General features: G+C 48.5%; 6 protein-coding genes and 1 pseudogene across 11 annotated transcripts; 5 read left to right on the top strand and 2 right to left on the bottom strand.

Moving 5' to 3' along the window:
- The first annotated feature begins 22,118 nt into the window (after positions 1-22,118).
- On the top strand, positions 22,119-106,147 carry CORO1C (coronin 1C). Of its 3 annotated transcripts, XM_081286757.1 has the most exons (12): positions 22,589-22,714; positions 46,537-46,655; positions 58,134-58,333; positions 80,301-80,423; positions 92,428-92,557; positions 94,510-94,691; positions 95,953-96,072; positions 96,788-96,892; positions 99,662-99,807; positions 102,265-102,322; positions 102,427-102,672; positions 103,801-106,147. In XM_081286757.1, the coding sequence occupies exons 3-12, from the start codon at positions 58,139-58,141 to the stop codon at positions 103,918-103,920; spliced, it is 1,425 nt and encodes a 474-aa protein (XP_081142883.1). In that variant the 5' UTR covers positions 22,589-22,714; positions 46,537-46,655; positions 58,134-58,138; the 3' UTR covers positions 103,921-106,147. The 3 variants fall into 3 exon arrangements, with proteins under 3 accessions (XP_081142884.1, XP_081142882.1, XP_081142883.1); XM_081286758.1 differs by lacking the exons at positions 22,589-22,714; positions 46,537-46,655 and adding an exon at positions 22,119-22,274; XM_081286756.1 differs by lacking the exon at positions 46,537-46,655 and having other exon boundaries at positions 22,559-22,714.
- LOC308645887 (protein HGH1 homolog) lies at positions 58,920-59,579 on the top strand (annotated as a pseudogene). Its single transcript has one exon. The product of its transcript is annotated as a protein HGH1 homolog (transcript).
- A 13,477-nt stretch (positions 106,148-119,624) lies between the features above and the next one.
- SELPLG (selectin P ligand) lies at positions 119,625-129,032 on the top strand. 2 transcript variants are annotated; one of them, XM_081287323.1, is made up of 3 exons: positions 119,625-119,746; positions 123,089-123,185; positions 126,886-129,032. In XM_081287323.1, the coding sequence occupies exons 2-3, from the start codon at positions 123,161-123,163 to the stop codon at positions 128,184-128,186; spliced, it is 1,326 nt and encodes a 441-aa protein (XP_081143449.1). In that variant the 5' UTR covers positions 119,625-119,746; positions 123,089-123,160; the 3' UTR covers positions 128,187-129,032. The 2 variants fall into 2 exon arrangements, with proteins under 2 accessions (XP_081143449.1, XP_081143450.1); XM_081287324.1 differs by lacking the exon at positions 123,089-123,185 and having other exon boundaries at positions 119,630-119,746.
- An 11,103-nt stretch (positions 129,033-140,135) lies between these two features.
- TMEM119 (transmembrane protein 119) lies at positions 140,136-146,295 on the top strand. The gene is made up of 2 exons (XM_081286874.1): positions 140,136-140,256; positions 144,206-146,295. Exons 1-2 carry the CDS (start codon positions 140,181-140,183, stop codon positions 145,054-145,056), a joined length of 927 nt encoding a protein of 308 aa, XP_081143000.1. The 5' UTR covers positions 140,136-140,180; the 3' UTR covers positions 145,057-146,295.
- Positions 146,296-162,961: 16,666 nt separating this feature from the next.
- On the bottom strand, positions 162,962-169,271 carry ISCU (iron-sulfur cluster assembly enzyme). Its single transcript, XM_081283105.1, has 5 exons — positions 169,115-169,271; positions 167,787-167,900; positions 166,680-166,790; positions 164,885-164,963; positions 162,962-163,478 (listed from the first exon to the last, which is right to left on the bottom strand). Exons 1-5 carry the CDS (start codon positions 169,226-169,228, stop codon positions 163,396-163,398), a joined length of 501 nt encoding a protein of 166 aa, XP_081139231.1. The 5' UTR covers positions 169,229-169,271; the 3' UTR covers positions 162,962-163,395.
- Positions 169,272-177,762: 8,491 nt separating this feature from the next.
- SART3 (spliceosome associated factor 3, U4/U6 recycling protein) lies at positions 177,763-214,448 on the top strand. 2 transcript variants are annotated; one of them, XM_081285306.1, is made up of 19 exons: positions 177,763-178,103; positions 183,377-183,503; positions 184,956-185,060; positions 190,371-190,555; positions 191,828-191,933; positions 193,166-193,290; positions 197,081-197,236; positions 198,488-198,626; positions 199,070-199,177; positions 199,843-199,920; positions 200,130-200,188; positions 201,207-201,316; positions 204,848-204,960; positions 206,060-206,136; positions 206,868-207,033; positions 209,623-210,077; positions 210,459-210,611; positions 211,816-212,006; positions 213,543-214,448. In XM_081285306.1, the coding sequence occupies exons 1-19, from the start codon at positions 177,789-177,791 to the stop codon at positions 213,718-213,720; spliced, it is 2,946 nt and encodes a 981-aa protein (XP_081141432.1). In that variant the 5' UTR covers positions 177,763-177,788; the 3' UTR covers positions 213,721-214,448. The 2 variants fall into 2 exon arrangements, with proteins under 2 accessions (XP_081141432.1, XP_081141431.1); XM_081285305.1 differs by having other exon boundaries at positions 191,882-191,933; positions 213,543-214,446.
- Positions 214,449-214,800: 352 nt separating this feature from the next.
- On the bottom strand, positions 214,801-221,272 carry FICD (FIC domain protein adenylyltransferase). Its single transcript, XM_081285307.1, has 3 exons — positions 221,087-221,272; positions 219,341-219,699; positions 214,801-218,500 (listed from the first exon to the last, which is right to left on the bottom strand). Exons 2-3 carry the CDS (start codon positions 219,639-219,641, stop codon positions 217,425-217,427), a joined length of 1,377 nt encoding a protein of 458 aa, XP_081141433.1. The 5' UTR covers positions 219,642-219,699; positions 221,087-221,272; the 3' UTR covers positions 214,801-217,424.
- Positions 221,273-265,213: the final 43,941 nt, after the last annotated feature.

Below are 265,213 nucleotides of genomic sequence, written 5' to 3'. Positions count from 1 at the left end.
CTTGCCTACTGCTGTGGTCTGAGCCAGCTGCAGGTCACATGTCTCTGAGCAACATACATGTATAAAGTGCTCAGAACGGTCCCTGGCCCCCGGAGCGTGCCTGGCATGCATGCATCTGTCCAATGAAACAACTGGCAAAGTGATCTGATTTTGTGGGACACACGGTCCATGCATTAGTAACACCTTTTCTCAAGAGAGACACTAGAGCTCTGAGCTCAGACCCCTGCCCTTCGCTGCTTTTCTTCATTCTTCATTCTGCCGAGCACTTCGGGGTCGCCCTGGGACTGCGCTCCGGCCCTGACCTCATGCCTGCTGGGGGCTGCAGGTGCACCTGAGCTCACAGACTGGCCCCACACTCACTGACGTCACGCCCTGTCTGAGCTTTCAGGGTTTCTGGTCAGTGGTAGACTCCATGATCCTGGGCTCCGAGGGTCTGTCTTCTCCAAAAGCCTGGACTTCAGTGGTGACCACTCCTCCCCACCAACTTCTTTGTGCTCTGCAGTGGGGGGGGGGCACTCAGCTGGAATCATAACTGTCATTATGGATGACATTCCTTGAGTCACACTGGACAAAGCGGCCTTTCTCAGATGAAGGGACTCATAAGGGAAATGACTCACCCATGGGGCCCAGCCAAAAGGCAGAGAGAATTGCAGGGCCGTCTCTTCCAGGAAGCCACCCCTGATAGTGCGTTGTCTAAACTCTGAAGAGTTGGCTGTTCAGTCTGAACACCCCATGGGCATGCCCAGGACTGTGAGCTCCCTGAGGGCAGGGGCTAGGGCAGGCTTATTGGGGTCAATCCTGTGCCTGACATAGTAGGTGCTTGATAATATTTGTTGAATGACTTAACAAAGAAGACACCAATAGATCAACGATGGGGCTTACTTTTTTTTTTTTTTTTTTTTTTTTTGGTACTGGAGATTGAACTGGTACTCTCTGCTACTGAACTATATCCCCAGCCCTTTTTATTTTGAGACAAGGACTCCCTAAGTTGCCGAAGCTGGCCTAGAATTTGCAGTGCTTCCTGTCTCAGCTTCCCGAGTTGCTGGGATGACAAGTGTGCACCAGTTTCTTTCCCTTTCTTGAGACATGAGGGTTTTGGGGCAGTTTGGTAGCCGGAGTTAGGCTCTTACTCTGACACTTCCTGGCTGTGTAGTCCTGGCCACTTTATTTACCTCTCTGAAGCTCTGTTTCCTTCTCTTTAAAATAGGGTTATAGTCTATGGGAGGGTCAGAGAGGACCCACATTGGCTGACACATAGTAGGTGGTCAATAAACAGCTCTACATGAAGTCAGTCTTCTGGGGTTCAAACCTCTACTCCAACACTGTCACTGAGTAACTTTGATAAATCTCATCCTATCTGTGGGTCTCATTTTCCAGACACCTCACTTGGGGATAATAGAGCACTGTTCCCTGAGTGGGGTTGGGGATTGATGGAGACCCTCTGCATAGTTAGGTCGCCTATGAACAGAGCTTCTGTGATTTAGGGCAAGCTCTTGGATGGCATGGACATGTGCCCCTTCTCCCACTCCTTCCCTAGGGCCTCACTCAGTGCCAGGCACACAGTAGGGCCACAGACAGCTGAAGGAATGGAATCCCCATTTCGGCTGCAGGCGCAGAGCCGGGGCAGGCGCCCAGACGCCCCCCAGGCTGGCCCCCAGGCTGGCCACCCTCACGTGTTTTTGTGTTTTCCCGTCTCATTTCCTGGCTAGGTGGGGACAGCTGCTGTGGCCTTTTGTGCTGAGTTTGGTGGAGGCTGGTGGCAGCTACTGCCCCAGGAGAGCCCCGGGGGGCTGGGGAGGAAGGAAGGAGGAGAGGAGGGCTGAAGGGAGACCGGAAACCTCTCCAAAGTGAGCCCAGCGCCCAAGGGGACCAGCCACTCGGGAGAGCAGGACTGGGGCCTCCCAGCTCTGCCTCCAGCTGCGCCTGTGGATGGGCCAATCAGCTCTGAGCCCCGCTTCCTGTACCAGGGGCTGTTGATGACACTGCGACCAGGGGGGTGGGGCTGCGAGGGAAGCCTGAGGCATACAGTAAGTGCTCCATAAATGTACTGGTCACTTCTGCCCCTCAGAGAGGTTGTAGGGTAGCATCTGCCTCTACACATGGGGACACTGAGGCCCAGAGAGAGGCAGGGACTGGTCCAGGTCGCAGGGCCGGTATCTTGCTGGTTCCAGCTGGGCTTTAGCCACCCCCTGCCTGAGCCCCGCAGAGGAGGCCGGAGAGTGGGGGCTGGGGGGAGGGGGACGGGGAGGAGGCTTCACCCCGAGAGGCCAAGAGCGCTTTGATGGGTCTCTCACGACACCCCGAAAACGCCTGGACAGCAGCAGCTCTGTCGCCTCCACTTTACACATGAGGAAACTGAGGGTCAGAGAAGTGAAGCCACTTGCTCCTTAAAGCACATGTTGGTGGGAGAAAGGGTGACCCCCGCCCAGGCCTGTTCCCAGCCCGGGGGAGCTGGGCATTTAGGGAGCTGAGTCGGCCTTCCCACCCCCAGATGAGAGGTGAGGGGGGACACAAGGCCAGCAGCATTTGGGCTTGTGATGTCACTGAAGCTCTCAAAGAAAGGGGTGGAGGGGCCTGTCACCCTCATTCCACCCTGCCCCCCAACCCCGCCCCAGCCCGGGGCGCACAAGACTCCGGAGCAGCCAATCCGCGGGGAGGTGGCTGCGGCAGTCCCAGGGGCCGGGCGGGGCCCGACGGGGCGTGGCCATGCCTCCTGTGGCCCCGCCCCCTGGCGCCCCACCTCTGCCCCAGGCGCACGCCGACCAGGAGGAGTCCGGGTGCCTAGGTCCTGCTTCACCTGCGGTGGCGCCTTGAGCACGCATCGGGAGAAGTCGCAGCCGGCGCCTCCCGGCCCCCTGCGCCTCCAGTCCCAGGTCCCCGCTTGCCTGCGGCATTGGGTGCCCCGACTCCTGAGCGCCCCCCAGGGGACACTGGGGGCATTTCAGCCTCGGATTCCCCCAGGGAGGATCTGCCGGCCCCCAGGATTGACCAGAGAGACACGGGCTCTGCCTGGGAAGGCCAGCCCGTTTGGGAGCTCCCTCCCGCTGTTGGGGCCACAGATTCTGGACACATTGAATCCAGGGGGCGTCCCCAGACTGAGACCTCGGGACCTCGTCCCACGTGCACAGTGACTTGACCAACTCCTAGCCCTCTGTGACCCTCAGTTTCCTTATCGGTCACCAGGGACTGGATCTAGATTTTCCACTCTTTAAAAAACAGACCAGACTTCGTTTCTGTGGGAGGAGGGTTGCTGTGGGGCTCTAAGGACTGTGCCCATCTGCTCCACTAAACCCTCCCCAGCAGATGACACCTCCTTCTGGGACCAGCCCTCCAGGGCAGGTGTGGTACCCGGTCCCATTGCTATGAAAGAAGATAATGAGTGGGTGAGAGCAACAGAAATGGGCCCCCCTCCTGGCCAGGCCTGCCTGCTTGACCTCAAAGCCCCCCCCCCCTCCACTACAGTGCAGGTCATGTCCAGCCCCCCGGGGCTGATTCTCTGAAGGGATGCCTAGGGCTCCTTGCCCTTCTTGCTGGTCAGCTCCCTGAGGCCCCTTCCTGCACTACCTTTGGGAATCTCTAGGAACATCCCTCATGGACAGCTTAAGGCCATGACCTAAAGCTTTCAAACCCAAGGGAGAAAGGCCCCCTCACAGAAAATTCATCAGGGACCCAAATTTGGGAGTCAAAGAGTGAGGTGAAGAGGTGGGGGTTTCCTGGGAGTCAGAGAAGGAGTGTTCCAGGTGGAGGGAGGAGCTGGTGCAAAGGCCCTGAGGTGTGGCAAGCGCTCTGATTCCACAGACTTAAGCAGACAGGGCAACAAGTAGAGAGCCTGGCCTGGCAGGAGGCGTGACATAGACCATGCAGAGCCCTGTAGGCCATTGTCAGGAGGCTCGACTTGATGGACCCTGAGGGTGCTGGGGTGTCATGGAGAGACTGTAAACCCCCTGTAGTGGTCAGCATTTCCCTCTAGAGCTGTGCTATCAAAAATCAACCAAAATTAGCCCGGTGGATGGCCCATGCCTGTCATCTCAGCAGCTCCAGGAGGCTGAGGCAGGAGGATTGTGAGTTCAAAGCCAACCTCAGCAACAACCCGTGTTGATCAACACGGGTGGACAGTAGGACAGCGACAGTAGGCCGGGGACATGGTGGCTCTGACATCAGGCCTTTGGGGCCCGGAAGCATGAAAACACCAACAACTCCATGCGAACTCCCTGTGGAGGGGCCTGAGGTTGGAGGTGGGACCCGCCCTGAGAGGGGCCCCACTGTCACCCTGGTAATGGAGAGTGGGGGCCAGGGGGACCCTGCCCTGGAAGGGAGAGGCCAGATAAAAAGGAGGACAGCTCTCGATTCTTGCCCAAGATGGTGGGCAGAGGGGACAGGGCAGTAGAAATGGCATCACTCAGACCTTCGCGGGGTTTAAAAATAGCTTGCGGTCTGGGGATGTGGCTCAAGCGGTAGTGCGCTCGCCTGACATGCGTGTGGCCCGGGTTGGATCCTCAGCACCACATACCAACAAAGATGTTGTGTCCGCCGAGAACTAAAATAAAACATTAAAAAAAATCTCTCTCTCTCTCTCTCTCTCTCTCTAAAAAAATAAAAATAAAAATAGCTTGCATTTCTTCCCTCGACATTCCAGCACTAACGCTGGGCACGGTGGCCACGCTTGTCACCCCCGCAGCTCGGGAGGCTGAGGCAGGAGGATGGCGAGTCCAAAGCCAGCCTCAGCAAAAGTGAGGCCCTAAGCAACTCAGTGAGACCCTGTCTCTAAATAAAATACAAACTAGGGCTGGGGATGGGGCTCAGGGGTCGAGTGCCCCTGAGTTCAATCCCCGGTACCCCCCCCCCTCAAAAAAAAAGAGGCATCTTATTGATGTCCATTTTAGAGATGAAGAGGCTGAGGCTCCGTGTGGTTTAGCAGTTTCCCCAGCCACACACAAGGTTGGGGGAGCTTTCCCTAATGTGCAGGGCCCAGCAGCGAATCTGCTACTCAGACTCTGCTCCAGGATTGCTCGTTCCAGGCCGGCCTCAGCAACTTAGCAAGATCCTGTCTCAAAAATTGTAATGCAGGGCTGGGGATGTGGCTCAAGCGGTAGCGCGCTCGCCTGGCATGCGTGCGGCCCGGGTTCGATCCTCAGCACCACATACCAACAAAGATGTTGTGTCCGCCGAGAACTAAAAAATAAATATTAAAAATTCTCTCTCTCTCTCTCTCTCTCTCTCTCTCTCTCTCTCTCTCTCTCTCTCCCCCCTCTCTCACTCTCTCTAAAAAAAAAAAAAGATTTAAAAAAAAATTGTAATGCAAAAAAAAAAAAAACCCCAACAACCAAGTACATGAATAAAGGCATAAATTGGCATGAACATACTTTATATATACAGAGATATGAAAAATTGTGCCCTATATGTGTAGTAAGAATTATAATGCTTTCCACTGCTGTTGTGTATTTAAAAAAATAAATTAATTAAAAAAACTAAAAAAGACTTGAGAATGTAACTCAGGGGTAAAACGCTCCTGGGTTCAATTCTCAGAACTCAAAAACAAACAAGCAAACTAACAGAAAACCCCCAAATTCCCAAATGGGAATCATTTAGCCAGAGACAATGAGTGAACTTGGGGTGCTGCTTATGGTACTGTGGGTATTTTCAAATTTACTTCCTGCTATTGTCCTCTCCCCAAATATGGTGTCTTGTGAATCTGCAACCCTGTAATCATATAATTGTGGCAACCATTTATTATGCTCTTAGTATATCCTTTGCTTAGCATTTAAATGTTATCGCATTAACTCTCACAGCAACAATGAGAGGTAGGCCCTATTATTCTCCTCTTTTTGAGGTTAGGAAACCCATGGGGGGGGGCACAGAGAGGTAAAGGGGCTTGCCCAGGGCCACACAGCATACCTTTGCCAGAGATGAAAGTTTTTAGAAAGGGCTCTTTTTGTCTTTGAAGCCGGTGCTCACCTGTCAAACTGGTTCCTGAGTGTTATAGCAGGAAACTGATTCTTTTTTCTTTATCACATCTAGCTTGAGGTGGGGGAAAGTTAGCACCCACTTCTCTCTGCCTTTGGCTGTAACTGCCCCAGGCCCCAGGGCAGGATGCTGTTTGGTCTGCAGGGAGATGGCAGCAGCCCTGGGTCTGGAAGGAGCCTGCACTTGCATTCACAAAAGGCTTTTTGAGACCTGAGATCCTGAGGGAAATAGGAACAGATGGGACCACAGATTTCTTCCAGAAATGGTCTCATTTCTTTGCAACCCTGCATAATGAACACATCGGGGTCAAGAAAACGGCTGATCATTTCCACTGAACTCAGGAGGGAAGGAGGGGGGGGGATGGGGGGTGTGTGTGTGTGTGTGTGATGATCTGTTAATAATCAGCTGCAGAAGGAGGAGGCCCTGGCCCTCCCTTGCTGGGGCGCACAGGGTTGATCAGTGCAGGTTCCAGAGAGGATTGGTGGGGGGCTGAGCGCTGACCCGGACATCTAGTTGGGCAGTGGGTAGTGGACCCCAGGTGTCAGACCCAGCCGGTGGCTGCCGAGTCACAGCCAGGGTAAGGGGATTTTTGCCACATGGACATTCGAAAGCCAGAGCGCTCAGCTCCAGTTTTCTGGGGGTGGAGGAGGAAGCGGCTGTGGCAGGACAGATCTTTCTTTCTTTCCTTCACCTATTCTGCCCCAGGACTCTGGAGACTCAGTTTCCTTCTGATGGTATAATCACGTGCCCATTCCTGGAAGTAGCCATTGCTGGGAGTGTGGGGGTGTCGACCCTAATCTTCCCTGCCCCAAGTCCACATGGAAAACTGTTCATCCACTGGGGACCTGTGCTGAGTTAACTCCACCAAGCTCCTGTAGATGGTGGAGTAAGGTGTTTTCAACTTTTTACTCATAAATAACAGTGTGTGCGGGGCGCCGTGACACATGCCTGTCATCCCAGCGGCTCTGGAGGCTGAGGCAGGAGGATCGTGAGTTCAAAGCCAGCCTCAGCAACTTAGTGAGGCCCAGGTAACTCAGTGAGACCCTGTCTCTAAAGAAAATACAAAATAGGGCTGGGGATGTGTCTCAGTGGTCGAGTGCCCCTGGGTTCAATCCCTGGTACCTAAATAAATGAATAAATGGCACTGTGCTGAGCATCTTTGTGCCTGAGGCATTTGTAGCACTGGCTATCTTCTCTTAGGTCAGGTTCTCAGAAAGGATGACCTCCTTGCAAGATGGCCCCCTACAAGCCATGATTTCTAATTCCCATGCCCACTACAGATTGAATGTTATATCTCCCCAAAGAGCATATATGGAGCCTTTAATCCCCAGCATGATGGATCTGGAGGGGGACCTGTGGGAGGTAATCAGATTTAGGTCAGATCATGAGGGGTAAGCCCCCAGGAGGGGATTAGTGTCTTTATAAGGAAATAAAAAGACCAGAGCTCTCTATGTCCTCCAATTGTGAGTGCAGTGAGCAGGTGTCCATAAACCAGGAAGAAGGCCCTCACCAGAGCCCAGCCACTCTGGCACCTGGCTCTCAGACTTCCAGCCTCCAGAACTATGAGTAAACAGTTTTTGGTGCTTAAGCTACCTGGTCTCTGGTCATCTCTTATAGCGGCTCGGAGAGACTAAGGCCACACCCTCATGTGACCTTCCATACTGAATTAGAGGTGGCCTGAGTGGACAACAGAATTTGGGGTGAAAGCAATAATATGTGACCATCAAGGCTAGGTCATTGCAGCTTCTGCCTTGGTCTATTGAATCTCTCAATCAGGGGAAGACAGCCACCACGTTATGGGGACACTTGGCCTGTAGAGATGTCCCCTGGACAGGGAGCTGAGCCCTGCCACCAACAGCCAGCACTGGCTTATTAGTCATGTGGGTGGACCTTATCAGTCATGTGGGGGGACCGCTGCGGGAGTGGAAGTGGAGTCTCAGTCAAGTCCAGCCCCAGATGGGACCTGGCTGTGACCCCATGAGAGGCCGTGAACCACACCAGGCAGGTCCAGCTCCCGGATTCCTGACCAAAGACACGACCCAGGGTTTTGCTGCTTTAAGCTAATGTGTTTGGGTGATTTGCTTCCCCCACGTGTGGCCTAGATCAGAGACCAGAGCCCTTTTAGGACTTAAAATGCCATTTTTTTCCTTCCCTTTTCATATCAGCAGATGGTCAGTTCTTTCGTTTGACATGAAACTGACCCCTCCATGTGCTCGCAGATGACTTTCCGGAAGGAGTTCCTATCAGCTCTGAGGACGTGGGGCTATTGGGAAAGATTGGTCTTTGATTGGCGGCCCTGAGCACTTCCAGAGAAGGATGTTCACAGTGTGCTACGTCCAACTAACCCACCTGGGCCAAAGAGGGGCCCTCGAGAAAGCCCGGCCTGTTTTAAGTTAATTGCTCCTTTCTTCTTCTGGATTCTCCAAGTGAAGTGTAAACACATCTGGCTCATGGGAGAGTGCTTTCTCCGCTGGGCGCGGTGGCACACACCTGTCATCCCAGCGACTGGGGAGGCTGAGGCAGGAGGATCCCAAGTTCAAGGCCAGCTTGGGCAATTTAGCGAGACCCTGTCTCAAAATAAAAAACAAGAAGGCCTGGGGTTTTGTGGCTCAGTGGTAAGAGTGTCTCTAAATTCGACCCGCAGCCCAAAACCAAAACAAAAAGCGGGAGCCACGTGACCAACATAAAGGTCTTGTTGCCGGTTGCAGTGGTGCATCCCTGTCATCCCAGCAGCTCAGGAGGCTGAGGCAGGAGGATGGCAAGTTCAAAGGCAGTCTCAGCAACTTAGCAAGGCCCTTAGCAGCTCAGTGAGACCCTGTCTCTAAATAAAACACAAAATAGGGCTGGGGATGGGGCTCAGGGGTCGAGGGCCCCAGAGTTCAATCCCTGGTACCAAAAAAAGAAAAAAAGAAAAGTTCATGTTAAAGAAATCAGCTTCCATTCCTTTAGCTCATATTCTCAAAAGATCCCCCATGTGATGCACAGACTTGGGAATCCCACTTAGGGACATGGAGACCTGTCTAGGCCTCCGTTCATTAATGATTAGAATGTTCAGTAAATGTTTATTTAGCAACCCAGACTGTGTGGGGCTTTGGGAGAATGCAAAGACGTGGACGTCAGCACACCAAGCTGGACCTGAGGTTGCTCACAGAGGCAGCAAATGGACGGATAAGTCCACATACATTATAGTTTGAACTAAGTTCAAATTTCAGCTGCACCATCTACAAACTGTGTGACCCTGAGCAGGTTCTGGACCTCTCTGGGCCTCACTTTCCTCTTCTAAAAGCAGAGGATGATAAGAGAGGATATTTTGAGGATTAAATGAGATATGCCCCTAAAACATTTAGTACCCAGTCTAGAGAGTAAGTCATGGGTCAACACTTGAGATGATCATGGTGACAATGACCATGATTATGGGTGTGGCACTGGGGATTGAACCCAGGGGCACTCTATCACTGAGCCACATCCCCAGCCCTTTTTTTTTTTTTTTTTTTTTTGAGAGAGAGAGAGAGAGAGAGAGAATTTTTAATATTTATTTTTTAGTTCTCGGCAGACACAACATCTTTGTTTGTATGTGGTGCTGAGGATCGAACCCGGGCCACACGCATGCCAGGAGAGCGCGCTACCGCTTGAGCCACATCCCCAGCCCCCCAGCCCTTTTAATTTATTTATTTTTTTCATTTTTGAGGGAGGGTCTCACCAAGTCACTGAGGCTGGCCTCGAACTTGCAATCCTCTTTCCTCAGCCTCCTGAGCCGCTGGGATGACCGGCGTGCGCCACCGCCCAGGGCTCCTGTCTCCATTCGCAAAGAGCCAGGTGGCTGTTGAGCCTGTCATCTGTGCTCCAGGGTTGAGCCCAGCTGACTCTGGCGCAAAATGGAAACCCGAGGACAAGTGTTCGGGACATGGAGGAAGAGCTCCTCAGGGGCCGCATGGTACAACATTGCTTCTGCTACTAACACAGTCGGTGGCCGGAAGGTTCCTGTCCCCAGACACACGTCCCCTCATCTCAGACCACGGGAAAAGCCATTTTCTCATGGGGGGGGAAGAGGTGACTTCACCTGGGGACAGAAGAGACCATCAGTCTGAGATGGAACTCCTCTGCTGGGAAGGGGGGCGGAGCGGTGGGTACCTGAGAGCCCGGGCCTGGCCTGCAGCACCTGGGGGTGATCAGTTCTGCAGGGGAGCGGGCTGGCCTCGATGTCCTCTCTAGCCCTGAGTCTGAGCAGGGGGTCCCCGGGGCCTTGCTCAAATGGCTTCTCCACTTTCCTTGATTCCTGAAAGTTTCCATGATTAATAACAACAGCAGAAGCACAGCGATCTCTCAGCAGTGTGGGCGGGGAAGCAGCGCCTGGTAGAGGTGTGATCTGAGGCCTGGGGTGTGTGCAAGCTGCCATGTGCCTTCTCACGTCCCTTCCACCCTGAAGCCTCAGTGTCCTCTTTGGTGAAATGGACGTGATAAGAGCCCCAGCCCCAGAATTGCTGGCAGGGTTGAAGGCACTGTTTCCTGGAAAGGCCCCTAAGACTCAACCAGGCTTCCTGTGTCCCAGAGGCCAGTTCCCCACATTCGGGGCTGAATTCCACCTTGTCCCGCCATGCAGGGGACTCAGCAGCACCTGGTCGTCTACCCACCAGGTGCCAGGAGTTTGTCCCTATTAGTAACAATCCAAAGAAGGTCTCCAGACTCTGCCTGGTGTCCCCTGGGGGAGCGGGTAGCAAAACGGCCCCCACCCCTGGGGGAGACTCACTGGCCTAAGCCTTTGTGGCATTAATAACAAGAATTCTCTTTACGTGAGGCATTGGCCAGGGGAACTTGGATGCTTTAGCTTGTGCCTTTGCTAAAGGAGGACAGTCGCAGGTTTGTTGCCTTCATAAGAAGATTTATGTGGATGAACAAGCACCTTAGGGGCCAAAATTCATATTTAAGTGTTTTTTCCCCCCAGTCCTGGGGACTGAACTCGGGGTCTCATGCTTGCTGGGCAGGTGCTTTACCTATTTCAGTTTTGGAAAATCTGCCTGGGTGGATTACCAGGAAAGCCTTCTAGCTGGGGGTCTACTGAGGAGATCCAAGGGGGATATGGGGCTTGGGGTCCTGATATTGTACCTTGAACTTACAGAACACCTTCGCCTTAAAAAAAGACAATGACTTCTCTGATCTCTAACCACTGGAAACACTTTACAGAAAAGTTAGAAAATACACACAGGAAGGGCAAATGGGGAATTTCTTTTCTTTTCTTTTTTTCTTTTTTTTTTAGAGAGAGAGAGAGAGAGAGAATTTTTAATATTTATTTTTTAGTTCTCGGCGGACACAACATCTTTGTTGGTATGTGGTGCTGAGGATCGAACCCGGGCCGCACGCATGCCAGGCGAGCGCGCTACCGCTTGAGCCACATCCCCAGCCCTGGAGCACAACTTCTTTCTCCGGCTGGACATGGTGCACAGTCACACCATGGTGTACTCATACATGTACACAGGGTGACACTGTCCGTCTCATTCCACCGTCCTTCCCACCCCCTCCATCCCCTCCCCTCCCCTCTGCCCAATCCAAAATTCCTTCATTCTTCCCCACCCTCCCCCCATTATGGATCAGCATCTGCTCAGCAGAGCCATTTCTCTGATTTCAGCCTTTGCTTTAAGGAGATGGACTTATTTAACTTAGCAGGATATTCTCTGGCTTCATCCACTTACCTACAAATGCCATGATTTCATTCTTCTTTAAGGCTGAGTAATATTCCATTGTGTATATATATATACCACTCATCTGTGGAAGGGCATCTATGTTAGTTCCATAGTTTAGGTATTGTGAATTGAGCTGCCATAAACATTGATGTGGCTGGGTCACTGTAGAATGCTGGTTTTAAGTCTTTTGGGTATATGCCAAGGACCGGGATTACTGGGTCCAATGGTGGTTCCATCCCAAGTTTTCTGAGGAATCCTTATACTGCTTTCCAGAGTGGTTGCACCAATTGGCATTCCCACCAGCAACGTATAAGTGAACTTTTCCCCCTACATCCTTGCCAACACTTATAATAATAAGTATTCTTGATACTTGCCATTCTGACTACAGTGAGATGAAACCTTAGAGTAGTTTTGATTTGCATTTCTCTAATTGCGAGAGATGTTGAACATTTTTTCATACATTTCTTGATCAGTTGTATTATGTCTTCTGTGAAACGCAGACTTCTGATTAAACATTATTTCTGAGCCAGGCGTGTGGTACAAGCCTGGAAGCCCAAGTACTCAGGAGGCTGAGGCAGGAGGATCACAAGTTGGAGGCCAGCCTCGGCAATTTAGTGAGATCTTGCTTGTCTTAAAATAAAATTGAAAAAGGGCTAGGGATATATCTCAGTGGTAAAGCACTTGCCCAGCATTCTGAGTCCCCGGGTGGAATTCCCCAGTATTGAGGAAAACAAAAAGCAGCAAACATTCCCTCCCCAAACCTCATTATGTCTGGTTGTGATGTGAGGGTGTTTCCACAAGAGATGAGCATTTGAACCGGGGGACTGACTAGGCAGACGGCTTCCCCAGCACAGATGGGTGACATCCAGCCCACTGAGAGCTGAGTAGAACAAGGAGGCCAGGGCTGGGGAGGGCTGGGCTCACATTCTACCCCCGTTTGTTCGAGGACCTCAATCTTCTCCCGCCCTCCTGCTCCTAATGCCTTTGAACTATACCATGGGCCTTTAAGAATCTCTCGGAATCTGGGATGGCTTCTGTTGGGCTTCTAGGTCTCCAAAATCACATGCAATGAAACCATATCAAAACCAATTAGCCAATGTGCGGTGGTGTACACCTGTCATCCCAGAGGCTCAGGAGGCTGAGGCAGGAGGATCTCGAGTTCAAAGCCAGCCTCAGCAAAAGTGAGGCCCTGAACAACTCAGTGAGACCCTGTCTCCAAATAAAATACACAATAGGGCTGGGGCTGGGGCTCAGTGGTCGAGTGCCCCTGAGTTCAGTCCCCATTACGCCTCCCCCCCAAAAAAAAAATCAATCAATCAGCTATCTATTTCCTATTGGTCTGGTTCTCTGGAAAACCCTAATATATCCATAACCCTAAGCTGTCACTCAGAGATTATTTCTATTACAGCGTATGAGCATGTGTACAAATCTCTGTGTTTTATAAAAATGAGCTGGGCGTGGTGGCACATGCCTGTAATCTCAGGGGCTTGGGAGGCTGACACACAAGAATGGCAAATTTGAGGCCAGCCTCAGAAATTTTAGTAAAGTCCTCAGCAGCTTAGTGAAACCCTAAATAAATAAATAAATAAATAAATAGGGCTGGGGATGTGGCTCCATGGTTAAGAACCCCTGGGTTCAATCCCCAGTACCAAAAAGAGAGAGGAAAAGAGACAGAGAGAGCCATACATACATACATACACACACACACACACACACACACACAATACAGTACTGTGTTCTGACTTGTCCTTTTCCTCTAACATCTGTACATATCATTAAGTAACAAGTGTTCATCCACCAATACTTTTATGTTTTCCTGCTTGAGAAACTCCTTTGGGGGCTGGGATTGTGGCTCAGAGGTAGCGCACTCACCTAGCACGCGTGAGGCACTGGGTTCAATCCTCAGCACCACATAAATATAAAATAAAGATATGGTGTCCACCTGTAACTAAAAAATAAATATTAAAAAAAAAAAAGAAAGAGACTCATTGGCTCCCAGTAGCCTGGGAGCCCTTGAACTTTGCAAAGAGAACAGGCGGAGGCTGCCCATCACCATCCTGTTGAACCGCGATCCTTTACCGGCCTCACCTGGGCACGTGAAGGCCAGAGACCACGGACTTCACGGGTGTGGAGGATGGGAACCGGCAAGTTGGATGAGGTGCGGTCCTTTGTAGCTGCTGCTCGTTCTTTCCAGCACCCAGCCTCCGTCTCTCAGTCTGTTTTGTCTTTCTTTCTATTTCTTTCTTTTCTTCTGGTACCAGGGATTGAACTCTGGAGTACTTAACCACCAAGCCCCATCCCCAGCCTTTATTTTATATGTTATTTAGAGACAGAGTCTCACTGAGTTGCTTAGTTCCTTGCTAAGTTGCTGAGGCTGGCTTTGAACTCGAGATCCCCCTGCCTCAGCCTCCCAAGCTGCTGGGATGACAGGCGTGTGCCACCGCACCTGGAAATCTGTTTTTTTTTTTTTTCCCCCTGATTATCCCTCATTCAGAGCACTGGAGTGTACTGACCCATCTCCTCCTGTTGTATGGCAGAGGTTGTTTCTATACCTGTCAATGGGGTGATGATATCTGTCCTCATACCCAGTTGATCTTAGTGAATTCCATATTTTTGAACTAATGTACTCATGTTTTTGGAGGTGCTATGGTTTGGATGTGGATTGAGTGAGCCCCCCCCCCCTCCCAAAGTGCATGTGTTGGAAGCTCGGATTGCGGGTGGCAGAGACTTTGAAGTTAAGTCATGGGGACATCATGCTGGTCTGTCAGAGGGCATGTGTTCTTGTAAGAGTGAGTTGTTATCAAGGGAGACCACCCCATGGACTTGGTCTCTGGTCACATGGTTGATTCCCTTCCCATTCTTCCATGTTGATATCATGCAGACCAAGAGGCCCTCTTCAGAGGCCAAGCAGATGGTCCATCTAATCTTGGATTTCAAACCACCAAAACTTTCAGCTAAATAAATAGCTTCTCTTTATAAAGTTCCCAGCCTCAGGTATTTTGTTATAGCAACAGAAAATAAACTAATACAGGAGGCAATTAGGTCATAGAGGTAGATCCCTCATGAATGGGATGAGTATCCTTATGAAAGGGGTCTAGGAGTGACCCTTTTCCTGGAAGAAGGCTTGGTCTGTGAATCAGACAATGAAACTTCACTTGATGCTAATCTGCCTTGATCCTAGACTTCTGTATTCCAGGATCCCATCAGGACACCACATCACACTTGGTTTTCATGTCTCCTTGGGCTCCTCTTGGTTGGGAGAGTTTCTCTGAGTGCCCTTGACACTTTGGAGGAATACTGGTCATGTATTTGTAGGATGCCCTTCAAATGGGAATTGACAGATGTTTTTCTCATGATTAGAGTAGGAGCTATGGGGTTTTCTGAAGGAAGACCACAGAGGTTAAGTGCCAGTCTCATCATGTCATCTCAAAGGTACAAACTATCAATGTGACTTATGACTGTTGATGTTGACCATGATCCTTGGCTGAGGTGCAGTTTGTCAGGTTTCTCCACTTGGGGAAAGTGTTTTCCATATTATACCCTTTGGAACTGTCAGGCACAGCCCACACTTAAACATTGGAGTTATGTTCTGATATAAAATGCAGCTTCTCTGTATTTTTACATCAGTTGCCTACTGTCTACTCCTCATTCCCTCCAGGAAATAAAAATCGATTAGTGTTCCTGCCAGGTGCAGTGGTGCACGCCTGTCATCCCAGCGGCTCAGGAGGCTGAGGCAGGAGGATCGCGAGTTCAAAGCTAGCCTCAGCAAAAGTGAGGCCCTAAGCACCTCAGTGAGACCCTGTCTCTAAATAAAATACAAAATAGGGCTGGGGATGGGGCTCAGTGGTCGAGTGCCCTGAGTATAATCCCTGGTACCCACCCCACTTCCAAAAAAAAAAAAAAAAACTATTAGAATTTGTAGGCAATAAAGCAACTGTTTTATCCCTGTTTTCACAAAGTTCAGAGAGTTTAAGCAACTTGCCCAAGGACCCTTAGCAGCCAGCATCTTGGTAGGATGTTAGCCCAAGTCAGCCTGACCTGATACTCTCAGCCCTGCATCTTTCTGTTCTTGGGGACCTGAGCCGGGCTTTCCCTTCATTTTTACTTCTAACTCCCACTTACCTCTGTGTGTGTGTGAGTGTGTGTGTGTGTGTACACCCAGGGCCTTACACATGCTAGAAAAGTGATCTACCACTGAGCTACACCCCCAGCCCTTTTCTTCTTTTACTCTTTGTTTGGAGACAGGGTCTTGCTAAGTTGCCCAGGTCGACCTTGAACTTGCCATTCTCCTGCCTCAGTCTCCCAAGTGGTTGGGATCATGGGCATGCACCACTCTGTCCAGTTCCCACTTTTTTTGGTGGAGGGGCAGTACCCAGAATTGAACCCAGGTACACTGAGCCCCACCCCCAGCCCTATTTTGTATTTTATTTAGCGACAGGGTCTCACTGAGTTGCTTTGGGCCTCACTTTTGCTGAGGCTGGCTTTGAACTCTTGATTCTCCTGCCTCAGCCTCCCCAGCCGCTGGGATGACAGGTGTGCGTCACCGCTCCCAGCTCCCACTCACCTTTCATCTCCTGCCCTCTGATAGGTGCTGTGTGTTGCCCACAGCTTTTCTCTGGTAAATGAGATCTTCCCAAGCCTTCTATCTCACTCCTAGACAAGGAGAAATCACACAGTCTAGTGACAATAGTGTCAATGCAGCTAGTCAACAGTGTAGCCATGGGCAGGTGACTTTGCCTCATTGAGCCTCAGATTCTCTGTAAAATGGGTATAAAAAAGGCATAGAGCTGGGCCTGGTGGTGCACAGGTAATCCCAGTAACTCTGGAGGTCGAGCCAGGAGGATTGCAAGTTTGGGGCCAGCTTCAGCAATTTGGCTAGACCCTGGGGATGTAGCTCCATGGTAAGCACCCTTGGGTTCCATCCCCAGTACCAAAAAATAAACAAGATTTAAATGGTAACAGCAGCTTTATTCATAAGAACCCAAGCTGGAAACAAGGCAGATGTCCTTCACTGGGTGAGTGACCAGTGGATTGCAGTGTATCCACCCCATGGAACCCTACTCAGCAACACAGTTCAGATGGCAACAATCTGGATGCCTCCCCACACATTTACCCCTAGTGAAAAAAGCCAATCCCCAAAGGTTACATATTGTACAACTTCACTTCAGCTACATTCCTTTTTATTTTTATTTTTTTATTTTTGTACTGGAGATTGAACCCAGGGGCACTTAAGTCCTGAGCCCCATCCCCAGTTCTTTTCATTTTTTTTTCTTTTTAATAATTTGCTTAGGTCTCCATAAATTGCTGAGGCTGGTTTGAACTTTGGATCCTCCTGCCTCAGCCTCCTAGGTCACTGGGATTTCAGGCGTGCGGCACCACGCCCAGCAATAGCACATTGTTGAAAGGACAAAATTGTAGAAATGTAGAACAGATGAGTGGTGGTCAGGGCATGAGGAGGGGACAGGTGGTTAAAAAGGGATGGCCATCGGGCAACCAGACAGGTTCTTGTGGTGATGGAAATATTTTGATCTTGACTGTATCCACATCAATATCCAGATTGTAATATCGTGCTACAGTTTTGCAAGAGAGTTACCATTGGGGGAAACCGGGTAAAGGATATATTTGACATTGACCCTCCTCCTTTGTTTTTTGGTGGTGGTTGTTGTTTGGCAGCGGCGATGAAACCCAGGAGCACTCTACCACTGAGCTATATCCCCAGCCCTTTTGGATTTGAGACAGGGTCTTGCTAAATTGCTGAGGCTGACCTTGAATTTGCCTCAGCCTCAGCTGGGACTAGAGGCATGCACCACTATGGCTAGACTTTCTTCTTTCTTCCTGGAGTTGGGAATTAAACCCAGGGGCTTGTGCATGCCAGTTAAGTGCTCTACCACTGCGTTACATCCCCAGGACTTTTTACTTTTATTTTTATAAAGGTCTCGATAAGTTTCCCAGGCTGGCCTTCAACTTGCAATCCTCCTGCCTTAGCCTCTCAAGTTGCTGGAATTACAGGTGTTCTTTGTATTATTTCTTACACTAACATGTGAGTATATAATTTTCTCAAAATAAAAATTTTAATTTAAAAAGATGTCTAGGGTTGGGGTGTAGCTCAGTAGAGTGCATGCTTAGCATCCACAAACGACCCAACTCCCAACAGTGGGTAAAAATTGCATTACTGCCATGTGCAGCGGCTCAGGTGGTTGAGGCAGGAGGATCAACAGTTCAAAGCCAGCCTCAGCAACTTAGCGAGACCCTAACTCAGTGAGACCCTGTCTCTAAATAAAGTATTAAAAAAAGGCTGGGGATGTAGCTTGGAGGTTAAGTTCCCCTGGGTTCGATCCCTGGTATCAAAAGTTAAAAAAAAAATGCCTTCCTTATGTATCTTGGTCAATCATTCAGCAGCTTTCCTGCCTCTCTTTTGCAGTAGCCAAAGCAGAGAGAATCAAGATTTATCAGTGTAGGATGGATTTTAATATTTTTCAAGCTTCATCAATTAGAGATATTGCCTACTGAGATGACTCTAGGGTCTTCCAGTCTCTCGTCTATTTAACATTATTATTATTTGTTAATGCTTCCAGGGGACTCATTCATCAGCTTCCAGGTTGTCCTGGCAACCTAAGACTCGTATCCCCATTTAGTACTGAGAGAAACGGGAAAATGATTCGCTCAGAAGCCTCCGGAGGCAGGTCCCACAGTGCTTTCTTCTTCATTCATGAGCGGGCACCTGTATGCGGGGTTCAGAATCATTCTTCCTTTTCCTGATCATTAAGTTCCTCTCTATCTAGCATCTGTCACTCTAGGAATCACCAGCTTTTGAGAGCAGAAAAACACTCTTTTTTTTTGCAGGGTGGGGGATAACCAGGGATTGAACTCAGGGGCACTTGAACTGAGCCCCACCCCCAGCCCTATTTCGTACTTTATTTAGAGACAGGGTCTCGATGAATTGCTTAGTGCCTCCTTTTTGCTGAGGCTGGCTTTGAACTCGTGATCCTCCTGCCTCAGCCCCACCAGCTACTGGGATGACAGGTGTGTGGCACTGAACCCAGATAAGGAGACACTCTTCAATCTAGCATCTTACTTGAACTTGATTCTCTTCATTTAGGGTCAGCTTGGACAGAGGCCAAGTTTTTCTTTTTTTGGAGGGTGGGCCCACAGAGGGGTTATTATAGACTCAGGAAGAGCAAAGGAATGGGCTTTTCTCCTAGCAAAGGATTCTACAATGTTCCTACTATTGCTGAGACCAGTAGCTCTCGGCTGGCCACATTTGGGGCAGGTGCGGAGGGAGGTGGTGAGGTGGCACTGCTTTTGGCTTTGGGTGTTTCCTGTGCCAGAATTATCTCCTTGAACCCAGGGATAGTATGAGGAACTGATGGCAGCTGGAAGGCAAAGTCCTTGGGATCCTTCTATCTCAGCACATTTCACTGGTGGCGTTGTGGAGGGGGGGATCGCTGTCATTGGAAATCTTCTAATTTTATCATCTAAAGAACCGAGAGAAGGGAATCAATATGTTTTAAACAACTGGTATGTGCTGGGTGTTTTGTCTGGCCTTCATTGATTAATAAAAGCTTCTGGGAAGCCAGGCATGGTGGCACACACCTGTAATCCCAGTGGGTCAGGAGCCTGAGGTAGGAGATTCACGAGTTCAAAGCCAGCCTCAGCTTTGAGGGCTGGGGATGTGGCTCAGTGGTTGAGGGTCCCTGAGTTCAATCCCTGGTACCAAAACAAAAAACAAAAAACACCAAAAAACCCCACCAGATTCGCAGACTGCAGGTGTAACTCAGTGATAGAGCATTTGCCCAGTTGCATGAGGCTCTGGGTTCTATCCACAAAATCCAAACCAAACAACCCCCCCCCCCCCCACTGAGAATGTCTGGATCTTCAGAACCACTTCCTGAAGTAATCCTTGACATGATCCTCGCTGTGCAAATGAGAGAGAAGAGCTCAGAGAGGGAAAGTGACTCACCCTATAGCCTCTGATGACTAAATTGAGCATGAATTTAAACCCAAGTCTGTCAATCCAAAGTCCACGGTTTTTCTTTTCTGTCAAGCTGCCCAAGAGGCAGTTAGTCTTATGTAATGACTAACTGGCTAAGAGGGCAGCCTCTGCAAATACATGGGTGTGATTCTACCTGGGCCAAGCCACGTGATCTCAGGTAATGTAACTTCTCTGAGCCTCTGTTTCTTCATCTTTATAGCTGGGGATTAAGAATTCTTTCTATGAAAAAAAATTCTTGGGGCTGGGATTGTGGCTCAGCGGTAGAGCACTCGCCTAGCATGTGCAAGGCCCCGGGTTTGATCCTCGGCACCACATAAAAAAAAGAAAGATAAAAATTTTTTTCCATGGTCACTGGGTTGTTGAGGGGATTTTAGATGGCTCCGCGTGTAAGGTGCTCAGATAGTGCCTGGCATATATCAGTGATGGATAAATATTAGATATATCTATTTCCCAAAAGCCAGTTTACTCCATGGTTCACAGTTCTATCTTAAAACCCTTTATCAATTCTCATTTTCTTCAGCTACTCAGAATCCACTGCTGTGGATCAATGCTCTGAAATACAGGAATTGTGCTGGGTGTGGTGGCACACGCCTGTAATCTCAGTGGCTTGGGAGGCTGAGACAGGAGGAATCCAAGTTCAAAACCAGACTCAGCAACTTGGCAAGACATTGTCTCAAAATAAAAAAAATAAAAAAATAAAAAGGGCTGACGATGTGATTCAGTGATTAAGTGTTCCCTGAGTTCAATCCTGGGTACCCCCCCCAAAAAAAAGGAATTATAAACTGGGTGCTGTGGTGCATACTTGCAATCTCAGCAACTTGGACAGCTGAGGCAAGAGGATCATGGGTTCGAGGCCAGCCTGGGCAACTTAGTGAGGCCCTCTCTCAAAAATAAAAGAGGTTGGAGATGTAGCTCAGAGGTAGAGCACCCCTGGGTTCAATCCTCAGTACCAAGAAAAAAAAATAAGAGTCATAATAACAGCATTTAAAAAAAATTTTTTTTAGTTGTGGTTGGACACAACATCTTTATTTCACTTATTTATTTATTTTATGTGGTGCTGAGGATCAAACCCAGGGTCTCCAACGTGCGAGGCGACCGCTCTACTGCTGGGCCACAACTCTAGCCCAATAACAGTATTTTTTTTTAAATATTTTTTTTTAGCTGCAGATGAACACAATACATTTATTTCATTTATTTTCATGTGGTGCTGAGGAACAAACCCACACATGCTAGGCAAGTGCTCTACCACTGAGCCACAACTTCAGCCCCCATAACAGCATTTTTTTTAAAGCATTCCCGTGCCAGTGAGTGCACCAAACACTTTACCACCTTTATGTCATTTAAATGAAGTGAGTAGCAAGTCTTGCTGTAGAAAAATTGCCCTGTCCCTCCTGTTAGCAGTGGCTGCTCCAAGGCAAAATAACACTCATCTTTCCCTCCTGGTGAGTCACAGCAGTGGAGTGCAGCAGGTACCATCTGTTTATCACAAGCCAGGCTCTAGGTGCATTACTAACATGAGCTCATAGAACACAGAGAGGGGCTGTCATTATTCCCATTTCACAGACTAAGAAACTGAGCCTCAGAGAGTATAAGCAGTTCGCTGTGAAAGCTGTTTTGGTTCAGGTGCACCTTGATTTACAGAACACTTTGTTTTCTCTTTTTGCATCCCTCTTTCCTTCCCTCCCTCCCTCCCTTTTTCCTTCCACTAGTAATCTAACCAAGGCCCAACCAAGCACCCAAGCTCCACTACTGAGCTACTTCTCCAAATTTCTGAGGCTGATGCTTAAAGCTGAAAAGCAGTCCCCGCCCCACCTACCAAACTTCAGGAATTGCTAAGATTCCTTTCTTTGGGAAACAAGTAGCCCTCCCCCTCAGCAGGCCTGCTTTATCAGCTCCCCAGGTCCAGTTTCCCCACACTTGGTATTTCAGAAAAGAACTCTGGCTTTTGGTTGGACAACTTCATGCTAAAGATTAGGAAATTTCGGCCCAAACAGGTGACAGAGTTGCCACCAGGCCACTGAACTTTACCCTTTCAACGGGAGCAGAGATGGGACTGGAATCCCATCTCCTAGTAACTGGGCAGCAACTGGGGCTGCGCAGTTCTTCAGACACTTTCGCCAGGGAAAGGAGGGATGCTCCTTTCCTGCTCGTCACCTGCGAAATGGGGTGAATCACTGGCTCTCCTCGTGACGGTGCGGGGGCTAAGCGGGTGTGGCCAGCCAGGAGGGCCACCTAGGACTAGGCACGGGACAAGCACAGCAGGCCAAGGGCCGCAGCCGGCCGAGTCCTCGCCGAGGCGGAGGAGGGCGTGGAGGGTGCGGGGCGGAGCTTCCGGGGCCCGAGGCGGGGACTCGGGAATTTGGGGCAGGGGTTGCAGCTGAAGCCGCGGGTCGGCCGTGGGTGGGGCCGAGGATGCGGCAAATGGGATGACGCGACCCTGGGCGGGCTCCTGGAAGTCGGGGCGGGGGTTTGAATCGCCGACGGGCCACTCGGTAGCCGCGGGAGGGGACCGTGCTGCCGGAGCCCGGAGGCCAGCTGTGAGGCTTGATGGGCGTGGGTGGGGCTCAGAGTTCCAGTTTTGAGGGTCTCTGGGGAAATCGTTGAGGAGCCAGCCGCCACAGCCCGGCCGAGCCAAGGAGGTCAGTGGGCGGACTCTAGGAACCCCGCTCCAGGTTCTGAGGAGCACTGGGCGTGGCCCGGGGGGGTGCCTATGGGCGTGGCCCCGATCACTCAAGCGAGGGGTGCGTCTGGGCACCGCCTTCTGCGGCCCACGGCATCCCTTGGCGCTACCAGAGGGGGCGCTGGGGAGGACGAGGCGTGGAACACAGGGTGGGAAGCGGGCTTCCCCTCCCGGAAGTGGGCGTGGTGCGGCGCGGCTCTGCGGCCCTGGTTGGGCGCGGCGCGGCGCGGGGGCGGGGCCTGCGCGTGGCGGCAGGGGCGGTGGCGGCTGCCCTCGCCCCTCCCCCGCGCGGCGCTCAGTGCCAGGCGGGAGGCGGCAGCGGTTGGAGGCTTCGCCAGGCTTTGCAACGGGGACTTCGGCTGCGGCGGCGGCGGCGGCGCCTCAGGCTCCTCGGCCCTGGTGAGCGGCGCGTGCCCGGCAGGACCGCTCGGGAGCGAGCAGGGCGGGTGGACCTGTCCTCTCAGCACGTGCCGGCGCCGGCTGACAGGAGCCGGCGGGGCGAGGGGCAGGGCCCGGTGGAGGGGAGAGGGCTGGGTGGCGCGCGGGGCGCGGGTCCTCGGGCGGTGTGCACGGGGTCAGGGCCAGGGGCTACCGCGGGGGCCTTGGGATCCGCGGAGGGGGCTTGGGGACGGCCCAGTTGGCCTGAGGAGCGTGAGGCGCGGCCCCGGTGGGCAGGAGGCTGCCCAGGGGAGGGCTTTAGGGGTCGGAAGCCCCGGGCAGGGTGAGGAACCGCGGGCCGACCGGACACTGCTGCCCGAGGGATGTTTCCCGGGTCGGGGGCCGGCGCCCGGTGGAGCGAGATGCGGGGTGGGGAGGGCGCTGAGCCCAGGGGCGCCAGGCCTGGGGGCGGGGCCTGAGCCACCCCTGGGAGCCAGTGGGTGGGGGTGGGCTGGGGCCAGCTCCCTCCGGGCTGGGGCGAGTCTGGGCCCTGCTTGGGAGCATCGAGGGTGGCTCCCTGGCCTGGGGGTTCCCTGGTGTTGGGTGCGAGCCCCCTCGGGGCCCTGAAGGTCTGGGTTGGGGTCCAGGCAGGGCGGGGCCGGGTAATGGAGTACTGACGGTGGGGGTGGCTTGGGAAGGGATTGCACCGGGTCTCGGGAGCGGAGGGCTGGGACTGGGAGGGATGGGAAGAGGAGGGAGCTAGCAGAAACGCTCCAGGGTCGGGGGTCTGGGCGCACTAGTGATTCAGAGGTGTGCTCTCTAATAGCGGGGCAGCTGGCGGGGGACCCAGGGAAAAGGAGCGAGGTGCAGGTGGGGCTCCGCTGCGCTGAAATGACTGAGGATGAGATCAGATGTTGAGGGTGGAAATGCAGGAACCGAGCTCTCCCGCCTGTCCCCCGGCACACGCACACCAGCTCTGGGTCTCTCAATGTACTGGGGGAGGGGGGGAAGTGGCAGGCTGCGGGGAGAGCTGAGAAGAAAGGGGCTTCCTCTTGGAGGGTGGTGCTGGCCCTGCCGTCCTTTTTTGGGAGTGTTCAAAGGGTTTTGATCGCTGGAAAAGGAAATGTAGGCTTTACTGCATCGTGGTTTAGAATCACATCCTATATTTGGCTTTAATGTAGGCTGCCCTTGTTTTGTGGTGTCTGAAGTGCTTGTTCTACATGTTGCAAACGTGGGATTCATAGTGAGAAGCAAATTGCAAGTTGTTCATCTCCCTCGGAGTAACAAAGTACAGTGGCTTTTCCTTCCTATAAAGCATTTTATTTTTCCTATAAAACATTTGTAAAAGAATGGACAATAGTGCGAACTTATAAAGTCGTACTGGGTGGCAAATATATTTACTTTTGAAAACAGTTACCACAAAAATATTAAGCCCTTTTACCACAGCTTTCCTGCCTGGGATCACATTCTAAAGCAGTACTTATAGGTCTCTTAGTCACTCCATGTAATAACGCATCTCATTGTCCTTATCTGGCAGAACTCTCCTGACAATTAGACCTGCTAGGATAGACAGAAACATGATTAAATATAAGTACTTGTTTCCTACTGTCTTGTTGAGTTGTGAAGGCAAAAAAACCTGTTTAGTATTAATTCTTTTTCTACATTCCCTGTAAAGCTGAAGAAATGGGTAAACTATTTCAGACTTGATTCTATCATTTCAGAAGGTTAATGTAAGAATTGTTTTTCTGTGTTTTTTTTTTTTTTTGGTGGGGAGGGGCTAGGAGGTGTTTCATAGTCATGATGTTGACTAGGAAGCCTAATATTAAACATTGACCTGAGAGCTTGCTTTTTTTTAATTTTATTTTTATTTTTTAGTTGCCAGTGGATTTTTTTATAGGTGGTGCTAAGGATCAAACCCAGGGCCTCACTCATGCCAGGCAAGCACCCTACCTCTGCGCATAGCCCCAGTCCCTGAGAGCTTGCTTAAATAGAAAAAAAAAAAAGTGAAATAAAACTGAGAATTGTGTTGTATTGTGGCCTGAAAGTAGAGTGCCTTGAGGTGATAGGCATGTATACTGAGGATCAAACAAAGATTTGGTGTGAAAATTAAGTACACACCTTTTAAAAAATTCTAGAGTGTGCCTTTTTTGTATTTTTCTTTTCTTTTGGTACTGGAAATTGAACTCAGGGCCACATCCCCAGCCCTATTTTGTAATTTTTTTTAAACATTTGTTTTTTAGTTGTAGGTGGACACAATACCTTTATTTATTTTTAATGTGTTGCTGAGGATCAAACTCAGTGCCTCATGCATGTTAGGCAAACACTCTACCTCTGAGCCACAACCCCAGGCTCCCTATTTTATATTTTGAGGCAGAGTCTTACAGAGTTGCTTAGTATCTCACTTTTGCTGAGTCTGACTTTGAACTCGGGATCCTTCCGCCTCAGCCTCTGGTGCCACTGGGAATACAGGCATGCAGCACATGGTCTTTATCTCTATTTTTTTTTTTTATTTTTAAATTTTCTTTTTTTTAGTTATTGATAGTCCTTTATTTATTTTACATGGTGCTGAGAATTGAACCCAGTGCCTCACACATTCGAGGCAAGTGCGCTACCACTGAGCCGTAGCCCCAGCCCTCTATTTTTGATTACTTGTGGATGGTACTCTGAAGCCTGATGACTTTTAATATGTCAGTGAAATATTACTTCACACAGTATTAAATCTTATATGATTGTTACTTTGCTTGCAGATTATGTTAATGAACATTTATGTTTATTTATGTACAGTTTAGGATTAGATTCAGGGTCAATAATAGCATTTTTTAAATACTTGAGTTTTTTAAAAAAATATTTTGTTTTAATTGTAGTTGGACACAATACGTTTATTTTATTTTTACATGGTGCTGAGGATCGAATCCAGCGCCCTGCACATGCTAGGCGAGTGCTCTACTGCTGAGCTACAGCCATAGCGCTCCCTCCACCTGGACCCCCTCCCTGTACACTTTGATTTTTTGTGATACAAGTTTTATGTATGACACACCTGTCACTTCTGGGATCCACTCCAACCATTAGGAAAGTCACTGTAATGTCTATGAGATGGAATGTTCAAAATAATAAATTACTAGTTATATAAGGGGGTATGTGGAAGATTCAGTTTTTTATGATGCAGGATATTCATTTCTTTCTTTTTTTTAATGTTTATTTTTTAGTTGTAGTTGGACACAATATCTTTATTTTATTTATTTATATGTGGTGCTGAGGATCAAACCCAGGGCCTCATGTGTGCTAGGTGAACACTCTACCACTGAGCTATAACCCCAGCCCCATTCATTTCTTGATATTTTAATTTGTCACAAACTAGTACTATAGAAACATATTAATTGGACTCTTTTACTTTTGACTTCTTTTTCACGGGTAGGACAATAATAAATTTAAGTGCTACTTTCATATTTAGGGTACAAATCCATTTTAAAATTGGTTTTCATTTGATGACTTTCCTGTTAGTTTATCTCTGAATTATGAAGACTCTTTTTGGGCGATGGTGTGTCTTTTTAAACTTAAGGTACTTTTTATGTATTAAAACATGGAATTCTTCATGAATATTTCAGTATGACCTAGTACCTAGAATGTTAAGTAATAGAATCTCTCTGGGTTTTCATTGCCCTAGTTTAGGTCCTTTAAAGTGAGTGAACAAGATTCTTTACTCCTTCCTTAGCACTTTGCATCTAATGCAAATTGCTTTTTTTTTTTTAACAGCTTTATTAAGATATAGTTCAGGGGCTGGGGATGTGGCTCAAGCAGTAGCGCGCTCGCCTGGCATGCGTGCAGCCCGGGTTCGATCCTCAGCACCACATAAATATTAAAAAAAAAAAGATATAGTTCATAAGCCATTTAAAGTATACAGTTCAACCTGGGCATGGTGGCAGACACCTGTAATCCCAGCGGCTCAGGAGGCTGAGGCAGGAGGATTGCGTGTTCAAAGCCAGCCTCGGCAACTTACTGAGGTCCTAAGCAACTCATGGAGACCCTGTCTCAAAATAAAATGCAAAAAAATAGGCTGAGGATGTGGCTCAGGGGTTAAATGCCCCTGGGGTTCAATCTCCAGTACCCCCAAAAAGTCCATTTTAGTGGTATTTAGTATATTCACAGAATTGTGCAGCCATTAACCACCATAATTTTAGAACATTTTCATCACCTGAGAAAGAAACCCCATACCCAACAGCAGTCTCCTTCCACTGTTGTATCTTTTCACTCCCCATCTAGCAACCACTAACATACCTCCTGCAAGTTGCCTACTTGGGACAGGTCATGTAAGTAGAATCATTCCAATATTTGGTCTTTCATGTCTCATGTTTTTTTTTTTTTTTTTTCCAGTGGTTAAGTGCTCCTGGGGATTGAACCCAGGAGCACTTAACCACTGACCCACAGCCCCAGCCCTTTTTTTATATTTTATTTAGAGACAGTGTCTTGCTTATTTGCTTAGGGCCTCACTAAATTGCTGAGGCTGGCTTTGAACTCACCATCTTCCTGCCTGAGAACCACTCCCCCAGCTGCTGGGATTACAGACTGGTGCCTATGTGCCAGGTTTATTTCTCACTTCTTTTATTTAGCATGTTTTTAAGGCTTATGTATGTTTTAGTATGTGCAGTTCTTGATTTTTTTTTGTCAAATAGTATTCCATTGTATGGATATGCCATTTTTTAATTTTTAATTTTATTTTTTTGTAGTTATAGATGGACAAGATGCCTTTAATTAATTAATTAATTAATTTTTATTTTTTTATTTTTATGTAGTGCTGAGGATTGAACCCAGTGCCTAAAGCATGCTAGGCAAGCAAGCACTCTGCTGCTGAGCTCCAGCTCCAGCCCTGGATACACCATTTTTGTTATTAATTCATCAATGGATGGGCATTTGGCTGTTTTCTTTTTTTTTGTCTATTATAAGTAATACTGATATGAACATTCATGTACAAGTTTATTTGCTTGTTTACTTATTTTCTGGTTCTAGGAATTGAATCCAGAGACTGTACCACTGAACCACACCCTGAACCCTTATTTTTTTTATTATTTAAAAAATTTTTTTACTTATTTTTGTATTGGGGATTGAACCCAGGAACACTTAAGCACTGAACCACATCCACAGTCTTTTGTATTTTGTGACAGGTCTCACTAAGTTGCTTAAGACCTTAGCTTATCAAGTTGCTGGGATTATAAATGTGTGCCACTACGCCTTCCTTATTTATTTTTTATTTCACAGTTTATATCTTTTTTCCTTTTTTATCTCCTTTTTCCTTTTATATCTTTTTTTCTTTTTTGGGGGGTATTAGGGATTGAACCCAGGACCTTGTGTATGCTAGGCAAGCACTTTACCACTGATTTTCATCCCCAGTCCCCACAATTGAAGTCTGCTAAATTAATCTGTAACAAGATATTTCACAAACTGTTTTATAACTTAAGTCTTTTGAATTTAATTTCATAAAAAATAGGCTCATATTCATCCTGGCTAACCTAAAAACCCAGCCTTTATTTTTTATTTTATGACAGGGTCTTGTTATGTTGCTGAGGTCTCCTTAAGTTTTTGAGACTGGTCTTGAACTTGGGATCCTTCTGCCTCATCCTCCTTCCTGAGTTGCTGGAACTGCACCCAGCTCGTGTACATGTTTCTGTGTGAATATCTGTTTTGATTTCTCTTGAGTACTGACCTAGGAGTAGTATTGCTGGATCATACGCTAGCTTTATTTAACCATTGGAGGAACAGCCACACTGGTTTCCAAAGCAGATGCATCGTTTGACATTTTCACTCATAGGTACCAATTTTTCCACATTATCACCAATACTTAATATTTTCTGACTCTTTGATTCTAGCTGTCCCAGTGAGTCACTGTGGCTTTCCCCCTTCCCTGCCCCAACCTTTGGTGCTGGGGATTTTTTTTTTTTTTTAATATTTATTTATTTTTTTTAGTTCTCGGCGGACACAACATCTTTGTTGGTATGTGGTGCTGAGGATCGAACCTGGGCCGCACGCATGCCAGGCGAGCGCGCTACCGCTTGAGCCACATCCCCAGCCCCATGGTGCTGGGGAGTGAACTCAGGGATATTCTACCACTGAGCTACACCCCACAGCCCTTCTTTTTTTAATATTTATTTTTTAATTGTAGTTGGACACAATACCTTTCATTTTATTTATTTATTTTTATGTGGTGCTGAGGATTGAACCCACGGCCTTGCACATGCTAGGTGAGCACTCTACTGCTGAGCCACAACCCCAGACCCTTCTTATTCTTACTCTGAGATAGGGTTGGGGCCGTCACTTGTGGTGCTCCTGTCTCAGTCTTCTGAGTCGCTGGGATTATTGGTGTGTGCCACTGTGCCTGGCTTTTTCCATATTTTTTATTGGCGTATTATAATTACACATAATAGTGGGATTCACTGTTGCATATTTATACATGCAAGTGATGTAACAATATAATTTTTCCCTTTCTCTCCCCTCCTCCTGGTTTCTTTCTTCTAATTTACTGGTCTTCTTTCTATTATCATGAGATTCCTCCCGATTTTTTTTTTTCTTTTTCTTCTCTAGTTTCCACATATGTGAGAAAATTCATCTGATCCTTGAGTTTCTGAATATGTCTTATTTCACTTAATTATATGGCTGAATAGAACTCCATTATATGTATACCACATTTTCTTTATCCATCTGTCCATTGATGGACATTGGACTGGTTCCATAATCTGGCTATTGTGAATTGTGCTGACTTTAATTCTTTAAGATAAATATCAAGAGGTATAGCTGAGTCATAGGGTGGTTCCCTTCCTAGTCTTTGAGGAACCTCCATTCTGATCTCCATAGTGGTTGTACTAACTTATGGTCCCACCAACGTGTAAAGTTCCCTTTTCTCCACGTTCTCTCCAACATTTGTTGTTGTTTGTATTATTTTTATTTTATTTTTTGTACTAGAGACTATACCCAGAGGTGCTTTACCACTGAGTCATATCCCCAAGCCCTTTTTTTTTTTTCTTAATTTTTAATTTTTGAGACTGGGTCGCACTAAGTTGCTTAGGAGCTTGCTAAATTACTGAAGCTGGCCTTGAACCTATGATCCTTCTGCCTCAACTTTCCAAGTCTCTGGGATTATAGGCGTGTACCACCATGCTTGGCTATTTGTATTTTTTTTTTTAAAGAGAGAGAGAATTTTAATATTTATTTTTTATTTTTTGGCGGACACAACATCTTTGTTTGTATGTGGTGCTGAGGATCGAACCCGGGCCGCACGCATGCCAGGCGAGCATGCTACCCCTTTAGCCACATCCCCAGCCCCCTATGTATATTTTTGATGGCTGCAATTCTGACTGAAGTGAGATGAAATGTCAGTGTAGTTTCCCTCCCCCACCCCCCAAAGGCACATTCCCAGTCCTTTCTTTATTTTTTATTTTGAGATAGGATCTTACTAAATTCTTAGGGTCTCCCTAAGTTTCCAAGGCTAGCTTTGAACTTGTGATCCTCCTATCTCACCCTCTGGAGCTGCCAGGAGCTGCTGGGATTACACGTGTGTGCCACTGTGCCTGGCCTATATATTCTGATTATTAATCCTTTGTCAGAAGAGTAATTAACAAATATTTTTCTCCCATTTGTTAAGTTCTCCCTTCATATTCTTAATTGGGGTTTTTTTTTTTTTTTTGATTGTGCAAAAGCTTTTTATTTTGATGCCATCCCATTTATTAATTCTTGGTATTATTTCTTAAGCTTGAGGAGTCCTCATGAGGAAATCATTGCCTGTGTCTTTATGTTGGAGTGTTGACTATATTTTTTTCTAGGAATTTCAGTGTTTCTGGTCTGGTTCATTTTGAGTTGACTTTTGTGCAGGGTGAGAGATAGGGATCTCGTCTCATTCTTTTACATATGGAAAACCAGTTGTTCCAGCACCATCTGTTAAAAAGAGTGTCTTTTCTCCAACATATGTTTTTGGCTCCTTTGTCAAGGATCAGATGACTGTAGATGTGTGGGTTTGTCTCTGTTTTCTGTTCTGTTCCATTGGTCTATATGTCTGTTTTTATGCCACTTTCATGTAGTTTTTGTTACTGGTTCTCTGGTATAATTTGAGTTAGGTATTGTGAAGCCTCCAGCATTCCTGTTTTTGCTTGGAGTTGCTTTGGCTATTCTGGGTCCTTTTTTTCCCCAAATAACTTTTAGGACTATTTTTCTAGTTTTGTGAAGAATATCATTGGTATTTTGATGGTGATTGCATTGAATCTATATATTGCGTTTTGTAATATGACCATTTTAACAATAGTAATTGCCTGTCCATGAACATGAGATGTTTTTCCGTCTTCTAGTATTCAAATTCTTTCTTTAGTGTTCTATAATTTTCATTGGAGAGGTCTTTTACCTTTTTGGTTAAATTTATTTGTAGATTTTTTTTTTTTTTTTTGAAGCTATGGTGAATGGGATTATCTTCCTTGTTTTTCAGTGAGTTCATTATTGGTATATAGGAAAGCTATTCATTTTGTATGTTGATTTTTTTTTTTTATTCTGTTATTGTGGTTTTGATATAAATGTTTCACTGATGGCCAGTGGTATTAAGCATCATTTCATGTGATTAATTGATATTTGTATATCTCCTTTGGAGAAATTTCTATTCAGATGCTTTGCCTATTTGTTAATGAATTGTGTTTTTATTGTAATAAGAGTTGTTTACATATTCTAAGTTCCTCTTCAGAATTATGATTTGCAAAATTTTCATTTTGTGAGTTTTTTTCACTTTCTTGGTAGTGTCCACTGAAGCACAAACATTCAAAATTTTCATAATGCCCAACTTATAAATAATGGAGTCTTATTAGCTAAAAATTACCTAGACCTCAAATCATAACCTCATTAATATTCTGATTATACAAATTAAAAGCCAAATGTGAAAGTGCTAGGAAAAGATTTGACTTAGTTAATTTTAGGATGTGCTATAGATCAAAAAGAGTTCAGTGGGAATGTGTCATTTGCCCATTCAAATCTAGTCTCCCCTACTCCATTGCCCATGGAATAAAGTTAGACTTCCTAATATGACTGTAAATCAAGGCAGTTTCTGAGGTCAGCTTGCTTGGCCTCTTACTATTCTCCTTTCTAAGTCACTCCCTGAGCTGTCTTAGCTTTTAAATCTGTGATGTACTTCACCCTTTCTGAATCCTTCTGTCCTCTGGGATCCATGTGGTGAGGTTTTCGTCCTGGAAAACTTCCTTGTCCACACAGGCAGACATTGTCCCTGCCCCCAGGTATTGCACAGTTATCATGCTGTCTACTACAAGGAACTGGAACTGATTTTGAGCTTATAGTTGGAAAGCTGTCTTTCCAAAGGAGGCAAGAGGCAGGAGAGAGACTGACACGTGGAAGGCTGACTGAGATTCTGTGGTTCATAGCGTGTCAGCAATGCCTGCTGGACATTTTGAGTGGATGATTATTTTTTTGAAGTTAACAGGAAAGATCCTAAGGTCAGTGGGTCTCTCTGATGTTAACATCTTTATTACTTATGTTAAAATAACATGAAGAATAGGGAGAATTTTCCTCTGCCTTTCTGGCAGTTAAGTTTGTCTCTTAACTGAAAACATGCTCAGAAGTAAAACTGATTAAAACATTTTTGTGAGGCTAGACTATTTTTGTTCAGGTTTTTTCCTCTAAAGAACAATAAGGACTGGCATATAACCTTCCCAGTAAGGCAGATGGCCATGGAACACATTTAGTTTGGTATGATTTAGCCTTACTAAGTGCATATAGGCCAGCCTTGAGGGTATGGGTCAATCAGTACCAAAACTACTCGTGTGCTCATGAGAAGCCATGTAAATTGAATTTGAAAAGGAATTACTTTATTCTTTTGTTCATGTTCTCTACCTTTCCTGGAAGCACCTGGCTTGAGTTAGTATTCTTTAATTATATTTCGTGTTCTTTCATTCATCTTTAAAACATTAATTAAAAATATTTAGGGCTGAGGTTGTGGCTCAGTGGTAGAGTGCTTGCCAACTAGCATGTGTAATGCACTGGGTTAGAGTCTCAGCACCACCTATAAATAAGTAAAATAAAAGTCCATTGACAACGAAAAAAAATAAGAAGAAAAATGTTTCACTTAGGTGCATTCTACTGTCATGTATAACTAATTAAAGCAAATAAAATAAAAATTACAAATAAAAAATATATGTTTCACTTAATATCTTTCCGAGAATTAGAGAAATGACTTGGCCATTTTGGGGTACATCTTCTTGTTTTGTGCTCATTAAAGTGACAGGGTAGTAAAGAAGACAAGCAAAACCATTTCCTTATTTCTTTTCATTAGGCTCAGTGACATGGGTGCATTACAGTTTCTTGCTTTAAGGGGGGATGTGAAGTATAGGCCTTCAGAGCTGGACTGTTTCGCATTGGGCTGCATCTCTTACTATCAGTGACTACAGTTACCTTGTCTCCCTTTCTTCTTGTGTGGTATGGAGGTGCTGATACCTACCTTGTAGGGCCATTGTCATCATTAAAAAAGGGAAAATATGTAAAGTGCCTAATACAAAGTAGATACTGAATACATTCCTGTTCCTCAATCTGCCCCCCCCACCCCCACCCCCAAGTGCTGCTGATTGAATCCAGGGCCTTGACATATGTAGGCAAGCCCTGGACCACTGACCTATACTCCATTGCCCTGGTCTTCACTCTTTTTTTTTTTTGGTATTAGGGATTGAACTCTGGGGGCACACTTGACCATTGTGCTACATCCCCAGCCCTATGTTATATTTTATTTAGAGAAAGGGTGTCACTGAGTTGTTTATCTGCCTTGCTTTTGCTGAAGCTGGCTTTGAACTTGTGATCCTCCTGCCTCAGTTCCCTGAGCTACTGGGATTATAGACATGTGCACTGCCCTGCTGGTCCTTACTCTTAAATATTTGTTAAGGAATGGAATTGTGGAGAATCAAATGGGAGAAGTTTAATGTTTTATTTCTGATGTTAAGCTGTTAAGGTGTGAATTCCCCTCCCACCTGAAAATTTAGACTTTGAATCAAAGTTGAATCACTGAAGAGGGGGGGAAATGCCTAATTTTAGGCGGGTAAAGTAGTGATAAAAATGAAGCAGTGTTTTTATGTCTGCCTGAATTGGAAATGTCTATTCAAAACATCTTCCCTTATTTAGGCCTTGTGCTTGCATTCATTCCGCCTGCCTGCCTGTCCATCTAGTTTAAGGAAAGAGGTTTAGTTACTGGCAGAAGTTTGATCTTTTTAGAGTTTGGAAGGAGAATGCACAGCTGTCTAGATGTGCTTATCTGGTTATAAAGTGACTGGCAGTTTATTGTGAGAAAGTGTAACATTCTGTTTGGGAAAAGAGCCCCCATAGTTCCATGAGATGTTAAATTAGGCCAGTCATTTGCATCTTAAATTAATAACAAAAACAGGTTCCTTTTGTTTGCTGTGGTAATGAGAAATGAGGTCAAAATAATGAAATGATCAGATTGAGAGAGAAACTGGATTATAAATGGAAGCAGGAGGCTTATATATTGTGTGATTTAAAGCAGTAATTTCATAATACACATTTATTCTTCCCTTTGTCATGTAATTATCTAATTTTTTAAAATTACAAATAATGGATTATATTTAGTACCAGTATATCTCACAATCTCACCACTTTTTAAAAGAATGTATCTTTTTAGGGAAACTTGGGAGATTATTTCTCAGTTCCAGAAGTCCTCATTCTTAGCTGCTTGTGAGGATCAGCTGTGGGCCTTTGTGAGGACAGCTGCCAGGGCTTGGGCTTGAGTCCCTAGTGACTCTGACTCACAGCCAGAGAAGGGCATGCTGTGCTGGTTGACTCCTGGTTTTACAGACAGGGGTCTATGGTTACAGGAGTTTGACAGACTTGCCCAAGATTGGAAACCAAATTGTCCCTTCCTTCCTCCCCCTCAGTCTCCTTCCATGTTAACATGAATTCATTTCCCTTATTGGTAGGGTGGATTTGTTGGATAGTGTGGAGTTTACAAAATTTTTTTTATTTTTTCATTTTTACAATGTGACTCAGTCATGCCTTTCCATTTTTAGTCTTTGACCCAGTGTCACAGTTCTATTCTGTTCTCTTAACCTTTTGCCATGGTTTCTTGCCAGACTTGAGACTACTTACAGGGCTTATTTTTTTATTTCTTCATCACAGTTGGTAGCAAATATCTGTAATATTTTGACCCACTTTTTTAGGTTGCACATATAGTAAGCTATGAAGAAGGTTCTAGGTTTTCAAAAGGATTTTTAGGTGTATTTTTGAGAAACTTAAATACAGGGAATCTCTTGGATAAGCCTTTGGCAGACTTGATTTACTAGTAATATAAGGTTCCTTGCTAGTATTTATGTAATTTTGCAGGGGGCTGCAGGGGATGGCGTCTTGCTGTGTTGCCCAGTCTGGTATGGAACTCCTGGGCTCAAGCAATTCTTTAGCCTCAGCCTCCCAAGTAGCTGGGACTATAGGTCATGCCACCATTCCTGGTGTTTTAATAGTATTTTATTAACTATTTTTTATTTCCTCAGTCTTATAATTTGACCATTAATAAGCAGTGATTATAAGGATTTGTCTTGGGTGTTTCAGAGGCCAATTAATGTTGCAAAGGTACCTTTGTTTTGTATCTTGCCAGGAAATTCTCCATTAGGTTAACTGTATATGAAAATGCTAAGTTTGAACAGGAACAATACAAGTAAGTCCAATACTGAAATTACAAAGTTTTTTTTTTTGGTACAGGAATTCAACTCAGAGGAGCATAACCACTGAGCCATATCCTCAGCCTTTTAAAAAATATTTTATTTAGAGACAGGGTCTCACTGAGTTGTTTAGTGCCTTGCTAAATTGCTGAGGCTGGCTTTGAACTCGAAATCCTCCTGCCTCAGCTTCCTGAGCTGCTGGGATAATAGGTGTGCCCCACGGTGCCTGGCTAAAATGACACAGATGTTAACAAGCATGAAGATAACCATTTAGGATTAGCAGAATTGATCATTATTTCACAGTATGGTGGTTCTATTTTGGGGGAACCAGGATAGACTGCAAGTCTGGTCACATGGTAGTTTGTAAGAGTCTTTCTTGCCCCATTATGGAATGAGCATGGGTCTCACATGCCAACAACTGCTAAGTCTTAATCCTAGATGAAAAAAGCTATAGTTTTATAGTTTCCTGAGAAGCCATAGTAGTCACACATGAGGAGGAAGGAAGTGTTGGAGAGTGAAGCCTTTGGGGTGTATTTTCCATTCTTGGTATGCTTGACAAAATTCACAAGTACTCCCTCCATATAACAAATGTTTAATCACCATTATTTGCTTATTTCACATGAAAGATACTTAAATTCCTTTTCATAAGGGTCAAGCATTCTTTCCTAGTTAAAGATTTGAATTCCTTTCATTCTTAGGAACTTAAAGAATCAAGACTAACTTCTTAATGTGAAAGCTCACATGCTGTCTGGGTGGTGACTGAGGAACACATGTTAACTTGAGCTGTCATCTCTTTTAAGCAGAGGGATTTATTAGGAGACGAGTCACTTTACAAGCTAGATGGTGAATTAGCTTTGTGGTTAGTAGTATCTTTAGCTTAACATTGTCATCCTAGTTTTTCTTGGCAAACGAGAGAGAGACTAAAGCCAGTGAGGGCTGACCGCAGCTCTTTGGGGTGATTTTAATAAGATAGTGTTGTCTATTTTAGAAGTAGAGTAACTGTCCTTTAGGCTCCCTCTTATGTGGGCCACTGCTGCTTTATAGTGCTACTGCAGGAAAAGGTAAATTGGAAGCCTTTTTCCCTTTCCCAAGATGCCAGTTTAATTTTATGCAGTGTAGAGATGTCTTGAATCGATGGGCTGAACTACGTTGTCAGGTGAAACTAATGGTCTTTTGTACCTGCAAAGGGTAGCTGCCCTGTGTGGTTCTCTGAAAGTGAATGACTGAGATCCCAGACGCAGTGTATTTTAAAGGCAGTGTATACATTCAGTCCCCAACTCGGGACTGGATTGTGTTCCAGACACTAACTCAGTTATTTGGAACACACATGGTGTTTTTTTTTGTATAGATTCAGCATTATAAGTGTGGGCTCCCAGCCTAGACTGAAAGAATCTGTTTAACTAACAGAACAGCTTTTAAATTGTTTTTGGTGATAGTGGAGTTCTAGATCTTGAGCTTGAGCTGAGATCTTGAGTTCCTTGTTAAAGAGAAGTAAGGAACCTTGTTCCACCCCCAAATGGCGTGCATCCCTGCCTGTAGGCCAGGCAGTATTCAGAGGCTTCATGTGAACTTGTATTCCTTCATTTCTATTTTTGAAGCTCCTCCTCCCTGGGTCTGACTGATTTTTAAGTGGTTGTAGCCAAGCAAATGACTCAAATTCATTTCCACTAATGTATTCATAGATGATCACAGTTATTACTAGATGATCACAGCTTGTAATATTAGGACAGTGGGCTTCGTGTGGTTTTACTCATCTTTAACTCTTTTAGAGGTATAATATTAATATTTTTTAAAAGGGCTTCCTCACTGATGAAGTGTCTCTCTGAACCTTTTGTAGTAGTCAGTGTAACAAGGTTTCAAGGGGAGAGTTGAGGGAAGGCGTGTGTGGTCAGGCCAAGCTCAGGCAGGATACTGGAATCAGGAAGAAGCCCTGACTGCTTTTGAAAAATTCTTCTGGTTAACTTCTGAAAGAGTGATGAATCTGTACCTAGATTTGATCCCTCTACACACACACACACACACACACACACACTAACACACACACAAAGATATATATATATATATATATATATATATATATATAATTAAAGAAGTGAATCTGATAAAGTTTTTAGCACAATTCCGCCCTCCTCCCCCCCTTTTTTTTTTCATTTGGGAACCATGGCTTGAAAGGCCAATTGGCTTGTTTCTGTGACCTTTGGGAAGTGGATCAAGGTAAGGTAGAGATTGTAAGTTAGATCAGCTTACAGTGGCCCTGGTTTCTTTGTATTGTTCTTTTATCACCTCTTACCCAAAAGTCACTTTTGTCAAACCATCAAACCATTAGGAAATAAATAAATTAATAATAATAATAATAATAATATTTCTTGTTATTGCCTCTGTGAAGAGTTTGGATTACTGGCTTCCAAGAATTCTTTTTTTGTATTTTGAAGGTTTTCAGTTCTGGGGATTGAACCTAGGGGTGCTCTACCACTGACCTCATCCCCAGGTATTTTCATTTGATTGTCTTTTTCTTAGTATAATATTCCTGTTTATATGTATCAGAACTCATATTGAACAACAGAGTTCTGGGTTGCAAAAGAGGATTTATTTTTCGAACTTGTCTGTTTTTTGAACTTGTCCATTTGATTTTGAGACAGTCTCACTGAATTGCCCAGGATGCCTTAGCCTCACTAAAGTTTGCAAGCTTAATGTTTTGCTTTACATTTATTTATTTATTTATTTATTTATTTATTTATTTATTTATTTATTTTTGTGGTATTAGGGATAGAATCCAGGACCCGTACATGTGAAGCAAGTGCTCTGCCAGTGAGCTACATCATTATCTCCTTTTATTTTATTTTATTATATTTTGAGGTATAGTCTTGCTAAGCGCCAAGGACTAACCTCATTTGCTGTCCTCCTGCTTCAGCCTTCCTAGTAGCTGGGTTATAGGCTTGTGATACCGCATCCAGCTTGATTTACTTAAAGAATGTGTTAAAGGTTGGAAAATATATGACAAGCTTCCTCTAGCCATCAGTTCTTCGTCTTCTTTTTTTTTTTTTTTGGTGTTGGGGTCTGAATCTAGATCCTTGTGTGTGCTAGGCAGACACTTTGCTGCTGAGCTATATGCCTGACCCCTTGGATAGCTCTTTGATGCTGATTTCTTTGGTATGGACTGGGTCCTGTTGGAATCCAGGGGACAGGTGTTGGAGAGTCATTGTAGGATCTGAGAGCACACCTTAGGGTGTGCCTAATAGTACCTGGCTGACTTAGAACAGGTGTAATTGGGAAAGAACAGTGCAAGATGAGTGGGCAGGAAGGCCCAGGCTGTGAAATGCTGTGATAATAGGATATACAGTTATGGGATATGTTTGAGTAAGGTGTAAATATAGTTTGGATATGGAGTTAACAGCGGTACATAGAAATGTTGATGATTTCTATGTCAGTACTAATTAGTTTTTGGATTAAATGAGTAGAAATTAACAATAAGTAAAGTATGAATAGTTATTTTCTAGTTTGTGAGTGTGAATACCAGTACTGCTATGTTTTATGTTCCTTAAAGTCAAAGATATCTTTTATTTATTTATTTATTTTTTTGTTTTAGGTGGACACAATATCTTTATTTTTATGTGGTGCTAAGGATCAAACCCAGTGCCTCAAGCATGCCAGGGCAGCGTGCTACCACTTGAGCCACATCCCCAGCCCCAGATGTATTTTTTTTAAATGTTTATTTTTCAGTTGTAGTTGGACACAATGCCTTTATTTATTTATTTTTATGTGGCGCTGAGGATCGAACCCAGGGACCTGCTCGTGCTAGATGAGCTCTCTACTGCTGAGCTATAGCCCCAGCCCAAAGATAGCTTTATATATATATTTTTTGTGCTTCCAGTTCCTAGCATCCTACTTGGTGCACAGTTGGTGCTCATTAAATGTTAGTTGAATAATTAAATTTCACTTTTGCATGGTATACTTGTTATAGAGACTATCAATGTTCCTATTTTTGTAGAAGGTAAAATGAATAAAGAAGTAATTTTCTGTGGGTATAGAAGGAATACTAATTGTAAACGTTTATTAAATTATGACAAAAAATACTTTAAAAAAAGATATACGTACATATACACACAAACACTTTGTTAACATATTTAAAAATGACAATTACAATTAAATTTTTTTTTTTAGTTGTAGTTGTACACAATACCTTTATTTTTATTTATTTTTATGTGGTGCTACGATCAAACCCAGTGCCTGGCACATGCTAGGCAAGTGCTCTACCGCTCAGCCCCAGCCCCTACGTATATTTTATTTGTTTTTTCAATGCTGGAGATTGACCCTAGTTTATTTGTATGTGGTTCTGAGAATTGAACCCAGGGCCTCACGCATGCGAGCAAGTGATCTGCCACTGAGCCCCAGCCCCCCAGCCTTTTTTTTTTTTTTTTGGTGCTGGGGATTGAACCCATGGCCTTGTGCTTTGGAGACAAGTACTCTACCAAGTGAGCTATACCTCAGTGCCCTCCAGCCCTTTTTAGTTATTTATTTATTTTTTAAAGAGAGAGACAGAATTTTAATATTTATTTTTTAGTTATCAGGGGACACAGCATCTTTGTTTGTTTGTGGTGCTGGGGATCGAACCCAGGCTGCAAGCATGCCAGGCGAGCGCGCTACCGCTTGAGCCACATCCCCAGCCCCCCCAGCCCTTTTTAATGATTTTTATATTGTGTTGTCGTGGGCCTTGCTGTGTTGCTGAGGCTGGCTGTAAACTTGTGGTCTTTCTGCCTCAGCCTCCCAACTTGCTTGGTTACAACTCTGAGCCACTGTGCCCGACTTTTTAAAAATTTTGAGGCAGGGTTTTGTTAAGTTGCTGAGACTGGCCAGTGACATGGCCTCTGACGTGCCTCAGCCTCCTGATTGCTGGGACTATAGGTATATGCCACCATGCCAAACTGTAGTTCTGTGTTTCAGAAACTGCCATTTTTCAAAGCAAGCTGCATCATTTTACATTCCCACTAGCGATGCTAAAGTGTTATAATTTTTTTTATATTCTTTCCACCCTTGTTATTTTCTGTCTTTGATTTTCACCATTCTGGTGGTGTGAAGTGGTTCCTCATTGCGGTTTTGATTTTTATATTTGAAATGACTAGTGATGTCTTTTATTTTCACATGCTTATTGAACATTTGTATATCTTCTTTGTTGAAATGTGCTATCACACCAGTCTTCCAGGATACCTTAATTTATTGAAACATTCTAATGAAAAGCACAGTGACAATACATTTTGGTGCTTTATTGTAAATTTACTTATAGTGGCAGCATGAGGTTCTTTTGGCCCTGTTTTGTAGCACTGGTTAGCAAGTTTGACTTTAAAAAAATTTTTTTTTTAATTTGTTTTAATTAGTTACACGTGACAGTACAATGACCTTGACATATCATACATTTGAATCACTGGGATACAATGTCTCATTTTTCTGAGTATACAGGTTGCAGAATGACATTGGTCATACATTCACATATATACACACAGTAATAATGATGCCTGTTTCATTCTACTATCCTTCCTATCTCCCCAACCCCTCCCCTCCCCTCCCATCACTTCTCTCTACCTAATCTAGTGTAGCACTATTCTTTTTTTTTCCCTCACATCTTTATACGTGTATTTTGTATAACAGTGAGGGTCTCCTTCCACCATCCATGCAATTCTCTTTCTCCCTCCCTTTCCCTCCCACCCCTCTTCCCTATGTAGAGGTTAATCTTCTTCCCATGCTCTTCCTCTTTTCCCCATTTTGAGTAACCCCCCCTTATATCAGAGAAGACATTCGGCATTTGTTTATTTTGGGATTGGCTAATAACTTCACTAGCATAATCTGCTCTAATGCCATCCATTTCCCTGCAGATGCCATGATTTTATTATTTTTTAGTGCTGAGTAATATTCCATTGTGTACATGTGCCACATTTTTTTTTTTTAAAGAAACAGGTACCTTCCTAGCGGAGGCTTGTTTTCATCTGAAAAAAATCTGTCAAAATAGATATTGTAAGAATCATAGTTTATATCAAGATGAAGACTTGGAGTCGAGATAGCCATTAAAAAACTGATTTTCCCTTAATTGTCTTTCTCCTTTAGTTCTCATCCTTTGACACACTGACTGCCTAGAAAATGTCATTATGTCACATTGTCCCTGGAGGAGGTTGTAGAGGTTTGTTTACGGTGAACATATGAGGGCTTCTGGCCCAGCCCCAAAGGTATCATAGGGCAGGTCTTAGGGCATTATGGGGACTCCTGGAGCCCCAAGTATTTAATTTGCTTGAGATTTATTTTACTTGAGAATCTGACAAAGACTGAATAAGTTACAGAATGAATTCTGTACTATTTCATTGGTTAAATGACCTCATCACTTAAGAGTTCACTTACATGTATTTAAATTTGAGAATCTATAAGTTTTGGTTTATATGGTATTAGTGATATTATAAACAGTAACAAAATGAATTGTTCATTATTATGTGTGCTATTTCTGGCAGTTTTTAGAGAGTATTACAAACCATAAATGTATGTTTTTGTTATTTTCCTATACTGGGGATTGAATCCAGGGGCATTCTGCAACTGAGCTATGTTCTCAGCCCATCATATATCTATTTTTTGAGACAGGGTCTCACAGAGTTGTCGAGGCTGACCTCAAACTTGTGATCCTTCTGCCTCAGCCTCCTGAGTTGCTGGGATTACAGATGTGCCCCACTACGTCAGGCTATGTAGTTTTTTGGGGGTGGGGGTGCTGAGGATTGAACTCGGGGGCATTTGACCACTGAGCCACATCCCCAGCCCTTTTTGTATTTTATTTAGAGGCAGGGTCTTGACTGAGTTGCTTAGTGACTCGCTTTTTTTTTTTTTTAATAGAATGCTAGTCTTTTTTTTTTTTTTTTTAAAGAGAGAGTGAGAGAGAGAGAGAGAATTTTTAATATTTATTTTTTAGTTCTCAGCGGACACAACATCTTTGTTGGTATGTGGTGCTGAGGATCGAACCCGGGCCGCACGCATGCCAGGCGAGCATGCTACCGCTTGAGCCACATCCCCAGCCTCATTTTTTAAAAAATATTTATTTCTTTTAGTTGTTCACAATGCTTTTATTTTTATTTATTTATTTTTATGTGGTGCTGAGAATCGAACCCAGGGCCTTGCATGCACCAGGCTAGCGTTCTTTCGCTGAGCCACGACACCAGCCCCAGTGCCTCGCTTTTGCTGAGACTGGCTTTGAACTTGCGATCCTCCTGTCTCAGCCTCCCGTGCCGCTGGGATTACAGGCATGTGCCACCGTGCCCGGCTTGCTGTGTGGTTATTTAGAAAGAATATTAGAGATGGGAAGCTCTTGATCTTTCTGTTGGCCTTCTATTCAATATTATTTAAAAATGATTCTTCCTACTTTCATTTGAGGCATAGAGAATTTTTCTCTTAGGTGCTATTTAGTAATTAACAGAGAGCGTTCAGGGTTATGATTTCCTTCGCAGGTCTTGGTATAGCTTGGAAGGAAAGTGGATTTTGGATAGTTAGCCTTACAGTTTTACCAGCTAAGGCTGTAAGTTTTCTTGTAATTGAATTGTCTCTCCAAGAGTACTTGGCCCAAAAGTTTCCTCCTGAAATTGGGCTTTATTTGTTTCCATTTCCCAAGGGATATTTTCATTTTATTGGAAATTGGATGTGTGGTGTTTTCTTTTGAAAGAGGAGGCCTTCTAAAGCACTTGGTGGTAGTAAAGTGTTTATTTGTTAGTAACTATTTTTTCCCCAGTGAGTTACTTTCTTATGGTTTCTTGTTCTTTGTTGAGCATACCAGATTGTATTTTTTGTCATCTTCCTCACCCTCCTTTAGAGGTGAACTGATAAGGAAATAATTTGTAATTTTACTAAAAAGGATCAGGCAGACAAAAACATTTTTCTTAAGGTGCAGTGATAAGATTGTAAGAGGTATACTTTCTTGTTTCTGTAGGATGTCTGAAAATTCCAGAAATAGATTTTTATTTTAAACAGTTATTATTTCTTTTCAAGAAGCATGCATAATATGTTTTTCTTTTTTTAAAAAATATACTTATTTTTGGGGGCTGGAGATGTGGCTCAAGCGGTAGCGAGCTCGTCTGGCATGCGTGCGGCCCGGGTTGGATCCTCAGCACCACATACAAACAAAGATGTTGTGTCCGCCAAAAACTAAAAAATAAATATTAAAAAAATTCTCTCTCTCTCTCTCTCTCCCTCTCTCTCTCTCTCTCTCTCTCCTCACACTCTTTATTTTTTAGTTATAGGTGGATACCACATCTTTTTTTTTTTTTTAAAGAGAGAGAATTTTTTTTCTAATATTTATTTTTTAGTTATCGGCGGACACAACATCTTTGTATGTGGTGCTGAGGATCAAACCCGGGCCGCACGGATGCCAGATGAGCGCGCTACTGCTTGAGCCACATCCTCAGCCCCACATCTTTATTTTTATGTGGTGCTGGGGATCGAACCCGGTGCCTCATGCATGCTAGGCGAGCACTCTACCTCTGAGCCACAAACCCAGCCCTATAATATGTTTTCCTTTAAGTTCCAGATTGATACTTTGTGGGAAGAGTACTGTAATTTGTGTGTGTGCGGGCACATTTTTGGGTTGGGGGTGGATATTGGCAATTGAACCTGGAGGCTGTGCAGGCTGGGCAAGCACTATACCACCAAGCTACACCTCCAGCTGCTGGATCCAGTTTTTTTTTTTGTTGTTGTTGTTAGAGAGAGAGAATTTTTTAATATTTATTTTTTAGTTTTCGGTGGACACAACATCTTTATTTTATTTTTATATGGTGCTGAGGATCCAACCCAGCGCCCCGCGCATGCCAGGCGAGCACGTTACCGCTTGAGCCACATCCCCAGCCCTGGATCCAGTTTTTAATCTGAAAAGGTAACTTTATTTTGTGGTACTGGGGTATTTAACTCAGGGACACTTTACCATTGAGCTCCATCCCTGTTCCTTTTTAATTTAATTTTGAGACAGTGTCTTGCTAAATTGCTGAGGGTCTCACTAAGTTTCTGAGGCTGGCCTCAAATTTGTGATCTTTCTGCCTTAGCCTCCTAAATTGCTGGGATTATATGTATATAAATATATATATTTAAAAACATTTTTACTTTAATTTTACTCTTTGGATGCCCTACGTGTAATGAGAAGGCTCTTTGGAGCTGCTGCTAAGAGGTGGTAAGTTTTCTTTAACACCAGAGAGCTCAGGGAAAGCACTACTACCATCTTGCACAAGTCAAAATTTAGTGCTTCTGTTGTTGTGTCCTCATATCTAAAACAGTTTTAAATTCAGTTGATGTCAAGTCTTTTGATTCCATCTATTTGTCTCTGATTCCATCAGGACTGTCACTGATGGCCTGGATGAGTGCACTGACTTTCCAGAATCCTTTTAGAGGCTCCCAACCTACACATCCATTCTATACTTGCTTTTGAAGATATCTTTTTAAATGTAAATCTGATCCTGCCACTCACATTTAAACAATTTTTTATGGCTTCCAACATTTTGCAGGTAAAAATAAGATCCAAACATGGCCTGAGGACCCTGTGTAATCCAGTATGACTGACTTCCCAGCCTTACCCATCTTCGTCATTGGGGTTACAACCTCTTTTAGGCTTTGTTTAGTAGTCCAGGTTCTGAATAGTGTGTTTGCTTCCCCCCCACCCTCACTGCCCCATACCTGCCCCCTTCCAATATTGGGGGTTGAATCCAGGGCCTTGTGCATGTTAGGCAAGCTGTCTGTCACTGAGCTACATCCCTAGCTCCTTTTTATTTTGAGACATGATCTTGCTAAGTTGTCAGGCTGGCCTCAAACTTAACAATCTTTTTTTGCCTCAGCCTCTGTTGTAGCTGGGATTACAGGTGTGCAGCACTACAGTCAGCTAGTGCTTGCTCTTGATAAAGACTATTTTTGGCCAATTAACTTTTTAAAATTTTGTACTAGGGATTGAACCTAGGGGCTCGTAACCACTAAGCCACATCCCAGCCTTTTTTATATTTTTTATTTTGAGACAGGGTCTCACTAAATTGATTATGGACTCCCTAAGTTGTGAGGCTGCCTCAAATTTGCAGTCCTCCTGCCTCAGCTTCCAGAGTCGCTGGAATTATAGGCATGCACCACCACACTCCACTTGACCAATTAACTTCTACTCATTCTTTATTTTCATCTTAAGTATCACTTCTCTGAGCTAATTCTGTTCCCCTGATTTTTGGTTCTGATCCCTTGTGTACTTCTTCATCCCAAAACTTGTTTCAGCAGCACATTGACATTTGTGTGAATACTTGATCATGATGTTTCTCCACTGACTGGGAGCTCCATGAGAGTAGGGGCCAGAACTGCTTGCCTGCTCACAGTTGTGTCTGTATTGTCTAGTTTGGTGCCAGGCACATGGTCAGAGCTTAATACAGTTGTCAAATAAATGAATGAGTAGAATTAAGAATCTATTCATCATTACATCTGAGTATATGTGTTATTTGTATAACCCTGTGGATGTGAGTAATTAATTTGGTTCTCAGTGTGTGTGTTTTATTAGGGGTATGTGGATTATGTTAGTTCCTATATCAGTCCGTTTTCCATTGCTGTGACAAAATACCTGAGATACTTAGCTTATGATGCAGAAAGATTTATTTCATTTCTTGGCCCTGGGCCTGTGTGTCTGTGGTGAGGCAAAACATGTCAGTGGGGAGTGCATGGTGGAGCAAAGCTGCTGACTTCATGACAGCTGGGAAGGGGTCTGGGTCCTAGCATTCCCTTCAAGAGCCTGCCCCAGTGATCACTTCCTTCCACTAGACACTACCACCTAAAGGTTGTACTGCTTCCCAGGAGCAGGCGCTACTGGCAGGTGACCAAGCCTTTAGCACATTGCCATTAGGGTACATTTTGGATCTAAACCATAACAGTTCTGGTGAAAGAAGAAATATCTATAGATGCCTAAGCTTCATATTGTTATAGGACCCTAAACCTTATTTTAGTTCTCCCCTTTCAGAGTTGAAGGAACCAGCAACTTGAGGACTAGGATGATTTATAGGTGGGTAGGTGATAGTGTCAGGATAAACTTGTGTTTAATACAACCAAGCCAGCACTTTTCCTGCTTTCCTGTACCATTTCTCTGAAACATTGTGTATGTTCATTTAATCTATTTAATTCCTACTTGCCCAGGATATGGAGTATTAAGAAGATGACTGAAGGGCTGGGTTGTGGCTCAGTGGCAGAGCGCTCACCTAGCACGTGTGAGGCCCTGGGTTCGATCCTCAACACCACATAAAGATAAAATAAAGGTATTGTGTCCACCTACAACTGAAAAATAAAATATTAAAAAAAAAAGACGATGACTGAAATTCTTAATAGAAGGTGATTTTTTTTGGGGGGGGATATTGCTAGTTTTGCCTATGACTGGACTTTTGAGGGTTTTCATAAAAATGCCTTTTTAAAATTTTTTATTTTTTAAAGATTGAGAGTCCAGTCATTTCATTTCCTAGTGTAAGAGGATTGCCAAAGAATTATTAAAATTTTATTCTACGTGAAACCCCATCTGACTAGTGGAAAACAGACTTAGCAAGTTTGGACAGTCTCACAGTATTGTGTGTGTCTTTTTTTTAACCTGTTTTTGATAAGAAAAGTAGGTCATCAGTGTAGCAAGAGTATTTCAAAACACTCATGGATTAGTTTTTAAGTGAGATTGCTGGGTCACTCGTGTCTGTAAGAGTTCTTCATTTGGCTTCAGAACTCTTGGGGTTAATCTGGCTCTTTGAATTGTCTCCTGCTCTTTGGAGAGATGCAGAGTCTGTCTCCTGTGTGCACCTTAGGGAGTCAGCTGCAGCCTCAGATGGGTTTCTGTGGTGCCACAGTGCTCTCTGGGGCTTTGAGATGGAGGTTTCTTCAGCAGTCCTTCTTCAAAGCTTCAGGGATGGGAGGAAGTGGTTATGTTTATAAAGTTGCTGGTGGTGAGTAGAAGACTGGGAAATGTGACATATCATAAACATGTCATCTTTGCACATTTTCTTTGTAATAAAATATATATATATATTTGTGGCATTAAATTGCTAGAGATGTCTCCTAAGGTCTTAGCATCTCATGTTTTAATAATTGCAAAATTTGTCTTATCATTCCTATTACTTTAGGTGAGTTACAGGACCAATTATGGTGTCTTTTTAAAAAAGATAAAAAAGGTCTTTAATCTAGGTATGAGAGAGTGGATTTTAGTCTTCAGGATTGTCATGTGTTGCTGTTTGTGCTCATTTCATTTCTTATCAGACATAATTTTCAGCAGTTATTTTTGTAGTTCCATGTTCTACTCTTAATTATCAGTGAGGGTTTATGTTTTTTGTTAGATAGTCTCTAATTTCTCTTTGTAAGAAGTTCCTAAAGTGAGTAGTAGCAATATGGGTGGGAATGGAGTTCAGTGGTAGAATGGTTATCTAGAGATGAGGCCTTTGATCCCTAGCACCACCTCCAAAAAAAAAAAAAAGTCTCTAAAAAGTACTGATTGTAAAATGTATGAATTCTTTTCTGGCTCAGAGGAAAGAGTGCTTGCCTAGCATGTATCAGGCACTGGGTTGGATCCTCAGCACCACATAAAAATAAAATAAAGGTATTGTGTCCACCTACAACTAAAAAAATAAATTTTTTTTAAAGGTGAGAAACATTATATTTTACCTTTTAGAAACTGTTAACTTTTAGAAATACATAAATTTCTATTTTAAGAGTTTTAAATCAGAAGTAAAGATTTGATTCCTTGTATATACCTAATGTTTTCTCATTTGTCTCAGTATACTTGAATTTTTTTTTTGAGAGAGAATTTTTTAATATTTATTTTTTAGTTCTTGGCGGACACAATATCTTTGTTTGTGGTGCTGAGGATCGAACCCGGGCTGCACGCATGCCAGGCGAGCTCGCTACCCCTTGAGCCACATCCCCAGCCCTATACTTGAATTTTTGTAGCCAGTTTCTGTATTTTTTTTTTTTTTTTATTAAAGAGAGAGTGAGAGAGGGGAGAGAGAGAGAGAGAATTTTGTTTTTTGAGTTATTTTTTTTTTATTGGTTGTTCACAACATTACAAAGCTCTTGACATATCATATTTCATACATTAGATTGAAGTGGGTTATGAACCCCCAATTTTACCCCAGAGAGAGAGAATTTTTAATATTTATTTTTTAGTTCTCGGCGGACACAACATCTTTGTATGTGGTGCTGAGGATCGAACCCGGGCCGCACGCATGCCAGGCGAGCGCGCTACCGCTTGAGCCACATCCCCAGCCCTCTGTATTTTTATTTTTCCATTTTTACTCACATTTATAAAATGTAGGCAAATTAAGATTTCATATTTAAAAATTGTACAAACCAGTCAAGTGGGACTGTGGGCTGTTGAGGTGGCACCCCCTGAAGGAGCTCTAAGTACCACTATTGACCCACTGGGGGGAGGTGAGTTGTGTGTGTGATGGGGTTTTAATTTTGAAAAGAACAGAATTTCATGGGGTGAGAGGTTGAACTGCCTAGTCTTGGTGGTTCAAGGTCACTGTTTCTCTTTGAAAAGTTCTTTCCCCTTGGGCTAGTCATGTAATGTCTCTGGACTGAAAAATGAGGAGCCTGGAATTGATGAGCTTTGGAACCCTCTCTGTTCTGGGTTTCTTTGAGACCTGGGCCTGGACACTTAATGGTAGTTCTTACTTACATTTTCTTGTCTCTTCGTTTCTAGAAACAGTAAAATAATTATATTGGATTATTGAATTCAATAATGCATTATAATGGATAAGTCTCATTCTTGGCATTTTTATTTTATCTATTACCTGTTTGATTAATGGGATGAAACTACTTAGAAGCTTTCATGAGTGTGAATTTCCCTCCACTCTTTCTTATTATTCTTGGTGTCATGATAAATTGAACCAACACCCAGGGTTTTCCATAGCAGTGATCATTCAGCTTAAGTGGTCAGCAGGTCGTGTCAGCAGCAGAGTGCAAGCCTCTTTCAGCCATAGCTGCAGTTTTTGAGGAGTTCTCTCATGTATCTGACATTTTGCTGTGCTTTGTAGCAAATGTTGCATATGGTCTTTGCTTCTTTTTAAAATAGCTTCTACTAAAGGGAGTAAATAAAGCCCCCTTATTTTTTTCATGGAATTTCTCATGTATGAATCTGTAAAGAGTTGGATGCCATAAAAATGTGTGATTTGTTAGGAGAATTCTTTTGAGTGTCAGTGGTGGATTTTGTTTAAGCAAATTTGAAAAAGCTCAGTCATCTTGTATCCAGAAATGATGAATGTTGAATTTTATATTTAATCCCAGTAACTCCTATTTTGCTTGGGATGTCTGCTCTGGTGAATATGTATTCTGTGTAGGCTCACATATTATTACATTTGTATCTTCTTCATTTTTGGTCCCTACTGAAAACTGAACACAGGGGTGCTCTACCACATCCCCAGCCATTTTTATTTTTTACTTTGAGACAGGGTCTCATCAGTTTGTTGAAGCTGGCCTTGAACTTGTGATCCTCCTGCTTTGTTTCCAAGTAGCTGTTACAAGTATGTATCACCACACCTAGCTTACATTTCCACCTTCTTTAAAAGGAATTTTTAACTGGTGGCATTGCCTTTTTGTTTTTAGTTGTAGATGGACACATTTTTTTTCTTCAGGCTTTTAAATATTGATCTTTTATTTATTTTGTTTTGTAGAAATTAAACCTGAAAGCTGAATCTAAAAACTCATATAGGTATATAAAGGATCTACAACAGCTGAAACAATTCTGGAAAAGAGCAGTGATGGAGACTTTCCTTACCACACATTTATTTATTTATTTATTTATTTGATGTGGTGCTGAGATCAAACCCAGTGCCTCACTTGTGCTCCATTCCTAGTGCGAGGCAAATACTCAACCTACCACCAAGCTACAGCCCCAGCCTGGCATTGCCATTTAAATAGTTGAGTTTAGAACATTTATCTACTTATCTGCTTTCCTACATGCCTTCTATTAAATAGACATATGATTGCTTCTTCATTAAAAAGTGCTTACATAAAAGCAGCAGCTTAGAGAGAACATGCCCTGGTCCTAATGGGACACTTTGGAGTCTCTTTTACCGTGTTTGCTGCTGACTGAGACAACATTCTAAGCCAACTGAGTACTCCACTAATTGACAATCTAGAATGGTCTGGGCAAATGTGCAGAGCAGGATTTTGCTATTCCTAGGGGTTTTCCTGTATGTGTTCCTAGCAGGATGCATTTCCTTTTATATAACCATAGAAATACATCTGCTGGAATCTTTAAACAGATAATTTCTCAATAAACAGGAAAATGTCAAAATTATGTTCGTTTTTTATGAAATTGATGGAAGTAGGCTGAAAAATATAGCAAACAATATTTACCCAGGTGTTTTAAATATATTTAATTTGATGCCATTATGATATAAACACTGTCTTATCTAATTTTTTTTTCCTCCAGCACATTTCCTGTATGGTGCATGAGGTAAAATTTCTATATGTAACTCAGCAGTACCATAAGAAGCATGCCTTTATAATCTCTTAGAGATTGATTATCAACTGACAGTAAGATGAAGATTTTTGTTTAAGAGTGATTTTAGCAAACTTTCCTCTGACCCAAAAAATAAGCCCTTAAACTATAGAGGTAGATCTTATTTTTACTGGTTAAGAGGCTTACCCAACATGTAAAGAAAATCATTTTTTGTTTCCTTAAACGTCAGGTATTGTGAATATCAGTTATCAGCTTAGATTTTTGGAGCTGAACGCAGTGCTTTATTTGTTTATTAAAATTTTATTATGATAGTTCCTGGACGATCTATACCTAATCCAATTCTCTATTTTGGTCTTTAGGATTACTGAGAAACTTGGGCAGGGAGACAATTGTCCATAGAGGATTCAATTACTTATTTAGTAGTACTGAGGATTGAATCCAGAGGTACCACACCAACAGCCCCTTAAATTTTTTTAAGACAGAGTCTTATTTAAAGGCTGGCATCATATTTTTAATACTCCTGCCTCTGCCTCCCAGTATTGCTGGAATTATGGACATACAACCCTGCGCCTGGCTGGGATAGAATCCCCAGAGAGAGCATCTCATAGTTGAGCCTGTGGATTTTTTTTGTACCACGGATTGAACCCAGGGGTGCTTAACCACCAAGCCACATCTCCAGCCCTTTTTATATTTTATTTAGAGACAGGGCATTGATGACTTGCTTAGGGCCTCACTAAGTTGCTGATACTGGCTTTGAACTCACGATCTTCCTGCCTCAGCTACCCGAGTTGCTGGGATTACAGGCGTGCGCCACTGCACCTTGAACTTATTCTTCATGGTCTTTTAAAGGCATCTAAGTTTTTAATTTAATAAATCCTGTTCTAGAATTGTGCCAGTTTTAATAGATATGTAGCTAGAATGTTAAGTTGCATCTTATAAGGGCTTAGGTAAAAACCACATTGCATTGTTTTCTATCTAAATGAGTTTATTTTGAAATTTGTGTACATTTCTTTGATTTGCTTTATGAATGACTTGTTGCTGCATCTCGCTGTTTTTGTTACTGAGATGGTGCTACAGTTACAAAGAAAAGGCCCTACTCATTTTTAAGAGTTTAAACTTGAGAGGCCTCATGAGCAGGCAGCTTCTCCAAGGTTGAACTGTTTTCTGAGAGGACATTTGAAATTGAACCTAGCATTTCCTAGGACTTTGTGCCTATTGTATTAGCTCAGAATTTTTAAATTTATTTTTTATATTATTCAAAATTAGATTCCCTTATCAGTCTTTAGTTTTGGGGGGATTCTTTAGTTTTGTGGTTTAATCAGTCTGGGACGGAATGTCTAATAAAAGAACACCCATTAAGATGCTGTGGTATATTCCTATTATCCCAGCACCTCGGGAGGCTGAGGCACTGGGATCTCAAGTTTAAGGACAGCCTCAACAATTTAGCAAGATGCTGTTTCAAAATTAAAAAGGACTGGGTTTTGTGGTAAAGCACCCCCGGGTTTATTCCTCAGTACTTTGGGAAATAAGATAAAAACACCTAAATTTGGTGAGATGACATCTTAATTTGGAAATTATAGCTTCACATTTTTAAAAATTAATTATTGCAACAGTAATACCATTTGACAGTATAGACAGCCTCTTAAGAAGAAGGGAGCTGGGTGTTGTGTTGGATGCCTGTGATCCCAGCGACTCGGGAGGCTGAGGTAGGAGGACTGCAAGTTCCAGGCAGCTTCAGTAACTTAGTGAGACCCTGCCTCAAAATAAAACATAAAAGGGAGACTAGGGATGTAGTTCAATGGTTAAGCTCCCCTGGGGTCAGTGTACCCAAGACCCAGGACCAAAAAAAAAAAAAAAAAAAGAAAGAAAGAAAGAAAAAGGAGTTTTTGTTTGTTTGGAATGGTTCCCATTTTTTTCCGTTGAGGAGAAATTTAAGTGTAATAAATACCATGTTGTGGTGAGAGAGTGTAGAATTTTGTTAAGAATCCTTGATAACCAATGCTATTTCTCATGTATGAAAATTATCACTAAAGAATTGATGGATTAAAAAAAAAAAAGAATTGGTGCTGGGGATGTGGCTCAAGCGGTAGCGCGCTCGCCTGGCATGCGTGCGGTCCAGGTTCGATCCTCAGTACCACATACAAACAAAGATGTTGTGTCCGCCAAAAAACAAAAAAATAAATAAATATTAAAAAAAAAAGAATTGATGGGTAAAAATTTTGGGGTAAGGAAACCTACCAATGGGCTCTTAAATAATACTTGTTAACATTTGTTTGACAGTATTGAACTATACTTTAGATTCTATGCTAGGCATTGCAGATTTTTAAGAAAACAGTCTTATTGACATATTCACATACTATGCAATTCACCTATTTTAAAGTTTATCATTAATTTTTAGTATGTTCACAAATATGTGCAACCATCACTACAGTCAATTTTGGAACATTTTTATTACTTTAAAAAGAAATTCAGTACCCTTTCTTTAGTTGTAGCTTCCTAACCCCCCTGTTTTCCTCCTGCCTCCCCAAAGCAACCACTAAATTACCTTCTATTTATATCAGGATTTGCCTATTCTGGATTCTCATATAAATTTTAATTGTAATAATGTGATTTTTATGACTGGTTTCTTTTGTGGGGAGTACCAGGGATTGAACTCAGGGGCACTTAACCACTGAGCCACATTTCCAGCCCTACTTTGTATTTTATTTAGAGACAGGATTCCACTCAGTTGCTTAACATCTTGTGGTTTCTGAGGCTGGCTTTGAACTCACGATTCTTCTGTCTCAGCCTCCTGAGCCCTGAGGTTACAGGCATGAGTTGCTGCACCCAGCTAGACTGCTTTCTTTTACTTACAGCATTAAGGTTCATCAAGTTGCAGTGTTTATTAGTACTCTCTTTTTTTTCTTGCAGTACTGGGTATTGAACCCAGGGGTGCTCTATTGAGCTACATACCTGGCCCCCCCCTTTTTTTTTTGAGATAGGGTCTGGCCAAGTTGTTGGGTCCTTCTGCCTCAGCCTCTGGAATAGCTGGTATTACAAGTCTGCACCGTTGTGCCTGGCTACTTTATTTCTTTTTATTGTTGAGTAATTGTGGATAATATCACATTTTTTTCATCCATTTGCCCAGTGAATAATCAACATTTGATTCTTTTGCTATTGTGAATAATGTGAACATCTGTGTATAAGTATTTGTTTGATTACCTGTTTTCAGTTCTTTTGAGTATATACCTAGGAGTGGAGTTGGCTGAGTCATATGGTAATTTTGTGGGATATATTTTATTTTTATTCTCATTTTTTAGTGGTACTGGGGATTGAATCCAGGGCCTTGTGTATACTAGGCAAGTGTTCTACCACTGAATTACATCCCCAGCCCTTTTATTTTATTTTTATTTTGAGAGAAATTCTTGCTAAGTTGTCCAATCTTAAAGAATTTTCAGTCTTCTGCCTCAACCTCTGGAATAATTGGGATTACAGGCATGGCAACCATACCTGGCTAGAATTCCTTTATCAATTGTTGGATTTGTTTTGCTAGTGTATCATTGAGGATTTTTCCATTCATATTCATGAGAGATGTTGGTCTGTAGTTTTCTTGTGATGTCTTTGTTTGGCTGTTAAGGTAATACTGGCCTTATACTCCTGTTGATACTGTTCCCATGGTATTAGGAATAAAAATGGACTTTTCCCTCCTCTTTACAAATCACACAGTGTAAAGGTGGGGGCAGGCAATGTAGTATAATATTCAATTGGAGAAACTGGATGAGGGGTCTGGGATTTCTTTGTACTTGACTTGCATATCTTTTTACTTATGTACAAAACTATGTTAAACTTTTTTCATGGAAAAATAAAATTCACGCTACTACAAAAAAAAAATACTGGCCTTGTACAATTCATTTTGAAGCATTCACTCTTGGAGAGGGGTGGGGAGAATTTGTGAAGAATTGGTATTCTGTAAATGTTTGATAGATTTTAGTGGTGAAGCCATTTGGACCTGGGCTTATCAGGTATTGGTTTAATTCCTTGTTTTGGGTATCATTCCCTTCATTTTATAGATAAGCAAACTGAGGCTCAGAGAGGTTAAGTAATTTGCAGCAAGTGGCAGAGTCCAGTGTTTTATGTTAATTACTAAGATGAAAACAGTTGGCATTTATTGCATGATTAGTTTTGTGTATCTGACTGTACTGAATACTATGTCATAGTAATCTATTGCCACTCTGTTGCATCACCAAGTGCTCACTTAATAATCACTTCAGCTTTATATACATCATGCCTACATTCTAATAGAGAATCTGACATGGAGATTCAGTGACTTGCCCTAATGAACCATGGCCAGGAAGTAAACGATACAGCCTCACTCACTAGGCTGTCTGCTTCTGCAGTTTGCTCTCTTAATTGCTATTCTCTATTATGTGCCTGGAGGGCCTGAGACATTCTGTGCAGCAAAAACAGCTGTGTCACATGTGGACAGCTGAGCCCAGAGCAGTTTTGACCTTGGATGGGAATGGGCTCACACTGGTCTTCAGCTGCGTTTCCACAAGTCTGATTCAGCACAATGCTAGAAGCATTGGGGCCTCCACCCACTTTTTCAGCTCTGCAACTAACATTCTACTTCATAATTGTAACAAAAGAACCTCTCTATTATTCTACCCAGATGTAGTTAGGGTGAAAATAAGTTGTCACTATGCATAATGTGGAAATGATTTTTAGGGCATTTTAGTAAGTCAATCAGCAGAGTTGTGTATTATCTTTCGAAGAAGATCATCAGCATTTTTCACATTTATTTTAATCTTGTGAGGTTAGATGGTATCTGGTTCATTTCAGTGAAGAAGAAAAAATGTCTCTGTTTTTCAATGTAGAAGCCTTCCTCTAATTTCCATTCACATTTTAAAATGCTTTAAAAGCTGATCTGATACCCCTGTGGGTAGAGGGGCCCTTTGAGTGGTGGACCTTGTCACTAAGGTGAAGTCTGATATCCTCCTGGGTGAGGTGGGTTGTGTCTGGTTGTTGGAGTGAGGAGGAACAAGGGGCTGGAGGCCTCACTACAGAACCAGAGTGTCAGTGAGGCTCTAATGGGCCAGTTCCGTGACTGCCCTGGAGGGAGGGGATCTGGGTGTCGAGCTTCTCTTAACTCAGACTTTCAGTCAATTCTGTCCTTTTGAAACAGTTTCTCTTCTGGGTGTCCTGGGAATTCACCGTGGGCCTTGGTGTCTCTTCCTGAGACAGTCAGCTGAGTGGTGGACACACACATGCACTGCAGCTTTTCATTTTCTAAGATTTTGTTGTCATGTTTGCCTTCTTTCAGGCTCCTTTCCTGTTCTCTTGACCTTTGGTATTTATACTTCTTTTGTTCTTTTATTGTCACTTTATTACTGCTTATTAGGATTTTTAGGAAGGTGGTGAATCCATTTTATATTTCTGTAAATTAACTCTTCATGTCTTGCTTAATTTTTCTGTTGGCTTTTATTTGTATGAATTTGTAAGAACTTTTTATATATGAAGGATATTGACACAGACACAGTGCAGTCCTTTTTCTTCCTTGGTAACTTACTGTTTTGCTGGTAGGGATTCCAGCGTTTATAACCTGCAGGTGGCTGTATGTAGGGAAATGGCATCTGAGACCAGCTGATTGTTCACCGGCCTCTGTATGGATGTGCTTTCCTTCTGGTTTTCACCACTCCATGGACTCTGTCTTACCTAACTCATTTTCAAGAAGGACCCTGGCCAGATGTAAGCATGTCATTTGCCATCCCCTCTACGGAGTACTCCAAATGTATGGTCCTGGGCGTCAGCCGGAAAAAGCTAGCAACAATAGCTGGACCGAGGAACATGTGTGCTCAGTTTGCCTGCCAAGGGCCTATTGCCTCTGCCCAGCCATATGCCCCAGCGCTGGAGAGAGGCCACTTGTGCACACGTCTTGGAAGGGTAAATGGAAGCTCTGGCAAAAATAAATGCGCTCTCTTTGAATTTAGCATTGGGTCCAGGGCCATGAGGAAGGGAATCAGCAATAGCCCGCCATGTGCCAGTGGCACGGGGGACAGGTGCTAGCTCTCCTGTGTATGTGGGGTTCTGGTTTTCAGCTGAGTTGTTGATTTGCCTTGTTCCAGTTCCACATAGGTCTTATCCATGTTCCTAACCAGTCTGAACAGAATGTCGCATGGCCGCAGGTAGGAAAATTACATCAAGTGCAGTCTAAGAAGCCTTGGTCAGAGCTTTCAATGCACGTGTGTACCAGGCCGTCCAATGGAATCTGGAGTCTGAAATGACATACCTGGAAGCTGAGCAACCTGGCTTTGTCACCCCCACCCTCATTCCCTGGTTTATTGGGAAATGAGTATGGTGAATGATAAACTCTGATGTGAAAACCCGTCCTGGTTTCATTTCTCCTCAGAATGATTCCTGCATTTTTCGTTTCCTCCAAGTGCTAACAGTCATGTCATTCCAGTTCTGGTTTGTTGTCACAACTGCCTAGACCAGTACCTAGTTAGCTTCCTCCTGTCTTATTCCTCCACTATGCTACTGCCAGACTTACGATCATCCTAAACATGACTTTGGTTGCTTTACTTTTTTTGAAATACTTCTCTTTCTAAGACTTGGTTCTTGACCCATTGGGCTGCCTTCCCCTGCCTCCCTCTTCTCACCATGTGGCCCTCAGCTCTAGGCAGTTTGTCCTGAGTTGCTTTGATTATTATGCCTGACTTAAAAGGAGGTTAGAAAGCTCTTGAAGACAGGGTGGTTGCTTCTGTCTCTAGAATTCTCCACTGTGCCTAATTGGTCTCATGGAAATCCTGGGAAGCAGGCACACTTTTCAGACAGCAGAGTGCTGATGTCTGGGGAAAATGTTTAAAAACTAAAAAATTACCTTGGCAGACTGAGGAGAAAGCCACGAAATCAAAGCTTGTTTTTGGATTTTCTTTAGCTCACAGCTACCAGACCACTTAACTGGGGAGTTTTCATATCTTTGAAAGGGGTGAGGAGTGATCATCTGTCATTTCCCACCCAGCCATGAAAAACTAATTTTCCTTCATTCTTCACTTTAATCTTTCTCCTGAAATTAAAATTGATGAGCTGCTCTGGATCTTGGATTAGGAATCTTTCATTTCTTTGTAATTCTTTCCTTGACGCATTTTACAGTTTTCTTCTGGTATGTGCTGCTAAAGGAAATTTGGATTTGCAACCTGGCTATTTTTTTGGAGAGCAAACAAAATACCATACCATTTTGTTTTTCTAACTTGGGGCTTTATTTTTTTTTTCATTTGTAAAAGTTTCAGTTTGCAGCATAATTCTTGCTCTTCTTCTATAGACACGATGAGGCGAGTGGTACGACAGAGCAAGTTTCGGCATGTATTTGGACAAGCAGTGAAAAATGACCAGTGCTACGATGACATCCGAGTTTCTCGTGTGACCTGGGATAGTTCCTTTTGTGCTGTTAATCCCAGATTCGTTGCCATAATCATAGAAGCGAGTGGGGGTGGAGCATTCCTGGTGCTCCCTTTACACAAGGTGAGTAATGTGACTGCCTGTTCTGGTAGACACCCTCTGGTAGTCTCCGTGTTTTCTCAATTCACCAAGAATTGTGGGTTTGCTGAGACTGGTAGGCTCTGATGCAGTTGAAGTTAGTTTTACCTGCCTTACTAACCACATCAGTTTTTCTCTAATACAGATTCATTCAGTGGAATGATGACCTCTATTCTGAGCATGCCCTTTATGCATGAAGATCATGATAATGATCCTCTGAGCACAGGATAGGAATTTTACGATTTGGTTTATAATCATCCCCTTTTCACAAAAGATTTTCTTTTGGAGAGTAATTTTTAAAGTTATAGGTTTAAATGGTAGATACTTGTAAGCTAATGTTCTCTCTATTTTTTTTTTTTGAAATCAGGAGGGCTAAGACTTTTTGGTTTTTGAATAGTAAATGAAATAAAATCTCAAGAAAACATTCCAAACAATGCATATTTTAATTCTGGACAAAAATAAGCATAAATTTGAACATAAGCATAGAATTTAAACAGTTTTAACAGTAGTAGAAATAGCTCTGGTGGGTAGTGCTGCGGCCCCGGCAGGGGGCTGAGATCCTGCAGCCCAGCCACCGCTTGGCTTGGGTGCCTGGGCTGATTGCCACTCGGAAGAGCCAATCCAGGTACGTGGTCCAGTGGCTGCTGCCCCTTATCCAGCGTTCAGACTCCTCGGTGCGCAGGGGAGGGGTGGTAGGAATGCTACAGAATTGCTGCTTTGAGCACCAACACCATGAGTGGTTGGTTGGGCCTGAAGTCAACATTCTTCCCTTCTTGCTACTGCCTCTGGCTGGGCCTGAGGATGTCTCGGAGGAAGAGATGAACCGATTGCCTGTTGACCTGCAGTACCTGCCACCAGAGAAGCAGCGTGAACCTGATGCCGACATCCACAAGATGCTCATTGAAGCCATCATGCTGCTGACAGCCACTGCACCTGGGCGGCAGCAGGTGTGGGACCAGGGAACCTACCTGATCTTCGAGAGCTGCATAGCTGGGAACCAGAGCCTGATTTGCGGTTGGCTTGTGAAAAGCTCATCCAGGTGCTAATTGGAGATGAGCCAGAATGTGGCATGGAAAACCTGCTGGAGGTGCAAGTGCCTGAAGACGTGGAACCACAGCTGCATCAGCTGGACCGGGAGCAGCAGGAGCTGGCCCAAGAGCCAAGGGTGGAGGGGACTGCACCTACCTGAGGTCCCTTCAGCATGGCAGTCCAGAGCCACCTTTGCCAGACTTCCTAGACCAGACCTGCCTATAGGCCTTCAAATCCCCTGTGCCCTGCTGAGAAGCAGAGCTATACTTAGGCTAGAGTGAATGCTCAGTAAATGTTGGAGGGTTGAGGACACTTCCCCAACCCTATGTCCTGTTGATACCAATAAGAATAAAGGTTGAAATAAAGCCCGCCAGGCCCTGTGCCACAGCTGCCTTCACATGAGGCAGATAAGTGGTGGCCAGTGGAGCCATGAGGAACCTGTTCTCAGGCAAAGTGATGGGACTTGACAGAAAGCATTAAAAAAAAACAAAAAAACAAAACAACAACAACAAAAAAACCAACAGTAGTAGAAATAAAGAATCTTGACTGAGAGTTGTTTTGGGTGTACTTCAACTTCAGTGGGCTTCCAAGTTCTCTTTTTCTTACTTAATCCTTTATTCAAGAGAGCCCACTTGAAGGTAGAAATAAAACAGGAATTTTTGTTGGCTATGGTGGTGTATGCCTGTAATCCCAGTGACTCAGAAGGCTGAGGCAGGAGGGTCACTAGTTTGAGGTTAGCCTTGGCAACTTAGCAAGACCCTGTCGCAAAATAAAAAATCAAAAGGGCTAGTGATGTAGCTCAGTGTGAAAGTGCTTTGACTTAGTTCCTCAGTACTACAAAGGAAAAGTAAGGATAGGAATTTTGTGCATTCACTGACTGTTTTTAGTAGCAAATCTTAAAATTGGAAATAACAGTAGGAAAAAACTATGAAGAAGGATGGAAAACAGTTGTTTTCTGGTTAGTTCAGAGGAGCAAAATGAGTTTGGTGGGTCCTGAGCTCTGGTGATAAGGGCTCGGTGCTGCTGACTTGCAGATGTTGAGCCACATTACAGCCGTTGACATGGAGGGGAAGTGAGCCTCCCAGATGGCCCCTCTGCATCTGAGCCGCGTACGGTAGGGTGCATGTCATCATAATGGATCACGGGATTCTGAAAGTGGTCACAACAAAGTGGATTTTCTTTCAAAGTATTGTTTCCCATTATATTTTTATGCTTTTTCCCTTGGGAAAATTTTTGGTTTCCTTGTATTTTTCTCGGGAATGCTCATGACTAACTTGTTTTATTTTAACATCTGTATTTTACTTTAGTGGCTAGATTGATGTGATATTATTCAATAGATTAATTTCTCTACAGAGGTTGGGAGATGGATGCCTTTGGGGGGAAATTTTGAAAATATGTGTTTCCAAAAGCATCTCCTTACTGTATAAGGTTAATCTTTTCATTAAATTGAAATTTCCATTTCCTTTTATTTTTGTGGAGAAATTTTCTGTTGAATGACAAATAACCACATTATTATATCTGTACTTAACTTAATTTTGAGGTAGAGAGTTGAACTAAATGACATTTGCATTTGTATCCACAACTTTTTAGTTTATTCCTTCATTAAAAGCAAGGAGCATCTGGAAACTTGACTTGTTACTAGTGGGTTTTAGGGCAGCCAGTTGAAAAGACAGCCACCATTTGTCAACCCAGGTCAAGCACTGGAGCCTCATGATCTGTTTTGGAGTTAAAAAGTTTTATTTCCTCTTTTATAAACTGAGGGATAAATTTAAGGCATTCTTTTTGTCAAAGAAATGGAACAAGCCAATTAAGAAGCCCAAAATAAGCTTTTGAATGGCTAATTTTCCACCAAGATCAGACAGTTCCCTTCAGCTTCCACATCCACAAAAGGCTCTATGTGTCTGTCTTTTACAAACCATGGGAAACTTTAGGTTTCTCTTAACACCATTTAAGGGAGACCTGTATGCAGTTTCCCAAGCTGTCTGGCTCTCATAATTTGATTCATGAAGTTCCCCTGCATTAAAAGGCTTATACTTAGTAGTTATTCGTTTTAGCAGTATTTTGCTATTTAGCCAGCCTTACAGAAATCAGAATAGAATATGTGGTTTTAAAAATTATGTTTGGGGGCTGGGATTGTGACTCAGTGGTAGAGCATCCGTCTAGCACATGTGAGGCCCTGGGTTCGATCCTTAGCATCACATAAAAATAAATAAAATAAAGGTATTAAAAAAAATTATGTTTGGAAAGTGTTGACTTTTGGAGGAACCTTGAAGTTCTTCCTTTCCCAGCCTATGATACTCTTTGTAGCTTTGCTCCTTAAACATTAATTTGTTTTGGATTGTTTTGGAGGAGGTAACATTGGTGACAGCCAGTGCTTGGGCAATGCTTGGGGTTATTGTGATTTTCATGTATTAAAGTGTGTATTTCACTCTTGATGTCAGTATGATATAGAGGAAAGCATAAAGATCTTGGAATTGAGATCAGTCCTGGTTTGGTCTCTGACTTGTACTGGGAAATGGACATGCCATTCTTTTCCATCTCTTCCTCACATGGGGGCTGTGCGTAACAGTGACTCTCCTTGTTAATTCTTGATGATTTCAGGGTGCTTTTCACTGCCTATGCTTCCCAATTATAAAGTAATTTCTGAGCAGCTGGTTTGGTACTCAAAAATTCAGCAAAGAAAACACTGTTGTTCCATTGTTTTTCCCTTCTTAGTCCAATATATAACTTTTTTGAGTGGTAGATGCCTTTTTATTTTGGCGCTTTTCTACCAGGGCCAAGACTGAGCCTAGCAGAGTAGTCTTGTGGTCCCTCTAGACAGTTCTGTGCTTGGGTCCTTTCAGAAGGTGATGCTGCTCTTTCTTTTCTTCCTAAGATGCTGGCTGGTTACTGGGGCATCAGAAGCTATAGAAAATAATACCATCTTCCACATTGTCAGAAAAACTATAGTTCTGTCTGCTTTATGGGATGGCTGCCCTCTTGATACCTACCTTATATTTTACTAGAATCATTAAATAAGTATTTGAGGGGCTGCGGATGTGGCTCAAGCAGTATCGCGCTCGCCTGGCGTGCGTGCGGCTCCGGGTTTGATCCTCAGCACCACATACAAACAAGGATGTTGTGTCCGCTGAAAACTAAAAATAAATAAATAAATAAATATTAAAAATTCTCTCTTAAAAAATAAATAAGTATTTGAGTAAGGTTTATAAATTTGACACTTTTGTAGTTGATGTTTGATTATTTATACAAATCTTCATTGTTCTTTGATTATCACATGCAGTGAGTTGGTTGACCCTCTGTAATCTGATTAGGGCCTGCCCTGTGCCAGTGTCTTCCCTTCAGGAGGATTTGCATCTAGTTTTTGTTATGGTCAGTTTTCTAATCTCCCCCAGAAAGCATCCTAGTAGATCACTGGTATTTAGTTTGTCTCCTCTTTAGAAGTGCAGCCTTGAAGGAGAAACATGATTGGGAACCAAGGTACCTATTAATCCTAATGTATGACTCTTTTTCCTGGAAAAGAGATTCCTCCAACTTCATTATCTTGGCAACTATGCAAAAGTTTTATAACAAGGTGTTGTTTTTGCTTAAAAGTAGAGAAACCCCAAATCCCCAAATATGAAGTTATGTTTGAAACATAGCTTTCTATGAATTTCTTTTTAAAACTAGTTAATGTCAGCAGTAAATAGGGCTTATTGTAACCTCCTGAGGTTTGTGGTCAGATTCTGGGAGATTGTTAAATAAGTTAGACATGGTCTCTGTCTTCCAGGATTTAAAATCTAAAAATGAAAAGAGTAATAGGAACAAATACATTAAAACACACTTGTATGTGCTTACATACAAGCATATGTGCATATGCAGCAAGAAGCCCACTTAATAATATATATTTTAAGCTTTTGGTTTATAAGGTTTCTGTTAGGAAGGTTTTATTAAAGAAAGTGGGATTATAAGAGGCCACTGCTTGAGGAATAATGAAAGTCCTCAGTCCTGAGGTGGGGTGATTTAGATTAGCACATGTGACTCCCCATCTCTTTTGTAATTCTTCCATCAAGCTCTGGCATGCCACTTTACCATGACTTTTCCAGGTGTGGCTTAGTACTTTTTTTTATTCCTTAGTCTTTCAGGGGATGAATAATAAATAGCAGTCTTGTTGAGTACAAGTTGGCTTTGTGGTTTTGGCTATGAGGGATACTTTTTTTTGCCACACTGCATGATCTGCCTTGTTTGAAGAGCACACAGGTTGTCAGCCCCCCGTGCAGTCTACTGTGTTGGCATGAACAAGCCTTTCCTTTATGGAGTAGCCACACTCATGACGTGTGACTAAAGCATTCCCTCCCCATTGTGATCTGTGAAGGCTCAGACAGAAATACAGCAGTACTTCTGGTTAGGGGCACACAAACTTCAGATCACAGCAAACCTATAAATCCTGCCTAATAGATAATTAGGTTGGGGGTGTTGGTTAGAATTATATGTTTTCGATCTCTTGACACTCACTTGAATGGAAGGTGCAGACTGGGTGACTTCTGCCTTTCTTCATGGCTTTCTCCCTTCTCCCTTGACTCTTCTCTTGTGAAGGAAGCTTGGTGTCTAAGAGTGTGTTAGTCAGCTTCTTGTCCCTGTGTCCAAACTACCTGACAAGAATAGCTTTGAGGAGTAAAGATTGATTTGGGCTCACAGTTTCAGAGGTTGGAGTCCGTGGTCAGCCGCTCCATCTCTTTGGGTCTGAGGGGAGGCAGCACACCTGGCAGAAGGGCATGGAAGACGCAAGCTGCTCGGCTCTTGGCAATCAGGAAGCAGGGGGTGGGGTAAAAGGTCAGACCTACAGAAAACCATTTAAATAACTACTTTCTAATTTTTTGCAAGTATGACATAGATAGTGCCATCTGGATGCACAGAAGAGAAATTGATTCACTACCTATAATAGCTGCCTTGGGGCATTGGAACTTAAATCTCTTATGGAACCTGGGTTGGCAAGGGTTATTTTAGAGTGTTTCTGTCAGGTTTATTGAGGAAGGAATCTTGATTGATTTCAGTCGGTATTCTTAGTGCCTAATAAATATTTGGTTTCTTCTTACCATTTAATATCTAGCTTAAATATTACCTTTGATTTGCTGAGACAGAGGAAATTGTCCTTTGGATTCTTTTTAGTTGCTTGTTCATACCACTAGTCCCACAGGCTACATTATCACATTGTATTATAATTATTTTCTTATTCACCTAACAGATGGGGGCTAGTGGTTAGAAATTGTATGCTCTTGATTTCTTGCTCACTTGGATGGAGGATGCAAATTAGATGGGTTATTTATTTATTTTTTTAATATTTATTTTTTAGTTTTTGGTGGACACAACATCTTTATTGTATTTGTATTTTTATGTGGTGCTGAGGATCGAACCCAGCGCCCTGCGCATGCCAGGCGAGCGTACTACCACTTGAGCCACATCCCCAGCCCAGGATGGATTATTTATATGGTAGCCTTTGTATAGGTTCCCTACTATATGGTGCCTTACCTGTATTGAGATAGGTAGCCTCCAAGATGGCCTCCAGGGACTCTCATCTCCTGGTATTCATGTGATTCTGTGGTTCCTCTAACATTAAACAGAACTGAACTGTGTAACCACAGGATGACTTCAAATTTTAGATCATAAAAGTCTGTTGGCTTCTACTTGGTCTCTTTTGGAGCTGCCATTTTGTGAGCACACTCAACCAGCTGTTGGAGAGAGGTCCATGGGACCTCTCACAAATGGACACCACCATCTTATGTGAATGTACCATTTTTTGGGTAACTTGTTACTCAGCAATTGATAACTAATTCATATGTTCTCAGACTATAGTCTTTGACTTATAATGTTGGTTCATACAGAGTATATATATATGAGTAATTCAGAATGGCTTAAATGGCCTTCTGGGAGTTTTAAACACCATCTTTCCACTTCTTTTAAAAATCTGTATAGGTATATAACATAATCCTGTGTGTATATACAGATATATACACATACATACAAGTATAAATATATAAATGCTCTTAAGTAAGTCAAGTGAATAATTGAGAGATTGTGTGCCATAGCAAGAAAAAGTTATATTATGTGGCAAGATTTTGTTATCCTGTATCCATGATACTTTCATAGAACTTAAAAAAACAAAATGAGTTGTAAGGCCACAATATTTTATTTTTAATTCTATATTATGTTATTGTTTAGGAATAAATCTAGAATCTTAACAATGCTAAGACTACAGGTGATTTTTAGTTTTATCTTTATAATTACCTGCACTTTTCCCAAAATATTAGACAATGAATTTATTCATACTTTATTTTTTAAAATATTATTGGTAATGTTACCAATAATATAGGTTATATAGAGCTAATTGCTGCTTAATCTTTACTGAGATTTAAAACTTTTAAAAACACCAGTTCATTTATTCATGTATATACTCTTTCCTTAAATCTTTGAGTGCCTACTCTGAGCTGGGACCTGGACCTCTGCTGGGTCTTTGCTTTTATAATCAGTAATGATTGCCCTTGATCACTCCACTGGGGAGCTTTGTGTATGCATAAAGCGCTCCCACTCGGCTGTGAGAGGGATGAAGCCCACCTGAGGCTGGGCAGAGAAGGTCCTGTTTGAGTTTAGGTTCCCACACATGGGAACTATAAATGGAGCAGAAGTGGAGCCCCGCCAATTTACTGAATTGAAAAGTTATAAGAGGTTCTGTACCAAGGAGGGCAAAGAAGGATGTGGTAGCCACAGTCTTCTTCCAGATTCTGATATTGGAAAAATGGGACGTTCCATGGAATGGGATTAAATCATTTATGTGTTAGGTATGCTAACACTGGGAGTCAAAGAGAGCTGAAGGATAGTTTTTTGGTGGAAAAGTACACATATCTTGACTTTATTCCCCTTCAGTTTCAGTGTGAATTGTATAAAATTGCTATTTTCCTTGCTTATGTGGAGAAGAACCAGAATAAGCATTTAGGATCATTGTTATAACTAGATCAACAGGGCATTTCTCCTTTGTATTCTCTTCAGGAAGAGGCAGCGACTTCTATCATTCATAAAAGTGAGACTCAAAGATGAGATCAAGGAGGGCGGGGTGGCACATACCTGTCATCCCAGCAGCTCTGTCATTCCAGCGGAGGCTGAGGCAGGAGGATTGTAGGTTCAAAGCCAGCCTCAGCGAAAGTGAGGCCCTAAGCAACTCTAAGTAAAATATAAAATAAGGCTGGGGATATGGCTCAGTGGTCTCTAGTTCCTCTGAGTTCTATCCCTGGTTACCCCCCACACCCCCAAAAAAGAGATCAAATTGTACTTGGAGAGTCTCCTTCATAAATAAACAGTGTCTCAGTTTTTGCACTTGGTAGGGTTGGTTGCTATCATTCCTCTGTTCTGCAGTTGCAGAACTTGAAACTCAGATGGAGTGATTGTCCCAGACTTTTTATGAATTTAGAACTTTGATCTCTGAGTTTTTAGTTGACTTTAGTATGGAGAGTTTTTTTTATTTTTTGGTACAGAAACTGTTCAAACCGATACTTTCTTGATGGAAAGCTCAATAATGAAAACAGTAGCTTTTTGGGGCTTTGATTTCTGAGCTCAGAGAGTCGTCTTCAGATTTGAAAAGCTCTTGGTCTCTACCCTGCTTCTATGGAAACCACTGCAGTGATGATGAAGTCACAGCGGTCCCCATTTTCTAGGCCAGGCTCTGTTCTGGTGTGCGCCTTCTTTCATGGGCTGGTTCTAAAGGAATGGCGTCTCCTGATGGTGCTTTTCTGTGCGATCCGCAGTCTCTGCCAGCACCTGCTAGATTTGCATTGGCTGCTTCTCTGCCTTGCTGCATGCTGACAGGCAGTCTTCATTTCTACAGACAGCAGTTCTCTGATTTGGGTGAGGGTAGGAATGGTGGTAGCCCTTTGTACAGATGTGGTTGTTTGGCACTTGGTAGCATTGGTGTTGTGGGCAGAGGATTTTATTCCTGCCTTATCCTGATGTGTTGTGAGCTGTCCAGTCACCGCCTAGCCTACTCAAAGAGATTCTGCCTCCTTCCCAGAGCACCTTAATCTGTCAAGTGTGTGGGCCATGAAAGGCTGGGGGTTGGCATGGGGAGGGGTAGAGGATGCAGGGGAGGGCACCAGGTGCAGAACAATGACTTCCAAATTATGTCCTGAGCTGCCAGCCCCAGGAGCTCTGCACGACCTTGTTACCACATGAAGTGCCACAGAAGGGCCTTTTCATTTTCTCCAAAAGCCTGTTTTCCAGTCTCACAGAGAGGAGGAAAAGGGGAGGGACACCCTGCTCACCCCAGTTAACAATGGAGCACAAAGTACTGGCAAAAGGAATCTCAGAGTGTGCCCTGAGGCTATTTTTGATGACAGTGAGTGACTGTGACTCACTGAGAGTATGCCCTGGCAGATGATGGATTCTAACCCCCCACCCCACCCCCCAAGATGAGCAGGCCGCCCGTCCTTTGTGCCTTCCCTTGGCCAGCTCCTGCTGCTGCAGTTCACTGATGTGTCCACAGCAGCCCGGCTCAGGCCTGACAAGCTTTGACAGTGGTTTTTACCATATATGGTCATCAGAGCTCTGTGGCTGACAACCAGCCAGGATAATTTCCTTCCTTTGCTTTGATTGGCTGCACAGTGGCTCAGAGAATGGTGGGATCTGGGTGTGTGGTGAAGAGAAACCACCGAGTCAAGTACAAGGAATGTTTAACTCTTTCCTGGGATTCTGGAGAGTGCCAATCTATGCTGAGCGTGCAGGCTAGTTCTCCCTGCAGAATCCCTCTGTGGGAAGCAGGCAGCCCTAGCCTGGGGAAGTGGCTATCTCAGGTCAAGAAAGGGTTCTAAGTGCAGAATACATTTCTGAAGTCATGATTGGTCCAGAAGCCACCTTATAACCATATGTAGCCAATCGTCCGCTTCTGCCAAATTGAATATGTCTGCTAGTTGGGTGTAGGATCTGAGATGAGTCAAGGGAAGCCTGAGCTGGGGCACATGTCTGCTTTGTCTTAGGAAAAGTGACTCTGGGTTCATTTCTGACTAAGCTTTAAGTCAGACGTGAGTGATCTGGACCACTTAGTTGGTTCTTACTCCAGTGCTCTTGTTTGTTTGCAAGCTCTGCAAGGTAGGAACTCATGGCCTTGAACCACAGGGTATCACCCCACCCACCACCGAAAAGTTTTTAATGTTTTTCTCCCCTCTACCTCTGAGCTACATCACCTGCTCTTTTTATTTTATTTATTTCACTCTGTTGCTGAGGTTAGCTTCGAACTTGCAATCTTTCTGCCTTGGCCTCCCTGAGTCACTGGGATTACAGGTGCGCGCCCACTGCTGGCCTTTTGTTGTTGTTTTTCATTCCCACTTCAGGGAGTGAATTTCAGTGACTTTTCATTCTGAGGCTTGTGGGTAAAGCAGTTCAGAGCCAGAGAGGAGGAACTAGCCCTGAGGCCTGCTCTTCACTCCCAGGAGGTCTCAGTGGAGATGTCTCCAGTGCTGCATCTCACTAGAAAGCTTGAGGCAGCCAGTTACCCTCCTTTCTGATTTGCCACTGAATGCTTTAATTTCCTGTATTTCACTTCTATCCATAGTTCTTTTGCTCTTCAGCCTTTGATTTCAAGCTGAAGTTTATTTTGACTAGGTTCTGCCTCATCTTGGGTTCCTGGTTTTGGGGTTTTGTCAGCCCAGAAGCATCCCATGGACTTCCCGGTCTGCAGGGACGAGTAGGAAATATTAGGTTTTCACTATATAATTGGGCGAGGGTGGGGGGAGAGTACCTGGGATATGATTTTTTTGTTGTTGAGTCAGGAAGTAGGTACATATTCTCTGGTTGCTGTTGCACATTTAGTCATTGTTGAATAAGGAAATGTTAAATTTTCTACTTTTTTGCTTTCTGGTAATAAAATATTCATAGCTGTATAGTAGCTTTCCTTAAGCTCTTAATAGGCTTAAAATATGGCCTATTTAATATTAAACCCAGTTTTTAGAGAGAACCTGTAATGTGAAAATTATTATCTGTTCTTTTCAACGCACAGGGAGTTGATGTCTCCAGGACCACACTGCCTCTCCCTGGCAGCTTTGGTTGCTGGCTTACCCTATCTGCCAGGGTAACTCTAGCTGTGTGTTTTATTCCAGAGCACATCCTCTTACCCTAAATGTTGGAGTTTCTGGTTTCCTTAAAGTAAAACGTCCTTGGAATGTTTCATTCTTAGTCAGCAGACTGTTAACAAATTGTATATTGTGTGCGATTGTGTTTGAGTCCCTGTCTTATTATCCCTGCCCTTCTCCCCTTGTCCCATGACCACAATCACCAGAGCTCCTTCCTATGGAGCAGCAGAGGCTTAAGAGATTCCAGCAGAACATGAATCCACATAAATAATTCTGTTATAAGAAAAAGGAAGTTGGTGGCGGGGGGGGGGGGGGGGGGGCGGGGCGGCGGGGAGGAAAACCCACTTCAATAGATATCCTTTTCTGACTCCTTTGAACTTTGCACAGTGTGAATGGAGCTCTTATGTTTGGGCTGAAAACTTCCTCTGCTTCCAAGCTCAGAGTTTGACTTCCCATTCTCCTAGCTGAGGATTCAAGAATCTCAGTATATTGGCCCAAAGCTAGAAATGAGTTGCTATTGAAATTTGGACCTATCAAGTAATTTTGAACTCATTATTTCCTAAAATGAAAACAGCTATAAAGCAGAGTGAGCAGTTTGGAAAATTTCACTTTCCCTTTGTTCCTCAAGTAATGGAAGGTGCCTTTCACCCCAGGATGGGGTGGAGGCTCTTTGGCCCTCAGGTGTTCGGCAGTGTAATAGGTTAATAGGCATAGAGACTGGGTCATGAGAGAGACAGGGTAGAGAGCAAAAAGAGGCCATACCTTGACAGAGTGGCGTTTGTACCATGAGATGCAGAATGTAAATGAGGAAGAAATTGTGTGTGGAATATCTTGAGAGTGTTAAGGGTATTGCATGATTTGATTGATTCAAATGTGTGTCACTTTTTATGGCCAGGAAGTTCATTAACTTTGTGCAAACATAGTTATAAGAAAGAGTAAGCCTCCTACGTAAAGTGATGTATGACTTTAACAAAAGGTTTCATGTCTTCATTCTTGAAGGAACCAGTTGGTTTATTTTATTTATTATTTTTGTATCAGTCTGGGAATCGATCCCAGGGGTGCTCTACCACTGAGCTACATTCCAGCCCTATTTTATTTTATTATTTTTACTGTGATCCTTCTGCCTCAGCCTCCAAAGTCAGTGGGATTACAGGCATGCGCCACATACCTGGTGAAGAATCACTTTTAACGTTGAGAAATAGTCGTTCTGCATGATCTTTTGTATAATACATAGGACATACTGGAAGCATCCCAAAGTTGAATTTTGAGGGCTTGCGAGGGTAAAAATTTATATCTGTGATACAACACCATTAACTCTTAAAAACCCTCCGAGAGTGGAACTCCTTTATTGAAACAATAGTAAGAATTTTTCTGTGTGTTCATATACATTTGAAATTGATTGCACAGTAGTATGTAGAGTGAATGCACTTCTAAAACATGGATTCCTTTTTGGCCTGAGGTGTGAGACACATAAATGAGATTCACTAGTAGACCTAAATGGAAAGAAACTTGATGGTTTTCCATTAAAACTGACCGGACGATATCCTTATGACTAGAAATGTCATCTGTTAAGAGTTACATTGAAGGCTGGGGTTATGGCTCAGTGGTAGAGTGCTCGCCCTTGCATGTGTGATGCACTGGGTTTGATCTTTGGCACTGCATTAATAAATAAATAAAGCTATTAAAAAAAAGTTACATTGAAGCTAGGCACAGTGACGTATACCTGTAATCCCAGCAACTACAGTTCAAAGCCTCAGCAATTTATCAAGGCTCTAAGCAATTGAGTAAGACTCTGTCACTAATAAAATATTTTTTAAAAAGGAGGGGGGGTCTGGGGATGTGGCTGAATGGTTAATTGCCTCTGGGTTTAATCCCTGGTACCAAAAAAAAAAAGTTATATTCAATTTTTTTTGTGTGTGAGACTTGTTTTTGCAGTTATTTAAACTACAAATATTCCTTTTAGAGCATTTACTGATGTTTGTTATATGTGTTTTTATTTTCATCCCCCATCCTCAAATATCCATTGGAGGGAAATGTTGAATAATTTCTTGGGTTTTATTGAAGTATTAGTTTCTAGGAGTCTTTTGAGCTGCTTTGAAATTTTTAAGGACTTTTCCCAAAAACCCAAGCAAGTGACAGTGCTGGTGCCTAGGACATTTTCTGCCATGATGAGAGTTGCTGGCTATAACCTGTTCAAAGCCATCACCCTCAGCTGAGGCCAGCCACAAGGAAATTGTGCCGTGACCCCCTCCCTTGTGCCAGCTGTACACATCCTTCAGAGGCTGAATTTTCCTTGGGCTCATGTTGCTGGCCTTTGGGCAGGCCACTGGACCTTTCAGGTACTAATGACTGTAAGCCAGTGTCCTGACCTGTTTCACCAGAGTCCTGCAAGATCACGAACTAGGCTCTGAGCCAGAGCCTTTGGGAACTTGATGTCGATCATTTTGCCACTTTATGTGTTGAGTGCCAGGTAATCCTAACCACTTGGAACTTTATCCAGAGAGGCACAATAAAAGCCATCCTGTGGCAAATGATTGGGACTAATAAGTAATCAACCAAAAAAAGTATTTAAAGTTGGGAGACTAAATGACTATTATATTTAGCTAAACCAGTTTCTGTGCTACAAAAGTGATAATGTTCTAGATGATGTAACTGAAGTGATTTATCCTTAATGAGATAAGATAGTAGGTGATTGGCTAGTAAAAGGAAATTATTCTGTATAATACCTTTGGAAAATTGATGAGAGATTTTAAAAAATAAGTCACCTTTTTAGTTAAAAAAAAAAAAAATCCAAAACCTGGCATTAACCTTTTGTAATTCATCCTTCCAGCCTCAGTAGTCATTTAAATTTGCTACTAGGAGGTGCAGGTAAACTGTGTTTTCACCACAACATGTGGTAGATGTCTTTCTGAATGGCCCTTCACAGTGTAGCAAATTAAACATGGATTCCTTGTTTTATTCACTGGTGATAAATGAGTGTGTGTCAAAGACTTGAAGAGAATTGCTTTCTCATTAAATCCTGGTCTAAGATGTCCTTCAGAATGATGTTTCCTCATCTTTACCATGTAAGTTCATTATTAGGATTATCTCCTTTAGTCTCCACGTACTTGGGAGTTCTTAATAGTTTATAAATGCCCAGTTCTGAAGTTTTAATAACATATGCTCATTTGAAGAAATGTATTGTGTTTTTGAAGTGTAATTTTCCTTCATACTTTCTTTTTGCTTTTGTTCTTTTATCAGTATCAGATATTTAGTGAATTTCCTTCCTCATGTACCACAATATGATGCTACTTTCTCTGTTTTATTTGTTTTAAGGATTTATGATGACATCCCAACCAGAGGAAGCAGCTGTTTGCAGAATATCATTTTTTAAAATTAACTCTGTGTTTCTAATGGCCAGCTGCCAATACTTCTGTGCCCTTTTCGTAACCATGGCATACTGGAATTTTTTTAAAAATATTTTTTTTAGTTGTAGTTGGACACAATGCTTTTAATTTATTTATTGTTACGTGGTGCTGAGGATCGAACCCAGAGCCTCACACATGCTAGGCGTGTGCTCTACCACTGAACTGTAACCCCAGCCCCTGGAAATGTTTTCTCCTATCTAGTCTGGCGTGGATGGCGGTGGTGTTTCAGAGCTCTGCTTCTTGACCTTCTCTGTGCCTCAGTTTCTTTATTTAGAGAATGAGGATAATTCCTAATTCATAAATGGATATAAAGATCTCCAGATAGTTCCTAGCATATAATATAAATACTCTCAAAATGTTATTGTTATTTGTTTTTTTTTTTTTTAAAGAGAGTGAGAGAGGGGGGAGAGAGAGAGAGAGAGAGAGAGAATTTTTAATATTTTTTTTTTTTTTAGTTCTCGGCGGACACAACATCTTTGTTGGTATGTGGTGCTGAGGATCGAACCCGGGTCGCACGCACGCCAGGCGAGCGCGCTACCGCTTGAGCCACATCTCCAGCCCCTATTTGTTTGTTTTTGATAGAAAGATGGACTTTTAGATTCTCCTATTACTTCTAGAAAACGTACTCCTAGTACTTTCATGAGATGGGAATGGCAGAAATGCTTTTTATTCTCAAATATTCCATTTGATTGAAGATTACTGGTGAATACCTATTAACTTTTAGTTAAGATTGTTTAATTTGGGCTGGGGCTGTGGCTCAGTGGCAGAGCGCCTGCCTCGCACATGTGGGGCACTGGGTTCGATCCTCAGCACCACATAAAAATGAATAAACAAAATAAAGATATTGTATTCATCTATAACTAAAAAATATTTTTTAAAAAAGATTATTTAATTTTGATTTGTGGGGGAAGTATTCATTTAGGAAACTTTATAGTATTATATAATTAAGCAGAACTAGTATTAGTAGTTCCAGATTCCCCTCAGAATTGCTTTCTGTATTACCAAAAGTTCTGCTTAGCCCAGATTTTGGGGGCGGAAATCATTTGTTGTTGTTACAAGTTCATATTCAGGCTGTGTGTGGTGGTGTACCCCTGTCATCCCAGCAACTCAGGAGGCTGAGGCAGGAGAATCACATGTTTGAGGCCATCCTCAGCAATTTAGTGAGACCCTCAGCTTTTGTAACACCCTGGCTCAAAAAATAAAAGAGGCTGGGGGTGTAGGTCAGTGGTAGAGCTCCCGCGGGTTACATCCCAGTAAGCCCCCTACCCCCACTACAAAAATGTTCAAATTCAGTACTATACTTTTCCATTAAGACTGCCACATGTGATTTGCTGGGGGGAGCTTAAGAATGTGAGACTCTGAGATGAAACAATTCAGGTAGGAAAACCTTTTCTTTAGAAGGGGAAAAATACTTTAATGTAAAATCAGTAACAATATATTGATATGATTCTCACTTTATTACATTTTTAATTTTTTTCAAAATAGGGAATATATTAAATAAAATAATAGGATACTCAAGTACTTTCCCCAAAGATTAATTAAACAGATGTTAATTTTTCACCATGTTTGTTTCTTCTGACTTTTGGGGGGAGGCCTTCGTTCTTCTCCAGAGGTAGTAATTTCCTCAAATATGTCCATATTTTTGTATTATTACATGTGACATTTATTTCTGTGTGTGAAACTTTAAGTATTTATTCCCATACTGAGAGTCAGTGAAATTGCTTCTTCTTTGCCACTGTTTCCAACAGTCCTGCAACAATACTTTTGTGGAAATCATGGGGACATTTCTCTCACCTAGGCCACCTAGCAGTGGTATTGCTGGGCTGCTTGTCACTTCTGCCTGTTGCCACATCATTTGCCAAATACATTGTTAACTGCACACTGTCCTGTGAGTGGGTATGAGAGTCTCTTTTTCCTGACATTTTTGCTAGCACTCACATTTAGACTTTTACATTTTTGCCAGATTTTATACATGTAAAATACTACTTCATTATTTTAATTTGCAGCTCTCTAATTACAAGAAAGATCAGATCTCTTTTCTTATATCTGTTTTTGGGTTTCTTCCCTGTGAGTTTTTGGCTCATATCTGGCCATTCTTTGTTAAGATTGACTGTTCATTTGTTGGGTATATGTACTACGTATATCTTATCCTGGTTTATAACTAGTCTTTTCACATTGCTTATTGCTAATTTGCTTATTTTTTTGAGAAAAACTCACATTAGCCTTTGTGACACAGACCTTATGTAATGAGTTCAGTGGAATTCCTTTTTCTGTTCCCTGGAAAAGTTTGAGATGATCTCTCTTATAAAACCACCTGGGCCTATTTTGGTTTTGGTATTTGGTGATTGATTGATGAGGGTAGGTGATGGGTGGAGTTACATCTCTCATTCTTTTACGATATTCAAGGTTTTTAATCTTAAGTAAGTTACATTTTCCTGATTGTCTCATGGAGGTTTTATTTATTTTTGGCATTGGAATTTAACCTAGGGGTGCTTAACCACTGACTCACATTTTTTAATCTTTTATTAAAAGACAGTCTTGGTAAGTTGCTGAGGCTGGCTTTGAACTTGCAATTTTCCTTCCTCAGCCTGTTTCATAGAGTTTTCAGATTTCTTATCAAATGTTATTCCTTATTCATACTTCTACCATGTATATGAGTTTTGTCCCTTTTAAAGTTCCTGGTATTTGCTCCTCCCCCCCCCCCTAATTTATTCAATTTAATTGGTTCTTTTTTTATTTTCTCTCCTGTCAATTTATTTTATAATTTTACATTTTTTGAGTGTACTCTGTTCATTTTCTAACTTCTCATGTTAGATGCTTAGTTCATTAATTTTCAATCTTTTCTAAAATTTGCATTAAGGACTATAAAACTTTTATGGGGATCTGTGTTAGCTGAATTCCATGTATTTTGATATATCATATTATTCAGTTTTAACTTTTTTTTGTTATCCGTTATGATTTTTTTTAAACTGTGAACTAGTGAATTTATATTTTTTTCCTAGTGTATTGGAGACTTTTTTTTTTTCTTTATTTTTGAGGGGTGGGTAATAGGGATTGAACTCAGGAGCATTCAACCACTGAGCCACATCCCCAGCCCTGTTTTGTATTTTATTTAGAGACAGGGTCTCACTGAGTTGCTAAGTGCCTTGCTGTTGCTGAGGCTGGCTTTGAACTCAGAATCCTCCTGCCTCAGCCTTCTGAGCTGCTGGGATGACAGGTGTGTGCCACAGAGCCCAGCTATTGGAGATTTTTTGTTAATACCTTCCTATTAGTTTATAATTGTTTTACATTGTACTCCAAACATACTTTCCATGATACTGACTCCTTGGTACTTTTTGAAATTTGCTTTGTGGTCTCATAATTGATCACTTAAAAAAAGATAATGTTTTATGTTTGCTTGGAAAAAAATGTGTATTTTAAAATATTGGCTACAAGGTCATAATATATTAGTGTTTTTTTGTGTGTGTTGTTATTAATTTAGTCTCTTGGTGGATTTTTTTATGTGTTCCTTCCCTTTAGTTACTTGTTGGTGTCATTATTATTATTTTTTGGTACCAGGAATAAAACTCAGGGGCACTTAGTCATGGAGCCATATCCCCAGCCCTTTTTGGTATTTTATTTTTAGAGACAGGGTCTCACTGAGTTGCTCAGTGCCTCGTTGCTGAGGCTGGCTTTGAACTTGAGATCCTCCTGTCTCAGTCTCCCAAGCTGCTGGGATTACAGGCATGCACCACCAAGCCTAGCAAGTGTCATTATTTTTTAAAATGTGTGCTGGAGATGGAACCCAGCTAAGCATGCTAGGCAAAGTGCCATCACATCCCCAGTGCTGAGTGTGTCTGTGTCCTGTAGCTGGATTTGATCTGATCTCAGAGCCCTTGTGGTTTAGCTAGTGAGTTTAGCCTATTTGCATTTACCACATCATGATTTAGAGTTGGTTTTGTTTCCATCATCTTACTGTGTGCTTTCTAGTGTTCATGCTTGTTTCTCCTTTTTTCCTTTTATTTCATCTTTGTAGGATCAAAAAGGTTCTTTTATTCCTGACATCTCCCCTGCCCCTCCTCCTGCATACATTTTGGAAGTTACATGTTCTTTTTCCTTTTAGTGTTTGCCCTTAATTTTAACATGGTTGTATGACTTCCAGTCATGTCAACTAGTCAGTTTTCCTGCTTTTCTTTAGAGAAGGGCCCTGAAACCTGTTGACTGGGAACACATGCCTTTCTACTTTACTTACTCTTGTTGTTCTGCACTTTGTCATTATCACTGCTGTTTTATATAGTTCTCTACTTGTGTTTACCATATTGACCAGTTTCTCCCCCCTCACTGTTGTTTTAGTATCCCAGTCCTTTTTCCTGGTTTACTTTCTTGAAGTTGGGAACTTCTTAGCATTTCCGACATACTTCTCTATTTCTTTGTTTTTGTCATACCTTTCAGAAGTTTGTCCACAGTTATTCAGACATCACTCAGCCCTTCTTGTCTAGAATGTTTAAAATTATGAAATATCACACATTCAATGAATGATGATTCCTGTACTTAAGATAATCATTATATACACTAGAATGAACACTATGCACACCGCCACCAGCTTGAGCGTGGAACATTGCTAAGGATGCAAGTGAACTAACCATCTCGTATGGTTTTTATGGTTATGCAGTAAGAGAAACTGATAAAGCCACCCGGCTTAGGTGCTTATTTGCTATTGCTTTAAGGAAAGACATGATCTGAAGTGTGGTAGAGTGAATTCCAGTATTTGTTAAATTTTGAATAGCATCTGTTGAACACTTCAAGTGGTGGAATAGTAGCAAATTCTTTACCTTGATTGTCTTATTCAGTTTTCCCATCAACTCTTAAAGAATGAATTATTAACATACTGGTGGGGCTGGGAATGTGGCTCAGGCGGTAGCGCGCTCGTCTGGCATGCGTGGGGCCCGGGTTCGATCCTCAGCACCACATACCAACAAAGATGTTGTGTCCGCCAAAAACTAAGAAATAAATATTAAAAATTCTCTCTCTCTCTCTCTCTCTCTCTCTCTCTCTCTCTCTCTCTCTCTCTTTCTCCTCTCTCACTCTCTCACTCTCTCTTTAAAAAAAAAAATACTGGTATTACAGCTGAGAAACTGAGCTTGAGAGTTGGAGTAAGTTGGCCAAAAAACTCACAGCTAGAAATAGTGGAGATGTGATCCTAGCCTGGGCAGGCTGGTTCTCGGCTCTTTCTGCTTTGCTGCCTACAAATGACCCTTTTTATAACACTTGGGTTTTTTAAAAAAAATTATTTTTTAGTTGTAGTTGAACACAATATCTTTATTTTAATTTTATGTGGTGCTGAGGATAGAACCCCAGGCCTCGCACTAGCTAGGCGAGCACTCTATTACTGAGCCACAATCCCAGCCCCCAACACTTGGATTTTATATAATATGATGTTCATTGATATTTCCTCTTTTTCTGGTGGTGGTGTTGATGCTGGTTGGGGACTGAGTATGCTAGACAGGTGCTCTGCCCCTGAGCTACACCCCAAGCCCCTGAGTTCAGTGAATTTTGCAAGGGAAAGGAGGAAGAGGTGAAGAAACCTAGGCCTTAGGTCTGTGGAGAGGGCCATCTTTAAGTCTCAGCTTAGAAATTGCCCTTCTCAGCTGAAAACCTTCCAAAGACTGTGACACTACTCCCTCCCACAAGCCTAGTTGAATATCCTGTGTTTCTTTTTCCCTAGGTCTGTCTGCATGGACCAGGTCTTGTGCTGCACTGTAACTGGCAATTTAAATGTCTTTCCAGTTGGACTCCATGCTCAGCTAGGACAGGGCTTCCCTGTTCAGCTCTGTACCTCCAGAACTCAGCACAGTATCTGGCTCATAAAAGTTCATAAATAATACACATTCATTAATTCTTATGATGAAGTAATATAAATACTGTGCTAGAAGAGCTAATAATCAGTGATAGTTTTTTATTGAGTTTTTATTATAGTCCAGGTACTATAATTAAATTTTTTACATATTTTACACTGATAATTGTAACACTGAGCTATCATTTACCTAAACATGTTCTCTCATTTAATCCTCACCATAATCCTGGGAGTTAAGTATCTGTTTTACAGTTGATGAACTGGAACCAAGAGAGATTATTTGACTTGCTTAAGGTCAGCCACTATTTAAGCTGTAGAGCCTGGATTTGAAACCATGTCTGTCTCACTCCAGAGCATGTGGTTTGGCACTTTAGCACATTGCTTCTCTGGAAATTACCACAGTTGAGTTAAGTTGAAGAAGTCATAGAGTTTACTGAGCTTGAAAATTCGTCAAGAAGCCTGCCCCAGTGTTGACAGTTTGCTATAACAAGAGAGCAGCAACAGCAAATGGGTTCAGTTACACAGTGCAGCCATTCCTTCTGTGCACCTGCTCTTAGAGCCCATGCAGCCCCAGCATGGCATGGTGCTAACCTGTTGAAAAACAGATAGAGCTTTTCTACACCTGTCATAACAGCAGTTGTCTTGGTAGACACCAAATTGGTCTAATAAGACTGGTTGGCTTGTTAGATTCAAATGTGTAAAATGAGAAAATAGTGGTGACTACAATCAACATTAAATATTCTTAACGAGACATGGAACAGGAAAATGGGTGAGATCTAGTTAGACTGTCTGGTTGGTATTTCTATTGGAGACAGAGATGGAGACGTTAAAATATATGCCCTTTAAGCTGGGTGTGGTGGCACACATCTAGAATACCTGTTATCTGGGAGGTTGAGGCAGGAGGATTATAAATTCAAGTCCAGTCTGGGTAACTTAGCAAGATCCTGCCTCAAAATAAAATAAAAGGGCTAGGAATCTAGCTTAGTTGAAAAGTGCTTTCTTAACATGTGCAGAGTCCTAGGTTCAGTCCCTAGTTCTACTAAATAGAATACACACACACACACACACACACACACACACAAAATCAGCTAAAGGTTCAAAAAATGTTTTACTTTAATGATGCCAATAAATTCTAGAATTGTTAATTTGTATATTCAAAGATATTATCCTTTTATATTAAGAGTTATATTTCACATTTTAAGTAATACCAAGGGGTTTTCTTGCCCCCTCCAGTAGAAACATCTATAATTTACAGTTTGGCTTTTCTAGAATTATATTTTGGCAAAAAAGACTTATAAATTCTCTGTGCTATGTTTATGAGTGCAAATAAAATCCTTTTTTGGATACAAAATATAAAATCTTTTTGTTTCTAGAAATTTTAATTCTTGTAATTTGATGAATGTACTTGGTAGTAGCTGTTACTACAAGTGAAAGCTAACCTATCTCACTAGTTGGCATTGATGCATGTGAATGTCCTCACAAGTAAGCAGCCGAGAGTTTTGGGTAGAAATAATAAAGAAGAAATAGGCCTGAGAAAACATAAAAGCTCTGTGGTATTGATGTTATACAAAAGGTTTGTTTTTCTCTTCTTTCAGACTGGTCGAATTGACAAATCCTACCCTACTGTGTGTGGTCACACAGGACCAGTGCTGGATATAGACTGGTGCCCGCACAACGATCAGGTTATTGCCAGTGGTTCAGAGGACTGCACAGTGATGGTAAGCTCCCAGTGTGGTGTTTGACCATTACATTCAAGTGTGTGTGTGTGTGTGTGTGTGTGTGTAGACAGAAAATCATAGCAGTTTTGACTATCCATTGGATTATACAAGGATTTAGCTACATTAAAACTTAACTACAGATAAGCCTTTTACAGGCCCTTACATCAACAGATTGTATTCTATTTATTTAATTATTTTTTGGTGTGTGTGTGTGTGTGTGTGTGTGTGTGTATTTGAATGTATATGTATATAAGATTATTGACAGTTGACATCTGACTACAGGAAAATTTTGTGAACAGTAAAATAACTTTTTCAAAAATATTTTTTAGTTGTTGATGTACCTTTATTTTTTATTTATTTGTATGTGGTACTGAGGATTGAATGCTAGACAAGTGCTCTGCCACTGAGCCACAACCTCAGCCCCAGTAAAATGATTTTATAAAGATTCTGTGAATGCTGGGCTGGGGATGTGGCTCAAGTAGTAGCGCACTCTCCTGGCATGCGTTCGGCCCGGGTTCTATCCTCAGCACCACATACAAACAAAGATGTTGTGTCTGCCGAAAACTAAAAAAAATAAATATTAAAAAATTCTCTCTCTTTCTCTCTTAAAAAAAAAAAAAGATTCTGTGAATGCCTTTTGACTCTATGACACCGCCCGCCCCCGCCCCCCGCAAAAAAAAAAAAACTTGCTTGCACAAACTTGTGGGTTACAGTGCAGTAAGATGCCAAGGTTATGCAGATAAAATGGGATATGTAACAGGTATTGAGAGATAGTAAGAATTTTAGTAAGTGCTTTTTCCAAGCTGATGTCAGAAGGAAGGTGTTTTCTGTGCAGTGGACCCACTTTAAATAAGTCTTTTTCATGAAGATACACAAATAGGCAAAAAAAAAAAAAAACCTTAAAAGGTATTTACATTCCTTCATTTAGATTCCCAAACTAGGTTATATATGAAGCCAGACTTGGGGATTTTGTTTTGTTGAGGCAGGTTCTTACTGTGTTGTCCAGGCTGGCCCAGAACTTCTGGGGTCAAGCAGTCCTTTTGCCTGAGCCCCCCCAATAGCTGGGACTGTGGGCGTGTACCTCTATGCCTGTCTCAAGGGTACTGTTTAACGAAAACCTTCCTGTTCTTGATTAAATATGATGATAGGCTTGGATCAGTTTTCAATACCCAAAATATGTTGAAAAGTTTAGACGTAAGTATGAGAGGGAGCACGGCTGCCCTTGACATAAATGAAGCTCAATCACTAATTTGTAAGGGGTATCAACAAGTGTCAGGTGACGAACTCAAAGAGCCACACTACTATGTTTTCCTCTGTTATTTGTAGACTGAAACATTGTTTGGAATGCTTCATTAATTAAAATTATTTTGCATAAACAAATCAATTCCTGAACTGTTTTTTAAACATCTGCCTACTTTTCCTTGTGGGCTTTTGGCTGAGGATGATTCCTCCTGTGATATTATTTTGGCAGCTAAAGCACATTAAAGAAATATGCTGCTGTTAAAAAGAATTTTTCTGTTTGATATGCCTTGCTTAAGCTCATCATTTTAATGGCTTCAGCTGTATTTTGCTAAGGAAAAAGAACATCATTTAGAACTGATGCCAAAGCACTGTAAATTAGCCTTGCCAGTTTAAAAAACTTGATATGTGGGCTGGGGATGTGGCTCAGGCGGTAGCGCGCTTGCCTGGCATGCGTGCGGCCCGGGTTCGATCCTCAGCACCACATACCAACAAAGATGTTGTGTCCGCCGAGAACTAAGAAATAAATATTAAAAATTCTCTCTCCCTCTCTCACTCTCTCTAAAAAAAAAAAAAAAAAAAAAAAAAACTTGATATGTAGTCTTAAGTCTTTATCTTAATCTATAGGTTCCTCCTCCACCCTTTTCCTTACGGCATATTGTAGGGAAGAACTCTGACCTTTGACCCATGCTGTTCAGCTGTCTGGATTTTGCAGATTACATGGTATCTTGCACCATATTCTTCTGTCTGAATTTCCTGCAGTTTGACAGCTGGATCCTGAAATGTGGTCAGATGCACATTCAGTCTCTTGGGTTAGTGTTAGGTTCTTCCACCAGGAAGCACATGATGTGTAGTTTTCATTCTTTTTGATTTGTATGGCTGTTGGTGTTTAATGCAGTAATCCATCAGGGGGGTCACAAAATAGTGATATTCAATTTTTTCATTTTATTTTTAGTTTTTAACTGGTAAGAGAAATGCTTGATTATCTCCTTTAATTTACCTAGTTTTTAAGATAACAATTTGTTCTGTCATTCTCAGAAGGTGACCAGTTAGTGTTGTGGTTTTGTGTGTGTGTGTGTGTGTTTTTTTTTTTTTTTTTTTTCTTAAATATTCTTCATTTGGACTCATGGATTTGTCAGTTTCTCTCTAAATTTTTTTTTCTTCACTTCTTTTAGACTTTTGTGGGGGTTACTTATTTAGTTAATTTTTTATTTTTATCTTTTATTTATTTTCTGGAGAACGTTATTTTTATGTTGTGTTCATTTAACCCAGGTTGGTGGCAAGTTCTGTAGCCTTTGCCTTTCCTAGCAAAGTTTGGATCAGGAACATCCCTTGCCCCGCCCCTGCCAGTGATGATGGACCTCAAGTCTTCCATGTAATTGGTCCTAATAATTTCCACAGGCTTAGCCAGTGCTCCTTTTTCTTCCAAATTGACTTGCATGAAGGCAACAATGGCCCAGGCCTTACTGAAGATCGCAGGTACCTGTGAGGCCTTCCTCTTGATGGTGTAGTTGGGAGATACCCTTCTTATGACACAGGGTGGGCAGGAAGATAACCAGTTCAATGGGACCCACATTGTGTATAGGCACTACTAGCTGAGCCTTGCTCTCCACCAAGGAGAGTGACACTATGAATCCCTCAAGGACAGGTGGTCCTTTTTGCAGGCAGCTTTCTTCTCAACAAACATAGCCCTAGCCCGGGGCCAGGTCTCTGTTTCTTCTCTTACTTTGTCTCTCATCCACAGCTGAGGGCCACCTTAAGCACTGGGTAACTTTTAGGCAGACTAAGACCTGGGTGAACTGGTGAGTCACAAGAGGCACTTTCAGTTGTTGATGGGAGAATAGTCCTTTGCCACTGCAGCCAGATATAGTAGGGACAATTTTCAAAATGCCAAGGTCCCTTTTGGGCTGATGTCTTATCCAGTGTAGAATTCATAGACCTTTGCTCAAGCAGGGGATTTGCCGCCTTCTTGGCCTGCTTCTTCAAACCCCCCACCCCCCAACCCCAGGCAGGGCCACCTTCTTCCCCTTGGCCTTCTTTCCTTTCAGCATCTTGGACAGCCAGGGGAGAGGGCTACTTTTTATTTCTTTAAGGTTCATTATCTGTTAGGTGTGTTTGTTCTCATGTTCTTTCTTGGCTAATCTTCATTTCTAAAAGTGATTTTACTTTAATTCCTAATTTTTTCTTGATTTGTTGAGTTTTAAGTTCTGATTAATTTTTCATGTCTTAAATTGTTTTCTTCATGTGTTTTATCTCATTTTGAAATAAATAGTTATCTCTTTTTATTGAATGTGTTTGTTTAGCATGCTTTTATTATCTGCAAGGATGTTATCCTGTCCTTAATTCTTTAAAAGTCATTTTGTGGTTCAGTTTTATTTTTTCTTCTTATTTTTGTATGATTTTAAGAATTTATCTTTGTGTGAACTTTCCCAACCTTTTCCGAGTTGGCTGAGATAGTTGTCCTAACTTCACAGCATATCTTCAGATAGTGTTCATAAACATGGCAGCTTGCTTTTCTAAGATTTTTCTGGATTGTTTTTCTTTGGCCTTTCTCATTTCTTTTGCTCCTGTGAATGCTGCCTGCTCTAATTTGATCCTTTCCCTGGGCTTCTCCTTAGTGTACGTGGTGTTTGTCCTGGAAGGACATCTGGTCAGTTTCAGGAATCCTGTGTCTAGAGTATCCTTCAGACTTTTTTATTGAGGGCTCCTGTGGTCACTGCTGTTGGAAAGGACAAGACCCCTCCCAGTTTCCAGTGCCCCACTGGTGGTCCCTCTGCACACCCAAGGCTGATAGCAGGCAGATCACATGGCTGTTGGTGATTTGCCTCCACACACTTGTGTTTTGGGTTTGCACCAAATTTTGGTATCTGTTCTGTGTTTTCATGGAGAGACTTGGAAAATCTGAAAATCCTACTGCCATTGAGACCAGCGTCTTCCCAGAATCCTCTCATGTTGCCCCTTTATCCGTGTTGCTGGAGTGAACATTCTGTACATTAAAAAATGCTTTGGGATAAATCTTCCAAAAAATTTTAAACCCTTTAATATGGAACTGATATTTACAGCATTCTTTAATGACTAATGACTCCCAAATCATATGTAGTTATTGGGGTAATTGAAGCCTTTAAAACTGATCAACTGAAATGAAATTTTAAAGAAATGTTTGATCTCCTGTTCTACCTGTTTCTTTCTTTTTTTTTTTTAAGAGAGAGAGAGAGAGAGGGAGAGAATTTTTTAATATTTATTTTTTTGTTCTCGGCGTACACAACATCTTTCTTTGTATGTGGTGCTGAGGATCGAACCCGGGCCACACGCATGCCAGGAGAGTGCGCTACCGCTTGAGCCACATCCCCAGCCCTCTACCTGTTTCTTAATACCTAATTTTCCACTTTGCTCTCCTACAGGTAAAAGAACACTGTACAATAGATCAAATGGTTTCCTATGACACCTTTTTTTTTTTTTTTAATAGAAAAACTCTCAGGAGTTTCCTAAGTGTAGGCTGTTGATAGTAGTTCACAAGCTACAGATAGATGGTAGATAGTGTAACACAGTCTTATTCCAGTTGATGAAGGGTACCAAGAAGAGCCACACACTAGGAGTTCTGGGCTCAGGCAGGTTGCTTAAACACTCAGCCCCAGATGACTTATGTATAAAATGGAGATATAGTAATAATGCCTATTTAAGATCAAAAGGAAGCTGTAAATGAATGATTTTTTTATGATTTTTTTTTAATAATGAGTTTTAATGTGTACCTATAGTGGATTCATGGCAGCAAGATTGCCTTTAACACATATTTGGTATCTTTTAAGATGGCTTCTTTAAGTAGCCTCAACACAATTTTTTCCCTCAAAGCAAATTAATTATATTGACACAGTTTAGTTTTTATGTACTTTTTTTTTTTTAAGACAGACTCTTGCCAAGATGCTGAGGCTGACCTCAAATTTGTGACCCTCCTTGTATTAGCCTCCTGAGTAGCTGGGATTATAGGCGTGTTCCGCTGTTCCTGGCCAGAAGCCACACTTTGCTCCTAAGTTATTCAAATTTTTGGATTATGAATTATTTTTCTTTGACAACGTCTTTGCATGGAGCTTTTGAGATTTTAGCCTCTAAGTATTTTAATGGGAGAAATTTTAGCTCCAAGAAAATGACAGTACTTTTAACAATACAAAGAGCAGCTAAGTTTTGTTTAGTCAATATTGTTGATTACCCTTATCTCCAGGGTAATAATCAAACATAAATGCATAAAGTGACAGATTCAGACAACAGGGTTGCATGATTGTTTCTTTCAGAATCTGGGAGATGGAAAGATCTTTACAAGCCATGAGTTTGAGCTCTCTCTCCATGTACTGAAGGGTCCCAAATTATTAAATTTAAATGGACACTTTTCCCTTTCTTCCAAGTTTTTCTTATTCTCTTACAAAATCGACAAAAATAAACTCTCTGTCTTGTTTTTGCTTCTGTTGTATATCACCCACATAAATGCTATGCCGTCAATTGGTCAGGGCTTTCTAAAAGTTCCATTTTGTGCAGATTGCATCTGGGCCATTTACCTGTAGAAGTTACAGCCTTGGAAAATTAGAACCCAGCACTCAGTTGTTGGTTTCCCCAAATCCGGTGTTGACGTCCATGCTGTGAGTCCATCTGGAAGTGTCCCATGCCCTCCACATGGCCCCATAGGGCTGCTGGGCGAGTGTTTTCTGTCAGGGCTTGTGCTGCTCTGCTGCTGCTACCAAGTCTGTGTGCCTCTTCCTGTCTCTTAAGGTTATGTCTTCTTTATTTTCCCTTAACTTTGAAAAAAAATAGGGCCCTTTGATGGAATGGCCCTCCTTATGGCAGTGACTATAGTGCTTAGCCCAGTAGCAAGTCCCTGATGGGTAATTAAAATAGGAAAGTAGTGTCTGGAAATGTTTTGTGTGTGCTTTAAATTTGAGCTATGTTTGAAAAATAAAACCATTAAACTAATTGTACTTTACTACTTGAGAAAAGCCCAAGTTTCTTAATGTTCCTCTTCTTTCTTGCTGGATCTGTTCTGAGCTGTCCTTTTGCCATGTGCAGAGTTTCACGTGTGAAAATGATGCCAGTGACACAGTCGTTCCCAACATGTGCCTGCAGTGTTTTTCCCCCAGAATCTAGATGGGTTTTCAATGATTGATTCACTTTTTCATCTGGAAACCCTTGAGATTGATTATGTATATATATATATTTTTTTTTTTCAAAACAAAATAAAATATTGTCATAGTAATGTGTTGTCCAACTAGAAAATTCCAGAAACACACAGCATTATGTATTTTTGAAGTGGAAGGGGTAGTCATTGTCACTCCCTCTAGGCTGAGATGCCCACTCTGGGCATCTGTTTTCTTTCTTACACACAGCATGGTGTTGAGAAAGCTGATTGGTTTTAGAGTCCCATTCTATAGCCAGGGAGCGGAAAAAAGCCTGTGGGTGACAGAGATCAGATCTGTCCCCACTGTGCTAATTGCCTTATGCTTAATTAGAGCCTTCACGTGTATGATATCTTGAATGTAAATTAGCATTAGTTGAGTACAGTGTTGAATTAATTGGAAGACAATACTCATTCCAAGAAATCTTGATGTTCAAACCTAAAAATACATATGGGGTCATAGTGGACACAACAACCACATGAAGACTGATCATGAACATAAAGTAGACTCTTCTTTTGCTAGGTGGTGTTCAGGTTTTATGTGCATAATGGTATTGAATCATTGTATTGGACAGTTAAGGCAGGAATATGAGATGTTTTATAACTTAGGAAACACAGGCCCAGAACATGGCAGTTCTATCAAAGGTCATGCAGCTGAGAAGGGACATATCCAGAACCTGATCTTTCTAGCTTCAAAGCCTGTGCTCCTTCTTATTAGTGGTATTCCATTAGGCTAGTGTTACACTAAATGTTTAGTTCGTTTGACCCTCCAGTAACTCTTCCGTAAGCACAGCTGGTGTAGTCCCCAGTATCAAATAAGGAGATTGAGGCTCCCAGAAGTGAAATCCCTTTTAATGCTAACATGGCCAATCAGTGTCTCAGTCTGATAGAAGCTGGGGTCTTCTGACACCCAGGCCAGTGTCCTATGAGAAGACTGAACTTATACCCAGTGTCATTTCTGATCTTTGTTGTCTCTGAGCTGCGGGAGGCCAGACCTTCAGTCTAAATTGGTAGGCCATTACCGGGAAGGAGCAGGCCACCCTAAAAAGATTAGAGAGCCACATTACAGCTGGCCTGTGAGTAGGGCTTGTGGCCTCAGCCAGGGGATGTCAGTGCCCAGTGTGGACAGACTCAGAGCTCCTTCCCACAGTCTCCGGTGGAGAGCAGCATTTACCAGCAGACCCTAGGGTTCTGTTGTCTTTCCATTTTGTTTCCCAGAGTGTCCGAGTCACTTCCTCCTCCTGCTGTCAGTTCCTGTGCCTGTGGCATTACCTTTTGACCCAGTGCCTCTTCCTTGCCGTCCCTCAGCCAGCCTCTTTGAGACATTGTTCAGATGCTGCACACATTTTTTAGAAAATTGTTTTATGCATCTGTGCTGTTTTATTTTGAAATTGGGTACTTGATTTCCTGTTTTCATTTCCTTTTATTTAACTCCTTTCCATTCTTAGGGGTCGTCTCCTCAGAGAACCTCCCTGGGTAGACCAGGCTTGGTTAGCAAGAAATTAACTGGTGACACTTGCATTTTCATTCAGCACTCAGCTTATGCAAAAGTTGGCACGATTTGGTTGCACTGTACAGTCTCCTGGTGACTAATACAGGAATGACAATAGCTAGGGCTTCCTGGGTGTCTGCCTTAGGCTGGGCATTATTCTCCATGTGTTAAATACACGTTACCAACTTAGTCCTTCAACCACCCCACTGAGGGCCAAGTTCATTATTATCCCATTTTCTATAGATGAGGAAACAAAGCAAGAAAGGTTAGGTGAGTGTCACCAAGGTCACAACCCTGGAATGTGGCAGAATGGATTCTCACTGTCAGTTTGGCTTGAGCCCATCTTAGCTAGTGCTCTATGCTCTCCTCCATTTGGGAAGCATTATTGGGGCACTGGGCTCTGTTCCAAAGGCTTTATTGGCCCTTTAATCCCCACAGCAGCCCTAGCAGGTGCAGGACTGATGTTACAATTGTGTTGTTCGCCCAGTCCTAGTCGGTGCCTAAACGAGGGCTCACCCAGCTCCAGAGCCTGTCCTCTAGCTTTTATGTCACACCATTTGTATTTGCTGTCTTTACTTTTCAGTCCAATGAAACCCTTCTGTTTTCTGCTAGATTGTTAACTCCCCTTAAAGTAGGGCCCATATTCAGTCACCTGGGACCAGACCTGCATTGTAGTGGCTCCTCAGTAGCTGTGTTGCATGAACATGTAGTCAAGGTAGTACAGTGGGTTATTGCCTGTATTAAATGCAGAAATCCAGGAGGGACCATTAAATTGACTGAAAGTGAGTTAATAAAAGAACACTGTCTCTTCATTCAAAAATGCATGTGTTTTGCTTCATCAAAATTTCCTCAGTTCAAGCAAGAGGTGGATAAAGGAGAAACTAGAGAAAGGAAAAGATAAAGAAAGCCCTGTTAGGATCTCTGTTTCTGCCCTCATATTTAAGGATGGAAATGCTGATAACCAAAGTCTCATATCACTTCAGCCCTCATTAGGGAGTTAGAAAAGGTCAGAGCTGGGCAGAGGAGGTTTTGCAGTCTTTGAAAGACTCCTAGCAGTCCATGATTAGGCTGCCATCTGCAGGTGGTGGGTGGTATTACCACTCTTTCAAAACCGGGGTCAAATTGGACATTAAAAATGCATTTCCTGTTGAATTACTAATTGTTTCTCTGCTGACTTTATGCTTTGATTATATCAATAGCCATTGTTTTCTATTGGTTCTGTTCAAAATTTTATTCAAAAATTTGAGTAGCCAAATTTAATTCGGAGCTCTTTGGTTATTCATAAAACCTTTGAATAAAAGTAACATGTCAGGCTGGACATGGTGGTGCATGCCCTGAATCCCACTGGCTCGGGAGGCTGAGACAGGAGGATCGAGCCTTTGCAACTTAGCAAGATCCTAAGCAACTCAGTGAGCCCAGTGTCTAATAAAATACAAAAAGGGCTTGGGATGTGGCTCAGTGGTTGAGCACCCCTGGTTAAAAGAAAAAAAAAATCAGGATGAAAGCAAATGTCATGCTGAAGGGGAAGCAGTTAGTCGCCCACAGTCTCCCAGGAGTGAGAGGGGCATAGTTTAAAATCTGCCCAGCAGGAAAGGCTGGGGTCTGGGTGAGGGAGAGGTAGGTTGTGCTTTTGCTTTCTGTGTTTGTTCACACCTGCCATCTGTAAAATTTGAATGATGGGGGTTCTGGAGCAATCAGGTGACATTTAGGCTTGGGCCCTCAGAAGGCAGGTTTATTTTGCAATGATTTGCGTAAGAGGTTATATTTTAGCCTGAGTAGAATTTAGCTATAATAATGAATGAATCACTCAACTTAGAATCTTTTCCCACCGTTCGGGATGGCAAACTTTGTTCTCATCTTTTGCAGGACAACAGAAAAGAGTTGAACCTTAAACATTCATCTAATCCACATCTGCACTCTACTAAGCAATGGAAAACTAACAGTTTTTCATCTCATTCTTAAAAATCCCAACAAGGGGAAATTATGTTTCTCAGTTGTTCCACTGTTGACTATGATTCTCACTGGCAGGTTCTAAGTTTTTCATGAACTAGTTCCTTAAAATCTTTTTTAGGAATTACTTATTTTAATCTTCATATATAAGAAGATAATTATTTTAAACTTCAGCCTTTTCACAAACTTAAATATTTAATTTAATCTGTTCTTCAAGAATTTTCAATGCTATCAACTCACTTATAACTAGGTCCTTCCCGTCTTAGAGGATATTTCCGCTTCTTAACCTTTAAAACCACAGTGCTCCATTGTTAGTCTCTTATTCCTTCCACTTTGATACTTTTCCTGTTACCTTCTCCCCCTGCTGCTTGGGCACATCACTAGGTAAGATGTGGGGATCTTCTGTGTGTCTTCACCAGTCAAGAGGACGAAAACGGCAACAACAACGGCCTTACTTATTTACGCAGAACTCACCAGTTTAGTGTACGATTCAATGAATTTCCTAAAGTGGTCTTCCACTGTATATATGATTTTAGGAAATACAACCATCACCACAATTTTAGAATATTTTCAAAAAGAAGCCCTATATCTTCAGTTATCACCTCTCATTCGCCTTCCCCAGCACAAAGCCACCACTGATCTGTTTCCTGTCTCTTTCTGGTTTGCTCTTCCAGACATTTTGCATACTGAAATGCTACCTTATGTGACCTTCTGTCTGAATTCTTCCACTTAGCATGTTTTCCAGGTTCATGCATGTTGTAGCATTTATCAGAGCCTTATTCTTATTTGTGGCCAATTGGTTTTCCATTGTATGTATCTCACATTTTCTTTGGCCATTTAGCAGTGGATGGACACTTGGGATGTTTCTACTTTTTGGCCATTATGAATAGTAGTGTGTGGGAGTAGAATTACAGGGCCTCAGTGGGACTCAGGCGACAGGAAGATGGCAAGTTGAGGCCAGCCTCAGCAACTTAGCAAGGCACTAAGCAACTCAGTGAGAACTTGTCTCAAAATGAAAAATAAAAAGGGCAGGGGGTAGGGAGGGAGAGCATGGAAGGATTAGATGAATTCTAGATAGGGAAGTGGGGTAGGAAGGAAAGGGAGGGGGCAGGGGATAACTCCCTGTGTATCATTCAAGGGACTGTCAGATTGTTTCCCAAAGTGTCTGTGCCATCTAACATTTCCACCAACAATGTAGGAAGGCTCTGGTTTCTCTGCATTTTTGCTAACACTTGTTATGTCTTTTTTTATTCTAGCCATCTTAGGGGGTACATGTGAAGTGATATCTGAGGCTTTGATTTGCACTGTGCTGTGACTAATAATGTCAAACATCTTTTCATGTGCCTTTGGACCCTTATACTTTAAAATGTCTATTTGGTTTCCTGGCCCATTTTTTTCCTAAGAAGTATTTAATAACAGTATTTGCAGTTTTAAATAATTGATGTTCATTATGGAGGCTGGTCCAGTGCCACATTGCCTCAAAATTCAGTATTTTTTATTAGTTTTAGAAACCTCAAACATTAAACATTTTGAGGCTTTTTGGTCCTTGCCCATTTTTAAATTGTACTATTTGTCTTTATGTTAAGTTTTAAGAGTTCTTATTATACTCTAGATACAAGCCTCTTATCAGCTGTATGATTTGCAAATTATTTTCTCCTATTCTGTGGGTGGTTTTTTCACTTCCTTTATCTTTTGAAACAGATTTTTAATTTTGATGAAGTCCAGTTTTCTTTTTCTTTGGCTAGATTTGCTTTCTGTAGAATATGTTATAAATTATTTCATTTTCCCAATAGAAAATTATAGAAAATATATTTTAAAAACTGCACCATTACCTCAGAAGCACAGACGTAGAGGGTTTTTATTCATCCTTGCCATGCTTTTATGAATGCTTCAACCATTTTCTATTTCATTTCAAATTTTTTTAAATCCCACCTAAGAGGAGCGGTAATGTTTTATAGGACTTATATTCTGATCTCACATGTCATACTACATTTTTTTAAATAACTGTACACAGTCATTTCACGACAAAATGTGAAAGGCCTTTCACCCAGATGTCATTGAGTGCTCCAGCTAGACAGCAAGTCTTCAAATCAGATTGTCACAGGAAACATGATAATAACAGGTGATGAATTTCATATGGATCATCTTCCTTCCTTTTCCAACAGGTATGGCAGATCCCGGAAAACGGACTTACCCTCTCCCTGACTGAACCTGTGGTGATTTTAGAAGGCCACTCGAAGAGAGTCGGCATCGTGGCCTGGCATCCGACAGCCCGCAATGTGCTCCTCAGTGCAGGTAGGTGCTCAGCAGTGCTTCCCCGCCGCTGGCCCGTCCTTCACACAGCCCTGAGGTGGAGGGAACAATAGGTGTGTTTTGAGTGTGTGCTGCATACAGTGTTGAAGCAGAGCAGTAGTGAACCATGGTGAAGTGCATGTACAAAAGTTAGTTTATGGGGCTGGGGCTCAGTGGAAGAGTGCTTGCCTAGCATGTGCGAGGCCCTGGATTCGATCCTCAGCACCACATAAGAATGAATAAATAAACAAATAAATAAATAAAATAAAGATATTTTTAAAATGTAAGTATAATATATATTTAAAAATTAGTTTACACACAGAGATGGCTTTGTACACTTCACACGTGACCTCTTTTTGCAGTTAGTGGTACACTTCACTCCTGTCTATATCATTAAATGTTCTCCCTATAATATTTTTAACGACTCTCCGCAACAGTCCATCGTCTGTCTGTTTAGTCAGCTCCCTATTCCTGAACAATGATGGTCTGACTTCTCACCGTTGCATAGCACTGCAGAGCACCCATGTCTTGGTCTTAGTGTGCTTACTGGTTTCTCACTTGAGTGTTTCCCAAGTTTGATTTGCAGAAATTTTTTTCCTTTTGCTCAGAATCTGAGATTTTAAAATTTTCTTCATAAAAGCAATACAAAGGGCATTAGGGAGCTTTTGGGTAGAAATGTTCTAACCTGATTGTGGTAGAAGCTGCATGATTATATATATTGATTGAAACAGTCTAAGTATGCTTAAATAGGTGCATTATATTATATGTAAATTATACTTTAATAATACTGGTTTCTTGAAAAAAAATACTAATGTTAGTGGCAGAATTTTTAAAAATCTTTCCCCTTACCAGTAAAAAAGAGAGAGGCAGTTTAGTTTTTAACTGGGAGCAGAGGATGTTTATGATTTTTGATCAATTAAGTAAATTGAATGCCAGGAACCTTCTGAAACCAAGAACCTCTTTTCAATAAAAGACACCAGGGCTGGGGATATAGCTCAGGCCCTGCGTTCAATCCCCAGCACCACCAAAAACACAACAAAAAAACTCTGTGTAGGATAGTTTTTTTTTTTTTTTATAAGCACTGGTTGACTGTACTTGGGAACTTTCCCAATGATTTACACAGAACCTCTGTCTGATAAAAGGAAAATGTCCTGAAGGTAGAATTCCATCAGAGAAATCCTGCTGCCCTTCTCATTGAGGTCACAAATAGGGTGTCATCAGCAGACTGCTCCTGGTTCTCCTTTTTACAAGTGAAGGGCAAGGTTTGACTGGAGCGTTTTGCGTATTTTAAGACTATGAGATCCATCTGCAGTGGCCATTTGCCTGTGAAAGCAAGGCTTTAAAATTGCTTTATTGGCAAGAATTCACTTTAGGGTGTTCTTTCTCTGTTTTATCTTTGAACTGATGTTCTAAGTATTCTTCCTTGCCGACAGCACTGGAGAGTGAGTTCAGGGATACTTCACCACTGAGCTACATCCTCAGTGGCCCCCCACCTTTAAAATATTTTTTTAGTTGTAGATGGACACAATAGCTTTAACTAATTAATTAATTATGTGGTGCTGAGGACTGAACCCAGTGCCTCACACATGCGAGGCAAGCACTCAACCACTGAGCTACAACCCCAGCCTCTTCCCAGCCCCTTTTTTATTTTTTGAGATAGGGTTTTGCTAAGTTGCTGAGGCTGACCTCAAACTTGTGATGCCTGGGATTACAGGCTTATGCCAACCTACCCAGCTGATGCCCAGCTTTAAAAAGGAGATTGGGACAAGATAGTTTAATGATTTTATTTCTATTGTATGCTCCTTTTTTCTTTGTCACTTTTGGTCTTGGATTTCCAATAAGTAGAGCCCCTTATCCTCACCTGCCTTTCCGTGCATTTATTTATTTCCTTATGTTCTTCTGGCTTTCCTGTACAGGTTTCTAATCTTTGAGGGGCTTGGTTTTGCTTGTTTCAGGCTGTGACAATGCCATCATCATCTGGAATGTGGGGACAGGGGAAGCCCTTATAAACTTGGACGATATGCATTCAGACATGATCTATAACGTGAGCTGGAACCGGAATGGCAGTCTGATCTGCACAGCTTCCAAAGACAAGAAAGTGCGAGTGATCGATCCCAGGAAGCAAGAGCTTGTTGCTGTGAGTATGTGAGGGCAAAACCCAGGGGCTGTGGACTTCAGTGTCTGTGGGCTCTTTGCTTTTAAGGCAGGAGAACCACTGGCTGGTGGCCTTGCGAGTGCAGACACAGTGATGAGGGAGCAGAGGCGTGTCCAGGCGTGTCCACGTGCAGCCTTTACTCAACTCACCTCTCTCCCTAGGTGGCCATTTTTCATGAAGAGTCAGTTTTTCTCAGTTCACTAGTGTCCTTAAGCGCTCACAGATCTGGCTCAGCTAAACCAGACTATATGCCTGGTCTTGGGGCTCAGTGCTGACGGTTGATTAGTTGATTCTGCTCCCTGTTCCAGAAATGATTGTTACAGAGCCTTACAGAACTGCAGCAGGTTCTCATGAGGGTCAGTATGTTAGATTCTACTCCCTGGTTTGAGGAGCAAAATTGACAAAAGGTAGACATTTGGATCTTTAGTCAGACTTGCAGTGCCAAATACTGAATACAGAACATCTTATTTTACCCATGCTCTGAGGCCCTTCCTGAGATATGTTTGGTGTTGGTAGTGTTACATCTGAAGGGTACTGTGACAGTTGTGGCTAGTGCTTACCGAGCACTGGGGACTTTCCATCCTCATGCAACCTTTAACTATCCAGAATCTTCCTAGGGTGGATATGAGGGCACTGTGGTGGTGAACACCTGTAATCCCAGTGGCTTGAGAGGCTAAGGCAGGAGGATCCCAAGTTCCAGGCCAGCCGTAGCAACTTAGAAAGACCCTGTCTCAAAACATATAAATAAATAAATAAGTAGGTCTGGGGGATATGGCTCAGTGGTTAGGTGCCCCTGGGTTTGATCCCTAGTTCTTTAAAAAAAAAAAAAGAAAGAAAGAAAGAAGAAACAAAGGGGTTAATTAGACTCAACTTCTTGATGTCTGGTAGTGCTGGTAGAAATCAGAGCCTACACCCAGCCTTCAAGTCATAACTGTCTTGAAAAACAAGGCATTGGCAGAGTCCTTCTATGTCTCATGTCTGCAGTGTGTGGACCTGGGTTGGCAGCAGGATGTGGTGGAAGGAGTGAGGTTTTTTGAGTCAGATCCTGGAGCTCTTGCTTGTTAGCTAGCTGGGGGACTTTGACAGGTCACTAGTGCTGCTCTGATTCCTCACCTTGGGGTCATGGTCGACATCAGGAGAGTGTGGGTGACAGGTGGGGTGAGGGAGGGTCAACATGTGGTTTTCCCACCTTTCCTTCTTGCAGTTTGAATGTGCATAACGTGCCTCTTGCTCTCACTCCCAGGAGAAGGAGAAGGCCCACGAGGGAGCCAGGCCCATGAGAGCCATCTTCCTGGCTGACGGCAACGTCTTTACCACTGGGTTCAGTCGCATGAGTGAGCGGCAGCTGGCACTCTGGAATCCCGTAGGTTCCCTCCTTGCCTCCCGTGTGCTTCACAGAGCATTCTATCTGTTAGGGCTCTGGGTTGTTAAGTGTATGAATATAGGATTCTTAGTGTGGTGTTCTGAACTCCTGCTTGTTGTCAGTTGAACGTCAAGTCCCTGTCCTCACTGAAATTAGGCAGTGAATATATTTCAAAAATGCGTTCTTGTTACTCCCAGGGAGCCTTATGCTAACTAGATTTTTAAAAAAGAATGTGCAAAGAATCCAATGTTTTAGATTTAGGAAATCAATTCTACACTTATTTATATTTCACAGACTATAATTAAATGTCTAAATCAAAATAGTCATGCTTGGGAAAGCATTCATAACTAGTGGAAGTGAGAAGAAACCCTGAACTAGAGACAGTTACAATGTTCTCTATGTCTTCTAACTTTTTGAAAGTTTGTATACGTATTTATTTTATAATAAGGAAAAAAGTACCTTTAAAAAAAGAAATGGGCTCAGAAGAAAAGGACTGTCAATCTTTGTCATGGAGTCACACATTTATGTTGTCAAATCCATATAATTTTCAGTGAGTTTGATCCCTCCTGGTGTTTATGTGAATGAAATTTATATATGCATTGTTCAAGCTTTATGTTATTCTTGGAAAATGGCTCACTTAATTGAAGAATGTCTAATAAGTTATAAAATTTGTCTTGTAAAAATGAAGAGACATATACATATGTTTTATTTTCAGAAAAACATGCAGGAACCAATTGCTCTTCATGAAATGGACACTAGCAATGGGGTTTTGCTGCCTTTCTATGATCCTGACACCAGTATCATTTACTTATGTGGAAAGGTAAACTGATTTCAATATTAAATTGAAAAGTATATTCTGTACCCCCCCACCCTTTGTTTTTTTTTTAAGTGCTAAGGATCAAACACAGGGCCTCACGTGTGCTAGGCAGGCACTTTACACCCAATGAATTCATTCCCAGCCCCATCATTTAAGGTTTCTGAGTTTTCTACTTTGTGTGTCTTAAGCTGAGATAAGGTCTCTAGATCACCGTTTGTCACTTGTGAATTGTGTAGTGATAACATACTCTGTTCAGTGCTTTTGACTAACACAAGGATTGGGCTAGAGTTTTGGGATGGCTGCTGTTGGGGAATCTTCACTACAGGCCTCCAGTGAAAAAGAGATGATGCGCCTGGACAGGTGTTGTTCACTGGTCACCTAGAGTGTGCAAGGCCCTGGGTTCTATCCCAAGCAGCACAAGACATAAAAGAGGACATACTGGTGTTCTGTTTTCACCGACTACTTCTGCACAATGGGTGATTTTGGATCTGTCTGCATTGTTATTAGGTATGGGGCTGGTATGTCACATATAATGCTGGAAACTATCACATAACCCTAGATCAGTGTGTATGTTCTCAGTGCCACCTGCCATGGGCTTGTGAAGAGAACAGTGCTGTGTGCAGTGAGCTCTGACAGCCTCCAAGACTCTCCAGGGCTCTCTGGGTGGTTCTGGTTCCTAGGGTTCAGCATTAGAACCCTGGGCTTGAAGATTTCCACTGACGACAAAAAGGTTACAGAAGGTGACAACTGTTAGGTACAGGAAGATGCCACCCTGAAGTCAGAGCACCTCCTCCTGTCTTACGACCTCAGTGTCGCTAAACTGTTGATAGCTTTACTGCTGTCATTATTTCACTTTTGGAAATGATAAATTCACAATTCCTTATTTTTTTTTAGGCTGAATTCCTTAGAACTTTTTGTAGTTGAAATAATAGTAAGAATGCTGCTCTTGATGTATTCCAGACCCACTTCACCTTTGTATCAATTATTAAAAACACAATTCAGATTCCTTGATCAGGTTCCCTCACTGAGGTGTTCATTTTCAATTGCTTGAGCTTTGTACAAATGGGTAACCTCCTACCCGAAGTTGCTCACAGGCTCTTCTTCATCTTATTTCCAAGACTGCAGAGCAGAGAGTAGCCTCTGTTTTGAGGAAGGTGAGTTAAGTATACATTTGTTTTTTACTGTGACTTGTTCAGGACCACATTTTACAAAATGCCTTGTTTCCTGGAAAGGAAAGTTCTATTAATATTGTTTTAGTTTGAATATAGAATAGTTTTTTAAATTATGGCTTATTTTGAAAAAAAAATTGAGCTTAATTCAAATGTATGCCAATACCTTCCACACTTAAAGTAATATTCAGAGACAGTTGTTTTGATCAGATGGTTTAGAGAAATTTCTGGAATGTTCACACTTGAAGATTCCTTATTAATTGATGTCTTTGATTTAAATCTAACCAAAAACTGCAACACTATTCTTTGTACATTGTCATTATATAGTGTTAACAAGCTTAGTTGCAAATAAAATACTTAATAAAAAAAGGTGCTTTTGTTGTATTCCCCAAACCTGTTAGAAAGCCACCTTTGTAGGTGATGGTTTCCTTTCCACAGTTGACAGAGGGTGCTTCTGAGCTACTTTCCATTTCTTTTTAGGTCAGTTACCTAGAATCTGAGATCTTGTCTGTTTCCTTGAAAGTCACTTTACTGCAGATGTTAACAGCTGTTAAGTACATAGGCCTCACCCTTGCTGCATTAAAACAAACCAAATGAGCACTTTACAGGTAGTATTGGTGTGAGATGGAAAATCATTTACGATATGCAGAAAATGACTAGTATGTGCTTAGCTTCTTTTCCATTGCTTTATATCTTTAAATCATTGAAACAGATGGAAACTATGAGAACCAAGAGTCTTGTTAGGACATCATACTGCCTAGCTCTTTTTGTCTTCTTGTGTGCGTGTGTGTGTGTGTGTGTGTGTGTGTGTGTGTGTGTATGTGTGTCTGTCTGTCTGTCTCTGTCTCTCTCTCCTCCCCCCCAGATAGGGCCGCCTTCATTGTTTAGTTTCCTGTAAGGGTGTAACTGTTATTTATGCTTAGATTAGCATATGCCTCAGACTTCAGATCTCCCAAAAATGTGACTGTTCTAAATATGATAACTGTAGAATTTTACACATTACAATGAGATAGTTCTACTTTTTGAAGCTTAAGAGTACTCATGAAGGGCTGGGGCTGTAGCTCAGTGGGGGAGCCCTTGCCTAGCACATGAGAGGCACTGGGTTCAATCCTCAGCACCACATAAAAATAAACAAATAAAGGCATGCTGTTCATCTACAACTAAAAATTATCAAAAAAAGAAAAGAAAGAATGAATGCTCATGAAAACTGATGTTTCTTAATTAGAAAAATCTCACTTTTTGCTGTTGTCAGATTGTCTGGTGTTGAGTTGTCAGATCTGTGAACAGTGCTATGTGGGATCAGGGAGCAGATCCTACAATCAGTGACTGCATGCTCAGCAATTCACTCTTTTGTTTGACTTTTGATGTTGAACTGTTGGGCAGAAATATGGAGGAGATCTTTTAAAGGGCATGGTAGTGATCTGTCGGTAGTGAGGGCTCAATCTCTGAGGAAAAGAACCTTACATACTTCAGGTCAGCCTCTTTATGAAAGTGAAAAAAGGTCAGCCCCTGAGGCCCAGTCCCCATGAGTGCTGGGTCGCACAGGAGAGAGACACCCTCCCAAACTCGCTGTTTCAGATACTCATCTCTGATTTTTTTGTAGGGAGACAGCAGTATTCGATACTTTGAGATCACGGATGAATCCCCATATGTCCACTACCTCAACACATTCAGCAGCAAGGAGCCTCAGAGAGGCATGGGTTACATGCCCAAGAGAGGACTCGACGTTAACAAATGTGAAATTGCCAGGTAACAAATTGATATCGTAAAGTATTGCGATTGTTCGTGCCGTTGGTGTAGCACCAGAGCCACACAGTTCCACGGCCTTCTGTGTGCCCAAGGCTCCCTGCCCCTGCATGTGGGTGTGTCCTGCTCATATAACTGGGAGCTTAGCAGTCCAGTGGCAGAGCTGAGGTGTAGCATACACTTAGTGAAATAGTGACACCTTCCTCTCTGACTCCAAGCTGAGGCTGTGGCCATGGTCCCCTGGGGGGTGGGCAGGTGAGAACCTGGCCCTGGAATGGAAAGGGGGTGGCTCTCTGCTCTCAGGGGGATAGGACTGAGCTCCATCCTGGGTTGTGGATCCTTCTGGTCCTAAACTAGAGAATGCAGGGTTCTACGATGATTTGTGAGGCTAGTTTGATTTAGGAAGTTCAGCTGTGTTGTATGACTTTTACTTATCTATACTTGTCTTGAATTTGAAGTTTATATCCTATAACACTAGTGGGCCTCCTACGGGCACATTTTTTTTCACAGTAGTCAACAGGAGATACTCAACAGACACCCAGTGGCCAGTGACCACTTTAAACAACAGAATAGCAGCACACTATCAATCATACCATGCGTTAGTGTATCATGAAGTTTATATAGACTTTTAAAGTTTGTATGGGTTCAAACCCCAGCACCCAAAACAAACAAAATAGCAGCAACCAAAAATGTTTGCTCCTCTGGTCACATGATTAAGAATTGATACTTAAATCTTTAAAAATAATAGGAGGGCTGGGGCTGGGGCTCAGTGATAGATCACTTGCCTAGCACATTGGAGGCCCTGAGTTTGATCCTTAACACCACATAAACATAAATAAATAAAATGAAGATATTGTGTCCAACTACAACTGAAAAATAAATATTTAAAAAAATAAAAATAATAGAAAAAGAATTTTTATAAACTTTATATGAATATAAACTGAGTTATAGCTCCAGCCCTTAATTTATATTAATCATTATTTTTTTAAATAGCTGGGACAATGAAAGATAGCTGTCCCAGATAATCCAGAATTGCGGTTTGACCAGACTAACCCAAGTGTGGTTTAAAAGGATTGAATCTGAACTTAAGATTACACCCAATTATTTAGGAGCACATTCAAGAAAAACTTTGAGCACAGCTGTTCGGGACCCTCCCGTCTATCTGTGCTGAGCCTTGATTACGTGTCGGACCCTGAAGTAAACACACCGTGGGTGACTTCTTCTGCTTCTCCCCACAACCCAGGAAGAGGGTGTTTTTGTGCCCATTTTATGGAGGAGGAGCCAGGGCTGGGGCGGACACGCTCCTAGAGAGGCTGCGTCGCTCTGGCCCAGCTGGAAGTCAGGGCCACAGGCTTCCTTCACTGCGCTGCTGCTGCTGCTGCTGCTGCGTAGTTTTCACTAAATCTTTCTTTAAAATGGCTTTTGGTTTATCTGTGACCCTATTGAAATAGTGAATAGGCAAGTTTGACGCGGCAGTTTTTTAAAATGTGGTTTGGGGAACACCTTGACTGGCAAAGCCACGCTCGGCTCTTGTTTCATCTGAGTGCTGCCCAGCACGTGCCCCTCTGCCGGAGCTCACTGTGGCTCCCTCTCTTGCCAAGAACTTTGGCAAGAACTCTCAGTTATTTCCCTTCCTGGTTGGGAAGAAATTGGCTTCTCCTATCACTTTTATTATAATTTTTAGTTTTGTTTATTGTGAGATGCAAAAGAAAATTCTATCCCTTTCCCCCTTCAATTAGAGGATATTTTTTGCTCCTCCATAGGATAATGCAGTTTGCTTTCCACGTTTTGGGTAATTTCAAATTTTCCTTGATGTGGGGTTTGCTTGAATACCTAAATGTCATTAGGTGTTGTGGTGCACAGCTGGAAATTCCAGCAACTCGGGAGCCTAGTCAGGAGGATTGCAAGTACCTGCTGCCCTCCACCAAAAAACCCCCAAAAGACAAAATCTACCCCAAACCAAAATCTACTTCCTAGGATTCCTAAATCATATATAAATATGATTTTTAAAAAATCATATTTATACTTCACAAATGTTCAACTGCTCAAGCTGGCAGAAGACCTGGCATGCAAGGTGTAGTGACAGCTTCACATTAGGGGGGTCCCCACCTGTCTGCTACATGGTAACTTTTTCATAAGTGAATCAGTCCCAGTGTTGCTACTATTTCCACCACAGTCCTTCTGCCCCAGGTATTTGCAGATTGACTGTCACAGTAATCCACAGACCTCTACTCATGGTCCTTGTCTCCAGTCTGCCATTTTCTGGCAGAGATATGCTGAGCTCATCTGTGAAGTGGGAAAATGGGACCGCTTAAGTACCTACTGCCAGGGTGGATCAGAGGTGAGGGGTAAAGAAGCGTTCATCTCCCATATCCCCCAGCATTGTAGTTAACAGTTCTTGATCCTGTTACTCAGTCATATTTCACTTTATGGAACTTTGTCTTTATTTTTCCTTTGAAGATTCTTCAAGCTGCATGAGAGAAAGTGTGAGCCCATTATCATGACTGTTCCCAGGAAGGTGAGTGCCCAACTTTCTAGGCAATCCATGTTTGTTTGTTTTAAATCCCAGACCCAGAACTGGTTCCTTCCTTACTGAAGTGTTCCCCCAAATGTGTTTTGCAGTCTGACCTTTTCCAAGATGACCTGTACCCAGACACGGCAGGCCCCGAGGCTGCACTGGAGGCAGAAGAGTGGTTTGAGGGGAAGAACGCTGACCCAATCCTCATCTCCTTGAAGCACGGCTACATTCCAGGCAAAAACAGGGATCTCAAAGTGGTCAAGAAGAACATTCTGGATAGCAAGCCCACTGCAAACAAGAAGTGTGACCTGATCAACGTCCCCAAGAAGACCACGGACACGACTAGTGTGGTGAGGAGCACAGCAACTTGAGGCTGTGCTTGATCTGTGCATGCCTTGTCCCTGCAAAGTCCTCTGTTATGCAGGGCATTGCTGAATAGTGTTCCGGCTGTGGACACTCAGGAGCTTTCGGTGACTCATAACATGCACTGGGCCTAAGAAAGTCCTTGATGAGTTATGGTCACCCTTGGCTCCTTTAGCTCTGGTTATTATTAATTATTTGGTTATTATATTTTTATTATATTTTCATAAACAATGCCTGGAATAGATATCAGTCTACCACCATCTCTGAGAGTGAATAGGACGTTTGTGGGTTTTTCTCTTTGCCCAAACCCTCCTCTGATTTGGGTAGAAATGAAACGACATGGGAGGGCAAGGTCCCAGGAGCCAGGAAGAGAAGGTTCCTGGAAGCAGGCAGTGGTGGCAGTGTTGGGGTACTGTCGAGTGGTGTGGTGAAGGCAGGATCTGGCAGTGTGTGGGCTACCACAAGACGATCTTGGCAAAGCCATGGCAGAGGTAAGCACCCAGCCTACCACTGAAGACCTGCTGTGGCCACAGAATACTGACGCTGCCGGGAATCAGGTCCTAGGAGGAGAAGATCCAGGGAGTGCGCGGGCTGGGGGCCAGGGGAGGGGGAGTTTGGTCACTGAGAAGGTGGAGGAACGAGGAGGTACAGTGCCTTGGAGGAGCTGACATTTTGGTCCTTGACAAGGAGCCAGTACCCAGCCTTTGGTGGCTGTAGAGTTTCTGGATCAGCTCAGAGTGGGGGAGGCTCAGTCTTCTTTAGAAAAGCTAACAGAGGCCCAGGAATTCCACTCCCAGGACCTGTCTAGCGGGTTGAGAGGCTCAGCAGCCTTTTGGTAGGAATCACCCCTCGCCCAATCCTGTCCTACAGTCTGTGACCTGACAGAGTCTTTGAGTAAGTGCACAGGCAGTGCTTTGGGGTCTCAAAGGGACAGAACAGCAGCAGTTATGTTCTCATAAGGCCCACATGTGGCAGGTTGTGACTTCTTTTTCCAATTTGATGACTTTGGTTTGCCATTTGCCAAATAGAAAGTTACATTTTAAGTCCTGTAGTCCGAATCGTGTTGAAGTTTGTTTACTGCTTTCTAATCACTGCCCCCCTTTTTATTTTCTCAGCAAAACGAAGCCAAGTTGGATGAAATTTTAAAAGAGATCAAATCTATAAAAGACACAATCTGCAATCAAGATGAGCGTATTTCCAAGTTAGAACAGCAGATGGCGAAGATAGCAGCCTGAAGGTTCCTCCCACCCTCTGGAACCTGGGAGTGAGAACTTGGGCTTTGGTAGCTGGTTGTTGGTGTGGTCCGAGGGAGGGTGGAGGGGGAGGCACTGCCATTGGGAGACATTCCATTTCAGAGTTGTCAACCAGCAGCGATAGGCCACATTCTAGTAAGAACTCGAGCAACTCCCAAATTTGCAAAAAAAAAAAAAAAAAGGAGAAAAGGAAAAAAGAAAAAGCTGAGCTTTTTATCAGAAAGCTTTTTTGATGTTTTAAGTGTTATGTGACTTTTTGAACTCTTAAAGACAAAAGTGCTACTTTTAAAATCCCAGATATTCTGAATTTTAGAAAACAAACCAATTCCAATTCAGTGTCATGCCCAAGTACTTTTTTTTAAATGAATAGGGACCAATGCCACATTGCTTTTTATATTTCTTTCTTTTTTTAATGTTGCCAAAACCAAAAGTAGCTTTTTTTTCTTTATATTTTGCTACTTCGCAGTATTTGTGTGTGATTTTTTTTCCTTAATTTGAAAGGGACAGCACTGTGTATGTTTATAAACTAGATGAAAATATTATTTTGTATAAACATTCATCTGAGAACAATCAGAGCAGTAGCCACTGGCAGCACAAGCCTGGTCATCTTAATGACTGCGGAAGGAAGACTTGAAGAATCATGTGGACCTTCTCACTACCCTCTCATTCCGTTGAGTCTTCTGATCCAAAAAAGTGTACATCGTATCTCTTCCTTTCTTTCCTTTCTCTTTTCTAGAAATTGGGTGGTTATACCAGAATGGAATTTTGCTTCTTGATTCTGTGCTTCAGATGATTATAATCTAACCAAACAAGCATGTGTCCCTGCAGTTTGTCACACATAGGCTCTGTCACATTCATCACTCCACACCTCACTGCTCAGGCTGCGGTCCGTACTTGACAGGGGCACTCGGACCAGAGCGTGCGCATGTTGTTGAGTGTCCCCTCTTGCCTGTCACAGCAACTTACCTGGCTCTTGCGATGTGCTGGGCAGGGAGCTTGGAGGCGAGCAGCCCTGGTGGCCTGCCACTGTCCTGAACAGTGCTGGAGAAGGAGCAGCTCTCCTTACACCCACAGAGCTCCTGCCCTCCCTTCTCTGTCTGCTGCATGTCCCTCGGGGCCCAGCAGTCCTGCCCATCTTCCTGCCCTTAGCCCTAATCACATTCAGCAAAATGAGGCCAGAGATGCTGTTGGGTGTTGAGACTGAGGAGAATGGCCTAGAACGCGAGGCAGAAGAGGGAGTGCAGGCCGGGCTGTAGCTTTCACATGTATGGACATGCCTCTTCGCCCCTGCACACAAACCAGTTCTCCAGCTCACAGCGGTGTTGGGCTGCAGAGGCTTCCTGGACCCGGAGTGGGTCAGAGACCAATGCTAGTCACCTGTTCGTTCTTAGGCTAGCTGGAACTTTGCTGCACTTCCATGATCTCGATTGCATGTTTGCAAAACCAGACTTGACGAGCCTCTGTTCTGGAAGGGCTGAGTGTGCCTGAACGAGCCGTGGAGTGCACGGGGGCCGTGGGGGACCTTCTCGTGTGCGTGCACTGGGGTGGGTACGGGGCTGACTGGAAGCCGTGTGGCCAGGGAGCCAGGATGAGGCAGAGTATGGTGGCAGCCAGTTGGAAGGCCTGTCCCCACTTTACTGTCCCAGCAGAAAAGGTACCATGTTCTTAACCAACAATATTGGGGTTGCTGTCTCCACAATTTCAGGGCATCTGAATGTTGAGTTTTGTGTGTATGTATGTGTGTGTTTTTAATATAGAAGTGGATAACGAGATGTAAAGAAAACAGTCATCACAAGGACATAAGTCAAACTTACATTTTTTTTTTATCAATGTAATCTGCTAAAGGACCTTCATTTCTAAGATTCAGAAATTTTTTAAGGTTCTGATATCAAATTAAGCAAAGAATTTTTGTAGTTGGTGGAACCCTATAGGAAAGGTGGTTCGAAGAGAAGAGGGAGGGCGAGGGACCATCACCCTGACCTTAGTTTGTAGCTTCTGCTTATTTAATGAATGGATGCCCATCCAGACCCAAGGAGGTGCCTGAAGCATTGTGGATTATTTTCCCTGTTTTGTCGTCGTCGTCTTTTTTTAAAAAATGCCGTGACATCCCAGAGGAGGACAGTGAATTACTCCTAGATCGGCTCTTATAGAGCACCATAGTGTTCTGTCAAAACACTTGCTTCCATTTTCAAAGATAAAAGTCATTGATTACAAATTGGTGTCCCGTGTTTCTTTCACACCTCAGCCGTCTCTGAGGCAGCCTGTGCCTCTCTGCCCAGCACAGCTTCTCTGTCTCTTGGGACCAGCCTGGTGACTCTCCACTCTCTGAGGTGAGTCCTGGGGGTTGGGGAGCAGCTGAGCTCAAGAGGGCCCTTCAAGGGTGGGTGGCTTCTCCAGATTCCCGCAGCACCCTGTCTCCAGTGTGGCCCCTTTCCTATCTTGGAATAAGGAGGAGGATTCCGTATAGTCAGATGAGAGTAGTGCCCATAACTGGCCACACAGCCAGCCTGTGGTGTGCACCCTCCGTGGTCACCATGATGAGCTGATCCCTGGTGTGGCTGCAGCTACTATAAATGTGACAGACAGTCCTCACAAAGCCGCCGCCTCAGGTGCCTTGTCCTAAAGACGTCTTGTCTGTGAGCAGGACGTCAGCCCGGGGCTGCAGGGAGCAGAAGTTGGCAGACGCTGTCTGCAGACCCACAGTCAGGGGGCAGGCGCATGGTGGTCTGTTTATAACTGACTTGTTTTCTGGCTTGGCCGCCTTGATTCTTTGCCAGAAGACCTAAAAGGCTATCATGTTGTCCCCAGACAGCCAGCCAGACCTTGTCTGGGGAGAACTTCCATTTTTTAAAGGTTACTTCCCTTGATGTGTGTCCTACGTCCAGAAAAACTTTTTTTTGGGTCTTAAGAATCTGTTGACTCTAAATGACCCTTTCACTTTATGTGGCCACATTAAAATGTCCTGAAATTATCACTGGGTTGTGGACATGAGTCATGTCCCTTCCTTTTGAAGGAGATACTTGGTGCCCAGGCTGGACCGTGCTCTTTGTTCCAAACTGCAGCGCCTGCCCTCCAGAGAATGCCAGGGCGGTGGGCTTCACCCCACTGCCATGGGGATGTGTGCAGGGTGGCCGCGCCCTCCTGGAGAGAGTTCACCCCGCGTACCCAAAGTCTGAGGTGTTCTTACCTTTTTTTTTTTTTTTTTGGTTGTAGATGGACACGATACCTTTATTTATCTGCTAAGGCTGGAGCCCAGGGCCTCGCACGTGCTAGGAGAGCACTGAGCCACCACCCCAGCCCCTCTTCTACCCTTTGACCCAAGACTTTCACCTGTGGGAATTCTGTCTCCCTGGAACCACTGGGCCATATGCTTAGGAATTGCAAGATGAAGAGCAGGAGGAATGTGTTTACGTTATGTGTTAGGTTCACACGCTATAATGTTGGGTGGTTATTTACAGTCACTTAAAAGATTATCACATAGGAAATAATGAAAAGACATTATTAAATGAAGTGGCTTCCAGCTTTTGTTGTAGAAATCTGTCTCTCTGAGTTAAAGTATATTATTTCTGGGTGCTGGGTGTCCACCACCAACTGCTTCTGGGTATTTGAAGTAGCCCACCATGAGCTATGTCACTGATGTCAGGAAGAAAAAGTTAATTTATGTTTAAACAGTTGTCATAGCTCACCCTTGAAACCACGTGGCCTTCAGTGACATCAGTTGGCTTGTCTGCTCAGCATCAAGATGGGCAAGGAAGGCGGTGCCTGTTAGACCTCTTAGGAACCTGGGTGAGCCAGGACAGGAGCAGTGGCGCACACCCGTCATCCCAACAGCTTAGGGGACTGAGGCGGGAGGATCAGGGTTCAAAGCCAGCCTCAGCAAACACGAGTCCCTAAGCCACTCAGTGAGACTCAGTTTCTAAATAAAATACAAAATAGGGCTGGGGGTGTGGCTCAGTGGTCAAGTGCCCCTGGGTTTAATCCCCGATGCCCTCACCCCCAGCAAAAAAAAAAAAAGATGGGCAGAAGCCAGTCTGCTTCACTCAGGTGGTTTATGAGTTTTTATTTTGTTTTTTGAGGTACCAGAGATTTAACCCAGGGGCACTTTATCACTGAACCACATCCCCAGCCCTTCTTATTTTTGAGTCGGGGTCCCGCTAAATTGCTTAGGGCCTCACTGAGTTGCTGAGGCTGAGTCTGGCCTCAAGTTTGCAATCCTCTTGCCCCCAGCCTTCTGAGGTGCTGCTAGGATTATAGGTGTGCACCACCACACCAGGCTTCAGATCTGATTTTCTAAATTTTCAGTTGATTTTCTCATTCCCAGCAAAATAATTAAAATTAATATATTAGTGATAAATCAACAATTATTAAAATAAACAAATTCCTGGGAAATAAGTGGTGATATAAATGTTGCCGAGGCATTAAGATAGCTGGGGGAAAGACTTGAACCCCAGAGTGTGGAGTAAATCACAGAGGAAACAATAGATCAGCCACACACAAATTAAATCATTTAAGACCTTAAGATGATAAAACATGAAGGCCACAGAAACTGAGAAATATGTTTTTAACAAGGATAGAGAATAAGTAGGTTCTGATGGGCTTCGTCTGGGTCCCAGCTGTCTCTGAGCACCACTCTGGATGGATGTGTGAGATTTCAAGTCTGATGCCTGGTACAGGCCCATGTATACCGGTGGCTCCAGCAGCTTGGGAGGCTGAGACAGGAGGATCACAAGTTCGAGGTCAGGCCTGGTAACTTAGCAACCTTGTCTTACGAAGGGCTGGGGTGGAGCCCAGTGGTCCAACCCCTAGTGCTGGGTCTAAGCTGAAGTCCAAGTTGGCTGACTCCTCCAGGGTCCCTCATCCCTGAGCCAGAAACCAGCAAACAGTTCATCACAAATTTTCAGGTGGAAGGAGTTGGCTAGGAGATGCTAGCCTGGTGGGCCCTGATGAACTGTTGGCTGGGGGACTGGCTGTGTGTCCAGCTTCACCGCTGCGGGGTGCTCCTCAGGTCCTCAGCCGTGGTGTGCACACCTTTCCCACAGCCCTGCATCGTCACCTGTTTCCCAGCCTCACCCCGTCCCCCGTCCCCTGTCCTCTGTCCCCTAGACCAGTTCTGTCCATCTGGGCTTCCACTGCGCCAAGACTTGTGCTGACAAGTGTGAGGGGCTGATACAGCGGGCCCAGGGTCCAGCCAGGAAAGGTGTTCAGACTAAAGCACAGTGAAAATCAGCCATCAAGCTCTCAGCACATGGTTCAAGCTCTTGCACTGAGAACCGGGAAGCTGTAGATTCACTTCCATGCTGAGGTGCTCTGTGGGCGGTCGCAGGTCAAGTGCCCCATCATTCACAGACTCCCAACTGCTCGGGCTGTCTTTGAACACGGTTCTTAAGACAGATGGGTTGTCACTACCCTACCCAGTTTCCTTGAGGCTCACAATTCCACGGAAAGTACAAGGTGGAGGTTCTGAGGGCCACCTGCCAGACACCCTCCTGCCCCACAGAGAAGCCAGGCCATTTCCTGACAGCCTTGTAACTGGTTCTCTGCCTCCAGCCACCTGTTCCCCTTTTCACTTCCAAATAATGTTTTCTAGAACAAAATCTGCCAAGGTGGCCGAAGAAGAGTGGCTCGTCCTCCCCTTGTCTAGCAGAGCCCACACAAAGCATTTGCCCACACATCTGGGTGCCCGTTACCCAGGCAGTGACGCCAGAACTCACCACCAGAGCTCCCCAACTTCAGCCTGTTCCCCAAGCCCCAGCCAGGCAGACCATTTAAAGTATAAAGACAAACTAAGGCCAAACCCACCCTGCTGGGAGTTTCTATCTAGCCCATAAAATAAGAATGGTTTTTACATTTTTAAGTGGGGTTGGGGCAGGGCAACAGACATGTACCCAGTGGCAGGTAAGAACCATATGCAATTCAAGTTCCTGTTTCCACAAATAAAAGTTTTTTGGAACACGTCACATATTGCCCATGGCTGCTTTTTCTCTATTCCCAGAAAAGTTGGGTGGGGACAGTCCGTGGGAACAAAGCTTCATAAATATATACTGCCTAGTCCTTAAAGAAAGTGCTCCCTGGCCACGTCGCTGGGCTCAAAGCCCTCTGTTGGCTTCCTGTTTCACTCACAATAAGGTCTAAGGCCCTTATGGTTGGCCCGGGAGAGCCTGCGCGACCTACCCTGCCACCTCAACTGATGCTCCAATTTGAGAGGCCTCCTACCCCCCATGGGTCCATCTTTCCTCCGCCTCCAGTGACTGCACTCAGCACCCCACCTGATAGCCGCGAGAGAACGGCACCTCCGTCCCCTGCCCACATTTTCCCATGACAGGTGCCTAACCCCCACAGCATCTAACAGCTAGCTCACTGGAATCCATTTGACTGTCTCTCAAATGAATATGAACTTCATGACGACAGGGACTTGTTTCCCTTATCGGGGTTCCCAGGATCTGGCCCAGAGTGTCAATGGATATCTGTCGAGTGATGGAAATGATAGAGATGTGTCTGGGGTACGGGCATCTGTTGGATTACCTGCTCAGCTCGACTTGGCTTCCAACCCCGGGCTGGGCCAACCTCCAGTGCCACCTGCAGTGGTGGCACATCTGAGTTTTCCTTTATGGGGACCTGGGAGTTGGGGAGCACTCAGGCAGAGCAGGTGGTGGAGAAAGGGCTCTGGGCCCCTTCAGTTCCCCAAGTCTGTGCCTGAGGCCCACCTGCATCTCCAAGGAGGCCCCCCAGCACGCCTGTGGCCCTGTGAGCCAGCTGAGTTTGCCACCAACGTTCACATCTACAGGTCTCTCCATCAGATGTGCAGACCCCTGTGATTTGAGGTCCAGTCCCCAAGGTCTGTTCCACCTGGTGCCCGCAGAGGCCCGCTGCTCAAGGATGGCTGTCCCAGGCCTGGGCTCCTCCTGGGTCTGGAGCACGTTTCTACGTTTCTTTGTCCTCTGGCCTTCTAGCTTTGGGTCCTGCCCGTGTCTGGCCTCTGGTTGCCTAAGCTGCCTGGGAGCCAGGAGCTCCTGCTCTTGTCTTTCCAGGGGAATGGCCTTACCCTGCCATCTCCAGCCCAGAACCCAGCTCCTGGGGCTGCCCAGATGAGCAGCCAGACTGGGGGACTGAAAGTGAATCCCCTGAGGAGCTGTTCCTATTTGAGGAGCGGAATTGAATCCTGGCATGGCAGGCCCCCAGTAACCATTTCCTCTTCCAGTGATTCACATCGGCAAGCGTGTGCCCCTTGGAAGGCAGGAGGCTAGGCGGGGAGGGCAGGCCGTGGGGGGGGACTCCTTCTCCCCTCCAGGTCTGGGCTCTTGGGAAGTCAGCAGCTCTTCGTGGTCTGTTCTATGAGAGCTTGGCTTTCCTTTGAGCACAGGACCCCATGGATCCCATGGTGGGTAAATTAAAAACAAAACAAACCCCCACTGTCCTGGAGAAACCAGCCAGCAGGCCAGCCGGTCTCGGGCGGAAGCAGGGGCTTTGCACCCTGGGCTCCATCCACCTGCCCTTCACAGAGCCTCAGCTTCCTGGAGAAGAGTGGGCACTTGGGGAGGCAAGTGGGATGCTGTGAAGGATGCCACCCGTGTCGTCCCCCGCCCCCCCCCCCCGCCGTTTGGGGCATCTTGCTGGGGAGGGCAGCAGATCCCCTTGAATTACAAATAGATTACAAAATTGCAGATGACACTGGCATGTCAGGTGTGGCCCATGCCCATCTACATGTTGCCAGGATTCCACAAACGCCTCATTTTTGTTCATTTTCCTTAACAACTGAATGTGTCATCGACCATCCTAGGCCTGGCAAACAGCAGGTTGAAATTAAGCTCAGCGCTTCCTCTTTGTTCTATGGCATTATTAGGTTTTATTAGAGCAGCGCTTGTGCCCAGGAGTCCCTGCCTGGAAATAACTAGGAGCAAGTGGCAATAAGATAGGTCACTGCACAAATGAAGCTTGCAGGCTGCAGGGGTGGGCGCAGGGACATGATGCCCTCCAAAATCTATGAGCAGCTTTATCCACTGGCTGAAATAAGGATGCCTGGGTCTACTGCGGGGTCAAGCCTCAGGGGCATCCTCGTCCACGGAGGCTGTAGGTTGTCTGACAGTCCCAGTCTTCACTTGTACAAATTGCTTGTGGCAGAGATTCAAGGGAGGCCCAGTGAAACACTTTCTGCTTTAAGAGGGACTGTTGCGACAGTGACAGACCCTTGGTCAACACCCAGGGGCACACTTTCCCCAGAAGGACTCCAGACAGCCCTAGGTTCCGAGGCTAGCCCATTACTGACTCCAGTGCAGAGAGCACCCTAGCACCCACTGACTGAGCTCACTGCAATTCCTGCTCCACACCCAGGCTGCTCTCGTGCCCGGTGGGGGTGGGAGAAGCGTTGCGTCCTCACCAACCAGTCACAGCAAGCATGGCCCCCAAAGGTGACCACCACAGACATGGAGTTCTGCTGGAGCTTCCAGGGAAACAGACATGGGACAGGCAAGAGCAGGGCACAGGATTTGAAAATAATGGAGTAGGGGTGGGCTGGTAAGGCAAGGCTTGAGGAGGTGGGGTCTGAAGAGCAAGTGGCAGCTACTGGGACAGCGAGCAGCACAGAGTGCTCCAGGCAGAAGAAACTCCACCTGCAAATTTAAGAAGACTTGTTGGGACCCCTGCAATCCCAGCTGCTCGGGAGGCTGAGGCAGGAGGATCACAAGTTAGAGGCCAGCCTTGGCGATTTAACAAGACCCTTGTCTGAAAATAAAATAAATTGGGGGGATGGGGATATGTCTCAGCTGCTAGATAGAGCATTTGCCTAGCTGGCATGAGGTTCTGGAATTAACCCCCAACACTGGGAAAAACAAAAAACAACAACAACAAACTAAAGAGCCATCACAGAGAACAAAGGGACAGAGGGCAGAGAGTCAGCATGAGATGAGGCTGAAGAAAGGGAAGGAGGCCAAGGCACTGCCACTCATCTTGAGAATCTGAGTCTAATTCTAGAAGCAATGGGGAGTCATTGACTCTCACGTAGGGAGAGAATCTCTGTACTCAGAGTGGAGCAGCGGCTTCTAAATATCTTGAGCTCTGGCACACCAAAGCCTATGGCAGGTTTTGCTTTTAAATTTTACAAGAGAAAGACTCAGGGAGTCGGAGGCCAGGCGACTGGGCTGGGTCTCATCTGTGGCCCACACTATATTGAAACCTTTGCTGATGGTTTGTTTTGTTTCGCGTGAAGAATTCAAAGCTTTATTTTCCACACGAGGCAAGCTCAGAGAGCCCAAGTGAATTCCCTACAGTCACACAGCAAACTCAAATTAAAGACACAATGCTGATCCTCGGGCCTATGTCTTTGGCCCAGCCACATTCAGCAGCCCTTGCTGGTGGCTTTTGACCTGGCCACTAACGCCCCACAAGGGCAGGGATGGCATCTGCTCTGTTTGTGGCTCATCCTAACTCCTGACACTTGTCAGGGCTCACTCAACATGTGCTATACCAAGAACTCCAGAGACATGACTAGGAGCCACCCTAGTTCACCTGCCCATCAGCAGGGCCATGGCTGTCCATTTTTCTAGGTCAGCAAACTACAGCCCATGAGTTGAATCTGGCCCTCCACTTGATTTTTGAAATAAAGTTTTATTGGAACACAATTTTGCTCATCACTTTCGTGTTGATCTTGGCCGCTTTTATGACAATGACAGAGTTGAATAGTTGTGTCAGAGCCACAAAGCTGAAAAAACTGGCCCTTTCTGGAAAAAGCTCCCAGATCCCTCTTCTAGGTAATGAGTTACTCTCTGGGGCTTCAGTCCATGACGTCTGATCAGGTTCCTGACCCTCCAGAGAATCTTTCCTGGAGGTGACGCTGAGGAACACTTGGAGAGCGATAGGATTATAGGAGTGGACCCCTCAAGGTGACAGAGCAGCACTGGGAGGGAACAATGGCCGGTAGCTCCCAGAAACACAGGGCATCGTGAGTGGGTTTTGTTGTTGTTTTTTTGTTTTGGTGCTAGGATTGAACTCGGGGGCACTCGACCCCTGAGCCACATCCCCAGCCCTATTTTGTACTTTATTTAGAGACAGGTCTCACTGAGTTGCTTAGGGCCTTGCCATTGCTGAGGCTGACTTTGAACTTGCCATCCTCCTGCCTCAGCCTCCTGAGCATCTGGGATCACAGGTGTGGGCCTCTGCTCCTAACGAGCCTGCCTTTTTTTTTTCCCCCTAAAATTTTAAAACAGCCTTTTAAGGAACCTCCATACTGATTTCCATAGTGGTAGCACTAATTGACAGTCCCACCAACAGTGTAAAAGTGTTCTCTGTAACCTCTCCATCTATTATTATTATTTGTATTCTTTTTTTTTTTTTTTTTTTTTGGTACAAGGGACTTACCACTGAGTCACATCCCCAGCCTTCTTTTTTATTTATTTTTTTTTAAACTTGCCATCCTCCTGCCTCAGCCTCCTGAGTTGCTGGGATGACAGGCGTCCGCCCCTGCCCTCAGCACCATCTGTATTCCTGATAATTGCCATTCTGACCGGTGTGAGATAAAATCTCAGTATAGTTTTGATTTGCATTTCCTCAATTGCTCATGATGTTGGACCTTTTTTCTCACATATTTGTTAGCCAGTTGTATTTCTTTTGAGAGGTAACTAATCCACTTGCACATTTATTAGTTGGCTTATTTGGTTTTTTGATCTCTCTGTATTCTAGCTCTCAACCCTCTGTCAGCAGAGGAGCTGGCAGAGATTTTTCCCCCATCCTGGGGTTCTCTCTTCACCTCCCTCATTGTCTCCTTTGTACAGCCTGCCTTTTCCACTTAACAGGGGATAAGAGCTTCAACTTGACAATGACTTTAATGGTCCTCCACCAAGGACACATTTCTGTATAGCCAGATTTCTGTGTTTTCCCCCATATTTTATTTATGTTCAGGGTCACTGCGCCAGGGGCAGTGGTGCAGCCTGTCATCCCAGCGTCTCAGGAGGCTGAGGCAGGAGGATCTCAAGTTCAAAGCCAGCCTCAGCAAAACTTAGTAAGGCCTTAAGCCACTCAGTGAGACCCTGTCTTTAAATAAAATACAAAAAAAAAGGGGGGGTGGGGCCGGGGCAGGGGATGTGGCTCAGTGGGTAAGCACAATGGGTTCAATCCCCATTACGGGAAAGAAAAAAAAAAATCATGGCTTTGATCTTTGGGGGCATCCTGGAGCCTTCCTCGGGCCTCCCTTCCCAAGAGCAGCAACCTCTGGATTTTTTCAGTGGGCAGTTGGACTGCTTCCGGTGCGGCCTGTCTCCGAGGAGAGCTGGCACTGATTACATACTGAGCCAGGGGACTGTTGGTGGCAGGTCCGGCGATGGTGACCTACCTATCAGTAGACCCTTCCACTGGGTCCCCGATTTTGGTCCGAGTTGCCGGGGTCGGGGGCTCTCCTTGATTTGGGCACCTCAACGCCCACTCTTGCAGCCAATCCAATGGTCTGCGACGGCGGCTTGGTGGGTGGAAGTTGTGTGAGCAGACGCTCGCCACCTGCCCTGGGCACCGTGGGAAAGGGGACCTCGCAGTGCCTGCTGGTGCCCTGGGGTCAAGGCCTGCTGTGACCCGGCGAGCGGGAGACGGTCCCTCCAGGTCAAGGTTGCAGCAGCTCCGCTGTTGCTGCCCGCGGCACCTGTGCCGACCACCTGCAAAGGTACCGGGAGAACCCTGGGCCCGTGTGGGACGGCCACGTCCTCCAGGGCGGCTCCATGACCACGCGGGCCGGCCGTGGAGTCGGCGATCGTGACAGGCGCTCTGAGCGGAGCACAGGCCCCGGGCGCCCTCGTGTGTCCTTGATCCTGCAACCACCTCTGTCCACACAGAGCCACAGCGACCAGCAGGGACCACAGCCTCAGGGTGACCGGGCTCTGCTGGCAGCTACGCTACTGGTCACAGAGCTGCTGATGTCCTCTTCCAGGGCGTCAATGACCTCAGCAAAGACTCTGACGACAGCATGAGGGGTCCAGCCACAGGGGTCATTGTCCTGGGACAGGTCCCTTGGGAGCTGCGAGCTCGTGCCCCTCTCTCCTGGCGCATCTTCTTACCCAACTCTCCTTCCCTTCACATGACAACCACCAATTTTGTTTCCACGCCGAAGTAGCCGCCTGGGGAGAGTGACATTTAATACACCTTCAGTCATGCCTGGGAGCTGGACTTTGAGTGGTCAAGTATTTGTCACTGGTGGGGGTGAAAGCCAAAAGCTGCAGGTGCCAGGTAACTGAGGGGAAAGGGGAGGCAGGAAGGAAGGGTGGGAGGCTGGGAGTGGGTGGAGGCCAGGCATGGGTGGAGGCTGGGAGTGGGTGGAGGCCAAGCATGGGTGGAGGCTGGGTGCGGGTGGAGGCCAGGGGAAAGGAAGATGAGGAGGAAGGGGAGAGAGATCCGGGGGTAGGTGATGGGCACAGGCTGTGGCTGCTGCTGTGGCTGCTGTGGCCACCACCTCTGTCGGGTCTGGGCACCTGCTCATTTGGAGTGCTTGAGGCTCAAATGTATGTTAAAAAGTAAACTGAGGCACAATGATATTTTAAAGAGTTTTATTTGTGCAAATGATAGTTCATGAACTAGGCAGCTCCAGTCAGAAGCGGTTCAGGAGCCCCACTGAGGAGACCTGGTGGCAGGCTCATCAGCGACAGGCACAGAAAGAGTAAAGAAAGGTCTCTGAGGTAGCTCAGGGTCTTGCCTAGCACGAGAGCGGCCCTGGGTTCTGTCCTCAGCTCTGTGGAAGACTCTTTTCCTTTTCATTGGCTGTATGGTTGCCTTATGTGTCATTGGCTTGAACCCAGGGACATTTGACCACTGAGCCACATCCCCAATCCTTTTCTATATTTTGTTTAGAGACAGGGCCTCGCTGAGTTGCTCAGGGTCTTGCTAAGTTGCTGAGGCTGCCTTTGAACTTGCGATCCTCCTGCCTCAGCCTCCCGAACCGTTGGGATTCTGGGCTGTTGGCCGTTTCTGATTGGTGGAGCTACATTTCTTTAATCCAGGCCTTTGCAAGGACGATGCTTGCAAATCAGTTCAAGGCTGAGGTCACGCCAGGCCCCACTGGTTTGTCTGCTCACGGATTCTTCCACCCTGGATTCTTCCATTTTCACCAACTTTCACAAACATGAATACGACCCTCGCTTCTGAATCACGTCTCATCGAGGGACAGATTCCTGTGGCATGGGACTGCTGGTCTTTCTCCAGCATTTCTCTTCTGTTAAATAGCATCGCTTTGATTTTGGAAGGCAAGGCTGTCTTTTCTAATGTCTATTCCTTGAAGCAGAAACCGGCTCACTGGGGTGACAAGTGCCAGGTGTGGTGAGATGTGGTTTCACGGTCATCACCCAGATGATGACGTGAGCCGCAATCTTCTGAGTAATACTTGCTCCTGTCAAAAGCGAGTCTGGCCGCCCAAGTCTCACCTTGAGGACTGCTCACCTGCAGTTCAGTGAGTGGACCGAGGCATTGGGTGGTCTGCCCCTCACAGGCTGGAGGTCAAGGTCAAGAGCTGTAACGGGTGCCTGGATTCGAGTCCCGCCAGGTGTGTCCTCTCTCAGCCTCAGTTTCCTTATCTCCAATGACCAGACATGCATTGCAGGATTACGTGAGCTGATTGGTGGCTCCGTCAACGGGAAGGGTGTGTCTCTTGAGGCATCGCAGGTGAGGCAACACCTCGATTCTGCCGTGAAAGTGGCCACAGACAACAGGAGTAGGTCAAGGCATGTAGCTGTTCCCAAGAGAACTTGATTATTAAACCAAACCTTGGCCGGGCCTGGTGCTGCACGTCAATCATCCCAGTTACTCAGGAGGCTAAGGCAGGAGGATGCAAAGTTTGAGGCCAGCCTCAGCACCTTAGCCCTTGACATAAAATCAAAAGGGCTGGGGTGTAGTTGAGTGCCTCTGGGTGCAATCCTCAGTCCAAAAAATCAAACCAAACAAACAAACAAAAAAAAACCCCAAAACCAGAACCTTGAATTTCACAAAATGTTGTGTCACAAAACATACTCCAACCATTTAAAAATGTAAAGACCATTTGTAGCTTGCAAGGTGCACAAAGCCTGCAGGCAGCAGAAGGGATGGACAAGCAGCTTGCGGCCCCTTATCCCCGCTCCTGAGAGCATGCATGGCCTCCAGCACTCAGGAGGGTCTGTTCAGTTTCTCTGTCCCTGAGACTGAGGGCTGAGGGCTGGCAATTTCTTTCTTTTTTTTGGGGGGGGGTGCCAGGGATTGAACTCAGGGGCACTCAACCACTGAGCCATATCCCCAGCCCTATTTTGTACTTTATTTAGAGACAGGGTCTCACTGAGTTGCTTAGAGCCTCACTTTTGCTGAGGCTGGCTCTGAATTCACGATCCTCCTGCCTCAGCCTCCTGAGCTGCTGGTTGACAGGTGGGCATGACCGCACCCAGCTTGCGGCACTAGGATGGAACCCAGGTCTGCGTGTGCTTGGCTGCTCATTTTCAAATAACCTGTGCAAGGCAAGGAGTGGCCCCTGTGTATGTCCTGAGCTTCTCCTTGTGCAAAGCCACAGGGCAGGAGGAGACCCCGCCCTGCCCTTCCTGAACTGCACGTTCTCAGGCCTCCCAACCTGGGCCAGGGCTGAGCTCTCTCCAGGGCTGCCCTGCACTTCCCGACAGCTGCCCCCCCACCCCCCCTCCCGTGGCACTTACTGCTTGTGATGTAATGGTCCCTGGACTTGTTTACTTGTCGGCCTCCCTCTCCCATGAAGAGAACCCACAGTGGGGCCTCTGGATCTTGGGGGGACATAAGACAATCAGGGCTCCCCCATGTGTGGTTGGCAATCTGCTCCCCAAAGCACTCTTCACTGCTGCTGGTGGGCTGCATCCCTGAGCATCTGGAGATAATGCTGGGATTTTTTTTCCTTGGGGAGGGGTACCAGGGATGGAACTCAGGGGCACTCAACCCCTGAGCCCCATCCCCAGCCCTATTTTGTATTTTATTTAGAGACAGGGTCTCCCTGAGTTGCTTAGGGCCTCACTTTTGCTGAGGCTGGCTTTGGACTCGCCATCCTCCTGCCTCAGCCTCCTGAGCTGCGGGGGTGACAGGCGTGGCCACCGTGCCCAGCGTTAGTGCTGGAATGTCGAGGGAAGAAATGCAAGCTATTTTTATTTTTTTAGAGAGAGAGAGAGTGAGAGAGAGAGAGAGAGAGAGAGAGATTTTTTTTAATGTTTTATTTTAGTTATCGGCGGACACAACATCTTTGTTTGTATGTGGTGCCCGGGCCACACGCATGCCAGGCGAGTGCACTACTGCTTGAGCCACATCCCTAGCCCGCAAGCTATTTTTAAACCCCACGAAGGTCTGAGTGATGTCATTTCTACTGCCCTGTCCCCTCTGCCCACCATCTTGGGCAAGAATGGAGAGCTGTCCTCCTTTTTATCTGGCCTCTCCCTTCCAGGGCAGGGTCCCCCTGGCCCCCACTCTCCATTACCAGGGTGACAGTGGGGCCCCTCTCAGGGCGGGTCCCACCTCCAACCTCAGGCCCCGCCACAGGGAGTTCGCACGGAGTTGTTGGTGTTTTCATGCTTCCGGGCCCCAAAGGCCTGATGTCAGAGCCACCATGTCCCCGGCCTACTGTCACTGTCCTACTGTCCACCCGTGTTGATCAACATCGACGCCCAGGCTGTCACAAACAAGGGGGTGTGGGCCGTCACGTGGCCTAGCATGAGTAACCACATTCTCACTTCCTTCTTTCACACTCTGCGTTGGGGGTTGGCAGGCCGGCAACCACGGCAGAGGGTGCCACGGTGCTGTCTGGGCACTGAAGCGGAGAAGCCACTCTGGGCCCAGGAGGCGGCCTCCCCATGCTCTGCTGAGCGCGGTAAGTGCTGGTTTGCAGAACCACAGGGAGTGGCCACGGTCCCAGGGACCCTGGGGCTGCCTTTCGGCTCCGAGCAGGCCACTGGGTCCTTCCTGAGCTGCAGCCCCCGGGGAGGCCCAGCCAAGGCTCCTCGGGCTCTGGCCCAGCGGCTTCCTGGAATCAGTGGTGCCTTATCCAGTCCCTTTCGGGGCCTGTACCTGATCATTTCTTTACTTACAGCTTCTGCCTGGGCGGGGGGCTGCGGGCATTGTGAATGCAAATTTCAGAAAAATCACAGGCCTGTCCCCAGAAATTGTGCAGCTCCTTCCTCTCACGGTGGGAAACTGAAGTCCAGTGAGGCAGAGGGATTCGCTTAGAGGCAGAGCTGAGACTAGGCCTGGAACATTCTAGAAAGGAGGAGGGGGCGCAGGATCTGTCTTGAAGCCGCAGAAAATTTCGAAGTCATGAAAATACCACCCTTTGACACTTTGGTTGGGATTGAGAAAGCGGCACTTCTTCGTGACATGTGACTAACATATTCAAATTGGGACACTATCGTTAGCAAAAGACAAAAGAGTGGAACTCTTAATTGGGAGACTCTGATTGATTGGAATTTGGAGTCTCCAGGGACACTAAAGGAGAATGAGAGGGGCTGAGAGCCAAAGTTTATCTCCACACCCCACACCCCCACGGGTCAGGCTTCCTGCCACCTGGGACCCCTCTTTGTGGCTGGCTCAGCTCTGACTTGAAGCACCCAGGGCTGATCCCTCAGTGGACAGGGCCGTAAGAGGTGGCTCCCAGTCTCTAGGCGCCAGAGTGGCTTCCCTGGGGTCACCCACAGGTACCGCCTGTGTGAGGGACACCTCCCTCGCTGGCCTTGGCCCCCAGCCAGGGGAGTTGAAACCCAGAGAGCAGAAAGGGCTGGGTCGCCTGCAGGGCCGAGCCCCCCCTTGAACCTCCGCTGGGCCCAGAGCCAGGTGGGCTAGGATTATTGAGCACCAGAGGGGCCAGTGGCCCTTTACAGATGGGAAAACCAAGGCTCAGTGAGGAGAAGCAGCTCCCACAGCCGTGTGACAAGGAGGGGGCCTGCACAGCCCCATGGGGACCAGTCCTGGCCTCTCAGATCCCAATGCTGACCTGGAGCAGGACATGCGCAGTGGGGCAGGGGTTAGGCAAAGGGTCGGCTGGGGGGGATGTGTCCATGCCCTACGACTTCAGAAAACCATCACCTTTTTTTTTTTCTTTGTATGAGGATTGAACCCAGGGGCACTTAATCCCCGAGTCACACCCGAAGCCCTTTTTAGTTTTTATTTTGAGACAGGGTCTTGCTCAGTTGCTTAGGGCCTCACCCATTTGGTGAGGCTGGCCTCCAACTTGTGAGGCTCCTGCCTCTGCCTCCCAAGTCACTGGGATTACAGGCCTGCGTCCCCCTCGCGCGGCCCACCATCACTTCGGAAGTAAAATCAGGAAGTTCAAATTCATTTGTGCAAAATACGAGGATTCCTGTATACAAGGCCAGCACCCTGGGGTTCCATCAAGTGAAACGGGGTTCCTGGGGAGGTGGGGCGTTCACCCCAGGAAAGGGCAAGTCCTGGTTCACAGACCCGTGGGGCAAGGGCTGGGTTCCAGTTCCTGCTCCCTGTGTTCCCACTGTGACTCAGGAGCCAAGTGGGCCTGGGTGTCCCCGGCTTTCACCTGCATGGGCCTTTCACCTGCATGGGCTCCTAACTCGAACACAGGACTTAGAACAGGGCCTGGCTTGCTGTCGCCCCCCACACCTGCCAGTCACAACCCCGAGCAGGCTGCTGGGGTGCCCTGCCTGCCGCCTCCCTCAGACAGAGAGGCAGGGCATGTTAGAGCCCATCCCAGGGTGGGGAACGAGGCAGAGGTTAAGGGGCTGACCCTCGTCCTAGGCCGACTGGCTTTTATTGAGCCCGGTGTGCTGACCACTCTGCCTGGACTGACCCCTTCCGCCCTCCAGACCCCACAGCAGCTGGCCCCCATTATGGAGGGCTGGACTTGGATTTTCCATGGGTGTGAAAGCGACACCTAGTAGAATCTGCACTTGGATTTTTTTTTTTTGAGAGAGAATTTTAATATTTATTTTTTAGTTCTCGGCGGACACAACATCTTTGTTTGTATGTGGTGCTGAGGATCGAACCCGGGCCGCACGCATGCCAGGCGATCGCGCTACCGCTTGAGCCACATCCCCAGCCCTGCACTTGGATTTTTGAGCTTTGACTTCCCTCTGGGCTGTCATAAGAAGGCATAGCCTGAGGTGCTTTTGCCCAGCTGTGGGCGGAATAGATGGGGCCAAGCTGCCATGTTTGGTGTATTCGGTGCATTTCCGATTTGTGATTCTCTTCACTTTACCATGGGTTTAGGGGGAGGGTACCCCATAGTAAATCAGGGGCATTTGTGTTCCAGATGAGATACCCAGGGCTCAGAGAAGTCAGTCAAATGGCCCAAAGTCACACAGCACGTCTAGGGACGGAACTGGGATTGAACCGGTTGACTAGCGGGGTCCTGGTGGGGGTGTTCTGCTCACGGGGACTTCACTCTCTAGAGGGGCCTGGGAAAGACCTGCACCTCAGTCTGACCTACTTGTTAATCTGGGGGTTCCCCTTTCCTTGTGGCTGCCTAACCCACACCCCGAGAAGCTCAGGCCTCTGGATTCTGAGATTCCCAGAGCTCCTCCGAAGGGGAGTTCCCGTGGACACCTCTCCTGAGCGTCCCAGGGCGGCCACCCAACGTGGTCCCCAGAGCTGGGGTAGGGCTCCTTGCTCCTCCCTGCGGCCTGGGTGGGGCTGGGGCAGAAGCAACTGGGTTTAGGGTGACAGGCAGAGCAGCCTGACCTACTCCCTAGAAGGAGGCGCCCTAGGACGTGGCTGTCCTCAGCCCTCCCTCCGGGCTCCTGGAGAGGGGAGGTGGAGGGCGGGGCCTGGACGTGGCTCCTCCCCTGGAGAGGGGAGGCGGAGGGCGGGGCCTGGACGTGGTACCACTTGAGCCACATCCCCAGCCCCAAGAGATGCAGCATCTTGTCCTTCCTGTCCAATGGGCTGAAGCCGTCAGAACTGTCTCGGGCCCCTTCCTAGTAAAGCCCAGGACGGCAGGGACCTCTGCTGGGCTGGGGACTTTCAGTACTAATACCCAGAACATCTGGGACAGGCTGGTCACTCCGGGCAGGCCCAGGCAGGGGGATTTGGGCTGTACCACAGTGCCACATCTAATCTCCACAGAGCAGGTCTTTGATGTCACCTGGATCCGAGTGGCTTTCCTCGCTCCCACAGTGGAGGCAGGGAGGTTGCATCTCTGTATTGTCCCCGAGTCTGCAGTCTGTTTCCTCTATTCCTCTGCCTGCAGCCCTGAAGAGGGTCCCCCTCCTGGAAGCCAGCATCGGGGACCCTCCACACGGCTTCCCACCTGAGCCTCACTATGGCTCTTGGAGCCCATTTTACAGGTAAGAAAACTGAGGCTCAGGGGGGAAAGGCTCAAGTTAGTAAGTGGAGGTGACCTGGGATCCCCGCCCTGCGACTCTCGCTCCTCCCAGGCCCTGCTGGTGGGTGTAGGGCGGCCGACAGTTGGTGGTGAGCCGCGTTAGGGCCACCCCCAGGCTGCGCAGTGGGGCCTGCTGTCCAGGGCGCGGCCCCAGGGGCTGGAGGCGGGGCCTGGCCTTCCTGCCCCTCCCTCTGCTTCCTGGAAGCCTCTGAGGGCTCTGCCTTCCAGGAATCGAGAACTACCCCGTGGGGCCACCGGCGAGGGTTTCAAAGTTAGGAAACATGATTCCGAGCTGGTGGCTTCTCCTGTGGTCCCCTGCCACCAGAGAGACGGGGCCAAGGTGGGGCCCCGGGTTTACCAGCAACCAGGAGCTCCACTCCAAGTGCGGAGAAGCCCCGCTCCTCCGGAGGCAGGTGGGTGGGGAGATGCACGTGTGTGTGTGTGTGTGTGTGTGTGTGTGTGTGTGTGTGTGGGCGCGCGCGCACCACATTTATTAAGCACCTACTGTGAGCCCGGGACTTTTGCATCCATCTTCTCGTTGCATTCTCCCAGCAGCTTGATGAGAAAGGGACCATTTGTTCTCCTCATTTTACAGACTGGAAATTTGAAGCTTAGAGAGGCAAGGATCTGTCTCAAGATCACACAGCTTGCAGGAAACCAAATCGGGACTTGAACCCCTTTTTGTCTGATCCCCTAGTCGTGCTTTCAATCCTACATCCTATACCGTCCCTGGTAAATAGGGGACTGAACTTTCTAGTGAGGTGACTTCAAGTCCTTTATCTTACTGTGCCCTCTCCCCACCTGGGCTCCCACGTCCACACACAAACACATGGGGCTAAGCCCTCTTCCAACAAGCTTTTGTGTCTTTTGCCCCCTCATAAAGCCTTCCTGAATCCTTACTGGGTTCAACTCCCATCTCGGCCACTCACCTGCTGTGTGTCTTTGGGAAAGTCGCCTCACTTCTCTGAGTCTCAGGTCTGCTTTCTCCTCCAAATCACACGACTGGAGGATGAGGGGAAATACCGGAAGCTACCCCAGTGCTGATGGAGGGTCCCCCCTGTCCAGGGAGCCTCCAAATACCTGCATCCCTCCCCCAACACAGCTGCCACCCGACACAGAATTTCCTTTTGAAAGTTTTTATCGTGATAAAATATTCAGATACAACACAACATGGTCACTCCCTATTCTCTTCTCACCTGGGCCCCACTCGCCTCCGACCTGGGTCCCGTCCCTGTGATCTGCCTCATCTAGACACAGGGAAGAGTGGACGCGTCATCCTCCTGGCTGGCTAGTTCCAGCGTGGTCTAACGTCCATGCAAGTGTGAGAACTTGACCTTCACACGCCCCAGGGCCAGTGGGCCTTCACTGTGCTTGATCCACCTGTCACCGCTCCCCCGAGTCCTCCTTCGGGTTCTGTGCATCATCAGGCCACGGCCAACATTGATCCACGAGAATCTGTTTGAGTCCCTGCTTTCAGCCCCTGGGAGAATACACCTGGGACCGTCCCAGGGCAGGATGGCAATTCCATTTCTAGGTTTCGGAGGAACCACGGAGCTGTTGTCCCTAACGGCTGCCCCATTTTCGGTCCCCACCAGCCATGGAAGAGGGCTCTAGTTTGTGCGTGACCTTGTCACCAGCTGTTATTTTCTATTTTTAAGGTTACAGCTATTCTGGAGAGAGTGAAATGACACATCACTTTGACTTTATTAATCAAGAAAAAAAAAAAGAGCTAGGTGCATTTTCTAGTAAAATTTAAAAAATAGTTTTGGAAAAGGGATGCCATCAATAAAATCAAAAGAATTGTGTTATATTTGGGGAAAAATTATAATGCAGATGATAGGAAAAAGAGGCATGTGTGTGTGTGTGTGGGGGGGGGTGTTCAAAATAACACCAACCCAAAGACAATTAGACAATGAATACAAAAACTCAAAATATTACAAATACTTAAAAATATACAACAAGAAACAGTACAGTGGCCCACACCTGTCATCCCAACAGCTCGGGAGGCTGAGGCAGGAGGATCTCAAGTTCAAAGCCAGCCTCAGTGAGGCCTTCTAAGCAACTCAGTGAGACCCTGTCTCTCAATAAAAAATCAAAAAGGGCTGGGGATGGGGGCTCAGTAGTCGAGTGCCCCTGAGTTCAATCCCCAGTACAAAAAAAAAAAAAAAAAAAAGAAGAAAAATTCAATTTGGCTACCACAGCGTCCAGAAACATATGTGGAGGAGGAGGGATCTTACATCTATACAGGATCTAACTTAGCATCACTTTTAGAGGTTAAACATTTGGAAATAAAATGATCTCCCACCACTATGACAATAATAAATATACTCTGTTAAAATACATACCATAGGGGATTCTTAAGGGCAAGGTTTTGGATTCTGTAAACAGCAGCTAGTGCTGTTCTGAAAGGTCTGGCTGTTCTCCTGTCCCCAGAAGGTGCAGCTAATGGCTCTGGGCCCCTAAGCACTTACAGGGTGTGTTGCCTAAAAGAGCCCAGGCACTGGAACTCTGCAGAGAGCTGGCCACATGGGCATTTGGCCCACATCACGTCATTGTCCTGAGAGCAGCTGGGAGGTATCACCCTCATCCCCATTGTCTAGGCGAGGACACAGCCAAAGGAGGCAGGACCATGCAGAGATGCCCAGAGGGAAGAAAAACGAGGCAACCTGAGAACTGGCCTGAGCTGTGGGGAGAGGGAGCCAAGATAGGAGAAGGGGGCAGAGAAGCCACCTCACTGTATCTCTGGCACAGGACCAGACTCAAGAGGGCTCGAGCAGCTTTACTGTGGACTGTGTTGCAGACCCTGCCACTTGGCGAGGACCTCAGCACTCACCCTCTTTGATCTCTCGATCTCTCTGTCTCTCTCAGTGCAGGGGTTTAAATCCAGGGCCTCATGCATGCCAGGCAAGTGCTCGACCACTGGACTCCATGCCTAGCCCTTTATTTCATTTGATTTTTGACACAGGGTCTCACTAACTTGCAGAGGCTGACCTCAATCTTGCCATCCTCCTGCTTCAGCCTCCCAAGTAGCTGGCATGACAGGTGTGGGTCACTGTGCCTGGCTGCATGTTTCTCTCTTTATGAATTGTACACAGGTACCACTGTGCTCTTGGGATAAATTATTAACATCTACAACAATAGAATTAACAAGGGATGACATGAAAGTCAGTATAACCATAAGCTCTAGGACCTTCTTCCGATGCCTCAGTGGGTTATCTTGCCCATAAATAAAAAGTTTTAGTCAAAGTGCTGGATGTGGTGGCGCACGCCTGTCATCGCAGCAACTCCGGAGGCTGAGGCAGGAGGATCTTGAGTTCAAAGCCAGCCTCCGCAAAGGCGAGGCCCTAAGCAACTCAGTGAGACCTGTCTCTACATAAAATTCAAAATAGGGCTGGGGATGGGGCTTGGTGGTGGAGTGTCCCTAAATTCAATTCCTGGTACCAAAAAAAAAAAAAAAGAGTTTTAGTCAAAAATGTTAAGGACACAAGTGAAGTTCTTATGTTCCCGAGAGAGAATCCTGGGTGGTTTTGTGAATGTTGATAAATAGTAACAGCTGCTACTGCTGAGGGTCTGCTCTGTCCTGGCCCGTCCTGGGGGTGGGGTGCCCGTCTCAGGCGGAGGAGCGGGCCGTGTCCTGATGTCTGTGTGTCTCTGTCTCCCAGGTACCATGCCCCTGCACCTGCTCCTGCTGCTGACCCTGCTGGGCCCTGGCAGTGCCCTCCAGCTGTGGGAGATCACCCACAGAGCAGCTCCAGCCCCCCTGCCTGCCCGGGTACGGAGACAGGTGGCCCTGGAGGACGACTACGGTGACCAAGACTATGCCACAGAGGGCACAGACCCTCCGGAAACACTGGACAATCACATGGGGACCGTGGCGGCAGGCCCCAAGGTTCTGACCACAAAGGGCACATTGGAGCCGAGCACTTCTGCGGGGCCCGGAACCCCTGGGCCAGCCACGGCGGAGGCCGCCACGGGGCACTCTGCTGGCCTGGCTGCAGGGGGGACAGCCACGGAGGGGCCGAGCACTGAAGTGGCCACACCATGGGTGTCAATCACAGGGCCGCTGGCCACAGAGCTGACCTCTGCGATTGCCGCATCTACAGAAGGGCCTCTACCCGTGGAGACAACAGCCACGGAGGGCCTGTCCACAGGGCCAGCAGCCACAGAGGCTGACACCACTCCGTCCGTGGCCACCAAGGCAGAGACCATTGCTCCAGTGGCCACTGAGGCAGAGACCACCCAGCCTGCGACCACTGAAGCAGAGACCAATCCGCCAGTGGCCACCAAGGCAGCGATCCCTCCGCCAGGGGCCACCGAGGCAGAGACCACTCCGCCAGTGGCCACCAAGGCAGCGATCCCTCCGCCAGGGGCCACCGAGGCAGAGACCACTCTGCCAGTGGCCACCAAGGCAGCGATCCCTCCGCCAGGGGCCACCGAGGCAGAGACCGCTCTGCCTTCGGCCACTGAGGCTCGGTCCGTGCAGCCTGTGGTCACGGCAGTTGTGTCCACCGAGAAATCCATGGTGAAGTCCCTGTCCAGGGACACCACCGCCACCACAGCCTCTCGTGTGACTTTCGAGGGTGCCATCGCGACAACCAGCAGCTTGCACAGTCGCGAGGTCGTCTTTCCTGGAGGCTCCGTGGACCCCAGCTCCACAGGCGCCTCGGACCTGATCCCTGTGAAGCAGTGCCTGCTGGCCATCCTGGTCCTGGCCCTGGTGGCCACCGTCTTCTTCGTGTGCACCGTGGTGCTGGCCGTCCGCCTCTCCCGCAAGACCCACACGTACCCCGTGCGCAGCTACTCGCCCACCGAGATGGTCTGCATCTCGGCCCTGCTGCCCGAGGGGGGCGAGGGCGCCCCGGCCACGGCCAACGGGGGCCTGCCCAAGAGCCAGGGACTGAAGGCCGAGACCCGGGAGGACCGCGACGGGGATGACCTCACTCTGCACAGCTTCCTCCCCTAGCTCGAGGCCCTGGCCCGTCCACAGCCCTGGGCTTCCCGGGAGACCCTTGGGACTGGGGGTCTTTAGGGAAGGAACTCTGGCTGCCCCAGACAGGGCCCAAAACAGCCAAGGTCCTGGGGCCGCACAGGACTGGCCAGCCAACCAGGCAGCCACTTTGCCTGAGAGATCCTGGCCTCTCCTTGTCCCCCATCTGTCCCAAGGCCCCTTTTATGCTTCCATTCTTCCTTCCTCCAGCCCACCTGGGTCTCATCCCCATGTCCCCAAGGAAGACTGAATGCCTGTGCCCCACTCCATCACTATATTCTTTTTGTTTGGGGTACCGGGGATTGAACTCAGGGACACTCGACCACTGAGCCACATCCCCAGCCCTAGTTTGCATTTTATTTAGAGACAGGGTCTCACTGAATTGCTCAGGGCCTCGCTGTTGCTGAGGCTGGCTCTGAACTGGCGATCCTCCTGCCTCAGCCTCCTGAGCTGCTGGGATGACCGGCCTTGCACCTGGCTCCTGTCTCTATTTTCCTCTCGTTGCCATGGTCACCATGTAGAGGAGCATTTTGGAGGGGCGCTGAAGAGCATGGGGTTCCTGAGGCCGTCTCCACACCCTGAAGGGCTGGGTGGGTGGTCTTGGGTGCGTTTCTGGGAAACCCAGGGTGAGGCCTCAGCCTGTGGGTGCTGGGGTGGGGTGTGGGGGCTGTGTGCACACCCATGAGTTTCCATCCGGTGACAGAGGAAGCCCATCCTGCCCCTCTCTCCTTCCCCTGTGGCCGTGTTCCAGGGTGGCTCTGTCTCCTTCACTGTGGTGTCCCTCACCCAGCCCTGGACCTGGCCACACACAGGCACTCAATAAACATGATGAACCGACGCTTGGTGGCCAGTCCTTCAGTGTCCAGGCTGCCTCCTCCAGGCAGCCTTCCCAGAATCCTCCATTCCTCAGCCGTTTGCCTGTGACCCTGGGGCCCTGGGGCCCTGGGGAAGCCCCCTTCCCAGGCTGACGGGTTGACTTCTGGGTCCCCTCGTGGGCCTTGGGGGCCTCTGGACCCATCCTTGAACAACTAGGGGAGAAAATAAAGGGCCCCATTCAGCCCCCCATGGCCATTTTATTCACCCCGTGAGCCAGTTGTGACCTACAGAATCACGTTTCCCCGGACTTCAGACGAACGTGGCTCTGTGTGTCCCCCCCCGCCCAGAAGCCACCGGTTTCTTCTTTCCACAGGGTGAGGTCTCCACCCCATGACGCCTGGTGGCAACTGTGCTACTTCTCAGCTCAGAGGGGAGGTCCTTAAAGTTTGGGGTCATCAAGCTTTTTCTTCAAGGGCAGTCGGTCAGTACTGATGCTCCAGCTGGTCACTCTGTCTAGGTTGCAACCTCGCCAGGTCCCAGAGGCGGGTCATAAGTGACTGTCGCAACTGTGTTGAAGTACAGCTAGCTGGGTCAGGCTCTGAAAGTGTGCTGACCTGTGATGTCAGTGTCAGGTGACAACCCTCCCAGGTGACCAGGCATCCCAGTTTGCCTGGGGCTTTATGATTTTTTTTTTTTTTTTTTTTGGTACTGGGATTGAACTCAGGGGCACTCACCACGGAGCCCCATCCCCAGCCCTATTTTGTAATTTATTTAGAGACAGGGTCGCACTGAGTTGCTTAGGGCCTCGCTGTTGCTGAGGCTGGCTTTGAACTCGCCATCCTCCTGCCTCAGCCTCCCAGCCGCTGGGATTAAGGCCGTGCACCACTGTGCCCAACTTCCCCAGGGTCTCCTCAAGGGGTCCTTCTGCAGGCTTCCCTTCCCTGAGGGCTTCTTTCCTTGAGGATGCAGTGTGGCTGCGCAGGTGTGGCTTTCCTTCTCTGTGGGACCAGGGCAGCTGACCCTTCGGAGCTCTCCATTTGGATTCCCATCTCTGCTCACCGAGGTGCAGGATTGAATCCAGCCTTGCTGTGGGTGCTCAAAGCAGCCACCAGGGGGCGCCCGCCACCAGCCCCTAGAGCCGTTGAAACCTGCCGCTGCTTCTATCTGGTCTTGGAGGAGGAAGGAGAGGTCCTGACCCAGGGCGGTGCCCCAGACCACGGGGGCTGCTGAATGCTGACAGAGGGCTCCCTGGAGGGGAAAAAGCCCCGGTTTGTAGGGTTTGCATACTCCTGCGTGGAAATACCTCAGGGCCAGTTTTGAGCCACCAAATATTAAATAGCAGAGAACAAGATGTCAATAACCTTGAGATCACAGACAATATCAGGATGTAGCGAAATGCGTAGGAAGTGGTGAGTTTTGAGCATTGATGACCTTGGGGTGTGTGTGTGTGGAACTGGGGATGGAACCTGGTGTTTGGCTCATGCTGGGCAAGTGCTCTACCACTGAGCTGCACCTCCAGCCCCCGATGACCTTGGTTTCTATTTAATTCATTTCTTTTTTTTTTTTTTTTTTTGGTACTGGGGTTTGAACCCAGGGGAACTGCACTTCTGAGCTGCATCCCCAGCCCATTTTATTTTTTGAGACAGGGTCCTGTTAAATTGATGAGACTGGCCTCCACCTTGAGATCCTCCTGCCTCAGCCTCCGGGGTTGCTGGGATGACAGGCGTGGGCCACAGCACCCTGCTGACCTGGCTTTTAATGTACTTATAAACAACAGACGGAAAAGTTGCTATGTGGCTTCCAGGCAGACACAGCTGGCTCTTGTCACCAGTACCAGTCCCCCCTGCCCTTGAACATCTCCCCAAACACCCCCTGAACCCACACACATGAGCCCTGCGAAGGCTGTACTTGTGTCCATTCTACAGAAGAGAAAACCTTGAGGCTCAGAGAGATGACATCACCTTCCCCAGGCCAAGCACGAGCATCTGGGGTTGGAGCCCAGGTCTGAAAACCATCCTCACCACCCACGATGTCACGCCACCTTAAGATCACAGTGGGGTTCTGGGGGAATCCCATGCCTCAAAGTCACCCCCCGCCGACCTTCCCTGGGCCCTGGAAGTCCCCCCTTAGTCACCCTTCGTGTCTCCTGGAGGCTGAGAAAAGGCATTGGTACTTGGGAGGGTGCCAGGGCACAGCCCAGCAGAGAGCAGGGCACAGCAGAGCTGGGCGGGGACAGAGGGGCAGCCCCTGGGCGGACAGTCACCAGCCCCTTGCCAAATGCGCTCCGTGTCATCTCATTCAGGCCTCACAGGACCCCACGATGTGAGTGCAGCAAGTACCCGGTTCTTGCTGGGGAACTGAGCCCTGGGCGCCGGCTTGTGTACCTCTGGGAACCGCAGATCTGCTGGCCGGGAAGGAGGAGGGGAGACGGGACATGGGGAGCAGGCGGGTATCCGGCCACCACCCTCATCTCCCACCAGCCGGGCTGCGGGGTCACCCAGCTGCTGCTCTGTGCGGGGACCCCTAGCTGCTCCCCCACACCCCATCCTTATCGGCCGCGTGACCAAGCAGCGGGTCATTGCAGAGCGTGCCAGGCACCCACAGGGCCACGTGAGCAGGACAGGCCTGGTGACACCTCACAGTCAGGAGAGGGCATGGGGCCTGCATGTCCCCCAAGAAAAGGTCAGGTGTCTGTACTCAGAGCCTGGGGACGCTGAGGGCTGGAGTGGGGCAGGTCTGTCCCAGGACCAAGGGACGCAGAACGAGGACCCGGGGCGGGAAGGCCAGCCCTGGATGCTGCTGAGCTCTGGGTGGCTCTGGCCCTGCCCCGGCCTCCGCTGCTTTCTGGCCCTGGATGTCCCCGTCTGCACCGACGGTTCTCTGTGTCTGCTCATGTCACCTAAATGACATGGGCACCATTCACCTGGGTGACCAGAACCTGGCCCCGGGTACTGCTGGTCTGTGACGCCCACAGGGCACAGAGGAGGCAGTTCCAGAAGGTTCTGTGGGAGCAGAGGCCCAGCCCCCGCAGCCCTGGACAACACCCTGCAGGGCCGTGGGCACCCGGCCACCGCGTGGGCCTGCTTCCCCACTGTAGCTGCTCCCTGTAGGGACAGCTCAGGGGACAGGGAGCAGCTCTGGGCAGTGGTTGACAAGGTAGGTGGGGACCCCAGGCCTCCCTCTGTCCTGAAGGAGGCAGTTAACAGAGGACCAACCTCTGAACCTGGTTGACCTTGACGTCTTGTGAGGGGTGGATGCAGGCAGCCCCCCACCGCTGGGCTGTTGGGGTACCGACCACCCCTTCAGGTCCTCTCCCACACGCCGTCCCTGCACACGACGGGTGTGCGTCTTCGGGCAGCCACGGTGACTTGTCTTTGGGTCCCAGTGAGTCCTGGTGCAGAGCAGCTGTCCCCCCATCGGGCGTAAAGAAGGGACGGTGGCCCTGGGCCCAGTCAGGGGAGCATCCTCAGCAACTGAGGCTGAAATAACCCACAATGGGCCCTCGCTGCGGTGTGAAGTGAACTCTGGGCCTCAGTCTCCTCATCTGTGAAATGGGGTGACAATGGCACCGATTCCTGGGTGCACGGGGAGGGTAAGCGAGACAGGCGCGGGAAGCTCTGGGCACAATGCCTTGGCAGAAAGTAAGTGCTCAATAAATCAAGTGCAGAAAAAATCCCACAAGGAATCACCCGACTTGTTCAGAGTCTTTGAGTTCAGTCAGGGGGGACTTGGATTCCAGTGTCACCTGTGCCCAGGTGGAGAGGCCCTGCTCCGAGGGGCCCACTCGGCAATGGGGTCCACAGAGCCCCCTTCCCAGAGGTTCCTGGAAACCCGAGGCACTTCTGTGTCACCAGGAGCTCGGTTGTTAAGTGGCCTCTCGGTGGCTGGAAGGCTGTCACCCTGGCTGGCCCTGCTTTGTCCGAGGGCACCCACGTGCCCGGGCCTGGCGGGACCAGAAAATGGCTGCTGAGCTGCTCGTGAGACACAGGTATTGCTGCTCTGAGCAGGAAAGAGGTCTTTGTCAGGACCTGGACACAGGGTGGCACAGACACAGTCTCCTTCCACAGGCCCGAAACCCACAGGTGAGCTGCCGGCCAGCCCCAGCCCTGGTTCTGAGCTGCCCACTGCCCCCGGAGGGTAGGTCTTTCTGGAGACCCTGTGGGGTGGCCTTGTGTCCAGCCTCTGAGCCCCCAAGAGGGACAGACTTCGATTCCCCAGAGGTTCAGCAGCCCCTCAGCAAATCATAGGACACACACGTGTAGTGGGACAGCGGGAAGCCCTCATCCTGCCAACGGAAGCTTCTGGGCCCCACCCCTGCCCTGTTCCAAGCCCTGTCTCATCTAGGGACACGCATCTTGGATGAGAGAAGGACGCTCCTGTCACCGCCCCCTCTGTCCTGGAGTCTCAGGTGCTCCTGCCTCAGGACCTTTGCACCTGTGGTCCCTGCGCCCAGCCGCTTCCCAGCCTCCGCCCTGGCATCTTCCGATTCTTTAGGTCTCAGCTTGAAAGTCACCCTCTCAGCCCCCAGGGCTTCACTCGTGGGTCCTCCTTTGCCCCTTCCCAGGCCCTGGACCTGTGGAGTTGGTGGCACAGTCAGAGAGTGGACCTCTCTTCCCCGGGTCTTGCTGTCCCTGTCACTGCATGCGTGTGGCACACAGTAGGGGGCTCAGGGGCCCTCTGTGGGGTGGAGGACCTAGGCAGGAGGCTCTGCAGGAGGATGAGGGCCGAGGCAAAGGGAGGAGGCTGCAGGAAAGGAGGCCAGGGCGGATGGCCACGCGGTCGCGGGGAGCCTGGTGGCGCTTAGGGACCCGGCGCTGGGCTCCTGGCTCCGCCTTGTCCCCTGCGAAGTGGGGACAGGCGTTTCTCCCCGGGGGCTGCAGTGACAGGGGCCTGCGGGGCTCCAGGGCTCCGGCCACCCTGGGAGGGGTCCCAGCCGGGGGCGGGGGGGGGGATGGCCATCGGGACACCGCGGAGGCTCCAGGTCCCCGCAGCCCGCCCCGCCCGCTGGCTCCGTCTTTTGGCCTAAAATAGCTCACACATTCCGCGGCGGCCGCCCGCGCCCAGCGACGATTCAAACCAGATGTCCCCAGCTGTCGGCCCCTCCCCCACCAGCCCCGCATCGTCACGTCGTCGTCCTGGTCCTCGCAGAGGTCGGATCAGCCCGGGAGGTCGGGCCGCCACACGCACTGCCGAGGGCCAGGCGACCCCCGTGTGCCCACCCCCGCAGGAGGGTCCCGGGCTGGGCAGCGGCCGGGAGAGGGGGGTCTCAGCCCCGTGTCCCTGCGGTTGCGGATCCTCCTGGCTGTGTTCTCTAAATGCTGGGCTCATTAGGCCTCCCAAGACCCCAGAGAAGTGCGTGTTGCTATGACCCTCCTGTTACAGACGAGGAGACTGAGGTCCAGAGTGGTCCACTCCCGAGGGCCACCCTGCAGAGTGCGAAGATCCCTCCCTGAAGATCTTGGCTCACGGTGACCATTTACTTTCTTGCTCCCACCGCCACGTGGCCTGTGTCCACCTGTTGGTGGGGGCTGGGTCTTGGGGAAGACCCTCTCTGTGAGGCTGCTGCGGAGGCATTTCTGGGCCCAGGGGGGAAGAAGGCTGGCAGCTGTCAGGAGGAGGGGACATGGGAACAGTGGTCAGCTGCCCCTCACTCATAGTCAAAGCCAGCACCCCCTCCAGATTCCTGCAGAGCCCTTCCACTTGGTGCCTGTGACCTCACATCTGTCTGCACCCCCTGGCTCACTCTGTTTCAGAGACACCAGTCCCTTGTCCATTCGGGGAAAATGCCAGGCCCTGCTTGCCCCAGGACCTTTGCACTGCTCTTGCTTCTGTCCAGAAGCCTTGTCCTCTAGTCAACTCGCTGACTCGCTCTCTGCCTGCTTCTCAATCTGCCCCAAGGTCACGCCTTGCCTGCTGCCCCATCCACCCTGCTCAGCACCAGCCACAGAACCACAGAGGTGCCATCCAGCAAACCCGGCCTCATCCTCAGCCTGGGAGAACTGAATATGGGGCCTTGCACCTGAGGGACAAATGCTCTGCCACTGTGCTACGTCCCCTGTCCTTATTTTATTTTTGAAACAGAGTCTTTGCTAAATTACCCAGGCTGGCCTTGAACTTGAGATGCTCCTGCTTCAGCCTCCCGGAGTAGCAGGGATTTGAGGTGTGTGTCACAGTCCAGCCCTGCTAATTGACCTTATTTTTTGGGAGGGGTGGGTACCAGGGATTGAACCCAGGGGCACTCAACCCCTGAGCCCCATCCCCAGCCCTATTTTGCGTTTTATTTAGAGACAGGGTCTCACTGAGTTGCTTAGGGCCTCACTTTTGCTGAGGCTGACTTTGAACTCGTCATCCTCCTGCCTCAGCCTCCTGAGCTGCTGGGATGACAGGCCTGTGCCACCGTGCTGTGCCTGGCTTAAGTGACCTTTTTTTTTTTTTTTCTTTTTTGACAGTCTATCCTCTCACTAGAGTGAAGGGTCACAGGATGGGCGTCTCTATCTGGGCTGGGCTCTGCCTTGTCCCAGTGCCTGGAAAGCATCTGGTCCCTGCTGAGTGCTGAGTGTTTGGAAATTGAGAGAGGAGAGAGGGAGGGAGGGGAGGCCAGGAGAAGAAGGAGGCTGGGTGGGAGGGTCACAGCAGGAAGCAGGGGACCTGCAAGATGGCTTCCTGAGAGTCTGGTAACTTGGGGTCCCTGAAGTGTAGCCCCAAGCGCTCCCCACTTCTCGCTCTGGGCCGGCCTCTCCCTGCTCAGAGGCCGCAGGGCCCTGGTTTCCAACCCTGTTCCTTTCAACAGCAGGGGAGGGAGGCCCCGGGGCTTGTGCGGGGGCAGAGGGAAACTGAGGCCAGGCCTGCAGTGTGGCCCCGGCTGTTTACATGTCTGGCTTCCTCGGGGAGCTCACACCGCCCTGGGGAATGTGAATGTTTACCAGGGAGAGTGCAGCCGGCAGGGCCACCAAGACGCTGACACTCAGCCTGTGGGTGCACCCCCAAGACAGGAGGATGCAGGGCTCTTTTTAATTTTTTTTTTAAACCTAGGCTTAACCACTCAGCCACATCCCTCGCCCTTTTATTGTCTTATTTTGGGACAGGGTCTTGGGTCTTGCGAAGTTGCTGAGGCTGGCCTCGAACTTGTGATCCTCCTGCCTCAGCCTCCGAATCTTGTAAACTTTTAATTGAGTCATAAACTAGGTGAAGGGCACAAGTCTGAAGTGAACAGCTCCGTTTCCCCCCCCCCGCATGTGTGCATCCCCGGGTCACGACCCAGGTCTGGGCAGCACGTGCTTCTAGTACCAGAAGGTTCCTTGGGCCCCTCCCCAGCTGGTACCCCCAGGGGTCACTACTCTTCTGACTTCTGACCCCCCTCGCTAAGCTTGGCCTTTGTTGGAGAACTTTGGGGACATGGACGTGTCCATCCCTCGCTCAGCGCGCATGGGACTCAGCCACGTCCCACCTTTCCATGGCTGGTCGTGGGTCACCCTGAGGACGTGGGGACCTCGTCCGTCCTCCTGCCGATGGCTGAGTGGGCTGTTTGGGGTCTGGGGCTATTAGGACTAAAGCCACGAAGGACAGGTCTGTTTGGGTGGGGATGCGTGCTTTCCCTTCTCTTGAGGAGGGAGATGGCGGGGTCAGACGGGAAGGGTAGGGGTAACTTTATAAAAGCCACCAACCTGTTTTCCAAAGTGACATCAGCGCGTGGAGGAGCCGCCTCTGACCCTTCCCCTTGTAGACTGGGAAACTGAGGCTCAGGTCATGTGTTGTGTGAGGGCCCAAGTCTGGAGCTAAGGTAAGGCCCCCAATTTACAGGTGAGAACCGGTCAGCGCCCAGTCTTACTTCCCCGGAGGGGATCTCCAGCGAAGCCCGTCCCTGCCCCAGGGCCTTTGCACATACTGCACCCTTGGCCTGGGAGCTCCTCATCCACCTTTGTACCCCTGCCTCCCCTTATCCCGCTGCTGTCTGTTCCGGTTCCTTTCTGGAGAGGCTGCTCCTGACCACAGTTGCAGAAATAGCTGCCCCTGCCCCTGCCCTCGTCCAAGCTGTCCTGTTCCCAGTGTTGGGTGGTCCTCCCTGTGGGCTGGTTGACTTGTTCCCCTCTGTCCCCCCTTACAGCGGCCCCCGAGGCAGGGCCTGGTATCTTGTCCCCTCATTCTCCAGTGTCCATGCCGGAGATGGTGCAGAGCACGTGCCCAGGAAATATCCGTCACGGGGACCCAGGGACAAGGCCACAGGCATCAGCATATCCCAGTCCGTCCCGGCCTCCTGGCCTCCGTCCACCCCCCCACCCTGTGCCATGGCCAGGTTGCCCGGCAGCCAGGGGTGGCACTTACTGAGTACCTACTGTACCCTGGGCCCAGGCGCTGGGGACGCTGGAAAGGCCTGGTTCTGTCCTGAGAGGCTCTGTCTCGAGACACAGAGGCCACGAGAGGCCAGCCAGGTGCTTGGGCCTCAGGTGGGGAGCCCAGGGCTGCGGGGCATGCCGGGGGGCTGCCTGGCTCCCTCCCTGGGGCTCCTGAGGGTTTCCTGGAGGTAGTGCCAATTGGGAGGCAGGCCACCCCAGCGTGTCCCTCTGAAGGCCAGGCCTACGATGTGACGGGGCCAGGCCTCTCCAGCCACATGAAAGGCTCTGGCTATTTTTGCTCAGAGGGCAGGTCGCGGTGGCCTTGGGCGCTGTGTAATTAGAGGTGGCCCTGGGCCCTCCGGGGGCGGAGTGGGGCTGTGGTGGGCCGGGCGGCCGCAGGCTCAGCTCGGGAGGGTCCTGGCAGGGTCCCAAGCCGGGGTGGGCGCTCCCAGCCAGGCTGCCTTGCAGGCTTGGGCTGCTCCTCGCTGCACAGTGGGGACAGGGTGGGGTCCCACAGTGGCTCCTGGGCTGGGCAGAGGGCCTGGCGCTGTCCTAGGCCTCGGAAATGACAGGTTGTAGGACAGCGGTCCAGCCCGCTCCGGGCCACAGGCCGCCACGCCCCTGGGAGCCACGGTGGTGCGGACCCCGGGAGTGACCAGGCCGGGCCCCCACGTGCCCCAGAACCAGGAACACGGACCGTGAGACTCGTGGGACTCCTGGGATGCCCGAGGCACGGCTGGAATGACCCCTCTGTGTTCACTGGGCGAAGCGACGTGGAAGTCACAGGGCCATGCACTGTCATCAAGCTTTAACGGAGCCCCGATTGCATGGTGCTCCCTGCCAGGGTTGGGAGAGCGCACAAAGCCGGCAAGACTCCTGAAGAACCGTCCGCGGACCTGGCTCAGGGACTGGAGCAGGACAGTGATCTTTAGGAGCTGCCCCGAAGGTGTGGCCTTCCATGCACCTCAGGCCCTTTGCATATGCTGTCTTTCTGCTGGAAACTCTCCTGCATCTTTGTGTTCCTAAATACCTCCTCTTCACCAAGGGCAGCTGGACTGTCACTTCCTTCTGGAGGCCCCCCATGAGGCCTGAGTTCACACCAACCGCCTTGGCAAGGGCTCCCCGGCCCTGAGCTACCCCTCCCGACTCGACGAAGCCCAGTGTGCAATTAGAGATTCATCTGTTTGTTTATGTGCTTGTCACAGGTCCCCCACCTGTTCTGTGAGCTCCCAGCTCGTCACTGTCTCCCAGGGCCTGACTGTAGGCTGGGTGCAGAGCAAGGGCTCAAGAAATATTTGTAGAATGAATGAAATTTAGAGTGTTTCTGTGTTGGAGCCTGAGGGCTGGCTGGCTGGTGGCGAGTGTCTAGCCTGACCCCACATTTAGCTGCAACCCAGAGACGGGCAGGGATGTGGGTCGGCAATTTGTGCAGCTGCCCACAGTTGGTGCTTGAGCCGGGTGGGGACATGGGGCTCCTTTCGACAGGGTTGCTGTTCTGTCCCCGAATTGTTGGGGGCGGGGTGTGCAGTTTAACAGGAAGCATTTGTGTGTGCGTGTCTTTGTGTGCGTGTGTATTTATGTGGGTGAGCATGACCGTGTGAGCCATGTATGTGCGGACACAGGTATGGGTGCATGCATCTGTGTGCGCGTGTGTAAGTGCATGTGTGTGTGCGTGTGAGTACATCTGCCTGTGTGTGTGTTGCTGGGTCTGATGGCCTTCTAACCAGGCAGAGGGAGGCAGGACAGGGCCTCTACTTGCATCTGGGAGCCAGCGTGCCCACCAGTGAGTGGCCTGTCCGTAGGTGGACGGTCCCCAGGGACCGCCCTTCCAGGGTCTCCATTAGCTCAGATCTGCTTCTCACAGGGAGGTCATCTGGGACAATGTCCCCATGGACCAGCCTCTCTGCCTGGGTCCGCAAGCACTTGGTCAGGCCTCTGTCCTCCTGCACAGCCCCTTCTGTTTTGTGAAACAATTCATGCCGGGCGCGGTGGCGCTCGACTGTCATCCCAACAACTCAGGAGGCTGAGGCGGGAGGATTGTGTTCAAAGCCAGCCTCTGCAACATAGTGAGGCCCCAAGCAACTCAGCAAGACCGTGTCTCAAAATAAAATACAAAAAGAAAGAAAAAAGAAAGAGAGAGAGAAAGAGAGAAAGCATTTCACGCAGGAAGATTCTCCTGTGATCAGCAGGTGGGGGTCTGGATTGTGTCTGATCCTCTGGACCCGGGGTGCAGGCCTGGCGCTCTGTGGTGGTGTGCTGAGCTGGGCGGGCGAGTGCGTGAATGGATGGCTGCCTGCAGGGGCTACGAGCTCAGGTCAGCGGATGTCCTGGTCTAGGGCCCTGGTGACCATTTGAACTCACGGGGCCTCTCGCTCCCCTCCGTGAAGCGGGTCCAGAACTCCTGCTCAAGCTACCCTCATTGGGGTGTTGTGAGGTCACAGTTTCCAGAAGATCAGGGTCAGAGGGAGCTCAGGGGCTCCCCTCCCAAGCCCTATGAGGGGGAAACTGAGGCCTGGGGAGAGGACGGGCCAGCCCTGAGCAGGTGGTGGGCCTGGCTCCCCCGTGGGGGCCTGGATAGGCCATCGGGGCCTCCCCCCAGTCACAGCTGGGATCCGGGAGGGGGTCTGCTGACTCCTGCCCTGGGCCCTGGGAGCTGGGGACAGCGGGACCGCTCTCAGTTGGGGAGCAGTGCTGCCTGTCCAGTCTGTCTGTCTGTCTGTCCGTCGGGGAAGGCGCCGCTGGCCTCCCTGAGCCCGGGCGGGGTGGGCGGTGTGTGGCCCGCGGCGGCCCCGCCCCTCCCTGTCCCCACCCCAACCTCCTAATGAAACCAAGCTGCCCCGGGCCAGCCGGAGGCGGAGGCGACGCGGCGGCAGAGCGGAGCGCCAGGCCGCGGGACGGTGAGCGCGGGGCGGGCGTCCTGCGGGTCCTGGGTCGGCGGGTCCCCGTCAGCGGCCGGGCCGTTGGGTGGTGGCCGGGCGCCTGTCCCGCGGGGGCGCATCTGGGCTCTGAGGTCGCGCGGGCGCCTGGCGGGTCGCAGGGATGACCAGGGGACAGGGGACGGGGCCTGGGGTGTCCCGGGGGTGGGGACCAGGATCGGGGCAGTAGGGGTGGTGGGGACAGTCCTGCGGGGGCCCAGCACGGGTGCGATGGCCCGGTGGCCGGGCCGGGAACCCTGGGGACGCCCCTGAGCGTCTGGGTTGTGTCTGGGCTGCGTGGCGGCGTCCTGTGTCCCCGCTGCTGTGCGCCCCCAGGAACTCCTTTCCCTTCCAGGGGTCCCCTCTGCGGGGTCCAGGTCCTTGTCCTCGGCTGGCCCCGGGCAGAAGGGACTTGGTGCTTCAGCCCGACCCTCCCCCCCCAGGGCCACTAATTGAAGCCAGGTTTCCTAGGGCCGCCCCTCCCCCTGGGCCACCGGAGTCTGGATGGGGGTGGGGTGGCAGCGGGCCCGTCGGCCTCAAGTCTCGGGGTCCCCAGGCCCAGGGCTGAGTTTGCAGCATCCGCACATCCGCGGCCACTAGTGGATCCCCTCCTTGTTTTAAAACAGCTAAGTCTGGGTGAGAGGGTCCCCAAGAGGGGGGACCTGGACAGTCTTGTGGCACCCGCTTGCTGACACCTACTGCCTGACAGGCACTGCTAGGTCTTATGCAGAGGGTGGCCCTTATCCCCACTGCACACGGGTGGAAACTGCAGCCCAGAGAGGTGATCTGCCTGGCCCCAGGTTACACAGCTGGGCACTGCCTCCTGGGTCTTCTGAGCTGCCTGTCTGTTCAGGGCTGTCCAGCTCTTGGCCCTGACTTGCTGCGCCACCCTGGGGAGGTCACTGCCAGAGCCTGGGCCCAGGTTTCCTCTTAGCTGAAAGGAGAGGTGTTGGGCCTGACTCCAGCTCCTAACGGCCTGAGATTCTGAGCCCCCAACAAGCAGGACCCACGAGGGTAGGCCCAGGTTCCCAGTAGATGAGGGGCAGCTGGTGGGCAGAGGGGTCATTTCAAAGCCAGTTCTTCCATTCCACAGACCAGAAATCAAGGCCCAGAGAGGGCAGGGGACCCACCCAGGGTCACACAGCTGTCTCCTGCAGAGCTGCTGGCTTCACACTTTGCTGTCCCCTTTATTAGAGAGCTGGGAGAAGTTGAGGTGGACACTGAGAGCCGGGGATAGTTTTGTGGCCTCCCTCCTTGTCCTCTGCGCCTAGCTCCAAGGGTGGTGGGGGGGAGCCAGCCTTTCCTCTGGCTGCTGCCTGTGTGCGCATGTGCGTGCATGTGAATGTGCGTCTGTGTCTTTGGTTCTGCATTCCTCTGTGGCCACAGCTGAGGAAATCTCACTTAAGGGTGTTAAAAACAAAAGTTGGGTCTTTTCCTGCATGGCAGAGACCCTGAGCAAATGCCCGCATCAGGAGAGGACAGTCCTGTGTAGGCAGGAGTAGGGGAAGTGCCGGCTGCTCCTGGAGCACTCTACTCCTGAATTCCACCTTTCCTGGGTGAGCAGCCGTCCAGGGCCAGGTGCTGTAAGAGTGTTCTCTCACCCTCCTGACAGCTCTGTAAGGCTCCACCCATTTACAGATGGGGAGAGCGAGGCCAGAGGCTGGACACCATGGAGCCAGATGGCCACCCCTGACCAGCAGGTTTCCCAGCTGATGTCCTCGGCCTCAGTTAGGGGCTGCCTGGGGATTTCCTGGGTGCTCAGCCACCCGTGGTCACAGCACCCTCTGCAGCGAGAAGCTTGGCACCTTTAAAAGTCTCTCCTTTTAAAGGGGCTTGAGGGAAGTGGGAGGGACGGAGGGGGCTGGTAGGACGAAGACCCCCGAGCTCAGGGGCCTGGAGGGACCTCTGTTGGCCAGCGAGGAGGGGGCTCCTGGTGACCTGCTGAGCAGCTCCACTCCTCAGCCAGGTTAGGAAGTGACACTTCCCAGGTAGGTTCCTGGGGCAGAGCAGGTGTGCGGGGGCGTGGGGGCTCCAGGGTGGGACAAAGGAAGGTCCAAATCCCAGCCCCAACACTGTGTGACCCTGGGTGGGTCTCTGTGTCCTGGGGCAAGTCATTGTTCTGCTGGAACCCAGTGATGTGGCTTCTGAAGGGTGGACTTGGGACCACCAGCTGTTTTACAGGGGCCCTGAGGTTGGGACGTGTTGGGTTAGAGTTTAGGTTAGAGTTTTTGCGGGAGGCCCCCCTCCATCCCCGGCACTGCAGGAAAAAAAAAGAGAGTGGTTTTGCTTTTTTAAATAACTGGAATTATTAGCATTAGCATTATTTATTGCATTATTATTTATGCCATCTGAGCTGGTTTGACCAGATTTATGTCAGGGCCGTGGCCTGGGTATCCTTGGGTCCTCCAGCTGTGGATTCAACCAACAGCAGATGGAAAATATTAAAACAAAACAAAAACCCCAACAAACACCAACACAGCGATTTAAAACAATCCAGTCTATGTAGATGGCGTTCCCAGGGGCTCAGGGACCTTCCGTCATGGGGGATTCTAAAGGGTGTGGGAGGAGGTGGGCGGGCCCCGTGGAAGCACTGTGTCCCCTCATGGAAGGGACTTGGGTGCACTACGTGGTTTTGGTGTCTGTGGGGACAGCAGTCCTGGGACTAAGCCCCCGGGGGATACTGGGGGACTGTGGCATAAACCGAAAGGACTTGGGTCACCTGTGACCCAGCCTCCTCCCTACCTCATCTCCTAAATTTGCAGTCCCCTAGGGGCAGGCAGGGTCCCTTGCTTTTAACAATGGCCTGATCTGGACATGTGACCTGCAGCCAAGCTGCCCCCCCACCAACCCTGGGAGCTTGCTGTGAGGGCTCAGGTCCACCCCTCACCCTCTCTGGGCCTCTTTTTCCTAAGAGAGGCCCTCAGCTGGGATCTCAGCCCAGGGCTCCCGGGACCTGCACTGCCCACTGGTGGGAAGGCCTGGGGTTTGCCTGAAGCCAGGCCCCGCTCACAGGGGCTGGGAGTCGTGCTGTAGGAAGCGGCCCCTCGGCTCGGCATGAGGAATGCATTAATCAGTCGGGCTGTCTGGCCGAGGGGTCTGGGGGTTCAGCCGGGAGCAGCAGTGGGAGGGAGGCCCGCTCATCTGGTTCCCATCTAGTGGTGACCGAGGGGCGGGGGGGGGGGGCGGGGGGGGCTCCAGCTTTGTCTCAGGCCCGGGGGTCCCCCAGGGCCCTGCAGCCCTGCTGGAGCCTCTGGTGTGGGGCAGTGGGTGACCCAGCGTCCAGCCTCCTCAGAGCTCAGAGACCCAGAGGCTTCCAAACAGAACCTTCTAGAGAAGGAGGAGGAGATGAACCGGAGGGTGAGGAAGACTCTGGCTGAGCTGCCCGCAGGAGGCTGCAGAGCCACCCTGCCCAGGGATGAGCCCCAGGGCACCCAGGTCCTGGGGGGGCTCAAGGTGGCCCTGGGCAGGGGTGTCCCTCGGCCCACCCCATCACTTCTCCTGCACGCCTGGATCCAAACCCCAGCTCTTTTGAACAAATCAGTTGATCCCTCTGGGCCTCAGTTTCCTCACCTGGGAAGTGGGGATGACCACAAGTACCTCCCCCACTAGGACTCAGCAGGATCCTGTGAGAAGTTCCCTGGAAGTAACTTAGCAATAAGCACCTGGCACCTAGCCAGCCATGGAAGTGCAAGTTACTAATTCACCCACGTCGTTTGGTTGCCTTTATTGAGCACTTACTGTATTCCAGACATGGTGCTAACCCTGAGGATGCTTCAGTCAAGAAGACTCAGCCCTGCCCCCAGAAGGGCGTATCCCTCATGTGATCAGCCAGATCCCTTGTGCAGTGGGGTGCAGGCCCCGAGGAGGAAGGTGACTTTCGGGCCCTGCAGTCCCCAGGCCCTGACCCCTTTCCTTCCTCCTTCCCCTGCAGGTCCCAGGGCCAACATGGCCTCCTCAGTGGCCCCCAGCCTCCTCCTGTGTCTGCTGCTGCTCCTGAGGCCGGTGCCCGCGGTGGCCCACTCGGTGTCCCTGACGGCCGCCTTCCTGGAGGACGTGGCAGGCAGCGGGGAGGCCGAGGGCTCATCAGCCTCCTCCCCGAGCCTCCCTCCGCCCCAGGCCCCAGCCCCCAGCGCCACGTCTGCGGCGGGACCCCGGCCCACACTCCGCGGGGCCCGGCCGCCTCCCACCAGCCTCCTGGAGGGGATCGCGGACTTCTTCCGGCAGTACGCCATGCTGCTGGCCGTGGTGGGCTCGCTGACCTTCCTGCTCCTCTTCATCGTCTGCGCCGCGCTCATCACCCGCCAGAAGCACAAGGCCACCGCCTACTACCCCTCGTCCTTCCCCAGGAAGAAGTACGTGGACCAGAGCGACCGCGCCGGCGGCCCCCGGGGCTTCAGCGAGGTCCCCGACAGGGCCCCCGACCGGCCCGAGGAGGCCCTGGACTCCTCCCAGCAGCTGCGGGCGGACATCCTGGCGGCCACCCAGAACCTCAAGTCCCCCGCCAGGGCGGCCCCGGGCAGCGGGGAGGGGGCCGGGCCGGGGGACAGCGAGCCCGGGGCGGAGGCCGGCAGCCTGCAGGTGGCCGCGGTGGCCCAGGAGGTCCCTGCAGAGAGGCCGGAGGCCCCCGCGGAGCCGCGCCCCGCCCAGGCCGAGGGGACCCTGGCAGCCAGCGAGGGCCCAGGGCAGCCCGAGGGGCCCTTCTCCCCCTCCCGGAAGGCCCCGGGGCCAGCAGGTCCCCCCGAAGGTCCCTGCGCCTGCAGCAGCGTCTCCCCCAGCGACTGAGTCTCCGCGGTGGCTGGCCCTGGCCTCGGACCGAGGTCACTTCCGCGGGCATCAAAGGCCATCAGCCCCGACGCTCCCCAGTGCCCCTTCCTGGCCACCCCCAGTGCCGTCCTGCACGCCCTGCCCTGGGCGGGGGTGGGGTGCTGATCCCTAGTCCCCCAGGAGCCTCACCAGGTCCCAGGTGCCACCCCGGGCTCCACCCCAAAGCATAGTTCCTGGGGGACACAGAGGACGTCTGTGTCGCGTTAGGAGCCATGAGAACACAGCCCAGAGTTCAGCGCCTTGGGCCGGGACCAGGTCCCAGGTCCCAGGTCCCAGGTCCCCTACGGGGGAGCCATTGCTGCTTTCCTCCCAGGGTAGCAAAGAAGAGGCCGAGGAGAAGCTTCCGGAGAGGCTGACCGGGAGCAGGAGGTGCTGGGGCTGGGAAAGGGGTACCCACTGCCACTGAGCGGCAGAGGGGCCTGTTCGTGGCACCTCCTCAGCCCTGAGCATTTTTAGCGTCCCTGTGGTCGCCCAGGTGGCCCTGAGAACCAGGCAACTCCTGGGAGAGAGCCCTGCGTCCATTAGGACAGCGCCTTAAGTGAGCGTTTCCCAAACAGGGTTCCCTGGGGTACTCCTTGGAAACAAGAGTTCAAGGTCAGACACGTTGAGGAAACTCTGCCCTGGTCCCCCAGCCCCACCTGAGGGTCCTCGGGGTGAGCCCCACAGCACACGGCTCCTACGGGATTATTAAACTGGGTTTGGGGTTGGCCTTGACCTTGGCTTGGTTCCCACTTTTTTAAATAGCTACAGTGTCAAATCCTGTGGCACCCACCCTGGAAAGACTGTAATGTCCCCAAAGGTCCCCCCCTGCCGCCCCTTTTCTAGTTGGTCCATGGTTGGGGACACAGGGTGTAGGGACTGAGGTCCTCTGAAGAGTTGCCACACAGCCTCAGCTGGGGGGTCTCCCCTGCGACGGCTGCTGGGCTCTGGTCCCCGAACCCCCCTGCCAGACCCCCAAGGTGGCCTGGAAACTGGGGACAGCGTCCTGGTCCCGACGCCCAGCCCGGAGCAGGGCCCGCAGCCCCGCTCCCTGTGGCCTGGCAGCCTGTCCCTCAGCTCCCCCAGGGCCCTGCCCGGAGCCGGCTCTGTCCTGCCCGGGGCCCTGGGTCCCCTCCCTCGTCCCCGGCTCCAGCCTCTGCCTGGGACCCCGGGTGTGAGGGGTCGCACACCAGCTAATAAACCCTGATTCTGGCCTGAGTCGCGCTGGCTTTTTGGGGACCGGGTGACTCTGCCAGGCAGGGGCTGCTCACAGGCTGCGGGGAGTTGGGTGGGGACACGGTGACAGGCACCCGGGGCTGGAGGGCAGGTTGGGGTGGGAAAGAGGGGAGAATGGGGTCCACGGGTGGGGGGACTCATGTCCCCTGAAGCGGAGCCAGGGCTGGGCGCACCCAGGTACTGTGCCTTGCTCTGTCGTGGGGACAGTCACCCACCATTTCCCCAGGACCAGGGAGCAGTCCCCGGAGCCTCGTGCCCCGCAGGGGTTGAGCCCTGGAGCAGGTGGGTCAGGGCCACCCTGGCCACGCCCTCTGCAGGCCCCTGGGCTGGACGCAGCTTGGCCCTGCAGCCGGCCTTGGCCTCTGTGTCCTTACCACAGGCTCCTTCCGCCCTGGGATGGCAAGGTCCTTGGGGACTTGTGCCCTGCCAGCTGGAATCCAGATGTGGCTGGTCCCCAGGGGGGCGGGTCAGGGAGGCTGAACCCTGTGCCCCTACCCCCTACCCCCCCCCCCCCGCAGCCAGCAGGAGCGGCCTGGTTTGGGTTCTGTCACACACAGTGGCTTCTGTCTGTCCCTCCTTCCCTCCCACCCAGCCCCAGCCGAGGTTAGGGTCCAGCCGCCGGTGCGTGACCCAAGTACCTGTGTGCTGTGTGGCTCCGGCCAAGTGGCTCGGCTTCTCTGAACCTTGGGGGCTCCTTCCTTGTCCTTGTGCTCCTGTGGCGGGAGGGCATCGGCTTCCTGGTGACAGACAGAAGCCAATGTTGGAGTCCTGTCCCCCCCCCCATCTCTGGGCTTTTCTGGCCACTGTCCCTCCTGTCCTCTGACCCCTCACCAACGCCCCTTCCACCTTAGCTTTTGGTCTAGATGTCCCCTCCTCCAGGCTTCCTTCCCTGACAGTCCCCAGCTGTCTTCCCCGTCCCTGGACTCTGATGACAGCGGTCACCGTGACCAGGCTCTGTCGTGGGTCAGGCTCTGCTGCTGCTTGGTGCCCCTCTCACATCTGCAGGGTCACCCATGGGAGGCCTTTCTGGGTCCACATCTGGGGGGCACGAGCCTCCAGGGGGCTGGGAAGGGTGACCCGGCTGGTGGGTGTGGGCTGGGCTGACCAGGGGCAGAGGGGGTTTGAGGGTAGGGGAGGTGGTGCCCCTGCTCCGGGGCCAGAGTCTGCCAGGGCTTGCCAAACCGCCCCTAGTCTGGAACTGGGCGAAGTCCACTAGGAGAGGGGCCTGGGATCTGTCCCCCGTGCCTTCCTGGCACTCACCACAGAGCCCGCCCACAGCCACGCCCAAGGGCTAAGGCTCCCCATGCTCCTGCAGAGACCCAAGCAACACCATTATACTCATTTATGGTGAGGAAACAGGCTCAGAGGGGTTCGGTGACTTGCCTGAGGTCACACAGCCCAGCAGAGATGGGATTTGAACCCAGGGTTGAGCCTACTGCCTCATCTTAGACCATGTCTGTGGAGGGGGTGGGGGTCTGCAGTGTCCACTACATCCCATGGCCTGTCTCCCCTCCCTCAGGGTGACCACTGTGCCTCGGTGGGACCCTGGTTCTCATTCATACAGGTTTGGATTCACCGAATCGTCCCCAGTTGGGCTCAATTAACCCCTGGGTTCTGAGGTGGCCCAGGAGAAAAGAGTGTTCATCGACTGTTCACCAAGCACACATTTAATGAGCACCTACTATGTGCCAGATGTGGAGGACGCATTGCAAACAGACCCAAGGCTGTGTGCTGGGGCAGGGGATGACAGAGAGTCCAAGAATCATCCAGAGGCCACCGCGTGGTCGGTGACAGGAATAAATGCCATTTATAGATTGCCGGTGCTCGACAGAGTGATCTGCACTGCTTCAGCGAGAGGCGCCCCACACACCGCAACATGCACAGTCCCCAGCGTATGAGCTGGTGATCTGGGGACGTGGCTCGGTTGGCAGAGCACTTGCCTCCCATGCACAAGGCCCTGGGCTCAACCCCAGCACCACCGAACAAAGAACCCAGACCCCAAACGGTCACCATGAGATGACCAACATACCTGTCGCCTCCAGCGTTTCTTGGGAACCCTCCTCACTCTTCCTACCCTCCAACCTCCCTCCACCAACCTCCGTCCTCTAACCTCCCTCCTCCAACCTCCCTCCCAAGCCCCCGCAATCTTTTCTTTTTTAAATATTTATTTTTTGTAGTTGTACACAATAACTTTTATTTATTTTTATGTGGTGCTGAGGATCAAACCCAGGGGTGCTTAACCACTGAGTCCTTTTAAAATATCTTGTTTTAAAAAATATTGTATTTAGAGACAGAGTCTCACCAAGTTGCTTAGGGCCTCATTAAGTTGCTGAGACTGGCTTTGAACTCACAATCTTCCTGCCTCAGCCTCCTGAGCTGCTGGGATTATAGGGGTGTGCCACTGTGCCCTGCTTTACTTCTATTCTTTGGGTTTTTAGATAAATGGAGGCAAACAGCATGTACACGTTTTTTTTCTGGCTTCTCTCACTCCACATACATATTTTGGTATTTATTTTTGTTATCATATGCATCAGTATCTCACTCCCTTTTCATTGCTGAGTAGTATTTCACTGTGTGATTACTATGATTTTGTTCACCTTAATGGACATTTGGGTGGCTCCCACTTTGGGGCTATTGAAAACAAACCTGCTATTAACTATTGGCATTGTTTTGTTTCTTCCTCGAATAGTCCTTTTTTTTTTTTTTTTCTTTAAAAGGGGCTGGGGATGAGTTGGGCATGGTGGCACACACCTGTCATCCCAGCTACTTGGGAGGCTGAGGCAGGAGGATCGCATCTTCAAAGCCAGCCTCAGCAACAGCAAGGCCCTAAGCAACTCAGTGAGACCCTGTAAACCATAAGAAAATGGCTGGGATGTGGTTCAGTGGTTAAGGGTCCTGGGTTCAATCCCTCGTTAAAAAATAAATAAATAAAAGTGCTGGGGATGGAACTCGGGGTCTCACACACGCCAGGCAGGCTCTGTCCCTGAGCTACGTCGTTGGCCCCCCACGACCTTGTTAATGAGATGGTTGGTATTCAGCCCATTTTATGGGAGAGGGAAATGGAGATTCAGAGAGGTAAAGTAATCTGTCAAGGTCACTGAGCCTCACCAGGGCTCCTCTGCAGGTGCTGCCTAGCGGGAGACCCTGAGCAGACCACATGTTAGTTCATGTTGGGCATCTGGGGCCAGCCGGGAGCCGGGCCGCGCGGAGCCAGGCAGGGGGGTCCCTGGTGGGCCATCTTGGTCTGCCCCTGGCTCTGTCTGGCTTAGGGGTGAGGCTGGGGCCTCCTGGGTGGGGCAGGGATGTTCTCGGGTTTTCGGGAGCCCCCTGCTGCTCAGAAATAGCAGGGAGGGTTGGCGCCAGCTCCGGGTGGCGGGGTGGGGGGCCATCACAGCTGCCCCCTGCCCAGGGCCCAGGTTTCATGGTGGCAGCTGCAGGGTCCAAAATAGGCTGCTCTAACCCTCCAGGGCGGGGACGGCCACCCGCACAGGAGCCACCCTCGGGCAGTTGGGGGGGAGGGCTTGGGGGGGCCACCTGCGCTTTCTCTTAGGATTTCAGGAGCCGGGGCCCGCAGGGGAGGACAGACTGGGGACAGAGGAAGGAAAGAGGAAACTGTGGAGAAGCTCCAGGGTCAGGAGACCAGTGAGTCTCAGAACTCTGGAGTGTTTCCTGGGGTCAGAGCAGAGCGCCTGGGACACAGAGGTGACATCTGAACAGTGCCCACAGCCAGGAGACCCCCCAGGGGTGGGGGACCCCCCAGAGAGGCGAGACAGCCTTGTGCCACTCTCCAGATGGTGACCAGGGTCCTCGGATCTGGATACCCCTCCGCAGGGGGCTTAGTGACTGGTGGGGTCAGAGGTCGGGGTCAGGGGTCAGGTCACATCTCAGCTGCTCCTTGGTTCCCCTGGGCTGTGGTGACCGTAACCAGGACGTAGACGGTGACCAGGTCCGCGTGGCTGGGGACGGGGTCGGGGAGCCCAGAGGCCAGGGCTGCTTTGGGCAGCAGCAGCTGGGCTGATTTCCAGGGGACCCTGATGTGCCCGTCCACCTGGAATTCGCAGCAGGGCCCTGGGTGGGAACACCCTCCAGGCACGGTGGCGGGAGAGCGTCTGCCTCGGGGCCCAGGGACCGGGTTCAATCCCCGAGTTGGAATCCCGTGTAGGCTGTGTGGCCTCAGGCAGCTTCTGCCCCTCTCAGAGCCTCAGCGCCTCACCTCGGACACCACGCAGGTCTGGCCGGGGGACAGTGCTCCAGGAGCCCCGTGGCTTATCTTTGAAGAGCTGCTGCTGAGGGTTTGCTGTCAGGGATTCGCTGCTCCTCCAGACCCTGCTGGTCAGATCCTAGTCAGAACCGGGCACCCAGTAAGTGCTCAATAAATGCAGAGAAGGGAGCCCAAAGCTCCCTGCAAGGCTGGGCCCTTCGATGAGAGGGGAGGGGAAATGTGACCCTGGGGGTGTGTGACACCCGTCTGCACCTGCCCAGGTGAGCTTATGACACGAGAGTCTCCAGGGAACCCCCTCTGCCCTCGGAGTCTCTCCTCAGTGTCTGACTCTCACCATGAGGGGCTTGCCGCTTCTTGAGCACCACTGTGTACCAGGCACAGCACTAAGTGGTTTCTTTACCTGGGTTCCTCACAAAGCCGGGGGGAGGAACTGATATGACCCTCTTGCTTCAAGGAGAGACTTAGAGAAGCTCAGAGAGGTCAACTGACTTGTCCCAGGTCACACAGCCAGAAAGTATCTGAGCTGAGCTTTGACCTCCTGGGCTGTTGGACTCTGTGGCCAGTGCCCCACACTGGCTGCGCCCCCGCCCCCCAGAAAACGAACACACGCAGAGTGCACGGGGGTAAGGGACCCAAGGCCAGAGCATCCGGACTTCCCCAGGGCCCCACGGCTCAGCTGGGGACAGCCGGTGTCTCACAGCTGCTGGTGCAGCGTCTGTCCCCGGAGGTCTGCGGGAGGAAGGGAGCAGAGAGGCCCTGACCACAGCCAGCTGCCGGCCGGGCCCTTCCTGTCTGCCTACTCACTTGGCCTGTGCGTGCCCGCCCGCCCGCAGCCCCCGGGGGAAACACCCGTGGCGGCTCCCAGGGTCCCAGCCCTGCACAGCCACCTGCGGGAGGGAGGCCTGCGGTGGCCGTCGGGGCTGGACTCCTGTTGCCCTTTCTCCTGAGCTCCTGTGGGGAGATGCTGGGCTCCGGGTCTGGAGTCCCGCAGGCTGGGATTCTCCAGAGACATGGAGGTGGGCCCCTGGGCAGTCTCTGGCCCTGCGCTGGGAGCCCCGGGAGGTCTGGCTTGGTCTTGGCCTCTTCCCCACTGGGCCACCTGGGGCAGGCTGCTTGCCCTTTCTGGGCCTCAGCTTGTGTCTCTGACAAAATCCTTTGGCCCCCTTTCTCCATTATCCAACAGTCCTACCTTCCCAGGAAGTCCTTTTGTCTGTCTGACCTAGGTCAACATAGTGGACCGCAGGGCCAATTCCCCACAGCTTGGGCAGACGCTGTCAGAGTTGGTTGGCAACACTCGGAGTCCTCCCTGAGAGACCCTCCCAACAGCAGGCTGCCTCCAGTCTGATTCTTCGCACTGTCAGGCCTGGGTAGACTTGGAGGGTACTAAGGTGGCCTCTGCCGATGTCATTGTCCTTGGTTTTTTTTTTGTACCGGGGATGGAACTCAGGGGCACTGACCACTGAGCCCTGTCCCCAGCCCTACTTTGCATTTTATTTAGAGACAGGGTCTCACTGAGTTGCTTGGTGCCTCGCCATTGCTGAGGCTGGCTTTGAACTCCATCCTCCTGCCTCAGCCTCCCGAGACTCTGGGGTGACAGGCGTGGGCCACCATGCCTGGCTGTCCTTGCTTTGTTTTGAATTTCTTTCTGCGGTTCAGATGGACAGATGCCTTTATTTATTTTTACCCCGCGCTGAGGACTGACCCAGTGCCTCGGGCATGCGGGGCCAGTGCTCTACCTCTGAGCCCAGCCCAGCCCCTGTCCCTGCTTTTTTTTTTTTTTTTTTTAAATATTTATTTATTTATTTTTTAGTTCTCGGCGGACACAACATTTTTGTTTTGTATGTGGTGCTGAGGATCGAACCCAGGCCGCACGCATGCCAGGCGAGCGCGCTACCGCTTGAGCCACATCCCCAGCCCTGTCCCTGCTTTTTGATCCAGATTTTTTTTTCCTTCCTGGAAGGAGCCCATAGCAATACCTGTGTGTGGGCGCCAAAGTGGACGGAGAAGGATGTTGCTGTCAGGATTATTTAGAATAAGAGGAGCACAGGAAACCGCTCTGGGCTTGGTGTGGGGTGTTAAAGGAACAGTGGGCCCACAGGAAGCTCAGGGCTTTAACCCTTGAATTAGGAGATTCAGAGAGAATTTGTTTGGGGTTAAGGGTCTGGAAGGGAAATACACTGATAGTTCACAATTTTCTCCTCCTCCTCCTCCTCCCCCCTTCTCTTTATCCTTCTCTTTCCACGGCTTGAACTCAGGGATGCTTAACCCCTGAGCCCCATCCCCAGCCCTATTTTGTATTTTACTTACAGCAGGGTCTCACTGAGTTGCTTAGGGCCTCACTAAGTTGCTGAGGCTGGCTTTGAACTTGGGATCCTCCTGCCTCAGCCTCCCACACAATCCACTTTTCACATTAATGATCTCATGTGAAAAATTGCTGTAAGCCAGGTGCGGTAGTGGCCGATCAACCCAGCGGCTCGGGAGGCTGAGGCAGGAGGATGGAGAGTTCAAAGCCAGCCTCAGCAACTTAGCGAGGCCCTCAGCCAGTCAGCTACACTATGTCTCCAAACAAAATATTAAAAGAGGCTGGGGATGCAGCTCAGTGGTAAAGCAACCCGGGGTTCAATCCCCAGCACCCCCAAAAGAAAAATCTGCGAAGTTGATTCCATCAGTTTCATGCAGCCAGCGAGGAACCGGTGATGGCTCAGCACGTTGTTGCTGAACACAGTGAACGAAGGGAGGCCAGGCGACTAGCCCAAGGTGATAGGCAGGGCTGGGGTGTGGGAAGGAGGTCTCAGGTGCTAGGTGTGGGGCAGCTCCGCCTCCTTGTGGGCGGGGTCTGTCTTACCGAGGGGCGGAGCCGCAAGCTCCACCCTGCAGCCTTGGAGCGCTCAGGAGGTGTTAGCAAGTAGCCTTTGGGGGTCCCCGGCAGGGGGCCAGTTGGGGTCCCTCGGGGTCAGGTGCGGCAGCCAGGGCAGGGTGTGCTCACCGAGGAGGCCGCAGGCGGCAGAGCGCAGGTCCCTCTGCCCTCGCCTGGTGGCACCCCTCAGAGTCCTGCCCAGGGCGTGGCCAGGTCGCGGGGGACCCGCCCGGCCCGGCGGAGGTGCTGTCAGGTGACGGTGGTCACCCTGAGCGCGCTCTGCCAACCTCGCGCGTCTTCCGGCGGCGCTGCGCGCGGGCTGCTGGCGACACGGGGCCTTTGGTCTCCGGTGAATCCCGTGAGCCCGTCTGGGGTGGCGAGTCCTGAAGCGGCAGCGCCCTCCGCTCGGACTGGGCCCTCCCGTGCACGCGGAATGGAAGCAGAGCGTCTCCCCTGGGAGGGCGGGAGGCCACCCGGGCGGGGACAGGGCCCAGGAGCAAGGTTTGCAGACCACGGGTCTAGTCCTGTCACTTAAGGTGTCCAGTGCCTAATGAAACAGAGGCTGCAACCAGGTCGCCCGACTCTTCACCCAAAGAGAACCGCAGGTGGCTTCACCGCCTCCGTGCGCCTCACCTGGTGTATGTGGGACTCGGTGGGCAATTGCCAGAGGCCTGACTCCATAAGGAGAGTTGGCCGGTGGTGGGATGGTGCAGGTGGTGGTGATGGCGATGGTTATGATGGTGGGGGAGGAGACAGCAATGAAGGAGGTGTTAGTAGTGGAAAAGTGATGGAGGTAATGGTGATGATGGCGATGGAGGGGATGATGGTGGAGGTGGAGATGACAGTGGTGGTGGAGATGACAGTGGTGGTTGTAGGGATGGTGGTGGTGGTGGTGAAGGTGCCAATGATGGTGGTGGTGGAGGTGACAGTAGTGGAGGTAGGTGATGGTGATGGAGAGGACAACCCTGCACTGTGGTGATGTTGGAGGTGACAGTGAAAGAGGTGACAACCCTGCACTATAGTGCACTGTGGTGATGATAGAGGTGACAGTAGAGGAAGTGACAACCCTGCACTATAATGCACTGTGGTGAGGGTGGAGGTGACAATGGTGGAGGAGGTGAAGGTGGAGGAGGTGATGATGGTGAAGGTGAAGGTGGCGGAGGTGATGGCGGTGAAGGTGACAGTGGAGGAGGTGGCAGTAGAGGAGGTGATATGATGGAGGTGACGTTGGTGGAGGTGACAGTGGGGGACGTGATGTGGTGGAGGTGATGTGGTGGAGGTGATGGTGGAGGAAATGGCAGTGGAGGAGGTGATAGTGGAGGAGGTGGCAGTGGAGGAGGTGATGTGGTGGAGGTGATGTGGAGGAGGTGATGTGGTGGAGGTGATGTGGAGGAGGTGATGTGGTGGAGGTGATGTGGAGGAGGTGATGTGGAGGAGGTGATGTGGTGGAGGTGATGTGGTGGAGGTGATGTGGAGGAGGTGATGTGGTGGAGGTGATGTGGAAGAGGTGATGGTGGCAGAGGTGGTCATGGCGGCCGTGGAAAGTGAAGGTCATGGAGGTCTTCCTGGTGGCGCTGGCTCATCAGCATCCTTGATCCTGATGTTAATAAGAATATTTCCAAGGTTTTGTCCAGGGCAGGATGTTTGCTGGGGTTTTCTGGTAAAGGTCCTTCCTCAAGTTAAGGAAACCTCTTTCTGTTCTGAGATGGCCAGGACTCTGTGTCACCCACGGGCACTGGAGTTTCCCCACTGCTTTCCAGGATCCACTAGAACGGAACCGCTCAGGCCTCAGCATGGACCCTCCCCTGCCGGCCGCTCCCTCCCTCCCTGAGATGCAGACACGGTGGCCTGGAGCTGGGCAGAGCAGGCTGCGTGGCATCAAGTAAAGCCACCTCCCTTTCTGTGCTGGGTCAGCACTTTGGCGGGCTGTCTTCTGCTGCTGTTTCCGGTCCTAATCCCAGGGGGACACGGCTTCCCCCAGTTGTTCCAGACAGAGCCGGAGACATTCTGAGGTTGGGTTAAAATGCTGGTGGCAGATAGTCAGGAGGGGACCTTGAAGCCTCACATTCCTCCAGGACGCAGGGTGGGTGGAGGGCCCAGTGGGCCGTGGGGGAGGGGTTTTCTGAGGGGTTGGTTTGGGCAGAGGGGAGAAGGGCTGGCTGCAGGCAGCCTCGGCACAGATGAATCATGGTCTGGCTTCAGGGTCTGGCGTGGCCTGTGGCTGGCCACAGTGGGAGGTCCCAAGCCTGTGGAATCTTTTTGTTTGAGCTGGAAGGCAGAGGGCTCCGGCTCCCAGGCTCCCAGGGTCCAAGTGCCTCGTTCTGCAGACAACTGCAAGTGACAGGGAGAGTGAGTGGCCCAGGGGCTGCGAAGGGGTCTCTTGCCTCTGTGCCGCCAAGGGCCCTGAGAGCCTATGGCAAGCAGGACCCCCTCCAGAGGGCGGCTCCTCTGTTTTTATCCTGTGTCCCCACCACATCATGCTTCAGAGACACCTGGTGTCCATGGCTCAGATGTGCTCTCCCAGAGAGAGCTATATCCAGAGTGACGTGCATGTGAAGTAAACGCCTAGTGACTGGTGTCTCACCTTGGCTGAGTTGACTCTGAAACCTGTCTGGGAGATGACATTAGGTGAGACCCAGTTGGAGGGGGCAGCCTTGTGAAGCTCTGGGGAAGAGGGTTCTAGAGAGTGTGAAAAGCAAGTGCAAAGGCCCTGAGGTAGGAATGAGCCGGGTGAGTCTCAGGGACAGCAGGGAGGCTGGTGGGACAGGTATGGGCCGAGTGAGCCCAGAGGTGGGCAGAGCCCGGATTAGATCAGACCTTGGAGGCCAGAGAGACAGATTGGGATGGAGATGGAAGCTGTTGCTCAGTGTAAGAAGCTAACCCTGCTCCTGACTTCTCCCTTTGCCCTGTGGCCAGGGCTTGTCCTGTGGAGGGGTGAGCATTTAGTAAGCACCTACTGTGTGCCTGGTTGCCCTGGGCACTTTCTCCATGGGATCTCATTTGAATCCGACAAGAAAACTCTGGGGTTTTCCAACAAGAGGACAAATGAGAGGCCCGTGGCTGCCCATGTCCCTCAGAGCAGCCTCCCTGCGCCACGCTCTCCCTTGAGCTCAGTGCTGGACGGCGCAGGCCCTTGTTTTAGCTCCCTTGAGAGCAGAGTGGGAAAGGTCGAAGGAGACGTGGATGCGGCGGCTGCCTAAGCGGCTCTGCTAGGAAGCTGGGCCACGCCGTCCAAGTGGATGCGCACCCTCTGGGTGGGGACTGTCCCCAGGGGCCTGCTGCTGTGGGAAAGTGAGCAAGATTCTGGGGCCGAAGGGCCAAGGGCACAGTGGGAGGTGCCCCCGTAAAGCCCTCTGGCCCGAGACATCGCGCCCCGGGATGCCTGGGATGCCGGGATCTGCTCCATGGACAGCGTTGCCCTGGCTCCTCTGCTGGACGCTGCAAATCTGTGGGAAAAGGGCGAGAAGATAAGGTCCTGAACCCAAGGGGGTGTGCTTTACAGATGGCGAGGGACGAGGTGCCTGCAGGGAGGGGAGTCAATTTTCCAGCTCCTCATCTGGTCGGCTGAGACCTTCGTCGGGCTGTGGTGCCACTCCCCCTCTGCCCAGCCCTGCTGTTTTAGCCCCTTTCACAGACGGGGTGTCAGCGCACTCTCGAGGGGACGCCCTGCCTGCTGATCATCTCAGGGGTGGCCTCCTGGGGAAGTCCATCTGTGACGGTCATGATGATCATGACAGTGATGGTGATGGTGGTGATGGTGATGGTGGTGGTGATGGTGGTGATGGTGATGGTGGTGGTGATGGTGGTGATGGTGATGGTGGTGATGGTGGTGGTGGTGGTGGTGATGGTGGAGGTGATGGTGGTGGTGGTGATGGTGGTGGTGGTGGTGGTGATGGTGGTGATGGTGATGGTGATGGTGGTGATGGTGATGGTGGTGGTGGTGATGGTGGTGGTGGTGATGGTGGTGGTGGTGATGGTGGTGGTGGTGATGGTGGTGATGGTGATGGTGGAGGTGATGGTGATGGTGGTGATGGTGATGGTGGTGATGGTGATGGTGGTGGTGGTGATGGTGGAGGTGGTGATGGTGATGGTGGTGGTGGTGATGGTGATGGTGATGATGGTGATGGTGGTGGTGGTGATGGTGATGGTGATGGTGGTGATGGTGATGGTGGTGGTGGTGATGGTGGTGGTGATGGTGGAGGTGATGTGATGGTGGTGATGGTGATGGTGGTGATGGTGATGGTGGTGATGGTGGAGGTGGTGATGGTGGTGATGGTGATGGTGATGGTGGTGGTGGTGATGGTGGTGATGATGATGGTGGTGATGGTGATGGTGGTGATGGTGGTGATGGTGATGGTGATGGTGGTGGTGGTGATGGTGGTGATGATGATGGTGGTGGTGGTGATGGTGGTGGTGGTGGTGGTGATGGTGGTGATGGTGATGGTGATGGTGGTTGTGGTGATGGTGGTGGTGATGATGGTGGAGATGGTGATGGTGGTGATGATGGTGGTGATGATGGTGATGGTGGTGGTGGTGATGGTGATGGTGATGGTGGTGATGGTGATGGTGGTGGTGGTGATGGTGGTGGTGATGGTGGAGGTGATGTGATGGTGGTGATGGTGATGGTGGTGATGGTGATGGTGGTGATGGTGGAGGTGGTGATGGTGGTGATGGTGATGGTGATGGTGGTGGTGGTGATGGTGGTGATGATGATGGTGGTGATGGTGGTGGTGGTGATGGTGGAGGTGATGGTGGAGGTGGTGATGGTGGTGATGGTAGTGGTGGTGATGGTGGTGATGATGGTGATGGTGGTGGTAGTGATGGTGATGGTGGTGGTGATGGTGATGGTAGTAGTGGTGATGATGGTGGTGGTGGTGATGGTGGTGATGGTGGTGGTAGTGATGGTGATGATGGTGGTGATGGTGATGGTAGTAGTGGTGATGATGGTGATGGTGGTGGTAATGGTGGTGATGGTAATGGTGGTGGTGATGATGGTGGAGATGGTGATGGTGGTGATGATGGTGGTGATGATGGTGGTGGTGGTGGTGGTGATGATGGTAACTGGATCACGTTCGGCTGCCATGGTAAAATCCCAGACTGTGTGGCTTACGCGATAGAGATTTACTTTCTCACAGTTTTGGAAGTTGGAAGTTCAAGGTCAAGGTTCCTGCAGGCTCCGTTTCTGATGAGGCTCTTTCCTGGGTGTCGCTGGCTGTGTGGTCCCACTTGGCCTCCTGTGAGTGTGTCTGAGAGGCACTGCAGTCCTGTTGGATCTGAGTCACTCTTACCTCATCTCACCTTCATCGCCTCTCACAGACCCTGTCTCTAAATCCGGCTGCATTGTGGGTTATGGAGCTGACACGTGGATTTTGGGGGAACACAGTGCGTGACAGTGACCGATGACAACAATGATAGCTGCAACATGTTGACGATGACTGTGGCAATGAGGATGGCGGTGACACTGATGGTGACGATGCTCAAGGTGGTGGCCGTGGAGGTGGTGACAGCTGATGTGTGTCCTGTGCTCCCTTCCTGGGGTAATCAGCGAATCCTCACAGCAACCCTGTGACTGGGCAGCGGGTATTCCCCTGAGTTTTCAGAGGGGGTAGCTGCGACTCAGGAGGTCCGTATCTGCCTAAGTGCCTGCATGGACAGATGGTGGCAGGGCAGGGACCAGAATTGGAGCCCCAGGTCTGCTTCCCAAGTTGTTTCCCAACATCCTGTGGTCCTACTTGAAGGGACCTGTGACCTGGGGCTGGAGAGCGGGTTGTGTTTGGGCAAAGGCGGGTCCAGCCCAGTGTCCCCAGAGGGCTTCCTTAGACCACTGGCCGGAGACCCTCAGGCAGGAGGGAAGGTGAGGTGCCAGACCTGCTCTGCACCCTGGTCCCAGGGCGGTGGGCTACTCTCCCTTGGGGGCCTTTTGGGGTCCTTCTGGGAGTTGGGTTTTGCTGAAATGTGACCAGAATCTTCATCTCCAAAGAGAGCTGGTGGCGGCTGTGGTGGTGATAGCCTGGGTCTGGGGCCTGACTGCACCCTGTGGATACTTGCTTGTCATGCCCTGAGTGACAGAAGTCACCTTAGAGTGTCTCCTGCATGGGGGCAGCAGGCCAAGGTTTTGTGTGACTTTGGAGACCTTACCGTGAACACTGGTTCCATGCTAAAGACACCCGCGGTTGGAAACCTCGTGGTGATAGTATTTAAAAATAGTAATAAAGATGATGGATACAGTGGAGGTCACTGTCACCACTAGTCACCATCTGTAATGGCAGGACTTCTTCCAGGGCTCACAGTAATAGTGAGGGACAGCAGGGATGACAGGGACATCCCCAGTCCAGGGTGTGGGCTCTGGATCTGCAGCCTTGGGCTAGAACCCACCCCCACCGCTTCCTGACTGTGTGACCTTGATCTTGGACACAATGCTCAGCACTTGAGTTTCTTGGGATACTTGTAGCCTCTAGGGTTTCTGCAAAGAGGAAATGAAGTGGTCTATATAAAGCACCCAGCAGGCCTGCAGTGCCACCCATGATAATGGCAGCCGCCATAGGACAATGAACTCTTTTGATGGGCACGTGCTGTATCCGCATTATCTCATCTAATAGTCGACTCCACCAGGCTGGGAATGACTTCTGTCAGTCCTACTGGGCACCGGGAGGCTGTCTCTGGTTCAAGGTCACAGTGGCAGCCGGCCTCTGGTCCAGTACTCCACACTCACTGCCCAGCTGTTGCCTCTCTGTGGAAATGATTGTCTGGTGGGGGGAGGATGGACTTCAAGAGGTTGGCTAATGTCACCTCGGAGGGTGGAGAAAGCAAGCACAGGCCACCCAGAGCCCCTGGTGGGGGATGTGCTCCACAGCCTTCTCTTGGGTGGGGTTAGAGCCCCTTTGCAGGGTCTCCTAACTCCAACAAGACACAGCCAGGGGTCTTCTCTCCTGTCGTGAGGATGGACACAGCATCTGGGCTTTTGCCTCAAGTTCAGGGGCCTAAAAGTTCAACAAGTGGTGCCTTGTTTGCTTGGATTATTAACCCACCATAGAGACAGGTGGCTTTCACAGGACAAGGGATTGAACTCAGGGGCACTCAGCCACTGAGCCCCATCCCAGCCCTATTTTATATTTTATTTAGAGACAGGGTCTCCCTGAGTTGCTTAGGGCCTAAGTTGCTGAGGCGGCTTTGAACTTGCAAGATCCTGTCTCAGGCTCCGGAGCTGCTGGGATGGCAGGCGTGCGCCACCGTGCCTGGCTAAAACTGTACATTTTGATGTGGTTACAAGAGACCCAAATCCAGGAATAACCATTAGGAGAGTCTAGAGGAGAGAGGAGGGGGTCCTGGCTGTGGTGCCGTATTTTGAAGCAGGTGGGAGGTAGATAGAGAGCTTTTGCCAGTGGCCCTCACCCATCACCTCCCTGCTGTGTGTCCTGAGCAAGTCATCTGGCCTCTCTGAGCCCGTTTTCCTACCGCCCCCCATGAGCCTGGGTGATGCCAGGGCCCAGGCCCCACCTCCAGAGCATGGTAGTCAGGCTCCTGGATGACTGAATCGAAGCCAGGGTGGGGCGAGGGCTGTGGTGCAGGCAGCGAGCACAGGGCTCACTGTGTTGATGAGCAGAAGAGTCCCCCAGCTGCCCTGGGTGTCCGGCCAGGAGGGAGTGGGCAGAAGCTTGGGCTTTGGGCCACTCAGCCCCATCCAGCTGCTCGAGAGAGTTGGTTGACCTCTCTTTTTCATTAGTGCATTATAGTAACAGTGGGGTTCTTTTGACACACCCGTGTGCATGGAATATAATTTGCTGTTTCAGTCCTCTGTACTTCAACTTTCCCCCAATTGGCCACTTGAGACAGTGTCCTTGTTTGAAGGAATGTCCACCTCAGAGGGTTAAAGAGCATTATTGCAGGGGGGTGTGTGCCTATGATCTCAACTTGAAGCCAGGTGTGGTGGCGAGGTGCCTGTAATCCCAGTGAGTCGGGAAGCTGAGGCAAGAGAATGGAAAGTTTGAGGTCAACATGGGCCACACAGTGAGACCAGTCTCAAAAAGGGCTGGAGATGCAGCTCAGAGGTAGAGCACTCCTGGGTTCAGTCCCCTGTGCTTACGGAATCCCAGCTTGAGCTCAAGGAAAGGCACAGGATGCCCTCCTGTGGCTCAAAATAGACTTGTCTGGGAAAAGGGCCCTTTAGTGATACCAGTTAAAGGGATCACCCATTTCTTTGAGGTGCACCGCCATGTTGTAGGGGCTGGGCTGCTTCTGATGTGCAGATGCAGTTCTGATTTTTTGGAGATGTTACATGGAACACAGATGTCTCATTTTAAAACTCCTTATATGGGCTGGGTGCAGTGGTGTAGGCCTGTCATCCCAGCAGCTCAGGAGGCTGAGGCAGGAGGATTCCGAGTTCAATGCCAGACTTAGCAACGGTGACGTGCTAAACAACTCAGTTAGACCCCGTTTCTAAAGAAAATACAAAATAGGGCTGGGATGTGGCTCTATCTCCTGGACCAAAAAAAAAGAAAAAAAGAAAAGAAAAAAGAAAACACAATCACGAAGAGGTGGGGAGCTGTGGCCTTGCCACATGTCACAGAGGGGCGAGGCCGGCCAGTGAGGGCCTGAGTCACACAGCAGAGCAGCCGCAGGGCTCCACCTGGGGTTCTGATGGGAGGGTCTTGCGGGCCTGGGCCTGGGCTCTTTCAGACCCTTGAGGGAGCAGTCTTTGAAGTTCTGTGCGCTCCACCAGAACCTGGAGCATTTCAAATATTTTTTGTTGTTGTTTTTTAAGTAAAGGAGGTGCATTTAAAGGCGGCCAGACTGTTTCTGAAGGAGAATGCAGACTCATCTACTTCAGGGGTTCACTGTAGAAGCCCTTCAGTGAGTTCTCCCTGGAAGCTGAGCCTCCTTGGGGATTCGCGACTTTGGGTAGCTCGGGATGGAGGGAGCTCCGGGCAGGGGACGGCTGCGGCCAGAAGGCGGGGTACCAGGCTGAGCCAGGATAACTGTTTCCAGGCGCAGCGCCCAGTGACAGCTCAGAGTGCACCGCCTCAGCATCGCACCCCAGCAGGACAGAGCGGGCAGAGGGGTCCTCCCTGTGGCCAGACTTGCCTGCCACCACCACCCGGAGGCTCTGGAGTCGGGGGCACCATGGTCCCTGCCTAGAGCCACACAGAGCCTGGCCTGGAGACCTGTGTCTTAGCCTTGTCCCCCCTCTTCCCCCAGGCGCTCTTCACAAATTTGGTCCCCAGGTTAATGTTGCTGCCTCAGCCAACGTTTCTCAGATTTCCCTTTTTCGGTGGTGCTGGCGATGGAACCAGGGCCCTGGCAAGCCAGGCAGGTGCTGTCCCACCTGGCCCTGCTTCCCAGACACCAGAAACAGGTAACGGGAGAACTGCCAAGACTCAGGAGCCATCACCTGGCCCAGAGCAAGGAAAACTACCATTTCTTTTCACCTGTTCATAAAGCACCACGGCTGCGGGAGAACCTGCCACAGCCCACGTCACTGCCCGATGGCAGGAGGGCTACGCGTCCTCGTGGTCCAGGCTGTGGGCAGTGCCCAGGGTAAGGGTCCAAGAGACGAGGCTCGCCACAGAAACCATCGTCCTGCATTGTTTATTTGTTTTATATACACACACATAAGTGCACACACGGCTGCATAGCTGCAGATCTGCTTTATGTACAATCGGCTCTACCAAACAGTCAGACCAAGGCATTCCACGGGTAAACTGTCCCCAACTAGATTTAGATACAATTAAGTCTTGATGCACAGCACAGGCGTCAGAACCTAAGACTGCGCTGCCGAGCTCGGTCCTGCGGCCACACACGGTTCAAAGCACACACTGAGCGCTAAGGCAACATGAGCGAGCTGAAAGAAACCATAGACTCAGAACGGTTAAAGGGTGTATTTTGCTTGCCTCAGTCACACTGTGAACGACAAATGCTGTGCGACTTTCCTGTGGCCTGGGAAGCTTCTGGACGTCTCCAGTGCGTGCACGGCGGCGGGCAGACGTCTCTGGAGCGGCACCGAGGCTCACTGCTCTGCCTCTCCTTTCTTGGGATCCTGTTTCAGTTTGTAATCGGCCAGGGCGGCCTTGATGGCGTCTTCGGCCAGCACTGCAAGGCATGGAAGGAAGAGCCTGTTCACAGACCTGAAGGGCACAGGTGCGGGGTGGGGGCTAGACAGAGTGACCCAGGTAGGTGGCCAGTCGCTTCCCACTCAGTGGCCCCTGTGGGGCTCTGCAGACAGGCTGGGGCTGACTTGCCTGGGACTGGAGTCTACCTCTTCCTCTACACTGGGACAGCCATGCTCTCCCTGCAGTGGAGACGTGTCTGACATGTCTGACACTTAGGGACACAACACATGCTGCTTTCTGCCTATGCCCATGAGGTCTGGATTAAACGTGGCAGAGGCTGGTGAAGTCCAGCTGGCCTGAACTGAGTCACGCTGGGCTGTGGATGGTGTGGCACCTGCACGTCACCCTTTTCTGATGCCGAGTTTGAAAGCCTTTATTCAAGAACTGATATTAAAAGACACGGGGGAGGACGCGACAGTGACAGCAGAGCACGGCTGAGGGTCTTGGTAGCTAAAAGGCCAAACAAAAGGCCGAGGTCAGGCTGGGGCTGGGCTCATGGTGGTGCACTTGCCTGGCACGGGGGAGGCCCTGGGTTGGATTCTCAGCACCGCAGGTGAATAAATAAAAAAATAAAGGTCCATCGACAACTTAAAAAAACAGGCTGAGTCTCGCTGAGGCCGTGAATGTTTACATTTACAAGTAACGACCTTCTCTGTGAGTACTTAAAATTCCAGTTCAAGTGGGAAGAACCCAGCTCTCAGCAGGCTTCCTGCCCCCCCACCCCTGACCCCCAGCACCTGGCCCAGGCAGCGGCTCTCTGCTAAGTTTTAACTGCTTTGGTCAGAAACCTTGATGGTGCATTAGGGCCACTCACTGCTCCTCATTCCCTCCTTCCTGAGGAGGTCAGGACGGGACGGGACAAGCACTGGATCTGACCTAGCAACTGAACTGGAAAGCCAAGTGTCAACCTGAAGGCGTGTGGCTTTCTCTCAGGACAGTGGAGGGGACGTGGCCCAGCTGGGTTTAAGTCCCTCCACACAGCCAGATGCAGACCTGACGGGGTGGGCGCTAGACGGGTGGCTTACAGCTGAGTTTTCTCCTCCGTTGGTCCTACTGCTACCACATGATGGGGACAGCATAGTGATCAAGGACTGGGCTGAAATCATGGTTCTCCCACTTACTAGCTGTGTGACATGGGTGGCTCCACCTGAGGGGTGGGCTTGGAACGATGTCCAGTGGGTGCCTGGCACGGCTCCCAGCGCACAGCACCTCCTGCGGGACTCAGGGCCTGGCTGAGGGACCCGGCTCGACCCTCTGAACTGTACAGACTGACTGAGCTCTGACTGTCTGACGGCTGTACAGAGGGACTCCTACAAGGACTCTGTCACAAACGCGAGTTGAAATGAGTGCCATGCGTCCCTGCTGTGCAGGGGAGAGCAGACTCACTGGAGCAGTGCAGCTTCACGGGGGGGAGGCAGAGCTCCTTGGCGATGTCCGTGTTTTTGATGGTCAGGGCCTCTTCCACCTGAGGCGGGGGAAAGACAAGCAGTTTCAGTGACTGTTTTGAGGGTAGACAATAAAAAAGGAAGGTCTCCAAGGCCCTCAAGACAGGTTGGTGGGGGCAGTTTCTGCTTAACAACTCAGAACAGGGCTGAGGCCTCCTCAGGACTCCACACGTGTGCCAGAGCTACAGTGGGGCCTCTCCAGTCCACGTACACACACCTGCGCTGCTGGCTGGTGAGCACAGACACCAAGACCCCACAGCCAGCAGACCCCATGAGACATCTCCGAGGGATCTGCTCAAGGTCTGCAGAGGCATCTTTTTTAAAAGGGGGTCCTTGGGTGAGAGCTCAGGTTAGACTCATGCTCTGCCTGAAATAGAGAATCTCCTCCAGACAGGTGAAGAAGGTGCCTGTGGTCTGGGCGGGAGCCCTGGGGGAGACTGGAGGCAGACAGGTCCTGCTCAAGAGGAACAGAGCAGGTGGGTGTGGTAGCGCACGCCTGTCATCCCTGCTGCTGGGAGGCTGAGACAGGAGGATCATGAGTTCAAAGCCAGCCTCAGCAACAGCGAGGCACTAAGCAACTCAGTGAGACCCTGACTCTAAATAGGATACAAAATAGGGCTGGGGATGGGGCTCAGTGGTTCAGTGCCCCTGAGTTCAAACGCTGGTACCCCTCTACTGCCAGTATCCGCACCCCCCCCAAAAAAAAGAACAGAGAGGTCCACTGCAGAAAGAGAAGCCAGACGTCCCCAGCAGCCAGTGTCTCTGGCTAGTCCTAGAAATGCAGATGGGAAGGTCTCAGAGTTAAAGGAAGCCCCTCGAGGCCAGGGACTCGGATCACATTTGCCTTGTCTCATTTCCCCTTTCCCTGAAGACAGTTCCTGACCAACCTCTTTAGAGTCATCTTCCACTAGAATGGACCTGGCCTGTGCCCTCCTGGCCTACAGGAGCCTGCCAGCCAGAAGGCCCTGAAGCACAGGAGCAGGCGGCCCAGGCCCTGCTCTGCTGGGGAGCTGGCCAGTGCGTCCAATGTCTCCTCCATGACTCAGCTCCCGGAACCAGGCCCCTGGTGCACACTGCTGGTTGGTTTCGACACAGCAGCTTTAATGGCAACTGGACTTAGAAAGTCCAGCCCTTCACAGAGAAAAGGATGCAAAAGATGTCTGGCCCTTTCTTGTCTTTAGAGGGCCTGCAGACCAGCCACCGATTTGTCACTGGGCCCGAACCCTTGCTGTGTCTTTGATTCTTTAAAACCCCTTTTAACACATACTAGTTTAGCTCACCAATCTTTGTAAGGACTCTCAGAGTCCTTCCTAAAACAGGATGGGAGGAAATAAACAAGAAAATAACTACTTCACAACACCCCCTTGACCTTAGACTCCTAAGAAACTATGAGAACATCAGCGACCTTTGATAGAGTCAAAGATTTCTTTGCAATTCTATTTTGTCAGATGGACAATGAGGAACTTTTTTTTTTTCCTACAAAATTAACAAAACACCATCAAAACCCCAAATAAAAATGATCATCAACTACAAAATACTCCCAAACACTACTTCACAAAATAGTCCATTAATGTGAGGAATATAAGCAACATCTGGACAGGGAGAAACTAAAATAAAAATTTTTGGATATTTTGAAGAAATCAAAAAATTTACTTCTTTTTTTGACCCACTGGACCTCTGAGAGCCAAGGGTGCAGAGAACATGATTTGATCTAATAGGTCAGCAAGCAGCTTTACCGTCTTTCCTTTCACCCACTCAGTGGCTAACGAGCTGGAGGCGATTGCAGAACCGCAGCCAAATGTTTTAAACCTGGCGTCCACAATCTTCCCCTTTTCATCCACTTGAATCTAGAAAAGAGACAAGAATTACGTAGTGAATCTGGCGGCCACCTTCTACAAACCCAGGAGCTGGTACTCATAAGGTTCACGGGGACCTTCCTTACAAGCTGGGCTTGCTGTCTAGGCTGGAATTAATCAGTGACTTTGCTTGTTACAAAGAGCTCAGAGATAAGGATGGTGGAATGACATTACTCCTCTACAGACAGGCATGACCACACTATGGTGTGACTCTGCACCAGGCATAGCCAGAGGAAGGAGAAGCTGTGCTCCTTTTGTGTACAATGTGTCACCGTGCATTCTACTGTCAGGCCCCGCGGTACCCGTCACCTAGAAAACTAAGCTCCTCTCTCCTAGTTTTCTTTGCAATCCTGCAACCCCAGCCCGTTTTTCTTTCTTTTTTCTTTTTTTAAAGCTATGAAGTCCTATGTGAGGACACCTGCTCACAGGTGCTGGGCACTCTGTTTCCTTAAACGTGGGAGAGTCTGCAACCAAGGTCTCTGGTTAATATTTTTTTCTTGGGCACGAAATTGTACTTTAAGATTTTCTCCTAAGTATTTTTCTGTTTTCCAAGACAGGTGTGAAGACCTCTGGCAAGTCTACCCACTATAAAGAAGGAGACTGGATAAAGCTATGGTGTACCCAAACTGCAATCCACTACCTTCATGTTACTTTCAATATGGGGAGATGTTTGGTTTACTGCACTTATTATCTCACTGGGGACTGCAAAATCCACACAATACTTCACCCAGCTGAAGGTGGAATTTAAATTAACACAGTGATTAGAAAAGTGAGATTAGTTTCCTACTTCAGAAAAGGTCTGCATACCTGACTAGCAGAACTAGATTAAGTCCCTGTTCTAATCATTTGTAACACCAACTCCTCCCATCTCAATGGAAGGAAGGAGATGAAATGAAACACTGTATGTACAAATGCTTTATCAGCTATGAAACACTGTGTAAGCCAAGGGATTCCTAGTATTGCCATCAGAGACCAATCAGCTGGTACCTGTAATTTCATAACATCACCACACGCTGGCGCACCCACCAATCCAGTTCCAACGTTTTTTGATGTCTTGTCAAGGGACCCCACATTTCTAGGATTTTCATAATGATCCACAACCTGAAATGACAGGGTTGAGAGGAGTCATGATGGCGCTCTTCTACTGGTCTACCTTGATGTCAGCAACCTGTACCTGAAAGAAGAAGAAGGCCAACACTCATGTCAATGCCATTTGTGACCCAAACTCTTTTTGTATGTCCTCTCCAACTTTAGAGATCAGAGATACTGTAGGAGATACTGCCAAAATCAATCAATCAATCAAGTCATGTCTTAGTTTCATAGGGTTTTCAATCACAAATAATCACTTGACTTTTGCACATCTGTGTCACCAGATTGGGGGCTCAAATAGTGTTCAAATAAAACCCATCCTTAAAGGATAATGCTTATTTAAAAATTCTAGAAATAACTGTGGGAATGAAAGATTTGCTTGGAACATCAAGGAATGAACCCGTTGGTGTAGATTTAAAACTGCGCCATCCGGGCAGGTCAGGGCGGAGAACCTGCAGGCCGCAGCGCACCCTGGTGCCCAGAGCCGGCGACCTGCGAAGTGAACGCGACACGCCCCTCGGGTGGGGAGGAGCGAGGTCCTTGCAAAAGTGCCGAAGCAAAGGTCCAGCACAAATGAGCCTTCCAAACGGGCACAGCCGATCCTCAGATGACCTTGAGGGGTTGCTTGCCAGATGGCAATAAGTAACCCATCTTCTAGTCGCCCCCACTGTCCCCTGGACCAAGGATCTGGACTGCAGGTCCCGAGGACCCTCGAGGCGTTCTTCCCGGGGTATCTAGCGCCTCGTGGACTCCGCAGCACTTCTCCGAGGGGGTCTCTGGTTACGGGGACTTGACGCCCCGGAAGGCAGGGGGCTGCAAACGGGGCATCCAGCCCTCCTCCCCGCACTGAAAAGCCAAAATTAACCCCAAACGACAGGAAGCGCCGTGCTCCTGGGCCGCCGGCCGACGCCCTCGGAGGCCACCGGCCTACCCTACGCAGCATCACCGCGGACGGTCCCCGCGTCGGGCGGGCGGCGACCCCTCGGCACCCAGTACCTCTCCCTCCCCTCTGGGAAGCGGGTGCAGCCAGAGGCCGTCGCTCGCCCGGGTCACGGAGCCGGGGCAGCGGCAGCTGTTATTCGCACGGGAGCCGCGGACAGTGTCACTGCGCGGCCGGGGCAGGGCGTCCAGGCAGCGGCACCGGAGCGGGCCGCCCTTCCCGGCCCAGTGACCCGTCGGGCGCCCGGGTCCCTTCAGTGGTCCGCGCAGCCCCCGCCCACCCATACCTTCTTGTGATAGAGCCGAGCCGGAGCTGACAGCTCCCGGGCCGGCAGGCGCGGGCTCCGGAGCAGCAGGGCCGATGCCGCTCGCCTTAGCCGGCCTGCTCCGGCCGACGCCATCTTGCCGGCTTGCGCCTCCGCCGGCTCCAAACTACTCCGACGAGAGAGCTCGCCCGCGAGTCGCTCTGACGTCACCGACTTTGCGCTTGCGCCCTCCCGCTCTGCGTTTTGGCCCCGCCTTGACCACGCCTCTGGGAGGGCGCAGACAGGTTGCAGCGCGAAGGTGTGCAGTCGCTGGAGACTGGTCTTGGGCACTGGATTCTGCATGGAAATTCTCAGGCTGCTGCAGCACCGGACCCACGTCCACGTTCAAAAAACCCACCGCCAGAACGCGGCGCAGAGGATCACCCAGTCCGCCTTTCCTAACCCTATTTTGCAGTGAAGGAAGCTGAAGTTCAGAGCTGTTTAGTAACTTGTCCAAGGTTGTTCAAAGTGTTAGGTTCGCTTGGGATTTGAACTTGTATAATCCTAGGTCAGAATCCGGGTTCAGCTCCTTCCTAGTTATGTGACCCTAGGTGAATGACGTCGGTTCGCTAAGCCTGGATCTTCTCTTTTGTACCAATTCAAAGACAGTGTTTTCTTCCATCATCGCAAATACGAGTACCTGAAAGGTTAATAAAATAGGTACTTGTCACTCCGTTTTTCTATATGCTTAACAAAACACTGTTTGCTAATCTTGTTTCCAGGATGTGCTGTCCCCAACTGTGAACTGTTTGCTAATCTTGTTCCCAGAATGAGCTGTCCCCAACTGCCAAACTACAAAATGTAACTTCTCTTGCTGCCCTCTCCAGGGAAAATATATAAGCTCTGCTCAAGCTGTTCTCAGGGCTCTATCTCTCTTTGCTATAGAGAGCTCTGGGCCCTAGCATGCTGGTCTCCAAATAAACCCTCCCTTCTGCTGTTGCATAAGACAGTCTCTTGTGGTCTCTTCCTCCCATGTTTCGCCGGACCATTACATTTGGTGCGTTGGCCGGGAACTGCGCATTGCCAGACAGGGAGATCTCAACAAGACTCCTTTAGGGGGGTAAGTAAGGCGCCTTTTCTTCTTCTCCTCCTCCTCCTTCTTCTCCTCCTTGTTTTTCCTTTGCGATCGCTCAGAGTCTGGTTTTTGGGCTGGAGAGCGTGAGCTCTCAGAGCCTTCTGGTTTTTCTGGTTTTCTGGTTTTGGGTTGGCAGAGTGTGGTTGTCAGCGGAGAGCGTGAGCTCCCCCTGGCGGTGGTGGATAGACGTGTCCCTGAAGCCACAGACCACGCCTCCTCAAGGGACGCTTTGGGAGACTCTGGGGGGGACGGAGGTGCCCCCTTCTGGGAGGGACAAGGTGCCCTCATCTGTATTCTGCTGCCAACCCGTCTGGTCTTGCCGGCAACTATTCTTTCTCTCAGGATGAATTCACTGTTTTTAATCTTTGCCTCTGAACTTGTGTTACACGTTTACTGTTTACTGTGTGTCCGTGTTTGTATCACGTTTGTATTGTCCCTGTCTTTGTTCAAGTAACTTTCATTATGGGACAGAGTCATTCCACGCCTCTGTCCCTGACCCTTGATCACTGGACTGAAGTCCTCATAAGGGCTCAGAATCTTTCTTTTTCAGTAAAACGCCGGACCTGGCAGACTCTCTGTGCCACAGAATGGCCCGCCTTTGGAGTTGGATGGCCTCCAGAAGGATCTTTCTACTCCCCACTGATTCAAAAAGTCAGAGATATTGTCTTTGTCTTTCAGCCGGGACCACATAGCCATCCAGATCAACAGCCGTATATCTTAACTTGGTAGGACCTCTGCAAATCTCCTCCTCCTTGGGTGAAGCCTTTCCTTGTCCCTGCCCCCGCTCCTACTCCTTCCCCCACGATTCTGTCTCTCAAACCCTCTGCTCCTCCTCCTCCTCCACCCTCTGTTCTCCCTAAATCTCAAGATTTGACTCTACTGGACTCTCCTCCCACTCCTTATCCCCTGCCCTCATCCCCCAACCCCCAACACCCTCTAAGTGATTCCCCTGCTGCTGACTCAGCCTCTCCACCATTGGAGGAAGCTGAGCTGGCCCAGTGCCCTCCAAATGACTCCCCCATGGCACACACAGCCCCTCCTCCCCGGAAGAAACTGGCCCAGCTAAAAGAACTCAAAAAACCTGCCGATGTTTTCACACCAGCCTACTTGGGATGACTGCCAACAGCTCCTAGGGACTCTCTTCATGACAGAGGAACGAGAGAGAATCCTCCTGGAAGCTAGAAAAAAATATCCTCGGACCAGATGGGCGACCGACACAACTTCCCCTTGAACCAACCCAACTGGGACCCCAACACCTTTAAAGGTAGGGAACATCTGTCCACTTATCACCGGGCTCTAATAGCGGGTCTCCAAACAGCCGCTAGATGGCCAACTAATTTGACCAAGGTAAGAGAGATTATTCAAGGGCCTAATGAATCACCCTCTATGTTTCTGGAGAGAATTATGGAGGCATATAGGAGATATACTCCTTTTGATCCTCAGGCAGAGGATCAAAAGGCATCTGTCACGATGGCCTTTATTGGGCAAGCTGCCCTGGATATTAAAAGAAAGTTACAATGCTTAGATGGATTACAAGATATGACTTTGAGAGATTTAGTCAGAGAAGCCGAGAAGGTATACTATAAGAGAGAAACTGAGGAAGAAAGGGAGCAAAGGGAGGATGAAAGAAGCAAAAGACAAACTGAGGCATTGACTAAGGTCCTGGTTACAACAATAAATAGGCCAGAAGTTAGGAGACAGGGAGACAGAAAGGGATACCTGGGCCCACGCCAGAAGCCACATCTGGCCTCAGATCAATGTGCCTACTGTAGAGAAAAAGGACACTGGGCCAAAGAGTGCCCTAGAAAGAGACAGCCACGCCAGCCAGCCATTCTAACTCTGGAGGATGACTAGGAAAGTCGGGGCTCGGATCCCCTCCCTGAGCTCAGGGTAACTTTTGAAGTGGAGGGGACCCCAATAAACTTTGAAATGGATACAGGGGCAGTATACTCAGCCCTTAAGGCCCCATTGGGCCCTCTATCAACTAAAAGGTCTCTAATTCAAGGGGCTAACAGCAGTAAATATCGGGCTTGGACAACTAAGAGGACCATGGACCTGGGGAAAGGAAAAGTCCCTCACTCCTTCCTAGTGATCCCAGAGTGCCCAGCCCCATTGATGGGCAGAGATCTGCTCACCAAACTCCGGGCCAGAATGACTTTTAACCCTGAAGGCCCCCAAATGGAATTTCTAAAACCTTCAGTAAAAACTCCTATAGTCATGGCTTTAACTATATCAATAGAAGATGAACATCAACTCTTCACACCCCCCAAGACTGATCAAACAGGCAAGCTACCCCAGAAATGGATAACAGATTACCCAGATGCCTAGGCAAAAACTGCTAGGTTAAGCCTAGCCATAAAACAACCTCCAATAACAATGGAGTTAAAAACCTCAGCCTCCCCAATTAATATTAAACAATATCCTCTGAGCAAAGAAGCTAAAGATGGGATAAGGCCCCATATTCAGAAATATCTGGCCTTAGGGGTCCTAAGGCCCTGTCAATCGGCCTGGAACACTCCCCTGCTACCAGTAAAAAAAGCCAGGAACCTGGGACTATCACCCCATTCAAGACCTAAGAGAGCATCATCCGCCAGCCACCAGACAGATGGCTATCAAACTCTAGAATAACACACTATCAGAGCCTGTTGCTTGACAAGGACAGAATAATATTGGGACCCCCCGCCCCGCTTAACCCGGCTACACTACTACCTGAACAATCATCAGAACCCGTCACTCATGACTGTCAACATATACTGGCAAAAGAAACCAGTATATAACAGGATTTAAAGGATCAGCCACTGCCCCACTCTGAGGTCATATGGTTCACTGATGGCAGCAGCTTTCTCCAGGACGGTAAGCGATAGACTAAAGCAACAATAGTTAGCAGAACTAAAGTCATCTGGTCCTCTAACCTCCCAGAGGGAACATCGGCTCAAAAGGCAGAGCTGATCGCCCTCACGAAGGCATTAAAGCTAGCAGCAGGCAAAAAGGCCACCATATACACAGATAGCCGCTATGCCTTCGCTACTGCTCATATACATAGGGCTATCTACCAGCAAAGGGGACTATTAACCTCGGCGGGAAAAGAAATAAAGAACAGAGATGAGATCCTCCGCCTCCTCTCAGCAATACAAAGCCCTAAAGAACTAGCTATAGTGCACTGTCCAGGAAACCAAAAAAGAAACGATCCCATAGCGGTCGGAAACAGGAGGGCGGATGAAGAGACTAAATTGGCAGCTCTAAACAGAGTAACCATGTTAACACTTTCCATATGGGGGAAATATGAGTCAGGAGATTTAACTACATCAGAGCACCCCAACAACTTAACATCTGAGGACACTGACACTGAACTCCTTAACAACACTGAACCCAACTTGCAATTTCAAAAAGCCCTACACTACATGAAGAATGTACATCAACTCACTCACCTTGGTTCAAAGAAACTGCAAACATTCCTAAAAGATCAAGAACAGAGTTTTCCACTAACCAGCTCACAGCGAAAAAAAATAGCTGAACGAGTAACAAAAACCTGTCGGGTCTGTCAATTGGTTAATGCTTACCCCTCCAAACTTCCTATAGGAAGACACCTTCAAGGAACCAGACCAGGAGAATTCTAAGAAATGGACTTTACTGAAATTAAGCCAGCAAGATATGGACTTAAATATCTCCTAATCTTTGTAGATACATTTTCAGGATGGATTGAAGCCTTCCCCACAAAAAAAGAAACAGCGCAAATGGTAGTCAAGAAGATCCTGGAAAATATTTTTCCAAGATACGGCCTGCCTAAGGTAATAGGGTCCAATAATGGACCAACGTTCATGGCCCAGGTAAGTCAGGGGTTAACCAGGACCCTGGGGATTAATTGGAGGTTACATTGTGCTTATAGACCCCAGAGCTCAGGACAAATAAAAAAAAATGAATAGAACCATTAAAGAGACCTTGACGAAATTAAACTTGGAAACCAGCATAAAAGATTGGACTATGCTCCTGCCTTATGCACTGTTTCGTGCAAGAAATACTCCCTCTGTTTCTTTGTGTAACCTCACCCCCTATGAAATTCTCTATGGTGCCCCTCCTCCAGTAAGGGACCTGACCCCAACTCTAAGACCTAACGATTCCTTTCACACCCCCTTGCTTGACAGACTAAAAGCTCTTGAAAGAACCCAGCGATACCTGTGGAAACAGCTGGCCACTGCCTACCAACCTGGGGACGAAGGGACTCCACACCGATATCAAGTAGGAGACTTCGTCTACGTAAGACGACATCAGGTGTCATCCCTGGAACCCCGCTAGAAAGGACCATACCAGGTGCTACTTATAACACCTACAGCGGTAAAGGTAGACGGAATCACTTCCTGGATCCATGCCTCTCATCTCAAGCCTGCTCCCTGTCCAGACTCTGGCTGGAAATTGGAAAAGACTGATAACCCTCTCAAATTGCATATTCGCCATGTGGATAAGACTATGGATTCTCCCCTTGACCATCAGTAGTCCTAATCCTCATCAGCCCATTCAGCAGCGATGGCTGATCATAAATCCTACTGGACAGGAAATATGGTCTGTCTCACACACAGCCCCCTTAAGGACCTAATAGCCATCTCTCCACCCAGATATTTGTCAGCTGGTTATAGGTCTTTCCTATTGAGATATCCCTGATGAAAAAGATCCCACTAAAATTCCATTAAATCCCTTCCGTACCATAGATAATGGAAACAAACATTATAGATGTAGGGACATGCAAGCCAAATGTAGATTGGCTAACCTGGATTATTATGTTTGCCCGGCGGACTATCGAAACCACAAACAGTCACAGCTATATGGAAGAAAAGCCGACTTCTTCTGTAAGTCATGGGGATGTAAACATACAGGGGCTGTCTGGTGGAACCCAAACTCCCCTGATAGTCTGATTCGGGTAGGAAGGAATAATACTAAATTAAATCCCAAACAATGTCTCCCATTTAAACAGAGCCCCCAAACGAAAACTTCTGGACTAGTTGACCCTACTCCATGTAACACAAATAGCCTATGCAACCCCCTAAATATAACCTTCACCTCCAAAGGAAGAAACCAAAATATCTAGGCATAACTTTCAGGAAGAACCTATGAAATGCGATTTTACACCACAGGATATGATTTTGGCCTTTGGTTTACTATCAGGTTGGAGAGAAAAGAAATTCCCTTGGCCATAGGACCCAATCCCATCAAGCCAAAAATTGGGCCTCATAGACCACCCAAACCTAAACCTACTAGGGACCTTTCACTTTCCCATACTCCTCAAGTTTCACCTTCATTTACTTCCCCAATTCAGAATGAAGTCAACCCCTTCCCCGGAGGCTAATTGAAGGAGCCTTTGCGGTGCTGAATTTCACACAACCAGATCTCACTCAGTCTTGTTGGCTCTGTCTCTCCTCTGCTCCTCCTTATTATGAAGGGATAGCAATTGATGGGACTTATGCAGTAAAAACGCAAAGTTCCTCCTGTAACTGGGGTGAAAATCCTAAGTTAACCCTCCCAGAAGTAACCGGGGCAGGCTTATGTATAGGGTTTCCACCTAAAAGTAAACAACACTTATGTAGCCAAAAAAATATTGGCATCACACAGGGTTTCCTTACTCCTGATAATGGAACTTTGTGGGCATGTGACACAGGGTTGACTCCTTGCATTTCAGCCCAGATATTTAACAACTCTGTAAATTATTATGTAATGGTGCAGATGTTTCCCAGAGTGCTCTATCATGACGAAGATTCATTTGAAGATCAAATAGAGGAACATACAACCCGGTTTCGCCGAGAACCTGTATCCCTCACTTTAGCCATCTTATTAGGAATGGGAATTGCTGCAGCGGTGGGCACAGGGACCACTGCCCTGATCCATGGGACACAACAAATGACCCAATTAGAAACAGCAATGGACCAAAACTTAAAGATATTAGAAACCTCCATCACAGCTTTGCAGGAATCTTTAACCTCTCTCTCTGAAGTTGTTTTACAGAACAGTCGAGGGTTGGACCTCGTCTTCATGAGAGAAGAGGGCCTTTGTGCTGCATTGAGGGAAAAATGTTGTTTTTATGCCGACCATACTGGAGTTGTAAAAAAAATCTATGAGTAAACTAAGGAAGACGCCTTGAAGAGCATTAGAGAGAGAAAGAGGCCCAAAAAGGGTGGTATGAGTCTTGGTTCACACATTCCCCTGGTTAACTACGCTTTTATCAGCCCTGGCCGGTCCTCTAATAATTCTTATATTGTTGTTAACTCTAGGACCCTGTTTACTCAACCGTGTAGTTTCCTTTCTCCAAGCCCAAAATTAGACAAATCAAACTTATGGTAATCAGACAACAATATACCCCACTAGCAGACACGGAATGTGACACCCCCCAATGATCACTTTTATGATTAAAAGTAGCCAGAAGAAGAAGTGGGGAATGAAAGGTTAATAAAATAGGTACTTGTCACTCCGTTTTTCTATATGCTTAACAAAACACTGTTTCCTAATCTTGTTCCCAGGATGAGCTGTCCCCAACTGCCAAACTACAAAATGTAACTTCTCTCCCTGCCCTCTCCAAGGAAAGTATATAAGCTCTGCTTAAGCTGTTCTCAGGGCTCTATCTCTCTTTGCTATAGAGAGCTCTGGGCCCCAGCATGCTGGTCTCCAAATAAACCCTCCCTTCTGCTGGTGCATAAGACAGTCTCTTGTGGTCCCTTCCTCCCACGTTTCGCCGGACCCTTACATACCTACTGTGTGTCAAGGCTCTTCTTTCTCCATTAAGTTTGATAATGAGGAATAAAGGCAATAAATAAACACCAGTACTTTCCTACTTAAAAAAATGGGAAGTTTAATTAGGTAGAAAACGAACACCATGCGTTGATTAAAAGAAAAGGTCTATGTGTTTAATATCCCTATAAAATAACAGCAACCAGTCACGATTTATACGACAGTGCACGGCAATTAACATTTTCTAAAGCAATGCTTATTAACGTAATTTATTAGTATTGTCTTGCAGAATATGGTCTTATAAAACCGGAAAATTCACATACATATTTAACGCCTACTAGGTACCAGGCGTTACATAAAGGAGAGGAATCTCTTTGGAAAACGGATTTTTCTCATGAATAGGGCAGCCGATCCTTCCCTAGGTTTACTTGGACTTTTTCTCTGCATTTGAGGCTTAGTTGCTGGGACTGAATCACACTCCAGGGCTCACTAAGCATTAAGTAAAGCATTTGTTCCAAGAATCATTTTGACCTTCTCAAGATGGTGTAAAACCCTTAACGACATACATCACGCTCCCCCTGTAACTTCCTCTATGACCTCCACTTCCTGTCCAAAGACCCAACTTCTGTCCGGGGTTGTGACGGCACACATGGCTGCGTTAGTCGATTGTTTTCTGACAGGGACCTTTAACGATACATAAAAGTAATATGAATTTCATGTATTTAGTAATTTTCCTGTCATCCAAGGCTCTCAGTTTCTCATTCGGTGGCAAGAAAGCGGGGTTTTAGTCAGGCGGACGCCTTAGGCAGCTTCTATTTCCGCGGGTCTTCGGCGGCCGAGGGAAGACCCGAGAGTCACTGGAAACGCAAGATGGCGACAGCGGCCGCAGCTTCGGCTTCGGAGCCGGAGGCTGAGCCCCCGGCTGGGCCCAAGGCTGAGGGAGAGGAAGATGAAGTTAAGGCAGCTAGGACGAGGCGGAAAGTGCTTTCGCGGGCTGTAGCCGCTGCGACGTACAAGACCATGGGGCCGGGGTGGGAGCAGCAGGAGGAAGGTGTGAGCGAGAGCGATGGGGATGAGGAGTACGCCATGGCTTCCTCGGCGGACAGCTCCGCCGGGGACTACGAGTGGGAGTACGACGAGGAGGAGGAGAAGAACCAGCTGGAGATCGAGCGGCTGGAGGAGCAGGTGGGCTGCTCCCCTCCCGCCCCAGGCCCAGGCCCGAGGCCGCGTCCAGCCTCCTTGGTCCTGGGGCGGCAGTAAAACCCGCCAAGGCCGCGAAACCGCTGCCGGCCACCGAGGCGCGTGTGGCTCGGGCTTAGAGCGTGTCCGGTGCTTGGCCAGCGCGATCCCACCGAGTCCTCGGCAGCACCCGAAGAGGAGTGGGGTCAGCCCGGGTTTACGGGATCGGACGGGGGCTTGGGAGTCTGGCTGCGGGCAGCGCCTCCTGCACGCTTTGCTTGGGCTCTTAAGACGACCCGAACTCGAGTCTCTGCCACGCGGTTGCCCCGGGCTCGACAGTCGAAATAAAGCTAGTTCCTAAGAGGTGGATTCCCTGTAGGATCAACGATGGGGACGCAGTACGGTGTCGGAGGAGAAATAGCGACCGAGGTCATAGTAGTAAGGGAAAGCGGTTTCCGAGTCTGGAAGCCCAAGGCCCCTCTACGCCTGTGCATCCTGGGGCCAGTTCCTTAAGTTCTGCAGGTCGGGAGCCACCGTTTCTGCATTGTGTAGTGGTCACTTGGTACCGAGCAGCAGGGTGGTTTCTGACCTGTGACCTTGCAAGGTGGTGAATTCTCCTGTGTAATCCTGGATCCTGGGAGAAATTAGCTTGATTTGAGAGCAATAAAGGGACGACTGTGCTTATGAAGGAGTGGGCAGGGGAACCCGGAGTGAAGGCTCGATACACCAAGCCTGGTAGCAGGAGGACCTCTCCCCTCTTTCAGGCCTGAAGAGGTGAAGGGAATGATTGGTTACCCAAGTACTTGAGTGGAGAGGGCACCTTGAGAGCTGTTGATGCCTTGGTCGGGGTAGAAATGCCATAAATTCTGTTTTCCTCCTTCCAAACCTCTGCTGGTGTCTCCTGTCAGGCAAACCCAACCGGGAGCCAGAGAGCCAAGAAGCCCAAAATGTATTATACTTCTGGGGTCACAGGACCCCAGATGAGAGGAAAGAGCAGGTTTGGAGGTGTTGAACCCAAAGAGATTGGAGCACATTCTCATTTTGCAGATGAAGAAATAACGTAGGGAATGATGAGATGATTTGATTAAAGTCACTCATAACGGGATTTGAAATCTTCAAAGGACCTGAGGACCAAATGCCACACTGGGTGTGCCTTCATTCAGTGGTGTGTAGTTGTGACTAACCTAGGCTACTCACTTCACCTTGCTGGGTGAGAGGCAGTGATACTTTTGTTAAGTTATGCAATAGTGACATCCATTGTTATAGTTGGTCCCACTTGTCATCTCATCTGATTGTTAAAGGAACCAGCTGGGGCAGGCATGTGGCCTCTACTTTTTTTTGGGTAAATAAGCATGGTGAAGCACATTTGGTTTTATTCATTCATCAAATATAGTGACATGGGGTGACAGACTGACTGTGTCCCTGTCCTTACTGAAATAATTGCCTTTCTGTGAGGTGGAGAAATAGGATCACTTGTTTCAGAAGGAAGGGGAAGTTGGAACCAGAGAAGTCCTTGGTGAAGCCACTTGGTCACAGGAAGGAAGATGGGTCAGAGCAGAGGTCTCTTGGTACTGGTGCCCTGTGGTTCCTGCCCCACCTCAGCTCTCTGAGGGTGGCAAGGGGCTCAGAAGTGACCACAAAAGATGGGATGTAGCAAGTGATGGTGAATTAGTCTTGGACCTAATCCTCTCTTGCTGGGATTTAGAAATGGGCTTTTCCAGTGTTTCTCAACCCCCTCCCACTTTATCTTAATCCTGTGCCCTCCTGGAGCCTCCAGTCCAGCTGTCACTGCCCTGAGGGTGAAGCCTAATCAATAACTTCCAAATAGAGCTCTGAAAAACTCGGCCAGCCCTGTTGGTGAGTCCTGCTTCTCACCCCTGACTGTGCTTTGTGAAAGCTGTCTCTTGAAATATATCTGTCCACTGACAAAGGCACAGGTTTCACATTATTGGTGCGCAAACTAAAAATGGCATCTCATGGTGCCTTAGGTGGATTTGTCTGAGCAGCCTGGTGAAGGACAAAGATAAGGCTTCGCAACCATCTGTGAATCCAGGCCTTCCCTGCAGGAGTGGGAAGGCCAGTTGGATACGCTGTTTCCACTGTCTGAACCTGCTGTGAGTGTCCTAGTTGGTAAAGTGAATGAATATTTTATCTTCCTTACAGGGTGGTTTGGGAGCTTGAGTGACACAGTGCCTCTAAGGCTCTGACACAGTTGGGCACCTAGTAGGTGTTGCACTAGTCGTGTCCTTTCCACCAGGCCTCTCCTCCCCCTCCCCCCTTCTAGGTGTAGGTGGGCGTGGCATCTTTTCCCACTGGTGGGAGCTGGATATCAGCAGATTATTTTGTGCATTGATTGGCTAAGCTCTTCTTTTTTTAAAGCATCTTATGTCTTTAATGATGTTCTGAGCCTGGAATAGACCAGCATGTGCACTCTTTTGTTAGTATTGGTTGAACTAAGAGAAGGTGTTTCTTGTAAGTGCATTTCAGTAGACATTTAACACACATGCTTCCAAAATACTTCTCCCTTCCCCTATCTATAGGCAGTGTCCTCAGTTTGGCCTAAAAGTAAGTCGTTCAGACAAAAGCCACTGTAAAGGCAGTTTCTCTAGTGACCTTTCTTCTGCCAGCCTGCTCATGGTACTGATGTGAGGGGCATGCTCGCAGACATTCCTGACACTGACTAGTAAGGACTGTCCTCTCCTGTTCCCCTTCAAAAGCCCATTTAGGCCCAGGTGCCGTGACAGTGCTGATAGTGGGGAAAGCATATCTTCACCAGCCTCACACCGCTGGGTTTTGTGTGACACTCCTGACACTTGGTAAGAGCTTGACTCTGCTCCTTCATGGCACAGGGGAGGAAGCTGAGGACCTGTGGCCTGGATCACTTGTGTCCTCGCCTGGGCCAGAGCCTTTTCAAGCCATCACGTGGTCATGGGATGGGTTGAGCTTGTCAGGACTTGTGAATCCTGAGCAGAACACCATTGCCTCAAGTCTCAGATTTTTTAAATTATTGACCATGTTCTTATCTATTACTGATTCTTCTTTATTGATACCTTCTTGAATATTATCTGATAATTATATTATCAGCGTCCCCTCACATGTAAGTGTTTCTCTAACTCTTTTTCACACTGGGGTCAGTGTTGTGGGTCCTGGATGCACCTCAGCAGATACAAATGGTCACCTCTGTTATGTGTTATTTGTCTGTATAAGTCTGTTTCTGGGCTCTTGCTGCTCTTCAGTGGGTCGTTTATCTTGTGCAGTTCCAGTCTAACTTCTTGTAGCTGAGACTCACTACCTCATATAAGGTATCCTCCTACCTGATTTTTTTTCTTGAGATGTGTTTGGTTTTTCCCATATAATTTTAGATATATGTGCCAAGGTCTGTTGGGCTATTTATTTGTATTGTGTTGAATTTATGGATTATTTACCATAAGTTGCTATATTGATTCTTGAATCCAAGAATGGTGTATAACTTCATTTATCTAGATCTTTATAATGGTATTTTTCAATAAGATCTAAAAACATTTCTCAGTATGGATCTCAGACATCTTTCATTAGATGTAGAGCTAGGTGATTTGTAATACGCTAGACTATTTCAAATTATATTTTAAAACTTGCTGGTTTATACGAGTGTGATTGATTATTTTATTGTAGTAGAAAACAAACATTTTAAAAGTACGATTTGATTGTGTTAAATATATTCATGTTGTAAAACAGATTTCCAGAGCTTTTTCATCTTACAGATCTCTAGCCCAATACTCATTAAGCAGCTACGCCCTCTTTCCCTCCCTCCCCTCCTGGGAACACCACCCTGTCCTGTTTCTATGAGTTCATTAGACACTAACATAAGTGGGATCAGACATATTTGTCTTTATGTGTAATTGATTTTTATACATTGCTCTCAATGTCACGGTGCTAATCATATTTATAATTTCGAATGGTTTATTCGTAGATTAACTTTAGTTTATTCTTCAGTCATTTCATGTATAATTCTTATCCTTTTCTCTTTTGTGATTAATTTTTCTTCATCGTTTGTTTGAGCCTCAGACCTCTAGCTAGGGTTGAATAAAAGGTGATACTGGTATCTTTGTTGTTTTTAAAAGAATTTCTTCTAGTGTTTCTTCATTAGTTATATTTATTGTAGATTTTTGTAAATATTTTGACAGATTAAGGAGGTGCTTTTCTGTTTCTGGTTTGTCATTTAAACATTTTAATCATGAATGGGCATTTTTATCAAATGCCTTTTTGCATTGAGATCATCATATTTTTTCTGTCGAACCTGCTAGCATGGAAATCACAGTGGTTGCCTCTCAGGCAGAACCACCTTGCCATTTCAAGAGTGTTATGCAGACAGAATCAGAGCAGTGGTGACCTTTGGGATTAGCTTTTTTCACCCAGCGGGATGCTGAAGAAAGAGCCACACAGATCCAGGGTTGCATCAAGTGCAGTTTATCAGGGACTTATGGACAGAAGGGTTTCTTGGTAGTTGGATCCCTGTACTCCAAGGCAGGAGGAAGGTGTTTATATGCTAAGCCAGATAAAGGTGGTTGGTGGCCAACCCGAGTGTACCTTGCCTCTCACAAACTATTAACGTGTCTGATATGAGCTGAGGAACAGGCCAGGCATGAATGGCTGGCACAGTACACTTGCCCTCTGCCTTAACGTCTTTGTCTGCTAGGGTTGGTAGGGCAAAATGACCAAGGTGGGTCTCCACACCAGCCTCTTGTCATTCTTATTTCTTTAACAGGAATTTTCATCTTTTTTTTGTTGTTGTTTAGTAAAATAAAAGAGCCCTTATAATGCAGTTGGCATGTGCTAAATTGCCTTTTTAAATCCCCAGAAGAGGCTTCTGAGCTAAAAACTAACAGTATACCCATTTTATAGATGAGGAAATGGAGGCTTAGGGAAGTTAATTACTTGCTAAGGATACACACTTTTGTTTGTTTCGTTAGAATGTCTCCTTTATCTCAGCAAGAACCCAAGTATCTTCCTTTTTTTAAAAAAAATTTTAGTTGTAGATGGACACTGACCTTTTTTCTATTAATTTATTTTTATGTGGTGCTGAGGATGGAACCAGAGCCTCCCACATGCCAGGCAAGCGCTCTCACTGAGCCCAGCCCCCAGTCTTCTCAGAATGGGAGGGCTGTGTCGGTTACAGAAGTGCCTCCTGTTTTGTCCTGTCTTCTGAGGGCACGTGTACTTGGCTTCAGGTACCCATGTGGAGACAAGCTTTTGTCCTGAGGGGAGCACTTTGAGTTTCAGCTGGTCCCTTTTCCTTCTAGCTGTCCATCAATGTGTATGACTACAACTGCCACGTGGACCTCATCAGGCTGCTGCGCCTGGAGGGGGAACTTACCAAAGTGAGGGTGGCCCGCGAGAAGATGAGCGAGATCTTTCCCCTGACTGAAGGTAGGCTGCTGTGGGGCGGGGGGCTGCTCTGGAGCAGGGAGAGCCGGGGACTGCTGTTAGTGCTGAAAGTGGGACGTGCTCCTCACAGGAAGCTTGGCACTATCGCACAGTGAAAGGAAGAAAGCCCGCCCTCAGGGTTGGCTAGTTTTAGCTGGTTGTCTTGTAGTTTTTGTAACACATGGTGTGATCACACACTGCAGATTCACATTTTGAATCTCGATTTATCCCAATATTGTGATACAATTTTTCTATGTGATTCAACTTTACCCTGGTCTCTTTCCCATTCCAGTAAGTATGTGTTTAACCTATTCTCTAAGAACCAGAAATTATCAATGTAATTCAGCTTTTATAGTTTTTCATGCAAATGTGTCATACTTAACTCTTCACCGTAGTTGTGGGTGTAGGTGATTTCTGCATATTTGTTTATTAGAAACATGGTTGTGCTGAGCCACTTTGGAGTTAACTCTTCATGCACATTCATAAGTGCTCATTGGGCAGAAGTCAGAAAGCCCTGGCCCAAGATCTAGCTCTGTCCCTGTCTTCCTGTTGCAGTGTAACTGTTGGGTGTGGATGCCCAGAGGCCTTCCTTATGAGATCTGAGCAAATCACTTGAACGACCTCGCACTCAGTTTAAGTCTACCTTTACTTGCAGTAGAGGGAGGGTAGCAGTAGTTTCCATCTTCCAGCATGTAACACAAGATGAGCCAGTCTGTGTTCACTACTTAACCCATGGTTGTACACCACTAGGTAGTGCCATTATTATTAATGTTACTGTCACCTACTTTATAGGATTGAGATGAAGATTGAATGAGAAAATACATATGTGTGTGTATATGTGTGTGTGTGTGTGTGTGTGTATTTTGCAAAATACAAAATGCCCAACAGATATGGGCAATTATGATTTTTTTGAGGGGGGCGGGGACCAAGGATTGAACTCAGGGGCACTGACCCCTGAGCCCCATCCCCAGTCCTATTTGTATTTTATTTAAAGACAGAGTCTCACTGAGTTGCCTAGCACCTTGCTGTTACTGAGGCTGACTTTGAACTCAGTCCTCTTGCCTCAGCCTCCCGAGCCCCTGGGATTGTAGGCATGCGCCACTGCACAGCCAGTTATGACTTTGATGACTATCTTATAAAACCGGTGTGTTTGGTTCAGCTTTTAAGAATTGAATTTCTGGCTGCGTGCCATGCATATTCCTCTAATCCCTGCAATTTAGGAAGCTGAGGTAGAAAGATTGCAAATTTGAGGGCAGCCTGGGCAACTTAAGTAGACCCTGTCTCAAAACAAAACATAAATAAAAAGTTCAAAAACATTTTTTTTTTAAAGAATTGAACGTCTGTGAAGTGGTTCAGGTTGTGTAATTAAAGTGGATAAGATGTTTGTCCCTGAATAAAGTCCCCTCCCAGCCGTCCCTGGTGGGGGTGGTAACGCGACGCTGTGTTGTCTCCTAGAACTCTGGTTGGAGTGGCTGCATGACGAGATCAGCATGGCCCTGGACGGCCTGGACCGGGAGCACGTCTATGAGCTCTTTGAGAAAGCCGTGAAGGACTACATCTGTGAGTTCCCAGGCGCTGTCGTTTGTCCTGGGTTGTCATGACACGTTGTTACCCGGGAAGGAGAGACTGTCTAGCAAGGAGAAGATCTCAGTTCAGTTTTCCTTGTCCCTGTCTTCGGTGTTCAGATGAGGATATTTGGTTTTAAAACAAGGGCAGAAGAAATGTTTATAGTAGAATAAATAAGCTTAACACTCAGCGTTTATCTGCAGGGTTAAGGTTATCTTTTACATATCAAGTAGCTTTTCAGAGGTTTTGGACAAAACACCTTTTTAAAAAATGTTAAAACATTAAAAAATCTTTTTGGAGTGAATATAGATTCATAGGAAGTTGCATCATAGAGATGGCCTGTGCGGGCACTCCATCTGTTTTCCCCAATAATCTCATATCTACAGCAGCGACCCAAAACCAGGAAATTTGACTTTGGTACAATGTGTGTGTAGTTCTGTCAAGGTACAGAGCCACTCCGTCTCCACAGAGACTCTTGATTTCTTTCTTTCTTTTTTTTTTTTTTAGGTAACATTTTTTTTTTTTTTAATTTTGGACTCTTGATTTCTTTATCCCAGTACTATGACAAATTTTTCTATATAATTAAACTTTACCCTGGTCTCTGTTTCCCATCCCAATATGTATGTGTTTAACCCATTTGCTAAAGATGGGTGGACATTTTAGCAGAAGCCTTTCTGTCTCTGAGAGCTTATACTCTCCCTTATTTATTTTATAATTGTCTTTGGTATTTGACTTGCATGTGTTAAGGACCACATCAGACAATGTCTGGACAAAATGTATTTAAAAAGCATTCAAAGGTGCTGGGTGGTGGCTTAGTGGTGGAGCGCTTGCCTAGCATATGTGAGGCACTGGGTTCAATTCTCAGCACCACATATGAATAAATAAGTAAATATGTGTGTGTGTGTGTGTGTGTGTGTGTATAAAAGCATTTAAAAATAGTCCCTCTTTTAATTAAAAATCCTTCTTCCTATTCTGATTATTCTGCCTCGCTCCTGTTGGCATCCCCCCTGTGAGAAGCAGTGATAGAAATAGACTGCCCTGGGCTTGAGATTTTTTTTTAACAAACCTAGAAGAATCTATAATTTTCTACTTTTTATCATCTTGTGAAAATAGTAGTTACCTCCTGAATATAAAGTCATACTAAATGTGCTTTTAGAAGTTGTCCTTGAGCCTCTGCCTCCAGGTTGCCCACAGGTCCTCTTAGACTCCCTGGTAGAGTTCCCTGCGGCCTTGTCCCCTCTCTGTGGATGTCTCAGAGTTGCCATTAACAGCACTGCTTGTCTTTCTCTGCAGTCGATGGCCCTCTCCAGACTCTGATGGTTGTCGGTCCCTCGTGATTTGGCAGTTGTCGCTGCTGTCAGACCTTCCCTGTCACTCAGTGCTGATAGCCGTGTACCTTCCTTTCCGCCACCGCATTCAGACCTGTTGTGGGCCAGGAAGCCAGATACATAAGCCTCTTAGATTATGCCTCATAAGTAATTTTCTTTTCTTTTCTTTTCTTTTCTTTTCTTTTCTTTTCTTTTCTTTTCTTTCTTTCTTTCTTTCTTTCTTTCTTTCTTTCTTTCTTTCTTTCTTTCTTTCTTTCTTTCTTTCTTTCTTTCTTTCTTTCTTTCCACATTTTTTATTGGTGCATTATGGTCATACACGATGACTGGATTTGTTATCTATTTGAACAGGCACACAGTGTCATTGGCCAGTGTCACTCCCCACACTTCCCCTTTCCCTCTTTAAGTGATTTTAGATGAGAGCTTTGTACATGGAAATTGTGTCAGTTGCTTTAAACGTTCAGAAGCCACTTTTGCCTGCTTCTTAGTTTTCAGCTGTTTGAGACACTCGAAGGTGTCAGCCGTGGACCTCCAGATCTTGGTGTGTGCTCAGTAGTGATTTTCAGGCCGCTGAGAGGGCTGTCTGGGCCCTGGATAGGATATGGCTATGGCCCTTTGGCCCTTTAAAGGTTTTGAAAATCGGTTTCTTTGATCTTTGGAGGAGTCTCAGGCAGAGGCTACGTGGCTATTTTGGGGCCTGGAATCTAGTGATTTTTTTTTTTTTTTTTTTTTTGCCTTGCATCGTTGTGTCATTAGGTTTTCTGAGTTTAAAATACTATTAATTTGGGGCTAGAGCTTTGACTCAGTGGTTGAGCACTTACTTAGCATGGTAATGCACTGGGTTCAATCCTCAGCATCACATTAAAAAAAAAAAAGTATTGTGTCCATCTACAACTAAAATATTTTAGTTTTTTCCTTTTTTTTGTGGTGCTGGGGATTGAACCCAGAACCTTTTGCATGCCAGGCAAGCACTCTACCAACTGAACTACATCTCCAGCCCTAAAACAAATATTTAAAAAAAATATTATTAATTCAGGAACGAGGCAAGGATATCACTTGTCACCAGCTCTCTTTTCAGCATTTTACTGGGAGTCCACTAATGCAAGATAAGACCTGGAAGTGAAAGGGTACAGATTGGAAAGGAAGAAGTGAATAATCTTTGTTTTCAGATGACAAGATGTTAAAAATCCAAAAGAATTGACAAAAAACCCCTCTAGGAACATTTGTTCTAAAGCAATTGTAGAAGGGCTGTAGGCTGCAAGGCCAATATGCAAAAATCAGTTGCTTTTCATGTACCAGCAATGGAATTTGAAGTTAAAAATGAATTAACATTTACATTAGCATCCGCAAAACAAAATACTTAAGTATGAGGCTAACGGATTTGTAGAAGTTCTATAGGAGGAAGATTTAAAACCAATAAAACCAAAGAACCGAATAAATGAAGAGAATCCCTTCTCATGGAAAGGAAGGCTGAGTGTTGTCCTGTCCTTTGTTCCCAGTGGACTACAGAGATGCAGCGCAAACCCAGGGAATCCCAGCAGTTGATTTTGTGAACATTGATGTACTGATGCTAAAGTTTTTACCAAGAGACAAAAGGCCCAGAATGGTCAACAGCCAGGGGAAGGACAAAGTTGAAAGACTGACACTACTCTACCTGAAGACTTTCCATGATTCTGTGGTAATCAAGAAAGTGTGGAATTGCCAAAAATAATAGGCCAGTAGATCAGTGGAATAGTATACAGAGTTCAGAAAGGGATCCACATAAATATAGTCAGCTGATCTTTGCCAGGAGCAATGGTAATACAGTAGAGAAAGATAGTTCTGTTCTTATTGGTTCATGTTAGTTGTGCATACATTAGGATTCATTTTGACTTAAATGCATGAATATAATTGGTTCATATTCAGTTCCCAGAACCTACCCTCCTGCCTCCCTTCCCTTGTTTCCTTTCCACTACTGAAGAAGAGAGTTCTTTCAACAAGTGGTCCTAGAACAACTGGACGCCACATGGTCTAAATGAATCTAGATATAGCTCTTAGACCCTCATAAAACTTAACTCAAGATGAATCACACGCTTCAGTGTAAAAGCATGAAATTATAAAACTCCTAAAAAGATAACTTGGAAAATATGACCCAAGATGACGTTGGATTTGGTGACAGCTTTTTAGAGTCAATACAAGAGTCATGATCCACAAAAGAAAGAATCGATAAACCGGATCTTATTCAGATTAAGCATTTTTGCTCTGTGAAAGATATTGTCAAGAAAGTAAAAAGAGAGGCCACAGACTGGGTAAAATATTAGTAAACACATACCTGATAATGACTATTATTCAAAATATAAAAGAACTCTAAAATTTAACAATAAGAAAACCAATAACTTGATTTAAAAAGTGGTCCAAGGATCTTAATTGATTCCTCAGCAGAGAAGATACATTTTTGAGCACTTGAGAAGACTCTCCACATTATGTCAACAGGAAATGCAGATTCAAACAGCACGAGCCCACTGTGCTCCTGTTAGAAGGGCCAGGAACACTGGCAGCAGCAAATGCTGCTTTGGTTTTTGCTGGTGAAAAATGCAAAATGGTATGGCCATTGGGAGGGTGGTGTGGCATTTCCTTTAAAACTAAAAATACTCTGGTCCGTCCAGCCTGGTGCTCCTTGGTGTGCGCTCGGAGGAGTTGAAAACTTTAGTCCATAAGGGCTGCCGCATGGATGGATATAGCAGCTTTATTCGTAACTGCTAGAGCTTCAAAACAACCACGATGTCCTTAAGGGGTGGGCTGGTAAACAGCCGGGTATGTCCAGGTACTGACGCACTGTTCAGCCCTCAGAAGAAATGAGCTATGCAGCCATAGAAGGATGTGGAGGAGACCCAAGTGCAGCTTACTAAGTGGAGAAGCCAGTTGGAAGGCTCCATCCTATGAGTCCAACTAGGTGACATTCTGGAAAAGGCAGAACCACGGGGACAGTAAAAAGATGTGGGGTGAGGGAGAGGGAAGGATTCGTGAGTGGAACTGCGCTGGGTGATGTCACAGTGGGAGACACGGGTCTTCAGAACATTTGTCCCAACCCACAGAGTGGACGACGCCAGGAGTGGACCTGATGCAAACTGGGGCCTGAGTGACAATGACGTTTCCGTGTGGGGTCCTCCGTGGTAGCGGGTGCACCTCTGCCTCAGACCTGGCAGCTGGCTCACTTCCGTTTTGGTTCTGAGGCCCGTGGGCATCTCTGCTGGTGAGCAGGAGCAGGGCGGCTAACAGGCTTTGTTTGAAATAGGTCTCCCGGTGAAGCAGCAGCCTCGGGCACATGTAGTGATTGTCAAATTGGCTTCTACATCCTTTTAGCATTTTTATTTTAAAGTTAGTGGATAGGCCTCTGAAATTATGTCAGGTCCCTAAGAAGTGACCTAATAGGCAAAGTGTGTAGTATAAGCAGTGATGCATTCATGCAGTTTTAATTCCTCTGTCTGGTCTTAAAGGCACACGAGTGGGGATAAAGAAGGGTCAACAAGGAAGTGGAAAAACAAAACAGGGCAACCAAGTTGGTTTTTTTCAACACCATTAAGAAGGAGACTTAAAATAGAGATTTCTAGTAAAAGGATTAGTGCTTTTAATTTTAGTCTTTCACTTTAAACTAGAAGACTTAGGAATTCTTAGGGTTCAAAAGTTGAAAATTCTAGGCTTTGAAATTTTTCTGAAGACTGACTGGGCTTCGTAACAATTTTCACTGACATCCATTTCCAGGTTCTTTCAGTTTTAATAAATAAATGTTGTAAGCACAATCATACTGCACAGTACCACTCGGCATGTCCTGTTTATACAGTAAATTTTTAATGATTGTACTTAGAAATATATTTTAAAATAGTTGATGGTGGCCCTTTTTTGTGTTTTGCATGAATGAGGACACATTTCTTTTGTTATGCGTCAGTTTTGATATTGGTTATTGTACGTCTGGAGCTAATTGAACACTTCTCATTTTTAGGTCCTAACATTTGGCTGGAGTATGGTCAGTACTCCGTTGGTGGGATCGGTCAGAAAGGTGGCCTTGAGAAGGTTCGCTCTGTATTTGAAAGGGCTCTCTCATCTGTCGGTTTGCACATGACCAAAGGACTGGCCATCTGGGAGGCCTACCGAGAGTTTGAAAGTGCCATTGTGGAAGCTGCTCGGGTGAGTGTCCAGGTCTCCAAGGCCCATGATTCCCTCTTAATGGTCAGGGGTGGTCTTTCTGAGTCTTGGAAATATCATTTTGAGACAAGGGTTCAGGATAAGTCTTACAGTGAACATAGTTAACAAAATAGTCCTTGCTAATCTGTTTGAGGATGTCAATAAAATAAATAAAATTAGTAGTATTTATGGAATAGCAAGAATGGTTTATTTGACTTAAAAGCAGATGGTTACCATTTTTTTCTGATATTTTAAAACACTGCTTTAGTTACATGGTTACAGGTGAATGTAAGAACAGCATAGAATTCACTAGGGAAAATGTTGGGGAGGGAGGTTTGACCTCGTACTCCATAATAATTCGTTTTTTAAGATTATGATTTATGGAATTCTATAACCGTGTCCCTCTGTGCTGCATGTGCACATGCACAGTTGTCACTGATGCATCGTGGGGCCCCTGACAGGCCGTGGTAGGTTGAGCATCCCTTATTCAAAAATTTGAAATCTGAAAATGCTTCAAAATTTGTCACAAGTTGAAAATTCCACCCCTAGTGTCATGTGATGCTGGGTCACAGTCAAAACCGAGGTGCACTGAAAATCTTGTATAAAATTTCCCTCAGACTGTGTGTATAAAGTGTCTGTGAACACACAGGGCCCATCCCAGGCTCGCTCACTGTGTATGTGCAGAGTCCAGACTCAGCGCCCCGTCCCCTCAGCACGCATGGCCCAACAGCCGCGGGGGCTTCTGGGTTAACACCCCCCCCCCACTTCAGAGGCTGGCGTGGTGCCTTCATCTCACCCTGTGTGACGCTTGAGACTCTAGGGTCAGACGTGATCCCTGCAGGACTGTGCTCCCACTGTGCCCCGAACATCCTTGCCACTGTCCTTTATTGAAGTGGAAGTCTCTGAGCCTGCAGTGCGCCCCAGGGCCCCTTTTCTGGGATCTGCCTCATTGCCCCGTCTCTGACGGCAGGGCCCTCACAGGTCTCACCAAGCAGGCCCCGTAAGGCGGTGGCCCTCGTCGTGCTTTGCTCTTAAGAGACTGAAGCACTGTGGCCATTTGGATGCGTTTCTTGCATTATTCTTGGCTCTTCCTGCAGCAGAACCTTACAGGCAGGGGTGGCGTTTACTTTTGAGCACCCCCAGACATTTGCTCGGATGCCATCTGTGTAAGAGGAGGTAGAAAAGTTTTTATAACTTGAACCGAAAATTTGATGAGATGTTTTTTGAAGTAGAAAGAACCAAAGTGTGCCATTTACTACTGATTTGCTTCTTTAGCCCATGGCTGGCTTCCTTTCCCCTTTTGACCGGGAACAAACCTTTGATTCACAGCTTGAGAAAGTCCACAGTCTTTTCCAGCGACAGCTGGCGATCCCCCTCTACGGTAAGAGAAACGGCTCACAGCCCGCTGTGCTTTAAAATGCTTCCTTCTGACTGTCCTGAGCTAGACCTTCTCTGTCCTGTGCAGAGCTGGTCCTGGGGTTCTCATCCTTACTGGACAGTGTCACCTGGATGAGGTCCTTAGTAAAACCTGTGTTGAGTTGGAATGCCCAGGAGGGTCGTCCGAGTCCGCAGGACTGGCAGCCGGCCCCTCCGCCCCATGGAGCTCTCCTCCCTACTTCAGCATGTGGGTGGGAAGGGGAGATGGTCTCTGAAAAGAATAGGAAGATGGACACCTGCATTTCCTGGGGAGACTATTGAATAAAAATTTTGTTAAAAGCATTTTCTTTTCATGAGTAGCCTCATGGGCACGGGGTGGGGGTCGGGGGTCGGGGGGGGGGTCATTCCTCTGTGGAGGCGCTTTGGTTCAGAAGTACGGTTCCCTGCCTAGACACAGGTTTGAATTTAAGAGTCTCCCTTTTGGCTGAATACATTTTGGTGAGGTGAGCCTTTGGCACTGGAACTCTGAGCAGGGGCAGCACTGGAGGACTTTCTAGTGTGGGAAGCATTTGGCGCTGTCCTCTCATCTGTCCCCAGCGCACGGTTACACACTCAGAGCCTCTGGGCAGCTCTGCTTGAGCCCAGCTCTATTCGCCTTTGAACTTCACGGTTTATTTGGATTGTATTGAACGTACTAGAAGGAGGCTGTCTAATTGGGTGACATGCAGCAGAGGTCAGAACTGAACTGGTTTGTAGCTAACATCTCGCATACCACTGGGAGACAGCCTGGCTTAGTGATTAGAGTGTGAACTTGGACCTGACTGTCCTGTTCAAAGCCTTGTTCTGCTGTTACCTGTGGAGAAGTCACTTAACTTTCTGCTTCAGTTTCTCCATTTGCAAAATGAGGATTATGATAGCTCCCGCCTTGTAGAGTTGCGAGTGCTGATGAGGGGATGGGTGTGTGGTGTCAGAATCAGCCCTGACGCCCTAGGTAAGTGTCGCCCACAGCTTCAGTGACTGATGAGTTGACTGGTAGAGTTGTCTGGCATGTCACTTTGACACAGATTCTAAGGCCAAACCTGGGCTCAGCAAAAGAACTCAGAATGTGATCTATAGAGCTGCCGCGGCCATGGATTTGGGAGGAGCCTAGTGGCACTTGAGTCCATGACATTTTCTATGTTTGGGTTGATAAAACCCAGTGGCAAGATCCATGGGGCTGAATTCGTCTTTTGATAGATATGGAGGCCACATTCGCCGAGTATGAAGAATGGTCAGAAGACCCAGTACCAGAGTCGGTCGTTCAGAGCTATAACAAGGCGCTGCAGCAGTTGGAGAAGTACAAGCCCTATGAAGAAGCTCTGGTGAGTGTCCTGCTTTTATGGGGAACTTCTCTCTGCACACATTTCCCTGATGGATAGTTGCAAGTTAACAGTATCTTGAAAAGTATGTTTTATTGTGCAGTATGTAGAGTATTATAATGTGTACCTACAGTTTATATCGTATAATAAAGCGAACATCCATGTACCTACCACCCAGGTTAAGAAATAGAACACTGCCAGTACCTTAGAAGTCTCCTATGTGCCCCTCTCCGATTGCCTCCTCCTCCCTCTCCCGAGAGGTAATCACTTTCCTGACTTTTGTGATAATCATTCCCTTGCTTTTCTTTATAGTTTTACAATCTATGAATGCATCCTTAATTAATATATTGTTTAATTTTGCTTGTGTTTAAACTTATAACGTATTCTTGCTGTATATCTTCTTTCATCCAACACGTTTTGGGGCTTCATGTAGAGGAGTAGAGTGACAGTCCATTCGTTGTCATTGCTAGGAGGTTGTCTGTGTGTGCCACAGTTGGTGTCCGTGTGGCTGGTGGGCAGTTGGGTGGTTCCAGGTTTTTGGTAGGAGGGTCGCTGTTGCTTGAACATCCTGGTTCGTGTCTTGTGGTGGACACGTGGGAGGTTTGAGGTCTGTATTGGGCATGAAGGTGCTGGATGGTCGGGCGATGCCCGTGTCTCAGTGGTCTGTTTGCACTCCAGCCAGCGGCATCTGAATTGCTTTCTCTGGCCACTCTTGTACACTTAAATTGTAGCCAAACTCTGGTAAGTTTGAAATCATAATTCTAATCTGCATTTTCCTTGATTACTAATGCAGTCGGACATCTTTTTATGTTCACTGGCCTTTTTCTGAATTTCCCTTTCTGTGAAGTGCCCATAAAATTTTGACCTCCCACCCGTTTGTCTCCCCCAGTTGTGCTGGGGTTGGCTGCGCCCCAGTCCTTCCTGTTTTTGTCTGTTTCTGATGGGTTCTTGGGAGCGCTTATTCTTGGCTGTGTATGTCACTGTCCTCCACCCCCGCTCGTGGCTCCTCTTTTCAGTGTCCTGTTTTAGTGGTGTCTTTGGATGAGCACGTCGTGACTTTACTCGGGCCAGGCTTGTCCTTCTTTCCCTTTGGGTCGTGCTGCCTCTGTGGTCACACCAGGCCTCTCCTGTCTTTACATCTGTCTTCAGCTCTCTTCTCCTCGTGGTCGCCTCGTCTTTGTCTCATGTTTGGGTCCCTCACTCACCATATTGGTCTGTGGTGGTGTGAGGCCGGCTGCTCTCGGTTCCCAAGTGGAGATGGGTGGCAGCCCTGGCTCCTGTAATTCCCCCCCCCCCCCCCCCCCCCCGGTGTGCAGTGGCACTTCTGTCACAGGTTAACAGTCCATTTGTTTGCCTGGCCCCCCCCGGGGGGGGGTCTCTGCTGGCTTGTGTTGTGCTGCGGGCAGTGGGGATGGGACCCAGGGCCTCGCCGTGCTGGGCCAGTGTTGTGGTTTCAGGATGTGTTGGGTCGGGTGAGTCCTCCCCGCCTCGTTCCTTTTCAGAGGGACTTGGCTTTCTTTAGTTGTTGGTGATTCCATTAAACTTAAGAGTTAGCTTTTAAAATTCTGTGGAGTTTTCATTTGGAATCATATTGAATCTGTAGATTAGTTGGAGGAAAAATCTATGTCTTCCAATTTGTGACCATTTTATAGGTCTCTGAAGTTAGGTCTTTCTGAAAAGCTTTCTAATAATTTTACAAGTTAATCCAATGTTTTAAACATTTTTAGATGTATTTGTTTTTTGAAGGTACTTCTAAATGATGTTTTCAGAGATTTTTATTTTCTAGTTTTCTTGGTGTATAAAATGCAATCAATATTTTATATTAATTTTTTTAGTCAACCAACGTGTTGAATTATTTTGTTAATGTGTGTGTTGGGTAGAACAGGGATTGATGCAGGGGTGCTTCACAAATGCTGAGCTCCATCCCCAGTCCTTGGTGTTTTTTGTTTTGAGAGGGTCTTTCTAGGTTGCTGAGGCTGGCCGCGAGCTTGTGACTCTCCTGCCTCATCCTCCTGAGCTGCTGGGATTGCAAGTGCCCCTGCCCTGCTGGCTTCTTATTATCAGGCTCTGGGGGCTTCGGGATAGTGGCGCTGAAAATATTATTTGTGAGTGGCACCCCGCCCCTGCTCCGGCGGACGCTCTCGTTTTCCCCCGCCTTGCCTTTTGCTCTGAGCTGGCGTCACGATTAGCAGTGCGCTTTACGCTCCCAGTTCGTTTGCGAATGCCCTCGTGCTTTCTTTGCCTTCTTTCCGTCTTGGATCCTGGAGTCTCAGCTGAGATGCCGGCTGGAGTGTCGTCTGGGAGGTCTGGCTTCCCTGGTCACTCTCAGGCTGCAGGCGGTGCCCGGTAGCTGTGTGCTCAGTGGCTGGCCAGCAGCAGGCCGGCTCTGGCTTCTGGGCTTGCCGTCGGGAAGGTAACTGCCTGCCTCCGGCCTCCGGCCTTCTGCTCGTTGAGGTCGTCGTATTTCTTCTTCCTCTTCCTCCTCCTTCTTTGTCTGCTTTGCTTTGCTGCTGCTGCTGCTGCAGGCAGCGGGATGGAACCCAGTGCTTGGCCCGGCCAGCCTTATTGTCCTGCTGGCTGACTTTAAGTCCTCCTTGGTTGGCTGGATGTCCGCAGCATCCTTACCACAGGTCCAGAGGTGACTGTCTCTTTGTTGGTCCTGTTGGAGGTTCGTGGGCTTCTGGATTCTGTTTTAGTCCTTCTTGGCACAGCGAGTGGAGCACCGACTGCGAGTTAGGCTGCCTAGGTGAACCCTGGTCCTGTCACTCACTCTGACTCTGGTGAGGAGTGAGCCCCTGTGTCTCGGCTTCCCTGAAGGCAAGATGCGGATGGCAGTGAGACTCGCAGTGTGACGGTTGTGAGATCAGATCTTACTGTCTGCTGAGCCATCGGAAGCTCAACCTCCCCTCAGCAGCTTAGCCTGCTGCCCTCCGTTAGATTTTCTCCTTAGTATTTCTTGTTCCTTTGTCAGTTTGTTAATTTTTTAGGAAGATTTAAAACTATTTAATCCAGCAGTTTTCGCTGTTCTCAGTGGCACACTTTGGGTGGTTCGCCATCACACAGGAGGCAGGTGCTATAGCATCGTGTCTCTGTGCAGAAAGGGCGTGCCCTCTGCCCAGCCTGCAGGTGCCCCCTCTGCTCAGCCTGCAGGTGCCCCCCGCCCTTTACCTGTAAAGGTTGGTTGTACGTGTGCGTCACGAACCTTGTTAAGGAGTAGTGCTCACCAGCTGAGTTTTGTCATGGCTATCGGTGCAGTGTGGCTGAAGAAAAAACAAGTTGAATCAGAGGATGCTGTCTAAAAAGAGTTTTGCTCCTGTGTTGCTGGGTGCGCCCAGCCCAGCTTCCCTGTCTTTTCCCTGGGCCTGTGCCCCGTGGGAGCTGGTGTTTGGAGTGAGCTACCTGCTACAGCACAGGCACGGGGTTTTTCCAGTTGGGTTGCCCTTATGTGGCTCAGTGAGTTCTGTGGTGAAGGATGATGGGCAGCGGTCATTGCTCTTTCATTCACTTTCTGTCTGGTGACCACTTTAAATTCCCCGTGGTCCAAGAATGTATTCAGTTTTGGAGCCTTTGTAACTGTTGCCGTGAGGGGGCACTTCGGACCAGAGGAGAAAACTAGGGCTGTGCTCATCAAAGTACCCACCTGTCTTGGAGTAGTCCCGAGAGGGAGGATTTGGTGATTCTTCTGCTGGCATAGCCACTCTTGCCAACATTTATTTTATTTGGAGATGTTTTGTGTTTCCTGACAGTGTCCAGTAACTGAATTAAATCCATGTACAATCTTCCTGTGCTCCAGCTGCAAGCAGAGGCACCGAGGTTGGCAGAATATCAAGCGTACATCGATTTTGAGATGAAGGTGGGCGACCCCGCTCGCATTCAGTTGATCTTTGAGCGGGCCCTTGTCGAGAACTGCCTCGTCCCAGACTTATGGATCCGTTACAGTCAGTACCTAGTAAGATAACCGTTCTGCCTTGTTTTGTTTTTGCCAGAATATGATTATAGGGCATCATTAAGATGGCCAGAAGTTAGTTGCATGTGCCGGGTGCAGTGGCACACGCGCACACCTGTAATCCCAGCGACTTGGGAGGCCGAAGCAGGAGGATCATAAGTTGGAGGCCAGCCTAGGAAAGTTTGTGAAACCTTGTCTCAGAAAATAAAAAGGGCTGAATATGTAGCTCAGTGATAGAACTCTGGTAGGTTCAATCCCCATCTCCTCAAAAAAATAAAAGAAACCTGCTGCCTTTGTCCCCCTTCTCTGTCCTCCTGTTCTCAGACTCTTTGTTACTTTGCTCAGGGATTTCTTCTCGTGTTTGAAGGTAATTTTTATCTTATTTTTTGTTACTGGAGATGGAAGCCAGGGGTGCTGTGGGTTCAACTCAAGGTATTAGATTACATTCCCAATCCTTTTTATTATTTTGAGACAGGGTCTTGCTAAGTTGCAGAGGCTAACCTTATACTTTTGATCCTCCTGCCTTGACTTCCTGAGTCGCTGAGATTATAGGTGTGTACCAATGTGCCTGGCTTGAAGTTATTTTAAATTGATCACTAACTGTGTAAAAAAATGTGCTTGTATCCCTACTCTTGAGGACTTAATAATGGATTGTTTTTTTCTTTTAACTTTTGATTATAGAAAAAATATAAACAAAAGTAGACAGACTAGGAAAATGAAGGCTTATATATCCGTCTTCATCTTTAACAGTGGTTGACTATTATGGCTGTATTCTGGGTTCATCTTTAATTTTACTACTTTCCCCTTTTGTTTTATTTTGAAGCATATCCAAAAATGATATTTCATTGAGAAATATTTCTGTATGTACATACAAAAGATCCTTTTTATATAAAAGGATCCAGACATGGTTCACATGTTAGGATTGGTTGATGTCTTTTAAGCCTCTCTTACCTAGGTTCTCCCCACCCACTCCTCTCTTATCTACTTCCCTGGCAAAAGAGACATAATAATGGAAATTTCTCTTGTCACTTGATTGTGCTGACAGTGTCTAGTTGATGATGAAGTTTTTCTTTTTTTATTGTTGTTGCTGGACCTTGTATTTTATTTATTTATATATAGTGGTGAGACTTGAACCCAGTGCCTCACATGTGCTAGGCAAGCGCTCCGTAGCTGAGCCCCAGCCCCATCCCCAGCCCGATGATGAAGTCTCAACAAGAACATTTTGTCTTCTCACCCTGGACTTCTTTCTCCTAGGATCGGCAGCTGAAAGTGAAGGATCTGGTTTTGTCTGTACACAGCCGTGCTGTTAGGAACTGCCCCTGGACTGTTGCCCTGTGGAGCCGCTACCTCCTGGCCATGGAGAGGCATGGAGTTGAGCATCGAGTGATTTCTGGTGCGTGTGTTTTTGTGGGAAGACTTTCTGAGCTTTTTGTCCCAACTGAGAAATGGAACTGGGAAAAGTCATGAAGTCAGCATTCCCCAGGGTTTTCTTGGAATATTGAGTACTAGTGACCAAAGGGGCTCTGAGTGGAGGTAAGCTGGCTGTGTTGGTGGCTCCTAGATCTTTCCAACATGCTAAGACTAATTGGGATCATTTGTAAAGAAGCGGTGGTCTGTTCTCCATCCGGGACTCTCCTTGCAGGGCGTCTTTGGAGTGAGGCCTCCCAGAGCACTGTCTGCGGTGTCATGTGAGCCTCCCTTTGGAGCATTTTTCTCCAGCTTATTTCACTTCTGTTTTCTAAGTCACGAGGTGCTCTGTAGTCAGCAGAGCTTATTAACTTTATATGAGCATCTTTTTGAATTGGCACTGAATCCTGACCTTTTCTCCAACTTCAGTGACCTTTGAGAAGGCTTTGAATGCTGGCTTCATCCAGGCCACCGATTACGTGGAGATCTGGCAGGCGTACCTGGATTACCTGAGGAGGAGGGTGGACTTCAAGCAAGGTACCGTAGCACCCGCTCTCCCTGGAATTTGGGCTTCTCCCGACACCTCTTGGGTGCCATGGTTTAGTTCCCCAGGCCAGGCCTTGGCCCCCCCCACCCCCAGGCATCAGTGCGCTGTGGAGAGGTGCCCAAGGTTCCTGTGGCTCCTGCCAGCCTGCAGCCTCCTCTCTCAGTTTTCACTTCTTCTTCTCTCTTTTTTTTTTTTTTTCAATAAGTTCCAGATAGTTTTTAAAATAAGGCTGATGATGTCCTTTAGCTGTTTGGCTCTTTGCAGGACCCCTGCTTGATGCCCAGCTCCAACCCTGCTCCCCCAAAAGAAAAGAGGAACCCCAACGTGTGCGTGGGCACCTCACAGTGGTTATTTTGTGCAGGTGGCCTTCAGCCGTGCTCCTTCTGGCCTCCAGCTCATTTGGGGAGACCCCCCTCCTGCTGTGGTTCCCCACGTCCCCTGTGCGCACCTCTGGCTCTGCCCTCTGTCCCCACTGTGTCCTTCCCCTATCTCATTCTTCCCTTCTGTGGGAAGAGCGGGGATGGGGCTATTGTTTCTGATCTTCTGCCTGATGCCAGGCGCAGGTTGGGTTTCCAGGCAGGTATAGGATTAAATGACAATAAAAAAAGTGGCAGCCTGGGTGACTCTGTACGACCCTTTTTGCGATTTCCAACAGACTCCAGCAAGGAGCTGGAGGAGCTGCGGTCGGCGTTCACGCGTGCTCTGGAGCACCTGCAGCAGGAGGTCGAGGAGAGTGAGTCCGGCCCGCCTGCCCTCCTGCCCACCTGCCCCCCTGCCCCCCTGCCCCCCTGCCCTCCTGCCCACCTGCCCTCCTGCCCTCCTGCCCCCCTGCCCCCCTGCCCTCCTGCCCTCCCTGCCCGCCTGCGCTCTCTGCCCTGCCTGCCCAGCTGACAGGGTTTGCCTCGGACTCCTTTCTGATTTGCACTAATTCCATTCTTAAAGGGTTCAATGAGAGTGGAGATCCGAGTTGCGTGATCATGCAAAACTGGGCTAGGATCGAGGTAAACCTGTGGACATTTCTTGAGTTTCATTCACCTCTGAAGAGTCCTTATTAATAGTGTTGTGGAATACAGTTAGAATCCCGGGGTGTTCTAGAGTCTTAAGGATTTGTGTTATTTACCTAGCATGGTGGACATTTTTTTTTTTTTTTTAAGCTGTCAGTGGATCTTTTATTTTGTTATTTATATGTGGTGCTGAGGTTCGAACCTAGGGCCTCACACAAGCCAGGCGAGGGCTTTCCCACTGAGCCCAAGCTCCAACCCTACCCTGAACATTTGTTTTTGTCTTGGTGGGGACAGACTCTGGGCCGTGTGGCTAGGTCCTCTAGTGCTAGGTCCCCCTCCCTTGTTGCTTCCTGCGCGGGAGCGGGCTGCATGTGGGAGTCGCACAGAGGCTGTCTGCGCTGCTCAGGTCTTAATCCAGGCAGAAGAGGATGATTTGGCAAAAATATGAGTGGATATAGGGAATGTTATTTCGATCCAGGGACATCAAACTGATTTAGCCATGGAGTACTCTGAGCGAGTCAGGCCAAAGCAGCTCACGCTTGCCAGGTAGTTTCTGTATAGGTGGTCTGGCTTGTGGGTACTTTAAGGACGAGGATCCCAGGCTCAGAGAGGTTGGGCAACATGCTCAGGCTAGGGGCCTTAGGTCAGGGTGCTTATTAACTGGTGTCTAATGCCAGGTCAGTCGTTCTGTCTGTGCATTGCTCTGAACTTGAACCCTTGCAATGAAGCTCAGTAGAAACAGAAAGCAAATGACCCTCCTCCCATGCTGTTGAGTGGGCACTGGAGTGTGCCGCTCTGTTCACAAGAGGCCTCGGCAGGTCCTCTGAGGCTTGCCGCAGCAGAGGGCACCAGTGGTTGGCCTGTTGTCACAGGGGGAAGCCTGGAACCCTCTGGAGTGCATGCGACGCTGGTAGCAGTGGGGGGCTCCTCAGGCGTGTCTGTGAGCAGGCTTTGTGACAGTGCTGATGTCGAGATGGCCGGGTCCTTCCTCACTGGGCTTGCTGCTGCCTCGCAGGCGCGACTGTGCAATAACATGCAGAAAGCTCGGGAACTCTGGGACAGCATCATGACCAAAGGAAACGCCAAGTACGCCAACATGTGGCTGGAGTACTACAACCTGGAAAGGTAACCGCCCGGGGCTGGAGGGGGTGTCATGGGTGACTCCTGCTGCGTTGGCAGTCCTTATTCCTGTCTGACCAGTGGGTGGGGCTGGAGACGCTAACAGCATTTTGTGGGGGACTCTTCAGGCCATGGGGCTCTTTTTTTTTTTTTTAATTCTTTGTTCTTTTATTTGGACATGAATATTTTATTTGATTCTTTTGGGATCTTTTAAAAAATTATATTTGATTTTATAAGAAAATAGCACTAAAAAGCAAAGAGAAGAAAATTCAAAGTAATTGAAAACTTGTGACTCATACTTAACCAGGGTCAGTTCATGTTTATTTTTGTGGCAGTAGGGACACAGCCCAGGACCTCACCATGCCAGACAAGCTCTCTGTCACCGAGCTACACCTCTAGCTTGTTTGTTAGGGTTTTGGGGTGTATTTTTTGAGACTTTTTGGTGCTCAAATTTCTTTAAAATGGAAAGGCAGTTATAGTGTACATAATTTTCAAACCTTTAAAACTGTTGGAATTTGACTATCTGTCCACTAATATTTATCACATGGGGAAGGGACAGAGAATGTGACCGGCTATTCTGTTCAGTATGTCTTGGATATTTCATGTCATATGTATTTCTGTACTACTTTGTTCCTTTTTTGAGTGTTTTATTATTTCCCTTATTTAAAAAAGCAATTGTGCTCAAGTTGAAAAAGCACAGAGACAAAAATATATGATAGAAAAATCTGTGATGGACATTCTTACCCTGACCCCAGAGAGGGCCACTTTTGAAGCTTGTTGACTGTTTCTCTAGATTAGCGGTTCTCACGCCTTTTGGTCGCAGCATCCCCTTACTCTGTTAAAACTGGGAGGCCCCAAAGAGTTTTCATCTGTGTGGATTATATCAATATTCATCCAATTAGAAAAACAGAAATTTAAAATATTTTTTGTTAATTCTTTAAAAATAATGTCCATTACATTTAACATAAACAACAGTTCTTGGAGAAATGATTGTTTTCCAAACTTTAAAACAGTTTAGTGAGAAAAGTGGTACGGTCTTCTCTTTTTGCTGTCTCTTCAGTTCGCTTAGTGGAAGACAGCTGAATTTTTTGTCTGTTTCTTCATCTGCTATGATTATTCTCATTGGAAAGTATAAAGAGAATTTGGCCTCACACTGATGAGGTTAGGAAAGAAAGGGCTGTTTAGTAGTCTTTCAGTTAATGGTAGATATTCTCCTTTCAGACTTGGCTGAATGCAACAAGTAATAGTTTTTTTTTTGTTGTTTGTTTTTTTAAATCAGGGATTGAACCTCTGAGCCACACCCCCAGCCCCTTTTCATTTTATATTTTGAGACAGCCTTGCTAGGTTGCTGAGGCTTTGGATTTGTAATCCTCCTGTCTCAGCCTCTGGAGCTGCTGGGATTATATTATAAGAGTGTGCCACCATGCCTGGTTTAAGTAATTACTTAAGTTCTTTTTTTTTTTTTTTTTTTTTTTTAATTAAAGATCATAGGCTGGGAATATAGCTCAGTTGGTAGAGACCTTGCATGCATAGTGTCCAGCACCACAAAATAAATAAGCAAATAAACAAATTAATGTAAATAAATATAAATATGTGAAACACAGATTTCAGTATTTATAAATAATAAAATAAATATCATTTTTATGTACAAATAATGAAATAAATATGTAGTATCTATTTATTTATTTTTTATGGTGGTGCTGGGGATTGAACCCGGGGCCTTATGCATGCGAGGCAAGGCAAGTACTCTACCAACTGAGCTGTATCCCCAGCCAAGAAATAGGTTCTTAAATGTCATTTAGAATGTATATCTGAAACCACGTTAATGAATATTCCCTAATTAGTTACATTAATATCTATGTGTCTAGTTTGCACTTAGGTTTGTTTTTTTTTTTTTGGTGGGGTGGTGGTGGGTGGGGAGGGTTGCTATGGTGCCCAGGTTGCTTTCAAACTCTTGGACTCAAGTGATCCTCCTGCCTCAGCCTCAGTGCTGGGATCACAGACACAGATGCCACGCCTGGCTTTAATTCACACTTTGAATTGACTTTTTTTTTAAATTGTTCTTGAGTTGTAGATGAAATCTACCTTTATTTTATGTATTTATTTGTATGTGGTGCTGAGGATCAAACCCAGCGCCTCACAGGTGCTAGGCAAGTGCTCTCCCGCTGAGCCCCAGCCCAGCCCTACATGGACTTGTACCCGGTGCTGAGATTCTGGACATCGTGCCTGATGATCACGCAGCTTTCCACGTGTTGACACATTTAATTGTACAGTATAAAAACACTGTATTTGTTCACATCCTTACTGCACTTGGTAGAAAAGTCTTTTAAGTAGGAATGTTTCAGACTCACAGTGGCACATGCAGATTTTCCCAAACTCTAATTTTCACCTAGAAGCTCTGATTGTTTTTGGTTCCAGGATTGAATCCTGGGGCAGTGAGCCACTGAGCCACATCCCCAGCCCTTTTTATTTAGAGTCAGGGTCTTGCTGAGTGCTTAGGGCCTCGTGAAGTGGCTGAAGCTGGCTTTGAATTTACGCTCCTCCTGCCTCAGCCTCGAGGTGCTGGGGTGACGGCGTGCCGAGCTTGCCCAGCTAGCAGCTCAGATTTTATCACTGGCAACAAGTGGCATCAGTGGTTTTCTCTGGTGTGGCAGACTGACTTCATTAATTTTCGGAAGTAACATGTGAAACACAGTCTCAGTGCCCATAGTTTGTCGTTCAGCTGTTCTTTCAAGTAAAAACTGTTCTGTGAAAAAAAAAGTGACCAATTCAGGTCGCGACTCAAATAGTGCCACACGCTTTTCTTTGCAACACTTTTCTTTGTCCTTCAGTGTCAACAGAGGTGCTTTATGTGTACTTCCCAGTGTGTCTCACAGCATGTTAAACAGGTGTGTCTGCCTTACTTTGTATGAAGAGCCACCATGCAAATGTCACACAGTGAACAAATCCAGTGACATTTTGGTCCTCTGACTTTGCAGACCCCCAGAGAGGGTCCTGGAGCCAAGAGATCTCGGGGTACATGGGTCGTACTTTGGGAACCACACTCTGAATTTTTTCTGAGTGTCTTAATCCATTTTCACAATAATTGTGTACTTTGGTACTTTTTAAAAAACAAACGGGAACATAACTGAGGTTAAAGGCTTGTTTTGTGTGTCGCGACTGGTGGCGTCTTTCCACGTCACCACCAAATGCTCTGACTGAAGGCGTGGCGGGTGTGTCCCCCTGGTTAGACTGCGTGGGATTTCTCTTGTCAAGTGACTAGACCTGCTGGGCCTCTGCCCCACGTGTTGCACCTCCATGTGCTACAGAGACGGACACCCTGGCTGCTGACTGAACCCTGGGGACATTCTCCAGGGGTACCTGCAGGGCCGTCCCGACAACGCCTCCCTGGGCGGCTGAGGGGACTGGTGGAGGCAGGAGGAAAGCGGGGTCCCCTGGGAAACTAGTATCTGGGGAGCCCACCGTGGAAGCAGCCCTCCCTTCCTGTGCACTTTGCTTTACACCCTGGTGGCAGCAACTCTCTGCTTCTTGTCCTAGGGCGCACGGCGACACACAGCATTGCCGCAAGGCTCTGCACCGGGCCGTGCAGTGCACCAGCGACTACCCCGAGCACGTGTGTGAGGTGCTGCTCACCATGGAGAGGATGGAAGGTGCGACCTCGGCCCCGACGGGCTTGGATTCCACCTGTTTGTGGCTCTGTCTCCAGTGGGAGCATCTTTATGGTCTGTAAGGACCAACTGTGGCCCTGTGGCAGTGGCCATGACACAACCTGGCAGGTGGTGCTGTGTGATTAGACTGTCGTGAGGCCTTGCGGAGGGAGTAAGCCCTGGGACTCTGCTCAGTCTCCAGCTGCCAGGCTCTGAGGTGTGGCCCCAGACCAGGGCTTCTTGTGGCGCTCTGTGCTGTCCTGTATGTTATGGGACACTTAGCCACATTCTGGCCTCTGCCTGTTAGAAGCTGTAGTAGCCCTCGCCCCAGCCAACCATGACAGTCAAACATGCCTGCCCACGCTGTCAGATGTCCCTTGGTGGAGAGCTCTGCTCTAGCGAGCACGTTGTGTGCAGTGTCAGGGTGCTGGGAGCGGCAGCAGCCCCTGAGTTCTGGCGTCACGCCCGTGTCCTTTGTGGAGATGAACGAGAGCCAGGAGGGACCAACGAGAATTTATCTGCGGGCATTTGTCTGGTTTGGGGGTGTGAGCCTCAGTCTTGGAGATCAGACCCCCAGACAGCAACAGGAACAGCTCTGCAACATTTGGTCACTCTTAACATTGTTCAGTCTTAGTGCAAATGTCTCGTGACCTTTCATATCCGAGTATTTTCATGATCTTTGCCATAAGAGGTCAGATCCTGGCTTTCTTTCTTTTTTTTTTTTTTTTAAAGAGAGAGAATTTTTTTTAATATATATATATTTTTAAAATTATCGGCGGACACAACATCTTTGTTGGTATGTGGTGCTGAGGATCGAACCCTGGCCGCACGCATGCCAGGCGAGCGTGCTACCGCTTGAGCCACATCCCCAGCCCCCAGATCCTGGCTTTCAAGTCATAAAAGGGGCAATTGAAGCATATCTGGGACGATTTGAATTCTAAACTTGAAGCCTACGTGAATTAAATTTTTTAAGTCGAGGAACTCTCCAGTTCTTGTGATTAGGGAGAGGTGGCTTCTGGAGGTGTGGGAAAATAAGACAAATGTATGTTTTTAAATCCTTCAAAAACAGAAGGAGTAAACTTTTGCTTCTCTTCCCATCAAGGTACTTTAGAAGACTGGGACATAGCTGTTCAGAAAACTGAGACCCGGTTGGCGCGTGTGACCGAGCAGAGGGTGAAGGTAACGGTGATGCGTGTCGGGGTCTCTGGAGCCCCTCGAGCTCTTGCCTGTTTGGTGTGGGTGTTTCTCTTCAAAACCTTTAGGCCGGGCTGGGGATGTGGCTCAAGCGGTAGCGCGCTCGCCTGGGATGCGTGCGGCCCAGGTTCGATCCTCAGCACCACATACCAACAAAGATGTTGTGTCCGCCGAGAAATAAAAAATAAATATTAAAAAAAAAATTAAAAAAAAAAAAAAAAAACCTTTAGGCCTTCATAAGAGATGCACGTGAGCCATAGGCATGTGAGGTATAAAATACTGAATCAGTGTTTCAACTTGTATCTTTTTACATTCACTGAACACTTTGGCTTTAACAATGTACTGGGGGAATTTTGGTCCCCAAATTCATGGGAATAGATGGGAAAGAATGAGAAGGAGCCTCTGTCGGCCTTGCTAGGGACCCTGGTCCTGTGGACCGATTTCTCCTTCCTCTTGGGGGACAGGCTGAGGGCGTTGTGAGCATGGGTTTGAGGTCCAGACCCTGTGGGCCTTGGGTGCTGGCGGTGGGGCTGCTGGCAGCGCCTGCCCACCCATCTGCCCTTCCCCTTCCCTGTCTCATCCTCTCACAAGCCGAGGCAAGGCAAGTGCTCTACCAACTGAGCTATATCCCCAGCCAAGAAATAGGTTCTTAAATATTCTTTAAAAATAATGTCCATTACATTTAACATAAACAACATTGCCCCTTGCCCTTCCAGGCTGCAGAGAAGGAGGCGGCTCTGGCGCAGCAGGAAGAGGAGAAGGCGGAGCAGCGCAAGAGGATGCGAGCGGAGAAGAAAGCCTTGAGAAAGAAGCAGCAGCCGGGCGGCGGCGGGGACAAGCGCAAGGCCGAGGAGGGCAAGGAGTGGGGCGAGGACGGCGAAGGTAGAGGGCTGCTCAGAGGCTTTACCTTGACACCCCCAAACCTCCAGAGAATTCGCAAAAAGGGTACAAAGACTTTCTCCCCGGCCCACTTGAGGCCGTGTGGACTTCACGCTGCCCACCGCCTGTGCACTTCTCAGAGCGTGTCCCGCAAACCTGGCTGCCATCGGGGCCCGGCCGGGCGTGGTGCTGCCCGCCTGTAATCCCAGCAACTGGGGAGGCCGAGGCAGGGGGCGCAGATTTTGAATAGAAAACAAAAAGAGCTGAGGTGTGGCTTAGTGGTTAAGCACCCCTGGGCTCAGTCCCTGGTACTCCAACCCCCAAAACCAAGAGCCAGGAGCAGCTCACCTCCATTCCTGCCTGTGGATCCTCAGACCCCCCAGTGCCTGCCTTTGGTGCTGCTGGTGTCCTTTCAATAGGAGGATCTAGTTTTGTGTTGAGCTGACCCGTGTCTCGAGTCTCCTCCAGTCTGCAATGTCCCTTTGGCTCCCTTGACCAGGACACTTGAAGAAGTCAGGCCAGTTACTTGGAGAAGGTTCCTCCGTGTGGGTTTCCTGATGGCCCTCATGCCCAGTCAGGTCACGCCTCTTCGGCAGGAATAGCACCTTCCCGTTGAATCCCTTCCGGTGGCATGTGATTTGGGTCACCTTGGTGATGTGACTGAGGTGGCGCCTGCTGGCTTGCTCTTTTCTCCTGATGGGCCTCTGCCTTATTGAGAGGAGCTAAGACCCGGTTCTCTTCACTTCTGAGTCCTCCTCCGTGTCCCAAGGATCATGGACCCCGGTCTTCCTTGGTTACAGTCTGTTAGTGTGGTCATTTATGTTGAAGCTCTTGTCCCAGTTTGGCTCCAGGAGCTCCTGCGAGCGGGCCTCCGTGTCCTTGGACCTGCTCTTGCAGTCTTACCCCTTGTGTCCTTTCAGGTAGTGCATCCTCTGGTGGCCCAGCCTAGGGTCCCTGTTCTCCAGGGACACTGCGTGGCACTTGGCAGGTGCCAGATGTCCTCACTGCTATTGGGGATTGTGCTCCCAGGCCTCTGAGTGCTCGTGCTGGGGACACCTGTTTGTGTGGAACGTGTGTAAACGTGGGTCCTGGGAACCCCGAGTCCACACCACAGTGTTCCTTCTGGTTTTCTGCCGTTTAGTGCTCACCGTGCCCTTCTCTCACCTGAGAAACCTGCTCCTGTCACCCTCAGCATGCTCACCTGCGCTGTCTGTCCCCTGGCTGTGTGCCCGGCTCCTGGCCTGCTGCTCCCCTCACCTCTGGGCCTCCCGTGCCCGCTCTGGGTGCTGCCCTCCACAGCCGGTGTGCCCGGCACTTGGGCTTCATGTCCTGTCAGGCCATGCCCAGGGCCCTCCTGCCTGGGTGTCTTCCTCTCCCTCCCATCCTGACTGCTTTATCCCAAGCTGGGCCCCTGTCACCAACCCATGTACCCACGTCCCCCTCCCACTGGGCTCCAGTGCCAGCACCAGCCGCTGTGCCCCATAGGTGCCTCCTGGCCCAGCCCCCGGTGGTGTTGAGGTCGGGCTCCCAGCTGGTCTTTCCTGGCAGGTGAGGTCTGAAGTGATCCTGTCACAGTGAAGAATCGTCTTGGGACATTAGAGCCTCTGAGTGTTTCCCTAGCGTAGCTGTGGCCACAGAGGGAGGTGCAGACGCAGCCTCCATTCTGTTGGCCTTTTTTGCACACCTGTTTGGGCCTTCAGAAGTGACTGACTGTGGCCACTGCCCTCAGAGCCCCCAAGTTACAGGGTAAGGTGGATGGACTTGGGAGCAGTCAGGACTGTGGGGAGGTTGAGATCCAGGCGGAGGCCAGAGGCGCCAGGCTCAGTTCCCTGCCAGGAGGCTTCGAGAGAGAAGGGATGCGGCTTCTGGCCAGGACAGGGAGGAGGGGCCCCGGGCAGAGAGCTGCGAGGGAACATGGCTGCACGGACAGCTCTGCTCTGAGAGCACAGGATTGGGTGTGATCCCAGATGCTGGCAGAAGGGCCGAGGCAGTGGTGGGGACAGGCCAGCCATGCAGCTGGGCGAGCTGTTGAATGCAGCTCGAGGGCCCAGGTGCCTTCGGGGAGCAGCGGGGGGACTGATGGGAGGGCTGCGTGGAGATGAGGCCTGCTGGCCCTCTGCAGGGCCGTGGGGAGGGTCTGTTGCAGGACGCGAGGCAGCGCCCAGAGTGTCGTGGGAAGAAGGCCCGCGGCTGTGCTTTCCAGGTGTCTCTGTGGCGCCTGCATGTCCTTTACCGGGTGTGGTTTCTGTGTGGCTTTCAGGTCTGCCCTTGTGCTGCCCGGGCTCTGTGGGAGGGTAGAGGGACCCTGCTGACCCGAGGCGGGCCTCTGACCACCTCTGCAATTAAGAGTGTACGTGGGGATTTGTCATTACTTCCCCATGATGTGGCCCACGCACTGCATTGTAATGGGGGCTCAGAAAATTGCGGGGCGGGTCAACAGGGTCGTGGAAGACCTCTAGGGGCCGGGGCCTGCCACCCTGGTGTCTGCTGCAGACTCCTGTCTGTGGCGGGAGAGGGGTCCCCGCACTGCGTGCTGAAGGCGGGCAGCCGATGGACAGCCAACCATCACTGCTTGTCTTTTGCCACCTGCAGAGCAGCCTTCCAAGCGAAGGAGGGTGGAGAACAGCGTGGCCCCGGCCGGGCCAGAGCCAGACGCGGGCCAGGAGAAGGGGCTCCCCGAGAAGCCTGCCCCTGTGGACGTTGGCCCCCCCTCCAAGCAGAAGGAGAAGGCCGCTGCCCTGAGGCGGGAGGTGCCCAAGGTGCTGCACGACAGCAGCAAGGACAGCGTCACCGTCTTCGTCAGCAACCTGCCCTACAGCATGGGGGAGCCCGCTGCCAAGCTCCGGCCTCTCTTCGAGGCCTGTGGGGAGGTGGTGGAGATCCGGCCCGTGTTCAGCAACCGCGGGGACTTTCGAGGCTACTGCTACGTGGAGTTCAAAGAAGAGCAGTCTGCCCTGAAGGCCCTGGAGCTGGACCGGAAGAACATGGAAGGGAGGCCGATGTTCGTATCCCCCTGTGTGGATAAGAGCAAGAACCCCGATTTTAAGGTCTGCTATGGAGGGTTGCGCTCCGCATGCTCCCCCATGCTCGGGTTTCACCCGCCGCCCCGCAGGGAGCTGGTCTGTGTGGGCACCGACGCAGGGCCCGGTGTCCTGAGCTGGACCAGCTGACTAGGTGGTGGTGATGATGGGTGCTGAGTGGCAGGAGACCGTGCTGCTGTGGCTGCCCACCCGTCCTCTGCAAATGGCTGCTTTTATTCTTGCCATTTTTTGGAGGAAAAATTGAGGCCTGAAGTGACTTGCCAGGCGACTCTGTTACTAGGTTCCAATCCCAGGTCCGGCTCTAGGCTGCCTGGCGGGGCGTGCCCCGGGTGACCGAGTCCGCGCTGCCTGGCCTGACGGGGGTCCTCCCTTCCCTCCCTCCCCCAGGTGTTCCGGTACAGCACCGCCCTGGAGAAACATAAGCTCTTCATCTCCGGCCTGCCCTTCTCCTGCACTAAAGAGGAACTGGAGGACATCTGTAAGGCCCATGGCACTGTGAAGGACCTCAGGCTGGTCACCAACCGGGCTGGCAAACCAAAGGTCTGTGTTGGTGCAGATGGCACCTAGCCTTCTGAGCTGGAGGGGCTCCTGGCTTGTCTCCTAAGACAGGGTGGTGATATGATGGGAGGAGGAGCTCGCTTGGCTGCACTTCCATGTGGATCGGACTAACTTTAAATAACAAATGTACCAAAAATGAAAAAGGCATTTGGAAAGTAAGTTTTAGCCTTCATAGAAGCCACAGTGTGGCCCCTGGCTGCAGTGTCACCCCCCCACTCTTCTCCTTCCCGGGCCTCCAGCCAGTGCCCGTAGTCCCTCCACTGGTCTGCTCTTCTCCCCCCCTCCTGCCCCTCCACATCCTGTTAATTCCTCTTGCACCATGTGCGTGTGTGTATGCACACCTACATGTATATACAGGCATATGTGTGTATATGTGCGTATTTTTTTTTAGTGATACATGTGTTTTTTCACACAATATCTTTTTTTTAAATTTTATTTTTATGTGGTGCTGAGGATGGAACCCAGTGCCTCACCTGTACTAGGCAAGCGCTCTCCCTCTGAGCCCCAGCCCAGCCCACGGGTGTGTTTCTTTGAGTCGGGGTCTTGGTGTGTCATCTCGGCTGGTCTCCAATTATTGTGCTTGAGTGATCCTCCTGCCTCAGCCTCTCAAGTGGCTAGGGCCTCAGGCGTGTGCCTCTGCCCTTGGCCCTTTTGCACCACATTTCAAGTAGTGTTTTTTTTTTTTTTTTTAAATATATTTTTTAGTTGTAGTTGGACATAATACCTTTATTTTGTCTGTTTATTTTTATGTGGTGCTGAGGATCGAACCCAGAGCCTCGCACATGCTGAGCCACAATCCCAGCCTCTCAAGTCGTGTTTTTAAGCATGATTTTGGATTTCTTTTCAAACCTCACCCCCAGTCAGGTTGAGAACTGAAGACACTGAAGGGACTGAAGAGGACCCCCGCCCCCTCTGGTTCTCCTCGGGGTTTTGCCTGTCTCTTTTTCTTCTGAGCAAGCCCAGGGTGTGCCAATCCCAGAAAGGTTTTTCTGGTGTGAAAATCAGGAGGGCCGTAGTGAAGCCGAGTGGGGCCTGGAGTGAACTGTGGACAGGGGGTGTCAGCAGTGGGGAGGGGACCAGTTGATGGGCTGTCTGCTGCTTTCCCGAGGATGCCAGGCTCCCTGGTCCTGGGAGGACGTTGCGTCCTGGGTCTGTGCGCCTGACTGCCCTGGTCTCTTCCCCCAAGGGTCTGGCCTACGTGGAGTATGAAAATGAGTCCCAGGCTTCGCAGGCTGTGATGAAGATGGACGGCATGACAGTCAAAGAGAATGTCATCAAAGTGGCCATCAGTAACCCCCCTCAGAGGAAAGTTCCAGAGAAGCCAGAGGCCAGGAGAGCACCAGGTGGCCCCATGGTGCCACGGCAGATATATGGAGCGTAAGTGTCCCTTGCCAGTCTGGTGGGGCTTGTGCTGGCAGCATGCGGCAGGGGGCCTCCAGGGCTGGCAGGTCTGGGGAGTCAGGACGGGAGGCCAGGCCCCGCTGCTCCTCCAGTGATCCTGGGGTTTTTCTGCTGGAGCACGGGCTCCCCAGCGAGTCCCAGAGGGCGTGGGCCTGGGAGGCAGACCTGCTGCTGTTTGCCAGTTTACATGTGTCGTTCATTCTGAAGTGAAAAGCGCTGAGGCAGGAGTTATTTTGAAGTCCCCTTTGCTGATTAACCTGAAGATAAAACCCAATGACTGTCCTGCTTGCTGTTCCTGGGTTGTAGCTGTCATCTCCACACGAGCTGGGCTTTTCTCTTCTCCTTGTGGGGCTGACAGGATGGCATGGTCACACAGTAGCGTCCAAGAGATGGCAGCCTTGGTTTTTTTTTTTTTTTTTTATAAACAAAAAGGAGAACAACTTTATTTGACAAAAGACAAAGTTATTTATGGTAGTTTTTTGCTCAGATAATGCAGTGGACAGCTGTGCTTTATCCTCCAGGTTTGTCTCAACCAAACCCAAGCAGAGGCTGCCCCAGCTCCTGGCCTGTCTTTTGGCCCAGTAACAATGTTATTCAGAACAAAAACATTTTGGCTAATAAAAATCTAGGGTGAGCGTTTGTTAAGTTACATGAAGATGGGGTGGGGCACTGTCCACAATGACACAGCAAAATAGAGGGGGCGTGGAGGACCCAGTGATGTTTCACTGGGGGACTCAGCAGGGCCTTGCAGCTCCAGGTGCAGCAGAGACGCCGCCTGGCTTCCGGCCACCTCCAGCCCCACGGCAGGGAATCCCCTGCCGCCTCCTACTCCTAGAACCTGCCTGTTCTAGGGCTACCTGTCCAGCAGATGGCCCGCTGCTCCCCCAGTGTGGATGCCGGGAGCTTCTGACAGTCCCATCCCAAGTTCCTAAAGGAACTCGGGCTACATGGCAAGACTTTGAGAAAAAATGGGGAGAAAAAAAGGGGAAAATATTAAAACCCATTGATCCAGCCCGGCTGACCCACCCCACCCCAGAACACAGTCAAACGGAAATCTCTGGCTGTCACCCTTCCCTGCTCTTGGTCTAGGTTGAGTCGGTTCTGCTGGACTCCCCCTTGGCTGTGGCCATGCCCTTCTGTGCCCGATACAGAAGAGCCAATGAGATGGCGGCATTTCTTCCCACCAGTGTGTCGCACCCGGCTGGTCTCCATCTGAATTGTGAACAGGCAGAGTTTGTCGAGTGCATTTCCTTTTACTAGCCAGGATACAAGGCTCATCTCATCAGCCTTGTTTTTATATTTCATCTCTTAATTCTGGCTAATTTAGACAGCTCTTTTTTTAATTAAATTTGTGTTTTGTGGTAGTGGGGCTGGAACCCGGGAGGCGGATACTAGAAGCCACTCCATCCCTGTCCTTAACTTGGGGTGCTTGGGGCTCCCCTGGCTTGCTGCATGATTCAGTCTGGAGCCACGAGCCCTTGTTCAGGGTGCATTCTGTGTCTGTCCTTGCAGGCGGGGGAAGGGAAGGACCCAGCTCGCTCTGCTGCCGCGTGCCCTGCAACGCCCGGGTGCTGCTACCGGTCAGGCCGAGAACGGCCCTGCCCCGCGCCCAGCAGTCCCCACCTCTGAGGCCGCTGAGGCGCCCAAGATGTCCAATGCTGATTTTGCCAAGTTGCTTCTGAGAAAGTGAAAGCAACGCTGTGAAGGACAGGAAATGCCTTACTTCCCGCTGGTCAGGCAGCCCACCCAGCACCCAGCAGCGCCTGGGCCAAGGAGGGGCTGTGCACACCCCTGCACCCCTGGACTCCGCGGGGCTCAGACGGGGCAGTGTCCAGGGGAAGAGGCGCCCAGTGCTCCCTCACATTGAGGGCAGTGGAGCAGGGCACAGCCGGCAGGGTGCCTGTCCCTACGGACTTTTGTGTCCTGAAGAATGAGGAGCAGAAGTGACACTGGAACATGGCTCTTGAGACCCACTTGTCCCAATGCTTCGGGCCACCTCTGGCCCTTTTTGTAAGACATTTCTCTCCCATCCTGCACAGCACACGTGCCCGTCACTTTTAATTTTTAAAAGATGAGAAACGGCGGATGCTGGCGACTCACCAGAATGGCCTATTTTAGTAAGGGGTGGGGGCCCCACACCCAGCACTTGGTGGGCTTTTGTTCACAGGGGTTGTTTTTTTCTATTATGTATTTGTAAACCACACGTCGACTGTTGTTTTGTGTTTCCTAAAAGCAAAATATTTGCGACATGTGTTTTCTATAGGAATCCCGCGTGGACCATTTTCTTTGCTAGTGACTAGTCATTCTGGGTCTAGAGATTGGGGTTCAGCCTTGGGTTTTGTTTAAATACTTCAGTTCTCCCAGTTAGCTTTGTTGATTAAACGGAGTTCTCTTGAGTCACCTTGCCGTGGTCCTCAGCTGTGCATCACAGATGGGCATTTGGGTCACGGGTCGCAGGTGTAAACTGGAGTTTTCTAAGTCCGACCTCCCGGGACTTTCCTCCAGCAGCGATGCGTCTTCAGTCTTGGACTGGAGTTCATGGCGGTGTGACACTTGGCGTTTTTACCTCTCACCTCACCAGACACTTAGCAAGTGGCCTGAAAGCAGCCTGGCTGCGCTGGGGGACCTGCCCTGACCCAGGCCCCCGGGAGCACGGTGGGGGCCCTTCCCTGCAGTGGAGACCAGCTCCTCATGTGTTTGTTTTGTGAAGCTGTTTCTGTGCGTCAGCCACGCTTTCCTGCATTTTTTGTAACTTTACATTTTTTTTAAAAATATCTTTATTTTATTTATGTGGTGCTGAGGATCGAACCCAGTGCCTCACGCATGCTAGGTGAGCACCGTACCTCCGAGCCACAACCCCAGCCCCATAACTTGACATTTTTTAACAGGAAGTTTTGAACAGGCAGAACCATGAAACTAGATAGACCTGCTTGCCTGTCTCCGAGTGCCAGCTCTCCTGCGCCCGGTAGGGCCCTCGCCTCACTGTCCCTTCCACTTCCTGATGTTACCTTGAGGCCTGCCCAGATAGCAGCTCGTGTGTCTAACCTGAGAGAGAAGGACCTAAGGGCCAGTTGGTTTTCACCCTGAGAAACGTTAGCAGTGATACCTTAAGGTCACTGGCGACCCAGAGTGTCTAGTCAGCGTCCGTATCTCCTTGTAAATGATCGCCGGTTGATCATGTCTTAGGACCTTTGAGATGCAGGGTCCCCTTTGGTCTTTCTCTTTACACAAAACAAACTCCTTTTCTTGGCATTACCTCTGGAAGCAGCTCAGGCAGCCGCTGTCGGCAGTAGGAGCCTCTCATGGGCCTGGTGCCTCTTGGGTCTGTCCCTCTTCTGGTCACTGTGAGGCCTGCTGGTGGCTAGGTGATTGGGGGCTCCGAGGGAACCTGTGCCTGCCTGAGTGTCCTCCCCACCTCTGGCTGTGTCCCAGGCCCTGCCCTGATCCCTGCTGTTGGCCGGGGCCCGACCTCACTTCGGCTGTCCACGTGGGCTGGTGATGGAGGAGCCTTTGGACACTCAGCAGGACCCTGGAGAAGCTGGCTGTTGGCTGCTGTGGCGTGGGTTTCTGAGAATGTGAGGGGGCTTTTGTGATTTCCTCAGAAATCAAGAACTGATGGTAAAGACAGACACGAAAAATCATTTTGAATCAGTTAAAAAAAAAATCAATATTTCCTGCCCATTAGCCTGGGAAGGCAGTTCATGCAACCAGCTCTGTCCTGCCTCCTGACACCACCATCCTAGGTCTGCTGTCCCAGGATGATGTAAGGGCAGGGTGGCTGTTCACAGCGCCCTCTCCTTCTGATCACTGGAAATACCCTTTGAGTAAGGCGGCAGAGTCTGACCTTTATGTAATAAAATACTTTATTAGAATCAGTAATTTGTTAAAATAACATCCTTCACATGTAGCTAAAGTGCAAATTCTAAAGGACAAAGCATGCACTCCTGCCACGCTTCCTTGTCACCAGTTAAAAACCAAGACAGCAGAAGATACCACCTGGGTGCGCGGGCAGAAGGACCACTGCATACGCCTTTGCACTTATTTTTCTGAACCTTCCAGAAAACCACTCTGTGCCATTGTGAATGACTATAGACATTTGCTGCTGTCTGAGCAGTGACCGCATGGCTGTCAGGAACTCAAGCAAAGGTAGGACAGCACGTTGTGATTCTCGACCATGACAAAGTGCAGTGCAGCATCACGCTGCAGGCTCTGTCCCTGGGCAAGGACGCTAGTGAGTTTTGGCCATTCTGACACTAACTAGCAGCAGTCCAATTGGAACTTGTGCCACCTGTGATTGGAAGAGAAGATTCTATTTCTGTGAGATGACAGCTTGGAAACCTGGCCATATTATTTATGACACTGTGTCATTTTGCAGGTTGCTAGAAAAATACAGCCACTCGGAGGCAACCTCTCCCGTTTCCTCCAGGGGAGGCTGGACAGCAGAGGGGCTATGTGAGGTGAGGCCAGGGCTGTGAGGGGCAAAACCACCCCACAGGGACCCTCTTGGCTGTGGCAGGGCTCTAGCTCAGTATCAGAAATGCTTAATGGGCTGATGGGGCATCTTTCTTGGATATGCCCTAAGATCAACAGGGAGCTTGCAGGGGGAGGGAGGGCTGGCCTCCTGGGCAGCCGGCTGCAGGGGGTGGCCGACCCAGGGACGCTGAGCCCCAGAGAAAGCTCTGGGCCCCGCTGCTGCGAGTGGAGTGCAAGGAGAAGCTGATGCACTAAGAAGCCAGGCTGGCCGCCCTCCCCTCCTGAACTAGAAAAATAGTCTCCGTATGAAAAACAGCTTCCAGCACTCAAGTCTGCAAATTAACGGTGCTCAAAGAGCCTTCCCGGAGACGAGCAAGGAGTCTCACTAGAAATGTCACATTCATTTCCTACCTCAAACGGTGGCGCTCCTGGGGAAAGCCACTACGCTCGTCTCTTGAGAGGGGAGCCAAACCCCAAGAAGATGCTCTCTCTCCCAAGAACTGGGATGGCTTCTCCTCAGGACTGCTGACTCCCCTTAGAGCCACACACTGCTCACAGCCAGTTTCAGAGAAAGACTTGGCCTCTCTCCCTGGCCTTAGTGCAAATTCTGCTCCAGAACCCGGGTTCTGGTCACACAGGAGCATCAGTGCTTCTGCGGTGGGGGGACCACTGATCAGAGCAGCCACCAGCAGAGCCACAGTGGACACCACCCATGACTGGCTTGCTCAAAAGAAGAAAATAAATAACTGTTGAATTATAAATTATCTTAAAGAGACTAAGGCTTAATAATTTAGTTTTTTTTTTTAACCAGGAAAAAAAAAAGAGGTAAAGACTTCAAAGGTCTGTTCTGCTTCTGGAGATGTGAGGTTTCTAGAAATGCTGTCTCTTTGATCCCTTCCCTACCTTGCCTTGTCACCGGGGCTAGGGCTTCACGGGAAGGGTCTCCTTGAACCCAGAATGGTTGGGGTTGGCTTCCGGCAGCGCCACCGAGTAGTCAGTGGTGGCGAAGAGCAGGGTGTCCAGGGTGGTCTCGGTGCACTTGGCGATGAAGCGGATGAAGGGCCTCACGTCGCCCTCGTTGGCGGCCTCCAGCACGTGGTAGTACTCGGCCCGCTGCTCCTTGCGGATGGTGACGGGCGGGTAGCCCGCCTGCATGAGGATGAGGTTCATGAGCAGGCGCGACGTCCTCCCATTGCCGTCGATGAAGGGGTGGATGTAGACGAGTTTGTAGTGGGCCAGGGCAGCGAACTCCACGGGGTGCAGGTGCATGGCGTCCTCCGAGTTGAGCCACTGGATGAACTCGTGCATCTGCTTCTCCACGTCCTGGGGATGTGGGGGGATGTGGTGTCCCACCAGGACCTGGGTCGTCCGGAACCTGCCGGCCTCCACGGGGTCCACATAGCCCAGCACCCGCCTATGGATCTCCAGCACGTCGCTGGTGGTGACGGAGCCGATGCGGGACAACAGGGTGGCGTTGATGTACTTCATGGCGGCGTGCATGCCGATGACCTCGTTCTGCTCCTCCAGGCTCTTGCCCGGCACGGCGTAGCGGGTCTCCAGGATGTGCCGGATCTCCGAGAGCGTCAGGGTGTTGCCCTCGATGGCCACCGTGTGGTAGATGTGGTGGTAGTAGGTCTCCTCCATGACCCTGCGCAGCGCCGAGTTGCCCTTGGGGATGGACATGACCTTCTTGACCTTGCTGTCGATGATGCTGAAGTAGCGCTGGTCAATCTCCTCCACCAGCGGCAGCGTCCGGTCCCGGTAGACAAGCGCCTTCTCGTGGAAGGGCGAGATGGTCAGCGCCCTGGTGAACAGGTAGTCGGCGCGGATGATGTCCTTGTCTTCTTCCGAGAAGATGCCGAACTCGGTGAGCGCATCCGCGAAGTCCGGGTCCATCTTGAGGGCGTGCAGGAAGAGCTTGTGCGCCTTGTCCCGCTTGCCCTGGCGCTTCATCTCCAGGGCCTGGTTCAGGGCCGCTCTGGCCTCCAGCTTACCTGCTGGAGAGAGCCGAGGCCCGGTCCCCGTCAGGTCTGTCACCGCGCCCCTGCTGTCCCCAGCCCTATGGGGTGGGAGCTGTCGTCCCTGCTGCCCTAGGTCTGCACCCAGGAGGCACCAGCTGGGCCCCCTAGCCCTCCCAGGTCTGCCGCTACTATGGCCAGTGGCTTCCCCTCAGCCACGACTCCGGACAGGTGGCCTCCTGCCCCTTCCGAAGCTCAGCCATCTCTGAGGCTGGTCCTGGCCTCCGTCCCTCAGGCCTGGGGCATCAGTGGCTCCCACTCCCACTAGACCCTGTGGCCCTGGCCATCTTTTATCCCACAGGTTCGATCATACTCGCCTGGGAGACATCTGGCAATGTTTGGATGCATGTTTGGCTGTCACAGCTGGGGCACCTGGTGGCAGAGGCAGGCTTGCTGCTCCACCTTGGTGCATGAGGGACCCTGGTGGAGGCGCAGAGCCCCACTCTGGACCTGGCCCTCCTTTCCCAGTCCCGTCCTGGTGACAGGTGTCAGCCATAGGTACTCCACTTCTCTGGGTCCCTCCGTGTCCCCGGGCTCTCTTCCCCTGTGGTCTCTGCTGCTCACCTCTTCTCCTTGGACCACACCTGCTTAGCGTCAGCTCAGGACTGGGCTCAGGCACTCCCTCCCCCAGGGAGCCTTCCCGTGTGCTTCCTGGTCACCACCCCTGTGACACAGTCTCGGTCACCTATCAGCTTGCCTAGGCTGGCGCTCAGGGCTGACCTGCTCACCCCCACCCCGCGCCCTGCATGGGGTGAAACAGGTGTTCTAGAAATAACTCTTGGACGAACAAGCACTGTGAAGAGGCTGCCTGTATCTTACCTGGAGACGCCTTGGTTTTGACCACCAGCAGCTCCGAGTCCTGGGAGGTGACACTGAGCTCTGTGGATGGGCTGGTGCACTTGGTGACAGCATGCTGTGCCCTGTCCAGTTTGCTCCTGAGCAGGTAGAAGCCTTTAAGCACAGCTAAGCACTGTTCTTCCATGGTCCCCAGTGGCAGCAGCAGGGCCAGCAGTGACCCCAGTGCCATGCTCAGCAATGTCACCCATAGGAAACGGCCCCAAACTGGGACCCATTTCGGTTCAGTCACCGCCATCACTGTAGCCATTGGCATGAGCGTCATCTGGATTTGGGGGTTGGCTCCATGCACGTGTCAACAGTTGGTGGAGAGAGAGCAGGATCTGTGAGCAACCAAGAATTGCAGGAGATGAGGCAGGGGAGTGGACATGTCCCAGACACTGTGTGACCCTGGATAGGGCGACAGGCTTGGTGACTCCCTGCACCTTCAAGTTCAGAAGGGACCAGGAGTAGGGTAAGGCAGAGTGGATCTCTGAGGGGGAGGGCCCAGGCTGGGAGGACTGGTGCCCGCTTTCAGGGCAGTGTGACAGGCAAGCCATGCTGCTATTGCTTCCCATTGTTTATTGAGCATTTACTATATGCCAGGCTTAGCACCTGACACATATTATCTCCTGCAATTTCATCAGCAACCGGAGGAATGATGTCTGTCTCCCACTGTCGGGAGGTGAAGTGAAAAGCTGACAGCCCTATGACTTCAATTCAGGAACCTCCCAGATCTAAGAGACCCCCTTTCATCACAAATCTCTGTGGCCTCTGAACACCCAGTGTTGGAGACACACACACACACACACACACACAGACTGGCCATGGCAGTTCTGAGGTCCATTCTTTGATGAGCATAACTGACTAGTGGCCTAATTTAATGCCATATGTGTGTCTGCCTCCCCCTACCAGCACCCTGATATTCAGCCACAGAGCCCACAATGCTGTCCCCCTCTCTGGCCGTACTTTTCTGTCCTGCAGGGATCCCACTAAATGGTTGGGCAGAGGAACATCTCAAGGGGAACCAAGGTCCTGGGCCAGAGTGGGTGACTACTACACTTCAGTGACAGTGGCTGGTAGTGGGAGTAAAAGGGCCAGGCACGCAAACTAACAATAAGCATTTATTTGGCAACTATAGTGTGCTGGGGACTGAGCTAGATGCTACACAGCAGTATCTCATTTAATCCTCAAACCACCCTATAAAGGAAGAGCTAGCTACCTATAGCTCCATTTTACAGATGAAAGAAACCAAGGCACAGATAGGGCAAGTTGAGTTCCTGAAAGTCCACAGGGCCTTTCACCTTCAGTTGTTACTAGCAGGGGTTTGTGCTCTGCTCTGGGGTGCCCGGGCGCGGACAGGCTTGACTGATCCCGGGACTTGGGGGCTGAGGGGGACACCCTGCTTGTGGCCACTGACATCTGAAACGGCTTGGTGTGCTGTGTGGGTACCGGTGGTCTGGGTGGCCTTCCCACCACGAAGGACAGGCTCCTCGACCCAGCTGTAAAGGCAAATTAGAGGTCGCCGGTACTAGGGGTGTGTGCGACAAGGGGCTGCGTTGCGGGGGGCACAATCTCTCGGCGCCCACTTTCCCAGAAGCGGGAAACAGACCCGGAGAGATAAAGGGACCGCTGTAGGGTCACTCTGCAGACTCGGCCCTTTGAGAATCCCGCCCAGAGCTCGCGGCCCTGACGCACCCTCAGAGCCCCTCGGGCATGCCCCCTCCTCACCGCGCGAGGTGGCCGGGCCTTCCTCCCACCTTCCCGGCGCTCGCAGACTCGGCGGCTGCTGTTTCCCGAGACATCCTTCGCCGCCTGCCCTTGGCCCCGCCCTCTGAAGCTCGCCATTGGACGACCCGCCGCCCTCATCGCGACGGATTGGCTTTCTTCATTTGTCCGTCCCTCGCATTTCCGGGTTTCCGCATCGGCGTCTGCTTCCCTGGTAAAGGCGCGCCGTGGGTCACTCCCATTGGCTGGCCCTTGTATTGGTCTCGTGCCGGCAACGGCCAATAAGCAGCGGAGGGGGCGGAGCCTAGGTCGCTGGCGGGAGGAGCAGGCGCTGCTGAGAAGTGACTGCGGATGGGTATTTGGGGCGCGCTGCGTGTGAGGTCCACAAACTCGCGTCTGCGTCCGCTGAGAACCACTGCCCTTCGCCCCGGTCTCCTCGTCCCGGGGCCGCCCTCGGGTGGGTGTCCCTTCGGGTGCAAGTGAGGCTCGCCTCTCTGTTAGTCTTGACTTCGTGGCCCTTTTTAGCCCCCCTCCGGGCTGCGCCTTCTGTCCCTTTCCCTGTCTGTGACTCTTCCTTCTTGACTTTAATCTGCATCGTCAGGAGAACGGCCTGGCTGTTCTTTGGCTTCCAGGGAGATGGATTTTCCCCTGAAGCAGAGATCGGAAAACTCCATCTTAACCCACAGACAGTGAGAACCGAACATCTAGGGACGCGCCCCAGAAACGCTTGACTTACTGAGATGTCTGGAGTCAGCTCAGATCCAGACTCTGCTATTTACTCTGTGACCTTGAGCAGGTTACTTTCAACCTCAATTTCCCCATCTGTAAAATGGGACAAACAGCCCACTTTACCTTTTCCCACCAATGTGGGATTTGCAGGAGAATTGATGCTTTAAGATCCGATCCCCCCTGTGACACAGATTTCCCTCGGAGGCATCTTTGGTGCCACACAGCCCAGGGTTCACATCCCAGCTCTGTTGCTTGCAAACTGGGTTACACAGAGCAAATGGTTTGACCTTGCTGATCCTCTGTTTGCTTTCCTGTAAACTGGGGACAAGGTGGTGAAAGAACCTCTTCTAGGATTTTATTTGAGATTCTGTGCATCTGGCACTGAGCAAATGCTTGGCAAATGTCAGCACTAGTAATTATTCCTAGGAAAAACACCAGGTCCTTGCTGCTGCTTACCCAAAGAAGAAGGTGCTAGAGCTGCAGGATGTTCCCGGCACAGGAGGAGACTTTGCACCTGTGTAGGCTTCATCCCGATCCACAGCACAAAACAAAGTGTCCAGGCCCACGCCAGCCTGGGGGAACATTGTGAAGTGAGGGGCCAAAAGGCTTCCACCATTCCTGTTGGACTCCCTCTTTATGTTGTGCCCCTGACCCCCATTTTCTGTAGTTCCCAGCCCTCAAGATGGAGGATGGCACTTAGTAGATGCTCAAGAAATGTTCCCTTGGAATCTGAAGGATGTGGGGCAAACGATAGGGTTATTAAGAATAAAATCAGAATGGTGGTTATTTTGGTGACTTCTTATTTTTAATTTTTGGAACATGGGTCTTGAATATTGTTTTCTCAGAGTTCTCCGAATTTCACTTCTGATATAGCCCAAGTAGTAATATCACTGGAAAAACCTTCCCCATAGGAGGCTGTGCTGTGTAACTAGCCAATGGGAGACAGTGTAGTGAAGACAAGGAGGCTCTGGAGCCAGACAGGTGTCTGTCCAAGTGCAAGGCTTACCACTTTGAGCAAGTCACCCTCACAGAGCCGGGTATTATAGGGCTGTGAAGCTCTGCGTGTACATCAGGCGTAAAGAGTTATAATTACCACCTTCAAAGGCACCCTCCTTTCTCCACTCCTTGGGGTGCCAGGGTAACTTCTTTGATGAGCTTAGCCAGGCAGCAAACCCAGAAGCTCTGCAGGAACTGGTAAGGAGTAGGACTGCCTGGTGTGAGACAGTAGGGAGAGAGGGGGAGTGCGGTGAGTCTGAGAGCACAGGCTTTATGAAAAGTGGGCAGCAGCTTCTCAGTTGTAGCCGACAGTTTACCACATTTATTATTTTGAGCTGTGGTCCAGCAATTGACAGATTTTCCAGTTTCTTACAAGAAATGTCAGGTCTAGATTCTTGAACAAATCTCCAGATTTTTAAAAAGTGGGCGTGTCTTCCTGCTGGCTACAGGGGCTGCCAGATTGCAACCCTTGTTGTGGGCTGTTAAGATGGGGTGGAGGAGGTGGCAGGGAGGGACACCGGAAGAAACCCCACAAGCGACCATCTCAGCTGTGGACACCAGGGGGCAGTAGCTCACCTGTTAGCGCTGTTTTTATTCAACCTTGTTAGGAGATTTTACACTCCATTTTTTTGTTGAATGCACAAAATATAGTCCCTGAAATGGAATTGAAACCTGGATTTCCCCATCTTGAGCATGCCGTATTAGGTGGAAATGACCTCTCTGTGGCTCTTGGAGGAATGCAGCTGCATGGGAAGTATGTCCATTACTCACATGAAACAAACCAAATCCTCCCTGTGTCTTTAAGAACAGCTGCCAAGCACTCTTTGCTAGCAGAGGCAGATCCTATGGCTTAGGAAAAAGCCAGACTCCCCAGCTTGAGGCTCTGTTGCATGGGGTTGGCTCCAAAATGTCTCAACTTTGTTAAAAGGAAATAAACCATACCTGCTCTTGCTCCACCGCCCCCAGCTTCCGCTCCTCCCCCAGCCGGCCTGGGTTCTTTTCCCTCCCTGTAACTTAGTGCTGCTAGAGAAGGGCCCCCACCCCAGCTGCCCCTCCCTGACGAGTTCTCCTTCTATCTGCTGGGGTTGGGCCTGGTTTCTGAGGCATTCCCAAGAGACAGGATTTTAGGGACCCAAGGTGAGTGTCCCTGGGCTGATGACCCCATACTCTGACCTCAGGATGTTGTGTGTCGCGTGATGTCAAGATCATCTGCACTAATGTTTTAGAACTCAGATGTGCAGGTGTTTTCAGAGCAGGCTGTTTCAAAAATTGTCCTTGCGTACTTTTTTATTGTTAAATAACCAACTAATTTATTTCTTAACAGCAGGAGTGGATCACTATAGACACACTAGGAGACACATGCAAACATAAAACAGGAAGAAAAACACCCACCTACAGTTCTACTGGAAAATTTCCTATGCTTGTGTATTTTTTGGGGGTGGGTACCAGGGATTGAACTCAGGGGCACTTGACCACTGAGCCACATCCTCAGCCCTATTTTGTATTTTATTTAGAGACAGGGTCTCGCTGAGTTGCTTAGGGCCTCACTTTTGCTGAGGCTGCCTCTGAACCCATAATCCTCCTGCCTCAGCCTCCTGAGCCGCTAGGATGACAGGCATGCACCACCACGCCCAGCTCTATGCACATATATTTTTAAATGGGGAAATATTTCAGGCATACAAAAATCTTAGGTATCCCATGGGCACCTGTGTGCTGGCCAGCCAGTTTAAGAATAATTATCATCAGTGCGCTGAAGCCCCAGAGAGCTCCACCCCACCCCTCCCTCTTGTCCAGAGGTTCCATCTTGGAATTTAATGCTTTTATTCCCAAGTATGGCCTTCTAGCAATATATGTACATTTCTAAATAACAATATGAGAATGTTCTACATGTTTGAACACATTATATATGCTATATGTGTGTTTCGGCATTCTGGGAGCTCAGAATAGTATTTTAGAGATTTATGTTCATGTGGTACCATAGCGTTGGATCGTGCCACTTTGCTGTGTAAGTCTCCGTGACACACATCCTGCTTAGTGGCTGGTGGGCGTTTGGATCATTTGTAATCTTCCTCTATTACAGACATTTACTGCAGTGAAATTCCTGTAGGATTCTGGGGCTCATGTTGGAAATTTCTCTAGGGCGGAGAGTCTCCAAGAATCACCTGGGGAGTTTTTAAAAGACCCTTACCCTGGGGCCCGTGCACCAGTCCCATGAAGTCCTCAGTCTCTGATCCCCCTGCAACTGAGTTTTAAGTGGATGTCACCGTAACTACCATGCAGTCTCATTTTCGAGCGTTTACTGTGTGATTTCTTATAATAATGCTATAAATTGATATTATTAAATTTACTTTGTGGAAGGCAAAGCTGAGGCTCAGAAAAATTAGGTAGTGAGCATCAAGTTCCCCAGGGACAGAGCCTGTGTCACAACCAGTCTCCCTGACTCCAAGTTAGGGTTGCAACCATCATACCACCCTAAGATTTTGGAGATGACATTTAACTCCTAAGATTTTGGAGGTAAAATTTTAACTCTTCGGTTACGTGGGTGGGAAAACAGGCCAGTAGAAGGTAAGGACCACGGGAGGCTACAGGTCTCTCTCTGGACTCCAGAGCCATCTTATGTAATGGTGCTTAGGGAGCTGGAGGTGGGGACAGGGAGGGAAATCCTGGCAAAGTCGTCTTCTCATCACAGGTTCCGGACCTCCAAGGGCATCTGCATTGCTCTATAACAAACCAAGCCAACAGTTTTTATCTTCAAACAATAAGCATTTATTACCCTCCATATTTTGAATCAAGAATCCAGAAGCAGCTCAGCCACCTGTCCTGGCTGGGGGTCTCTCCCCAGATTGCAGACAGGAGGTTGTGTGGGGCGGTAGTGAATGGAGGTGTGGCGGAGGCTCAGCACCATACACAAGGTGGCCAGGGCTTCGGTGCCTGTCCACATGGGTGACTGCTCAGTGTCCTCCCAACATGGTGGCCGACCCCTCCCGGAAGGAGTGATCCACGAGTGACAGATCTCGTGTGACTGAGCTTTGGAAGTCACCCACTGTCACCTTTCCTATTTTCTATTGGCTAAAACCCAGATGAACCTTGGCACAACGTGGGCAGGGGCCCCATGAGGCTCCTCAGGAGATGAGAGTCCCTGGGGACCATCTTGGAGGCTCCTCCCCTTCCACCGCTGCCCCTACCCTCTTAGTCCCAAAGGTTCTAACTGCCCGGGGACAGAAGCTTCCTGAGCCCCCTTTGGCTGAGTCTCCAGGGTCCTTGAGCCAGGGAGTGTGTGCAGGTGGGGGGCGTCTGTGGGAATCATGGATCCCTCTTGCCCCCTGCCCTGCCCAGGTGTGCGGTGAAGAGCTTCCAGTTCAGTGACACCCGCTGGTCAGAGAAGCCACCTACTCCTGTCCAGAGCCGTGGTCATGTTGACCTGCCAGCTCGAGTGCTCACCATGCCGCTTTAGATCACAGCCTCAAAACCATGTGGCTGAGACCTTCTCTTCCTCCTGCATGGGGACAATGACTTGGATGGGCTCCTGGGCCAGGATGGAGTGGGGTCCCCCTGGAACCCCTGCCTCCATCCCCCCTTCTCCCCACTTCTGCCTCCCCTCGACTCCAGGCAGCCAGGGTCTGGGTTGCTGGGCCGAGGGGCAACCCACCGGCCTGGGTCCAGCCGCATCCCGAAAGTGCTTGGTGGCAGCTCTCTGTTGTCATAGTAACGCGCAGCCCAGGAGAAGAACTCGGTACCTGGCTGGCCGGGGGACCAGGTTTTAGTACTCATCTCCTTGTCCCTGCTTTTAAAGAGATAAGAATCCCTCCTGGGTTTTGGCCAGGTGCTGAGGAAACGGCCTTTAAGAAACCACTGTGCAGCGAGCGCAGCCCCAGTCGAGATGGGGGCAGCTTTGGGCTCGTGAGGAGCCACAGAAATAAGTTTAGAGCCAGGGAAACTTTCTTTCTTTCTTTTTTTTTTCTTTTTTTTTTTTTTTAATAACAGCTTTATTGAAATGTGATCCACATAACCACACAATTCGGCCATTTAAAGTACATGATTCAATGGTTTTTTAGAATCTTCACTGAATTGTGAAACCATAGCCGGAATCAATTTTAGAGCATTTCATTACCCCAGAAAGAGACCCAGGGCCCTGCAGCAGCCATCCCCACCCCCCCACCACGAGGCCCCTCCACCCCCCAGCAAGCTCCTCTCTGTCTCTGTAGATTCTAGATTTTCCTCTGAATGGAACCTACGATGGTCTTTAGTGACAGCATCTTTCAGCATTTTTCTTTCTTTCTTTTTTTAGTAAAAGGAAAAAAGAACAGCATTTTTTTATTGAGCATTTTAAGGCTCTATAGATTCTCAGTCAAGGGTATTTCCGCTCTGCTGGAGAACGGTTCCTTGGCTGGGGTGAGGCTGCAGAGTCAGCCCTCGGGCTCCCTCCCACCACCCTGGCCCGCCTTGGTCCTTCCTGAGCTTCCTGCTGTTCCCAGGTGCTACTGGGGAAGGTGACCCTTTAGGAGTGAGGCTGGAGGGAGGTCACCCTGGCACTGAGCTGAGATGCTTTTGGCAACTTCCTTTTTGTTGGGTGCTGGGGATTGAACCCAGGGGCACTCGGCCACTGAGCCACTTCCCAGCCCTATTTTGTACTTTATTTAGAGACAGGCTCTCGCAGATGGGCTTAGGGCCTCGCTTTTGCTGAGGCTGGTTTTGAACTTGCAATCCTCCTGCCTCAGCCTCCCAAGTTGCTGGGATGACAGGTGTGCACCACCAGGTGCAGGTGCTGTGGAGGGAGCACCCAAAGGTTAAGATGAGCTCACTGTGAGCCTACAGAATGGGAGATCGTCTCTGCCACCTGCACCTCAGATGGAGCATTAATCTCCAGGATATATGAAGAACTCAGAAAACTTAACACACACACACACACACACACACACACAAAAACACATACAAAGAAACAAACAAAAAAAAAAAACAACCCGATCAATAAGTGGACAAAGGAACTGAACAGGCACTTCACAGAAGGATGATTGGTCAACAAATATGTGAAAAAATGTTCAATTTCTTTAGCAATCAAAGAAATGCAAATCAAAACTACTCTAAGATTTCATCTCACTCCAGTCAGAATGGCAGCTATTATGAAGACAAACAACAATAAGTGTTGGTGAGGATGTAGGGGAAAGGCACACTCACACACTGCTGGTGGGACTTCACATTGGTGCAACCTCTCTGCAAAGCAGTGTGGAGATTCCTCAGAAAACCTGGAATGGAGCCACCATTTGACCCACTATCCCTCTCCTCAGCTTATACCCAAAGGACTTAAAATCAGCACACTGTAGTGACACAGCCACATTAATGTTTATAGCAGCTCAGTTCAGATTAGTTAAACCATGGAACCAACCCTAGGTGCCCTTCAGCACATGAATAGTTAAAGAAAATGTGGTAAATGTACACAATAGAATATAGCCATAAAGAAGAATGATATTATGGCATTTGCTAGTGAATGGAGACTATGTGCTAAGTGAAATAAGCCATCCCAAAAAACCAAAGGCCGAATGTTCTCTTTGATATGTGGATGCTGACTCACAATAGGTGTGTGTGGGGACCGAAGTTCACTGGATCAGACAAGGGGAATGGAGGAAGGCGAGGGTGGATGAGAACAGGAAAGATAGTAGAAGGAGTTGGACATGACTTTCCTGTATTCTTATATGAATTCCTGGCCAGTGAAACTCCTCATCACGCACAATAACAAGAATGGGCTCTTACATAGAATAAGTTATACTCCATGTATGTATAATATGTTAATGCACTCTATTGTCATGTATATTTATTTATTTTATTTTTTTCTTTAATTTTTTTTAGTTATAGTTGGGCACAATACCTTTATTTTATTTGTTTGTTGTTATGTGGTGCTGAGGATCGAATCCAGCTCCTTGCTCATGCCAGGCGAGCACTCTACCGCTGAGCCACAACCCCAGCCCATATTGTCATTTATATTTAAAAAGAACAAATAAAAAGGGCTGGGGATGTGGCTCAAGTGGTAGCGCACTCGCCTGGCATGTGTGCATCCCGGGTTCTATCCTCAGCACCACATACAAACAAAGATATTGTGTCCGCCGAAAACTAAAAAAAAAATAAATATAAAAAATTCTCTCTCTCTCTCCTCTCTCACTCTCTCTTTAAAAAAAAAAGAACAAATAAAAAAAAGACTCTGGCTTCTCTAAGCACCTCATCTGCATGGACTCTTTGCTCTTTTGGGAATGGCTTATTTACTGAATGTAATGTCCTCAGAGTTCACCTGTGCTGTAGCAAACGTGAGATTGTCCCTCCATTTTTTTTTTTTTTTTTTTTTTTTAGGCTGAATACTGTTCCTGGTGCTTACTAAACGTGTCCTTAGTAGAGCAGAGAGGCCACTCTGAGGTCTGGTGGGTAAGTTGAAAAATTTGATTAGAATAGAGAAACAGGAAACTTTATATTCTAATTTTATCTCATCTTTTATTTTAACTCATACACGCAGGTATCCTGCATGTTAATTTCTATTCTGTGTGTTCATTTTCCAGTATTAATTTTGAGTTAATCTAAACCAATGTATATTGTTCCTCACAAGTAAAACACTCAGGGTCACTCCAGGGGAACTGGGCTACATGAAATAACCACACAAGGGACACAGATACCTTTTTCTTTGGGGTCCTGTGACGGCTCCTCTGGCCTTAAGGGTTCACAGAAAGAGAGACAGAGAGCCAGCGCGTGCTGAACCCTTTTATTGAGGAGAAGCCATTCAAATGAGGCAAGGGGTCAGGTTTCAGGGGGTTGGGTCTAGCTTTGTGATGTCTGCTGTCAGCAGGTGACTGACATCTAGGAAGGCCACACCCAAAGGCAGAGCAAGAGAAGGGGACACACAAAGGGCGCTTCCATGGAACGTTCTATCCCACACAGGGCAAAGGGGTAATGTCACAAAGGAACAGGTGAAGGTAGCTCAATCCATGGGCGACACACCTACATTTAAGACACATCCTGCTACTTTGAGGATTGGGACAATATCCAGGTCACTATGAAGTGACAGACAGAGCCTCTCCTATCACAGGAAGGAGTATGCGAATTCATTCAGCCTGGCTGCCCACAGGATGTTAGATTAATTGATCATGAATAATGGAATAATTGATTGAACTCTGATATCACCTTTCCTGCAAAAATCAGGTCTAACTTCCTCTTTTGATTTGTTTTAAATGTAAAGAGGATTTAAAGACACTGGCAAAGCAGAATACAGAATTCTTCCAGATTTTTGTAACCTCCTTCCCTGCCTCTCTCTTGCGGTTACAATTAATTCCTCATCAGTTTCTGCTTAGGAACCGGCTGTTCTCTAGGCTTTCCAAAACACTCAAATTAGTTTTCATAGGAACAATGATTTTCCCCTTGTATTTCATCCCACTGTATCCTACTTAACCAACATCTGTAAACATCCGGCATGTGCGACTGACTCGTCAGGTTTGGGGGTGCAGATCTAATTTTGGTGAGCACACGGTTCAGTGGCTGGTGGTGTATCTGTCTCTGGGGACGAGGGTTCAGTGGCTCAGTCTAATCACAAGAAGATGTCAGATGGATCCAAATGAACCCATTAGTCCTTTCAGCCATGAAAATCATAAAAGACAAAGCAAGACTGAGGGCACCGAGGAATGATGACCACCCAAAGTGGCTAATTCTAAATTTTATCCTTTTCCTAGAAAGGACTTTTGGGGACAACTGGTGAGACTTACCTGTGGTCCGAGGATCGCATCGTAATGATATATCAGTGTCATTTCCTGGTTTCGATGGCTGTGTTGTGGCGCTGTCAGAGAACTACATGTAACGTTGGATCTTGGATTGGATCCTGGGCCAGAAAAAGGACATTAGTGGGAAAACCGGTGGAATTGGAATGTCCATGGTGAGTTCATCTCCTGGTTGGACTGCTGTACTATCCAGACTACCCGAGCTGGTTGTGTGAGATGCTCCCCAGGGGAGCTGGGTGAAAGACAGGGAAACTTCCCATATTCATTCAGTTTTACATCTAAATCATTTCAAAATGAGAAGTTTTGAAAATCACAGATTTCTGGGCTTCAACCCCAAGATGCTTGGATCCCGCGGCTCAGGGGAGGGTCTGAGACTCTGCATTTCCTACGGGCTCCCGGGTGGTGGCTTTGCTGCGCTGGCCCCTAGCCTGGTTTGGAACCCCGCGTGGTGGCCGGGGTTCATAATGTATTCATTTTCTGGGCTGCAGGTCACCCGCGTCCACAGCCCAGGGGTCAGAGGCACACAGAGGGTGGTCGGAGTGAGGGTCCCCTTGGCTTCTGTCTTCCGCCCAGGGAACCTCAGTTGGGAGCTCTCCTGGTGCTGGGCTAAGGCTGAGGGGCTCTGGTTGGAGGGCATTGGGAGGCCCCTGGGCTTGCACTGGTGGAGAGGCAGCAGATGCCCCCAGAGGTCATGCGGCTCCCACAGTGAGGACCTCGGAGTCCCCACCTGCCCGCCACAGCCACCCCTCCGGGGCTCTGCCGGGGGAGGAGGAGCAGGACTGGGACCCTGCCTGGATCCTCAGTTCCCTGCCGACTCGGGGATGGGTCGAGATGCCACAATTGGGGGGGGGCACTGGAAGCAGCTCTGAGCCCTGGGACTTCTAAGATTCTTCCAGAAACCCTGGGTCTGGGGTGAATCTGTGGGTTTTCCCAGATGAGAAACACAGAGGCAGGAGGCGCAGGACGGTTCAGTGGTCCCCTGGGATCGCAGGAAAGGCTGGGCCATCGCTCACAGACTGGCCTTGGGGTGGGTCCCTCTAACTGCAAGGCACAGCCTGCTTGGCCACCCGAGCGCCTCATCCTGGTAAGTGGGCTGGATGGCGCCTCTTGTCCCTTCTTGGCTCATCTAAGTCCTTGTTCCCGTTTCCCCTCCGGGTTGGCTTCCTGCCTGGCCTCCAAGAAACCTTTGCCAGACTTGAGCCAGTGTGTCTGTGGCTCGAGGGAGGGTGATTTGGGATGGTCACCAGCCCTGAACCGGCATCCGAGCAGACAAGGAGACCCTCCTAGGTGCCAGGCACGGTCCCAGCCCCGGGGGAATCAGCGGTGGACAAAGCGAACTCCATTCCTGCCCTGAGCGAGCTCACTTTCAGTGCCGGGGAGACAATAAACAGATGAAGTTCACCAGCTGCAATTTGGATGTCGAGGAAGGCTACAGGGAAAAAAAAATAAAGTAGGGAAGGGAGAAGGAATAGTTTGCAACCTGAGATGGTGAATTTTGCGGTTGTCTGGAGGGAAGGGTGTGGCAGGCAAGGGAACAGCATGTGCTAGGGTTCTGAGGCAGGAACTCACTGGTGTATTTAGGACTGGCCAGGAGGCCCCAGCTCCCGGAGACAGAGGAAGTGGGAGATGTGTAGAGAGAGAGAGAGAGAGTCCAGGTTGGGGCAGATTAGGGTCTTGTTGGCCCAATGCAAGGGTCTGGCTTTTGTCCCGAGTCAGACAGGCAATTTTTGGAGGAGTGATGTGAGTGGAACTGTATGTGATGAAACTCTGCAACTTCCTGACCTTGGCCTTGGGTGAGAGCTGTGGCCTTTCTGGGCCTCTAGGGGCACCCCCTCCTCCACAGAAAACCTTAATTAAGCTTCTCCAGAAATTTCCGCCATAACTGGTCTTAGGACTACCAGCAAAAGGATCTCAATGTGGTCAAGCTTCCTGTTTCCTGTTGCGCACCGGCCTGGAAGAGATCAGCACTCCAGGTGCTGGACACCTCTTTGCTAGTTTTCCCACAAACATTTATGGACTGTCCAGGATAAGTGACAATATACATGCGACAGTTTGTAGAAGTGCGTTTGCAAATGCAAAGTGTGATCAGGAAAACAGATTCTTTTAACCAGGCCTCTGGCCTTGAGCTGAGCTCACAGCCATGATTCGGATTCAAGGATAAGAGATGGTGCTAACTGGGCTCCATGGTAACAGCTGGCAGGAGGGGAGGGGGGGGGAGAAGAAGCTCCCCCTCCCCAGGTGCTGTCCTTGAAGGGTCAACTCGCCCAGGACCGGGAAGAAAAAGCCTTTGTGGGAACTTCTGAGCCCCTCCCCCACACCCTGTGCCCGCTGAACCTGGCTGCAGTCAATGAAAACCGTCCCCTGCCGTCTCCGGCGTCCAGCGTCAGTGTCCAGCGTCGGTGTCCGCTCCTCTAGGCCCTCGTTCAGCCTTCCCTGAAATGGAGCAATAACAGGACCCGTCAAGGCTCCTGAGTCGTCATGAGTGCTCCACAAATCTCAGCAGTTGTCCTCTGGTCATTATTCTCCGTGTCCGGAATGACACAGGCCTACGGCTCTTCCACGCCCTCTTCCAGCTCAGACTCTGGGAGGAGCAAAGGCCATCGGCCTGGGTACTCCGCTTCATCTCCAGAAGTGCCATGTGGGCATCTGCCCTGTGCCCCAGGATGCTGCCAGATGGGGACAGAATCCATGGGAGAGCTCAGGGGTCACGTGCACCTCAGGGACCCTCCAGCCTCAGGGACCCTCCAGCCAGGCGCGGTGGCACACGCCTATAACCCCAGCTCCTCTAGAGGCAGAGACAGGAGGATCCCAAGTTCAAGGTCAACCTGGGCAACTTAGCAAGACCCCGTCTCAAAATTAAAAATAAATAAATAGATAAAAGGGCTGGGGATGGAACTCGGTGTAGAGCGCTTGCCCAGCAGGGGAATGGCCCTGGGCTCCGGTTCCTGTAGGGGGGTAGAGGTGAAGGTGTGGAGGGGGGGCAGAGGACTTTTATCTGGAATGTTCTATCCCACATCCCTGCTTCCTACAGCAAGGTCCTCCTCTCCCCAGAGGTCTCCATCTGCTCCCTTAACCGAGGGTCCCCCTGTGCAGTGAGGATTCCCTCCTTTCCTGTGCCCCTGTCCCTCCATTGGGGACTTCTAGCGCCATGGTGAGCCGCTGAGCATAGCCCTGTCTGCAGCCCTCAGTATGGTGCCGACCTCCCACATAGTTTTGGTGCAGAAGGAACATTCTTCTACTTAGGAAAAGCGTCTTGATGGGGGGATGGCACACTCCTCGGACCTGGCAGGTCCCATCGACAAAGGTCCCCCAGGGCTTCTCGCAGCGGCTCTCAGCCAGTTTCCTAGGCGCTGACCCCTCTCCTCCGGAGCTCTCCCACTGAACGTGGAGGTCCACAGAGAGAAACCCCCGGTGCGGACGAGCAAGTGGTTGTCTGGTGGCTGGACTCTCGTGCTGTTGCCCCAGCAGAGAATCAGGTACAGTAACAGCCGTTCACGTGGCTCCTGGAGGGCAGCCCAGCCCCCGAGGGGTCCCAGGGTGACTGCCATCGTTGTGCAGGGCTCGGGTTATGACTCCCTTCCCCCCAATCACAGCCCGAGCTGCGTCCCAGGGAACTCCAGGGACGTGTGTGGGTTTGCGCTCTCCTCTCTGCACCAGGCAGGGTCCCACTCACAGCAGAGACAGAGACGGTGTGGCCACGCGATGTCCTCGGGGGCCCACATCTCCCCCAGACTTCAAGTCCACTGTGTTTGTGTCCACTTCCTTTCCTGTGGTACAGACCCGGTGGGTGTGACCCAGGAGGACCCCAGGAGAGTCCTGCTTGTGAAGCTCAGCTCAGCTGCTCAGCGCTGGACGAGCAGGCGGCTGCTGGCCCAGTCCCCTTCCACTGATTTTATAAATAAAGTTGTTTTTTTGGTACCAGGGATTGAACTCAGGGGCAGTTGACCATTGAGCCCCATCCCCAGTCCTATTTGGTATTTTATTTAGAGACAGGGTCTCACTGAGTTGCTTAGGGCCTTGCTTTTGCTGAGACTGGCTGTTGAGAGCCACAGCAGAAGGAGCCCCAGCAAACTTCCAGCTGCCAGCAAACTTCCAGCTGCCAGCTGATGATTGGCTCACAGCTGCTCCAGCAACTTCTAGCTGCCAACTGATTGGTTCCTCTGCGGTGATGCTCATTGGGCTGTTTCCCTGCCCTTTCAGACCACGGAGCTGCTCATTGGGGGACTTTTTTGGCTCCGCCCACACGACCCAGCCAATCGGCCTCAAGAGCAGGAGGAGTGGGGGAGTTAGAGAGGCTTGTGGGAAGCTGGTGGTGGCAGTTGGGCTCTGAGGGTTTTTCCTGAGGAGCTGTTTTGTTTGGCCTGTGTGGTTCTAAAAATAAAGTTCGTTTCTTTTGAACAAGTGGCTCCTGAATTGTGCCCAGCCAGACTGTGGCATTTGGTGGCCCGTACGGGGAATGAACCCATGACCTTGGCGTTATCAGCACCAATATCACTCAAGTCTCCTGTGCCAGGAAAGTATTCCCCATACTTATGGAATGAAACAGTCATTACACGATCTGTTGTATAAAAAGCTTCTTCAACACCATCACCATGATGGATATCTATATCAATATATAAGACTCTCTGATGATACTTTAGTAATTCAAGGATGGCAAGCACAATATCATTAACATAACAGAACCCCGATGCTTCTGATTTCTTTGCATGATGTAATCCTCCAGCCCAGTTAACAGCCATATCAGTTTGCTGTCGGTTTAGCTTCACAGCCCCAGCAACTGAGCCACCAGTGGAAAGCTGACAAAACTCAAACAGTCCATCAAACACTGGACAATCTTCTCCAACATTGAATCTCTGCATTTGCTTACTATACTCAGACATATTATCTGGTCTTATTGGTGTGGTTCTAAAAATAAAGTTCATTTCTTTTGACAAGTGGCTCCTGAATTGTGCCCAGCCAGACTGCAGCAACTGGCTTTGAACTGGAGATCCTCCAGCCTCAGCCTCCCAAGTTGCTGGAATGACAGCTGTGTGCCTGGTGGAAATTTAATAGACAAGATAGAAGCCTCACTTGGTCCTGGAGGCTGTGGGCTCACCCATGGCCCCGAGATTCTGTGGCTCTATGGCACTGCTCATACGCTGTGTGCAAAGTGACCCTTGGTAGCTGGTGTCAAGGTCCCAAGTATCAGAATGCAGTGGGCTTCCTGATGTGCTGCCTGGATCCAGCCTGGTTAAAACATTGGCTCTGAAGACTGATCTGTGTTCAAATCTGAACTCCTCCATGTCTCAACTGTGTGACTTCAGACAAATGACTGTACCACTCTGAACCCCAGTCTCTAGCTGTAAAATAGGACTAACAATAATACCTCCAGCAGTTGAATGGGAGAACAACCCCCCCACACGCTTTTAGCTCATCTGTGAATCACCTGCATCATTATTTACTTAATCCTTTTCTTTGGAGCAACTTCTAATCAGACAGCTTCATCCTAAGGTAATATGTCAGTGAAAACAGGTGAAGTGACTGTTCCTATGTCACAACTGTACTTAAAAAGGCACCACCAGAAATTAAACTTCATGAGGCTGGAGGGTTTCTTTCTTTTTTTTAAATGTGTGTGTGTGTGTATTCTGTGTGCCAGTATATCCCCAGCATAGTGCTGGCACATAATAGATGCTTAACAAATGTTTGTTGAATGAATGAGTGACTTTAAATCTTCCTTCTGGCTCTAGAAAAATTGAGATAATACGCAGAAAGCCCCTGGCCTGGGTTTGCTGTTGTCATCATCAGTGGGGACGGTCAGGAGTGTTAGGCACTCTGGATGGAGCCTGTTGGTCCCAGGAGGGCAGACCCACACCTGGGGAGCCTGAGACATCTTCTGGCTCTTTCTGAGCTCTCAGCCCAGGGTTGGACGGAGCTGATGTGGACAACTGGAGAAAGGCTGGGGGGCCTAGAGGGGGAGATCCACGTATGCAGAAGGTCAGGGCACGCAGTGGCCGGCTCTGTCCTCAGCCCGCATTGGTCACCGCTGCAGGAGGAGAGGGAGATCTGAGCTCCTCCCAGCTGACCGCCATGGATGCTCTGACTCGCTGGCTTCCCGGGAACATAAAACCCACCGTCAGTGACCTGCCCAGAGCCTGCGTGTGCTGAGTTTTGTTCTTGTTTAGTCATTACATTTAGTCTCCTGTGATCACAGGGCTGACAGCTGGTGCCGACGTGCATATGGCATGAAATCAAGTTAGTTCATTTTAATGTCTGAGCCGAGCAGGGCGCGAGTTTGTCTGTGAGCACGGCCTCCTTATCTGTGTCTGCTTTCCGAGCTCACCTCCAACATCTTGCAGTTTGATCCCCGTCCTGCCCCCCACCCCCACTTTGCCCTACCTCTGGAAGCCCAGAAGGGACTCTGCCCTTGGAAATGCCCTCAGAGGTCACTTGTAGACACAGACTTCACACCCAAGGGGCGCTGGGAGGCTATCAGTGCTCTAGCCCCAGCTTCGTGATTTTCTTGCTGTGTTTCCTTGGGCAAGTCGCTTTCCCTCTCTGGGCCTCCATTTCCTCATCTGTTAGATGAGGGTTTGGAAGTAGGTGGTGTTTCTTTGGGGTGGAACAGTTTTTCATTTGGCGAGGTATTGTACTATGTCAGACATCCCTGGACCCTGGGCATCAGGTGTCATCAATGCCCACAGATAATGACAATGAAGACTCCCCCCGCACAGTCCCGTGCCTCCCAGAACATGCCCTCTTAGCCGCCAGGGCCCGTGTGGTGTGTCCCTGTGGGTGGCCAAATGCAGTCTGCCACTCTCTGTGACTGAGTGTGGACAGCCCTTTCCCCGTGACCAAGAGATGTGAGTGGGGACAAGCGCTCCACCTCCCTCTCCTCTCCCTGGCCTGCTCTCAGACCACACCTGCCTTGTCCCCAGAGGCCCCCTGGGGCACTTCACCCAGGCTGCCCTCTGCGGGACTTTGCCTTGGGCTGTCCCAGGAACATGCCTCAGAGGTCACTTGGATACACATTTTTATCTTAAGGTTTGTTTTAGAGAACCCCACCCAGGTGACCTCCGGGAGGCCACGTGACACCCTGCCAGTGACCACCAGCCACCGGGTAATCTCACTGGCTTATTCCCCTTCCCTTACAAACCTTTGGTGTCTAATGAGTGCCAGGCTCTGAGCTGGGTGGGACTGTTAATTTTATTGTCTTGGTTCCGGGAATTGAACCCAGAGGTGCCGTCCTACGAGCCACTGCCCCACCTCGATTTATTCTGTTTGGAAACAGGGTCTTGCTCAGCTGGTTAGGCCTCACTAAGGTGTGGGGGCTGGCTTTGAACTCGCCGTCTGTCCTCCTGCCTCAGTATCCAGAACCCTGGGGCTGCAGGGGATGGCAGGCGGGCACCTTGGTGCCTGGCTGTGATGGCTGATTTTAGATGTCAGTGTGCCTGGGCTAAGAGGTGCCCTGAGGGCTGGCGTTGTTTCTGGCCATGTCTGCCAGGGTGTTTCCAGGAGAGATCAGCGTTGGACTTTGTGGACTGGTTAAGGAAGACCTGGTGTCCCCAGCCAGGCGGACGTCACCAACCCACAAGGACCCGAATAGAACACAAAGGTGGAGGGGAAGGCGCTCTTCCTCTTCCTGAGCTAAGAAACCCGTCTTCTGTCCTCGGACGTCAGAGCTGCTGATTCCCAGGCCCTGGCCTTGGACTGGCTCTACTTTGCTTTGTGGGTTAGTTTTCTTCTTTCAGGTTTCTTCTGAACAGCAGGAACCTGTGGTTGGTAGACCTAGATTCCAGCACTGTGACTCAAGAGGCAATATACAGTTTTCCTCATGTTCTAGAAGATTACCAAGGAAGAGTTCCGATCGGTCCTGCCTGAACCAGCCTGGTCTGGGGGTGGGGAGCTCTATGAGACCCTGCCGGCTGCTGGATGGAAGGTGCTTAGATGCAATTCACAGACTCCTTTAAAGATCCCAAGGATCGAGCATCCCTTTATAGGTGGCTGGAGCCAACTGGATACCCCACACCCTCATTCCTGCTCCCAAGATCGCGTCCCCAAACCAACAACCTGCACCAAATACACACTTTCAGTGAAATTGCTTCTGGATTGCACTCTCATGCACAGTGCTGCAATGAACATCTTTATGCGTAAAACTTTGTAGGTTGTGAAAATAATTCTGGGGAATAAATTCCCCAAAGTGTAATTGCTGGGTTAAAGGCTTTGCCCATTTCCTGGTTTGATAGCTCTTGCCAAATTGCTCTCCAAAGCCGCTCCGGGAATTTGCATTTCGTGTCTTCCCTGATGGTGAATATTATTAACCTTTAAAATTTTTGACAAGTGAATGAGGGAAAAAATACCACGTCGTGGCTTTAATTTATAGATCTTGGATTATTAGTTTAGAGGCCATTTGTATACTTCTGAAATTGCCTGTTTAGGTCTTTTCCTCAAATTTTTTATTTTTTCCTGCCGTGTCTCTGAATTTTGTCTTAGGGACTGTAGGAACTCTTTCTTTTTTAAAAATCTTGGTCATGCAGGTTGCAGATTTTTCTTCTCAGTGTGTCACTTGCATATTTTGTATTTGGTTTGTATATGATGTGTCCACCAGTAAACTCATGCAACAGACAACACAGGAATGCTCAGAGGTGAAATGGTTAGATCATGAGAGTTAGAACTGAATCTGTGGACTAGTGCATTTGATGGCTTCATAATTTAAAGGAATTACTGGTTGGTAACTGAAGACAGGTAGGGCATGATTGGGGGAAGCTGGGTATCTTGGTCACAGTGATGGAAAGCCAACTAGCACAGAAATTGGTACCAGGAGTAGGGTCAATGCTGTGACACCTGACCATAGGTCTCAGAAGCACTGGGAACTGGACTGTAGGAGAAGTTTAGAAGAGTTTCAAGATGCAGACTGGAGAGACAATGTCGTAAGTCAGTAGAGCTTAACTAACGGGTGGTTCTAGAGCTCAGGAGACCAGAATGCCGATAGGAATGCAGACAGTAAGACTGTGCTCATGAGGCTTCAGATGAGGAGGAGGACTCAACCAGGAACTGGATGAGAAGCCCGATGAGTTACATTCTGGCCAAGAACTTGTCTACATTTTGCCCATTTTTGAGACTTTCTGTGGGGCTGAACTTATTTAAGGCCGTGGACTCATTAATCTGGTAGAAGAGATTTCAAGGGCACACAGCATTCAGACAGTGGTAGGGGCATGGCTGGCAGTCTTACACCAGGCTTACTGTGAGAATTGGGAGCAGAAATCAGGAAGGAAAAATCTGAAGAATTTTCTCTTTGACCAGAGAAGAAGTACATGTCCAATTGGGGCAAAGGAAGATACAGCTGCTAAAGAGATTGACACCACTAAAGAGAAACTAAGTAGTTTGTACAGAGATAATAGAAAAGATGCCTTGAAAGACATCTCAGGAATTTGCAAGACTACACTCCTCACAAGTTCAATGGTGTAAAAGAGGAGGCTCCTTTGAGAAGAGACCAGGGGAGCACCCTGCTTGCACACGGGGTGGTGAGGGAGTTGGTCCCCCAGGTTTGTTTCACTGTGCTCAGCTGCCCGGGCATTCAGAGGATGCTGCGGCCATGGTCCAAGGGGGCTGGGCTCCTGCTCAGGGTGGCAGCAGACCTCGGCGTCGTCCAGGTGGTGCAGGTCTGCAGGTGTGCAGGGTGCTGGGGTTGGGGGTCACGGAGGCTTCCGACGAGGTTTCCAAGGAGGGCCTGGGAGGCAGGGCAGAGTGTAGACAGTGTGGAATCCTGATGGGAAGCCCCTGAGAGGGGGGTGCGTGAAGCTCAAGAAGGAAGCTGGAGTGGAGACCCCGCCCCACCCTGGGACTGAGAGCTGCCAGGAACATGGGACGTGGGCCGAGGAAAGCTGCCGGCTGAGCACAGAGCTCCCAAGGAAGAGGCCACAGGGAGGTATTTTTTTTGGGGGGGTTAGAGTATGCCCATCTCCAGCTTCTCGTGAAATACTGGGGTGATCCAGCAGCCCCACCTGCATTTCAGTGAGACCTCTGGGGGCCTGAGTGGCACAGCTCCCTCCCTGCGGGGGAGGGCCATGTTTTCTGGAGCATCTCCCCCCTTCTGGTCTGATTCCGTAACTTCTGACCTCCTGTCCTCTGAGGGTGATACTCTGTGTACACATGGAAGTAGAGAGCCAGATTCTGGCCTCTCACTTTTCCCATTTGGAGAGCAAGGTCAGGTGACTCTTGTTTCCCGTTATTTTTTCCCCTGGGCTTCACATCACTGAACATGAACACCGGGGCTGGGGTGAGGGTGGGCTGGTGGGGGTTGGGTTTTGCTTCTGTGGTGGGCTGGCTGCGTTCATGGCCCCAGTCTCCTCCCTGTCTGAATGCCCTCTGTCCTACAACTCTTCATCCTTTCCCATTCTGGTTCTGGGCATGACCCTGTGACTTGCTTTGGCCAATGAAATTTAGCAAACACCATGCAGGTGGAGGCTGGGAAAAGGGCTGCACATTGCCACTTGTTTTCTTGGAGCCCTGTGAGAGAGTGCTCACTCTATCCTGCTGGGGAATGGGAAAGACATGTGCATGTGAGAGACTGGAGCGAGAGAGCCCAATTGTCTCAGCGGGGGCCATCGGCCATCACCCAGCAGCCAGCAGACAGGCACATGGTTGGTTAAACCCAGCTGGGTCAGATGAACTTCCAGAAAGCTTGTGAGCACTAGCAAAAAGAGCAATTTTAGATCATTGAATTTTTGGAGTGTTTGTTACACAGCTATATTGTGGCAGTTGGTAACTGATACATTCACATTTTATATAGACTTTCTCTCTCCCTCCCTCTTTCCTGTTCTTTCTCCTTTACTTCCTCCCTTCCTTTCCCTTGTCTTCCTTTTTGTTTTCTCTCTTCCTTCTTTCCTTCCCCTTCAACCCATATTTATTGAGCACCTACTAAGTTCCAGGGGTGCAATGGTGCATGGAACTAGATATAGATATTCTCTATCTTTAGGCTTTTTACAACATTGTCCTTAGTTTGGCCACACACCTTGGAAGATGGGACTTCAACAAGGAGGAGACAAATTTGTGATTAGAACAACTCACTCTACTCTCAGCAGAGCTGCAAGTCCCCCCCCCCCCCCGCCCCCCGCAGACTGCTGTGTTGCCATGTCTCTGTTTCCTGTTTTAATTATTCCCTCAACCACTGCAACAGTTACTACTGGTAGAAACAGCTCTTCCCAGTCATGGAAGTCCTTTCAAAACGATCTGGAAACCCAGGGTATCCTTAAGTAATTTATGTAGAGTGAGCAATACTTTGTATACTTTTATAAGGTAGGGAAGTTTTATGTACTGTGAAGTTTGATATATTGTTATAAATTATGCTTTGGTCTCAGGCTTGTGCAAAAAAAAAAAAAGCACAGTATTTCTCTGAGTTTTGTGAAATACACTGTAAATAAAGCTGGTGTTTTATTTCTTGGCTGGGCATTTGCTCTAATGATGTAAAGTGGTGTCAACACCCATATCTTAAGGGCAAAATATGAGCTTCTCTCTCTTCCCGCCCCAGGAAAATTGGGCAGAGCTTGCTGGCTTCTCTGCAAGGAAGCGTGGCCTGGGCCGGGGGCTGTGGCGAGGAGGATCTGTGGCCCCTGTGCTTCTGGATGGCCCATCTGAGTCCGGGGAATAGGGGAGGAGTCAGCCTCATTTGACCTGGGTGCCTCCCACCCCCATCTTTCCCTGGGGTGTCTTCCCCAAAGGCATGTGTCCAAATCAGGTTGCTATAACAAGACACCTGGGACCAGAGGGCTTATCAACAATAGAAATTCGTTGCTCATGTTCTGCAGGCTAGGAAGGCCCAGGCCAAATTTTTCATGAGGGCCTGTTCACAAAGGTCTCAGTCTTCCTTTAAAAAAAAATATTAGTGCAGACTCACTAAACAGAATAACGAGTTTCATCGTGGCGTATTTGTTCATGCATATGGTATATTTTGGTCATATCCACCCCCATTCACCTTCCTTGCCCTCCCCTCGCCTCCCCCCGATTCCCTTCTCTGGATTCCATGTAGAAGAGAAGACGTGGCACTTGTGGTTCGGAGTCTGAATGACTTTGCATAACATGATGATCTCCAGTTCCATCCATTTTTCTGCAAATGACATGATTTTCCTCTTCTTTATGGCCGGGCAATTCTGCATCACGGGTGTACATCACGATTCCCGATCCATGCATCCACTGCTGGGCACCCGGGCTGATCCCAAAGCTTGACCATTGCTGAGGGCCATTGCCGAGTAGGAATGACGCATCGAAATTTCCTTGCCAGCGTACCCCATGTTGCTTAGAGGACATTCGCTGGGACATTGCATGTATGCTTTAGTAACCTTGCTCAAGGAACAGGGTTTAGAGCTGATCAGGTTTTAGGGAGTATCCCGTCCTTGGGTTTAGGGAAGTTCCAGGTTTAAGGTGTACCCTGGGGGGGGGGGAATAGGGCGTATCCTGCTGCCTCAGGCACTCCCGATCCTTGAGTTCCCGTTGAGTTCTCGTGAGATTCAGAAAGTATTTGGAAAAAAGCCTCGTGGAGTATGTGAATTTGGGACGTGAATTGTGCGGCAGAACTTGGATTTCCCCAGAACGTGTGTGGAGGCCGGTGTGAGTTCGGGAATAAAGAATTGCTGTTTGAATCTACAAGGTGTGTGGTGGCTCGTGATTCTGTGCCCAGCCAAGACTGCGGCATTTGGTGGTCCGTAGGCGGAACGCCTGAAACTTGGAAGTAAGTGAAATTGCTCGCCCCTGAGGGAAGGCGAGAGAATGGGTGACCATTTCAAAAAACAATGTGTTCTTGTTTTGATTTATTTCGTTTTTGTTTCAAGCTGCCTATCCCTAGAACTTTCTCAGGCAAACTGGGGAAAATGGTTGACTCAAGGTTTGAAGTTGTTCACCTCCGAGGAAAAGAAATTGTTAGAGGAAGGAGGCACCCCAGTAAGACCAAGAACAGTTAGGGCATATGTTGATAAAATACAAAAATGTAGCCCATGGCTTTTTAAAGATGAGTTATTAAGTATATCAATGGGACCATCATGGTATCCTATAGAAGGACTTTTCTTCAACAAGAAAGAGATGGCTAGTTCTGTTTACTATACTTGTCTAAGATCTTGGTTTTTACAGACATCTGATTAATTTACAAAGCTAAAGTGTTAAAATATCAACCACTAAATATAAAATCAAGTGCTCTTTACTTATTAAGTTCCATAAGGTAATATATTTAAACATTATGTGTGTTTTCATAAATTGGTAAATGGAAAAAAAGTTTAATATTGCTTTGGTCTGTGTCTTTGCTGAAACAAGGTTACTAAGAGTTAAGATTCTATCATGTGTAATTTATATACAAAGAGTATAAAAGTTTCAGTTGGGTTTCAATTACAGTATTATAGTACCAAAAAAAAAAAACCCATGAAAGTATTTCATCTTATTAAAGTGGAGTAATTTGTCTAAATTCAAAAATTTTGTAAGGGTTGTTTCAGAATGTGAATTTATAAAAAGGGTTAATAGCTAGAAAAGAGATATAAAAAGATTCAAGATGTGGAAATATATTTTAATATAAAAGGTTAAAGGAAAAATAAATGTTTCTAGATGAGATAATCTTTGTGTGGTAAAGTAAAAAGTTGTAAAATGTCTAAATAAGTTCCAGACCTTGATCCTGCCAGGTGAGCAAAGCTGGCAGAAAGGGAGCATTTGGTCCATGGACCAGCTAGAAAATGCCCAGGGCTGAATCTCATTGGCTTAGCTGGAGTCACGTGCTCACCTCTGAGCCTCAATGATTGGCTTAACTGGAGTCACCTGCTCACCTCTTAACCTCAATGATTGGCTAAGCCTGGGTCACGCTCACCAGGGGCTGGGGGCGGAGTCAGCCCCATTTGAACATCACCCATTGAAGCCAGAGGGAGTGGGAGGGGTCCTAAGCCGGCTCCATGACCACCCCCAGGCAAGGCGGGGGACTTACAGATGGTCTAGTTAAGTAGTTATGTGCATTTTTCATTCCTGGAGTTTTGGGACAACAGGGAGACATGAAGCCTCAGGCACTGCCAACGCAGTCCTCTTCCTCCCGCCCCCCGAATTGTACAGAGGAGAAAGTGGGGCTGAGGAGTGGGCCATCAGCCCAGCGCCCTCCAGGGCCAAGACTGGCGTCCCCTCCCTTGGCCACCGCAGGCCACCCACAGTTAGTCTCCGTATCAGCTCCTCTCCTCCAAGCAGCTGAAACCCAGGGCCCCGCGGGAAGGACCTTGCCCAACAGTGACCCTGCTGAGCCTGGAGCACCCTGGCGAAGATTGTCTACCACTTGTCACTCAAATGTGGTCTGGAGACCAATAGCATCAGCACCGCCCAGGAGCTGGTGAGAGAGGAGAATTCCAGGCCCCGCCCGGGACTCACTAAATTGGATCCCGCAGGTGGACAGTCCAGGTGCGTCTCCATGTGGACACTGGGGGAAGTGCGGTCCGCACTGTGGCCAGCAAGTTTCCAGGTATCTTTGGCTAGAATTGCAATCAGCCCTGAAAAGAGATGTCTTCCCTTCAACCTTGCACAAGAGGCCTTGGCAGGCGACAGCCTCACCAGGGGAGACCGGCGAGTGTTGCAGAATATTCTTGTTAGGAAATCTTCTGGGAACTTGAACTATCTCCTTGCTGCTGTGGCTACCATGGCGCTGTCCCCCGCACTAGAGGTCCTGAGACCTGGGTCCAGGTGTCTGATGCGCTGGCCTTCACTCCCCCATCCATTAGATGGAGTTGGCTCGTTTTGCTCCTCTCCTAGATCCAGGATCTGGCTGGGGGACGCAGGGTTGGGACCCTGACAAAACCCCTGCCCTATTTCTTATTCTGTAATGTGTTTGAAGACCGGAGCTGAGGGTCTCCTCTGTCTCTTCATCTCTGGACAGGACCTGTCAGCAGACAGGCTGAGTGATCGTTGTCATTATTGGTTTGGCCACCAACAACTCAGGCCTTTGGAACAGACTCTGCCAAACCTTAATTACCCGCTCAGTGAACCTCTCATGAGGGCTGGATGTAGCTTCCTCTTATATTTCTGGCCAACAGGAGGCCACATGGAGATCCACCAAACATTTATGGCTGTTGGTTTAGGAGGTGAGTTGACAGGGCTCGGCAGGCGCTGCGCTGGGAAATTAAATTGCTTGCATTTCGGCCCAGGCCTAATCATGCCGCCAGCCGCGGGATTTATGGGGCCATAAAGACTTGATCTCATTGCTTGCTGGAGGCCCTGCTATGGCTGCCCGCCTGCATCCCTGACAAGAAGCATTTCCCAGGGCTCCAGGCTGAGGGGTTGGTTTGTTCAACCAGCACACAACAGGCGCCCACTGTGTGCGGGCATCTGGGGGTGCAGTGGTGCGCAGCGCAGACACGGGGCCCCAGGTTGTCTGCAGCTTCCAAAGGAGACAGGCAAATAACTTCACAAATAAATATGACATGGCACACGGTGGTTAGGGGGTCACAGGAAGGTTCAAGATGCATGAGAAAGTGTGATGGGCGATGGTCCCCTCTCCCCACCAATGAAATAGTCCATGTCCTCCCCCTGGAAACTCTGAAGATGGCCAACTTGGAAAAATAGTCTTTGCAGATGTAATTAAGTTAAGGATGATGAGATGCGGTCATCCAGGACAGTGCAGGTGGCCCCGAGGGCAATGACAGGTGTCTGCAAGGGAGCAGAGAAGTGAAGACGGGGACACATGTGCCAGAAGCCAAAGGACACGTGGCCGGCCACCAGAAGCTGGAAGGGGCAGGAAGGACTCTCACCTAGAGCCTCCAGGACTGTGAGAGAAGAAATGTTTGTGTGATAATTTGCTATGCCAGCCTAGGACACTGACATAGAAAGGAATGATGACCTTACCTGGGAAATCAAAGGAGGCTTTCCCGAGGAAGTGACGTTTGCGCAGCAAATAGAGGATATACAGAGTTCAGCTGGCAGAAGGGGCTGGGCTGGAGGAGAGGTGGAGACAGGAAGGAGGGAAGTGGTCCATGAAGAAACAGAATGTGCAAAGGCACTGAGGCAGCATCATCTGCCCTTGCTCCAAAAACTGGGGTCCCTCTCAACCATTCTTTTAATTTTGCAGGAGCATCAAGCTCCGTGCCACCCCAGGACTTTTGCACTCACCATTCCTATGGCCCAGGAAGCTCTCACCTCCTGCTCTTCTGCATTCCTGGATGCTTCCATCCTCCAGGTCTCAGCTGAAATGAGCTTTCTAGAGAAGCTTCTCATGCCCACCCTGACTAAATACATGCCCTGCCTCATTCTTTATCCCATCATCAGTTTTCCCTTCATGACATTATGATCCTAAGGGAAGAGCTGAGGCTGGTTGAGGCTCAGTGTGTGCTGGGCCCTGTGCTGTGAGGCATCATCTCATTTGATCTGCACGGCCTTCCTGTGAGATGGAAGCTATTGAGCTGTAGTTAAATCCCGTTTCTCAGATGGGGAAACTGAGGCATAGAGGTCTTAGGTAATTGACATGGAGAAGTGGAGCTGGGATTTGGACCCAAACTGTCTGTGTCCAGAGCCATTCTCTTGAAAATGATGCTGTGTGGGGACATGTGGGGACAGTGAGACTGGGAAGGGAGGGAAGCAGTGAGTATGTATTGTCACATCTGTAAGCCCGGTGGGCAGTTGGGCTTGTGCCCTTGGAGAAGCTCGGGGTGGCAGGTGGAGCCGGCATCACCCTGGAGAGGGGAGCTGGGGGTGAGCTCCTGATGGTGTTGCCTGGGTGCTGGTTCCTCAGTACTCCTGTCTGCTGAGAGTGTGGCAGGAGTGTCCTCTGGCACAGAAGCCAGATGGTGACCACTGGAGAGGGGCCTTCCCTACATACAGGGAACCACCTGCCACATACCATCAATGAAGGACAAGGGGTGGGCGCTGGTGCCAGGCTGCGCCAGTCAGGGGTTGTCTCCCAGGAATTTGGATCTTGAGCACAAAGATAAAAACCAGGTTCATCAACCCCGTGGTCGGCACCCGGAATGCCTGTTACTCTCTCCCACCTGCCACCCCCTCTCCTTCTCTCTACGCTGTCCCATTCTTGCTTTCTGGAGCCTGAAGCTTCGGTTTTTCTTCATGCCTTTATTCAACACATACCTAACTGAGCACCTACTGTATTCCCTGTCCATCTGTTGCCAGCCACCAAAGGATGCTTTTGGACATAGTGTGACCTGTGACTGTCTTTCCACCCCAACATCCACCTGGGTGGAAAGTGACTCATCTAAACATCAGAAGCAACCATGGACCTACCCCTCACACCAGGGTCACGTGGTGTCTCATTTCCTCAGTTTCCTAAATCAAGGGTGACCCGACTCTGCTGCCCTGGGTTAAGAGACCAGGAGCTCATCAGTGTCCCCAGATAAACCTTACTGGACTTTCTTGTTTGTCCTCGCAGTGTTCTGGCCTTGTGCACCCACAGCCTTTGTGGCTGCCCCTCAGTCACCTCCCCTTGAGCTCCTGGAGCCAGGCCTGGGCGGGTCTTGCCCATTTCTGACTTCACGGCTGTGCTCTGCGCATTTTGACTCTTTTCTTTTTGGCACCAGGGACTGATCTCAGGGGCCCTTGCCCCCTGAGCCCCATCCCCAGCCCTATTTTGTATTTTATTTAGAGACAGGGTCTCCCTGAGTTGCCAGCACCTTGCTTTTGCTAAGGCTGGCTTTGAGCTGGCGATCCTCCTGCCTCAGCCTCCGAAGCCTCTGGGGTGACAGGCGTGGTCCACTGCACCCGGCACAGAGTCGACTCTTTAAAAATATTTCCTGGATGGCTTCCCTGGTTGAGCAGAAGCTCCCTGTTTGCATCGCCCTGCTCTGTGCCCTCTCCTCTCCGGGCCTGTCTCCTGCTGACGGGAGGAGCAGCTGAGCTTGATCATCCATCTTGCAGATCACTTCCGGGGCTGACCTTCCTCTTGCATTCAGGAAGGAGAGGCTTTCTGTTCCTTCCCTCTTGTCATTGGGTGGAGGCATGTGACCTTGGGCCAGTGAGTTGTGAGTGGACATGATGGATGTCCCTCCTGGGCTGGAGCATGGAATCCTTGGTTGGTGCACATTTTCCAGAGCTCTTTCCCTCCCTCCTAGGCCAGGGTGACGTCCAGTGTTGAAGGCGGTGGCTGGGTCCGGCAAGGGGGGCTATGGAGTAGATGTCCTAGTTGAAGGGAGCGTGAGCAACACCCTAGTTGTTGTAAGTGGCTCACTTTGGGGGATTGCTTGTTACTGCAGCATAACGAGGCCTGTGCTGCCTGATACAGTCACTCTGGGTGAGTTTGTGGGTGGGGGACTTGTTGGAGGGCAAAATGGGTACAAGGGGATTGCCGCGTCCGGAAAATGGACCGAGTCGGCGGGAGACGTCAGGGTTAACAAATTCACAGGACACCAAGGTTCTTCATCCAGGGGGAGACTGACTTTATTATCTCAGCTCATACTTATATATTTCTTTCAGACAGAATGGAAAGTTACTGGTAGGCGGAAGCATGGACGGAGGGGGGCAGGTGGTCCTTGTCGACTCATACTAAGCCTTCAACCAGGAACCTTATCAGACCCAAGCAGGTCAGGACGTTCCCACATGACTGTTATAGGCTGAATATGAAAACAGACACCACAAATCTTTCAAGGCCTTGGGAGCTGGCCTCTTTGACGTGCACAACAAGAAACCAGGGCCGGCACCAAGCCCCGGGGGCCAGGGGGGATCCGAGCCAGCAGTTCCCCCTCTTTTGTTTGTTGCACGTCAAAGGGAATCAAGTAGCCCCTGTCTTAGGTCATTCACTGCCCTTACAGTGCTTACCCGTCTCTGGGGAGGCCCCATTCCCCTGTCTTAGGTTGCAGTGCAAGCGTGAAAGTTGCCCGTCTCTGGGTACTACAAGATCAGCTTGTTGTTACCAAGGCATTTAGTGGTAGCGATCCAGCCAGTCATTATTGGGTCTCTAATTGGTTCCGGTTCGACAAGGCATAGAGTCAGAGGAGAGGAATAACAAAAATAAAGAAGGAAAAGGGGCAAAAGGAGAAAGGCATGAAGCAGGGATCATTGTAGAAAAATCATCTTCGAATTGGTCGGAGACAAACTTCAGCAAGATCATCCTTGGTTTGTAGGCGTTGATAATGGACCTGTATTGGCTTAGAAGTCAGAATGTTAATTTGATCTTTAATAAATTGTGTCACTCTCTTAACTAGGCAGGGGCCTACAGCAGCTATAAGGAGGAGACCGAAAAGCGGTCCCATTACAGTGGATATCAAAGGAGTTAACCATGGGGTATTTTTAAACCATTGTTCAAACCATCCTTGTTGTGCTTCAAACTCTTTTTGTCTTTTAGCCAATCTTTCCTTGACCTTTTCCATAGTTTCACGGACTACCCCAGTATGATCTAAATAAAAGCAACACTGTTCCTTTAAAGCTACACATAGTCCTCCTTCCCTTAGGAACAATAAATCTAGTCCCCTCCTATTTAGTAACACAACTTCTGAGAGGGAGGTGAGGGACTTTTCCAAGGCGGTAATTGACTTGGCCATGGCTGTTAAATCCTCATTCATAGCCATTTGTAAATTTAGTAATTGACCTCCCTGGACATAGGCGGCTGTCCCGGTTCCTATTCCAGTTGCTATTCCGCCTATGCCCAATAGGAGGGCAATAGTCATAGTTATTGGTTCTCTGGGGAGCCGAGTATGTCCCTCAAGGTGTCCCAGGACATAGTCTGATCCATGATAAGATATCCTCGGCCATAATTGTATCAGCACACAGAAATCAGTAGTTGTATTTAGGACTGCCATGGAAACACAGGGAGTTAACCCAGTAATGCAAGCAAATTAGGACCCTTTGGGACCCCACAAATAATCAGATTGGGATTGATTTATTAGTCGGGTGATGTTGCAGAGATGGCACCTTTCCCAAGCAAACCTCTTGTCCCATGACCTCCGTGATAGTTAACTTATAGCTGGGCAGAGAATAACATTTGGGATCTGCAGTGGTATTAGAGGATAATTTAGACAGTATTGCTACCCCTTCATAATAGGGCGGCCTGGAGGTCAAGCATAGCCAGCAATCTTGGGTCCTGTTAGGATTAGTGGCATTGAGAGCGAAAAAAGCTCCTCGGACCAAATTAAGAAGACGATCTCCAGTTCCAGGGTGTATGGGCTCAGGGGTATAGAATAATCTATCTGAGTAACCTGCATGTCTTGCAGAGCCTTCTCTATTAACCTGAGGGCCTTCAAGGCTTTTGGAGTAGGTTTTCACAGGGAGGTGGGTGAGGGGTCTCCTCTCAAAAGGTCATACAGGGGTTTAAGTTAGTAGTTCAATATACTTAATATTTAATCAACAATGTGAATTTATTTACCAAAATTAATCTTTATCTAAACAGTAAAAATTATTAGGCAATAAGGATCTTTCTTTAAAGAAATAAACTTACATTTTAATAGGTGTTTATCATATCAAAATATGGACAAAATTTTTGCTCACATTAGTATAGTTAAATTAGGAAAATAACCTGAAATACCCTTAAATTAATTATAGTCAGTTTAGTATATATAAATCTCTTTTTTAATTGTTCTAACTTTTTACATCATCTGTTTAGATACCAATATAAAAATCTCTCTCTCCTTTTTTTTTTTTTTTTTTTTTTTTTTTTAGGAAAATGAATACAAAGACCTTGTTTTACCCAAAGATGATTTCTTTCTTCTTTTTGGGATCCATGTGTGCTTTTTCTTTGTTGAAGCATCTTTTTCTTTAAAAAAAATATACTTTGGAACAATTTCTGAAAACCTTAGAATCTATAAACAAATTATTATACTTTGATAAGAAATATCAATGAGAGTATAGTTAAAACCCTTAGATATTTTGTAGAAATAATTATAATAATTTATCATCTTATAAGTTTAAACAGTAACCTTGAGAATTAGAAACTACTTGATTGTATTTTCACTTAAAAGTAAATTTATAGTAAACACACTTATCTCAAATATCTGTAACTGAAAAGGCAGAGTATCTTGATAAATGTAAATATAAAACATAAATTATGGGTTTCCTGTTGGAGGAAAACAATTAGGCAAATATATATTAACTAATCAATTAGGCATGTGCTAATTAATTTATGGATTAACAAATATAGGTTATTTAAATATCTAAAAAATATATATTAAGAATAAGAACTTAACTTATAATTGTATTAACTTTATGTAACCACGTGGTCTTAAAATATTTGGATCCATTTTAATTTATTTTTTAATTAGGAGTGCACTCTTTTATGTGACGTCACTTGATGTAACTGAAATAAGATCCTTGAGTATACATTTTTATTTTTATAGTTAGCAATGAAAATAAGGATTTTTTGGTCATCACAGGAACTTTGCCGGCATGTTCCTGTGGTGAGCAAATGCATTCTCATAACCTCTAAAATTAAAAGTAAAATATAAAGAAGCATATTTGATATCTCTCATCAATAGAACATTATTTAGTAACACAACTACAGAGAAAAGTCAGGTTATTTAACTTGGAACTAGCTTAAATTTAGGACTGTAACATAGAAAGCTGTGGAATTAAATTTTGTCTGAAAAAGAAATCTTTCGTTAGCATTTACAGGTAGGCATTTTTTTTTAAAAAATACAGGCTCTGAGCAGCTCCAGTAGAAATCTGAAACACAGCAGTACAGGTTAGTGGCTGGAAGGTGGGACTAGAAGTCCTGTCTGAGTGACTGTGGGAGAACCAATCGGAAGCCCCCAAAAGTGTGGAAGGTGGGACCAGGAAGCCGCTCTTCGGGCCAGGCACCCCATGGTTACCATGGTGATGCAAACAACATGGAGTCCGCTGCTCATTTTGGAGGCAAAAGTTCCCCAAGTTTTCCTAGCCGATTACATTTTGTTTGATTTTGTCTGCATTTTTCCCCGCCTGGCTAAGATCTTACTGCGGTAGCAGCTTGTTCTGTCTCTGTACCGCCCCATACACTCTGGCTTCCAGGCCCGGGGCGGGCCCCTGTTCCCGTTTCCCGACGATATGGGGTTTCCATCAATGTCCCATCTGGACTGGCATTTACTACCCCAGTGTCTGCCTTTACGGCAGCGGGGACAAAGTCCAGGTTTATCTCCGCCAGGATTGTTATGAAATTCCGGGCAATCTCTTTGTAGGTGACCCCTTTTGCCACATTTAAAGCATTCCCTCAGGTTAACCCCTTGATTGTTAGATTTTTGAAAACCAGTCTTAAGGGCCGCGGCCAGAACTTGACCAGTGATATGGGGCCCATCTATATCCTTGCATGCTCTAATCATATCATCAACACTTTTGGCTCGTGAGGACTTTATGGCATTTTGGCAGTAGGTATTAGCATTTTCATAAGCCAATTGCTTAATCAAAGGCATGGCCTGTTCCAGGTTTGGGAATATTTTTCCCGCTGCCTGCATTAGGCGGGCTGTAAAGTCTGAATATGGCTCAGAAGGTCCTTGAGAGATTTTTGAAATTTTAGCCTCTGTTTTGGAGACGGGTAAGGCCTTCCAGGCATGCACAGCAGCTGCGGCAATCTGAGCGTAAACGCCTGGGTTAAAATTTATCTGTTGGTCAATGGTGGCATATTGCCCAGTCCCCGTCAACATTTCTGCATTCCTCTGTGGATGACCTGCATTCTGATTAATTTGGGCCAACTCACGGCATCTCTCATGATATTCACTTTTCCATAACAAAAAATCTCCTCCTGATAAGACAGCCCTACAGAGTTGTTGCCAATCATTAGGAGCCAACTGATTAGCTGAGAAAGACTCAAAGAGGGTTAATGTAAAGGGAGCATGAGGCCCATAATTTATAATTGCCTCCTTAAGTTGTTTGATATCTTTAAAGGCTAAAGGAAATGCACTCTGGCTGGCTGTCCATCGGCATCCAGGTTTTCAATTACTGGAAAAGTTTGGGCCGTCTTAGGCTGCCACTGAACCTCTCCCCCCCCCCCACCTTCTGGGGTTGTCCTCGTCCCAATCGGGGTTATAAGGAGGGAGCACAACAGGGATCGGGGCCGTAGGTGCCTTAAATCTTGACTTCTTCATTTGACCCTCCAGTTCCTCTATCTCCCTTTCCAGTTCCTCCTCCTGCCAGCTGTTACCATGGAGCCCAGTTAGTAACTCCCTTATCTTAGAAATGTACTCAGCACTGTGAAGCCCAGCTCAAGGCTAGAGGCCTTGTTTACATATTTTTGTGAAAAACTAGTAAGGGAGTGTCTAACTCCTGCCTGGAGTGCTAATCTTTTCAGACAGTAGCCAAATAAAACAGGGCAATATGAAAATAGGAAATTTATCCACATTGAACTTTTTTGTAGAGATTCTTTTGTTGAAAATCCTAAAATAAGCCATGGTGAATATTTTGGAGAAGGTCAGTTAAGACTTTTCTGTGGGCCTATTAGGGAGGGGGAAGATGAGAAGGCAGGGTTGAGAGCAGCTAGGGTGGATCTAAGAATGAAGAAGGAGATGTGAAAGAATAATGGGAAAGGGATAAGGACTCTGCCATTTGCTCTTCCTGGACCTGATTAAGGGCCTGTTCGCATTCAGCAAGCTGCTCCTTAATCTTCACTTTATCAGTTAAAAAAGCATCCTTAACCAGTCTCCATAAAGAGAAAGTGGCGATTTGAATACTTTCCGGACCTTGATCCCTCAACAATCTTTGTAAATCACATCTGACTTGATCCCAATCACTGTTATTAAGAAATCCCCCTGTCAGAAACCAAGGACATGCCTGGGCAATAACTTCAACGAATTCTGTTGCAATTTTTGTTTTTGTTCCTGTTCCTTGTGTGTTCAGCAGCTCTCTGAGTTCGTTGGCCAGACGAACTTTGGCTGCTGAGTTACCCATGGTAGCTACCTGTTCTTAGTTTAGATTTCAACTTTTCCCCTTCTCTTATGGAAGGCTTCTTTTTCCCCTTCTCTTTACGAAGGCTTCCCCTTCTCTTTACGAAGGCTTTGGAAGGACCCCTTCAGGCTTCCAATCCTCCCTCTTCGTGGAGGGAGCCCTGTCCGCTTACCTCCGCTTTCCGATCTCGGTAGGAACCTCCAAATGCCGCGTCCGGAAAATGGACCGAGTCGGCGGGAGACGTCAGGGTTAACAAATTCACAGGACACCAAGGTTCTTCATCCAGGGGGAGACTGACTTTATTATCTCAGCTCATACTTATATATTTCTTTCAGACAGAATGGAAAGTTACTGGTAGGCGGAAGCATGGACGGAGGGGGGCAGGTGGTCCTTGTCGACTCATACTAAGCCTTCAACCAGGAACCTTATCAGACCCAAGCAGGTCAGGACGTTCCCACATGACTGTTATAGGCTGAATATGAAAACAGAAACCACAAATCTTTCAAGGCCTTGGGAGCTGGCCTCTTTGACGTGCACAACAAGAAACCAGGGCCGGCACCAAGCCCCGGGGGCCAGGGGGGATCCGAGCCAGCAGGGGATCTTCAAGAAGGCCAGGTCATGGCTCTAGGTGAGAGATGATGGTGCCTCCTCACACCACGAGTTTATAAACATGAAAACTGAATAAAATGAAAAGTTAAATAAAAGGAGAAAATGTAGTCGCTCAGTTACACCAACCACGTTTTAGACTCCACGGCCCCACGCGGCTGGTGGCTACCAGTACACTTCTCTGTCACTGCGGGAAGCTCTGCTGGGCAGGCTGCGGTGGCCTGCTGGGGAGATGCCAGTGAAGATATTCAAACAGGAACTTGGGGGCTCCCTATGGCCCTAGTTCAAGGAGCTGATGTGTGTCTGACCTCTGTGCCCCACCAAGTGGCCGAACTGGGCAGAGGACCTAGATCTCACTGGATCCCAGAGCTGCCCCCTTTCCCTTAATCTCTGTGCAACATGGAACCCCCAAGGCCACTCTGAAGTAGCTCATTTTGTTACATATTTACTGAGCAAGGAAAACAATCCCACCCCCCCACCCTTGGGATTGACCCGCCCTCCTGCCAGTTATCTGTCGGGGGAGGCTGCATGGCAGAGGCTGCGTGGGATCCGGGCACTGCCAGGCTTCCTTGGGCACCAGGGATGGGTCATGGGCACCCTGGGGACCTGCTCCAGGTGAGAGAGTGAGGCCAGACAGATGTGGGGACACTGGCTCTACCACGGCTTGTTGGCCCCACGGCTTCTCTCCTGGCACCTCAAATCCCTCTGCACAGGCGGGGAGTTCCCAGGGCCTGTCCTCCCCCTGGACCAGCATGTCCCTGATTTCCCGCTGACTTAGAATAAAGGTTCAATCTCACAAAGACCCTCAGGGCTCACAGGACCTGGCCTCTCCTCTCCTCTGCAACACTATCGTCCTACTCGACCTCTCCGGCCCTCAGCACCTCCTGAAACTGTTTCCTTCATTTTACTTTCCTCACTATTGCTGTAGCCCTTCCTGGACTCTCACCTTCACGAAGGAAGGGCGTAGTCATTTTATTCTGTACTACATGCCCAGGGCCTGGCACAGTCTCCAGAGATGCAGCAAATACTGGTGGAATAAAATAAGCAATGACTTCGATTCATGATGCTTAATATCTCTGGACCTCAGTTTTCTCATCTGCAAAATGGGACTACGTGAGAATGATTTTGCAAGGTTATTCTAAGGCAGAAATGGGGTTGTGAAAAGTACACAGCACACAGCCCACCGTCAGACTGGCTGCTATTATTGAAAAGTAGCAGGTTCAAAAGGAGTCATTTTTCCCACCCAGAGACAACTGGAAGTTGTTAACCTGATGCCCCATCACCCCCAGTACAAACACCTTGGAGTTCATCGTTAGGTTGATTGAGTGCTGTCATTGTCCTTCCTGGGGGGACAGTAGAATTCACGGGGTGCTTCTCTCATTGAGACACTTCACCCTGGTCTAGCCAGAGGGGCTGGTCCTGGAGGCTCCCGGGCACTTGGTATTTATTGTCCTTAGGGTGCTTCTGCCCAGCCCCCTCTAAGAGGTCAAAGCAATTAAAAAATCCTTGACTGTGACCCGATGCTCACCATCATCGATGGCTGAGTGCCTTATCTTTTCTCCGCTCACCTCCCCCACAGAAACGCAAGTGAGGAAGTTCAGCAGCAGCTAAAAATGATCCCCACTCACTCTCTATAAAGAGGAAAATTAGCAGCTCTAATAATCATGAATATTAATGTGTCGCCAATTTCACTCAATTACCGTGATGATCTATAATTTTGCCTCAGAACTTCGTGGAGTCCACTTCAATGACTGTGGGGTGGGGCTGGCACCTCTCCACACTCACGGGTTTGGCTTAACTCCCTCGTCCCCGTCACCGGCTCCCAATTGGGCCGGACCCCTAGTCCATCCCTGAGCAGATCTCTCAGCCCCGAGAATGTGCACGGTTTCTGACCTGGGGACTGGGATATGTCAGCGCCAGGGTGAGAATGAGACTCTGTGCAGCTCACATGAAACTGCTCCCTCCCCTCCAACCCTGGTCCCCAGGGTCTCTGCCATGTGTACCCAGGGCCATATCTGTCCAGTACAGTTCCACTCTCCCTGACTGTAGCAGATAGGCTAATGAGGATAGGCTAATGAGGAAGCACCTTCCCTGTCTGTCTTTGCCCAGGGAATTTGGGATTCTGACTAAAAACTCTAGAGCAAGGCTTTAGAACAAAAATGTTTGACTTAGTCCTGTGCCGTGGCGCTCGCCTGTCATCCCAGCGGCTCAGGAGGCTGAGGCAGGAGGATCGCCAGTTCAAAGCCAGCCTCAGCAATTTAGTGAGGCCAAGAACAACTCAGCAAGATCCTGTCTCTAAATAAAATGCAAAAAGGGCTGGGGATGTGGCTCAGTGGTTAAGTGTCCCTGGGTTCAATCCCTGGAACAACAAAAAAGTAAATAAAGAAACACAGGACTCAGGACAGTGGGTGACTATCTACTGTCATATAAATCAACCAGCCCATGGCACAGAGAAACAGGCTGAAAAGACAAGAATCAGGGTCCTCAGAGTCTCCTGATCCATCTGATCAGCTCTCTCCTGAGCCAGGGTTCCTTGAAACACTTCCATATCCTTATAACAAACTCCCCTTTATTTCTAATGTGATTTGGGGGTGCTTTTGTTACCTGCATCCAGGGAGTCCCAACTAACACCGTGGTCCGTGGACAGGCGAGACAGTGTGTTCCTGCCAGCGCTGTTCACAGCCACAAAGTGTTAACAGGAGAAGGGCCCAGAATGGGCCCAGGAAGGGAGCGACAATTGCAGCCTCCAGTGCCCTGGTTCTTTTTCTATATTTCCATGGGAAATTCTATTTTTTTTTTAAATTTTATTTTAATGAGACAACATAGATCAGCCCAGTGGAGAAAAGCACTTAGAAGTCTGGGTCGTTTCGATGCGAGCAGTGGCTGCCTTTTCCGTCGCTGGGGGCACCTGACAGCGCTGTGAGTCCCGTGTCCCGTGGGTCCCGTGTCTTCTAACATGCCCTCGGCCCCCTCCCCCACCCGCCGTGCTCTTCTGCGCCCTCGCCACAGCCTGATGGCATCATATGGCTTTTCAAGGGCTGGGGATGGCCGGCGTGTCTCCCTGGGGCGGGCACCTGGGGTCCTGCTCTCTGCTGTCCCCCGCCTCTAGAGCGCGGTGGGCACAGCAGATAGGGCAGAGCCAGCGGAGGGCTGAACAGACGAACGGGCCACTTAGCTCTTATTGGTTAACCCCCCGGGGTGGCTCTGCCTAGGGACAAGGTCAAGGGACAGATGGCCCGTTTCGGTCAGCTCTCCTGGTACACGGCCGCATGGAGAGGCGCTTCCCCGGTTGTGCGCAGAGACACGGTTTGGAAGTCGCCCCGGGGTTGGCAGACTGGGGTTGAACCTCAGCTGTGCCCCACTTACCAGCTGTGGTCCTGGGTCCATTAGTAACTCTCTCCACATTGTGTCCCTTCATCCTGAGATTGGGGACAGTAGCTGTTTCTTGGTCATTGGACAGTTGTGCAAACTCAAAAAGCCAACAACTGGCATATGATATTAGCTCCCAAAATAGGGGTTTTGGCGTCTGTTGGAGACGCAGCCTCTTGTTGAACCCTGGTCCATCCGTGGTTCATTCCTTCATGAGTTGATGAGTTACTTCAGCCGATGCGTCTTGCGTGTGTGTGTCTGAGGTTCCAGGATGTGACGAGGGGAGACACCTGGCCCTTCCTAGGAGGACCCAGAAAGACAACCCAAGCCGTGATGCCAGGGGCTCCCCAAAGCCACCAGCCCAGGCCCTTGGGATATGGGAGGCGGGTCCTCGGGAGCGCTGGGTGGTTTAGAGAAAGGTGCCCTCGGGAGGTTTGGATTTTGTCTCCCACGTGCTCTTTGAACTGGGGAAGTGAGCTTCAGCTCCCTGAGCCTGTTTTCCCACGGAGCATCTCGGGTGTGAACAGGTCTGCTGGCCCCAAGCCCGAGTGTGCGTCCATCAGAACTGCGTGGGGGGACGTGTTCAGAGGTGGCCTTCAGGACTCTGCCTCGCCGGGGAGGCTCAGCAGGTTCAATGGGGGGCAGAGGCGATTTTAGGAGGTCAGTGTCAATGGAGAGTTCCTCTTTGGTGCCTGAACTCTTAAACACAGCGCAGTCCCCACCTTTAGTCCTCTGTCCTCTATGTCAGTTCCAGATATGGCATAGCCAGGACCCAGCCTTCCCTGCCTGGCCCCGGCCCTCGCCACCTCCGGCTCCCCAGGGAGCTGTCCAGGGTCCTGAGGCCAGGCCTCTTGGCTGTGTACAGAGGGAGGTCAGATACAATCTCCCCTTTCCGCCCTGGCGTCTCCCAGCCTTTCCTCTGCTTGGTAGAAGAAGAAAACCAAGCTTGCTTTTTTTTTTTTTTTTTTTTTTAATGTCACGTTGCCAGCACTGGTTTCCATGACAGCAGAGAGGGAGAATGAGAGCCGGCTCTCACCTACCGCGGAATTAAAAGCCACCCTCTTGGAGAACAAGTAACTGTCCCAGGAGGGCCCTGCGGAACTGGAGAGCATTGGTTTGGATCCATTCATCCTCATAGTGGGAATTTGCAGGAAGGAGAAGGTGTGGGGGACCCCCGGGGGTTCCTTAAAGGATTTAAGGGCGGGGTGCAGAATAATGACAATGACAGGAAGAGCCATGAGAGGACCCCACAGGGCCACTGCTGGTTCAAGTGTGGCAGCCGCTTTAGATCCTCCACGCAACCCGCGGTTTCTATGCAGAAGAGACTAGGAGCTCAGGTGGAGAAGCAGTCACCTGGTCACCACCTGCTGTCTCCGCAGGGCTGTGCCTGTCACTTGATTGGAACTTCTAAAGCAGTGCCTGAGCCAGGACTGTCCTCCTCCTTTCAAAATTCACTATCCCCGTCTCACTCCCCCACCCGTGATCACCACGGCCACATGAGAAACCTGTCTTGGCTGGAGAGATGGGTGGGCTACAGTCTCAGGTCGGGTTTACTTCTGGAGACCAAACTGGTGACTCCGATAGCAACAGAGTGGACACCTTTCCCTATCAGGGAGGGAAGGGGGTTTGAATATAGGTGACTGCCCCATTCTGTTTGGGGTGGGGCAGGAGGCTAGTTTCATGCATCACAGATCCACAAGACCACCCTGAGGGGCGTCCACAGAGATTATCCACCTTTCATGGGAGAGAATATGAGGTCCAGAGGGGCTAAGTAACTTGTCAGGGTCCACGCTTCTAAAAACGGCCAGAGCTGGGATTTTAACCCCGGACACCAGCTGCTGTAGCTGGACGGTGTTCAGTTCAACAGACCAAGAGCCACAGTAAGTCTCCTAGGGCACGTGGCTAGCTTTAAGCCCAGGCCAGGACATTCTTGGGAAATTGCTATCGGTTAATTCATAGTCATTTCTTTATTCAAGAAGATGTTTGGATAACAGAAAGTTTCCTGGGGTGAAGGGTGTTGGGTTGGGTTCCTTTTGCAGGGGTGAACAGAGAAGCCTCATCATCACAGCGAAGCACTCAGTTCCACGCTTTGCCATTCTGGGAGGGCCTGACAGCGTCTTCAGACTTAGGTCCTCATGCTCCATTGCTGAATAGGACTTTAGAGACAGTGAAGTCTCATGTATCCCAGAGTTTTATTGTGTGCACCACCAGGGATATGTATGGTGATATAGGACTTGTTTAGTCAGGATAAACTCATGTACGCTGCTGTAACAAGCAGGCCCAGAAATTGTGGTCCAACCCAACAAAGCTTTAGTTCTACAGGGTGACCCTCCAGGGAGATGATTCTCCAGGCAAAGCCTCAAGGACTCAGAGTACTTTGGACTTTTTGATGCTGGCATCTCATTGTGTAGCTTCCAGATCATGAAGGCAGGAGGAGAGAGACCTGAGGGATTGCACATGTTAAAAAAAAAAAGTGACCACAGATATAGAATTTAAAAGTCCTTTTTCTACAATTGGCTTACTTAGCTTTTTGTTAATGGTCAGACTGTAAAATATAAATATGGGTAAGATTTCAAAAACTAAGATTATTTCACATTATTTATAGACCTAAAAGATGTGGCTATCCCAGGTCTGTGGAGGGCAATAACTACTGCACAGATAAACAAAGTTGGAATAAGGCTTTTGCAGCAATTTAAAAAGAATCTTTTCTTTCTTTCTTTTTTAAATTTTTTGGTACTGGGGATTGAACTCAGGGGCACTCAACCCCTGAGCCACATCCACAGCCCTATCTTTTGTATTTTTATTTAGAAACAGGGTCTCACCTCGCTGTTGCTGAGGCTGGCTTTGAACACTTGATCCTCCTGCCTCAGCCTCCTGAGCTTCTGGGATGAGGCGTGCACCACTGTGCCCAGCCAAAAGCTTTGCTTTAAATAAGAACCAATTTACAAGAAGGAAGGATGACAGTACCCGCCGTTATGGCTTGGGACTGCCCACCTCATTCTGTTAGCATATCATCACGATAGGCTTTTATTTACCCCTGAGTAGAAGCCAAGACCACGGCCAAAATGTGCTTCGTGGTCCGCAGGGGAGAAGGTGCCTAGGGAGGGACGCAGGCACCGAGACATTCACGGAGAGAGGCTGATCTTGTAGAATCCCAACGGGCTCTTTGAAAGGGCTCCTGATGCCACGCACCCGGAAAGATGTGGCCAAAGACACAAACAGCGCACACAAGTGCACTGAGCCAGGCAGACCAGGAAACGCAGGCTCACCATGTCCCGTCACGCCTGGGCACACCCACAAAGATGCCCCGACACTCGCCTCCCCTGTGTGTGTGACGAGACCAGAGAGACTGAAGGGGCCCCAGGCCCCTGGAGACAATGCACTTCTTGCTCGACTGGGGCTCCATAAATCTCTCCCTGCCCCACCCCCACCCTGCAGCAGGCCTCCGTGCCACGTCCCCAGGTTTATGAGATTTAGATGCTGGGCTGGCTTGTTTTCCTCCAGCCCGGCAGAGCCTACTTGACAGGGGCCAATTTACCATCCAGGGAGATGCACAATCAATATAGTATTTTCCTTGGCAGAGACAGCTGGATTTGGGGAGGATCAGCCACGGTTGAACTGAACCAGGCCACTGTGACTTGCAGAGCAAGGGGAAGGGTTTCTGACGCCCAGTCAAACTGGCCCGCCCCAGCACCGGTGTGGGCTATCCAGTCTGCTAGGGCTACCTGTGCTGTGTGACCCTGAGCTACTTACAGAACCTCTCTGAGCCTCAGTTTCCCCAAGTGCAAAAGGGACACGGTATGGTACTTCCCTCATGGGGCCGACATGGATCTATGCCACGTAAAGCATTTTAGTATTGGGTCAGATCCCAGGAGACAGTTTGGTAAGTGTTGTCTATTTTCCTTGGATTTATTATAATGCCATGAGAGTCGGGTAAGAGACTCAAGCCCGGCTCAGAGAGAAGCATTCACATGTGACGCTTCAGAGGAAGAACGGCTGTCCAGTCCACCTGCCTCATCGGAGGCCCAGGATGCTCCAAATATGCCGTAACCAGGTCCCCCGGGGGCTCATGCCCAGCAGCAGAGGGCAGGCAAATTTGGGGGCCTGTATTTTTTGTTGTTGTTGTTGTTATCTGGCTCCTAGCTGGATGCGAGGGGCTGTGGGTGTGGATGTTACCAGACAGAGCCCACCCCAGGCTCCCATTGTCCTCTCTTCCTCCCTCCCTTCCCTTGTCCCCCCTTCCTCTCAGAGGTTTAGTGAGCACCTACTACACCCTGGCACTTGAACACAGCAGACCTGGCCCCTGCCCAGGTGGTGTTTGTGCCCTAGCCGGGAAGACAGGCAAGAACATCAGATGGTGATGACTTCTCCAAAAGAGTAATGCAGGCTGAAGGGACAGGAGTGACGATGGGTGGTGACATTGTAGCTGGGCCCGGGGAGGTGGAGGAGCCAGGTCTGCAGAGCCCGGAGGTGAGAATTCCAGGAGAGGACCCAGCAGGTGCAGTGGCCAAGGGGGAGGAGAGCCAGGCCGGAAGTCCCCCAGGGACAGGAAGGGGACGCCAGGGAGGGGCTTGCTGCCGGGGCGAGTTGGGAACGCAGACAGACCGTGGGCTTCACCCAGCGGGCGAGGAACGAGGGCTTTCAGTGTGGCCAGAAGTCCTTCGTGAGGCCCCAAGCTGGGGAGGCAGGAGACCCAAGTCAGGGTTTAGGAGGCCAGTCCTCCCTGGGGCTGGGGGAGGGTCAGGGTGAGGCCTGGGAGTCGGGGAGCAGTGGCTACAAACCCCCTGGTGCCTCGGGTGGGGTGGACAGAGCCGAGAGGAAGGCCTGGTGCCCAGGCTGGGCCGAAGGACCAGGCGGCAGATTGGACTGGACTGGGCACAGGCGGCAGATGTGACCTTGTCTGTCCCGGTTTCGGCTCTTCTGCCTTCTGTGATGACTGGGAGCCGCTCCCTGCGGGCAGGTGGACCCACGGTGACACCAACCCCTCCTTCCTCCTCTGGAAATGAAGGGACGTCGGATGCCTGAGCTGTCCCCTGTCTCTGCCACCGGCTTGTTAAGTGACGTGGGCTGAGGCAGAGAAGAGATCGTCTCGTTCCTCCACCCCGGGGACTGACCAGAGCCACTGGGAAACTGCCCCAGAATGGGGCCGTAGGAACTCTCTGTCATTGTTAGATGTCTCTACCTTGGGACCCAGTGGTCCCACGAGGGGAAGGCTTTCTATAGACATCCATGAAAGCACAACTATGTCCAGAGGTGTCAAATGTGTCTGTTCCTCCTCTGGAGGCACCCAACCTTTCCTTCAGTCTGGGATTTGTCAAATCAACTATCACATGTTCACACTCTGGAATATCATGCAGCTATGAAAAAGGACAAACTCCACCTCTCTGTCACCCTGGAGGACTGTAGTTAATACATAAGGAAGTGAAAGAAGGTGAATTGTAGTGCTGTGTGTATAGTACAACCCCCTTTTTGTAAGGAGAAAGGCACAGAGAAGGGATCCATGACAACTGTTAACATTGGTAAATTCACGGGGTGGGTGGCTGTGTGAGCCGAGGAAAGGAGCATGGAGATTATTTAATTTTTGGGGGGGTGCCAGGGATTTAACTCAGGGGCACTTAACCACTGAGCCATGGCCCCAGTCCTTTTTAATATTTTATGTAGAGACAGGGTCTTGCTGAATTGCTTAGGGACCTGCTAAATTGCTGAGGCTGGCTTTCAACTTGGGATCCTCCTGCCTCAGCCTCCCAAGCCCCTGGGGTTACAGGCAGGCGTGTCCCTCTGGGCCTGGCCCAGATAATTGATTGATAAATCATTTGTTGTTGAACAACATCGTACAATGAACGTGTGCTACCTTCGTGATTAAAAAAAAAAATCAAATTCATGTTTCTAAAAATTCAAGGTGTCCCCAGATATGTTTGAGGCCCACAGAATCTTGTATCTGAATCTCAATTGCTGGCCCCTCCTTAAGTATCTGAAAAAAATGTTGGATGAACTGAAAGAGGAAGGGAGGGGAGCAGGGTCCCATATCTCGCCTCTTAGATGGTTTGTAAAACTCGAATGAAACAGGGGCTTTGAGGCCGCCGTCATCTCTGGAGGTGGGAGCTGCAGGTCACGCGGTCCCACTGTCCAGCCGCGGCCCTCACTGCCTCGGCTGGCTCCAGGGATGCCGGGAGGCTCCGGCCCTGCCCAGGAGCGTGGAGATGAGTGACAGGTGCGGCTGACACTTTGGCTGCAATGAGAGCTCGAGCTGGTGAGTGGACCCTTGGGGTGTTGTCACTATGCTCGGCCCTGGCAGCTGAGACAGAGGACAATGACATCACTCTTAATGGAACACCCAAAGACTGGGATTGGCGGCTCCCTAGGAATGAACCTCTTAGAAAGAGCGTCCCTTCTTCCAGTGAACGCTTGGCTCCTGAGTCTGACTTTGCCTCCGAGTGGGGCTGCAGGGTGGGATGGTGGCGGTGCGGGGTGGGCGTGGCCGTCCGTCCTTCCCGCTCTGCCCCCTGGTCCCCTCCCTCCTGCTCTCGGGGTGGGCCCTAGAGCACCTGGGGGTCCACGCTGGCCTGGCCTTTCCCGACCCCTTCTCCATCCCTCCGAGTCAGGGACAGCCCCTGCTCAACAGCAGGAGCTCATTTTCAGAGCCCCTTGTCTACGCTTCTATCTCACAGGTGACAAGAGACCAGTGCCTTGTTCCTCGGGAGTGTTTAACAGGCGTCTCCTTGCACCACGCCTAGCCAGATGGGCGGCTCTCAGGGGGAAACACCAGGTGTTCTGGGAGACCAAGGACCAGATGACTTAGGGACAGAGAATGGTCCCTGTTTATATAAGTGGCGTGTGCCCAATTCACAGCACGTGGAAAACAGAGAGATGCAGAGGGAATTAAAGAGCAAACCCCCTATAATTCCTCCACTTAAAA

The sequence above is a fragment of the Spermophilus citellus genome (genome assembly GCF_964194105.1).
Source record: "Spermophilus citellus genome assembly, chromosome: 3".
Classification (NCBI taxonomy): domain Eukaryota; kingdom Metazoa; phylum Chordata; class Mammalia; order Rodentia; family Sciuridae; genus Spermophilus; species Spermophilus citellus.
The sequence above is the reverse complement of the archived record's forward strand: the minus strand, read 5'-3'. Positions and strand labels throughout refer to the sequence as shown.

What these genes read in the sequence shown, in the direction of transcription:
- CORO1C (XM_081286758.1), top strand. Translation starts at nt 58,139, where the DNA reads ATGAGGCGAGTGGTACGACAGAGCAAGTTTCGGCATGTATTTGGACAA. An exon ending in CAGAGGACTGCACAGTGATG is followed by an intron (nt 80,424 to 92,427) that starts GTAAGCTCCCAG and finishes CTTTTCCAACAG; the next exon opens with GTATGGCAGATCCCGGAAAA. An exon ending in CAATGTGCTCCTCAGTGCAG is followed by an intron (nt 92,558 to 94,509) that starts GTAGGTGCTCAG and finishes TGCTTGTTTCAG; the next exon opens with GCTGTGACAATGCCATCATC.
- SELPLG (XM_081287323.1), top strand. Translation starts at nt 123,161, where the DNA reads ATGGCTCTTGGAGCCCATTTTACAG. An exon ending in TCTTGGAGCCCATTTTACAG is followed by an intron (nt 123,186 to 126,885) that starts GTAAGAAAACTG and finishes TCTGTCTCCCAG; the next exon opens with GTACCATGCCCCTGCACCTG.
- TMEM119 (XM_081286874.1), top strand. Translation starts at nt 140,181, where the DNA reads ATGAAACCAAGCTGCCCCGGGCCAGCCGGAGGCGGAGGCGACGCGGCG. An exon ending in GAGCGCCAGGCCGCGGGACG is followed by an intron (nt 140,257 to 144,205) that starts GTGAGCGCGGGG and finishes CTTCCCCTGCAG; the next exon opens with GTCCCAGGGCCAACATGGCC.
- ISCU (XM_081283105.1), bottom strand. Translation starts at nt 169,228, where the DNA reads ATGGCGTCGGCCGGAGCAGGCCGGCTAAGGCGAGCGGCATCGGCCCTG. An exon ending in AGTGGGTGAAAGGAAAGACG is followed by an intron (nt 164,964 to 166,679) that starts GTAAAGCTGCTT and finishes CCCCCGCCTCAG; the next exon opens with GTGGAAGAGGCCCTGACCAT. An exon ending in CGTGAAGCTGCACTGCTCCA is followed by an intron (nt 163,479 to 164,884) that starts GTGAGTCTGCTC and finishes CATGCCTTGCAG; the next exon opens with TGCTGGCCGAAGACGCCATC.
- SART3 (XM_081285306.1), top strand. Translation starts at nt 177,789, where the DNA reads ATGGCGACAGCGGCCGCAGCTTCGGCTTCGGAGCCGGAGGCTGAGCCC. An exon ending in GATCTTTCCCCTGACTGAAG is followed by an intron (nt 183,504 to 184,955) that starts GTAGGCTGCTGT and finishes GTTGTCTCCTAG; the next exon opens with AACTCTGGTTGGAGTGGCTG. An exon ending in GCAGCAGGAGGTCGAGGAGA is followed by an intron (nt 199,921 to 200,129) that starts GTGAGTCCGGCC and finishes CCATTCTTAAAG; the next exon opens with GGTTCAATGAGAGTGGAGAT.
- FICD (XM_081285307.1), bottom strand. Translation starts at nt 219,641, where the DNA reads ATGACGCTCATGCCAATGGCTACAGTGATGGCGGTGACTGAACCGAAA. An exon ending in CAAAACCAAGGCGTCTCCAG is followed by an intron (nt 218,501 to 219,340) that starts GTAAGATACAGG and finishes GGCTCTCTCCAG; the next exon opens with CAGGTAAGCTGGAGGCCAGA.